Genomic DNA, 288,358 nt, shown 5'->3' with positions numbered 1-288,358 from the left:
ATTATTTATTTTACTTTCTGTCTATAAGGTCAAATTTCATTAGCTATTATTTGCAGGCTCCAAATAAAATGAAGACTACAGTAGGCTTTAAATTAGAAAGTACCAAAACAAAATTCCAGTGTTGCAGCAGATTCTCATTCTCTTAAAGAGATTAAAAGATTAATGGAGAAGACTTGTAGAACAATTTCTGTATCCTGTGGCAATTCATTTAGCATATTCATTATGCTGGACATGATGTTCTGCTTGAGCATTTGCACAAACTTGCTCTATTTTTTAGCAATAAAGCTCCTGAATTTTCTTCATTATGAAAATAACATTTCGTTCTGCAGGGCTGTCTATAAGAAATACTTGAAAGAATTCATTATATTTCTACATCATTATAGCAATATCCTGGAGTTACATTATATGTGTTGTGGTGACTCCATGCCCTTTCTTCTTGCAGTTCCTGCAACAGGAGATGCAGCCGAAGAAAAATGACATCCTTGCTATATTGCTTATACATTATTTCTGTTCCCCCTGGAGCTGTGGTTTCAGTTGTGAACTGGAGGAACCCAAATAGGTCTTGTAATTTACACCAGGAGCTAGACCATTCTCAGGCAGCTCCAGCATTTAGTATGCAGAAACATGAAGTAGAAAGTCATTGCAGTTTCACAAGCTATCACCTGACAGGAATAAATGCTCACTTTGAGTGGAGGGCCATGGACAACGTCCTTCATTTCACATGGCAACACCATGGCTTTGCCTTAACCAGGGCCTGAGTGGCTCATTATAGTGAGCCATGGCCAAGAGGACACTGCAATCAAGGCCTGAGCACAATGAGCCACACCTGACACACAAGGAGGATCTGAGCCCTTGGTGTGGACCATGGATCCAAACTGACAGGGAATGGTGGCTGACACTGCTGGGAGGGGGTCCTGTGATCTGATTGCAGCAATATTTGGCTATGAAGACACTTGGTGCTAGAGGCTGGGGATGGACAGAATGTTTTGTAGGCATCCAACAAGGGTAGAAGCAGAGTGCCTGAGGTGGAACTCCTTATGAAGTGGTCCTGAGCCTCTGCTCAAGGGCTTGACACAGAAACTGGTCAGAGGGAGAGTCACAGACCCTGGACTTCATTGTTCTGACTCACTGGGCTGGTAATTAGGGTCAGTCAGTAGTAGCACGTGTGTCTGAATTTTTTATGATGCAGCTTTTTTGTTGCTCTACTTACACTGAACTTAGCAAAGTCATAATGGTTAGAGTGACATCATTCCATTCCTTTTTGCAGTGTTTGAGGATAGAACAGACAATCCAGGTTTTGATCACTTTTTAGAAGCCATTTACCAACATTTGCCTTCAATCTCTCCAACTGTATTTATGAAAAACTCCATTAGCCTACTGAACAGGAGAAACCTGAACCATTTCCACATTTTCTTCATACCACTTCATTTTCTCTCCATATCAGTCAGAAAATGAAGTCTTAAAAGATCCTAGTGATAGATACAAGGCTTGGGCTTAGAGAACTGGAGCAACTAGTGGTAAAAGTGTATTACCAAAGAGTAAATGTCACTTAGATACTACTTTGAAATTTGTCCCTGTTTTGAGCATATCCAAAAGTAGCTAACCTAAATTCTTTGTAATCAGAATAAAAACCCCTGCTGATCTTGTTTTTCAAGAAATTATCCTGTGTTAATTATTGAACAGATGACTCACTATTTCCACAATTTCCTGTAAACATACACATATTTCATGAGATCCTGTGGGAGAGGAATATTTTAAAAGCATAAAGCCATAAACTTATAATTACCTCTGCACTTTGGCAATGTCTGACACATGTGGGCCAAACATTCTTTTTTTACCTGAAGATTTACATTCTTACTATGAAGATCAACTCATTTTTTATTTCATGGCATTGTGTTTTAACCATAATTTCTTTAGCTATGCTTCATGTCATCCTATTAATGTATGTTTGCAAACAGAATAGGGTATACAGAAAGCAATTTGTTAATCAAATCTCCTCTCACTCTCTTATTCTGTCCTCTAGTAATCCCTACAAGTTCTTGGTATTAATCACAAAAAACTTAGGAGTTGTCCTGTCAAAAATTCAACTAAAGAATTCAGTATGACCTTTTACATCTAGACCCTGATTTAAGAGCCAACACAACTAAAATCATAAGATAGTATGCTGCTGTAGCACATTAAAAGGTCAAATTTAAATGAGTTCAGGTTGACATACTGTTTTTTGTCTTAGGGAGGAATCAATTATGAACTTCAGTTAAATATATAACTCTCATGACTTTTTCTCAAATGGTATATATTGATAAATTTAGGCCATAATTACACAAGTATTAAGAAACACTTAACATCTAAGTTCTAATCAGTCATACCAGAATCAAGAGGTATTTAATATTTGCAAAATTAAATATATGCATTGGTGTTTGGAGGACTGATGTCCTCTACAGTAAAATCTTGTATGTGTGCAACAGTTTGTTCCAGACTACCTACTGTGAAGGGAGATTCCTGTCCTCAGCAGAAAGGAACTTTTACCTTACACTGATTAATTTTGGTAGTTTTAGCAGCTAAGACTGAAAGAATTAAGCAGTTTTAACAGCTAAGACTGAACAGGACTAGTAATTACCTCCAATCTCTCTGTCATGGACAAGGGCTGACTTGGCATGTTGAGTTCAAAAACTCTTTCCTTCTTCTCCATTTCTTTGCATGAGGTATCTGTGTCAGCTGTCAGGGGTCCCCAGAGCAGGCACCTGGAGGAGACTTATTATTATTTTCCTACCCCTGTTACAAAAGAAAACATCTTTTGTGTTAAGGTCTTGCAATGAGATCGATTTTGCCCATAGAAGGTCACAACAAGGTCAGCATGTCCCTCTAAAAACTTCTCTTCATGAAGAAATTAGTCCCACATGCTTAAAGTCCCAAATTAAAGAATCTCTCTCACTTGTCCTCAAGCCACTGTGTCCATATGCAGATGTGTGCACATGTGGGTGTAAATATGAATCTGTACATACACACAGAGACACACTGAGACCAAATGTTAGTAATATGGGCAGGGACTCTAACCACTGTTTCAGCTTGTTTATTCTCAACAGCTACATTATGCTCTAGTGGACTTTTTTTCAGTGTTGGACTTTTGCCATTGACTTCAAAGGAATCAGATTCAGGCAGCTGGAAAAAAAAAAAAAAAGCAAATTTTGAAACCAATAAGATTTAAAAAGCCTGGCTTTGAAAGTCATGATATGAAGCTCAGAGTTTACTCTCCCCTATGTAGAAATAACCTGTAGGGGGGAGAATGGGACCTTTAGATAATTAACTATTCAGTAAGTCTTAAGCAGCTCAATAGTGCTTTTTATCTTCAAAGTGCTTTTTAAACATTAACTAAGTAATCCTCTCAATCCTCTGAAGAAAATAATTTGCTATTTATTATCCTGGTGAAGAATTGCTATAAATTAAAAGAAAATGCTGAAAACAGTACTTTTCATGTACTTTAAAAAAAAAATAAATCTCAGGCTCTGCATCTGCATTCCTGTGGTACTTACTCCATCTCAAGAGTTACTGCTCCAAAGTTAATGTAAAGTCTATATGACTGTCCATTGTCAGAGATGGAAAACTGACTGCAGAAAGTAGCTGCTTCTGAACTCTACTACTCTCCCAGACAATTGTACTCCTAAGCAAACTTTCACAGCACATTCTTCAAACAACCTCCACTGTGATGAACTGCCCTGATTTGTGGAAAAATGATTTGACTGCAAATTCTCACAGTGAAAGAAATTTTCTATAGAGAAATGTAAAGCAGTGCACCTGGGGAAAAAAAGCAAGATACCTACGAGAAAAATATTACCAAAAAGGAGTAAGAATCCATGGTTGTGACACATTTTTCTATAAAAATATCAACTTGCTAGCCAATATAACTAAGAAAGTAAGGCAAATGCCAATAATTATTAATAAATGTTCAATGGGGTTTCCTTTTAGCATATATTTCACTGCATGACTTCACCATTGCTGTATATTTACAATTACATACACAAATGACTGGAGAGTAAGAATAATTTTATATAGGATTTCAGGTTTTGGTGTTCTTTCTTAGGAATGGAATTTGCACATTTCCCACATTGTCTTCCAAGCAAATGGTGTTTCTCCAACAACTGGAGTATCATGCATGCTTGAGCTTCTCAGATTTACAGTTGTATCAAAAAAACTGAGAAAGAAGATCAGCTTAGCTTGCATCACCCAAGAAGTATGTTTGTATAGGTGAACTTTGAATATTTCAAATTTGTAATTTTTTTTCTATCTCTATGGCCACTATACATGTAAGTGCTTTCAGGGTCTACACTCTAATACTACCTCATCACCACCCCCTTCCTCCCCCCAATTAATTGAAACTGTCCATGGTTCCAGTATTTTCTGTCATGTATACAGTTTTCCTTAATATTTTATTTTTTAATTAAACATTTATTTCTATTTCCACAAAAACATTTCCACCAAAACTTTCCCCCCTATGAACTCCTTTTGGTTAAAATGTCAAAACCAGTAGACATTTTAGTAAAAATGAAAAGCACAGCACTATCTAAAATCCTGCAAAGTGGAAGCAGTTTCAATATTAGAGGCAGGAAAATGATGTCTTCCTCCCCACTGAGGTTCAAGTGTTAGCCATTGTAACTGATAACAAGCAGGATACTAATGAAGTGTTAGCCATTAAAAGGAAACCACAATGGCTCCAGCTCACATCTAAAGTTTATCTACAGTTTACTTTCTATTTGACAGTCAGTTTACAAGCTAAATTTTCCTTCAAATCCAAAGATTCTAAAACAAGGACCAGAATAAATAATTTCTTAGAAATGTTATTTCTCTCAGTCTGCTGGTCCACATTCTACCCCAGAGCCAAGGTACAATAATGTTAAAGGTTTTGCTATTTGAAAGCCTTAGCTACTAAATTTTTCTTCCCTTTGTGTATTAACACATTTTAAAATGTTTGCCAATTGATAGAAATGTTAGAAGTTAACATATAACCTAAAACCTCAGAGAACCAAGGCTTTGAAATTATTCAGCTGTAGAGAAGAGAATAAGTAGAATTGAATCTGCTACAATTATAAATAATTGAGTTTTTCATAAGAAAAAATCATCCAAAATTCCTCATGTTGTATAGAATAATTAGATACTGGGAGAGAGGTATCTTTACTGCTGGAAACAGGAAATATTTTAATGTACTTGGGTTTGGGATATGCATGTCAGTTCATACCTTCTACATAAACTTCAAAGATTAATCCAATTAATGAAACATCTTTTTCTAAAAGGCATCAGGAAAAATAAGAGAATGACCCAAAAATCAAAAAGAGAAATATTAATTTATAGGTAGGAGATATGCTTCATGTCAAAAAGTAAGTCATGCTGAACAGTTTTTTAAATTCCCTTCTGAACAACTGTTTCACTCTCCAATCAAACTTCTGACACTGCCTGCTATGAAAGCTATGGAGCTGAATTAAAAGGAAGAGGACTGAACTAGCTCAGTCATTCTTGGAAAATTCAACTATTGGCAACTAGAAGTCCCACTGTACTTCATAAAGCTCAGGTCCTGACCAGAACAGTGACAACCAGTCCCCCCTTTTTAGGCAACCATCACAAAAAGAAAAGAAGAAGGGTGCACAATTACTTATGCTGTAGCATTGAGACTTGAGGCTCATCTCCAATAGAACCAACAGTAGTGTTTAAAAAGGACTTCCTCAACAATGGGACAACTGATTCACCATATAACTAATCCATAAAAGACACTTGAGTATAATCTTCCATGAGCAGAGCTTTAAAATATTCATGGGGTGCCTCTACACCCAGTGTGTAACCAGGATTCTGTTTCTGGAGATGCCATTACTGAAATATGATATTCAAAATGTGAACATCTGGTAATCAAATGCATGGCAGTGTAGTACTTACATGAGAAACATGATTTATTCCCAGGAAAGAATATTAATTCTAAACACAGGGCTTCCAGACTTTCTGGAAGACAAAAACATGAAAGAGACTGGGGGGAAAGTAGAGTTGTGTGTATCAGGAGAGAAATCAGATCAGAAAAATTGCTACAGTGAGCCTCGGAGAAATATAATGAATCAATCTGGGATTAAGCTACTAGATAGGAAAAAGAATAAGGACAGAAGCACAAGGGATGTTGTAGAGACCTCCAGGGCAAGAGGAGAGGTGAGAATAAAATTCTGCTTAAAGATGAGGCAAGAAAAAGAAGGTAAAAAAAAACCCCACAAGACTATGTGAATTCATAATTCCAACCCTCTAATTACCAAAAACCTCAGAGACACAGAGGAGGAGAAATATAGGAATGAAGATGTAGTGAATGATTAGATCTGAATTAATTAGAGACACAAAAACACGGTGAGAGCAAAGATTCTACTGCTGAGCATATTTGTTTGGCATTAGGTAGAGATGAGGATGGCATTAACACTTTCAGAAAATTGAAATATTCTTTAAAAAAATTCAATGTGAGGAGTTGATAGCTGTCTGTGTTTCAGCACAGTAGTGCATGGGGGAAAAAAAATCTTCAAAGGAAAACTGCTTTTACAATCTACTTACACAGAGGAGTTGAAAAAACCAGGAAAAAAATGTGCTGAGTAATGGACACGAAAGACAGATTCTTCATCTCTGTAAAATAGTTCAGCTCCATTAACTTTTTCATATAGTTCAAGACAGGAAGGATCCATTAGATCATCTATTCTGACCCTGTATGTCATAGGTCATTAGATTTCATTTTCAGTTCTACTCAGCTTAGCAGTTTATGTTAAACATCTTACAGAAAAACATCCACTCTTGATTTGAAGGCAGAGAGATGGAGAGTCACATTGCCCTTGGCTTTTTGCTCTGAAGGTTAAATACTATTGCTGCAGCAAAATTGTGCCTTATTTCTTATTTGAATTTGTTTGGTTTCAGCTTCCAGCCAGGAGTTTTTATTTTTTTTTTCTGCTACCTTAAATAATCTTTTAACATTTAGTATACTTTTTTGTACTTCTACATCATAATTAAGTCACTTCTTCTTTGGGAAGCCAAACAGAACAAGTTCATCTTTGTAATGCCTCTCTAAAAGTCAACTTTCTCCAGCTTTAATAAATTTCCACCTTTTTTAACCCTTCTGTTTTTAGCAATTCACACCCCCAGTTATTGCACTGGTCAAAGTAAAGCTGACCTCTCTACCCACGTTCACTCACACTTTGGTATTAATAAAACTCTGTAGGAGTAGGAGATTACACAAAGTCAGTTCAGCTCTCTACAATGAAATTGTAATTTTTTTTATCTTTCCTAGCAAATTCTACAGCCAATAGGACGAAAAACTCTTCTAAACTCATTACCAACTTCTCCTCTGTCTCCACCATTTATTCTGTATTTGATAGAGGGATGTCTGAAAATTCTGGGAAACAGGATTTCTGTGCTGTTTGATATGGCATTTACCAAAAAATTATGAACAATTTGTTTTCTCCTCCTACTTGTCTCTGTTTGTGTTAGTAGTAATAGTTTCAGGAGAAAGGGTAAAAAAGTGTAACACAAGCCTTTGGTTACCTTCACATGCCTGCTCATTATTTACTTTGAAACTGGTGTCAATACCACCCTTCAACCAAGGCACCAATGATGCTTCAGCACTTAATATAAAATATTACAGTCCATCAGTGAAAGGTGGTCTTCCATGAAGAGAACTTGTAGAGCAGACTGACTCTGTATTTGCTACTTATTTCTACTGATAATTTTTCCTAAGTCACTTCCAGTTCTGTTTTGCTAAATCCCTTGTGAGTTATGAGTTAATTTGTAACTCACGGAAATAAATGATACAGCATGGGTTATCTTTTTGTAAAGTGTTGTGTTAATATATTTAACTTGTATCATTTGGATCTTTTCTAAGAAGAGGATATAAATTTGTTTAGGATATACCAACTGATATAGTTCTTGTAATGCATATTAAGGTGACAATAAGGTAGCTCCACCTGTAAGTATTTCTACCACTAACCATGACTGTGTAAATAAATATCACGCTCTTTTTTTTTTCAACAGTAAACTCCAAAACAATGTGCATCAAGGAATCTCTCACTGAGCTGCAAAAAAATTACTACCTTAGGCATTTCCCTAGGTGACCTCTTTTTATCATTTGAGGCTCTTGTCATCTAGGCTATTTTAATTCTTCTCAGAAAATTTCTCTCCTGTGCCGAACTAAATGGTGCCTGGAAAAGAATAAGGGAAAACTCAGTGCAGTCTGTGATGTTTTTCTTTCTTTTTGGAGTTCCTTGACTAATCAGAGGTATTTCTTTATTTACTTAGAGACCTTAGTAAACCTGACAAAAACTAGTTATTTGCCATGTCATAAATTAAACAATAGGATGTTTACACGCCCTGCAATGAGCCTTTGGTCCTACCCAGGCAAAGATGAGTTTTCTAATAAATCAGTTACAGCTCTGAGACCAGATGGCTCAGCTCAAAACATGTCTGTCCTTCCTGATCTTGGGTTAGATTCTATAATCTCATGATTCAATTCAAGCAACCTTTGGGTGACCACAATTTCACAAAGCCAATGCAACACTGATAAGACTGATGAGAGTAAGGATATGTAAGCACTGGGTGCTTACATATCTCTATTGGGTGTAGCTTAACTTTTTCCCATTGCAGGATCCCTGTTCCCCTGGCCAGCCCACAATTCACAAGGGATGCAGAGCAAGGCAGGTATTGGCAAAATAACCTGTCAGAGTTTAAAAGTCCTTTCAGTGATAACGATTGACTTCCAAACCCCCATAATGCCATCTATAAAACCCTATATAGTTGATCTAAACTGAGTGATAGTGAAAAGAAAATAGCATGTTGTTGAGGTAACTTCTGTTCAAATCAGATTATACAAATACTATTCCTTTAGGAATATTCTCTGTAAATCTCTCCAGTGAAGATGAGAGCAAGTAGTTTCATCTCCTTCATGAAAATAGAAAGCTCCCTTTTTTTGATAAGGTGATGTATTTTTCTGAGTGTTTTGGCCAGCTATGGTTTAAAGCATCCAGAAAAAGGATAAAGACTAAAATTGTAGTAAAAATATAAAATGAAGGAATCTATTCTCAAATTAGTGAATAAATTGAAAATATTTTACAAAAAAATAATATTTTTTAAATATTGAGAATAAAATAAGTGGTCTTATTATGAGTTGATGTTGCATCAGTTTATAAATTTTAATCATTTTTAAGTGGTGACATAATTATTTTTAATTTTTTACAAACATGAAGTATTACTTAAAGACTGTCATTAATAACGGCACAGAGCAACATTATTCACCTGTAAAGTTCTCACTTCAATCTCTTGTCCTTGATCACAAAGCAAATCTTTGAAGTGTACTTAGACACCACTGACTTCTTTACACAGGAAAAAAAGCTTATTTTCTGAAACAACAAACCATTATTCCCTGGCACTCTACACCAAGCCATTTAAGACTTGCAAGATGTAAACTGTGAGTTCTGGTTATTTCTTTTTCTACATAACTTTCTTGATCAACATTGCCTAGAGCACTTAGTGAACTGTCTGCAGACAATTCTGAAGGCAAAGCACTAGAAATAAAAAGTCACTGAATTAGAAAATTGTTGGTTTCATACTGCCAGTATTCTTCCCAGTGAGCCCAGAAAAGGCCCCAAAGATGATCAGAGGGCTGGAACCCTGTCCTGTGAAAACAGCCTGGGAGAGCTGGGTCTGCTCAGCCTGGGAGAGGAGGCTGCAGGGAGACCATGGAGCTCCTTCCAGTACTTTAAAGAAACCTAATAAAGAGCTGGAGAAAAACTGTAGTATGTAGCCACAGGGCAAGGGGAAATAACTTTAAACTGAGAGAGGGAGATTTAAGTTATATCTAAGGAAGAAATCTTTTACTGTGAGGATGGTGAGGCACTGGCACAGGCTGCCCAGAGAAGCTGCGGGTGCCCCACTTCTGGAAGTGTTCCAGGTCAGCTTGGATGGGGCTTTGGGCAACCTGGTCTAGTGGAAGCTGTTCCTGCCCATGGCAGGGAATAGATGATCTTTAAGGTCCCTCCCAAACCAAAGTTCTATTGACAGAGGGATGGAGAATCATGAACACCTCATCTTTCAACAAGGAGTTCGCATTGCGGCTCTGGATAGAGCGGCTTTCATTCACGGGGCAAAAGTCTACTTGTGCCATGTATTTTTGGAGCCAATTTTCATCATGCTCACTAACCTCTCTGCAAACAGAAAATTGTTCTCACAGGAATGATGGGAGGAAGAGGACATTTCTGTTGGAGTACTGTGAGGAACATGGGTTCATTGCTGGGTGAACTTGGTCTGGCAAATACAAAGCAGATTCACTACACTTCAGCAATTCACAGCCATGCAAACTGTCTTGTTAACTATTCTGAGTTCTGTGGGTTGTTTCAGAGCCTGGATAAACTATAGGCAAAATGGCAAGCATTTGACTTTCCAAATTCATTCCTTGCTCCTTTGCTTTTTCCTTGCCTTCCAGTTTGAATCATGAAGAGTCTGAGAGGATACAATCTATGGTTCATGTATGTTTTGAGTCTGTCTCATCATACAGAACATAAAATCTCATGTTAATCAGAAAAAAAGCACAAGCTTTTTTTAAAAAGATTGGAAAACACTATTTTTCTCTTAAAAATTTAGGTCAGATGTCACGTATATCTTTCCAGGTAATTAGCAAGGAGAAATAGCATTGAAAAAATAAGTAGGTAGGAGGTATTTCAGAGCATGCCTCTAAGGGATAGCAATAATTTAATAAGAGATAACTAGCATACTACAGCACAGGGAAAATTCTACCCAACTGGCTTTGTGGATATTAGAGTGGAACTTACAATTTTTAACAGCAGATAACATTACTGATTTATATTTTTAGAAAGCCTTTGATGAAGTTCCTAATGACAAACTTCTACTAACTATAGAGTTCTACAGTCAGATAGTGAGAATCAGTTAGTATCTAATTAAAAAAATTTAGAACCCAGCTCTAATTAAAACAAATTTTAAAACCCAGCTCAGTGATCTAGCTCACTGGACACTGTTCTTGTCAATCTTCAAGATTTTTTTTTTTCTGATTTTAACCAAGCATAGATTAACAAAGGAATTTTCACCTAAGTTTAGTCATCTTGAAACAGGTTGACTGAGCTTGTTGCTTATGGCTCCTCTTTGGGTATTTAAGATGGAAGCACTGAGCCTTCTGGCAGCTCCTCTTTTGATCTAATAGTTAGCAACGGAATTTTGGTGACTAACATAGTGACAAATAACTTTTGCATGTCTGAATTAAATCTGCTAATGAATCCAGGCTTGAATGCCCTTTAGCAGTCATGGAGTCCAATGAATATCAATAACAATTATTCCTTCTGATTTTTGATTAAATTTACCTGTATAACTGTCTAAATTGGAAGATGCAGGTAATATAGTCATACAAAAGAGTTGGTGTACCACAGAATGCAATTTAATTTGTGTTATTTAGGTCACCAAGGACTGTATTCTCCATCTATTGTAGGAGAGCATATTCCACTAATGTTGTGGTATATCTGAATATAAAGGAAGCAAGTGCATTAACCCTTTTGTCACACAATTAACTTCTCTTTTTAAAGACCAATGCTTCTAGGGAGAAAACGTGCCATTTGTAGATGAGAGTAAATTACAGATTACAGAAAAACTAAAGGCTGTGGCTTATTTATTTCAAATTTTTGAAAATACAGAATGACCCAGAATCTGTAGGGAAATACCAGCAAAGGAAATTCTCATATATATGAAAGATATATATTTCCATATATATAATGTCAAACAGTGATGCAAAAACTGACAGAACATCATCATGCCAATGATGTCTACCTAAAGCAGACCTTCTATATCCAGTTAAGTAAATCAATAATCAGAACTTTGTGAAATCTCTTCTACCACTGGGTAGTTTCTACACTGGGTGTAGTTTCAAAATATATTGAAAAGCACCTAACAGGGTACTATCAACTAGTTTCCACCTTTTCCATCCATCATTTAATATTCAGATCCAGTCTATACAATATCACATATGAAGTTACACCATCATTTCAATTATTAAAAAAATACTACAAAGGCCCCCAAAAGAATTGTTTTCCATGAGATCACTAAACCAAGGGAAGAGAAACCACAACAGCCCATTTTGAGAACATCCCATTATTAGGGAGGTATAACATCAACTATTACTCAGTCATAATATTCAGATACTCAGGGATTTGGGCATTTAGATTGCTAGTGCTACCTGCCATCGTGTGCTGAGCACCTTTCAACTCTCACTGAAGCCAATGAGAGAGATGAAGAAACCCAGTACCACACAAGGTCAATTCCCACTGAGCCATCAGCTGAGATCTGATACTTTACAAACAGCAGACATTCATGGACTGACAGGCTCTAGCTGCTCTGATTTCATCATGAGTTTTTCCTGAGTTAAACATAAACAGGCTGAATTTCTGAGAACATCCTTTGAGATTCTGAGCACCTGCACTTCCTTTAAGCATAAGCCACACTGAAATACAAACAAGAAATAGATATTGTCCAGTTACACCCTGAAACTGTCCTGTTTTAACAAATATGCAGAACTGAGTTCTAACAAAGAAGTATTTGTATGAAAGTCCATGTGAACATAGATTTACACAGAGAGAGGAGAAGGTAACAAGAAATAATGGAGAAAAAAAACCCTGATTTTGACAAACCTTGTTAGCAAACTAATCACATGCTGTTACTTATATCAAAATACCTCTGCAAGCTAATGAGATCCAGAATATTATTATACAGCACCCCAAGACTGCTGGCAGCTTGCAAAATAAATTAAGACAGAGGTTTTGTCCACAAGGAGTCTACAGTGTTAGCTTCAGATATGACAGAGGGTAGCAAAATGACAGGGAAGAAAATTGGGAACAAAACTGATGAGTGTTACATAGTGTCATGGAGTGCATGTCATAATGATTGCTCCAGATATTTTAAATATAATCATTTCCTTTGTCCTCCATCTCTTTTAATGTTACCCATCTGCTTTGACACGTGGTGTGCAGGCACACCTGGACTGGAAGGGTTTTCTCGTTACATGCACAAACATGTGGAGCCAATTGTTTAGCTCACAAAACACCCACTGGTTTTTGATGTACAGTTGTTTCTCCTTCAGAACTGGAGCTCTAGCACAGCTGTTTCTGTTACTGTCATTGCAATCCCGTTCAGTTTAACATCTACAGAAAATGAAAAGCCATATGAAAGCTATACCTGCACTTAATTAAGTGCTAAACATGAAATTGTTCCAGGAAAAAGATTAAGAAAATGTTCTTAATATGATATCTGCTTGAGACACTGGAAATTTCTATTTTCCTTTTACATATTTCCCTTCTTTAAAACATCTGTAACTTTTCCTTTACAGACTTGCTCTTTCTTTGAATAAAATGATATTTTTGCCTTTTAAACATTTTCATATTCCAAGTCTGCCTTTTTTTTGTTCAGTAGCTAAATCATGCATAAAACCATTGTGTTTAAAGTGCATTATTCAAAGATATGACAGAAGTTACAGTCAGAAATCTCTTTGTATTTATAGCCTTATGTAGAAGGCTAAAGAGTACTCACCCTCATTCTATTTTTTTCTAGTCCAACTTTTATTTCTGTGTTTGAAATTGGTGGGATGACTGACAGATCAAATAAGCAATTACAAGCAAAAAATTGCAGCAATTGTGCTTATTTTGGAGAACAATTTTCTCATTGTTGTCTAACCAGTAAAAGAAAAGGATAGATATTCTTTGAGATAGCTTAAAAATGAAAGGCAGACAAAAAAGATAGCAGATCAATAGAGAAATAGAGACATTAACCAACAGATAATATGAGACCTTTGAGTGCTGAAAAGCTTCCAAAAATCCATTTTCAGGCAATGTACATAAAGAGCTAGATAAGGTAAAAAGAAAAGATTGAAAAATACAAAATTAGAGACATTGTTACTTATAAATGTATTTTGCATCACAAAGGGAAAGAAAGGGAAAATATTTCAAGCAAAATTCACAAACAAACTTATCTAAGAAAGGGAAAAGGGGGGGATGTGTCTAAGTGGGAATGTCTATTAATGAACTGGATGTTATGGTCTTCAGACTTCAGTCAGGGCCATCACAAAAATCTTTGTTCTTAAGAATTAAATTGCTGACCTTGACTGACTAGCAATCCATTTGGAATCCAGAACAAACAGGACAATGACACAATGTCTTTCTCATTGCTCTGCTTTCTTCACCATTTTTTGTCTCTGAATAGATTCTGGATGAGCATGGGCCTGTTCCTTAAACTGAGGAATAAAAAAGGAGTGCACAATGGAGGCAGGGACACGTGGCCTGGGAAGAGTTCTGGAATATGGCTTGAATGGATAGGAATAGGGTTAGGAAAGATAAGGCAAAGATATAACAGGACTTGGAAAGGGATGTGAAGAATAGCCAGGGACTCTATAAGAACATAGGTCAGAAAACATCAAGAGACCTAACCTGCCAACCCTTCCAGGAAGATTGCCTGGAGTGTACCACAGCTGCTTCCTGGCCCTTTTATGCAGGGCAGGTTCCTACAGAAAGCACTGGGAATACAGACTGTGTGCTCTGAAACAACCTAAAGAAGCAGGTGATCTGTAATGGGCATCTGCATTGGCAGTGAAGTGCTGCAGAAACCAGCAGTTCCAACATTAACCCAGACACCTGGAGGTAGCACTTATTATACATTCTGTTATGAAGAAAATATGTAGCCACAATGAGCAATCCATTTTGGAGAAAACTTTTATATGGATTTAAAAATGTGGATATGACTAACTTGCCTTCTTCAATAGCTGAATAGAGACTAGGCAGTTTAGCCAAAATTACTGGGTGAAAAAGTGATGACAAATTATAACAATTGCCTACATATTACTTCTAAAAGAGTGAAAGCCTCTATTTTTATGGCAAAAGTTCTTCCTCCAAAATGTTGATCCAGTACAGCAACAAAAGTCTACTTAGGCACTGCACTCTGAATAACAGGTAGGTAATTTGCAGTGAAACTCAGGCAATCACCTTCAGAAAGAAAATACAGACAGAAGGTACAACACACAAAAATAAGTCTTTGCTCTATTATTTAAGCCAGACTCTCATTTTGAAATGCCTGTTTTAATTCACTGATGAACTTGGGAAAGAATACTTGCAGAAAATAGACAATTTATGTATATCTGTATATTCATGGACAAATAAATGCTGAGGATGTGCAACATCTTGTAGCATAAATTTATAAATCATGGAATCAAGTCTGGTTGCTACACAACAGAGAACACCAGTGATTTCACAGTCTCCAACTTCCACTAAATCAAATGTTTCTTTTAAATGCTGTATTGGGAAAAATTTGAATAGTGAGTGGCAGAGCTAGTCCAGTTTTGAGGCTTTTCTTTGCAGTAGCACTCTGGATCCTTGGCTAACAAGCTAATTTTTCAAAAGTTGTTGGGTGAATTCTGAAGACATGGAACATATGGTCACAAAATATTTGAATCCTACAGGAATTTGAGAGGGGGAGGGCAGGAAAGTAACAGTTCTATTGAGCTTTAATGATCAAGACTATGATTTTGATTATACAAAGGGATAATGAGGGAAGTCCAGAGCAGCCCATGCCATTCCTTCCAATTTACTAGAATAATTTTTCCTACTATAAAATGGAATACCATTCCATAAGTAGCACATAGAATATAGCAGAGAAATAATTTCATATAGAACTAAAACCTGGATTATTTGATTATTGATACAGTTGGAAATGAAGGAGCAATTAAGTCTGTATGATAAAACTCAATCACCAGAATTAAAAATCAGAGGTGGGTGAGCTGGGAATATACCTCACCTACAGCTCTCCTAACACTTCCTGTCATTTCAAGTTGAAAATAACCAAATGAATTTTCACAGGCAATTAGTTGCTAGAAATACCTGTGAAAGCAAGTATACTCCCAGTGTCTCCAAGTAATTTAGACCAGCAGGTGTTGAGGAAGGTACATCTTCCACAGCACACAAAAATGTCCATGGTACGGTTAATAAGGCTAAAAGAAGGTAATTTCAGGAGGACATAAAGCCTATTGTTTCTGTCTCATATTTAGCAAAGAAACAACCAAGTTGAAAACCTACCCCCATGGGAGCCATGGCACTCCTCAGGGACCAGCCCTTCTCAACCAGGAGACATTTCATCATGCTGCACCCAGTGCTGAGCAACCCATCAACACACACAGCTTCACTGCAAGACACAGAAGTCATTTAACTATTCAGTGAATCATTCTGAATTCTAACTGATTCTTCTCAGTTTCCTTAAACGTAGAAAGTAAAAAACAGAGAATTTTTATCTGAAAAAAAGAAGGTGGTATGATATATGCATATGTAGGTTTGGATATAGAAAACTTAGATAAGGACTGCTGTGATCTTGTGGTGGGTGCAACATCAGATTTATGAAAACAAGTCAAGTTGCTTTCTTACATACTACCTATTTTAAAAATATACAAAGGAAGCATTTCAATGCACGTCTACAAGATGTCTGAAATTTGGAGGTGACCAAAGTCATTTGAAGTTCAGAACTTTGCCAGGCATCTTTTCATATCTCATATTAAAGCATAGAGATTTTTTTACAATCCATATCACCTCCAGGTATCTTGAATTTTTATCCTTAATTTTTATCCTTAATTTCTTAAATTGAGCTTTACAAGGAAAAAAACATAGCAAACAAAGTCTCCTATTTCCATCCCTTCATTCCCAAAGAAAACGTGAAGGCAAACTTTGCTGTGCTGTGTCATTATGTCATCAAGAAGAGTAACCTGAGAATTTGTTTACTAAATACTTTTTCCTTTTAGTGTTTATACAAACTAAAATGCATCAGAATGAAGGAAACTAGCTCTAAATAAAGGAATACAACAGGAAAGTAGAGGAGTTTTATTCTGTGGAGAATGGATTGCTATGGCAACAGGATTTAACTGTGCTTAATAAAGCATGGTGCATTTACAAAATTAAACAAGAATCCCATTCAATCTTTAAATGAGGAATAGCTTCTGATACTTTCTTCTAAACTTTCTGCTTTTACATATTTAAGTAATTTTTCTCCAAACAGAAATTTATTATTGACTTCTGCAAAATGAATCTAACATTTAACAGATATAACTTGATCTTTACTTCAGCTATACATTAAAACTCTGTTTCAAGAACCATAGACTATGTAGGAGATTTATTCTCACTTAGAACTGCTAAACATCTTCTGAAGTACAATCAGAAAATTCATCTCAACATGCTGTTGAGGATTTCCCTCTGCACTGTAAGCACAGTTAAGTATTTGATTTCTTGGGTCACAGATACATAAATTCAATTGAGGGGGGGACAAAGCAGAAGAAAGGACCCTCTTCAGATTTGGTAATTCTGCTCTTCTCCTCTCTATGTTTCTGATGGTGAAACTTTGTCAGCTCAAACACACAGGAAGAACATGCTTTACAGAAGAAGATAAGCATTTTTTGATCAAATAAGGAACATATTTGAGAAGTGCCTGGATGGGATGGGATCCTGTGCCACGTGCCCTAGGATGAGCCTGCTTGAGCAGGGGCTTGGACCAGGTCACCCACAGTGCTCCCTTCCAACCTGACCCATTCTGTGATTCTGTGAACAACAGCTCAAGAATTTCATCAGCTCCAAACACCGCTAAAAAGATTTCTGATTTTTTTTTTTTTTTTTGGTAGTTGTAGGACTCATTTAAGGTTGCCTTTTACATAGAAATTATTTATTTAAATTCTGTATTTTGTTACATGAATCACCTCTTATTTAGCTGTGCCACAGCCTGGGTTTGGTAGAAATTTCTTGATATCTGATATTTGTGGTTGTTGGATTGGACCCCTAAAAATGTATCTTTAAAGGCACAAAATTAGCCAGGTTCTGGCATTGCAGTGAAGAAATACAATTTTACATGGTATGTTGCCACCTATTCCATGACACACAAAGAACAGCAAATTAGAGGGGACCAAACATCATGAAGATGGCTGTAACAAGCTTGCTTTTCTGAAGTCAGAATCTGTCAGGCTCATCTTCTTTTCAAGGAGAAACACACTCTGAACTGATAATGTCCTAAAAATCCATCCTACAGCCCTCACAATGCAATGATGGGTATACTAGAACAAGCTAAGGATGAAAAGGTGAGAAGAACGAAGTTATGAGATCCACCATTCTCAAATTTACAGTTAAAATTTTAGTAATAAGGCTCTAAGATATCCTTAGGAACCTTGGCCACAGAAGTACAAAGTCATAAGGTTTAGTTGCTTGGGGTTTTTTTATAATTACAGAATTCACAAAGCTATGAATATCAGAATATTATTTTAATAATATTTGATCTGGAGACATAGGCTGAGAACTTGATATTTAAAACATTAGAATCCTATTTCTATATAATTTAATATAACCACTTATCAGCTGCATAAAGATTCCCACATCAAAGTATGACAGATACAATTAATTAATTTAATTCCAGCATTAAACGATTATGAATAATTAAAATGATTAATTTCAATAAATATCTCATCACACCATCTGTATTATTTCCGCTATTATCCATAATACCAAAAAGATACTCTGATGGAATACTTGATTTGTAAGTCTTAGATTTAATCACAATTTATAATCTGTTTGAATTTTTGTATGTGTACTATTCTAAGAGTATTGCTAAAAAGTTTTTAAGACTTTTTTAACACATACATTTTCTGTAATTCTTGAGGGAAACCTGCCATCATTTGGAGTGTAATGTAAATGATGAGGAAATTTTAATGAAATTTTGAGGAATGCTGAGCAAGTATTTGGTTGAGGACAGAACATGGGATATGAAACCATTTTTCCTGAATATTACTGACTTTTACTAAAGTAATAAATATGGTTTTAAACAGTTATTTCTCAAAATTAGAGGATTTTCTTCCCTACCCCTGTAGTCAGATTCATCCTTTACCACTGAAATAGAAGAGTCACTATGTAAGTTCTATCTAAACTGGTAAAATTGAAAAAATCCCTTTAATTTGTTTAGCAATCTTCATTTTCAATGTCTAGTGGCAGTATAAAGGAATATATGGAATACTAAAATTCAAAATTGGAAGTTTGAAGTGAGTAATGAAATATATTTGGAAATAAAGCAAAAGTTTTCTGATTCTTCCAGTTCTTCCTCACTGTTTTGTATTCAATTTGAGCATTGCACAAGCCTTGTCAACCTTTCTGCCTTAAATTTCCATCTACTCTTGACACAGTGCTTTGAATATTTTCTGAATATCAAGTAAGAGAACAATTTCTTTATAGCTGTGTTGTAAAACTAACTGTTCCCACAGGTTATCCCATTTATAAAAATAAGATAAACTGTCTAGATATACTCTATCATGCAAGAGAGTCTAGGGACCAGTCAGTCAAATTAGGAAACCAGTCTGGTTTTAAATTACAATAATTGAGAAGAATTGCTCTTTTGCTAGAACTACATTTTCTATTCTGACTTGCTTTACCAAGTTCCTCTTGACTATAGAAGAATGTGGATGAAGTGGAAGAATTGACAATCTAAACTGTTTTTAAAAACTCTCCTAAAATATTTTTGCACATATTACTTGAGTAACATTCCTATAGATTCAGTATTATTATTGGATATCTGGAGCCTGAGACATTGGTGTATATAGAATTCCTAGACAAGTCTGTAGGTCAGTGCACTGAAAACCAGCTGAGAGTCTACTGTGAGTATTCCATGTGACTATTTCACTTACTAAGCCTATTTGGATTAAGAAATGAATGCAGTGAAATCTCAGAGTTAGGATTTTATGCTACGTGATTCATAGTAAAGCTCCACTGCAATTTCCTAAAAAGAGAGATCAATACTCCAGTGCACTGAATGAGGAAGTTAATGTTAATAAGCAACATTGCATTGTTAATAACATCAGGTGTGCAGGTTAGGCTTGTGCAAAAATACTGGCCATTACATGTCAGCTACTGAATAACTGTGTTCATCATAAAGAATTTAATTCCATTCTGAAATACTGCTTTAGTGCTTTCCCTTCTTGCCCTTGAGCAAGACAGAGTAAACTAATTACAATATGCTGTATTTGAGTATGAAGTTATATCCCTCTTAACTCATTTTTATGTGAAAGGAAACCTTTCCTGACAATTTATTTTCTAGCCTCTCTATTTCAAGCATTTGGTTTTACTGTAATTTAGAAAATTAGCTATCTGTACCAGTAAATTCCATGGAATTATTTCAAGAAAATAAAGAAGTTTTCAGCAGTTACTGCTGCTAGTATTTATTCCATTGAATTATCTGGCAGGTGACCAAAGGACAGTAGAGGGTGATTAAAAGCAGAGAATAAATAACCACATAATGTATATGGTTGAACACTTACCTGGTATATTTTAAATATCTCCAAGGATGGTGTTTTCTCATTTTCTCCTGGCAACACTCCAGATCTTAAATGTGTGATTTTATTATTTTTTTATATTCAGCTGGAATTTCACTTGTAGTTTGCAATTGCTGCCTCTTGTCCTTTCAATCTGCAACTCTTAGAAGTGATTGAGGGTGGACAGTTGGCTCAGCACCTTTTGGTTTTTAGTGGGTTTTTTTTGCCTTCATTGTCCCATGAATTTGTAGGTGTCTATTTTTGTATTCTTTTTCTTCCTGGAACATCAAAACATTTTTGTGAGACAAAGAGTAACCTTCATCCAGTTAAGTGGATTTGACCATTTCTACCATGCAGGTATGCAGTGGTAAGCCCATAACACATATGCTGGCACTGAGTGATAAACCATGGAAATAACCCTGTTTCTAGCAATTATTTCAGTCACCTATTGATTTAGAATTCAAATGCTTATTTCACAGGCCAAATTTCACAGGTTTCATTTAGGTTGCAGCTTCCCTTGGGTTCTCTGTTACTTGGGGCTTAAACCAAAAATACTCTCCCCTTCTTCCTTGTGATTGCAACAGAAAGGGAATGGGAGCTTCAGCTTTATCTCTGAGAATAATGATGAAATTCAGGTAGACCAAAGTGTGCATGTCTTAAAGAATGAGAAGATTCTCAGTCTCCTTGTCAAGTACTATTGTATTTTCTGGAACGTTGCCAGACAACATTTTGTTGCAGAAAAGCAATTCAAAATGTATGAAAAACTTTGCTATCCATGCCTACCTTCACACTCAATCTCTAGGTGCAGATGCAGAGCTACAGAAAGAAATCAAAATCCATTGCAAATCAAAGCAGCAAAGTTGCAAAACAAGTCTAAAAATACATCAGCTTTCAAGGTGAGTATGTAATTAAGTTCTTTATAAAAAGTATGTGTACAGACAGATGTAAAACCAGCAGATATTTCTAAATCACTTTTCATGGCACTTATTTTGATCTTTCATGGTTTATTGATGCTTCATAGCAATCCATTGTTATACATGAAATTAGAATATGTTATAACTATTTTTAACTACATCATGTAAATGTATTCCAAATTCCAGATGTGATTGTCAAACAAATTTGATTTGTACTGGTAACAGTGTGAACTGGCAGAGAAAAAAAAAAAAGTATTTCAAGAGATCAAGAAGAACCTGCAAAATCTGTAAACATCTTGAACTAATCTGTGAGTAATTCATATAAAAGTAGTACTCAAATAAAATCAGAATTGCCTCTTTTCAGTCTTTCAGAACTGAGTCAAAATAGGGCAAAACTTTTCCAGGTCTTTTTTTTAGTCTGTGCTTCGTGTGCCATAGAATTACACTTCAATTCCAAAACAGAAATTTGAGCTCAAGGAGATGCAAAGGATTCTATTCCATTCTTTTCTTTTCCATCTTCTTGCATTTCGTTATCTTAGAAGCCAAATGAACTTTGATATTGTCAGAACTCTTTAAGGTTCTGACAGTCCCTTGTTATCATCTTAAACATTGTTAGATTTTTCTGTCAAAAAAAGTTATAAAACCCAGAGGGCTGGACTGAAATAATTACATGGCATATCTGTGTCTCTCTAAAGACAAGCAAAATGCTCCTGACGATGTAATTGAATGGAAACCTCTGGCACTGATAGGAAAATGGCAACCTAAAAGCAACCTAATAAACTCTACCTAAGTGTTTCAAGATCCTATTCTTCCATAATACAAAATGTATTTTTGATTATCTGAATTAAAATTAATTGCAAAACCACTTCTAGACCAAAGTGCCAGCATTTTCTATCATTACCATTACAATGTATTCAGAACTTACATTGTAAAAAGAAAAATGGGACAGTTACAATGGCTCTAAAATGAACCATGAATCAAAGTTTGCCAAGTCTCTCTTTTTAAATCATACACCTCTTATTTAAAATCCATATATCTCTTAGTGTGCCCTAAAAAAATAAGAATAAACTTTCAGTTAAGGAACTGGACAGTGTTTAATTGGAAGAGTTTCAAAAAAAGGTTGAAAAAAAGAGCTATTTCTTTTTAACAGGAATACCTGCAGATCTGCTGATTTTGCACAAACTCAGTTTAGTGAAATAAAAAACAACAAAAACAAAACCACACATTTTTTATATAACAGCAAAAAAATAACCATTTCCTGAATAGGACTTGTCAATTGTTTGTGATTCTTTATGTACACAACAAGTTCAAAAACTCTAGCTCAAGGAAAAATACTTTAACAAACCATAATGCTTTTACACATATACAAATTTCTAATACATTTTAATAAGAATTCTCAATTGCTTTTGTTCTACATTCCACAAAGAAAAGTTTGAATTAATAGAATAAAAATTTGATTTTCTTTTGGCTCTAGTTAGTACCTACCTCAGCAGTAACTTTGAGAATGACCTTGGGAAAACTTTTTAATCTCACTCAGCTCTGTCTGGGAAAATAATAGTTCCTCATGAGTGCTACAGATTGTAAATTAATTGAATTTCTGAGATGTTCTGGTATAACAGTGGTATCAGCACAGCATACAAGAAATCATTGGAGAATAATTCCTCAAGAATCCTAGTATCACCTTTTTTTCAATAATGCCATGTCATAACAGGTCTCAACCAGATCTAACTGGAGCACATCCTCTTTTCTGGCTTTCTGCCAGGAGTGGATTTCGCCTTTGGTGAATTTTACTGCTTTTTTCTTGCTAATAAATCCATAAGACAGCAGCACTCCTAAAGAAAGGAAAGTCCCACAACTTGTGCATCTTAATAGTGCATTCACTTGTAAATTACTAAGAAGATATTTGAGGAAGGTAAGAAAGAAGGATTATTGCCATCAGTCATCACCTGACACCTGTGTCCTGTAACACGGTTTCACATAAACATGTCCATAATCAATCCTGTGATTTCTAAAACTTCATTTTTTAAAAAAAACAACCAAAACATAAAAACATCCCTCCAGATTTAAATACTTGGAGTTGCAATTCAAATTCATTTATGAGACTTGTCACCCAGGACCCCAAGACACCATCTTGAGACACCATCCCTGGGTAACCCGACCATCCAGAATGCAATCCATCCTCTGAAAAGGTTTTTTCACTGGCTACAGATTTCTGAATTCCTAAAACCACCACAACACACACAAACCTTCACACACACTGCTAGATTAAACTCATGAATGTATCTGTTTTTCAGATGTTATACAGGAGATTTATTGTTCCACTTCTGCACATTATCAAAGAGTGGTTGCTGTCATGAGAGATCCTAGTAATAAATCAGAGTGATGCCATCAAGAATATACTGGAGACAGACATTACATATTCTATTTAGTCTAAATTAGAGCCTTTAGAAAAAGGTACTCTAGGAAAACCTTTTAGATATTTTCAATAAAATAACATAGCAAAAAAGGGGTTATAAAAAACAGATCTTAAAGAATGTCTCATTTCTTAGGAATTTTTCAGAATAAAACTTTTTGTTATAAAAACAGTCAATAGTTCATACTTATTTAGCAGTAATTTTATTTCAATTTAGCAGTATTTATTCCAATCAGATATTTTGTTCCTTTGTATCACACAGACAGGAGGGTTTCCATGAATTGATTCCAGACAGAGCTTCAAAGTCCTTCGTTTCCAATCTTGCTACCACACTTGTGGGTCTTCTTCAAGCCTTTCTAATATCATAACCTATAATATGATATTGTAACCTATAATGTAATATTCTAAAATGACAACATTTTTCTCAAGGTAAGAGTCCCAAAAGGGATCTTAGTACTCTAAGAAATCTGTTGTCCTGTTCATACAGAGGCAGCATCCATCTTTCCACTGCATTTGGCTTTTATTCTGCTCTAGGCCTTAAGTCACATTGGCCCTTTTAATTTGCCATCAATACAATGGTCAACTAATTTTCTACCCTGGCTCTAAAATTTTCTAAATCACTGATTTCCAGCACACCATCTCCCATGTCAGAGGTAGAGCCAGTATTCCTAGTTTCTAAATGTCTTAACATTTGGACATAAGAAAGTCACTATGAAATAACTACGTTATTTCTTCTCTTGATGGACTAAGAAATAATATAGTTAAGGTTTTTTTTATAATAATAAAGATGCTTATTATAATTACTTAGTGGAGACTCTTGATTTAAAACTGAGAACTGCATAAAGAAACTAAAAATTACCTTGCTTACTTGTTTTGTTTTCTGAATATGAAACAATATAAAACAATTAAACAGAATCAAAAATTTTGCCACAAAGGGAGTATTTTGTGCATACCATACAATGGTTGAGCTAATGTTAAAGCAACCTGCTGAGCAGTTCCTTTTTTTTTTTTTTTTTATAATTCATAATAAAGGCCAGTGACATTACATCCTTCAAAAGCAGGAGCAGTTTTAACAAATTGTGATAGGAACACTAAATCAATTCAATTCAATTTATTTAAACAAGATGAAAACCCTGAGGAGACCTTCATGCATTCATTCAAATGACAAGCTCCAATGTTAGGACCTAAAAATAAACAGTAGGAAAAAACCCACACCCAAAGCCAACAACAAATGAAAGTAGCTTAAAAAATATATTCAGTAAGTGATTTATGTCCACTGTGGTATATCTAGGACTTTATAAAAATGATAAGTCAAATGCAGGTCACTGAATACCAGTAAGTTACTAGTTGAATAAATTATAATTAGGACCAAATCTCAGGAACATGCAGTCCTATTTCCATGCAAGCATTCATGCATGTTTCTATAAATGAGTCTATGAGCAAATGTAAAGTAACACAGGTAAAATCCTCATATCAGCATAATCAGTCCAGTCTATTCATGAGTCCTTGTGGAAATCACAAAGGTAAAAAACAAATCAAACAGAAATGTGGCATATTGTTTGAATCTCAAGTAAAATGACAAAAGTTACACTGTGTACATGATCACTGAAATGAATCCGCAGCAATGAAAAGCAGGAAATTAATCCTAAATGTCTTTCACATGAACATCATCTCTTACTAACATAGAGAAATAATCCTGTCTTATTCAAAAGTAATTGATACTGTAATTTAATAAATGCATTAAAAGCTAAAAAATTATGTCTATAAAAACAAATAAGCAAAAATCCCTAAGCCCTTTAAAAAACCCACCATGTAAATGGCATATTTTGCAAAAAATACTTCAGAATTCAAACTCAAGATGAAATAGGAACAACTTCTTAAAATCAATTTTTTAGGCAATCCATTGCACAAGGCTCAAATACATTTTACTTCAACTGGAAGGTCTGTGACAGATGGTCCACTTGTGCAGATTGCAAAGTCATCTGTATAAAAGCAACTCTGGAACCTACAAGGAATCACAAGGGCCACGAATGTTTCTGAAGAGAGAAGAGTATCATAATACACAAAACCCTCTGGGGCACCTTGTTAATTATTACAGGGTCACATCTCTGTGTAATATTTTGTTCTTTACTCTAGAGCTAATTTACAGTCACTCTGGTGTATGGTTCTGAAAGCCCAAGGCCAAAAAAGAAATTACATTCAAACTTGTGAAGGACGATTTGAGAGTTGTCATTAGTGGAAATTAGTTTGCCATAATTGGTGGATAACTAGAGACCAAGAGCTAGCTCCAATCAAGAAACAGCAGATCATGTGAACCTGAGGGCTAAGTTCCAGCCTACAAAAAAAGGAAAAAAAAAATCCCATTCATTTTGAAGGCAGTTGTGTCATTCATTTCTAGCCTAAATTTGGTCTGTGCTTTGAAATATGAAATTTAAGCCATATTACTTCATTCAGACCTTTCATTTTAGGACATGTGTTCTATGCTTTCAGTCTACTTTTTTTTTACTTTTAATTTAAAACAAATGGCAGTTTGATCACCTGGAGAATGGCTGCAGTTTTCCACTTTGAGAACAGGCAGAATCTGTTAATATCCTAATGACAAGAGGATGAGAAGGAATAACAAGATGTGAATATACTCCAAACATTCTTTAGGAGCATCAAAGCTCTGGTACTGGTTCCACATTGTGTTGTAACCATTGAAAACAGTGTTCCTCTCCAAATAATGTGCACTCTCATGCCTTCAAACTGTACCATAGAAAAGCATATGGAACATCCTATTTGTGCTGTTTACTACAACAGAATAAAGAAAAACATGCACAGGATGACAGAAGTTTAGAATTTTCAGGGTGGGACCAAAAAGGAAGAGGAAACTGACATTAAAAAACAAACACCAACTGCACACTATCCTAGGAGTGAGCAATAGAAGAGGTGTTTGTTATCTCTTCCTGAAGTCATGGGGAGTTACAGACACTGAGGGCACTTGGCCCCTGTGCATCAGAGAACTACATTTTTAGCACCCAGCTGGGACCTTCACTGAAGACTCTTTCTTTTCCAGCCTCCTCCAGACAGACAGTAAATTTATTGTGAAAGTTGAGAGAAGCCATATCAATACAGAATTTAATTTGCAAATAAAATCTTTCTGGATATCAAACATGAGACCAAGCCTTCCTTATGAAACTGAAATGAATGCATCCTCATCACTTACATCACTAGGAGCAGTATCAGTCATGTAAATCTGTTTCTACTAACACAAAACTTTATTTTTCTTCCAATTAGGTCACACAGTCCAACTTGCAAGACATGAAAAGATAGATGTGGTCCTCTTTTAACCCCCTTCTACTCACTCAATTTCCTGACTTTCAGCCCCAAATGGTTTTTCAAAAACAAGGCTGCTGCCCACCAGGGACAATACGCAACAGAGGATTATTCTTGATTCACAATTATCTTTCACCAAAACTCAGATCATTTAGCCTATTTCTTTTATTCCCATACTGTCAAAATCAAACTGCACAAACATGGATTTTTGTAAAATAGAAAAGAGAGGACTTGAATTTAGTTCTTGAATGATGATCATCACTCATGCTTTTAACTGATATTCACTGAGCTTTCTTTCTCAGTTATTATTTCTGGATTAGAGTCTGCAAGACAGCGTTGGACTAATAACCTAACAAGAATCATTCATACAGATCTGAATGCAAAAGAGGGACCTTGAGATATTTTTCTTTTCATACATAAGCTGATTTAGAAGTGATATTGTGTCAAGTTGCTTTGAACCAGTTGAATCTGACCCCCTCTGTTGTCAAGGTGACATTTGAATTGATGAAACTGCACTTTAAAGTGGAATGGGAGCCAAACTAGAAGGCTGTCAGCTGAAAAGTATGAAGAATATTAGTTACTCATATTAAAGGTTAAATTAACTCTAAGTAATAAAATGAGTTAGACTGTTCTTTTTACCATGATCAAGAAAAACATATAAGAGTATGCCTCTCCAGTCTACTACTGTATTTCAGAAAACACTATAAAAATAGAAAGAAAAAGGGAACAATTTATTCTTTATTGCTCTTCTCTGACAAAAATAAAGAGCCAATAGCTTTTAGAAGCAACTAATTCTGTGCAAGTTCTCCTGAATTTTGAGAGCCATTAATACCAACATTTTTCTCAAACTTTTGGCAAAACCTGGAGTTCCTGCACAGCAATACCATTTGCAGCTTATGGCTTGACAGGTTAAGAGCTTTGAAAAAGGCCAAAGCTATCTTTTATGTTATTTATAATATTATTAGGTGTATTTTTAGCCCGACATTTTTTGCTTAGGGTTTTTTTTTCCCCTGCAGGATTAGAAGCAGTGACTAAAATGTACTATGATGAGAACATTTAAAGGTCATTGCTAAACACAATTTACCGCATCTAAAGAAAACTGTAACTGCCACGTTATGGCTAATTTAAGAAGAACATTCAGTAAACTATAATCAAAGACATTCTCCCTTATTAATTCTTTAAAAAGTGAGTATCTGAATAGTTTCAAGAGTTACCAAGTGTACTCTCTGATAAATTATTTAATCAGAAAGATAAATACAGAAAATATTACGTGACACTTAAGTGTGGCCAAAGCCATAACTCTCCACATATATATAAAGCAGTTTGTTGTTTATAGTGGAGAAAGGAAAATCATTTGATCCCTCTTCTACTTCTTGAATAATATGCATTGTGCACGTGGTATGGAGGTGGAAAATAACAGGGTATTTGCCTTGACAGAAGTTTCCATTGAAAGACTGTATATGGTTCAGAAAGTGAGATGCTGTCTCTATGAAAAATTATGCACGGATTTCCAGGTAATAATAGTAATCACTGTTAAAATATAAAGATGGCTGCTAAGAATGAAGAAATTCACAACTCTAATTGGTAGCTGGGGGTGAAAAAGAAGTGCTTTCAAAAGAGTTAATCCACTTTTGAAATAAATTAGGTGTCCCTTGAGAAATTGCTGGAAAAGAAAGTTTGAAAAGCTTGTAGGTTTATTTATAAATCTCAGAATAAACTCAGGATGTGGCTTGCTTACACTGGAAAGCCTTCAAGCCTTACAACTTCTTGCCTATTAAAATAGTAACAGACATGAAGGGTTAAACAGAAAGAAAATTGTCTACTTAAATACAGCAGGGATCTAACCTAGATAGAAAATGTGTGCATTCCCTCTGGGCTCCTTCCATGCCCTTTGGATGCCAAGGTAATACTATCCCAAGACCAAAGATGCCATGTCCCCAGAGCTGGAGCACAGTACAAAAGCATATTCAGACAGACTCAAATCTCAAAAACCTCTCTTTGATCCATGGACATTGGAAAGCCTGTACTGCACAGCCTGTGACCCCCAAACCTGGGAGGACTGTTGCCTGGTACCCATTAGTGTTACTCAACATCATTCTGCTGTATTGGCTTATAAATTCATGAGACAGTTTGAGATTCAGTTTTGCACAGTACTTACTCTTACTAAGCAAATTTTCTGCCCTTGTGAATACTGAGAAAACCTCAGACATTAACACAGCAATTACTCCTTGCTGTAGATCAGGAGCAGCAAAGGCACCCCAAGCAGGGAGGTGAGAGCTCTGCCCCAGGGCTCCTGTCCCCTCCGTGTCCCCAACAGGCTCCTGCTGGCTGGGCACAGCCAGACAGCCCCAAAGGAGCCTGGGGACCACACCAAGCCCCTGCTCTTCCCCTGCAGCCCAAGCACAGAGGTGAGTGCAAGCAGAGGATCCCTGCTCTGCACTGCAGCACATCTGCCTGCAGCACCTCTGCACAGCCCGGGGCAGTCCTGCTGCAATCCACCTTTGGCACCGGAGTCCTGCAGCAACTCAGCTGCAAACTCTCCTCTCCACACAGCTCCTCCACACCCAACAAAGCCTTTCTTTCCAATCTCCCTCTGCAAAGCACAGTACATGAAATTACACTCCTTTCATCCTGGCCCAGAAGTAGGGCCCCCAAAAATAGCAGCAAAAATGGTATTTCAGCTGAGAACTGGATTGATACAGGACAGATCTCAATAAATATCATGAGGTATATAAGTAAATAAACCCTTTGCTTAAGTAATTGAAAGAAAACCAAATGAAACTGGTTTGTTGAGATACACTTAGGAAGCTCCATTTACAAAAAAATTTTGCCGTACTATTTAATGAAGCAATCATCTGCCAAAGTAAAAATCTTATTAAGAATGTATTCAAAATTTAATACTAATGAAGCACATTTGGCAATTTTTTAAAGTCAACTGGTATAAGTTACAAATGTGATTTAAGATAAACATGTGAGATAGGGCGGATTTATCTTTAACATCTAAAAAACTTGGAGTTATGTTTGAAATGTTTTTAAGTGCGACTCTTGACAGATGTGATCCAGGGGATGAAGTATAAGTTTTAAAAAGAGTGCAGAGCTCCTTCAACCATACTGGAGTTTAGCTGAAGTGCTTCAAACAATTTTTCGTAGTTTTAAAAAGAGAGAAGTGGATAAATGACTATATTGATGACTCTTCAAAGAAAATCTGCCATTTACGAAGGTGTAGGACATTACCTTTGTGCTTCTCTCCAAAGGATGTCCATGAAATAATTATAATATAGGTAGGTTTTATTGTTAAAATAATGCAGATGAACTTTTGTAGGTATTGAAAAGCTCAGTGTATTTCAACAAGGTCCTAATTTTTTCATCTCAGTTCGTGATCACTATATGGTCTTAATATCACTATAACCAGAGATGTGTAGCCCTTGAAAGTAGTGTCTCTTCTAAAAGTGAGTGGAGAGCTTGCAGAACCACCTTGCAACCTCAAGTATGTGCCTTCAAGTCACCAAAAGCAATTACAGCAGGAGTGATAACATCTTTTCTCTTCATGGCAATCATTCCCTATTTTCCTGCCACTGCAGATCACGTGCATTTTCTGCTGGCCCTAAGAGCTGCAGCCATTCCTACAGACATCACACCCAGTGCACACACAAGGTACATGCACCCCAGTCATTCCCAGGACCACTTTTAATGATTGCATTAAGATCAAAGCACTCTCCCATGTCAAGTTCCAAACTGATTCCTGCCTTTGTCTGAAAGGCCAGCAGTGGGGCAGGGATGTGGCCACATAAAGGCCACACAAACTCTTACAGCTGAAGGTCTCTGCTCCTGGCTGACATTTATCCCCACCAAACCCTTATTGGCTCATACAGCAAAGGTCACTCATTTCTGATCTTTTCATTCATTTTACTGTCTTCTTCTTAATCCCTACCCTGCTTTTTCTTTGCAGGAGAAATTTGTGACTGGTAAAGCATATAGAATTCTGGCCTCATTGAAAGTCTATCCAAACAGCACTAGATCTAGTCAAGACACAAAGGAGACCTCCTGAAAGAACCTCTGCATCTTGCATGAAAAGCTGATGGCTGTCCAAAAGATGCCAGAGACCATAACAAAATATTAATCAATTAAAAAGAGGCCAGTGTGCTACTGAGCTTGTTTTATAAAAACACAACAAAAATAAATCCAAAACTTACTCAGTTATTCTGTGCCATTTGAATATTATAGATTGTGATAAAAGCAATTAAACTTACATTACATCCCAGTTTCAGCTAGATACCTATGTAGTTAGTTCTTTCTATTCTGTCTGCTTTAAATGATTATTCATATTCATTAAAATTTTGTTAAGAGGCTACTAATTTCTAATGCAAAGGAAGTGAGAGAAGTTTATCAGCAGTCTGAAATGTAGTGAGTGCTTTACACGTTGCAGAGAAAGGATTTCAATCCAGGTTGTTAAATTCACTAACAACCTGAATGTTTTAGTAGTTAGCTGAATATTTTTCTTCAAGCTCATTGTACAAGCTCCGTCTGCACTTCCTTCTCTTCTGTGCTTAGTATAAAATTTTAATAGTTCCAGTAAAACACCCAGAATACAATTAGGCACCCTTCTGCTTCACCATCTAATCTGACAATTTTCAGAGCAGCTCTCAACCCAGGTATTGCATTGACATGCCTGAAGTTATACAGTGTGAACACTCACTTCTGCATTTGCTTTTTGTGGTGTACATTGGAAGCAAGGGCTGTAAATAAGCACACAGAATGTGCTCTTTGTTCTTAGTTGCCTCTCTGTTAAAGAAACAAAAAAAATTATTCAAGGAGCAAAAAAGCAGTGTGTAAATCAGCCAAGATACATTATAAACACTCAAAGGTACCACCCAACCAGTGTCCAAAATCTGTTCAACCCCACTGCTCCTATTTTCTGAACAGATATTCTACCAGACCACAGCCAATCACATAAATTACAATAAAGGAACACTTAATAGAGAAAAAGAAGTACTTTTACAAGATTTATCACATTAATAAATAAATTTTATTTGTCTCAGTTACTCTGACTGGGCAATCAGTACCTGGAGACAGCTCATGTTACCCAGAAAATAAAGTTATTTTGCAACTGGATTGTGCATTGTCTAATTTCACCAGAAGTATGAAATAAATTTTTTATGGTATTGGGAAATGATTAATTAGTACTTGTGCAATGCAAAATAAAAAAATGCCCACATACCATACAATGGTATACATACATTTACAGATCTAAAGTGTTTAAAATCTAATAGCACACAGAATGTAACAAAATATGAACAGAAAAAAAATTCAAATAAATCTGCCATACCAAACACATCTCTATTAAAACATACTTCTCATTGAGGATGTTGAAATTATGAATTATTAAAAGCTACCCAAAAAGCATTCACCAAATGCACAGTATGTATAACTGAGATGATTACTCAAAGTCAAAGCACAAAAAAAAATCTTAGAAATAAATACATTCAGACTCTACACTTGAAGAAATCTATCCTACCCATCTGGATTGCTGGCATGAGTGAACCATTAAACAAGGTTTTAAAGAATTACAAATAGCATTAAATTGCTTTTATCCAAGCATGTTGTTAAAAGCAATATTGAATGAAAGTAAAACCCAGGAATATAAAATCTAGAAACAGATTAATTGGGACATTTGATGAATTACATATTGCTTTTAGCCACATAAGACTCCTGCACCACCATCAAAACTGGTTTTTCACCCAAGCCGTCTGTGTCCAGGTCAAATAAAAGAGATGACAGGAGTATCTGCCAAAGAAGGAAAGAACTATTTAAAAAAGAAACCACACACCACAAAAAACACTTTGACATTGTTGTGGAACAGGAAAGAAAACACTCAGTAAGCTCAGGAATATCTAATGCAAGCATGAATAGAACAACAGGAAAAAAACAGATGCCAACTGTTCTGTCAAGCTTTGACTGTTTTTCTAGATTAGACAAATAGGTGTCTTAAAAAATGAATGAAAAACCAATAAATAAATAGTGAAAGCTCATGCAGCTCACATCCCTTTGGATGGTTCTTGTTTCTGTCAGGAAAATTCAGAGAAGCACCACTAACAGCATTATCAGAACACTGTAAGCGAGGAAAGGTGCTTCTTTAGTAAAAAAGAAAAAAAATTAGAAATGTGTTGTGGTGCTGGAGAATTGTTCTGATCTTCTGGGATCCCAAGCAGACCTCCAGAAGTTTAGAATTGTCAGGTAAATGCAGTGCTTTATTTTTTTTATTATTTAAATGTACTCTAATAATTTGAATGTACTCTAGCTTCCTTTATCCCCTCCCCTTGAATAATTTTCCCATTTATAGATTATTTCCTGGATAGACTGAAATTGGGCATTTTTAAGAATATTTTTCTTCCTTACTTCTCTGAAAATGTAGGACTTTCCAATACATAAAGTTATTGTCAGAGAAAATGACATACATCTTTATGAGCACAGGCTCATTCTCAAAATACATCATGTTATCAATTCAAAACTTATTAAGAGTCAGGCAGTTGGATTTTATTTGACTAACTACACCTTTAAATGTGTTTTTTTGCTCCTGAATGTCTAATGAATGGCTGATTTAAGAAGCCTGGAAGGGAAATAACCTCACCAGGATTCAGCCCCATCTGTGGGTATTGGCTCTGAACTGGAAACCAATGTGGAGTGGAAAATCACATGAGAGAGGTTTTATATTCTCCACCTTACAAACATCAAGGTTGTTAGAGCTATATAGAGTTCAGGTTTCCAGAAATAATCCATGATTTTATGCTGGAGCAAAGAAGATAAACAGTCCATTATTTCAGAAGATACAGAATAGCTTCAGGATATATTTCTTACATCCACCAGATGAAAAATACATCATTTCTATCCTAATAATACTGGGTTTATTTAGTATGTCTCTATTGTGATTTTGGTAACTCATATATCTAATTTAAAGTAATTTCAGAGCAAATATTTTTAGCTTAGAATAACCATATTCTGCAATTTTTTTTTAAATGTTTGGGCTTTGTTTGTTTGCTGGTGTTCTTATTTCTTGCAGTTTACAAGAAAAAAGTTATTAGCTGTTAAAAAAATTACTACAGTTCCTTCTGAAAGGTACATGGTATATTATCCTCTTTCATCTTAGGTTATTGACCATTTATCTGCTATTTAATCCTCATATCTGTGCTTTGTTGTGCTGAATTTAAGTGTAATTTAGTAATTTTGATTTCTGATTGGCACTGGTGGAGAAAATGATAGGTTTCAAAACATAAGTAGAACAGTTACCCACACAGCTCTCTGCAAATTACTGCAGGAAAGGCTGCTGTTTCCATTTGCCTACTTTTCATAAAGGTTTTGGGAAAAAACAACCTCCTAACACAAAGATGTTTTGATGTTATTGCATTTACACACATTTAATTACATAATTGCTTGGGTCTTCTACATGAATGCTAATTTAGTAGTGTAGGAAAAATAAATGATATTAAGCCACAAGATGGTGAGAAGGCAATTTATAGAATTGCACAAATGCACCTAAATCTGTGCTTCAGCTGGGGGGAACTTGCAAAGATTCCTGCTGAGTAGCAGAATAAAATTTACAAGATAGAAAGTTTGTTGTGTCCAAAACAGTCATGGAATTATTGCCATTTTATGAAAGAAATACCAAAAGGTGATAGAGGAGCAGAAGCAGACTGTGAAACACCATTCAGCTGTGACATTCATCCACACCCTCTCCAAGTTCCTGCACATTAATGACTCACAACTACAGCCTGGGAAATTAGAGTCAATATGTTTCTTTACAATTAAAAATGAACATGACTGAGAAGTAGAATTAATATCAAAACATCCCCAAGCTAATGATAGGTTTCTTCTGATCTTCATTTTCCTTTCTGGTTTTTCTTTAAGTTTCACTTTGGGTAAAACCAATGATGGAACAACAAGGTAATCACATCCTGAGAAGAGAATAAAGTCTGACTGATGAAGTCAGCTCTGAGGTAAATGTTTCAAATCAACATCAGCAGGTGAGCTACCCGGTAACAGTAACCTGTGCAAGAAAAGAAAATGTTTTCAGTGGCTTATGAATCTTGAGGACAGAATGTAAGTTATTCTAAAGATTTATTTTATGGTTGTTCTTGGTTAGTGTAATTATACAAGACTGAGGATCAAAGCAATGCATGGAAAGTAGCAAATAAGCCTAAAATAGATCACAGCAGTCTGACACTGGTATGCAGAAACAGGTCTGGTAACAGCAAGAGGTCTACAGGCTTAACTGTAACCTGAATTTCAAGGGTTCTCACCTTCCAAGGGTTTCCTCTGGCAACTTGGCTCCTCACTTTCCAGAACACATTCCATCCCCCATTTCCAACCTTTCACTGGTATTATCCTTTTTCAAAAACTCAACTTTCCCATAAAACTAAGGTGCTTTAAAATACGGTGGTTTTCTTCTTCTAGATCAAGAATAAATCTTCCATTTCATTCTATCCTTGCCAGAATACTTGTCAAATGCTCAGACACTTTAGGCTCTGTATCTGTCATCTGATGCAAGAGACAGATGGTATGAAAATGAAAGCCCAGTAGAGGTGAAGAGCCATAATAACACCAGTTAGCCATGGCATAGCATAGCAAGTAGTTGATTTTTAACATTTATTTCACTTCTAACCTCTGCTAAACCTTCTTCAGGAATTATAAATGGGGCTGTGTGTTGTACACCATCTCCTGTACAAGAAATTGAGGCTTTTCTGTGTGGTCCTTACTCCACCCTGATAGAAAACACTCCCTATTACAATTGCATTTGGCAGAAAATAAATGACACAATGTAATTTCACCTATAAATGAACTTTCTATAAGGCCTTTACTTTTTTTTTTACCCTCTTTCCACCAAATGTTTATGCTTATTTTGTATATGTTACAATGCCCTTTGTTTTCTTCAAAAGCAGAAATTTGCTACTATGGCAACAATACTTTCAGTCATAACCTGAAAAGAGCAAATTTGCAATCAGGAATGAAAGGAAAAAAAGCCCTCAAATGTAAAAGATTTCACCCAAATTCCACTAGCAGTTTTTCCACAAACATTAGATTGTCAACTGCATTTTCTCAGCCTTTAGGTTGTACACAGGTGGGTGTGCAGTTCTTAGACAGGTTTGCAGGGAGCTGTACAGAAGGAAGGCATCCCCTTGAAGGGAGCCACTGACTCCCTTTTCACTCAGAGTAAGACAGACACCTCTGAATCCATTTCACCTGAGAAGCAGCTGGGATGAGTTACTCCTGGGATACCTATCTTTGCCTCTAGTAAAGAAGTATTCAGTAGGTGACTCATAAAAAGCTACAGTAAGGCAATCCAAGCACCCCTCAGAACCCACCCTCAATAATCCCTGTCATTCACAAAGGATTTTTGGTGCTGTCAGAAATAACCTATTTTTAAAGTTAAATGTTTATTCTGATCTCTCAGTATGCACAGTTTATTTCCCCCTCCTATCTCTAGTTCATTCTCCCTAAGCTATTTTTACCAAGTGTTCTTAAAGCAATTTTGTTTCTGCTTAGAGCAAGTGAATTGGAATGCCAACTAAAAACTATTGTTATGTATATCACAATTTTTCTTACTCCAAAAGAATCAAAATCCATATTAAACTGATTACCTTCATGCATTCTTCTAGTGAGTGATTAACATACATTTTAGAGATTATTAAACTGAGATCCATTAAGATTGACATAACAGAAGTATGAATTTCAATGAAATATAATTTTTTTCCCCTTACTATTCACAATCTCTGACTTTTCATGATCATGGTCTTTTAAATTTCAAGAAAACAGACCGCAAGAAATTACATAAATAAGAATTAAAACAATGGTCCAAACAGAAAACTTTCTGGCTAGCAAGATGCAGCATATACACAAGAATTTGAGGGTAAGTGAAGGAGACAGGGCAAGGTCATCTGAGTTAACATAAAGTAGAATCTGATTTTAAAAGACCCATCATTCTTACAAATTAGCAATGAATATAGGGCACTTCCTGGGTACAGAAAAAAAATTATATGTAAAGACTGAAAAGTGTTTTAAACAGGTAAGTTGGTACTTTAACTAAAAGGGACAACATGAAGTATGCCTAATAATGAAAAATTAGTATCAAATTGCTGTAGACTTTAAAGTAAAACAGAACTTTGAACACGGAATGAATTTTCTGAGTAACACTGGCATATGGTGTCTATGATAATGCTTATGTCAATTCATCTCCCCTCACTCAAGGACAGCCCTGGCAAAGACACTCTGTGTGTAAGAATAAGACACTGTGTGTCCCTGTCTACACACATATACATGCACATAGGGAGGAATAAGGCAGCAAACCACCTTTTGCCTCTGAACCCATGCCTTATAAATTGTAGAAATATTCACTTTTAGGGTATTGTTCTCCTTCTACACACTCTGTACTATATACATTTAGCCACCACTGGATAGCGAGAGAGTGAAAAAAAAAAAAACATATTTAAACAAGTACAAACACAAAGGTTCAAAAATGAAATTAAATTGGCCAAGGACTTTAGTGGAGGGCAAGGGTTAAAGTGGAAGCTTGCATGTAAGAATAAAACTGTAAATAGTGAATCCTTTGAGGCAGAAACCATTGCATAGTGAAACTGCTATGAGACACCGAAGTAAACACAACAAAGAGCTCACATAAGTCACTAACTGAAATTAAGATCTGATACAGGTGAGGTATCCCATCAGTCAAACAGTTAATACCAACAAAAATGTATGAAAATGCGTAAAAACATGCAGACAAACAGTGGGAAGGAAACCTCAAGGGAACACACTGTGTCTAATATGATGGTACCTAGGTCCTACAGGATTTTTAGACCCTGTGAAGACCAGTGATGCACAACTATCATAACCATGTTTGGATTACAGACAGGGAATCATTCCGAATCTTCCTCAGGACAGAAATATAGGACTAAGTCAGCAGTAGTAAAAGAACTTGCTCACAGTTTGAGGAGCAACTATGAGAAAGTCCTACAGTTACTGCATTTTTCTTGTCAACAAATGATGCCTCTGCCTCTTCCAAAGGCAGAAACACAGACTACTTTGGCTGCTGCACAGCCAGCAGGGTAGGAAATGAGAGGTTCATCTTTGCAGTCCTGAGACTCTTCAGCCCAGACACCCAAAGGTAAAAGTGACATCCTAGTTGGTCAATTTTAATGGTAAATCCCTGCTGCAAAATTAAAATAAAATAAAATTACACCAAATGTATAACCTGGCATTAAATCTTGACATTAAAAGCTAGACTCATAGCTTATCTGTCAAAAAATTTCAGTCAGTGGGCAGAAGACTAGAGTTTATCCCCAGGTAGGTCAGGAGTCACTTTAGAGCTTTCTACCTCACATACACTCAGAATCAGAAAATAACCCAGTACAGCAGAGTTGCATAACTCTCATCCTAGATCAAGCAAATACAGACTGATCCTGTTTCATTTTTCTGACTTCTCTTGGTATGAGTGAATGCACAGAAGGAATCAAAAAGGGCTAGGGAGGAGAGCTTTGGGGAACTGAGGTTTTACAGTCTGAAGAAGAAAAGTCTAAAGGAAAATACTGTTGTTGCCCTCCAATATGTTAAGGAGAGGAGGGAGTGAAAGCAGCTCCCCTCAGAGATGCACAGTGTGCAATATCTATCTGTCTGTCTACCTATCTTTAAGCACTGTGAAGTTTCCAAGAAAAGTTGTAGAATTCCCAGTTCCTGGAGCTATTCTAAACTCAACCAGATAAGAGGCTGTGCAATGCAACATCACTTGTAATTTAGCCCTGCTTTGTTCAGGGGTGGGTCTAGGTGACCTTCAATATATGTCACAACCCAAGGATTTGTACAATTCTAAGTTAAGCAGAGTTAGACTTCACTACTACTATCACCAAGTGTGAAAATACCCTCTGGGGGCTGAAGGGGTGACAGTATGGAAACAGTACCCTGACTGAAAAATGTATTTTGAATATTTCTGCAACTTCAAACAAACACCTTACTCTGAACTGTGTAATTTGTGGAATCTCCATCTAGATGATGGACTGCATTTTAAATGCAGTCTCATGACTAACACAGGGAGCACACTGTAGTTGCACTGGCTCCCAAGATGGACAATACAATTTCTGGAAGCTTCCCAGTAGTGCAGTTTCTGAGAGGAGGTGAGGACAGCTTCCACTTGATATTTGTGTCAGTGAAGGCTTTAGATCAGTGGGTGATAGTACCATTCATAATATCTGAAAAATTCCAGCTAGCACTGATCAGATGCTTTTTATGTTTTTTTCCCTACTATTTTTACACAGATAGTGAAAGTACCAGTACTACATAAGAGGGGAAAAGAACTGTAAAGTGAAAAGAGATTTTTAGCTTGCTCCTTTTGCCACTAGCACTCAGAGTGGGAAAATAAATGAGCAGACTATAGTCCTGGGAAATGTGGAAAATGTGGTGGACAACTGACCTGAATAAATTTCTACAGTAAATGCAAGACAGCCCTTAATACCATAAGCTTGTAGGCCAAATTCAGCAGGTCAGTGGTCAGTAGAAATTTCCTGCACAACTCTTGGCAGTACTCTTGGACCATTAGATGTATTAGTTATCAAGTGAACAAGTAGCAGTGTCAGTTTACTTCTGGAAGCAATACATAGCAAATACCAATAGAAGATAGAAAAGCAAAAAAAGGGAAAAATAAAGAACACTGGTGGAGATGCATGACATGGATGAAGCCATTGTATAAAACAAACTGGCAGCAGCTCTTTTTTGAATTTTGGAGAGTTGAAAGAAATCCCAGATTTATGAAAAGGTTGAGACATAGCTAAACAGAGCACTCAGAACTAAATACAAAGTGTTACAAAATCCAGGCCTCTTTAAAAAAATAGTGACAATTTGGTCTGTCAGCTTTAGTGGGACAGAAAGAGCTTCAGAGCCCCCACTCACAAGCACTGGTAGCAAGGCTATTTGTCATGGCCCAGTCAGCCACTGCATCAGAGGAAGCAATAAAGGCAATTCTCAAAGACAACTGAGCTGCTGGGTTAACACAGTATTTGTTTGGAAAATGAGTTATCAACCCTGCACAGCGTCCCTGCAAATCTCTGAAAAAGTTCAGTAAGGTGCTGAGAATTTTCTATGATTCTGGCAAATGAAAGAAAAGTCTGACTTAATAATAATTCATAACTATTCAGGCTGTTTTTTTCTCATCTTCTTGAGTACCATGGATGTAAATTTGTATTTATACAGGCCTCTTAATTTATAAACTTGTATGCAAAGCAGTAGAATTCTAATAACTGGGCTGAACCTTTCAGCAGCATACAATCCAAACAGGTTTTTAATATCTTACATTTTATTTCTGCTTACAGAGACTTCAACTTTAAAGAGATTAGTAATAGGTTTAAAGAAGCATTTTCCCTCTATTTACAATTATAGCCAATAAGATTTAAATTTTTAATGTTGTGAGTGTTTATTTATGTATTTCAAAATAACTCGGGAGCAGTTCTCACATCTCATCACAGCTCCTAATTATCTGCACAGAGGAGAAAGAAGTGACAACATTCACTCCTTTCACTCCCCAGGCCATGCTGCAGGAGCTGCAGAGGGAAAAACAAAAGTAGAGGGCTGAGACCACGCAGAGGAAAGTGCAATGAAACCCAGCTAGTGAAAGGACAGGGATGGCTCATCTCATTGCAGCTGGAGTGGAAGTGTCCTGCCAGTCCCCCAGGTGTGCCCAGGTGATGCTCTCTGGCCTGCTGCCATTGCCTGGTGCTCGAGCAGCACAAAGAACCACAGGGTCTCAGCTGGTGCACAGCTCAGAGTCCTGCAAAGGTCCTTCAGCTCCTGCTCCTGAGCAGAGTCAGTCACTTAGGCCAAAGTGCTACTGCAGGCACCACAAGATAACAGCTCTAAAAATGGCCCCTGATTTCCTTCAGAGAAGAGAACAGACCAGCCTGGAACCCCCACCACACTGAGCAAAAGGCAACGTGCACTGAAGCAAGGATTCTAAGAAAAGATTTGGTTTGGACTCTGGTTTTGGAGCCATCCATCACATTCTGGCATTCAGAGCAATCTTTAAAATTGAAATTACCATTGTATTTCAGACAAGGTGATCATCTGACACATCCTTCCTATTTACAAAAGAGTTTAAAGGTAGCAGTCACATTGTGGACAGAAGGAATAAAATCTCTAGAATTACTCTACTGTAGACTGAGTGTACTGATGTCAGCAAGTGACCTTTAGGAAAGTTTGGCTACATCTTTGTCCCTTCTGTTTTTTCCTACTCTGCTAATATTTTAGGGTTTGGATTTTAAAAAATAAACACATTTTTAAGGTTAATAATTTGACTTTCTTCCTAATTTAAGTATCTGAAATATAATACACTTGATTTTCTTAGCTTTTCTTTCTCAAAGCTGAATGTACATTTGGTACTTTAGACAGAAGGACAACACAGTTAAATAGGGAAGCAAGTTCATTGTTTTCCCTACTATTATTTGAGGACATTCATTACAAAGGTATGTCACATTAATGAACAGTGTGGTTCACACCACCTGCAAAGAAACATTATCAGCAACAGCAGCCCTGCAGGTCTCAAAATTTCTTGTCACTTTGGAATGTAGAATCAAATTAGCAAAGCTGTGCTCAAAGGATGAGATTCTGTAAGCTTTTAAACATCTCAGACAGAAATTCGATTAAGATTAATTCAAGCCAAGCAAGCAATTTTAGAGGCGTTGGAAGCAATTTCCTTTCACATCATGGTTGTGTGCTGCTGACATGAATGCCTGGAGAAAAATGTGCTAAGTTACCAGAAACAAGATCTTACTATGGAGCAGCAACTATGTATGTCCTTGTAAGTTTAGCTTTAAAATATTAATACTGAAGTAACAAAACTTGTAAAGAAACACACAAAATATTCCTCATAAATCATAAATAAATTTACTCTAGTGACGGGGCATTTCAAAAACCACAATCCCATTTTCAAGCTGGTTTGTGTCATCAGCTTCTAAAGGTGAGAGTCTTCAAAAGAATTTGCTGGATGAATAAGATTTAATCTAATGCCATTTTAGAAAAATGATAGCAGTGCTCATCAAATTATTAGTGCACTGGTAAAGCATTTTGAATCTAAATCCTTCACCACTTCCATTTATTTTATGATGTTGAAAAGGTTATCCTTCAAAAATTGTCAACTAATTCATATAAAAGATTTAATGTTTTAAGGATAGATAAGACGAAAACATGTCATTATATCTTTGAAAGAAGATTGATTCTAACAATGGTAAAATTATCATTTTTCAGAAGATGGAAAAAGAATACATGGTTTTCACTTCAGGCTCAATTCAATGCAGGCAGCCTAAAGCTGTGTTATTACTTCCAAGATGTGAAGAAATTCAAGGAAAAGAGACTGAAGTTTTTTCCTATTAAGATAATCTTGTGAATTTAAACCTAGAAATGCTTTTTAGCCTTTTCATTTTGTGCACACACACCCATCTGTTTGGGTTTTGTTTGGTTTAGGGGTTTTTTTCAATAGAGAGGCAGAGTTCCACATGTCTAACTTAAAGGTACTGACAAGTTGTTCCATTTTCTTAGTCACCATTCAAAGAGCTTTTAAAAGTAGTGGGTGGAACAAAATAAAGGATGAATAATAAAAACCCAGCCTAACAGCCTGACAGTCATTCCTGTACAGACATTCCCATTCTTATGCAAAAAGGAACTTGCTTTCAAGCACGGATAAGTGACCATGAAAAGAAGAAATATACTGTAAGGAAATAAATACACAAAACTGAAAGACTGGAATTAATAACAAATATGTACAAGATTCTAAGAAAATGTTGAAATGCATACGAGTAGTCTACAAGTTGGTTTCCATCTATCCTTGCATAAGGATTAGCAAACATGAAACAGAGAAATGTTCTCTTTCACCTTCATACTGAAAGAATTCTAACAGTGTTTTCTAAGTGGCTACACAGGCAGGCAATGCACAGTTAAAGTACACAGTTTAAGGACAAGCTGGGTCTTGGGGATTATTTGCTCCAGTGTGCAATGGTTAAAGAATTTCAAAACAATATCTTAGCAAACTCAATTTACCATATTTGCCACAAGCAAAGGTTTATTACTGAGAGATGATGTCTCCATTCTGGATCAAGAGATCACACTCAGCTTCTTCTAGAAGCATAGAATCATTAGGTTGGAAAAGTTCTCTTAATCATGAATCCAGCAGTTAACCAGCACTGCCAAGTCCAACCTCCAATAACAAATCATTGCTCTAAGTTCCACATCTGCATGTATTTGAAATATAATCCCCTCCAGGGATGGTGACTCAACCACTTCCCTGGGCATACTATTCAAATGTTTGACAATCCTTTTGGCAAAGAAATCTTTTCTAACATCCCATCTAAATTTCCTGGCACAACTTGAGGTCATTTCCTCTTGTCCTATCTCTGGTTAATTGGGGAGAGGCTGATTCCCACCTCACTGAAACCTTCTTTCAGGTAGTTGTAGAGGACAATAAGATCTGAGGTTAAATACCCCCAACTCCTTCATCTACTCCAGACTCTTAACCATCTTTGTTGTCTTTGATGAACTATGATTAGACAAAGGAGCTGTATTGAAATATGTGAATGACTAATCATGCTGTAACCATAATTTCCCAAAGGCTGTCAGTACTATCTAACAATCAGCCCGGTGCTTTACGACTTAATATTAGTGATAAATTACTGTATATTGTCTACAACCCTTTGTCAGCATTTAGGAAATCGAATGCATTTTGAATTACCAGAGTTAACAGACAAATGTTCAAATGGCAGCCTCATTCTTGGTGACATGTGTAATTCAGATCCAACATTATTCCTGCAATTAATGCTTTTTTCAAGCATGGGCATGGAACAATTTAGTTTTCAAAACACAGAAATCGATTAGTTCAAATTATGAGGTTTAAAATAAGAATAAGTGGATAAAATGAAATGGTTTTGTGCTATATTGCACTAAATTACTCAGCGAGTCCTCCTGGCTTCCATGGCATAGGAGGATTGTAGACAAAATGACCCTGAGCAGAAAACAAACAGTGTTTAGGCAGAGCCTGGAACATCATAGATTTACACACACACAAAATCGAACAGCCTCCTTCTATCAGGAGAGAAAAATTGAGAAGATGAGAGTAACAAGCTTTGGATGTGAACACAGCTGAAACAAAGAGGACATGAGTTATTGATTAATTTCACAGACAAGTTCAGGCAGTGGCCAAAATGGGCAATGTTACATACTGGTGACCAACAAATTTATGGGCGCAAGGCAAGCAGAAGCAGAGGGATTGAGTATCAGGAAAAATTCAGAGTTAAAAATAACTCAAATGAGTCAATTTATTGTTTGTATTCCCCTGAACAGAAACATCCATCTTTATTTGATAAATGCTATTTGGTTGAAACCCAATTTTCTTCCTAATTTATGGGGGTTCTTACCACTGATTCAATACCCTTCACTTCCACAATGTTACATCTTCTTAAGCAGTGTTAGGAGGGGTTGCCAAGTCTACCTGTTCTAGGCTCTTTCTTAAAAGTATTTTTTCTTTAATTTCTACAGAATAAAGTAAAATAATAAAGAAAAATATAAGCAGGAACAGGGAGTGGAAGTAAAACCATGAAGTGCACAGTCCTAACTAAATAAGAACAAGAATGATCTATACCCTTCCTCAAACACTTGAAGGTTGTGAACACCTAACAATGAAATCCAATGGCGAGAGAAATAATATTCTGGAGGAAGCTCTGATAACTCCTTTTGGTAATACTGATCAATACCATAGGAAATACATTTGCTTTATACTCAGGAGAACAAGCAAGGTGTAAAGGAAAGTAAGTAGAGGATTTCCTGGTTCCAAAATTCTGTGTGTTCTCTTTTCTAAATTCTCTACACTTCCCTGTGTGGAAGCTATTCCATTAATTTGGTCATCCTACCTGTCTCACTCAGGACCTTTTCCAGGTCTACTAGATTGCTTTTGAAAGAAGAGCAGAACACATCACATCATGACCAAGGTACAAAATGGATGTAGAGTGGAGCTCTTTTATGTTCTTTGTTTAGTTCCCTGCTTCTCCATTAATCTGACATATTCATGGACCTTCTACAGTTCCCAGTTCTCCAGGGTAGTAATGGCCTGTTCAGAGCCCATTATTTTAAATGTGATATTAGGACTTTTCACTTTCTTGCATGCTTTTACATTCATCTGGGTTGGATTTCATAATTTTGTTTTTCAGTCTTTTGTCTTGCTAGAATCTTCTGAAATTTCTTAATAGATCACCTTTTTTCTTAAATACCATGAATAACCAGTAAAGCAAAAAAAGCCCAACAAAATCTTTTCATAAAGCAATTTGTGAACACTTCAGAAGAGCACAAACAAACTTTTGAAGAATTCTGCTGGTGTCCTGCCCCTACTGTTAAAACATTTAATGTGAAATAACTTCAGTAATTTCTACCCTGCAGGTGAATTTTTAGATGGACACAGACTGAAGTCCAAGCTAAAACTTAAATGGAAGAAAATAAATTTTAAAGTCACCATATCTCTGTAACTCAAGTCAGCTTTTTCATCAAATGTTGATTCACACTTGTACTTTCATTCCTGCTTTCAACAGAAAACACAGACAAGCTCAGAAAAACTTCTCTGAATACACAGCTTGTGGAAAGGGGAAAAGACAGAATCCTGTACTCACTTGGCCACCTTCAGACCAGGATAGAGAAAACTTTACAGAGACAAATCTTTGACTAAAATTTACTCACAGAACAAGACTAGATGCCCCCAAACCTCATCTGCTCTATAGTATAATGTTTTCATCAATCATACTGAGAAAGACCAAAAAAACCAAGGAAAGTTTTTATTTATAATATACCACATTAAACTTATGATACCACATTAAACTTTCTGAATCATGAGATGTCATAACAGTGCTTTGTAAGAAAGTAAAGATATAAAAATAGATCAGACTTTCTCAACATATTTCCTTTCAGTAAAGGTGTCTAGGACTAGAAGCAGCCCTATAACCTTTAATTATCTTGCACAAATAAGCACTCAAATAAATAAACAGGTTTAGTTCAGCAGGTAGATCCTCTCTAAGGAGTCTATTTTTACATAAATGTCAGATTTGATGTAAACCAGAACCTTAAAAAATATGATATTATTTTCTGGTCTCATTTTTCCAAGGCCTTCATATAGACTCAGTAGTGTGGAAAGTGACAAATACAAGATCTTGAAGTGCCTTTGCCTTTCAAAACAAAAGAACAGCTCCGTGTGCGGAATAGCTGAAATTGTTGATTGAAACTTAGATAGAGATTCATCTATGAGAAAAATGGTCTGTGATATGTGGCACAAATCTGTTTCTATTTGGAAACATGATGAGAAATCAACATGAACATCATTTTTCTAATCATACAAAATTGCCAGGTTGATTTTCAAGTCATTATCCCTGTAATCAGATAAAAAGTTTTCAACACCAAATTGTTTGCATTTGTGGTCCCTTGATCATGGTGTCTAGACAATTCTAACAATACATTCTGTTTAGAATAAATGCTTGTACCATCTGCACAGTAAATGAATAGGAAAAAATGGTTTGAGAACACTACCCCTCAGAAGCTTCCACTGGCTGCATTCCTCCAAGAGCTCAGCTTTGCTATGAACACAGAGAAGCATTCCTCAGAAGTCAGTTTACTTACTCATTTGTATTTGAGGCACAGACTTTTCTCACCACTGAGGTAAGCAGTTTCTACTTTAATACAGGGAAAATATGCTCTCCAGCATAAAATAATTCAGACAAAGTGCACAAGGATGATTGCTTCATAGATATTGAACTTGAAAATAAAATTTCCCTATTGCTCACATTCCTGAATACTTTTGTTAAACAGTGCCACCAGTAGATTCTAATCCTAGCTTGGTTGAACCAAATATTTATTCAGTGGCCTGTGCATTGTTTGCTTTTATGCAAAAAATTATAAAAGAGATAGTAGGAAAAATTCTTGGAATGATCAGGTTTGTTTATAAATAATATTTGACATTGTCAGTGAATATATTACTAATTACAGGGGGGATGTGGGGGGAAGCAAAAACATCACAAGAAAACCCAATTCCCATTTTGCTCTTGTTTCAGAGACAGGAAGCAATTTAACATACAACTAAATTTAAGCCCTGTGTAAGCACAAACTTCTCTATCCATAGAAGCTTTCACTGTAGTAACTGTTCTGAGTGAATAATACAGATAAAAGAGGTCATTGAGTACATGAGAAAAAAAAAAATCTTACATCTAAATATATAAAAAATCAGATATGAAATTTATTTAATTATAAACGTATGTTTAAATGTAGTTTTCAGAAGTCAAGTATATTTATCTGCATTGCAGACTTCCACTATCAACTGCTTATCTCAGTTACAAGAACAAGCTAGAGATGGTGGTAGTGGTGGTAGCTGGTGATCAAGTAGCAAAGACATAGACTGGCCTGAGGAGAAAACTGTTTGGAAGCTGCTTCAAATACTTTTTTTCCCTGTCTTTGGTCAGCCAGAAAGAAATGAGTTTTGGCTGATGTGCCATTTTTATCTCAGCCTCTTTCCCGGGTACAAATTGTCTCTATCCCTAAAAAGTTTAGAATTTTCCAGGTCTGTTTAGTACTGTGAACCTCCTCCTGCAGATGTGTTCTAGAACCACACTTGTGTGGCCTCTCTGGTTGTGACCAATCAACTGGTACCCCAGTCTTGCAGCAAATGAGCAGCTCCCTACCACATCCAAGCAGCAGAAACCCTAGTGCAGATGTCAGAACTGCTCTTGCTTGCTTTCCTCATAACAGCCTGAAAACACAGACAAATGAAAAAAGAAAACGTGTAGCTGAGAGAAATGTATTGTGAATTGCAGACATCATGAAACAGAGACATGTAAGAATTCAATTCTGCAGATCAAAGCTCACTCCTATCCTTTGTTCTTTACAAGTCAAAAATAAAAATCTAACATTCAGCTTTATTTTGAACATGGCCTAAGACTAGGTGACAACTGATTTCTGCCATTAGAAATGAAACCTCATGAAAGCAAGAGGTGCCCCAGAAGTTAGGATGCTCAAATATGATTCTGAATTCAAATGTGTTTTAACCCATGAGATATTAAGTTGATGAGTTTAACCCATCAGATATTAAGTTGAAGTATTATAACACTCACATTGCAAATCTTACTGTTCTTTTTTAGAAGAGCCATGGGATTATACAGAAAAAAGTCAAGAATCATATTATGCAGATAATTTAATATACTGTGGTACAGAATGATATGCCATATATATATGATATAGAATATCCAGTGATAGGCAGAATATGAAATACTCTGTGCAGCTATGTTCTTACATGTAGAGACACAGCCATGACTGTTTAGGATTATCCTGCTTATGTTAAGCTTGGAATACGGAACACCAACACAAATATGTTAGAGGCACATGTGAAGCACTTACAAAAACTGCAAAGTGTGAAAATCTCTAGCCACATACAAACCATAAATGTGTTACAGAAAATTGCAGCATTTGTCTTTCCAGCTTTCATTATCAAAGTTGTGATTTTCTCAGCATGTTCACTGGCAAACTGCACTGCTTTGAAACTAATAAAGTCAGTAACACTCTCTTGTCCCTGGCATTACAGGAAGAATACTAAAAATACTAACAGAGTAAACTCACACACATCCCTCCATGAGCGAGGGATTTCTGGCATTATTTTTGCCATTTCCAGGGGGAAGGTCTAATCTCTAGTAGCTATGAACAATATAGATCTTATATCTGCAAATTTCAAAAAACAAAATATCTCTAATGAAACATGTTTAGAAATGTTCCCATTGACTTCAGCCAATGGTAGATATATTTACAGATTTTCAATATGAAATATTTACCAAGAATATGGAATATGTCAAGTGTTGAGAAAATGAAGAGTCTTCAATGTACCACAAACCAATTTATAGCCACACATCTAACTGCAAAGGAGATTTCTTATAACCACTTTTCACATAAAATATTTCCAAATACTGAGAGAACCTGCTGATATAATTTTTGTCTGCTTTTACTTTTAGAATAAAACTTCTGTTTATGAATAAAAAGCATTATTTGAGTATTCAAAGTTACAGACAAACACATTATATCTCTTATTGCCCAAGCATTTCAGAAACAAGAATGCGTAAGTCATGTCATGCAACTTTCAAGATGCAACAAGTCTCTCCTAGCTGTTCTTGAAAGGAATAATAGAGTGTGAATGCCATATCAAACCTTCTCTTTACAATGGATTTCATATCAGACATTCTCCACAACAATGGACTTCTCTTCCCCCACCAAACAATACTTTTATTAATAACAGGACATGCAAGTCATACAGTGCACATACTAACTAATTTCTGCAGCCTCTGTAAAATCCAGCTTAATCTCCAAACAGGAAAGAGAGTCGGACTAAAAGATTTACAAGAAAATATTTAAACATTTCCAGAAGTTGACAAACTCCATTGTTTAAATGAGTGTTTTGTGCAAACTTGCCTATCTCATTTCCTTTAATCTGACAATTGAACTATAATGCTTCCAAACACAGTGTTCTAATCTTCAAAAAATAATTTTAATTCTAATATCCCATTTATAGTGGATTAGAGAAAAGTGACTGAAGAAATAGATCCATTAGACCATAAATCTTCATTGAAACCATTGTTGTATTTCTGTATAAACACCTACACAAACAATTCCTGAAATATTTTTTGATTGCTTGAAGCTAGAACACTTTAGGCAAATGCACAGGAGTGGCTGAGTGAGCTCATGCAGGGTTTCTATAGAGAACTAAATTCACTCAGAGTTACCTGACTGGGAAGTTCTTCTCCTTGCCCACCTGACGTGATCACAGCCCTGCGATGTCTGGAAGCTCCAGAGGAGTTGGTTCAGCCCCAGAGCTGTAGTTTGTCACTGTTCACTTGCCTTCCCCTCATCTCCTAGGCCACCCCTTGCCCAGAGCCCTGCAGAGGGTCAGCCCTCCTGGTTGGTCCCATACCCTTCAGGGGTGTGTGGAACACTTGCCTGGACACACAGACCATGCTCCTGTCCCCTGCCCTCAGCCTGACACACCCCACCAGGGTTGGATAGCTGTGCCCTCTGGTGCTGTGCAGACATGCTCAAGCATGAGCACAAAAGTCATTGCTACACCAACACAACCTTTAAAACTTCTGTTGTTTGTAAGCTCTTTGTAAGAACACCAAGCGCTGCCCTGGCCCGGCTGTGCTCATGATGGTAACGATGTAATTGTGAACTGGTGAGTTAAACTGAAAACCTGAACATCCCTCCTTCTCTTTGATAAGCAAAATACAGATGAAAGAATGAATTCTGCTAAGAATAAAGTGAAGTATATTCTGCAACAAACAGAAATTTCAAATTATGTTTGGTAGAGTGACTCATCAGCCCCTAAACCAGAAAGATTTTCTAAATATTTCTAGAGTCTTAAACTGAGGAACAGATGAAGACAGAGTCCCTGTTTCTTTTAAGTTGTGAAAGCCAACCTTAAGTGTATCTTAATGCAGGAGTACTTTTACAAAATATCATCCTTTGTGTTAAAAAGTCCTAATAAATATTAAGCAGTGTTCCTAATTACCCAGCATATGTAGAAAAGCAGAATACACCAAAATATAACATTTCCAGCTTAAAACATTCCAAGTCTAAACATAAACTGAGTCTAAAGTACGAATTTTGTTGAAAGCGGATTAATCAAATGCAATGAAGAATGTTATTATGTCCTCTTTGTTCTTTTACGTGACAATTTTATTGATGTTTTATTCAATCTGCATTTATAAATAAGGGTTATGAATCTTTTAAATGGCAGCATTTGACTAATACTTGTACATTGTCATGATAAGAAATAGTTATTATTCTTTTTTTTATTTGAAGAATTTTCAATGTATTGCTCATTAGTATTAGAATTCTCCTTAAAAAGAAACCTTACAATGGAAATTAACCTGTGAAAATCCAGAAAAGACAATCTTCACGACTGCACATCTACACAGACTTCTCTAAATCTAATTTTTTCTTTGAAAAAAGGAACAATATAATTGTAAAAATTATATAATTAGTATAATTGTAAAAAAAAATATCAAAATGACATCTAAATAAGTGCAGAAAGATCACCTTCTCCAAGCATCTTAACAACTCAATCCAGAACATTTTTAAAATTTTGAAAGAAAGCAGGTATTTTAGAGTCATGTTTCTGTTCTAGAGGCTCATGAGCTAAATACAAAACAAAGTGCTGAAAGCTTTAATGTCATCAATTTGTCAAGAAGTAAAATTTTTAAAAGCATAATGAAACAGGTGCTTTTACTAATGTATTTGTTTAATCTTTTAGACTCATAACAGTTGAATACTGTAATTATTTTTTTTTTTATTATTCCAATTTCTGCTGAAGTTATCTTCACTGTAGGAATTGCTGCACACCCAGGTTTGCAGATTTCTATACATCTTTTTCTCTCTGGGTGTTTATGTGAACATTCTTCCTTTAAATCAATTACAGACACTGCCAAAATGTGTCTACTTACATGCCAAAAATCAAAACATTCATCACATAGTTTCTATTTTACTCTAAAGTTTAGTATTTTTCACACACCAAACTTTGAGCAGTGCTGTGTGAGCCAGACCTGTCTGCAGAAGGCAGGAAAACAACTGCATGGCTGCAAGCATGTGCCAAAAAAAGGCCACTACTGTACACTTGCCAAATTCATTGTTTTTGTGTAACCTGGATGCTTCAACAGAGGGCTGTGGGAAAATCTGTAGCCAGTCTCAACTGTAAAAAGAAATCACCATCTATTTTATAATTTGTCTCCTGCATGCAACTTAAACTGCAAAAGAATTGTTCTGCAATCATAACTATTCACTGTAAAAACAGCTTAATTTCTTTTCTATTTACATGGGAGCAAAACCAATCCTCTAAAGACTGTCCTTTTTACTGTATGACTCCATAGGTCCCAACTGTAAAGGAATCCAACTCCCCTCTTCAGGGAGTTGGTAAAAATAATTTCTGTGAGAAAAGAATACTTCTTATTTTCTCCTGTTCTTTCTAAACATTCACTGGTGATAGTCAACTCTCCTGCTATGATTATGCTCTCCCAAATCATCAGAAATATGCTTCAGAGCCCCTAGAACTAAAACTTTCATTTATTGAGCTTCAAATAGAAGAAAAAAATGACAGTACACCTAAAGGTGGGAAACTTTTTTCAGTCTAGTTCTTGTACAGGTTACAGCCAGGAAATCAGACACCTGTAACCCTACAGGTTTCTCCATTTGATTCTCCACAATTACTTTAAATCTGTTTTTCAATTGAAGCTTTGCCCAGAAAATAATACCTTTGTCAGTTCAAATGGGTGTGACATGGTTCCTTGTCACATTTTCAGTAAAAATAACTGGGTTTGCAGCTTCTCTCTGCTGCCACTATTTTTACAATGATTCATTTTTCCTTTCCAGCCACGGAAGAACTGTTTAAAAGTTCTGTGTGGGTTTTGGTTTTTAGTACAGTATGCTGCTTTATACTGAATTTCCTTTATCTGCACAGCAGTGATAACAACCTCTACTCACAAGTTACTTACTAAGAAGCTTTCAAGGCAACGAAGTTCTGCTGGCTGTGGATGCTGCTGACTCTGCCACTCTTGGTAAGGGAGGAACTTCTGGCCTATCCTACAGGGAAATGTCACAGCTCCCAATCTGGAGAACCAGCAACAGCTGGAAATAGGAATTATGGAGAAAGCAAGATGGGTTTTCCATTATAAACTGTTTCCTTCTCATGGTTAACCAGCACTAGTAAAGAAATAAACACATACAAGAATGAAGTCTGGCCTGTCTTTATCAGAATGAGAAAACACAGACTGAATTCATTGAAGCTGACATTTCACCCAGGACATGATTAGAAACTGATGACCAAGAAATCAAAGCAGTGTTAAGTTATACAGGACAAATGTACAATGCATCTTAAAATCTACCCAAAGTCTAGGTTTTAACCTGCCCAATCATTTCAGCAATGCAAAATGGAACCACCAGCATAATTTCTTCCCACCAATACCTAGCTTTTGCTTCTGCCTTCCTTGACCATCAGGTTTCCCTCATGCTAATTTTCTTTTTTTTTCCCTACCCCATAAATATTCCAAACTATTTTTTCTACTCTCTATTATGTTTCACATGTTGCAGATAGTATTTCTTTTTACAGAATAGTCTGTATAAGTACACGGAAGTTACAATATTCCACAAGCATCTGAAATTCTGAATTGCAAAAACCTGCATTTTTCTTCACATGTGAGCTCTTCACACATAAGACTCATCAAAGCTGATTGATCTCAGCTCTGTTTACACAATTAACTCTAGATGCCCAAATAGAGAAGGAAATATTACCCCAAACAGTAATAGGAGGGAGAAGGAAGCAACAGTTCCTTGAGCAGAAAGAAAGTAACTTGGGTGAAGAATGAAGACATAATTTCTTGATAAGGTCTCCCGGTTATGTCTTTAAATTCAAAAGCCTTTTTACAAAATTTTTCAAATAATTTTAATTTTATTTTCAGAGTTCTTCAGCCAACACCTCAGTAAATGAATTTTTTTCATAAAAGAAGTCAAAAAGGAGAAGAGACAATGTATTACAAATGCCTTAAAATAAAGTCTGCATTAAAATCAGATGTAAGTAAGTTCTACATCATTGTGTGGCATCACATGCAGCTCCTTCTGCCATTTGTTGGGTGCAACTGGCAATTCACATCTCTTCTGGTAATTATATGTCACATAAATATTTAATGGCATGATAATTAGGCAAACTCTATCTGTCTGGTAGAAGCTGCCATGTATATAAGTGCATTTTCCTGCTCTCTGTAGGGTAATTTGAACCAGCATGTCTCAATCAGCATAGGAAATACATGCATTTTGTATGTGTCCATGGTATAATTCCTTTCAAAATTTAAAGATTTGAATTACTGCTTTTTCTCATCAGGCTTCTGAACAAGGCAGAAATTCATGCCATTCTTTTATATAAATGTACTCTCTGAGCAGTCAAACACTGCTCTTGAAAGTATATGTTTGAATATTTTACAAGTTCTGCAGCTGGTACATCACATGTGAAGTAAATGAATTCCCATGGAAAGACTTCATTATTTCCTTAATTTCTGCTGGGAGTCACAGAGGTGCCCTTTTCTTTGTCTTTCACAAACAATTAACCTTTTGCCATGTATGCAATTGGCTGAGAGCAATCCTAAGTGGCTCAAAAAATAATTTACAGCAGAAACAGTACAAAGTTAATTAGTATTAGTCAAAGGTTATTCATACATTATCAACCTGAGAAAATGGTCATCATGACCCTCACAGAACTTTAAGCAACAGCTGATTCTTCCCATCATCAGCTGCAGAGCATAAATGCTAATCACCTTCAAGTGTAGACACAGGTCTTTTAACCATGGCCAATTTTGGTCTTAGTGTTAAAACTTCTCCAAGTACAGGTATGTACAAGCATGCAAAGTAATATGCTTGTTATGCTGTTACTCACTCCCTATGTTAAACAAAACAGAAACAACCAACCAACCAAAACCAGAAGTACTCTTTTTCATTTTACCTGAGAATGTTTTTCATTGTTCTCATTTTTGGAGATCAGTTCATTCAGGTTTTACTGAATTGTTTCTGCCTAAAGATTAAGCCCCTTTAGAATTAATTATAAGCAGGATTACTTATAAAGACAGAATCAAGGCATAGAGAACACAGTCTCAATTTGAATTTTGGTGAACCAGAAAGGGAGCTCTCAGTGTGCTTCTTCTACTTGAAGTGCACATTATTTGATTTCCAAATGTCTGCACTGCTGGCCATGTGTGTGAAAGACTGGAGTGTTATGGATGAGTGACTCAAAACATTCCCCAGTTGTGAAGGTACCAGAGGGCTTTATTGGAGATGGGCTGGGAGATGGAGGAGTTGAGCTTTTGGGTACTTGTACCACTAATAATAGCTAATCCACACTTCCTTTTGGCACCTCTGGCAAGAGTGCCCACCAGCAGCCAGTCTGTTACATGGAACCTCTTTCTACCATTGTATGCCTTAGGTGCTCAGTTAAATCAAACTGACAGTCTCACTTACAAAGTGGACTTACATTCCCTATTTAGGGACACAGCTCTGTAAGCTGCTACTGGTTAAAGGTCACTCAGAAATCCTAGAATACAGTCAGGATGGCCAACAACCTTCCTGGGCTCCACCCAGACCACCATGTCCCACAGGAGTATTTTTTGGGAGCTCAGTTTCGCTGGCTCCTGCACATGGGCAGAGTTTTGCTGCTGAGTACAGACAGCAGATGGTCTCCAAAGAAAAGCCATGGCCAGGCCAGGTCCAGACAGGGATTCAGCCATGGCTGTGTCCTCCCCCACACTGCTGGATGTTGTAAAGGCACCAGCTTTGCCCTGGCACCAGCAGAACCCTGGGAGCAGAGTAAGTTCAGGGACTGGTTTCAGCTGGTATAAGGCTTCAGATAAGGAAGACATTTGAACAGGGTAGTTATGAAACACTGGGTCAATGGTACCTTGGCTTCAAGTCATCACCAGATTTCAACAGCAACAGTGGACCCCTGACTGAAAATCCTTGGAACAGTGATTTATTCAGCAAAGGTCCCCAGCCCATTCTGGAGGTCAATGGGAATGAACCAAATAGTCCTTTTTGGCTTTATAATCCATCAGTCTGCAAAATCTAGTTAAATTTTAGCATGTGAAATTGGGTAGCTGGTCAAAAGAGCTTCACTTTGCAGATGACTTACAGTTATCTTGTGGAAAATTTCTCGTGGCTGATCTGAGAGCCTCTTAGATTCTTTCTACAACTCACTTCATATCTCAAAACCATATTACAGCTCAAATAACATCTACTATAAACATTGTCAAGCTGAGTCAGTATCTCTGTGGTTGCTGGAAAGGAAAAATGCCTGATCCCTGATTAAAGAAAAACTCAAAAGATCTGCCATATTAAATCATTGCTTTAGAAAAGAAATAATCTCTTTTTTAAAACAGTGAACCCTCAGAGCTTTCCTTCTTGACTCTCCTGAGTTTTTAAAGATTAAGTATAATAAGGATTTTTTTTGTACTTTTCCTGGTTTTAAACTTAGGAGGACAATGTGATTTTGAAAGTTAAACTTGGATTCTAGTAAAAATAATTACATTCCACTTAATTTCAAAAACCAAATTAACAAAGAAGACAATATAAAGGAATGAAAATCAAATATAAATAAATCTTTTAAAAATTGAGAGAAGCACAGTAGATAAGCAGAACACAGTGCATGTAAAAAAAAGAATGGTGGTTTGAAAAGTTGGAAAAAGAAGATAAAATTAAATCTGGCTAATACTTGTGTAGACTGCAGATATTTGCATCTGGAATAATTTGGTTTTTTCTTTCTTTTTTTTTTTTTTTTTCCTAGAAAACTTCTCATTTGTTATTGACTTCTAGAAGAAGATGAACATTAAAAAAAAATGTAAGCGGTTCAAAAATTGTACTCAGTTTAGCAAAACCCCAGTATAACAACCTGCTCTGAAATTGGTAAAATCAGTTATTTTTCTGGTTTCAGAGAGTAGTTTCTTATGAGAAGCTAAGTGAAAATGTGAAAATGTGCTGGTATACCAGAGGACTGGCTGGTTGCAAAGTTAATTCATAAGCAACAGGATAAACTAAGGAATAGCTATTTAGATTTCAGAATAAATAATTCAGAGAACAGTTAACAGTCTGTGAGTAAGTAAGGATAAGAAGTCCCAGTGATGAGGGTGGTTTTGGCTCTAGTCCTACAGCTTTAATCCTACCATTTACAGTCTGTGCTTGGGCCTCTGATCTCCTTGCATGTGCTGTAGCTCAGCTCTGTGAAAGAAATGAGATTTTGCATTTGTCCATTCTGAGATGAAGCATCATCCATAGTTTATGGGGTTGATCAATTCATGTAGATGCCTGTTTTGTCTGTTCTTCTGAGCAACACATCCTCAAAGATTACAAGTAACTGTGCTATTATACATCTAGAAATTTAGTGGGGTTTTAAGCTTCTCTAAGTTTTCATGTTTGCTTTTAACACCCCATCAAACATTTATTTTACCTCCAAGCAAACATATGTTAAGCATAAATGTCTATTTTACATAGTAGTACAAGAGGAAAGCATTATTTATTGATAGAAAAAAAAAAATCTCTTGAGGAAATAACCACATATTATTTCCTGGCAAAATAATGGCAGTGCTCTGTCTGGATTACACTGCTAATACTCAGGAAATCCTTGTGAAGTCAATACAAATATTTAAAAATATTTATTAAAATACTCAAACACACTGCAGATTGCTCTGTTCCACCACATTCCATCTTTCAATCCATTCTCATCCAGTTGAATCAGATGAAAGGAAGATATGTGGCAGGCTTTCTAAATTATCTGTCAGAATGAGAGAAGAAGACATTAGAGAAAGAGCAGAAGACATGACAAGACATGGCTGGGGAGTGTACTCTCGTCCTTGGAAGAAGATTGAGGCCAAACTGCTGAGGTAACAAACTGGATTAAATATCTCTTAATGTCACAAGAACTCTCTCTCCTTATTTGCTTTAGTCAGGGGACAAAGATAAGAACAGAGAAGATATTTTTGAGAGGAAGTCAGCTAAAATATGGTGAGAATCACAGAATCTATAGCATAAATGGAGACACTGCTAAATGGATAAAAGGTTAAAAGCAATGTAAGAATGAAATTTTCTTCTGCTTAATTTTAAGCATCTTTCAAAACAGATTTCATAATTAGTTTTTCTTTCATCAAAGCAAATGCATTCTTGTGCAATGTGGTTTATGCATGCACTTAGGGGACACCATGAGTAGCAAAATGTACATAAAGTAGATTACTATAGAAAACTTAGTGCAAAAACACTGAAAATGTAATGGAAGCGCAGATGGTACTAAGTACATCTTCAGACAGTTGACTCTGAAGGTAATCTATAGTTTTGCTAGTTTTGTAGAAGGAACTTGAAATTTCTACTTCAACTTGCCTAAGGAAAGTTTCATTAAAATAGACCTTCCGCTGGGCTGTCAGTTCCCAACCAGAGTTTTCCATGGATTCATTAAAATCTGCTAATTTTAAGAATTCTAAAGTCTAAACTAAATTAAAGACTACACTATTATTTAGGTTTTACTATTATTTGTAATCTGTGAACTCATAAATTTCCTATTTGTGGCAACAAATTACAACTGATTTTTCTTTCTTTTTTTTTGTAGCTCTTCCTTTTTTTCCTAGCTGCTTTAACACACAGGCATTTTTTTACTCCCTAAGGCCCTAGGCACGTGACTTAAATTTAGCATGCAATAGAAATGGAATGCATTGTAACCTTTTGAAAGCAATATAAGCACCTGGATGACTAAGCAAAACAAAGCTCCAAGGTTTCCATTCATAACAATGCACACATCTAGGAGCATCATGCAAAAAGGTATGCACAGAATGTCAGGAGCCATTTAAGCAAGCAACTTCTTCCTGGCTCTTTACTTAATAGAAGACAGTTGCCAAAGAGGTCCTCATTTCCTGAAGTAATGTAAGAGAGCAAGCACGTTGGTCCAACTCCTTCAAAGAACTGGAGCATGAATACTTGATGTTTGACAGTATTTGTACCTCTCTGGTATTCTCTTTCCATCCATCATTATCATCAGTTCATTGCCTTGCCTCAAATGTGAGAGTACATCCTTGTCTGTCTGCCAAGAAAAAGTCACTGTACAATGCATTCGAAGTGATTTATGAGCTGAAAGCAAAGCAGAGGCACTGGATAACCAAACACAGATACATGCAGCAGTATCATTTAATCAATTACATTACCCACTTTTATGATACACTTGTGAATTATGTTCTTTTTGCATGTATAATTAGAAGGCAGAACAGATGGTGAAAGCTGAGTTTAAAAGGCCTTAGATAAAGTTTTAAAATAACCATTGCTGCCAAGTGATCATTCACTGTAACAGGATATATTTTTTGTTAAGCTATGTTTTTGCCACGGTCTAATACACTAGATGGTAATGAGACTGTAAAAACATTACTCTCCAGGGTCTTACTCCACCAGAGTTCATTGCAATGGAATGTGAACACGGAGAGGAAGACTGGGGGTGGCTCTAAGGTACGTTGTCATCGCTCATTTAAATGTACTCTGAGGAATGATGACTGAACAATCATCTCTGAGAAAGCAGCACTACTTTGAGAGGAAGGAAAATGATATCCTAATATGTAACCACTAATGCTTTAGGCATGTTCCAAGCTCATATATGGACATTTATCACCATGGAGCAAAGGAAAGTATTGAAAAAGAGAACTACATGCAATTCATTAAGGACTCTAATAACTCATCAACCCATCTTCCTATGACCCTGCTGATATTTTTTTTCTCTCAGTACTGTACAGTACAACCTACATTATATACTGCAATCATGCTCCCTGAAGGTCTTAGTTTTATTATTTGTTTATATCAGAAAGCATTTTTAAAAGAGGTTTGGTGGTAGTTTAAAATATAACAGCTTTCTCCCTGGCCTCATTTGGAAGCAAACCTGTTTTTGTGTTCTTGTGTAGTCCACTCAAAGCAGATAAATGAAAGATACATTCTTTCTAGATAATAAGTAGTTCTAAGAACCCATGTAAAATAGCTGTAAAATAGGAATTTCCTCATGTACAGAATGCCTAGGACAGCTCCTGACTGCTTGACTCAGTCTAGCAGCATCACAGTGGAGACAATCTCTGCACAATTTTTAGATTCCCACCGCACTGCAACACTGATGGACACACATCATCTCTTGCTGGAGCAGAAAATCAAAAAAAGGTAGTAAATTAGGCAGTGATTCAGCCACTGCCTTGTTTCTGAGCCAACCTCATGATATGTGACCTTGTAAAAGATGCAACCACACCTTTGGAAAATTCAGCCATCATTGCAGATGCTGAGTATTTGATCAAAGTTGTTGGTCAAAGAGAAAGGTGGTACTGGATATGAAATGTGTTGATTTTCAAGAAGAATTATTAGCTACAAAGTCAAAAAAATGTACAGAAGTTTTCCTGTGGTTACTTAAATCCCCATAGTACATCTGCAAAAATGATACTTTTCCTTTCAAATCTTTTTTAACATCTTACAAAACAACACAAACACAATGCACTTGGGTGAATCCTCTTTTAAAATAAAGCCCATTACATCTTTGCATTGATTATGTAACTGAGAAAGCAGAACATTTGAAATCATACTTGCCAGTTTTTACTACTTACTGTGCAAATCTAGGAAGGTTATTTTACTAGTTACTTAAATATTTACAAAGATATGTCCTCATATATTTAAACACTTGGCAGTGATTTGCTTTTTGCTCTGTTTTGTACTGTAGAAAAGAAAAAGCAAACAACAAAACAGCCCAAGCAAAAACTAGCAGATGCTGATCCTTCCATTTTGTTATTTTTAGGATTCTACTGATGACACACATATTCATTTTAATGATCTTCAGTATACCTAAGCACAGTATATAAAAAGATCAACAAATTACAAGTCCTACTATTTCTTTGTTTCACTGGCAGTACAATGTAGTGGTTGTTCATTAACAGCCCAGAAGCTTCATAGGTTTTAATGAAGCAGGATCTTTCCAACTGATAGCCTTCCCTTTCCCTCTTATACAACCCACCTAGTGATCAAAGGCTTGCAGATATCTTTATGCTGTTCCCTCAACATGCTTCTCACAGCATTTCTCATTTCATAGCAAAGCTGAAATTACAGATGTACCAGGTGTTCTTGAAAAATAATGTTCTTTTTATAAAGGTTTTTAATAATAACAATCATTAAGTAGAAGGAAACAGAGAGAGTTGACATGAAAAAATCTCTGATACCTTTTGAGTGCATGGGTGCATTACAGCACTGTTGCACTCTGGCTCTGGAATTACTTTTTGGAGCAAATTTTCTGATTATTCCTACTCACTGTATTTCAGCTTGCAGGAGATGCACTCCAGAAAGATGGCTAATAAATCCCACCTATTAATGCTTATTGAGGCAAGCAGGCACAGGAATAATTTTCAAGTATAAAAGTATGGAAGAAAAGAAACAAAAAACACCTGGAAGGTGCTTGTGGACTCCAACTGAAACCAATAATTTACCATAGTGTGACATCTCTCTGTGGTGGAAATACCATCTACTTCATTCTTAAAGCCAGAAGCCATGGTATTTCCTGTGACAACTAGAAAGCCAAATAGCTCATAATAATTTAAATTTAACTACTGGTTGTAATAAACACACAGTTTGTATATGTATGTATATCTCACCACAATAGCACAGTTTGGTAAACAGGAACTGATGTTCTGAGGTAACTGCTCTTGTGTTTCTTTACCAGCTGAAAATTATATACTCAATTACTTATATTACATTCTTAGCTTTAGAAGTTGTACAAACAAAAAGTAATCAACCTGTCATCTTTCACATTTAAAATGTCCAACACCTTATTAGTACCATGATCTTCTGAAAAAAAAAAAAATCTTAAATAAAAGTCAAGGGAGGTAGCCAGCACTCGTGACTTTACTCTTTGCTGTTGGTATGATACCAACAAACAGAACCTGCTGCCACTTCTTTCTGGTAAAAAAACTCTTTGCAGACCTTGGAGAATGAACTTTTGTGGGTACAATAAATAATGCAACATTTTCAAGTGCAGAATGTAACGAATATGAAAGCTACAGGAAAATCCTCCTCCGTAACTAGAGGTAAATTGCACAAGGCTTATCAATTGCATAAAGGCTTATCAATTCCTTTGATCCCATTTTAACTGCTGCATTTGCCTTTGCAATGGAGGGTTCTTAGGAGTCTTAGATCTACTTCGACTTCGCAATGTGACATTTTTATCTCGAAACAGATTGAGAAAATAGAAGGACTTTTGTGATCACATCAGAGTTGACACTGCAATCTGCACCATACCTAAATCTCATCCTACACTGGAAGAGAACTCCCACACTATCCTGCCTGTTGAAGCTTTGCAAAATAGACAGGTTGACTGCTTGGTGATTTGAGATCTGGAGAATGACAGCCATTGCTTTTGAATCTATATAAGCCTTACTTCACACTTTCATTTGTATTTAGCTTTATAGCAACTTGCCCTCTTCAGGCCTTATTTATTAAAGCATTATTTTAAAAACCTGTATTTCTCCAGCTCTTCTATGTCCATTTCCCACTCTGTCAAGCATATAAAGACACCCCTTCATCTTGGCCTGTCAATTACCAGCACCTCCACTCTCTCCCCAGAAGAAGCAACTTTTTATGAATTCTATTATTGCCTCACTACTCACATCCCTGTTGCTCCTTGAATTTGACTCCCTTGTCTGTTTTCTTATACTTCCCTCCTTCATTTTAAGGATTGTCAAACAAAGTTTCTGACACATTCTACAGATTCGCAGTGACCAAGCTGTATTTGGCATCTCCACAGCATCACCAACACCTACGATTCAACACACACTGCTGTGTTTCCTGCCAAGTGTAAAAACCTAAGAAGGTCCCAGGTTTACAGAGTGCAACTTACATTAAGAAGTATTAAAAAAAAACCTTGGTCATATAGCTACACTTTCATTTTTGTTTCCTCAGGATGAAGTGTTGCCTTACTAATTTATAAACTTCATTGCTGATAACTTTTTTATACCTTTTACATATTTGCCAAATGTGTTGAGTGCCATTTTGCTTTTATTTGCTGTTAGGGCACTTAATTAAAAAGTCTCCTATATTTTATAAGCTTTCAATTAGTTGTGTTTTGTATCCAAAGTCTGTATTTCCTTCATATATACCTAGAGTTATTTCAGGATTATGTGACTCAGCAAGCATATACAATTTCAAAATATTTTTGCAATGTATATAAAGTTCTTTATGCATTTCTTTGTGCTGTTTCAGTCCTCACTGCACCATGGGACTCTAATGAGGAGATTTAAAGTACTGTTTTTTTCCTATAATAGTCTTGTCTGGCTGTAATTTGGAGACCAGTGATCAGTTTCTGATCTTAGGCTGTTATGGGATTTTAAATTTCTTACAAAGCATAAAGCTGAGCTCTGATGTCTCTCAGAGCATTCCATTCTTGGCCCAGTACTGCTTCTAATCTTTATGCTGGCATTTAGAGGACAAAGTCTTTGGCAGTATTTGCATGTCCCTGCACGGATGCTGATCCTCCACTTATCTTTCTTTAACACCTTCTATCCCTCAGGCACTTTTAGTGTTCTTAGATCATTTGTCTGATCTCCACTACCAGACATGTTGTAATATTTTCCATCTAAATTCAACCAAAAAGATGAAAGCAGGTTATTTTTACTGGCAAATGTTGTTAAACTGTTATTTTTCTCTTTAGGACATAAGCAACCCTGTATTTAACATTCAGTCCAAATATGAAAAGGAGAAGAGAGCTGCCAGTCTGGTTATTAATATTTAAAGCTTAGGTCCATTCAGTTAACTGATCTTTATTTCTGCTAAGATAGCTTGCTCTTTTATTATCTTGATATTGATACCTTGGGCTGTGCTTTTATTTCTTGCAGCAAGACAGCTGTGAACCTGTCCATATTTTGAAATCTACTCTTTTTGACAAATTGGAAATCATAAAAAAGTATTGTTGCCTGTGTGTTCTCTGGAACATTTTAAACTATTCATATTCAACAGCTGAGTTCATCTCTGGTTGTACAGAGACCTGAAAAAATACCTGAACCCCAATTTTTAAAAACAGGGTACAGAATAGACTGCAAGTCCTGAGAGAGATTAACAGAAGCAAAACTTAAAGCTAGGTCTACTAAGACCAAATATATGGCTCACCTATGTCACAGGTACTGGGTTTAAGTAAGGTACTCTTGCATAGGTAGTACAGCTGGACAAACCATGTACAGCTGTTTAGACCCTGCATTAATCCCTTTCAGTGCTTTGAATATCAATACATGGAATTTTTTTTTTTTGCAATGTTGCACCAAGGGCTGCTAGATCTACCCTTTTTTGGTGCTTATTTTTGGTGCAGATTTTTCACTTTGCATTGGGTCATTCAGTTCTGTTGCAGGTGACTTAATGTGTTAACACGAATGAAAAGATTGGTGAGGCTTGTGTCAGTTACTCTTCTGAAGGATAAAAAGCTCCCTGATAATGGGTACATGGAGTGAAGGGTACCACAGGTGTTAGCAGCACCACAAGGAACAGTAGACTGATGAGTTTGATCCTAAAATGTGTTCTGTCTGCAGCATTCTTCCATTGCTATCTGCAGCCTGAAAATGGATGAGAACATGCTGGAAAACTGAAGAAAAGAAACAATGGCAAGCAAGGACAGCAGAGAGTAAAAAGCTAAAGCAATGAAGAGACCAACAACGAATGATCATGAAGAGAATTAGAGAAGCCCAAATCTTCTTGAGCAAGGGTTCCCTTTACTTTGGATTACTCCACAATGGAGAAACATCAGTGCATCCACCACCACAGGAGGGCTTATATTCCCTTGCAAATAAACACTGCATTCTAAGATGCTCAAACAAACAGAACCTGCAAGCTATCACTAGCACAAATGTTATTTTGACTTGTTTAACGACAGATTATGATAATTTCCTTCTCACAATGTGGATGAAAAGAAATGGTTTAAACCTAAGCAGAAATCCTGACATTTTGAACAAGTTTTCTGACTTTTTAAATATATATGGCCAAACATGCATTTCTGCATACTTAACACTTTTCTTCAATATGTGAAAGCCTGAGCTTTCCTTGAGCTGACAAGGAATGAAAGAAGAGTTGTCAAGGAAATTTCTGCAGTACAGTAAATGTACTGTATGTACATATGGATGCATTTCCCAGTGCCAGTCCCAGACTTTTACCTCTGCTTCAGCTGTCACGCTCAGTTGTGGGTAAAAATAAAAAAAAAATTGCTTTGTCTAATTGCTTAAAATGTATTGAACAAGTGAATGTGAAAACAGGATACTCTAAGTCAGGAAAAAAACCCATTAGCTTTTACAAGGGCTTGATTTTATAAGTTTAGATTAGATCTTATGAGGGCTATCATGGCCCTTAGAACTCAAAAACTAGTGCCTTTTTTCCATTTTTATATCAGTGCAGCACATTAAAAATTAAAAATAGCATCAACACAAGAGTATAACTATATTTTTAAAGATGCAAAAGTCTTCTTTATCATTCATACATGTGAATATACATTTTTCATGTGCATGATTTTCATCCCACAAGCCAGAAAATACAGCCAATTCCAACAATGTCACAAATTGCAGTGTCATCACCATCATGAAAATTCAAGCACAGAAACCTCTACTGTAGAGAAGTTTATTCATCTTTGCTCATGCTGGTTTAAAGCATCTCAAAACTGTTGATGATGATTGCAGCAGCCTGTCAGTGACTGGCTTCAGCAAAAGCCATCTGGATGGGACATGGCACAATAATTTCCTCCACCATCTCAAAACATACTTGCAGCTGAGCTTTTCCTCTTTTCAAGATAAGAAAGTAGTTGAATGCTTCTAACATAATAGATTGTCAAAGTCCAATTTATTTATTCCATACAGTATCTGAACATATTGCATACCACATAAGCTGCACAGTTTACATTTACCAACAGATGTTTTTCTTTCTGGAGCAGATGGTATATTGAGTGTGCTGTGATATAATTCACATTTGCATTATCAGTTGTGAATGCTAATGCATTCCATAAACTGAGCTTTTCGTTTTGATATTTTTAATAACCATACCTTGTCTGTAATAATCAATTTGTTTGATAATACAATCAAAAAAACCAAATTTCTCAGTTGCACAAAAAAGAAAATATTTTTCTTATTCAAAGGTAAGGTTTAGAAAGAAAACCCCAAGAATAAAAAGAAAGGGGCCAGAAATGTAAAAATTTTTTATTACCCTTGTCTGATATGTGCATACTTATTCTGGTTTTGGATGTTAAATATTAAACTTCAAAATTAAATAATTTTTACTTTTGCAAGAATTCCAAATTTCCTAAGCTGTGAGCTAATATTGAATAATACATTCTTATAAAAAAAACTAGATAAACTTACTTTATTAAGTCCTCATAGGCATTAATAAAGTGAAATAACTGTAAGTTGAACAACATGTTGCCAGATAATATCAGTAACTTCACTATTCTTGGGCATCATGATGGCCCTGCTAAATTTACAAAAAAATCCAAAATATTTTTTATTTTATTCTCCATTTAGATTATTTTTCCCATTGTTTTCTAGAATGTCACAAGTATCTGGAAGGCCCTGCCAAATAACTTCCTAAAAGGAATACAACAGATAATATATGCAGGTCCCAACAATATTCCTTTTTTACAGTATCCAAGGTGTATTTTCACATAAATGAGTTCTCCATTTGTTTACTTTCTGTCTATGATTACAGGTTTATCTTGGTGAATCAAGATAAACATCCTATTGTCAGATTACTTCTTTCTGCCACGAGTTTCATCCCACACAGGCACTGCAGGCACAAAGCAGCTCTGTCACTGGCACAAACAAGCCCAGCCTTCCTTAAGGGCACGAGTTCTCATCAGTTTCAAATCAGTGGGGCTGAAATGGGTCCCCTGATTCAGAAGCCCAAGGTCTGGTTAGTGCTGGGTGAGAGCAAACACCTCCTCAGCAATGTAAATCAATCATTGCTGGATACTGTGCTGCTGTTGGGTGTTGGTATTTCTTCTTACAGAGTTTGCTTGGTTTTGCACAGAAATACCCAAAATGTTTAATTGAGCATTTAGGGGCTAAGAAAGTGCTGTCCAAACAATGAAAAAAATCCAGATCAAAGAAAGGACATAGCAGTGAAAAAACCTCAGGTTGGATGAGGCACTGCAATTTGTCATAATGCTTTCTTAATTAGCTCTGTATGAGGATCAAAAGCTAAAATGTGACCTGTTTTACAGCCAGAAATCCATACAACAGCAAGAAAATGAATCACACTTATAAAAAGCTAAGAATTTTAGGCTTAAAATTCTGTTCCCTTAGAGAACCTTGCGGCATACTATGATTGATATATCAGCATAATTTGAGATTGTTGTCTCTGTCTGCTTTTAGATGAATTATTTGCAGTAAAATTCAACTAGCACTCAACATCATATGGCTGTATCTGTGATCTTTTTGAAGAGCTAAAAAGGGAAAATGAACAGTTGTCCTGTTGCAATAAGAGTAACTGTCAATCCTCTTTGCTTCTTTTAAAAGGAATTGCTGAGATTACAGATTCTGCAAGCTGGATACTTTTGAAGATACTATTCCCCTTTCCCTAAAACAGCAAGAAATCATTACCCATAATAATGGTTTTTCACAACTAGACCATTGAGATAGATGTTTCTCATACTACAAGTCATTTGTTTTTCTTGAATTCTATTCATTTAATGTAATATACTTCAGCTCTCAGGCAAGCCTCCACTATTGTTTTACAAATATTGTGACCTTATCTTAAAACTTGTAACTCATTAGAGTTCATAATTATCCATTTTTGCTATTATTTCCCGTTTGTCTGTGGTTAATTTGTTCTACCTTGTGCATGAAAGTTTGTTTTTCAGGGATTTTTAGGTACCCACCTTATTTTGCATGAGAAGTATTTTCCTCTAGAAGGATTTAATACAATTCACTGAGGTTCTTCTTTTGCCTTCTTAGGAACTGGAATAACTGCAATATTAAGTTCATCACTGACAGCTCTGATAATCTTCATGTCTGTTCATCCCTCCCTTACATTAGAAGAATGTTTATTCTCTGCTCAGCCCTTCTTTTTAAAATCTTGCAGTTGTTGATTCGCTGGTAATTTTGTATGATCATTAAACTTCAGTTCAAACGTTTCTTGGAGGCTTTTTTTGTCTTTTGAAAGCTTTAATGTACAGTCATTTGTCATCTAGTGTAGATTGTCTTAGCAACCATCTGTCACTAAATCTCAGTGTGGACTGGCCCACCCATCTACAGTTTCTTTCTCACTTGGATGGTTTTGAAAATCCTTCCCTGTATGCACACATCTACCAGTGGGGCTTGCAGCACATTTTAAATATAAATACAGAGTTCATTAGGCCCCTTTATGTGCACCTGATAGAAACTTGCTTAGAGCTGTTCAATGTCCAATTTCCTGGTCATACCTGGTCAAAGGGAACCTCTGGGTCCTTCAGGTGAGTAAAAGAAAAGGGTTGTGAACCTTTTCAGCAGGGAGGAGGAGAGCACTTGTTCTGTGGGTGACAGTGGACTCCTTCAGATGTGTGTCCTTGTCCTCTCATGAAATCAAATCTAACTGGGGGTAAGGGGTGAGATGAATGGGAGAAAAACACCCATATTCCTCCTGTGATTGTGATACCCTGCCTGAAAGGACACTTATATTTATGGTATTTGGCTTCTTTTTTAGTGTTGGTATTGTGAAGGATTCAAATTAAATCATCAATCATTTGTCAAGAGCTCTGCAACAGCTCCAGCCCTGCAAGCAGTCTGTCAGGGTTTCCAAAACAACCTCTTCCCACTCATGCAACGCCAACACAAAGAATACTTTCTAGCAGTCTTTAACACATTTAAAAGCATACTGTAAAAGGACAAAAGGCAGAGAATTGAGTCTCTGATATCTTATTTGGTTTAAAATACAGAAACCCCGTTCATGTATCATAACACAGTTTACAGCAGAACCCAAGGATTTCAGGATCACCAGAAGCAGCAGATCCCACCTACCCCATCAACAACTTTTGATCTTATGTGTGTCAGAGGAGTGCAAAGGCAAAACTTCCTCACCATTACATGTTGAAGTGTGGGATTTATAGAGTACACTTATAGAAGCCACAGGCCCAAGTGGTCTTCCAGCCCCTCCTTAGGCTACTAAAAATGGAACACTTTCAGACTTGTATCATCAGCAACAGTTTCCAACTGCAGAAACACTCCTACCCAGTCACATATTACATAACCTCCTCAGGCTCCATATTTGAAGTTAGATCTACCCAGCTGTGAAGAAAATTCCAAATCATCTCTCTTTTACTGCTTAAAAAAATATAAAGAACAAAGACCATTATTTTATTTTCAAAGTGCCGGCATTTATTTTTTATTATTTGGGTTTTTTTTCCCTAAATGTTGCAACCACAAGTTTCTGGAATATAATTTGCACTTCCCCAGCAGAGAAATTATCAATTTTTTTTAAATGGAGACCTTTCTTGATATTTTCTATTATATCTTAAAGCATAGCTTCCTTAAGAGGAAAGACACTGAAGCAGATAGAAGACTCAGAATAATTTGGACATATTATGTGTATATATAGCAGCCAACACATGAAATTATGCTATTCCTGCTAGAAAGTCTTTATTTATTTATTAAAAAGAGCATCTGAGTTAGTTTCATATAAATATTGTTCCCTTAAAACCTCATAATGGTGGGCCTTGCCATTTCCAAAAATCCATTTGAATGAGCATGTTGATTTTGCAAGAATGAAACACAAAAGGAAATATATATAGTATTATGTTTTGCTGCACAGTCAGGAAGGAACTGGAATCAAATGCCTACAACTATAAAAAAAAGTAGCTTGGTTTTCAGTGTTTATGTACTAAAACACAGAAAACTGGGAGATTTTGTACTTACCCAACACATTCTCTCTTCTTCTCTCCCCAGGGTCAGTCACCATGTGCAGACAGGATTGATTCTCACCAGCCAAGTGATTTCCCTGAGGCACCTGGGCTTTTGGGATGTGTAGTCCAGCATCACCCCCCCAACATGTGGAGTTTCTGTACCACCAGTAGTATTTGGGAATAGTATTTGTTTGGAGGCACTCACTGAAAAATAGTCTTAGATTTTATGGGTTGCCTATAATAACATTTATTGAAGGAGACATTAAACAGCTTTCTAAGTATTCTGAAGGGGTTTGAACAGCTTTCATGGGGAAAAGCCTCTTCCAGTTACTGTCTGACTGTGCAAGGTGGGACCCCAGGTTGGCTTTGGCAGAGGCTCTTAGCTCAGAGTGACACAAATACATTTTCACAGCATTCCACATAATAGCTGGTGCTATCAAGGATGTCCTAGAGTACACCTAAAAAGCCTCTTCAGCTAAAACAAGTCACATTTGATGCATCATAATTAAAATAAAAGACATTTTGTGCATCTGCACAGCAGGGCTAAAATGCTGCTTGGTGTTCCTCTTAAGGAAGATTTCCAGAACTCTGTCTTCATTTGTTTATGTAACTTTGATTAACCTGTTAGACCTAGGACCTGGTTATTTTAACTGCAGTTGCCAAAGAAAACTGTAAAATAGAAAGTAATAGCTGTTCAAGAAGTGAAAGAATAAATTTCATACCCAGGAATAAGATGGTCTCACCTCGCAAAGCCAAACAATTCTGCCCATAAACTGTAGAAAAGACATTTCACTTGGGGATTATAACATTTGCAAATATTTGGGTTTGGGTTTTTTAATATTCTGGAGTTATTTATGCAAAGTAGCAGCAGTTCTCAGGTTTCCAGTTATTTGCAGAGAGTCCATGTGGCTCCAGTTGTATGAGTGTTTAGGTTGCCCAGATTTGCAATTTTGTAGAGCTGTGTGGATAATTTAGCTTTTCCTTCACTACATCAGTTCTTTAGACATTAACTACATTATTACTCACCAAACTAAATACATGTCATTGCCTTTGCCTTAAGAGATTATTAAAAAAATCATATATTACTTCAAACCATGAAAAAAAAAATAACAGTGACTTTCCTTTTACTTTTCTTTTTTTTTCCCAGAGAGAGAATTACTTAGAGAGAGAGTTGGTATGTAGATGCTTATTAAACCAGTGATCCTTCTTTACTCACTGCTTGCCAAATTGCCTTGGTGTAGAAGCAGGGGAGGAGGGACAGACTTTTAAAAAACCAGCCTCCAGGGACTTTACAACTGAATTAGTTTGACATGATTTGTTTCTGATGAACAAGTTACCAATAACTTACCACTTTATTTTCCTCTAGGTGCATTAAAAATACAGTCTATTAATCATTGGAGCAATTCAGGAGATATTAAAGTGCACTGATCTGAAATTCTCTCTTCCCTTCCTTCTGTTATAAACGTTGGTCTGATCTTGTTACAAATGTTTGCCCTTTCCAGGCCCTGAGGCCCCTCCTGTCCTTCATGAGCTCAGCTTTGCTACCACTGACTCCAACAGCTCCATCACACTGCAGGGACTTTTCACTGGCACATGGATCCAGATAAGCTCAGCTGATAAAGGCTTCATTTCCTTCAACCTGGTCCCTCCCTGCTCTCCTCTATGACTTTTGTCTTTTCTAATTACAGTCTCAGCTGAGTGGTTTGGCAGGTCCTGCCCAGGGTACCTGTGATAGTGACTGGGGTAGCAGCTGCTCCAGTGAGGGTGTGCACAAGAGAAGCCATCTTCTTCATGATCAAACCATCCTGCTCATCTAGGCTGTTCTTCTCTTTAACACAACCCCTCATTTATCATTTTTTTAAAAATAGTTGATTCAGTGAGCAATCTGTACGATGTATTCTAAATAAACTTCAGAAAAACTGAGGGAAGTAAAAGAATAGAGTGATACCTGATTTCTTCTAGTCTTGGAGAAGCTGATAGAACTTGTGTTAGTATCTTTTCCCTCACAGGTGGCATAATTATAAGTGATGCATAGGCACCCAAGATGTGAATTATTTATTTATGTGGAATTCAGAATTTTTGATATTTTGTGTGTGTCTTGAAGTTTGCAGAAACAGCACAACTGGAATGTATAACTTGTTATAGGTGTTGGCCAAGCAGAAAGAATATTCAGACAAGGTACCATAGCTTTTGTTTTCTTCCATTAGGACTGAAAAATGTCACTGCTACTTAAGTGTCAGCATCCTGATGCAAAACACAGAGAAGCTACTTCAAACATCAGCACAATAAAGCAGGAAGCAATGCAAGTGCTTCATAGTTAGAGCAGCTTAGGAAGCAGCATTGTATTTTCAGCTCAGTTAGCAAAACTGCACTTAAATGGGGTGGTTTTATTGACACAGGCAAGAAGCAAATTCCTGCCATCAACAAATTTTCTACAACCCTGACTGAAGTTTTGGAAGAGTTTACAACACAGTTCTCTAAAAGTCTATTACCCAGTTGAAAGTCATGAGTAACAAAATAAGCATGCTTTTTTTGGTAACAGACACTGTTTGAATATGGGAAGCCTTTACTGTCAATAATAACTGCTGTGCACAGCCCTGTCATTGCCATTCTTTCCTCATCATGTCAAGAGGTGCAGTCAGCCTCCACAGAGGAAAAAAATCCAGATTTTTAAGGAAGAAAATTATTTGACCAATCCTGGTGCTCTTAGTCACCTTTATTCTCAAATGATGAATGATCAGTAAATCAGTAAATAGCTTCAAAAGCACAGAATGCCCCTGTTTATTAAAGGATTAATCTATTACAAATCCTTCATTGTCACTGTGGTCACAAGAGCTACCTTGACATTTTCTGGAACCAAAATATCTCATAGGGCTTTTATGGGAAAGCCTCTCACATCCTAGATGAATTTCTGACTAAAGACATGGAATACCACTCTAGAGCAGCCAACAGCCCAACAGCTCAAGTAAAATCCCATTCCAACGCATTCACACTTACTAGTAAATAAAGTTCCCTCTATCTAAATTGAACACAGATAATTAAAATCTTTTGTCTTGAAGCAGACACCAGCCTGACACTTTAAAACCATTGTTTTCATGCAGGTTATCATTCAAATTCCTGATTGAGGATCATTACACCTCATAATCTGATTCCTCTTTAGTCCAAATCAGTACTATAAATTTATAGTATTTTTCTAAACAATTGAAGATTGCTACTGAGTCATTCCACTTTTCCTTTCAAAATCCCTTCCTGTGAAATGCTTTTAACTCTCACTGATTATCAACTTGTTTAGAGTTTTTGTAGAATGGTGCCCTACCTATGAAAATATTACAACTGAAGCCTCAAGTTGCTGAGACTGCAAAGGAGTTACTGCCTAGGTCATTAAGGCTTATATACAGAGCAATTTTATACATGGATTCAGCAAAATACATAAGAAATTCAGTTAAAGACCAGCATACATTTCAGTAATGTTTTGACTCAGCTCAAATGTTTTGAATTATTTACATATTGTTGTAGCTGACTACTTTAAAAAACAAGTATTGTTCATACTAATGTTAAATTCCTATCATAAGCAAAAATCTCACCAGTTCCAAGTTTTCCCCCCAAAACAAGCTCTGTCTTATCACTCCCACATAGAAGCTTCAAAACTAGAAAGGACTGGAAATGATTTTGTAAAACTTAAACTATCATCTTCTAGGAACATTAGCAAGTGCAAGTGGCCTCTAATACTTATTTAAATTTTTTTGTTGTCATAGAAATACTTATTATATATGTATATATATATAACTATACCAGACTGCAAGGTGGGCAGAAAGACCATTGCAGCCAACTGATGAATGTACACTGGCAAATAATTTTAAGCATTCCTTTCCCATGGTTCGACATAATCCAAGCCAAGATGTGCAAAGATTTCTTCCTCACTTCCAGCTTTAAGGAAGATCCTCTGTGAAAAAAAATTAAAAGGAAAGTCAATAATGGTGTTAGAAAGAAATTTCAATTGATGTTTTTTGCTGTTGAAAAGGAGTTAATATTTGACAGTTCTACCCATTGTATTCTCTGTAGAATACACTGTCTTCATCAGAGTGCCTACCCTGAAATGCAAAAGCAAGTTAAAAAAGAATTTTAATTCTTTTAAAATTCTTGATGTGAATCAAGAATGGCTTGATGTGTTCACTTTTAATGACTAGCTTACAACTTTGTTTTGATTTACTTTTTCAAAACCCTCAAATCCCTCAAAAAGGGTCAATAGCTGGACTTCTTCATGAAATCATAAACATTTTAAAATTAATACAGTAATGTTCTCTATAAGTGCATTCAAACTGATTTGATGGTGACACAAATTGTCCATAGCCAAGCATTAAGAGCATCAATTCAAAGCCAAGCTTTTTTATTCTTTACACACATTCCTTATGAATGTTTTACAGTACAAGGCAGTTTTGTTTTTTATACCTGCACTTCTGATAATACAGGAGATTATTTTTACACAGGAACACTCACAAGCCTACATGCTGTATGATGGCTGATATAATGAAGCACATAGCCTTATGCATTCCTTTCATCACTGAAGTACAATAACAATTTAAAAAGCTGCTAAGGTAGCAAAGTAGCATTTTAAATTAATATTAAAACAGTAAAAACCTCACAATTTAGAGTTTGGAAGCAAGAAAGATATTTCAATATTTCAGCAATTCCTGAATCATTTGAAGTCTAAATCAGTGTTCAACTCTGAATAATCAAAGTAAGTGTTGTGAAAACTTCATGGTTGAGTTTCTAGCTTTACTCACTACTGTGAAAGAGGAAATGCTGTCTGGAGAACCCACTGATAAATTCCTTGGAGAAAGAAGAATCTCTGACTACCACAATGTTTAGGAGCCTGTGTGCCAGCAGCACCTCAGCTCTGTCAGCTGCTGAGCAGGGCCACCAGGAGAGCTGGGCTGTCCAGCACACCCATGGGAAGGGGTCAGGAAGAGCAGCCCATGATTAGATCAGACAGTCCCATGGTATGGTGGAACAACTTCTGGCACCAGAGATTCACAATCAAGAGCTGAGTGATAAAAGTTGTCTCTGCAATAGCAAAGATTGCTTATAAAGCATAGGGAATTAAATCCGTTTTTCTCCTAGGATGTCACATTCAAATGTCACATTCTGGAATGAAAGGAACCTACAAATAACATTGACAGCAGAAATACTGAACTTTGTCACATGGACAGGACAAGGAAAAAATGGTAGAAAATATAAATTGAACAGGATAAAAGAAAAGGAAAGAAGACATCAACAGCTGCCCATTGAATAACAAAACTGAGAATATTTTGTTCCTCAAGTGTCTCCTGGGATGACAGGATTTTAGGGATTTTTTTGCTATTTCCTTTTTTTTTCTTCTTTTAGTATTATTAAGAAAAAGAGGGCAATCCATACACCTACATTACTACTACAAAATAAGAACAAAAGTAAAACCAGAAAAAAAAAAATCTTACACTTGTAGACAGATGTTACAGACACTTTTTAATAGAAGCTCTTCATATCTCTGGGACCCCAAATTGCATTCCATTTCTTTTGTTCTGTCACTTTATGTTTTCCTGCAAGCTAAATTCATTTCATTTGCTTGACAGGGAAAATTTCTAATACAAAGTATTTGATGCTGAATACCATTCTCAGTAGCTGAAAGCAATGTTTCTAAATGAATCTCTGGCTGATATCTGCCAACTGCTTTAGCAATGTAAGTGTTATTAATGTTAATCATAACCTATGATTTTCCTTCTATGTCAATCTATGCTTATACAGTGCTGCAAATTTGATTATTGCATTCACTACCATTCTTTCTTGCTTTTTTCTTTTTCCTCAAGACAAGTAATGAACTGCTTGCCTAGTTGTGATTTTATTTCATCTTCTTCCTAATATTCTGGAGATCCAAAACAAGCCCCACCAACATCAATCAAATTTACAAAAAAACAATGCTCCGGAGCTTCTGGTACACTCTTCTCTTTTCCCATTTAATCAATTCTGTCATTTCAATGCATGTAAATATTACATTTGTGGTTGTAAACATGACCATTGACTACACCTAATGTAAAACAATTGCCATCCAAATGTTTTTTTTTATATGAGTTGCTACCTCTTATTTTTCATTTTGGCATTAATGATCAATAATACTTTTGATGAAAGAGAAGCAGAGAGTGAAGGCACAGAGCTAGCCCAGCTTTATGATTTCCTAACCATCACTGCCAAAGTTCATGTCTGTTATACTTCCACTGTCACTTGGTTTCATTTCACATTTTAATGCGATGAATCCAGCAAAACAAAACCATTACTTCATAAAGCAGAATTCTAGTTTTACTTATGTAAATCAGCACTAGCCAACAGCACAGCCTTCTCAAAAGGCACAAATTTAATTGCATTCCAAGCAGATTGATACCCAACTGTTTATTACCAAATTGCTTGGCAATAACAGTGTGTTGCCCAATCTCAAAATAAATACCCTATTACAATGATAATACTATGAATAAGTCTTAGCCTGTCACTATAGCATTTCATTACTATTTAACCCATCTGAAGATGAACTCAGAAAATTAGTTTGAAATACCCAAAAATAGAAGTTAGTACCACATATTATTAGTAATGAAATGGGATTTGATAGTTCTGAACCAGCAGAATCTGCTGCAGAGTGAAGTACTCCAGGTTTCTAGGTACATGTGAAATCCACTGTTCTGAAGATGAGACACATGGTGGAAATTTGATTAATTTCTTTCTTTAAATCCTTATAATCCTTGGTATTAGCTGAAGAACAAAAATTAAGTATGACGTTTCCTAATTGATTACTGGCATACCTCTGCTTTATAAACTATTGGAAAATTTGTTCACAGCCAAATTGCACCCTTAAAGACCAAGCAATTTCTTCCCATATCCCATTTTTCCTACTCTTTTCAGAGCTCTGACTTTCATATTCTTCACAGCTGTAATTCAGAAAGAATGCAGTCACACTCTAGCAGATTTCATTATCCTTTGGAAAGTTATAACATTGTGTACGAGGCACATCCTTCTGCAAAAGACCCTGAAGGACCATGAACACTGAGGTGTGCCTGGACTCCTCCTGCTGTACTCTTACCTGAAATAACCTGGGGAGGGGAGGAGGGCACAGAGATTATTGCCAACAGTACCTTTTTAGCAATTTACAAAACACTCTTTGGTAAAGCTTTGCTTCTAGACAAGCACCTGGAATGTCATTAACATGCACATTAATTTTAACCTTTACTTTGTGTCCAGGATTATGCTGCATGCTTTGAAATAGCAAAATCTCACACAAGATGTTTAGGGATTTTAAATTTAATTTTTGTCTTCTATCACTGATTTTTTACATTGTTTAACATGCAACACTTTTTCACATCAGTTTAATTACCTTAATATTTCCTTTTCTTTTAAAAATTATTAAAATGGAGATATAATGACCATATGATCATACCTAACTTTGTAGTTCTACCAGTACACTGAATGATAAATACCAGGCAGTCTAAACCCCCATCACTTTACATCTCAAATTATCACAGTGGCTGTAAGCAAGACTATGATAAATGAACAACAGAAAAGAAGAGGACAGACTGTCATTTGCAAACTTGGAACTTAATTGTTCATTGTGCTTGGACAGAGTCCATTCTAAAAATAAGATTTATGGGTAAAGTCAGTTGTAGATGAATGATGATAGCAATAGGACTTGCTTAATCAGACATAGTCGATGATACCACAATGCACCTTAAATTTCTTACACATGTATTTGTCACTTTAGTGACATCTTCACAAGTCCTCACTTATGTCAAGTCAGTTGAAGAGTTTTAATTAAAGATAATTGGGACAAATTAAAAGATGATGCTGCTTGCATTCCTTGCAACAGCTTCTTTAGGTATGAAAGGCCAAGGCATGCAGTGAAGCAGTGCACCAGAATGTCAGACCCACAATTGATACCTCAATGGCTTATCAGACTAAAAGTACAAAGCTATTAAATTGGTCACACTCCCTTTTTCTCTGATCCCATTTGCTCAAACAGCATTTGCATTCTTGAAAAAATAATTTAACAAAAGGGGCTTACAGAAAGAATTGTGAAGGCAGAAACTTAGGTAATGCATCCTGTCTGCCACATGATTGCCAGTGGGAATGTTCTGTGTGTTTACCTGACCCAGGTGTTCCCCCACCTGTTCTCTGCCCCTGGGCCAGCTCTCCAGTGCAGGTGTTGATGCACCACCAGGGCACATGGGTCACACCAGCACTGCAGAACCTTTAGGAAGTAGCTGTGCTTACTAAATCAGACTTTTATAGGGTACACCTGACAGTATGGGTACACATTTCATTATTTTGTGACTTTTGCATTATTTTGACCTAAACTCCTGCATACCAAGCCCAAAATAATCAGCTTCTGAGACAGTCTGAGCACTGCATCAAGGAAGTCTGTACAATCACATATCCACAAAACAATGCACTGAAGTATTTTTCCTTCAACATTTCCTGCAATTCTTAGATGGACTGCAGCTATCTTCTATAGTCAGTGGTCCTGTTTTATCAAGTGCTAACAATCAACGGTAGAGCATTAAATTCTCATCTGTGAAAATGTTGAAATAACCATCTACTGAAATAAAAACGACAAGTTAGAAGAGGTGCAAAGATCCAACACTTTTATGGGAGGATTTCTGTGAATGTTATAAGAACCATTGTTAAAATATTTTTAAACAAGTAGCTGTACATAAAATTAGTACATATATTTTCTTCTTGATATATGAATATTAAATGTAATACGTGACATAGCCCCAAGCAACTTCTTTTAATCCACAAAATACTGAGAAGAAAAGAAATAAAAAGACATTTGGAAGCTTGAAGTAGTCACATTTTCATTTACTGTATGATCAGAGTTGCAAGAAAATTTTGGGGTTTGTTTTACATTATTCTTTAAAAACAGAAATGAGGCCTGCCTGAAAGGTAAGAAAAGAAACAAAGAAAGAACAAAGAGACCAGAAACCAAAAAATATGTTGTTCCATCAACTGGTAAAATTTTGCAAAGCTAAAAATGTGTAGAAACCCACCTAGTGCTTTCTACCTATATAATTGCATTTGCTTGCTATTTTTGAGACTTAAAGGTGCCTGTGACTGAAAGTACACAAATCCAGTGAGAAGAAAAGGAAAGTCTCAGTGCAAAATTAAAGACATCCCAAAGGCTTTTCCATTTGATTGCAGTGAGCTGCCTGGATTTTTGGTGAACTTTAGCAAACAAGCCTTAGGAAATCATACAAGTTCAATGCTGTGTTCCACTGGGAAGCCTGAGTTGCTTCACAAACCTGAATACCTCCATTAGCCCACAACAAGAAGTAAACTTGAAAACACAGAGGTCATAAAAAAGTCTTCCCCTAGCAAGGGAAGCATAATTTTAAACCAGAAGCTTGAGTTCCAAAGCCAACCATTGAATGTGTTGAATGCAGATGTCTAAGAATCCTTGGATGTGACAACTACAAGGACCACTGTCAAAGCATCTGAGTCAGGAAAACCCAAGAGAAGACAAGACAGACAGGCAGAGCATATGTTTGTTTTAGCTTCACACTTACATCTTCACCCAGAAAGGTCAATCAGAAGAGAGGTAATCAGATTATGCAGACTGATTGATGAAAAATTATCCAAATTCACTCCATGCCACAACTAATTGGACATTCTATTTACTGACAATTAAGTTACTGCGAGTCCCAGAATAAACACCTTGAGTTGTATATATCCTTGATCCACATCAAATTTAATTAGGCTTATCCTGGAATCATAAATATGCAGATGCTACTAACATTTTCTAAAAATAAGTAAAAACCCCCAAAAAATGCAGGAGAGGACAGAATGGAGAGTGACAGTAACAGGGTAGAAAAAGGCTAAAGCCAAACCTGGATGGATGAGTTGTTGAATGACTGACTTGAATGACCTCCTCATGGGCCTCCCCCATGCTAACAGGTCTCACCATGCTGAACATGCTGATGAGCTTCTGCAGTTCAGCAACTTCCACATGGAGAATAAGTCCAACACACTAATAAGACAGGGAGGTTGAACTGAAGAAAGTAGTGAAGAGAAAATTTCAGTGGAATTTGAGTTCAGACACTTCTGAATTCAGGTAGATGCAAACTCAGACTAAAATATCTAATATATAATGATTCAGAACATTTTACTCAAGGCAAAATTTACAGAACCACACAAATTTACTCCTACCACCAACCAGTGAAAAAGCAAACAAGGGCACCTAGAATAGAGCAATACTTGAGATAAACTTATTAGGGCCTTAGGTAAGACTTAGTTAGGGCCTTGCAGCAGGTAAAATAAAAAGCTTAACCTGGTTTTCCTTCATCTGAATGGATAAGTGGGTTAGTGGGAGAGGAAGGTGCAGGCAAGTGCCTGGAAAGTGACTCAGCAAAAGGAGCAGCTGCAAGGAAGGGAGAAAAAAGATGTTGCAAACTTTGAGTGTTTCAATTATTCCCTGTTCCAAAGTTGTTTACTTGCAAAAAGATATTCCCACCTTCCTCTTTATCAAAAAGCAATCACTTTCTGGAGTGATATTTTGCAGATTTAATTTGTTGGTTAACTGGTGCAGATAGGAGCTCTAAAAAGTATAAGCCACAAGGTCTGAGGAAACCTATCAGAAAATGCATAATAACTCTTCATAACAATAGCTAGGAACTGATTTCAAGGAAAATAAGCATTTTGCTGACTTAATGATCATGTGGTTTTGTCTATATTTGAGTTTACTAATCTAAACACAATCATGACTACTTGGTTTATATTGATTTATTCCGTGACTTATAATAATACAAATAATGTGAGGGAAAGCTATCCACTCCCAAGCATATTTCTTTAAAATCTTCCCTAAATACCTAGCTCCATGCTATTTTCTCCCCTTACCATGTGGAATTTGAGTCACTGAGCATCACCTTAAGCTGGAGAGTGGGCTGTTTTATATGCTATATGTCAAAAAGGAATACATATGGTAACAGAGAGAGATTTTTACTAAAATTACTAATAGGAGGTCAGAGCTACCATCAACACTTAAAAATTATTGACACCAGTATCAGAATTTAGTGATATCCATGTTAAGCCACAGGGACCATGATTCCATTTCTTTTTCACAGACGAAGGGGCATCTCTTTGATCTCTCCATGAGAGCTGCAGCCCATGCACCAGGATTTCCAGCTGACATTCAGGTCTGCCATGCTGTGCCAGGCAGCTTTACCTTCAGCATCACAACCCACTCCATCCTCTCTGCTGACCTGCCATGAGCAAGGTGAAAGCAGGCTTGGCAAGCACTGAGAGCTGGCAGAGCTCTGCAAGACAGCAATTTTCTCTTCCTTCTCTATTCACTGTTCACTATACACGAATGAATGTTGTACATCTTTAGTGGAAAACATAAATCTGCTCTGGGCCTCAGCATAACAAATAGCTTTGCAATTTTACACCACTTACAGACCCAGAATTTTGTAAAGCAACCGCAGAGAAAGCTTTATGGAAGATCCATAAATTCCTGCAGTGCACTGACTGACAGGAGGCTGAGTGCCTTCAATAGACAATGAAAGTATGGGAATACAACATAACACTGGTCTGTAAAATAGTGGCTACTTCTCTGAAATCTCCAGCTGATCACCAGGTAGACAAAGTGCTAACAAGAGTCACTGTGTTCAGTAAACTTCTCACATGGAGAGGGTGGAAAGGAAGAAAAAAAGGCTAAGTAAAGCAATTTCCATATAAAAATGCATACAATCCTTTCATTATGTAAGAGCTTTCAAATAACTGTACTCAATGATTGTCTTGCATAGTATGAACACTGCCAGAAAGTACCATGGAAAAATGAGACTTCTTCATGGTCCTGATATTCACATTGCTATCTGCTGAGAGGTACAGCAGCTCATTCTACCAATACTCTGTCAGACAACATTCTCAACATGAAACATTGCTTGATGAAAAAAACTTTACAGAATCAAGCCCCAAAGAACTGTGCAGTAATTAACCATCAGAATTTGCCTTCATTATGGTCAGCATGCATTGTTTATACGTTGTGGATAGTTACAACATCTGACAATCTGTCCTCTAGTGCTTTCCTAAACAACATGACTAGCAACTTTCAAGTGTTTTTCCTTCTGTGCTTTTCCCTATGTTTTTCTTTGGTTTTTTGAAGAGGTTTGTTTTTAAGACTAGCTATTGGTGATTTTTGCTTTACTTGTAATTAGACATTTTACTATTTAAGCTATGTTTATGAATGAGACTACCAATAGCACAAACAAATTTATAATTATAGACCATAAATAATGAAGTACTAGTTGTGCTAGAAATGTGAAGTATGTCTACAAATTCAATAATAACATCCCACAACATTTGCAGACACAGTGCATTTTTCATTTGACAGTATCATAACAGTTTTCAGTAGCAATAACCTGAAGTTTCTCTGACAATATATTAACTCCATATGTAATTTTAAGGTTTAACTGGTATTTTCTGCAGTAATATTCACATCAGCATGCCTGCCTTAAAATAAAATCTAATCTGTTCCTAAGCCAGCTACAAACAAGATGATAAATAAATCAGAGGGGAAAAGAATTACTTTTAGAAATGACAGTATAACAAAGCATGATTGAAAAAGCAGTATTGCAAGCACTACCCATTGACTTGATACCCTCAGGCAAAATCATGTGTAATGGTACTGATGCAAAATAATGCAGTGGAATTTATTCCAATAATTCTGGGCATTAATGTAATAGAAGCCATAATCATAAATTCTCATTTCATTTTACCACTGGACTTGTCCTGTGCTTTTAATCAGAAATACCAGACTGGAATGTTTCTCTTAAACTCATCTCTAGCTCTTGTTAGAGGTTTATTGATATTAAATTCTGAACAGTAACAAGTCAATTAATCAAGTAAAATAGAATAATAAGGCTAATGTTAGAATATTCTAGGCTCTTACCCAGCTATATCATAACATAGTATGACAAAATATCTTCATGTTTTCTATGTGCAATCTACTTACTCCAAGTAGTTTTGATGAAAGAGAAGGACCAGTGCTGAATTACTGACAGTTTGAAAAATAAAATATTAAAAAAACATTATCTGTTGACTTAACAGAACTCATTAAAATTTAGTTTGTAAACAAGACCATATTGTACATAAATGGAACTACTGCCTGTTTAAAATGACAGAACTGTGGTTACTTTGTTGCAAAACACTACATTGTTATGCATTCCAATCTCCCATTACAATTTTAAAAATTAAAAAGTTCCACAATACATTGCCATCCAGACTAAAATGTTTTTAGTTTGGGGCAAACAAAGTGAAAGGAAACTTGGAACTTTCTGTCTGACAACAAAGGCAAAAATTTTAACATGTTAAGTAGCACACAGTTATATACAAAAACAGATCAAAACCTTATTCTCCCTGCAGTTCTCTGAGAATCTCTGTACTACCACAGAGTCCTTAAAAATATTCTCAGGGATTATTAGTCACTTTTTCACTTTAGCTATACACATATTTTACTTTAAGTCTGTGATATTTACAGCAGCTTTGTCAAATACTGTTGAGGATTTTTTGTATTTTACTTTATAAAGCTTTGTAAGAGTGAATGAAATGCGAAAAAAGCAAAATCCTGGAGTCTGTGAAACTCTGTTGTGAGCAATTCATATGGGATTACTATAAACAAACCACTACAGAAGAACTTCATTGGTATTGCAAAATCAAAGACATGCAATTTAAGAATGTGGTGGATTGAATTTTGACCTTAATTCAATTTTCCTATGTTTATGCACAGAGACTTCATTTCTTCAAAGAAATGCTGCTTACTTCAAATCCTGTAAGATGCTTAGGCTTTGTTCACGAGGCAGGAAATGTTCTGTGCTACAGGGCTAACAAATATTTGCTGACAGCACTGACACAGTCTTGAGGTGCAGACCAATGTGGGATCAATCAGTCTTAGGAAACCGAGCTTTTATAATCTCTACTTGCTGCAGCTCCCTGTGTTTGCTACTCCCCTGTGCTAAGTTGTTGGTGTCTGCTCTCAGATTTCTAATGTAGCTCTAGGCTGCTCTCACACCATATCCAGAGTTTAGTGAGACATGCATGGTTTACTCAGTTATTTGGGCCAGCAGAACATTCACCTACTTCTTGTTGCCAGCTTAGGGCATTAGCCTGATGAATTTAATTTATTTTTCAGTCCATCAAACTTCCACTTATATCTCTTCCCTGTCATTCTATTTTTGTGGTCCTTTTCAGTTGTCTCTTCAACCAACCTAGATTCCTTTCCACAACGGAGCTGCTAATTAAATCTACCCTTTCCATTCCCCATCGCTTTTTCCAGCCACTCTGCATGTACTTATCAAATTTGTACAACCACCATCCCCTTCTGACTCCCACCTCCTATGCCATTTTCCTCTTTGGTCCTCAGCTGCTTCCTTTTCCAGCTTCCTCTCTACCTAGCTTCTTCTCAAATTAATTTCTGTTTTCTTTTGACAGAAAATATGAGACTCAGTAACCTACCCCCCATCCAATAACTTACCCCAGCATACTGATTGAATAACTGAATTACCACAATTGAAAATTATTGGTTCTCTACTGCACTAGAAATTAAAATTACTAAAAAGGCATAGTCAAAATATTCAGGATCTGCACCTGCTTATGCATTTTGAGAGATGTCTTTTCATTAGCAATACAGGTTTCACTGAACTGCTCAAAAAACACACCAAGCACAGAAAACGACAATTAGGTACCTTTCTCTTTGTGCTAGATGAACAGCTTGGTATTGCAAAGACATTAGGTTTAGCTAAATATATACATGAATTACGTGCAAACTTTGTAAAAATGACCAATCATATGCTGTATGAGAAACATTTAAAATGGTAAGAGAACACTAAGGAGAAGCACAATTAAGCACATAAGTAAATGCATAATCATTTTTTAATTTACCAAGAGGTAAGAAAAGTAGGTTATTTTAAAAAATAGGCCAGGTGCAAAAAGAAAAAATCACCCAAATCACATAAGCAATTTCTACTTTCCTGAGTGAGAGCGAGAAAAATTGAAACATAAATGAAAGTATGTGCATCTCTTTACAGTCACTCAGTGTTTAATTGTAGTAATCTTAGAATCTCAGAATCTATTAGGTTGGAAAAGACCTCTGAGACCATCAAGTCTAATCTATGACCCAGCACCACCTTGTCAACCAGACCATGGCACCGAGTGCCACATCCAGTCTTTCCTTAAACACCTCCAGGGATAGTGACTCCATCACTTCCCTGTGCAGCTCATTCCAATGCCCAATCTCCCTTTCTGGGAAGAAATTCTTCCTGATGTCCAATCTAAACCTCCTCTGATGCAGCTTGAGACTGTGTCCTCTTGTCCTGTCACTGTTGCCTAAGAGAAGAGGCCAAGCCCCACATGGCTACAACTTCCTTTCAGGTACTTGTAGAGAGCACAGTGAAAATCAATATTATAAATTTTGGATCTTTATGTTTACTGTAGCTTTAATCCAGTCATTGTTGCAGATGTCTAAAGCAAACTCTGCAGCTGCAGCATGTTTAATTCATCAAGATGTTCTCAAGGCTGATTATATCACCATTATAACTTTATAATTTTAGAGCAGCATCTGCCAAAATAAGACTATAACTTCCAGTTTTACAGAATCATAAAAAATGTCTCTTTAACTGTGCAAGTAAACTTCTGCAAGCACCTCTTTTAATGAAAGGTAGTGTAGAGTAGATTTTCTCAGATGATACCAAAAAACTGACTTAGAGACTGTAACTACTGAATACACAATGAAACACTGTGAATACTACACAGCTTTATGTATTAAAATGAACTTAGAAAATCATAGACAGCTCTTCGTGATGATAAAAGTTTTTGAGAAGTGATGTGTTGGGCAGTGAAAGGAAAAAATACCTGCTTGAAAAACAAAGCTGGCTTTTTATTAGGAGCCATCTTTACAAAGTTCTGGCAGTGCAGGTAACTGCCCAACCACCTGCAACCAGTCTGGCTTCCTCAGAGCACTTTCTGTCCTCTGAGCCAAGCCTCCACAGGAACATATGAAAATGACTTTTTGCACCAGCATGGTCACTGTCAGGTAAGCCGTGTTTCAAAATAAAAGTCACAACACAAATGCAGACTCAGCCACAGAAAAATTTGAATATTATGAGGGAGGCTAGGGGCTCAAGGATGTTGCCAGGCATGGCTGGAAGGGCTGCCTGCTGCAAACACAGAGGTTGTCTGTGAAGCAGCTCCTTGTGCAAAACATGGGCAGCAGCAGAACTCAGATACCCTGAAGCCAGCTCACCAGAGCACTGCTGATATGAAACAGCCATACACTGGGAATGTAATCACACCTTCTTTGGGCTTTACAGATACCTGCTAAGGCAGGCAGGACAAGCCCTGCCTGAAGAGTCAGTCAGGTTTTTGTAGATAGGAATTCACTCTGCAGGCAAATGAAGGACACTGCAATACTGGTGGTGACAATTGAGGGCATGTGAGCTTCACAGTGTGAAAGAAATCCCAGGATAAATTTCCCCTTTCATGCTTATAATGGTTGCCCAAGAAAAAGTAAACTTTCTTGAAAAATCTGGGATCACAGATTCTTACTATATTCAGTGTAACTGCACAGCACTTAATGGCTTGAAAGGCTGGGTCCCATTATGAAGTTTTCAGAGCATCTTGTGAGTTTGTTATTCAGAACAGTTATATAAACCACCTCCCTTGTTATTCAACAACTAAATAACATTTCACGCCATTCAAATTCATACAAGGTTTTTTAAATGCAAAAGTGTCATCAATCATCAATCAGTCATCTGAATAGTGTCATATTTTTTCCAATATTTCTCTAATAGAAAACATTAAGGGACCTATTTCCCATCTTAAATTTACATAGGACATAAAATTAATAACTGCTTTCTGCCTCAATGACTCTTCAAAATAACACTGAGCTCATGATCCTTCTCTTACAAAAAAAATCAACCTACAATGTCAGTGCAAGAACATTCATATGCAAATAATTCAATTAATCTATTATACCCCAAGAACTCCATCTATTCTTTCACAAAAATAAGCAATGCTAATTATTTACATCACTTCTTTTTACTGCCATGAACTGCATAAAGCAATAATTGGACTTGAAAGGGATTTTCTGGAATATTGTGAAAATATATGGCTTTATACAAGTTATAAATCAGAATTTACAAGACAAATTCAATCCTCCGATCTCACCCCTGGTTGGAGAATTTTCATTGGTGAGTGGTGTACAAAATGCAGGAGAGAGACACCTTCTACATGGCCACAATCCAGCTATGAAACTGTTCCACATGCCATCCTTAGAAATCTCCTGACATGAAACAGGAACAGAGAAAAAAGTACCTGCAGCAGTTTAAGGCATCCAGCCCACCCCCATCCCCCTGCTCATTCAGCTCAACTCTCCCATGCTCCCTTCCATGTCCAAAGGACAGAAATTTGAGGAAATATATCACTCAGAATTTCTAATCTGGAATAGTTGAAGTTAGTTCCTGTTTTCTGCAGAGCTGGTTCTGAGTAGCTGCTGAAGAGCAAACACCATCAAGAAAAATAAATATATTCTGAATGAAAGAGCAATAGGGAACCCCACTGCAGCTGAACCTCTGTGACACAGAGGTTTAATCCCTCATTCATTACTTTATCTCCAAGGAATAGTTTCCAAATAGTTGCCAAAATATAAAAACAAACAAAAATATGTTTACTTTTCTATGGATCTGAAGTATTTGGGAATGTGCTAATTTTTAATAAATTCAGATAAGGAAGCTTAGTTAGGAAGCCATAGTGAAAATGGTTGATAAATCCTGCATTTTGAAAAGTCACCCACAATGGAAGTGGTAGGGCTGAGTTGTGCACAGTACAGGAGATCTTTCAGAAGCATCTTCTGTGGCTAAGTTTGGGATCTTCTCACTGCAAGCTATCCTGAAAAAGAAGATTATGGATTTGGCTGGCTGATAATCACTAGAATGCATCTTCCCAGGATTCCCAGAGAAGTGAAAGTTCTAGAGAACAGTATTTCTACCTAACACATGTATAGTCACACAAAAATAATATCACATTGCCTTTTGAACAGATCTAATCAGCAAAACACTAATGAATCTTACTTTGTTGGAATTTTCCTACTAATTATCCTGGGTGTTCCATAAAAATTATGCAATTATCAAAATATTGCCCTGAAAAAAAAAGGCACAATCCAATAGAATCTTGTTTAGCAGGCTCTTTAAAAAATACCTTAAGCCTATTTGAGCTCCTGCCAGCTTGCACATCTTCTCAATATCCTGCCTGACAGGCTGCTGAGAGCCTGAGTTCAAGTAAGTCACTTTAAGTACTTCAGAGCCAGGGTCCCCAGAGCTCATTGGCTCCATGGGCCTGGAGCAGCCAGCCAAGCAAATGCCTCAGAGCTTGCAGCCCCAAGAGCTGTCTGAGCTTTGCAGGTTTGGAACACGATCCATGGGTTGTTTCCAAAGCCGAGATGCAGAAAGAAATTCCTTTAGCAGAAAGTGCCAACATTTTGGCTTTCCCTCTAAGAGACCAAGCAAATTTTGAATAATCAAAATTCTCCATTAAACCTTTGTTCTCTCTTCTAGTTATAGAGAAAGACAAAACACTGGGTGAGCAAAATTCTTCATTAAACTGAAATAAATTTTTTTTTAGTGGTTAACTACGTACCATTACTGCAAGTTTCCATCATGGGAACTAGGTTGTACTGATGGCAGGTGAGACCAAGGCTAAATGACCTGCTTAAAACTACAGAGAAAATTTAGCTACAGAGTGACACAAGTTGTAAGCTAAAAGTCAAACCTCTGGACCATCCTCCTTCCTTAGCCTGTATTACAACAATGTGCAGACACTTAAGCTCACACAATCTTCACTTCATGTGAAATGTCACAATTCCTTCTCATGCTGCCTTTTCACAAGCCAAATTAGGATTACAAGAGGGATTAGAAAACATTCAGAGAACAGAGAACATGACAGCCTGGAAGTTGTTTGACTGTGCTCTCTGATGTCACACATCTGACCTGTTAGACAACGCTTTGGCTGACTGCAGTCTTGTCATTCTACCAGCCCGAGCAAAACTCCACTAACAGAGAGTCCAGCTTCAGATGCTCTCCACAGGGCCATCCTGCATGACAAGATACTCTATCCAGCCAAGAGCACCAGAGTTTGTAAAGCCACCAACAACCTCTGAATCTTCTTCCAGGTTGTGGATATGGAAAAAGGGCATTCATACCACAAGGACAGCTCCCTTAAGAATAGAAATCCTGTGGCTTGCCAGCCACTTTAAAAATCACTTTCAAGATAATAGAAGAAAAAGAGAAAGTAAATCACACATTTCTTGCATCTTTCTATAAACATAGGAGAATTAATAATCTAAAAAACAGATATTCAGAATAAAACAGGCTTTGGAGCTATATCTTTAGTTAGTTCTACTGGATGTCTCTCTATTTCACCCAGGTTAAAAGCTGTCAGGATGTTGTTGAAACTTACTAACAATGCCCTAGTACACACACCACCAGTCCAGAGACAATGCACATTGTACCCAAAACATTTTAGTGTGGGTTAAGGGATAATTGCCTCCTAATCCAACACAGAGGAATGTCAAAACAACTCATGATGTCCTGGTTTAGAGACTAAAGACCTTAATTTTTCCAAGGAAGAGCCTACTGTTCAGCTGACCTGACTTATGCTTCACATAGAAAAATGGGTGGTTTTTTTTGTTGGTTTTTTTTTTTGCAAAACCATTTCTATTTTTTCATAGAGAGCATATTGTTCATTTGTGAACAGGGAAAGTTTTACAGTGAGAATTTTATTTGCCCATTCATAAAAATGTCATGCCATTTGTAACAGCAATAGTACCATAAGACATGGGGCATGTACAACTTCTCTTTCTTCCTTGTGACTGATCAGTGAACTCTATTCTGTGAGAGTGGGGATCACTGTAAGGTTTGACCTCCAGCTGGTGTAAATCACACAAACTACAACCTCAGGTTGGAATATACAAGTGCTAATTTCCATACCTTTAGTACAGAGTTCTACAGAGACACACAGATTTGGTCATACACTCATCTTTTTATGTAAAAGAGGCTGACAGATAATTGGTAGCAAATTTTCTTCTTTTTTTTTTGTCACAATTTTCTTATGAAAGGAAGATCTACAAAATGCCCTTCTCATTACAGAACTGAAAAAAGTCATTAGTTTGATAACTGCACACTGTCTTCCAAAACCAACAAATATATGAAAAAGATTCACACTAGAAAGAAAAAAAAAATAAATCAAGGCTGAGGAATAATTTCACAGTGTAACTTTGCAACAAGTCCCTGGAGAAAATTTCTCTTCCTTTTGTTCCCATCTGCAAAGCTATGTAATTGATTCCTAACTGCTGTGTTAATGCTCCCAGTTCCTGGCAGAATCCCTTTGGAAATACATTAAAGTAAGCAGGACTCTCTCCTGCTGCAACCCTTTGAACACTGGAATCTGGGATTCTGTGACATCCATCATGTTTCAAGCAGTGGGCCACAGTGCAAGCATCTGGGCCAAACAGCTGATAAATATTAATACAGAAGAATAAAGTATACTGAATTATATATTGAAATGTTGAGCAAATCAGGAAATTGTTTTCTTTTGTAATGAATGACATTCTCTTACAAGTACAGTTACATTCCACCAAAGAAATATTAAACAAGAGCAAATAATCTTTGCTATAGCATGCTTTATTACCTTCTTATAATGACTTGAAAATTTTTAAATGATGACAGGCAAGTGTTTTTTAAGGAAAGGACTTGGTCTTCTGCAGGATCAAGGATTAGTTTGACTCTTCCTGATCTTCCTATACCTTTTTCTGTATGCACACACAGACTAATACAAATAGAAGAAAGAAGCAAAAAGGATTTGGTCCAGCTCCCAGATTCTACCCCAGTGACTGTTAGAGCTGTGCATGAAGGTTGGTCTGCCTGGACAGAGCCAGTGACATGAGATGACCTCTCTTCAGCAGACCAGGAGAGAAATATGGAAAAGATGTGTTTCAGTTTTCACATATGGTGCCTAATTAACCTTAATTAAGCTTGTGTTGAGGGATCTTGAGCAGCTCCCACAAGGGATATCTGCTTCCTGATTTTTTTTAGCTTTAAGAAAGGAAGATTTCATCTCAGAAAGAGAAATACACTTATGAAATACAAATTTTCATGTTCCATTCCAATTTTATGAGGCAGTACAGATAAAATACCCATGTTTTTATTGTTCCCTACGAGTCAAAAAATTTTAAAAGAAAAGCACTAGGATTACAATAAAGTAGATCCTATGCTCTTCACAGTTTAATGTAAAAAATAACCAACAAACCAACCCTCAACATTTTACAATCTGGGCAAATGTTCCGTTGTGCAAAATTACAGATTACTTTTATCACTTATTTTAAGCTTACTACTCTGATGACCCTAAAAATGAATCAACCTTGGCAGCCCCACAATTTACTGCAAATGTCTCCTCTTCCTCTGTGGGCCATCAAATTTCACAGACAGACCCCACTGCTGTGTTCTGCACATTTCTGATCTTAGTACACACTGGGTGGCAGTGTGGAAGGTTTTTGTTCAAACTGTCATTTGTGGGAATAACCTAATACAAAATTGTAAAGTTAAAAATATTTTTAAATATATTTGAACTTAACACATTAGATTATCAATATTTGTATACTTGCCAGAGAGTCATCTCCCTGCCTGTTAGAATAACACTACTTGAAAAAAGAGCCTGTGTTAAACAGATTATAAATTCAGTGCTCCCTGGTCTGAAATATTTCATATTGCATATCTGCCTGAGAAGTTTCTTTCTGTGTGGAAAAAGTCAGCTAAAGTAACTTAGTATTTCTGAGACAGCAGCAGAAACAAGAACAGTATTCTGCTGTGTCAACATTTAACACAACTTCTTGTGTTTGAAATCTGCAGTGCATCTGTGGATTACAGCAAAAAAACCAGAATTTGGAAGCAAGCTAGCTGTGTTTGCAATTCAATGAGAAATGGCAGACCTAGATATTGGGGAGCAAGGGGAATGGTGACAGATTTGAAAGCAAAGTCCCTCCCTGAAAGGGACAGCAGAGCAAACCATATGCCTCAACTGATATATAGAAATCATAGATTAAGGACTTGGTGGTCAAGACAGTTGAAATTTTCCCTGAAGATTTGGTCTGGGTGTTTTGGGTTTCATTCAGTATGGGTTTTGTTTTGCTGGTTTTTCTTCTTTGCCTTTGTCAAGAACTCCTGCCTTGTGATACTTTCTGAGTTCTGCTTCTCTTTAGGTCAATTTCTTCAGTTTTGGGCAGTACAGCTGAGGAACTGAGGAAATGTAAATTGAGACTCAGACATGTAGAAGGTCTGGGGACTAAATTACAGTTACAGCTGATGGCTTGGGGACCCAAAACATGGGTATACACATTTCTTTGTATTTTTCAAATTTCCAAGGCAGGTACTCAACAGGAGAAACTTAAGGCTGAGCACTGCAAATGCAGGGCCCTTGAAATCAAGGAATGTTTAAGACCTTAAATCTTTCTCTGCCTCAGATCTTCACTTGAAAATTTGGGATGACAAGAATATCTTTCTTCCCAGAGCATACTGTGAACATAAACTCATAATTTATCTGTGAATCATCCTGGCTGATCCAGTCAAAAACACATGGAAACTCACTTCTTTTTTTTTTTCCCCAGAAAGATTTTAATGGTATATCAGTTATAAAGCCTAAAAATACTCAAGAAAAAATGATACTGATTGATGTTGTTCATGAAAGAACTGTGTCCATTTTTCATCTCTGAAAGTCTCAGGGCTCTGACTAAAAGCAGCAGATATAAGGATACATACTCATACACCAAGCAGGCAAATTTTGCTGCATACAAAAATAACACTGGCATTCCTCAAATTCTTTGGTTTTCTCTAGTGGCATTTTTTTGTTACACCCAAAAAGCTATTGAACAGAGCACATATTAATGTGCAGACAATAACATCAACCATATTATGTTGAGGAAATGAGTTTATATCTTGAATACTTTTAAAATATAAAAGACAGGCAGGAATACACTGACATCATCCCTGATTTTGTGAAGAAACACCTTCTTTAGACACATGAGAGCATATTTATCTATTATTGATTTTATGTTCTCTTCTGAAGCATCTAGTATTGACAATTGCTGGCGACAGGATCTCTGACTAAATGGATAATTAGCCTGATAATTTCCCCAGTTTTCCATGTGAACTGAGGATGCTCTAGCAGCATCTGGACCTGATGAGCACATATGGAGACAGCTGAAATGGAGTGAAGGTTTAGATCACTCCTTAGAAAGAAGCAATGAGACAATACTGCATGTAAGCAGGGGTGCTGAAAGCAGTCTCCATTCTATAAGGAATATATAGGAAAGATTAATGTAAAATCTTGATGTGGTACTTTGCCTTTCCCTATATTGACATCAATGAGCATCTTCAGTATTGATTTTTGCTTATTATTTAAATGGCCTAATACAAACACAGACATTAAGCCAGATAAATGCAGAGATCAGTATAACTGCAGCCAAGAGCCTTTACACCAGAAATTATACCAATTACTTCCTAGGCTCCCAAGCCTGACTAAACAGAGCTCCACCCAGACTTCTGAATGCAGGGCTTTAAAAGCAGGATGATCCCTAATCCCTGCTTAGTGTCATACCCTGCAAAAACTTCCTCAAGCCTTCTAACTGAGCCTGTACCACTCAATATCCCCTCTTCCTTTGCAATGTCAGACCAATATGAGTTGAAAGTGTGCTGGGGACACAGAAATGATCTCTCCCTCTGAGACAGAGGGGCAGTGAAGTGTCTTTTTCAAATACTCACAGATGGTTTGTTCTCAGTTCTGTGAAGGCTGCACAGCTCTTATCAAACACAAATGTCTAATTCATGTTTCTTGTTACATTTCAGGAATTACCTCACAAGTGCCAAAAAAAAAGGATTTCCAGACTTACTTGTTCAGATTTAATCAGGCTGTTCCAGTGAAACTAAGTCATGTGAAGGTAGAACTGTTTTACCAGCAAATGGATAATCCAGCTATAATATTCTAAATACGTGAATATAAAAAATGAACTGGAAATGTCCACTTGGAAATAAAAACACATTAGCTTTATTTCTGAGAATAAACAATACCTTTGTCCTGTCATACAATCCATGGTTATCCAATATCATCCTCCTCTCATGTGCAGCATACCTCCGCAAGTCACGTCCAAATTGCTGTCAAAGATAAAGCAAATATCAAACACATGCACAAACCAAAACTCTCATCCTTTGCACCTTCTAACACCAAACAAAATTATAAACTAAGGACCAATAAAGGAATATAGTCTGATAAAACCAATCATCTGAAGGGAAATGTTTGGATAAGGAATCCAAACATTTGCATCCGTCCATCACTGCAGTCGGTTACTGTGACAGCAGCTGGGCTCTGTATAAGAAAGCAAACCTGTGATGGGCTCCCACAGTCTGTAGCTGAATTAGCCCAACAGGGAGTAGGAGCTCAGTCAGGCAGAGAAGAATGAACTCATTGCCTACTCATCCAAAGGGCTTCACACTGAGTGTTTCTAGTGCAGACTCCCATCCACACAGTAGAGAGAAGGGCTTTTAAGTTGCCAAACACTTCCAGGATAAGAAAGGACCCCAAAGTCTGCAGAACTTAATCCCAAGTCCAAATAAATACATTTTGTTATCTCAAAAAAGTGACTGAAGTAACTCAAACTCAGCAGGAGAACACATCAATTTCAACATTTTGCCTGGTCTAAACCATCCTGCTTCCAATTAACCTGAGTAGAGCAGAGTGGCAAGGCACCAGTACTGCTTCCAGCACATCAAAATATAATTCAGAGCAGGCTCAGAAGCTCTCCATTGCACCATGTAAACACTCCCTAAAAAATGAACATCAGAAGGCAAGCATGTAGAACAGATTAAAAAATAATTCTGTCTGGAGAGAGATTGATCATTTGAGTTTGCATTGGGTAGAATTTCTTTTGTTCTGAAAATAGTGTACTGTTTTATATTATGCCAGCTAACTAGTGTCTATTGTGAAAGTAGCTATCACTTCAAGTTTTCTTATTAAAACACAAATCAAAATATATTTTATTCTGGTTCAAAACTAATGTCTAATTTTAAATTTTTTCCAGTTTTTTACAATTTAAAGGAGTCAATTAAAATGCAACTGAAACAAAACATTTGATCTAATCCAAAAAGAAAGATGTGAAATTGTTTTCAATTTCCTACAAAACAAATTAAGTCCCAATTCAGAATATCTCTTCCTCAAATGTTTAATTTCCTGTAATTATGGGATGCTTTCCAAATCATCTCTCTACTCAGTAACCATTTAAATTACTTTTTAACAGTATCATGATGTAAAAAGACAACACAACTGACCCAAAACCCAGCACTCCAGTTCATAAACCTAAACACTAAGCTTCAAGGGAAATAGAACTTAACTCCCCTAGAGAGACACCCATGACTGTTAGTGATGAATTCATCAGCTCCAACCCACGATCAGGGGTGGATGACAACATGAAATGTGATGTGTGGACATCAGGAATATTTTTTTTAAATCCATGAATTCTGAATAGTCCTGCAACCACAAAAACGTGTTTGCAATGCTAAGGAAACACACAGTGCTGTGGTTACTTACCCTGGAGCCTGTCCAGCCTAACAGAGCATATGAATACTGCTCGAAGGGGGTTATGACCAGATCCACACGGATTGCCTTCCAGTCTTTGACTTCTGCCATCTCCAATTTTTTTGATGTGTTGCAAGTGCTGTTGTCTACTCTTGGCTGATATAATTTTAAAATTGCAAAACACTTCTGAAAATGATCCATGGCATCAATTTTTCTGCTTGGCAGCTGTTCCTTTACAAATGTTGATTCAATGATATCACAATAAAGGAGTAAGCCCTAAAGAGAAGATATTGTTCACATTGAATTGCTGAACTGGTTTTACTGTCATTCCAGAGTTTCTAGACAGTTGTCGTAAAAATTCATGTGAAATTTAATTTCAGTAAACAAAGAACTGTGCCAGGGCAAATCTGGGCTAAGGAGAAACATGAAACAGCTTCAGACTTTGGAAAAACATTTGAGGGAAGTCTGCTCTGGTAGATATCTGATAGTAGTGAGGTCCTGCCCTGTACTAAAGAGATAGCATTTGCAATTCTTCCCCTCCCTCCTTTTCTCTTAAGCCTTTTTCTAGTTAATGTCACAGAAATTTCTGAGTAAGGATTGATGTGTTCCCATGTGGCAGACATCTAGAAGAAGATTATTAGTCCAGCGCACACTCTTGCTGAGGGATTCCAAAGTGGAAGATTCCATTTGGATGGTATCCATTGCATGAGATTTCCTTGTGACAAGGTCTGGAGTCTCCAAAGAGATGGAAGATCCCTGCCCATGTCTTTTGCTCAGAGGGAATGACCATTTCTTTAGGTCCTTGGATCACTTTTTTGTTTCTGTTTTAAAATCAGTCAAAAGTTTACACATTCTCTTCCTCTGGACTAGAGGTGGTTTTAAATTGCAATATTGAACTGAGAGTGTCTATGAGTGGTTCTATTTGATGGCTGTCTGTTGGTAACTACAATGGTGTTGTAGTTCAGGAATGGTATCCTCCCATTTAGTAACCCAGCTAAAACCACTCCTCTTGCTTCCCCCTTCCCCTCCCCAACTGAAAACACAAAAAGATCATGGGCTGAGATAAGAACAATTTCCTGGAAACAGCAATGAGGTAGGACAACAAACAGTAACAGCAGCACTATTATTAACAGAAGGTATAAGACAAAGGAACAATTCACATGTAAAATACCAGTCCATTTCAACCACCACACTTTCTCCCATTGGAAGAAAAATCCTTCTAGAAAGAGAGAAAGTCCCTTTCCCCCATCCCTGGCAATGATGGAAAGTGGTATAGGATAACATTAGGGTCTGGCCACATCCCTTCCTTCCCTCTGATCTAGACCAAAACCAGGACAAAGGGTCTCCAGATAAGACTCTTAATGTCCCAGGTAACAAAGAACTGATTTTTGGAAGAATACCTCAGTATTAAAACCCAGATTTTGATTATTTCTTTTATTTAGCACAAGTGTGGTAACTTTACATGACAATATCTTAAATGCTTTAGAGAATACTTTACAGTCATAAAATTACATTTATCACTCAGTGCTATAATTTGGGACAAAAAAAAATCAGAAACATTTAATCAGATATGATTTCCATGAAGAGACACTGATAGGTATTATTACATTTTTAGCCTCCAGCTTTTTGTTGATGATAGCTCCAAATTAACAATCCCATTATTTTACTGGAAATCAGTTACAGGCTTTTTATGGGTCAACGAGTCAGCCTTTTTAATGATAACTATTTTATTTGAATTGGCATGCTTTCACTTGCTTGGAATTTTTCTTGATTATGAAGATTTATTATAAACTGGTATGAGAAAACTCCTTATGTAGCTACTTCTCTTGGATTACTAGTTTCCAAGTCTGCTGATTTGAAAATGCTTAAATTTAGCAGGTGCTCTGTAATATCTATCTTTAAAACAGCAATTTTTTCTTAATTTTACCCCAATGTCACAAGGCACTGATGCTTGCTCTTTCCAAATATAGACTCAAAACAGCTGTTGAGTGTTAATGCATAACTGCTTATTTTCCTGCTTTTTTTTGATGAAACCATACTCCCTTCAAGTTAATTTTCTTGCTTTTAATGCTAATAAAACAATTTTAATATCATTAAAATTGACCATTAATTGATGAATTCATGCTTTTATTAAGCACCAATATTCCTCCCATTTTCTATAAAAATCTCTTAGCTACTCAGCAGTATTTTTTCTTTGTTTGCTTCATTTTCCTTTTTGCTCTTGGAGATTTGGGACACTACAAAGTACATACCAGAAGCCAGGGTATCTCCATTAATAGGAGCCAAAGCCTAGGTCATATGCATTGGGATAGCATTTCCAGCTAACCTAGTATTATTAGACAGTGGACATCACCACCACCCCATAAAGTAAAGTTGAAATGCACTTAGGTACATTTGGAAAAAGCAGAGCCTGAAGGGGCTGTCAGCTTTCAAGATTGTGTGAAGTTCTGGCCACTGCTGGCTGCAGAGCTGCATCCTTCTCCTTACTCTGAGCCAGGGAATCTGCAGTTCTTGCACACTTCAGATTGATCTGCACACCAGAAAGTGCTGTAGGTCTTGTTTACACTATCAAGTTTTAAAGTGTGGGCATTTTAATTTCTCAAATTTACAACACCATCAAAACTAAATGTATTTTTTTAGAACAGTTATGTGAAGACTCTCAACAATTTTCCATTTTTAGAATGACTGCACACTTTTACTTAAATGTGCTGAGTGCTGGCACATCAATAGCATTGATATTGAAGTAAATCCATGTTCAAATTGAGGAAAAGTATGACTTTTTAGAAAAATATAAAATCAATCACTGAAAAATCAATCAAATATGGTCACTAGTATTCTCAGTCATTTTTAATTAAATGGAATCCTATTCTATATTTAGTGTTACATGCTGTCATTATTCATAATTATTGCTAGCTGGATTAATTCTGCCTAAGTAGGATAATTTTATATCATCTGAAAATGTAATCCAGTATGTTCTTCTGAAATGTATATGTTGTTGCTCTAAATTTCCTTCTGAGATTGTTTAATAAAGTGGAACTGGATTTCTTTTTTTTTTCAGTGAAATTCCCATATCTAGTCCAAAATAGGATGTAGCATGTTAATTTGGAAAAATCTCCATCTAGATGAGACAGATGGGATTTTATAAAGTAGAAGAGTTAAAGTAACTGATGCCTGGGAGAAGTCAGGCCTTTTAGGTTAAGAAGTCACTAGAAAATGGCATCAAAGGTTTGATCAGCAGTGTAATACTTGGCAGCTGCTGCCCAACCCTGCAGCTGCTTTGGTCCCTTTTTCATCTTGTAGTTCCCTGTGTGTTGGAATGATCTGTTTCTGGGCATGTCTGGAGCAGCCTGGCTTTGACAGCAATGGACAGATCAGCACTGGAATCCATCAATGAAGGTGCTCACCTCTCTATGCCATGGGCATTCACACTGCTGAGCAAGTTAGAGAGACAGACAGACAGACAGAGTTACACATACCCACACACAGCTGTACAATACACCCCAGAAAGATCACGTGCCTTAAGAAATGCCAGATCTTCACTCAGAACACATCAGGAAATGGAAGACTTCTCCTTACTTTATACAATAACCTCACAAGCAGGATAATCAGATTCAGCTCAGTACTCTCTCTAAAGAAATTTAAGCCAAGATCTCTCATGTTCAGGGCTCTAACCACCTTGCAATAATCTATTTTAGGTATGAATTTCCTCATCTGAGTCAGAATGAACCAAAAAAATTCATAATGAATTGTGAAGAAAGATGAGACAATATCTGTTCCCAAAGGAAACATCCTTATGCACTCTTTCATCTAAAACAAAAGGTTCTTTCCTCTGGCTTCTTAATAATTTCTGTCTCTTGTCTTAGAAACAGGTTTCGTTGCTGGCAAAATCCAGCCATCACTTAATAATGAATGTGTGGCTTCCCTGTGAACCCTGTTTCCAAAAATCTGTTTCCAGCAAAAGAAGAAATATTACTTTCTCTTCACCATCCTCTTTAATAGGACACCAAACCTTCCCCTTCCTGATCACCTCATCAAGGGTGAATACTAGAGTTTAAACCAGACCAGTAATATATTAAAATAGGTAAGCACAGGCAGGCATCTCCACCACTCATATTCCTAAAGCCAAAAGAAAAACAACATTATATTTACATGAATATAAAGGGAAAAACTGAAGAGTGCAGGAGTGTCTGTAGTAACAGTATCTCTTCCATTGTTGAAAATATGTATATAACAGGAACAGTGCTAAATATAGCTACACAGGTTTTCAGCAAAAACTGAAAGCATTTTTTCCAGTGAATGAAGCTACATCGACACAGATGGCTCAGCCTGTTTGCCCACAGACTTTCAAACTCTAACCCACAGAAGTAATTTCTTCCTTTCTTTATGAGGCTTTTTGGAACCATTAAGACCATAACCTGTGTACTGCCTCACAGCTTTTCCATTTTGCCACTCTACTTTGAAGACTTTGTGTTCTCTGTTCCTTCTCAGCCTGTTTATCCCTGGTGATGCTGCATCAAAGACCATAATGGTGCTGATTTAGCCACTTCATTTTCAGCAGCTTTCAATGGAAGGATCTTGTAATGCTAAACTTTTGAGATAAGAAAAAGGCCCTTTAAACTATTTAAAGCTGTGGTCCATAATTTAGAAGTTAAACATTGTGGAATCCTTCACTCAGAGCTGCCAAAAAGGAAGCCATCATCATGACCTCCGTGATGGTCATCAATTAATTTGGGCTTAGAAGGAGCAGCACAAAAGTGGCAAGCTGTGATGCACACTACTGCAAAAAGTTACAAAGTGCTTCATTTGTTTTTTTTTTCTGTCCTCCCCTCACCCTTGGAAATCAAAGATGATAAAAAGGCAAGAGGTTTATAAATCCTTTCTTTCTTTTTTGCATACTGATTTTGCTGGCAGCTTGTTTTTCAGTAGTGCCAGTAAAAGCCTGTATATTACAAATGCCACAGTAGAGAGGTAGTGTAACTAGTATAAACTATGAAATGTCTGGAGGACAAACAGAGCACAGGAAATCATTGTCCATAGCTTTAAACTATACCCAGCTTCTTTGGGTTTGGTTTCCATGACCACTGTGCTTCTGACATGTTCTACATGCTGGGATTTCTAGAGGGATCCCAATCTTTTTATCAAACTCCCAGCCACCCTTGACCTCCCATCCTCTGCCTGCTCTCCCTTCTGCCAAACAGCCCCCTTAACAAGAAAACCAGTAAGAACAATTCATTTTCAATTTCTTTTCTTTCAATTCCTTTTAATGAAAGCAGCTCAAAGTGAACTGAAAAACTTCAGTACTTCTCAGACTTCTCAGATCACAGCCATTTTTCACAGTAATGTAAGTGGAAAAGAAGGAATGAAAGGCTGCACTCAGGGCAGGCTCTAGCCTTGGTCTGTTGTCACTTTTCCCTTCTGCTCTATTATAACAAGCATGATTTTTGGAGGACCCATACCTGGTTTCCTAGGGATTCAAGTGTTTATAAGAGGGGAAAAAGACCCATTGTAAGAAGAAAGGCAACGTTTCTCATAGTAAAGGGAATATAATAACTGTGAAAGGACCTATACATTAATAATAAAATGATTGATAAAAATAGAGTATTTCCTCAGCACTCATTAATTGCCATGGCTTCATTGCTATGAGTAGTCTAAATAGTACCTGCTATCAATCTACTCCAACACATACAGCTTCCAGAGGAATAAGAAAAATCTAAAAAATTAATAGTAGGGTTTTTTTAGCACTTTAAAGACCAAAAAACAACTGGAAGAAGAAGAACTCAATTAATGTTGCACTTTACCAGGAAAAAAACAAGTTTGAAGCCCTTCTATCAAAGCCAGCTGAAAGATTTTGACCACCACGAAACAGACAATCTCATACAGTCACATAAGCTTCTGTGCAGTTGGATGTTTTTAATCTTTCATGTGTTAACCCATTATACATTAATTGAAGTACTCAGCTCAGGAATCAATTCAAAAGCATCCTCTGCAGTCTGTCAGCACTGAAAGCTGACTTGACTTAGCAGTGAGGCATTTGATGATTCACCTCAGGGTGCTGGCCTTTTACTTGTTGAAATGTAGTCTATTTTCTTTGAATAATGTTGGTAGTAAATGTTGAAAAGTGGCTAGAAAAGTAGAAGAAAAACTAAAGTTTCTTTTTCCCAATGTACTGTATTTTTCTGACCCAGGAATATTTTAGCTACCTGCACATGTTATAAATGAGACACTTCCAACTTTAAAGCTGATGGAAACTGAAGGGCTGAACGGAAAGAAAAAAAAAGAGAAAAAAAACCCCAACAAAACAACCAGAAATCCATCCCTTAGATGAGCAACTCCTCTAAGAAATGACACAACTGTCTAGCACTTGGGGTTGGAAGGACTCTGAAGATGTGTGCATTTTTCCAAACACAGACATCATGGAAAGCTTTGTCAATTTTTCTGTATTTCTACACTTAAAGCTGGATCTCCCTGGAGCAGCTTCCCCTGGGAAAACCTACTCCCCCTCAAGGAGAAATTAAACAAATAGACAGCTTTTTTGAAGTAAAAGAACAATTTCTTTGACACTCAAAACTCTACCTAGCTTGATTTCTCACCTCTGACTAGCTGCATATTCTTAGGGTAAGACATTAGAGATTACGTGTGCACTTCTGATATAACCTTCAACTTTAGTATTCAGAGCTAGAGGATGCACCTAGATCATCATAGCTAGTAATCAAATAGAGCAATATCTGCTCCAAAACATTGCAGCCAGCTGTAACAAGGAGTATGACATTCTTTAAGAGCTATATAGGCTTAATTCAGTGGAGTTAGAACATGCCTCTTTTGGCCATGTGCTCTTTAGTTCATACCTGCTTCTTCCATAAGTCAATAACTTTATGCAGAAGTTCATCATCTTCTCTTGGTCCTGGATTGGTGATCAAAAAATCTATGTCATGTCCAATATTCTTACCCCTAGAAGGAATAAATGACAAATTACAAGGACATTAAAAGAGTTAAGTTCCTGTTGAATTTTGCTGTTTTCAAAGAGAGTATTTTTGCTGCGTTATAAGAAAAGTTTGCAGAATAAAGTCATAGCAATGTTGCTTCAAACATAATCAAAATGGAATCTTTTATTTCTATTATGGGGTTTATTGGTGTTCTTTATAAAATAATAATTACAACTTTTTGATCTATGTCCTCTGTTTTTCAGCTAGATACTACAGATCCATTCATAGATGTTAAATCTCTTTCTTTCTTCCCCTTAAGTCACAGAAAGGAAGATTTTAGTCATCTTTGGATTTTAAAAAAAGCATAATCAAAATACAATGTTACATATTATGAATCCAGTGCAGTAACTGCAGATAAACTTGCCATTCAAACTACCACCAAGATTTAAATATTGTTCTTTGCTTTTGATGCACACTTTAATGTACAAAACTGTCATTATGAACATTTACTGTTTCTTTTAACAGCAGATATAAATCCTTTCACTATTTTGCCTTTCTTTTAACTATAATAATGCTTTTTACAGAGATGGAGTTTGGTTTTTTGTTTTTTTTTGAGGGCAGTTCATCTTTAATGTGACTAAAGCTTGTTCATTACATGCACTAAGGATTTCATAATTAAATCTGTGTGCACAAAATTTAATTGCAAATGTTCTTAATGAAAAATTATGTCATGAACTCTTGTTTTCCTCTGTTTAAGTCTAAGTATTCAGCTTGTCTTTAATCTACTTTCCAAAGGTGTCATAATGAAATCTGATTAAGATTTGACTATCATGGGAAAACAGGCAAAACCATGTTATTGAATGTTTCCCTTTAGAATTATAAAATGCTTGAGAACACATGAAAATTTATCTCACAGTGTATTCATCTGAGTATTGCAGAACCAATACAAGGTTTTCATTTTGGACTCAGCAGTACAACAGGAACTGCACACACATTTACTGAGTGCAATCATTTCAGCCTAAGGAGAAATGAGCAGAGGAGAGGAGAGATTTCTGCAATGAGACTAACTCTCCTTTGTGGAGTTGGTGGAGTAAGCACCCAAAATCTGGAGTACTGACTCTTATGTGAAATACATGAGAAACATCTGGAGATGTGCTAATGGGAAAAGTCTGCTCTTGCTGATGTTCACAAGGGTACCTGATCTTATTACTCAGGAGGGCTTCAGTCAACACTGTCAAGAATTCAGAGAACTTTTGAACTGCTATTCAAGCAATGAAAATAAAATTGTGCAACCCAAAAAATCTTTTTTTTTTTTTTTTAACATTTCATTAAATTATTTATTCTCTTAAAATAACGCCTAAAACTGAACCTGGTTTCCTAAACGTGGAAATTTGTAGGAACAGAACTGACAGGCAGACTGTCAGCTGCCATTTGTGTGACAGGAAGTCATCTAACTGATGGATAGTTGAACAGCATTAGCACAAAGTTGTAAGGAGATGAAAGTCTGGGGTTTGCATTTGACAGGCAGCCATACTCACTATAATGCAACTATTGTGCTGTGTCTGCAGCGAAGTCGAAATTGCTTAAACAGGTAGAAATTATTTCAAAGCGGTTTCAAACAAAGCATCAGTCTAGGCTTAGAAACTGAACAGCAATTCAAAGTCAAGAAGTTAGAAAATATTTAGTATTCCATGGAACACTGAGTTATTTTGTAGGATGCCATTCATTATCTCTAAAATTAAAATAATAATGCAAAGCTCTGACATAGCACTTTTTACTAACATGTCTCAAAATATTTTTTCAAAGGGAAGGAATTTACTATTCCTATCTTAGAGATGCAGAGTGGCATAAGAATATTTGCTTAAAATTATTTTTTAAAGAAATCAAAGGAAGAAATTGGAAGCTAATGGAATTGGGAGCTGATTCCCCATGCTTCCTCAACATCTACATATTTTAGGTTAACAACGTCTACAAAATCCTACATCAATCAAGCCATAAAAGCACAGGAAATCCAAGGTGCTTCATTGGCCCTCTATTTCCCAAGCCAGAGAGTATGTATTGAAATGCTCTCAGTGGCTTTTTTTTGTGAGTTCAGCTTTCTGAAGCTTTGAATGGGAAAATATTCAAGTTTTGGATTTCCTATACAGAATCCACTTCCATATTTTTCTTCTCTTCAAATTTAAACCTAAATCTTCACTAGGCTGGAGCTATAAGAATCCAGCACCATAAAGAATGGAAATTGCAGCTTACCTTTTGTTCTAATAATTTATTCAAGCCCACAGACAATAAAAGACAGTGCACTATTAATTAACTGTGTTCAATTCCTGACTGACTAAACTTGTATAAAGCAGTCTTTGCTGAGACATCAAACAGGGGACAGACAATTTCTTACAGCCAGATATTAAAATAATTCAGAGTTACTGTCAGTCAAACTATGAAGAACTACATATTTTCTTTGTATAAACCCCTTCTAAAGAGAAAAAACATTCTTTAAGCTTGAAGTACTGGACTGTGACAGGGCTACAACTATTACACAGAAAGTAAAATCCTGGATGTTTGACAGTAGAAGAATTCTACCCATTGCAAAATAGTTCCAGGATAATTCTTGGCTCTGATACCACAGATTTTCAAAACCTTGTTACATAGTGTCCCATCTTCACATATAAATTACTAGAGTTTGAATAAAATAGAAAAGCAGTGGTCTACAAAGTAGATCAGTAAGTACAATTCCCTGAATATTTTGCCTAAAGAGAATTTACTGAATTCAGAATTTAATCACAAGTTTATTATTCCAGAACATTTTCCCCCCTAACCTTTTTTCAGGTCTGAAATCTAGACCCAGAGTAAATGGCTTTACTGACTCAGAAGGACATTAACCTTTGCTACTTATACGATTAGTACACTGACAAGACATTATCAGAGTTAGATCTGTGCAAGGGTTTCTGAAACTGATTTCATGCTGAAGGAGATTGTTAAATGTAAGAAATTATTATGTTTGCAACATAGCTGTTTCATTTGCAACAGGAACTAGGTAATAGTTAAAAGAAGTTAGAAAGTTATTTTGTTTGTGGCAGAAAGTGTCTTCCAAGACAAGAAAACACTGTAACATTTATTTGAAGTTATTTCCTCAGCAGCTCTCAATTACATATTCTGACAAATAGAAGTCCTGACAAGTTCTGACTGTAGGGAGTATTAACAGTCTAAGCAGCAGCACAACCCTGCACCAGCCCATTGCCAGCATGAATGACCAGCTAAGCTCTGTACACCACATGTAAGCTGTTCTTCAAAGCACTCCCAGCTTTATCTCAGGGCTTTCCTTAATATTCAGGTCAGCTCCACATTTCCAAAGCAACATTTAGATTCAACAGTGTCAATGCCATGGTGGTTCACATCCATATAGACTAGGTAGCAAGAAAATAAATGCTCACTGAAGTGCAAAAGCAGTTCAACCAAAGTTAACAATCAAAAACAGACACACAGAAAGCAAAGACAGCTGAATACAAAATGTAAGTGCTGGTGAGTGCAGTGCCCACTTTGTCAGCCAGGGGAGAGGGGAAGAGGGAACATTCAGTCAGAATAAACCGGGGCTCTCAAACATGCCAAACTCCAGCACCAGCTTCATTTGTCCTCTCAGTGCTTCATCTCCACCTTAAACACGACAAAGATGTAAAATCAATGAGGATGCCTAAAGCAAGATGCTATTTTAGGGTTCATCAAATTAGACAGAAGGCTCAGCTACTATTTATCATATGAAGCCATACTATGCTTCCCTAAGTTTGCAGTTTTAAGAGTCATAGATCACTCTGATTCCAGAATTAAAACTCGGGAAAGCCTCCCAGTGCAGGGCAGGGTAGTAAATACAAAGAAAAAGCTGTAGAGATTATCAGGTTGCTTTATGCAAAAATTAATGACAAGCACTAGATGACCATTTTGAGCATAGTTACTAAAAATAATAACCAAGATTCCTCCCCATCCTAACACTGCAAGTATCTATACCCTGATTTCAGTGAATGCCAAGTCAGAACCTGCTTTTCAGAAATAAAGTAACATTCCTGAAGGAATGAGGAAAACAGTAAACCAAGATCTGATCACAGCTCATATCTCTGACAGATATGGGTTGGGCTTCTTCAGATAAGTTCTGCTCTCCTGGTTGTTATTTGAATTAGATCCTACTTGCCTTTGAAGGCAAGTCAACTAGTTTGACACTTGTGGTTGCCAGTCAATGCCAAAATTAATTCTCTTCTTTCTAATGCCACATAGGTGGTAAGGTACAAAAAAATCACCTGTGCAGATGAAAAGTGCTAACATTTCATAGCTGGACTCTGAGTTCAAGGCCCAGCCTTTCAGTCACCATACTGCACTTGGTTTGCACCAGCTATTAAACACTTTGGGTTGAATATTTCCAGAATTCTAAATCCAAACTGACTGAGAGTTTATATTCTACATCAAAGGAGATTCCAGAATTCCTGCCCCTTGAGGGTTAATTGTTCCCTGATTGTACATTACAGTGCTCTTCTGGGCTATAGTTAATATCTGTAAGATGGTTTAATAGGATGCTGAATAATGTCTAAAATAGCAATAATATAATTAAATCAACTGAAATAAATTCTGCCACTAGCAAAGACAATTAAAATTAAAATTGATATAATGATATATTTAACTGAAAAGATACCATACAGTTATGAGAACTACCCTGATTCATTTTGAGGGAATTTGTGGGTAAAAAAAAATTGCTGTCATAGCTTTGTCTGCAGAATTACTTTTCCCACTAATTTAAGAATAGAATTATTTAGGGTATACTGTCTCTGAAAGAAAAACATAGTGAAAACTGAGAACTGTTCCCCTGGGTAGCTATAAATCAGACTTCTACAAAGGTCTGAATTGCCAAAGGTAGCATACAGCAGCTTCTTCACCCAGCCAAGTAATTCAACATAAACCCAGCTGAACTATGTTAGTATTTGGCAAAGATTCACAGGTATTTTCTCTGGAAAAAGGGCTTGAGGGTGAACACTTCATTAAAATGCTATTTTTCCTGCCCAGCATAACAGTAATTCTAATTCACTGGAGGCAGAACCCATTTTCCATGGCTGTGGAATGTATTTATTTCATTTCTGAAGTTAATCCAACTCTGCAATGAAGCAGCATTGGGAAAAATCCTTTCCCTTTAGGATCAGAAACCTTACTAGAGAGCATAGGGAATACAGCTTTAATAGAAGATACAAAAAACAAGCATTTTTGGCTTCTTATTTATTCAGCAGGATATTACTTGTATTGTGCATCAGTAGCTTCTGTTCAAGAAATCTTTTAGGGAATGACCAAACAATGCAGAGAAGTAATTACTTAAAAGATCTTCTTGTATCAAGTCAGGAGAAAGGAGCATTACCCACTGCAGCAGAAGGGATCACATCACTGGTTATTTCTACAAGTTTTGTTCCGAGGGTAAAAATCACTGAAGTGAAGAGAACCAGTGAAAAACCTGTGCAACAGCACTTAAATTTACTTGAAACATAATTTCACCCTCAGTGACTTCATTGCCTCAAAAAAAGGGAGTAATGCATGGCACTCACCTCATCTCATTAAATGCACTTTCAAAGACCAAAGTATGTCATGCTATGCTTGACTGTGTCTTTTATGACCCAAAAGAAACTTATATATTTCTCAGAGTACAAGACACTTGGGTACTCCTCTTCATGTCATGATGATAAGTTTTGTTTTAACAGGTATTTAATTTAATGCAATGAAAGGAAAACAGTTATTCAGCTGAGGAACTTAAATGACCAATGTAGCTAAACTTAGAGCTATTCACTGCTCTAAGTGAAATCTCTCTTAGATTATTTGCATTTTAATTATTTAATTATTTCAATTCTTTAATGTGTTAAATATTCTATGCAAAATCCTGAAAACATTTCCCTGCCATGTGAAAACAATGAATGGTGAATTATACATTGTGTGTTATATATTGGTTTGTTTATATGTTGCCTTCTATGTACCTTTAGCCAAATGGTTATTTCAAAGCATATTTGGTTTATATGCTGTGTAAGGATTCTCTTACACACCAGCATCTACAAAAACCATAGTCATGGAAGAACATGAAAATCTGAACGGAACTCAAAATTTGAAGGACTGAAAAAAAATTGATCACAAACAAAAATATTAAAACCAAAGTGATTCACCTATTTTTGTAAGTATTACCTTGAGGAGGAACACCTGCTGTTCACATGCTGAAACTACTTCTCTCCAACCTTACCTTCAGATTTGTTAAAAACAGAAAAGTAATTTCTGTGAAAAAACAGTTGCAAAATTGCTTTTCTACTGTACACTATTAAAATAATTCATAAAGCTGTCTTCCAGCAGTCTGGTTTCTACTAAGATAACAAAACAGGAGAATGGCCAATGTAAGAATTTAGTCAGCTACTTGTTATTTAGACAGTGTGTCTCTCCCTAGTGATTGCATCAGTTGCACAGCCTGGGTGGTGCAGGTGTGCTCTGGCTTTCACAGAGTGGGTCAGGCTGGAGGGGACACCCTTGGATCATCTGGTCCAGCCTCCCTGCTCCAGCAGGGTCATCCCAGAGCACTTTGCACAGAATTGCAGCCAGACTGCTATTGAGTATCTCCTGTCAGGGAGGCTCCACAGCCTCTCTGGGCAATCTGTTCCAGTGCACAGTCACTCACACAATTAAGAAGTTCTTCCTCTATGGGAAGAACATATTTGTCTTCCTTCCATGACATTGATGCCTGAACATGGCTGTCACCAATTATATCCTGATGCTGAATATTTATCACTTTTGGCTTGCACACAAGATGACTTTTTTGTTGCTAACAGCTTTAGCCTCTCTGAATCCTCTACTTGGAGTAAATTCACTATTCCACCAAGCAAAACAAAACTATGCTTAAGCTTTGAATCACTGCAAGTGCTGTCTCAATTTCATATAAATAGCACAACTGTACCTGGAAGCTGGCCATGTAATTTCAAGCTTTAAAGCTTATGAAATGTACCATACCAATCTGTCACAGTTTTATTTAAAGTCATGAAATACATTGCTAAAGTTTTGCTTTTGCTGTCTTGGAAAATTCTTTCAATTACACTTAATTTCAATCAAGCATTTCAAATGACATCATAGAAACTTCCTGCATAAACAGATTTTGCCCAGTGCCAATCAATGACAAAAAAGAAAAAACACTTCAATACTGTTTGAAAGAGACAAACAGTCCAATAAATATTGATGTGGATTTGGGATCTCATATATCCAGCTGAAATGTGAGGTATGCTGATGGATTTATTCTTAAAACATCTATGTAGTTTTGTACATGTGAACCCTTCTGTCAGCACATTCTGTGAAACAAGCTTTCTCCCTCTTAAGAAACAGCCTGTAAGACAGTGGCACAGCATCCTTAGTTACTAGTAATCTTACAGATTTTCATTATTCTGAAACCTGCAGGAAAAAAGAACATATTCCAATATGTAATAAGTACTGAAAAATCAGACCTTAATGAAGAGAAGATATGTTTTTATTATTTATAAGAGGAGGTATATCAGACTAGACCTGCTCAGACATCCTGAAGTATCTAGTTTCTTTTGGCCTAATTAAAATCCTTAAAGACAGCTTTAGAATTATGCAAACTAGGAGACAAGGAAATTCAACTGCCTCCAATTTTGAAGAGTACAAATAAGAGATTAGTGTACCCAGATGCTAGATATTTTGGTGAATTATCAGAAAGTATGATGTACTTTAGGAAAAAACAACCAAACAAAAAACCTAAACAAACAAAAACAATAAAAACAAACAAAAACCCAACCAAATAAACAAAACGACAACAACCACTAAGAAAGGAAGGTAAAAAAAATTACCTCTACCTCTATCCAAAAATAAATTAACATGAGAGGATGAAAGAGAAGGTTAAGGTTTTTAGGACTTCTGTCTTTGGAGGTAATTGGTGACTGGCACTTTCCAAGACAGACTCCCAAAAACTGGAAGAGCACTGAATCCTTCCAGATCTGGGCTGTCCATTTTGTATAGCTGTTCATTTTTTTCAAGACCAGTTCAGGTGCATTGTCCACATTCTGCTGGTGTTCTGCCAAAGAAGAAATTTGGCCAGAGCAGGCTATAGATTATATATGTACTCCAAATACCTAAAGGTAGGATGGAATCCTTGCAATGCATTGACATTTGAGATTTAAAAATAAGAAAGCTTTCCAGTTTTTTGCTTCCATCTCAGCTGGTACAACCCAAAACCTCAGCTAAGTGAGACACATAATGCTAAAACAGTAACCTAGTGATCTCTTCAACATCACTAATAATGCAGCAGAAAAAATAGAAAGGTCAGCTGCATTCAAATTATTTACTGAAATAAGTAAACAAAATTCTGCATTATTAAATAAGAAAGGTGTATATTAAAAAAATGCTTTCACTAAACTACTTGTCATACCTTTTTTCTGCAGCCAATAAAAAATTATTTTCCATTTACTAGTTTAGATTTTTTTTTTCTCCAAGACAAAATTGCTGGGTTCAGAATTATGTTTCTATTTTACTTACTCAGAATCTCATAAACATATTTAAGCTTACATTTAAGATACAGTATTTTATAAAAGAAGGCAAAATTTATTTTTCTACACTGCTACTTTAACAAAATTAACAATCAGCTTTATAGCAACAATTTGTCCTGAAGCTTTCTGGCAGTAGATTGAAAACATGAACTCAAACCTCATCCATTTTAATTCTCTCTAACTAATTCCCTTGAGTGTTTCAAAGGCTTGATCCTTTAACATATCCCTTTGTCACAGAAACTTTCATCAAAACGTTCTCTTTCATGCGTGTCTACTTCGGCATTTCTAAAAATCAAAACGTTCTCTTTAAACAATTTAAAAGACAATATTAATGTTCATGTGAGGAAGGAAACATGATTTTCAGAATGCCTGAATGATATTAAATGTTCAGCCTGGGTTTCACTTACTTGGCAGTGATGGGACAATCCGTAGAATCAACCTACCATAAAAATAAAGGTTTCTATTTGCTTCCTGCTCAGCTGTTCTGGAAGTTATATAAACATGACAGTTTTTCTATTAAAATTCCTTGAACTGAGAAATAGATTGCTGGCATCCACAGTGGGGGGGAAAAAGGACAACCAGAAATAAGACATCTCCCAGAAATTCTAACATGAAATAGGATTCACACTTCTGTTTTAGCTCATGGTGTAATGGCCAAGGAGTGTAGGTAATTATTCAAACATCTGGGGTAGTGACAAAGACATGAGAAGCCAGATTTTGAATTCTGGCATTTTGGGGCAATATGTCTAATTCTACTTTAGTTGGGATTACTTGAAGATGTTTTATCAATCTATTCCATCAAAGGAGATATAATACAACTTAAACATTTATGTTGTTGCCAGCAGACAGCTGCAACATGCTGAGTTTGAGTCTAGCCTTTCTACCAAGTTTTACTAAAGTACTTCTGAAAAAATATGCACAGTTTAACTTCAAGCACACGTACAATCTAGCTAGATTTACAAAAATTGCTCTCTCAAATTTTTAGAGTGAACTGTAGAATTTTTCCAGGATTGAGCTGACATCCATATTTTCAATAACTGCACTTGCAGTAGGAGCTGCCCCTACTGCGAGTAAGGTAGATAGGAATTTTACAGAAGCATAATGCAGAGAAAATGAGATTGTTCCCTTTCAATACCTAATTTGGATTGTGTCATCTACTAATTTTGTCTAAGGGAAGAGGACTTTACCCCTAATCTATGGGATATACTCAGAACACCAGCCTTTTACCGAGAAAGAAACTGAAATTCAAAACTTGTCTACTTGGTTTACAGGAGTGGTTTGCCAAGACAGCAGTGTGTGAATGTACACTGTTTGCCAGCAGCTCCCTGCAGCTGAAATAGTCACCTACCTTACAGCTGACTCTTCTGCTGGGAACTCAGCCTAAGACTGCTGCCAGAGTTTTGTTCCAACTACCCTTTATGCAGAGTTCTGATGATTTTCCTTTAGAAAGAATGTCACTTTCTACTGCATGTCTCTTAGTGTGACAATTGTTCTGTCTCTCTTCATTCCATTCCCACCTTGAGTGGCCTCGATTTTGTAAGGCATCCTCTTCTTAGCAAGTGAACCCCAATGGAACTATTTTATAGATAACAAGTAAGGAAAAGGACTATCTATCAAACTAGGCATCTCCATCTCATCAAAGCCATGTATAGCTTTCATTTGACCTCTTGTGCTTTATGTTTCTCTTTTATCTCACTATCTGAAATCTCCTGTCTTTTTTAAATTTTGCTTCCTCATCTTTCCCTTAGTATATTCCACTATCTTAAAAGTCCTCCTTGTACCTAATGCTCTATAACTTTTAGAAGATTTTTTACTTACCAGTTTTATACAGTATCATGAATATATTTTATTTTAGGGCTATTTTTTTGTGAGACAACTTGTAAGATACTTAGGTGCTCATCCATGTATGGAAAATACTTTTCAAGTAGTATATTTTAAATATTATACTTGAACATGCTTCTTGGCCTAAGTATTAAAATGGATTCATTTAAATTCACTGGCTGAGCATTTCAGAAAACTCTGCATGGTATTACCTCAATTCATGTCAAATGTCTATAAGAGACTCTCCAATTATTGTCACTCTTCAGAGAAGTACTTCAAAATATGATGCCTCCCCATAATAGCCATGTAAAAGGCAAAAAATGCAAACATTTTTTAAAAAAACCCTCACTAACGACTTGACACATTTGGTTTTGCCACAAATTCTGAGTGATAATTATAGTTGATTGTGTATTCTCTGTCTAATCACTCAATCCATTATTCACAGAGAGGATTTAGTAGAACTGGCCAAGAAAATGAGTAAAAGGATTTACGTGGACAGTTGAAAATAAATGAGACAGATATGGTTTGATACAAGTTGTGAATTGGATTTGTTGTCTAAAAGCTCAATTAAAATATTTCAGTGATCTTGCAAAGGCATTGTGATGCTTCACAGAGATTTCTGTACCTTTGCCTATCTCTTCCAGATGCATATACCCTTGTCTTTAGATGAAATGACACCACATCAATATGAAATTTCTATAACTGAGGCTAATCATGAGAAAGAAATTCTTACTAGAAAATTCATTTTTCTAAAGAAAAACACCTTTTGAATTATAGCCCCTACCGGGAAAATAATTACATTTCTGCACAGTTCTTCATTGAGAATTGAACATTTTCACAGAAAACAAACAACAGTCATAAATATTTTGGGAGATATGTTAGAAGTAACCCTAAACATAAATGTATGATTCACTTCATTCACTAACTTCATCTCTGGGCAGACAGCTGCTCCATAACCCTGTTGGTATGTTTTGGCTTGCAATAACTATTCCCAAACAGCAATATACAAATTCTCCTATCCCCTAGAACTTAAAAGAAAATCCAAACCAAACAAAAAACAACCCAAATATCACTGAAAAGCCACTAAGATAAAATTCCACAAAGAATGAATCAAACCTTCACAGAATTTAGACTGTCTTATGCCTGATAAAGCCTACAATAAAATTCAAAACTTAGTGGAAATTACTTATTCATATTCTCCCTTTATCATATTCCCTATGTAATATACCTAATATCAGTAGCACAAGAAAGAACAAGTCTGGCAAACTGCTTGAGCCCTATCTTATACACCTCAAATTCATTGCAGCTGACAGAACATGACTCTACTACAAAAAGCCCTACAGTTTCCATGACTGTTCTTGCACAAGTTTTTATCATAAAGAACTGCTTGTCCTTCTTTCTACAGAGTTTGAAAAGGAAGCTCTTTCAGTCTGTGAATACATCTCTGGACATGTTAATGTTAGGTACCAATTATTTGTACAGCTTCCCTTTTAACCATAAGAGCTTTTATTCCCCCATGCCTTATCACACCAATCTATCCCCAAACTACCAGAACATGCAAAGAGCAACAGTTCAACCCTAATGCAGGAAGCAGGTTTTCCAGCTTATTAAATTATACTGATAAATCAATTTTAGTACATGCTCTGTATCATGCAACCTGCCTCCCTGCCTCAGCCCCAGACTATGTGTTATTAATAATAACACCTGGGGCAGTCAGACTTGATGTGATTTTTTGTTTTAATGTGTGGTGTCCTATTCAGACTGTCTCAGCAACAGTGCCTGGGTCCTGTGCAAAAGACCTTTTCTGAATTTCTTTAATACATGTTTTATGCTCACTGAAAATTATGTACTTGTATATTGGAAGAATTGTATTCAAGGAAGGGCAAAGCATTTCCCCTTCCAAAACACCAGAGCAGTGGTTTGAAGGTAAGTCATACCAGGACTTAGCAATTACAGGTTTAATTTCCATAATGCATATAGTACCCACCACTGCATCTGCTAATTGCTCTAAGGTGATGCATTAATACTTTTCAGTTAACCTAACATAATAAAAACCACAACCATTTTTCTTGCTAACCTTTTAAAGTGGGAATGGTCAGTAGAATATGCATTATTAAGTACATTCATTGATAAAGCAGGACTATAAATAATTGTGTCATACTCCTTTTATAACTTTTCAAAACATTCACTTTGGCAAAACTTGTCCAGAAAATTGTGTAAATAATGCAAAATCAGTTTTACATTTTTGGAATTCTAATGGTATATCATCTTTAGGAGTGGCACTGCAGAAGGCACTGCAGTTTGGAGCTGGTGGTGCTGTAATTGGTACTGACAGCTGTCACTGCTCCTTTCCACCTAGGTGGGTCTAATGAGCCAGCCGTCAGGAGAGATTGGAGTTTGTTTCAGAGCTGGGACTTTACATCAGGAGAAGGCAAGTTAGCTGTTAGTTATCATCTGACACTCACACAAGCTACCAAAATGGCAAAACTGAACTCAGTGCTGAAGTCTACTCTAGCTAATGACAGCAGCATTCTCTTGCATTTTGATAAGCAAAATCACTGGGAAGGAAACCCAGCCAGGGCAAATCACTCAGCCCAGCTTCCTGCACATCAGGTGCCCCAGATGGCTTTTCTTGGGTCCCACACTGAGCAGTAAAGCCAGAACCCCTTTCCTCATGCCTGCCCTCATTCACAGGGCAGGTTTTCTCACAGTGAGCCATCACTGTTACATAGTGAAGGTCTTGAGACACTCATCCAAAAATGAGAACAAACATCAAACAGAATTATGGAAACATCAAAGTTGCTTTTGAACAAACCATGGTAGATTTCTAACAATTTCTATCACTTTTTGTGTATGTAAAAGGCATACTATGTTGTAAGCACTAAATTAAATTAAAACATTTTACATTACTACAGACTGAACCAATTTAAAAAACATTGGACATCTACTGCTTAGGTATAAGATTATTTGTAAGATGTCAGAATGAATTTGAGGGGAATGTGCATTGTTAACTGACTATTCTTCACACCATTTCATAAAATGCTTTTAACGTGTGACTCCTTGTCAAAAAATTTTCATCACTTCTCAGTCATGCATCTTTCCTAAAGTTTTAAATAGATCTTTTTGAGTTACTCTTGCTTAATTTCCATTCACTGACAAAACAAAGATGTGAATTTTTTGTCTCATCTCTGCACATTATCACTAGCATTGTACAAAAAAAAAGGGTTCTTCTTTTGACATTGCATCTCTATAAAGGGATTCAATGAGCTGTGAATATCAGCATTTAACCAATAAAAAGAGATCTTTATTTATTTAGAATGTATCAGATCTGCTTCATCTAAAAGTCTAATTGAAAAGGCTGTTCAGGTCAGCTGTGATATTAGAAGACAACTGAATCACATTTAATGCTGCTTAAAGGATGTGAATGGGCTGAAAGAAAAATTAAACCATGGCCATTAAAATTTAATTTGACTTAGTGAAGCCATTAACATTTTTGTTTTATGCAGTGGCAAGCATTCTAAAAACATTTCCATATAGTTTAGAAACTTAGAAGTGCCACATGGCTGACCCTTACATAGCAAAAATGATTGAAAGAGACCTTACAGGGCAAATCAGGAAAAAAAAAACCAAAGAGAAAAACTGCTTAAATAACATTATTAGCTGTCATTCTATTGTCCCTTCAGATATAAACTGTCTTCTATTCTAGCAATTGCTCACTTTGCTTTTCATTTAACACTCAATTCATTTGGATATCAAATGAACATGACATGAAGATGTGGAAAGAAATAATCTATTTTTGAGACAATGCCCTGTCTTCTTCTAGTAGTGTACCTGCAATATGCTGCTTTGTCACCACAAGTTTGCCTTTGCAGTTTGAAAATTCCACTCCAATATTCCCTATACACTGTAAAAAAATACTGTTAATAGCACAAAGCATCCATCAGTGCAGTAACTTTAAAAACTTTCATCAGTTTCAAATTAAAATTTTGTCTACATTAAAATGGTAACAAATCTGGTCATGTATCATAACTAAAATTTCAGACTGACTGCCTGACAATGATGTAGAAACCCCTAGTTTTGGTTTTCAGTCTCATTTTTTCCAATTTAGCTTAAAAAAAAAAAAGAAAACACCAATACAAGAGACTTTGTTTAACAGTCCCAAAATAATACAGTCTGAGATTTCATATCTTGCTTTATAACATCATTTGCATTGCTCTGGCTTACTTACTAGCAGTCACCATCAGGCTTGAGAGGAAACAGAAAACACTAAACACTGTAAAGGCTCTTACAAATGCATTCCAAAAGGTAAAGGGTGATCATAGACACTGTAAGACTAAGGCAGGGAGTTTTCTACACACAGAGTGTAAAAATCAGCCACCTCCATTTCCAGCTCTATGCTTGACCCACCACTTGAACCACTTTTAAAGATAAGAGAGGCACGTAGCAAAACAGCATCCTTCTAATGAACTAAAAAGTCTGTGAAAGTAGGAAAGGGTCAAGTAGTGTAGGGCATGTAAAAAACTTTGAATCAACATGTTTTGGAAAGATTTTCAAAGTATATGCCCTGTTGAGTGCTCAATTTTATTAAGTTTCATGGGTTCTTACAAAGTTCATTTTGTCTTTGACTCCCAAATACCTTATTCATCAGTTTCTACTTCATGATTCATTGTGGCTAATAATAGATGAAATGACTGGGAAAATAATCAAAGCTCTAATGACAAAAGGAAGTATCTGAATTACTCCAATAGATTATCTTTTAAATTGACTTGGCTAGTCATTAATTTGATTTTCTCCTTTCCCAACTTAATTTTTAATGGATTACAAAAAATTAAAAGCAGAAACCTGTGATGATCCCTGTTCTTTCACAGTTGCAGTGCTTCTAACTCTCACCAGAGAATATTTTTACTTGCAGTGTATCAATACCTTGAGTTCAAACATTTCTAATCCTAGGGAGTTTGGGAAGGCAAAGCTGTTTTACTAAGCTTTAAAACCAGCCAGATCAGATTAGAACATCTCCAGGTTAAAACTCTCATCCAAAGTTGGCTACAGTTTATCAGAGGAAAGGCTGTGCTCATGAATGATAGCCAAGCAGTCTCTCTAGTCTGTTGCTGGAATAATTGCTAGATTATTCCAGGATCTGCTTAAATTTGAGTGTGTGCAAACTACCATATAAGCTTGAATGTTCAGCAAGCAGCTTGCCTCACAGCTCTTTTGTAGCAGATTTCTCCTTGGAAAAAAATTAAATACCAGCATATAAAAAAAATCTACTTCTTTTAACAGCAGTAGAAAAAAAGGGAGCAAAAATTACAGTATTTGGACTTGAGTACCTGGATATGGTTTACATCTTCTCTTACTACAGTTTGTGTTTCAGAGTGAAAAAAAAACAAAGTATAAGTAGAATAAGCAATCCCTGCTTAGGAGTTTGCCTAAAATCTTACTGCAAGAATCTTTTGCAAAATTAATTCTATTAATTTAGCAAGGAAGTCCTTTCAGTATTTTAATCCTAGATCTGAGGAGAAAGAAAATAATTCCTATAACAGCATTTCAAATACATTTACTCTGAGAACCTGAAAAAATTTGGTGTTATGTCAGGAATTCTTACCTCAGTGCAGAACATTTACAGCCTCCAAAAGAATACTGTTATTAGTAATACGCAATATCAAAAGGTCAAATGGAGCTTTTTATCTGGATCACAACTTGTGATCAGATCTTCTGTGATTTATCAAGAACTTCAGCCAGCATCCACATGACCAACTTGATTAAATAAAGCACAAAGTCTTGTGTATATGCCAAAGTTTGGAAAGTGTAATATTCTTCAGCCATTCCATCTCACAGTGTCTCCTTTATGAGCATGTGCCAGCACAGCTAGATAAATGTGGTTCCACATGCCATATAGAAGTCTTTTTTCTGAAAGGAAGGTGCCACAATAACCTTGGTTATTTATCACTGCATGAACCTGTAAAATAATCTCTCAAAGTGTTCCTTTGTCTCAGCTATTTCATCTTATCTCCAAGACTGAAAGAAGAGATATCTTTAATTTATCTTCTTGGTACAGAACAGGAAAGAGCAGAGTCCTGTCCCGTGTCATTACTTTATGAATTTCTTTGCCTTGTAGGAAATGTCACTGCACACAGGAAAGAATTTTTTGCATTGTAATATCCAAAAGTATGGCAGTGGTGCCTGACAAACACAGTTACCCTGTCCTTTGTTCTCTTCATTGCTTTTCTATTAATAATTTTTATCTACAAATGTTACAGAGTATCAAATCCTCATTTCCAAAAGATAATAAAAAATTCAAGCAAGGAGATAGTGATCTACACTCAGGTTCATGTTAGGACAGAATTAACAATAAGAGAAGACTGGGAATAAAACTTCCTTGAAGACTGATACAGCATGGAAAAATTAACCTCTCATAAAGACAAAAAAAGACAAGATACACTAGGTATTCTTCATGATGCAATGCCCAAGACACTTGAACAGCTTCTTCAGAGCTGCAATATGAAAAATTACCCAAAACAAAGCCTCTCCTTAGTCTACTTCACTTTCTCTAAAGGCTAAGGAAGGAGAAGCCATCAAGAGTGTGTCTAAGTAAATATTTGAGAAAGTGAGGAGTGAAATAATAATACTAAGAGGATCTCTAAATAATTCTTAAAAAATTAAGTGCCCGTGGATGATATGGCAACCATGTCCTTATGTCATAGAGAAACAACTCTACTGCTGCAGAGCTAACCACAACTGTGTTACATCCAGCACAATAAGACTGAACCCTAATTTGCAAATAATTTGTGAATCATATGGACAGAGCACACAGAAAACCATTCTGAAAATGCAGTTCTTATATATATATATATATATATATATAAAATATTCTTATCACTGTATGTAATTCTTATTCCAGATCTTTTCTGAACTTCTCAAATTTGGAGGCTGTGGGTAAATGTATTGAGATATGAACAACCAGTAAGGAGACTGAAACCATAAACTACATATGGGATATAGTGCTTCCTCCAATCTCTTACGAAACCTCCAATTTAGATCACATCTTGGGGCAGCAGCTAAATCAAGTTAGTTAAAACCCAAGATCTTACAGAATATCAAAATGCTCCAGTGCATGGCAACCTTTTCTTGAAATTGCTCTGAAGCTATATACTAATATGGAACTAGAGGAAGAAAGGGAAAACCCCTCCAGTTTACTGCCATGAAACTTACTGTGAAGTTATTTTTCTACTTGTCATTATTAATGACCCTACAACAATGCTAATATTACTATTAATGACATTAACATACTGTTAACAGGAATAAAATATTCTGTAATATGCAGTGATATCTACAAAATGAATTAATGCCATTACTACAGAAATCTCCTTAATTCTCTTCATGGAATAAAATTACTCTTTTAATATCTACAGGAAACAAAAAGTTGTCAGGTCCACAGTTTAACTCATTTGAAAGTGATAACACACATTAGCCTAAACTACACTCCTGCCTTGGATATAGCTGGGACAAGTGCATTATTTATCATGGATGTTGCTTATTAGAATATGGGGTTTCTTCTCCCCCTCCCAGGGCCTCTGTTTATGTAGGAAGGAATACTTCACCCTCAGGGTCTTGTGTAACCTATGAGGTGCTATTCCCCACCTCAGAATTTGTCTCATTAGCTTAAATCTCAAAATAAGAAAGTATTACTTTCAGTGCTCAGCCTCTGCCAATTCAAACAGACTTTGCATGGCAAATTCAGGCTTTCTAATAAAGTTGTCCATGGCATGATTTATATTGCACCATCAGCATCTTTGATTCTTCCTTCTCTGCAGTCACCCTCCCTGTTACCTTACCTGAACAGAAAATGAAATACCTTCCACACCATGTAGGTGTGATTTATTTTATAACTACAATTGCTCTATTTCCGTATTTCCATGCATTACAGTGTTGCAATTTCTGTTTCAAAATGACCCAGGTAAGTGTTGGAAAAGGCTGACAGAAAAAGAAAAAGAAAAACTCTCCCAACATCTGAATTGAAACTATACCCACTGAAACTCAAGAAATGTTTTACAGAAGTTGGTGAAGTGTTCCTGTAGGAAAGCAATGAGGGATAAACTTACCTAGACTTCATTAATTTATTAATTTCTGCTCCTGAATTATTTCAAATTAGAAAGATATGAAGTGTTGCCATCATGATACTTTTATTTTTTACAAGACTAGGAAAATAAGCCATACAAAAGCCTAGAGGTGAAAGATTAATCAATCCAAAGGAAAGCCCATTAACAAGTTTGCTGGGATTTAAAATAAAAAAGAACAAAACCTATTAGTTACTTTACCTTTGTACTATCCTTCTTAATTTTGATTTAAAGAATTTCTACATCATCTGATTTCTTGACATTTCAGGAATTTAAAGGAAAATATCTAGTAACACAATAAATATATCCATCCATGTGTGTATGTAATAGATTTAGGGAAAAGAATGTGACTTTCATCTTTACTTTCATCTTTCATCTCTATTGAATCTCCATGGCTGTAGGTCTCTATGGAAGTTCTGCTTGTTTTGATTCATCCAGTTCTGCATAGTAAGGTTTATGAGACTCCTGACTTTCAACTCTCCAATCAAAAATCTGGAGGAAAACAATCAATTGTTAATTTCTTTCCAAGCTATGAAACAGGAATACAAAGCCAGGCAAATCTGGATCCTGGGGAATCAGAATATCATTCAGGGCAATCGTGAGCTATTTTTCTTCTTATGTCAGCAGTGTACAGGGTGTAGAATGAGGGAATTGTTTAAATGATGCAGTTTGCCTATTTTATTAAAATATTTCTATAATGATGAAAGGAACGAAATATCATTTGTAAATTGAAAACTGTGAACTACTAAGCTTCCACAAACATCTTGCTGAAGAGCATTTCCACTAAAGGAGACGGGCAAAAAAGAACAGATGTAGTCTCCACCCTATTGCAACTCAGCAATTAAAATACAGGTGCCTGAAAGAGGTATCTCAATCCACCAACTTATCTGCAAATCCTACACTGCAGCATTTATTTTCCATGGGCTGGTAAAATACCATTAGGACTGACATATTGAAGCCTATAGTTCAATATATTCTTGTTGAGTTAAAGGCATGTAATTAGTATACAGAATTACCCACTAGTAGGCATCAATAGATACTTAAATAATCTCTCTTCTGCCTTGATACACCCATTTAGAGATACAAAAGCTTATTCTTAATAAAAAAGAAAATTACTATCATATCTTCCCACAGCAATAAGCAAGACAAAAGGCTTTGATTTGATTTGTGAGAGTCAAACTTTGCAAACTATGCTACCAACAAAGCTCACAAATACATTACAAAGAACCTGTAAGGCTCTGACCCATCTAGATGTGTTAATCAATTACATCCAATTACATACAAGGTCTCTGAATGATCTGCATCAGTGGGGAGAGTCTCCTAAACAAAGACTCCCTTAAACAGAGACTCTCTTGAGAGACACCACATGTCTCTGAAATAAAGACTCACTGAGGTGAGTCTTCATTTCAGAGACATAAAGAGGTTTTGTACATAAAATTTCATCTTGTTCCTAAACCTCTGGTCAGGGTTCCTCCTTAAGCCTAATGCTTCTTATTGACCACACAGTGTCATTGAAGTTATGTAGCTGGAGGCTATTAACAATCCTATAATAAATATGGGATATACAAGGAATAAGTATAAATATCATTAAAAGGGACAAGGATGATAAAAATATTCAACACAATCACTGTACTGTAGAAATTATACATTATATAAGGTCTTAATTTAGTACTGAATTGAGTCTGACCTATATAGGCTTACAATATTAAGACACACAGGTGATACATTCATTAATATTCTTCTGTCTTTTGCTCTCATTTCAGTTTTAGAGGCATGACAGTCACAGATTTTTATGTTTTGAGTTTTATGAGAATAAGTATCTTTCAAAGATACTTTTATATTTAAAATATAGTCTTACAAAGTATCAAATTCAGCAGCAAGAGCTAGCACTGACTACATTTTTTGGGTTTAAGAGAATAACATGTAGAACAAGGAGGACATAATAAGGGACTGAGAACAGAGCAAGGAAAGCAGAACTCCTGAAGACCATTCCCAGTCTCAGTACTCTGTTGTGTGGCTGTAAGAAAGCTCTCAAGCAAGTGCTGAAAGAATGTATTTTTCTGAACAACAGCTTTGGGTTTAGTTTTGGGGAGCAAGACCAAAATTATTTGTAAAAAAAATCAACCAGGAAAGGAATTCTGAGATCATCCCATCTATACAGATGTTAGTATATATTTAATTTAGTCAGTGCTTTATAGCCATTTTTAGTAACTGTTTACTCCAAGTATACTTCTAACAGTACAAACTCTCCCTCAGCACATTTCAAACTCAGGGGACTAAGATCTTGTTAAATCTTCCCCCCCAGAAAAACCAAACCAAGACTGCCTTAAGCCTGTTGTATCTTTCCTTCAAGCATAGCCTCAAAATAGTCTCAGCCTTGGGAATTCAGATGCAGTAAAACTAACCTTCTATAGCAACAAAATCCAGGAACCTGGGACTGTCATAGAACTGCTCTCCTGTTCAAAAAAACAAACAAACCAACAAACAAACCGACAAAAATGTTGAAAACAAGCTCTGATACTTTCCCACAAAGCTTCTTTGATTTTTTCCAGGACACAAACATCTTTTTTATGCACCTGCATAAAACAGCCAAGTGACCTCATTTTTTTTCACTCACCTTCTGAAACCACCAGTTATGGTAACTAAAGCATCTGGGAGAAATGTACACACAGTGTTCTTGACAATCAAGCTCACTGCATCTGCTTCTGCCTTAGACACACAGCTAACAAGGTCCTCATAGTAGAGAAACCCTGGAAATCAAAGGGGAGAAGTGCTGATCACTCCACAGAAATACAAAAATATACACAGCATTATCCAAGGCCCAAATCACAGGTGGTGTGGGTACAAGGGATCACAGGCCAGAGACAGCCTCCTTCTGCTCTCATCTCTGTCCTTAGAGTTTGTATATATTTTTGTCATTATAATTTGTCAACACAGGAATTACAATAATTGCTTCACTTTCTCAGTACCTGAATATTTATAAATTACTCTGACTTCCCTACCAGCTCCCATCAATGGCATTTTTGGATGTACTGTTTCAAAAGGCAGTCTTCCCAAAATAATGGTGTTCTACACAAGTACAGAGTCCAGAAGTATGGGAAATATCCCAGCTATCTTCTTTCTGATCACAGAGCCTGTGTTAAAAGTACTCAGTATAGCAGCCTGCTTCACATTTGAATATAATATGTAAAAGAAAGAGGGACAAAGGAGCACAAATACAAGAAATCCGATCCAAGGGAGCCTGATGTGATGAATTTAATGCAAAAATAAAGTTACATTATTTTAATGTCACATTATAGAATATGTTTTCGTTAAAGTAACTCATTTCTTTGTTTAAATTAATTCATTTATTTAGGGAAACAGTGAATACACACAAAATCCGTAGGGAGGGAACATTATTCATGTGATGACGTTTAACATTTTAAAGCTAAGATGTGCTAGGATTGTAGAAAAAATTTTAAAAGTACTTTATTACAAGTCTAGATTTATCAGTAAATTAGGGCTGCCTTGAGGGAGACGGATCTCCTCTGAAAAGTAGTTCTGGGCTTTCCCAATTTTGTAATTTTTTCACACTCTGTGTAATAATGAACCATTAATAGTTTTGTGTATAAGAGATTTCATTTGGTATCTGTACAAGCAATTTAAAAATATGCATATTCCTAAGTTTTGAATGACACCATTTTTAATTAGCTCAGCTGGTCCAAATATTTTCACCTAGTAATTCACAAGACTGCAGCAAGAGAACAGGTGTATAAATGAGCTTTGCTTCCCCAGTGATTCTGTTATCAAGTTCTTAGAGCACTGAGATACAAGTTTGTATGACTCCTCACCTTACCTGCTTTCTGCATTTTTGACAGCTTCAGGGTCTTGTCAGCTTTTACCTCTCCCACAGTCCGCAAGCCCATTCTGTACCATTTCTCAGATGTCTTCACTCCCACTCCAAAGACTGAAGTAAATTGCTAAGGTCAGGAGAAAAACATTTCAGTGGTGTTTTCTAAAGGAGTGATTAATAATAAGTGAATTAATAATAAGTAGGCAACAACAAAGTTTCTCAGGGAAAGCAGTGGACAGAGTTAAGCCTACACTGAAGACAAATGGTGTGATACAAACGTATAGATTCAGCTTCCCATCTTTGCATGACTACATTGAACAGAAAACTGGTTTTACACATGGACACTTCTCATTAACATGAAATCCAAACAAAAACACAGCAGTAGACCCAGCACCTTTATGTAATTTACTAAAATGTACACTTTTAACTAAGGTTTAAAATAAGGGTAGTATTCTTTATTTTTACTCCATTTCTTAATAGAAATCAAAGAGCAACATTAGGTAGCTTGATTCCCTGACACTGACCAGATAGTACAAGAGATGCCACAAGTTTATCTTCAGAATTTCACTGACATTATGGCTTTGTGCTATATGCCCTACCAGCCCTCAAAACAAAACAAAACAAAACAAAACAAAAACACACAAACAAAAAAAAAAAGAAAAAAAAGAAAAAAAAACCCCAATTAATCAGCCAACCAAAAAACCAAACAAAAAAGACAAACAAAATAGTAAAACAAGCAAAAAATCCAAACAAACAAAAAAACCCCAAAATAAAAACCAAAATCCACACATCCCCAAACAAACCAAAAAACTGACACACAAAGAAAACCAACCTAAAACACCCCAAAATCTACCAGTCCACCAGAAACTTTTGTGTGGTCATATTCCATCTATTACAAGGTAATGTTGTTCACTAAGTTATTACCCAGGAAAGGATGTAAAGCAGAAGCTGTAATCTTTATTCACTGGATTGCTATCTCAGATGAAGAGGGAAAAGGGAAAACTTTCATGTTTACCTAAAAGCACATTCTTTATGTTCAGTTTGGCAATACTGTAGCTCTCCACCTTGCATTGTACTTTTATGGAATTCAAATGGTAGCTGTGTAAGACATGAGTAACTGCTCTTTTCCATTGAATCTACAACCTCTGAATTCCAAGCATGCCAGCTTTATTCTGTGTTTTTGTGAAGATATTAATTCCTCGGAAATAATTAAGATTAAAAAAGTGAAAAATTAAAATAATTGATAATATTAAATAGGAATTGCCCTACAGTTTGTATATAATGTGTGAAATTACCTACTCTTTGTCTGAATCATGGGTGCTTATAAAAGGATATAATTTTTTAAATACTTAGATTGTTATCTTTTAATGTTTTTGCTAGTGCTGAAATATTTTCAAAAGGGTCTATTAGTGGATTTTAAATTATTCTAAGAGACTTAATGAACACCGAGACAAAGAACTAAAGAAAAGGATTCTATGCACCCAAAGTTTTAGAGGAAAAAACCAAAATTGTGGGTTTTTCTTCCTGTACTTAGATCCATTGTAATTTAGCATGTTTTAGATGCTAGAGATGCTGCCAGCAGTGCAGCACAAGTAACAGGGAGCACATTTCCCTTTAGCTGGTGAAACCAATTACACAAACTCACTCTCTGCAGCACCCACTCCTGTAAGAAAGCAAACTGACCCTGTCAGCTCATGTCCCTACATCTAAAACATTGACTATCATTTCATTCAGTCATTTGATAACCATGGCCCTGGGGCCAGCAGAGATCTTTCAAGCCATGATATGTGAAGCAGCAGGTACCAGGACTGTGCTAAACAGTAAAATCTAAGAATTCACTAATATGAGATTCTTCTTAGAATCTCATAAAAAAAATCAGTGGAAACAACTGGTTACAACTAATTTAGACAAAATGTTGAGATGCATGCTCATCTCAGAAGGAGGGCCAACTAAGCTTGTTCTAATTCTGCATGTGAAACAAGGCATAAAGCCTATTTGAAGGTATTTTGTCTCCTGATAGGTTTTATTCTAATCTCCAAGAGATTTTCTTAAACTCTGAAGATTTAATAGCTGTTCCTCAATCATGCTGTAATGCAATCATGCATTAATAAGCAAGTTTGCTTCTTGATTCCTGCTATACATGTGAATTTACACCTCTTTTTGAATACTGCTAGAGCTGTCATCAACAACAGCTGTCTCTGAGCACCTTCCATACCTGCACTGTAGGTCAGAAAGAGCCTTTGAACAGCTGAAGCAAAGGTGAGTGATGCCAGGGAGAAATAAACAGTCTCATTTGTTTTACTCTGCTTTAATTTTTCTGAAGACAGAGGGTATTTTTAGAGATCAAAAATGCAGATAAAATTTTTTTAAATGTTTGTTCATGTTACATGTTTCCAATGGAGGAGTCAATAAATATTTCAGTAATGGGAACTGTAGTACTTAGGTGGTTTAGATTCCCTGCTCCTATGAAGTTGTGTGACTAAGACTCTACAGTGTGCCTAGGGAAGAAACAGCTCCAGTCCTCCTGCCTCACACAAAAGAGAATTACAATAGATCTGAGTCATCTTCTTCACCTGGTATTTTCTAAACTCCAGAATAAAATGAAGTCATTTTAAAACTATAAACAGCTGAGGCAGAAATGAAACAAACATCACATTAAACTTAGAGCAAAGAGCAAGTTGAATTACATTACTGAAGAGCAACTATGTATACATCACATTAATTAAAAATAGAAAGATATTTTACATTATTCCTTATCACTGTTTCTCAATTTCCCTTTCTTTTTATTCAAGACCTGTCTTTCTTTGTACTTGATATTGGTTGTCCCTTTATAATAACATTGATGGCTTTGTCCAAGTTTTCCTAAAGGGAGGGCAATTTTTAACAGAAGCAAAAAAACTCAAAGGATTTACCTTAAATGCCTTGTATCGCTCATCATTTAACACTTCTTTAACTCTAGAGCTCTCTCCTTCTTCAATAATCTCCTAAATGAAGAAAAATATTACTAATAAAAAAATTTAAACCCATTTTAAGATTTTACTACAATTATAAGATTTAGTGAAACAACCTAAAATCCAGTTTTATCCTAAATCCAGTTTATCATATTATTAATCAATAAAGAGAACCCCTACCAAGCATATTGTTTTATTTCCTTAGGATCAAATTCTGCAACCTTTCTAAAGAAAGAAAATTACTGAAGGATGAAGGAGAAACTGGAACGACAGAATAAATTTCACAGTCCTTACTTTCTCATAAATTTACTCAAGGATGAAGTAGAAACTGGGACCATGGAATATATTTCATAGTACTTATTTACTCATAAAGTCACAGCCAGAAAGCAGTTATTTATCACAAGCTATCAATGACTTGTGCTGAAAATTAGATTTCATTATCTGGCTACATTTTCTACTCTCAAAAGTAAGACCATTGTAAGAACAAATACATTTTTTCTGGGGTGTACATTTCTTTTAGGCTTTCTGATAAAAATTAAAAACAAATCTAGCAAAGAAAACAACCAATAGCACCCCAACAAACCATCCGATTTTCTGTGGGATCACGATTGCACTCCCAGCCCCCACACAGAAGGCACTAAAAGCACTTCAGAGGCTGCATTCTTCACTGGTGGAATGGGGAAATGAGGAGCCAGAGCCAAGCACAACACTCAGCAGTGACCCCTGAGCAGCTGCCTACTGGAACAGCAGCACTTGGAGGTGTGGGTCCTGAAAGGCTTAGTTCTTAGGCTAAGAACTAAAGAAAAATGCAGGGAATACTCTAAGTTCCAGTAGGAATGTAGAGTTCATCCATCACCTGGCTAAAAGGTTCTGCTATAACTATATATAACTTGCTAGAACATAGCAAGGTAAGATTTAACTTTAAAGTACTAAAATATTTAGCACTTCCACAAAAACTATATTTCTAATAAAGCATTCAGGTGAGTAAAGTGATGTTGCCAAGGGCAGAAGTCACATGAACAAAACTATTAACAGTTTAACTGTTGCACCCAAATCAGAGTCAGCCCTTAGAAATTACATGCAAAGCTGATACTGCTTTATTTATTCCCTTGTATTTATTCACCTGTTACCCTCATTCCTAAGAGTGGGGGTTCCATGACAGAGCCTTGGTGTTATGACAAAAGGTTGCCAAAAATCATTTCATTCTTGGAAGCATAGATAACACATTGGTATTACAGGAAATGCAGAAGGTTTGTACACACACACAGAAGTATCAGAGCTCCTCTCCATGACCTGTAAATGCTGATCTGCAAAAGAATCAATTGGCAGATAATTCAGAAGTACATTACCTCAATGACATCTCTGACTTGGTCTCCCATACAGGGCAACCCCTGTATATCTTTCATTCTGGTTACTGAAAATGGAAGAGATTTCAGCAAAGAAGCTGCCCTTAAAAACTCCAGACAGAATATTTCATTTTCTTTGAACTCGTAATTTTCAGCCATTACCTCAAAGGCATCCTGGGAGAGGGGGATGTAGTGGGAAAAAAAAAAAAAAAAAAAAAAGTTAAAGTTTAATAAACGCTTAAAATATTCAGTATGCTCCTTAGAAAGGTTACTTTGTATGCCAGTTCAAGAATTACTTCTTTACACTACATTGAAAAGATAGAGTTCATTTTAAAAAAGCAGACCAATTTTCTAGTAGCTTGAAGTTTTCCAGGTATCATAAAAAATGATATTTTAAAGCCAAGCTTGAAAACCTTTTATGAGGTTTGCCTTCTGTATTCTGTGTGGATCTTATAAATCGGTGTCAAATAGAGCCTTAATTTTTAGAACTATGCCCAACCATAAGTAATCCAGCAGGTCAGCATGTAACACCTGCATCTTCAGACACAACCTAACAGGAATCTGTGGCAATACTGGAAACCACCTTCACTTTTTCAGATGTAGCCATGCTTCTACTTGGTAACTTACGGAACAAATTCTCCTTTTCCTCATTTTTCAGATGTATAACCTTGCAAAGAGAAACACATTTTCTTTATGGCTCTTTATGGTTTGGTTTATTTAACATTGCACTCAAAAATACCTGAGAAATGTCCATATAGTTGTTTTTTTTCCTAAATGATCCATATGAGGTCTGTCTCCCACGCAGAATATATTAAAAATATTTATATTAATAGCAGAGAATTTTAGAAATTACATGTAGGGAACAGACCACACAGTGGTGTAGAGGAATTTTGTTGCTGTTTGCCACAGTAGAGAGGGAACCAAAGCTGCAAAATAATTTTGTGAATAACCTAAGAACTGATGAAGGTTTTTATTTGATTGGCAGCTGGAAAAACAAGTTCTGAGTGAAATCTTACACAAACCTCAAAAAATTTCAAGAATGTAAAATTAAGTGATTTCTTCAGAAATGCTTAAGGGTGGACCAGTACTAGAAGAGAGTTCCACTGCTCAGATTTACCTAGAAGCCAGAGAAGTGGCTGTCAGTGGGCATCTGCCTGCAATTGCCACCTCCCAGACCTGCAAGCCAAGTGCCTGCTCAGAATTGTTCAGAATGTGCTCAGAAATGTTTCTGGAGCAGATGTGAGTAAAATCAAGAGACAGCAAATGACCTACCAGAGCAATGACTACAATGGAAAGTAGGAAGGAAAAAGATTAAGTGTCCTTTTCCTGCCCTCACTGTTCATGTTTAGTCTCAAATATAATTTCATTTGTAATGAATATATAGTTTAAAGAAAAATTGATTGAGATTTTCCTTTGTGTGCCTTATATTGGAAGATAAAGGCCAGAAAGGACCAGCAGGCCTTGTACATCCTTAATGCTACATGTGTAATATCTCCAGGTGAATCTGTCCCAAGCCCACTAACTGAAATAACAGCAAATCCAGTGAAGTCAGCTCTTTATTATATCCATGGAATAGCAAACAACATCTATCACCCTACATTGAATGAATACAGCCTCATTTAAACAACAATGAGATTTTACTTGATCCCTAAAATGGAACAATTCCTTAAAACTAAACATGCCTTTCACAATGAGTGTAGATTATTTACATATTACATTTCACTGTTGGGTCAGTTCTACCAAACTAAACCATCTGACAAGATGAGTTGTTTATATAATAAACATTATAGTCTCTTTGAAACAAAATGAAGGTTTTGCTTTAAATCCTCAAGAAAACATTGTCTTTGCTTACCCTACAATTTGTAAAACATTCCTCTTAACAAAACAAAAATATGAGATCTCACTTGTTTTGACAGTGTTTCCTTTGAAGAAAATAGGTAACCATAGCTGAAAAAAACCCATTTCATTTCCTTTTTTTTTTTTAGCTGCACTAATATGTTAGAGTGTATAAAAATAAGGCTTGCACCAATTTGCTTTATTCTATATCACCAGCATAACTTCACTCCTGGGTCTCCCTAAGAATCAGTCACCTGTTCTCTGTCTCACTCTAAGAATCCTTCCCTTAGCCGTGTATTTATTTACCAGCTACCCTCATTAGTAAGAGCTGTGAAATTCCATTTTCATAACATTTCATGAAAGAGCTCATGAGAAGGACAGCTGTTTAGCAATATGCCTGATCTGGAAGTTTCAGCTATCAGTTACATTGATGTAGCCCTTGGGTATAAGGAAACAAAAAGAGGACAGAGAATGCTGCTTTGAGGAAAGAAAAGAAAAGAAAAGAAAACAAAAACAAACAAAAAAACCCCACCAAAAACAGTCTATTAGAAAAATAATGCACAAGCCTTATCTTTCCTACATCTGTTTCTAGATCTCTTCCAATAGCTAATTATTGGATTTATTCAGCTGTCCTTTTTTTTTTTTTTTTTCACATTTAAGATCTTTATTTAGTTGACAGGTTATGTTGTAATTACTTTTTGGTAAGACAGGCACATTATAGTTTTCATTTAGAAAGAGAAATAATGCAGAAAAAGGTGAAACTACCAGTTTGAGGTCATGAGCAACACAGATTCATCCCAGTTTGTACATGGAAGAAAAGACACAGCACAGCAGGTACTGCAAAGCAAATGGGGAAATACATTTTATAAGTGGGATAACAGGACTCAATGTTTCCTCTGCTGTGGGGTTTTCTGGATGCTCTCCCAAGTTTTTACTTTTTTTATTCTTTATCAGCTTCAAAGATTCTTTCTTACTTTGGAATAGAATATGCTAATTGTTGCTTCAGGTGAGGTTAACAGTTCAGCTCACAAAATTAAGATTATTTCTGATTTCTTTTTCTTTCTTTATAATTTGTACACGTAAGTACTCAAAAAAGCAGTGTTTGCCAAGAAATTTCTTACTCCAGTTAATACTAAAAGCATTAATCAGGGGCAGAGCTAAAAAGATATAATTGATATATTCTTATTTAAATAGTCTATACTGATAAACATAGCCAGAAAAGTGGCTCCCAAAAGCAGTTGCTCAGCAGCACATGTTAATAATGGCAGAGCCTGGCAAAGCCATCATCTTGATTAGAGTGCTCAGAAAGTCCTGGGATGTTTTTCCTCACTCCCAAAAGGCAGCCTCTCACATGCACATCTGAAGTGTTCTACACTGAATAATGAGCCCTTGTGATAATTGTGCCTGCATATCCCAGCTCCAGCCCTGCTGCACAGAGGGCTCAGCCCCTTCCCCTGCCAGGAGGGCAGCTCTCAGAAAAGCTGGGTCACCATCACTACTGAAAAATACCATCACATGAAGCATTTCACTCAGGCTCTTGATGGTCAGTGAGAAAATATCATCAAAGCATTTTTATGATTCTAGCTTACATTTTTCAGTGTTTTCCTGCCTTTGTGGAGCTCATTAAGCTGTTTAAAATAAACAATTAAAGAGTATTGAATATTCATTATTCTCTGTGCAAAAAACCCACATTGCCTGCAAATGCTGCACCTAATTACAGGTGTCTTTTAACATAAAACTGCTTTTAACATTCTTTTTTAATAAAGAAATGTTTTATTAAAAAAAAGACAGCAACTGGACTTACTATCTATTAAACAGTATGGCTCATATTGAGTAATATTCTAGAGAGGAAAAGCATACAAAAACCTAATATTATTTAATAAAAATCTGCAATCTAATAGATCTGTGGTGAAGTCAATTTATGGTGATATAAAAAGGAAAGTTATTGACCATTTATTCCAAACTATTATATGTCTTACATGAGGCACCTCACCTTCCTTTTATCAATCAGATCAATATTCAGATTACCTGTTTAAAAAGCACCAGTTTAAAAGGAAACTAAACTTCCAGAGATTTCCAGCACATGAGAATTTAATTATCTTCAGAGTGCTCTGCAGGGTCTGCTCTAATTAAATATGCAACAGAGCTGGGCTACATTTCAGCTCCTCAGTTATTGAAAATTTTACCAGTCTCTGAAATTGTGGAATGTTTGTTGGTGAGACTTGGACTATGCAAACATGTTGGATTTAAATGCAATTCCAGATTCCAGTGGATCAGATCCAAGACCCACTAAGATTTTGCTGAACTGTGTTAAAAATAAGAAAGGTGACAGATGTAGACAGGAATTCTGATTCTCATTTAATGTCTGGTATTTAAGAACTAATAAGATAAAGTATCATTAATATCATCATCAAAGTTACCAGTAATCATCTTATATATGCAAAAAATGCAGACTAAAGTACAATAAATGCTAAAAATCACTCGTGAAACCAACAAAAAGTGCAAGATTCTCAACTAATATATGAGAATGATTCTCAGAAAAAAAAATAATAATCAGTAAGACCATGCTACTTTCTGTCTGCTGAACAGCTGACCCAATAACATTCAGCATGATTATCAGAGTCCAAGTCATGCAGAAAAGCCAAACAAATTAATGGTTCCATGTGCTATTCATACTATTCTCATAAACAATGTCAAAGCTGGTCCATTGCTACTTGCAACACAGTCTTTAATAAACTCAGTTTAAAACTCTGCTAGAACAGAAATCATAAATATTACACCAAAACCCCATATTTTAAATCTAATCTGTTTTGTAAAGAATTTGTTATAGCTTCATGGAGAGGGCACCTGTCTTACAGCCATGCCTGCACTCACAATTTTGCTGTGAGACTTTGGAAAGCTGCTCCACACCTCCCTACCATTGTTTCTCTTGGCATCTTCCATTCACTCTCTATTGGGACTGTGAATGCTCCAGGGCTTGAATGCTTTCACAATGTGCTTGCACAGCATCTCTCACAAAAAATGCTCCTACCTTACTTGAGTCTGCAAACACTACTGCAGCACAAATCAGCTAAAAGAGCCAAAGAGCTCAATAGCAAATTGGGACTAAAAAACCCAAAAATCTTACATAGTATGTGTTTGAGAACCTGTTATACTCAGAACAGCAATTTGAGTTACATTGCTTTCCCTCTCAATCACTCTTTTCTACTTGTTTATTTAGTAGGTGGCCAATCCAAAGGATGGGTTCTACTTCTCATCACATCAGCATCATCAGTGTTTGATGACCATTCAAACCAACCAAAGTTTTAGAATGCAGCTTTCACTCAAATAATTTCCCTCTCTCTTCCACCACTGTAAATCTCAATTTTGTATTTTGGTAGGAGGAGATATCTGGCATGTGAATGACTGTTGTATAGGCTGAGAGAGAAAATGAATACTGCCAGGTGCTTATTTCAAGAAGAATTAAGCAATTTAGGCTAACATGCAATATTGACTAAAGTGACTTCCAAATAAATGAAATTACCCCTTTTTGTTCAGTCTGACTTTTTGGTTTTGTATCTGGACTGAAAAGCCCAATACTTTTCCAGATTCTAAGATTTTATCATGTTATTTTACATCAGCTAGAAAAACAAAGGAGCTGAGAAAGTAACAATAAAAGCATAATGTGCATGATCTCAGGGTGCCTGCATAAACACCATTACAAGAAATAAACATATTAGTTCCAGTTGCTCCTCATATTAGTGAACAATAACAAGTTCATTTCTTGCAATGGAGAGGAATTCATGAGAAGTTTTCATATTATTCCACATTATGTAAAAGAAAACAATACAAATGTGAAAAAAGGTTTGCTGACACAGCACAGAACTGCAGTTAGAGTGTTAATCACATAACAATGACCTACATGATACTGTTGCAAGAAATATAAAATACATATATATTACATACATTAATATGGTCAAAGAAAGCAACATAGACTGATGTATCACACAAATTTAAACTGCTGGAAAGTAAAGATGCATTTGTACTCTGTATTTTACAAAGCACCTTCCCATTTATCTTAAAAATCTGAATACATATTTACTCCTCAGACCAAGCAATCAGTTAATTTTGAATAGGCAACCCCTTTGCACACATTCACATCATAATTCAGAGGTTCAGTCTGCAGATTTTTACTGAAGCAAGCTGTATCATTTGGACACTATATATTATTAAGAGTATCCATTCAGTTAGTGGTTTCCCACTACGCAGCTCCCAAGTTCACTATAAAACTGCAATTGAGGATCTTCTGAGATATGTTTTAAAATGAAATAATAATAATATTAATAACTGCTTGAGCCATTGGCATAACTGATACATTCTTTGGTAGATACAAAAGAAGAAAGAAATATTTCTTTTTTTATTTTTCTCTAGCATACTGGAAAGAAAACCAGGCATCTTTCCTGTGCTAAACATCCACATTCTCATTACCATGAGTAACAGCCAAAGCAAAGTAACATCCAGTAGCATTAGCAATAAGCCTCAGAATCACACAACCATTTGCCTCTGACTTAATTAGTTTCTTCTGTAAGAATTAAATTGTATTTTCCTCACAGAAGAATGTCTTTCTGAATTTTATTGCAGTCTGATATTAGTATTCAAATCCAACAACCCCTCCTGGGCACAGCAAAATGACTCCTTTTATTTTAGCACAAGAAAACACAATGCAGCCTCCAAGTGTATATTTTCAGTGGGAGAGGGAAGATAGCTACAAATAAGCCAGAGAACAATAGTGGAATATTATATTCCATAATAACATTTAATATTTAAGACAAACATAAAGGAAACTTGCTAAGGTACAGACACTCCTCAAAGGATCTGCTCTTTTGTTTTGCAGCTAAGCCCATCCGAGCAGCCACAGCTCACCTGTGAGTAGGGTCATGTGTTCGGGGACATTCCTGGACCAGCCAGGTCAGCAAAGCCCCAGGCAGGGGTTCCCAGCCTGCCTGCCCCCAGGCCAGGGGACACTGGCACCCCAAGACTGCACAGAGACCGTGTCTGAAGCAGTTGCATCTCTACCCCATCAACTGAACCATGGTTCCACTGTCTGCTCCTTGGCATCTGACATTCTTGGTGTATTCTTCACACCACAAGCCTCACTACACAGCAGCTCATAAATTATTTGACTGGAACTTGCCCCATACTGAATGCAGTAATAAAACCTTGACATCTGCAATTTATGTCAACCCTTCTGTAGCTTCTTCCATGTGTAAAACTGGTTTGTTGTAACTTTCCGCAAGTTATAACAACAGACAGGAAACATGAGACATTTGAACATTGAAATTGTACCCAGTATATTAAACCAGCACTTTTTCCTCATGAGCTGTCATCAAATATCTCTGATACTTTTTTTAATAAGTAGTCTTTCATGATAAAATATATGCAGAACAGGACTCAAGATTAAAAAGGATCACTAATTATCAATTTCTTCAGAAATCAAGTCCCCAAAAGTGCCTCTCCCTAGAAACCAAGACATATCAATCCTGCTGCACCCACATTGCTGCCTAATAATGAATGTTCCAGTGTAATTACTACACTTTCTCAACCACAACCCCTACTTACTTGACAGGGGAACTGGATTCTACATATCAGGGCAAAGTCCAGTAAAAGGAAGAATCCAAAAATTCATCAAAGAATGCATTAGCAGATAGTAGGTTTGTACCCCTGTTATGGGCATGATCAGAAGACAAGCTAACCAAAGAAAACAGAAAATCTGCAAGAAAAGGGAACAAGCCTGACCCACAGAATAAGGTTGTTATAACAAAATGCTATCATCAACACATAACTCAAGATGGTTTGGACCCAATTTTCAGGCTGTATGGTATTGACCCAAGGAAAATCTGTCATTTAATGGTTGGCTGCCCACAGCATGCACAAGTGAATTACACCAATGCTTCAGTGCATTTGCTAAGTGCTTGCACTGAGAAATCTGTTGGAATGCTTTTATTTGAGAACATGAATTACAGGATTAATACAAGGCCAACAAAACAACAGCAAATCTAAAAATCAGGCTCCTGTGACATTAGGCAGACTAACTGGCAGTTCTCCAAGGCATGGGCCAGGTCTGGCAGCCCATAAACACCCAACCCTTCAGCTGTCATTGCCAGCTTTGGCTGTGAGGAGTAAGAGCAACAGCCCTGAGAAGTTCCACTACAACTGTCTAGATGCTGAATCTAGACAGACTCATATAAGAGAAATTTGCCCAGAAATAAAACACAGCATGAACTCTGAGAAGATACTCTCAATATATGCTGAAGATGAAAAACTGACACCTTTGTCACCACAAAACCCAATGTCTACCCAGAAATGTTTGACATATAGGGTAACAGAAGGGAATCTCAGTACTCCCATCATCAAACTGCCCCATTTGTAATGTGTTCAGCTAAATTCACTTAACAAATACAAGCTGTATTTTGACATTAAGACTGCTGCCTTGATAAACCTACAAGCAATTTAGGGACTGCCTCTGTGAAACACAGGTATAACAGAAACCACTCCAAGAATGTGGTCTAAATGCTAATGGCAACTAAATCAACAACTTTGTGTCTTCTGGGAGCAACCATTTTACTTTGCCATTATCTGCCACATTCCTTTCAATTTTTTACCTTTAGAATGTCTGAAAAAATGTTGTAATAAATAAAATTCATCAAAGAGCCAGGTCCCACATTCTACTGCTTTCAGGAAGCGTAGAACTAAGACACTTACTTCCTATTTCTCCAAGAAGTTTGGTATTTTACATAATGTTCCAGTCATACTACCTTTGGTCTGACATTTTCCCCTACAGAAGCTTGTATTTGATATTTATAACCAGTGAAAAAGAACTGCTGCTTTCAAGAGGTTAAATGGTTACAATCACAGCCTTGTTTTTCTAGCAGAGGTAAGGAAATGCAGCCATTTCAAAAGCAGCAGTTTTGGGAATATTGGTAACATTGGGGTTGGAAGGGACCTCAGGAGGTCTGGTCCAACCTAGTCCAACCTCAGACTCAAAACAGGGTCACAATTCAACTCCCATCACATTGCTCAAAGAGGTGCTTTTTGTAAATAAGCAAACAGTTTAACCTACTTGACTACCATAAACAGTAACATATATTTATGTAATTGCTGATTATTTCAAAGCATAACTACAAGCCAAATTTTAGGTTGCTTCATTTTTAACGGTGCATTCCCAGATCAGGAAGTTTTTGAGTTCCTTGTAGGTTTATCTTTAGTTCTGAATACCCAGAGGTTTTAGCATTTACCTTGTAAAGGGTTTACATTCACAAATAACTGATATCTGTCGCTATTCTTTTTATATGAATCTTACAAACAACATTTTCTTGAAGTATTTGTATGTATTTACAGGAACACACAAGTAGAATCATAAAAATTATAAATAATAACAGAATACATAATAAATTTTTAGGAAAATGAGAAGTGTTTGATGTTATAGTTGAAACATATGCATGTAACTATGCCAGATATATTTAGACTGCACTACATTAGAGTCTGAGAAATGTTTCCTTTTGAACAGTGGTCACTGAGTATTTAGAGCCAGGAGGAGCCATTGAGCACAAGATGTCCAGAGGAATTTAGACCTGAGGACTCAGACCCTTCATACCCTCTGAAATGTGCAATTTTATGGGCATTAACTAGGATATATGACAGTCTCCAAGATTTCTATTTAAATAGACAATTCAAAGGGGGTTTTGTGATGTCAAAGTAATTAACATGCAGTCTGTTTTCATAATTGCTCAGTTGTGAAAATCTGAGGTTTAGTACCATAGTTTGAAGAACTGAACTTGGGCAAACCAAAAGGCAGCACAGCAACTGTGAAGAACCTTGGGCTCACCTAAATCCAACTTTTGTTTATCATACTTCCAGCTTGTCAAACAAGAGTGTGGTGAAAGGCTAAAATATATTTTTGGAATGTTATTCTATTATTTGTTTTAAAAATTCATGTGTTTACAAGCTATTAATGTGTTTAAAGATCCACTGTCTTAAGCTTTCAGCAACACTTAGAGGATGCAATTAAGCTTGCACTCAATTTTAATTTAAGTACAGCAGATTTATAACTTTTAAAATTGTTATTATGCTGCCTGTTTACTCATGAATTTGCTGAGGGTGCCACAGAAAATACTGAAGCAAGTATTATAGTAATTATTCTAATTACACTATTTTTATTTTATAGATAAAATAAATATTACCGTGAATTTCTTGTTGTAGTTATTTAAAGTTGTCTTCCTCTGGCATGAATACTGAGATACTTTTGTTGCAATAAATGATGGCATTTCCAATTCAGGTGTATTCAGAGGATGAGACTGAGATTGCTCCTAACAAGGTAAAAAAAAAGAGTTAGTGACACACATGGCAAATAGCTTAAAAATACAAAAAAGTACATTTCGTGAGCCCAAAATAAAACCTTTGAAGAGCAGGCAAGAAAATAATAATGCTCCTGTCATCCTGCTATGAAAAACAGGTGATTTCACATTGGCTGGACTGACAGTACAGTTTATCTGGTGATTACTGGGATTTTTGGTTTTCTGCAGTGAGTTCTTATAGGGAGTTGTCAGTGGAACTGCCATTAAAAAAAAAAACCAACAGGTCTTTCTAAATGATGTGTGTCTCTACTACTCTCACTACTGCTGTAAGTTTTAAAAACTACAAAACTTTAAGAGCAGATAAGCTCTAAAACACAGAGTTTTCACAGAAAACACTAGACTATTCAAGATAAGATTAGGGATATTAGAGCAAAGGGAAATGGTCTATTGACTTTTTTAGTCGATAGCTAAATTCAATAGTGAAGAAAAAAAATTTGTATGAATTGGAAATCGAGTTTTCTCCCCTCTTGCAGGTAAAACAATAGCAAACTTTTTCTTTTGGATTTAATTCATCCAGCTAAATGTTTAATTTTGGAGTCATTTTAGAGTGAAGGAAACATTTATAAACAGCTGCAGAAGAGTAATTACCATCCTTTATTCACCCAACAGTCAGCTGGTGATGTGGTTGCTCCTTAGCCAATTCCCATAGATGCTGATCCAATCCAGACATCCTTTTTACACATTCACCAAAGCAAGCAAAAGGAGCCACATGCCAAGACTTGAATGGGCATTTCCCAATCTCCAGGCTGCCTCCATGCTCACTCACTTTTCACCTAATTTTGCTCCATGCAAAATAGGCCAAGGTCATACAGGTCTGTGGGCAAGCCACCCCTGAAAATGGGAATTCTCCTGAAAGGCAGGATCCAGTCATATCCCCACTGGCAAAAGAGTCCTGAGCACAAGGCCTCAACATGTGAATGTCCTGACTAGGAAGCACCTAGAAAAAGGCAATCTCACACTGGCTTTCTGCTGCTTTATGTATCCAGTCCTTCAATTCTTTCACTTTCTTTAATGTGCCAAATCTGAAATACTTCAGAAACATGAAGAACCTTCAGCAGTTCCCTGTATTTTTTGGTCTTGGTCCTTTTGCTTGGCAGGTGTGTCAAAAACCTATCCCATTGCACTATCCAAAAACCACAGGGAAAGGGTTCAACAACTGCAATTTCAAATGTCATGAAAATACATAAAAGAATTTTCACACCAATAATGGAATGATGAGCCCCTTTTCCCCTGTATCCAAGCACACAAAGGCTAGCAAACCTATATGTGTGTACCTTCATAACCACACCCCCAATTATAATTTCATGCTAAATTGCCTTTGTATTTGATACAGAGTAGTTAAATAACAGTATTCACACACACACAAAAGGTATTTGCTTGCACAACTGAAGGAGCAGTGAATTATATGGTGGTTTTCATAGCATACCCTGAAAGGAAGAAAGTAATTTTATGTGTAAGACCAGTCTTGGGAATAACCAAAATGAGTTTCTGTCAGGACAGCAACACAACTCATCCACTTCTGCACACATTCATGATTTATATTTTAAAATTGATTTTAAATCATATAAACTATGATTGATTAGTGCTAATATGCTGCTTGAAATGATAGTGCCAGCTGCAAAGACTGTGAACAAACAATGTTACTGAATAGAATATATAATAAGCTGTTACCTTCTCCAGGACACAGACACACAAAGAACAAGAGCCCTACAGGCAGCATCAGCTGCTGCTGGGGAGGAGGGCAAAACCAAGACAGAGAATCTGTGCATTTAAGAGTGTAATAGACTGGACATAAACGTCCTATTCCTGCCTTAGTAGAGATACTTGAGCATTTTCCTTTATCTGTAAGAGTTATGCATTTAGTTAACTGGCTTTGATTATATATAAGAACAGAAGAAATTTTGGATAGAAATTAATAGGAAAAACATCTGGCAAACAATAATTACTACAGTCTGATTTGCAGGGAATATTGTAATGCATGCATGTGAACCATAGAAAGGATCTATCAGCAGCAGAACATGAGCTGAATTGATACTGCTGAAATTGATATTTGGTGGGAAAACTAGATGGAAAAAAAAATTGTTTGTACAGATTACAGGACAAACCTAAACTTCCATCAATAGCAATTACAGTACAGAACAAGGAATCCTGGAAACACATTAGACCAAAAGTAATTTCTACTACTAGGAAGAAACAACTAAAGATAAAACAAAAGTGGAAAAATACAAGCATTAAAAATTCCCTTTTTTTTAGATAACTCTACATTAAAATGAATTTGCAGTATGCTGCACAGGGACAACCACTGAAGAATATCTAAATGTGTAGGCTACCTAACCACTAGAGCTAGTCAAGACTTTCTACCCTACATGCAGGCTGCAGTGAATGTCACTTGCTACTCTTTCACAGTGACATTTTCCACATGGCATGAGCAGGAGAAACAGTCTTTACCAGTAGCATCAATTTGTAAAGCAGACAGACTTTGTTGCAGAATTAATATTGTGGGGGACTACTTTGCTCTTTGTCAAATTATTTTTTAACACACCAAGAAGTATAATGACACAGGGAAACAACAGGGAGAAAATGAAGCAGCAGTGAATGAAGTACACAGAGACAAGCAGCCAGCAGCTCTGTAAAGCCCAGGCAGCACTGACCAAATAATAAAGTCTTCTGATATCCAGCATTTTATGAAGAGAAGGCAGACAGTTTATAAGTTTCATTTTTATTTCCTGAGAAACTCAGACTGTCAGTATGAAGGATTTCTTCCATTACTTACAGCCTCTCTCTTTCACAATGAAACAGAGTGAGATGCTCCAGAAAATGTTAAATATGTTTCCTGACACATGATAAGACAAAAGATCAAAAGATGGTACGTACTTTCCCTAATGTGGAGAAAAATCCTTTCTTTAAATAAATAAATCTCTTTTCCTTTCAAGGAAAAAACAAACAAACAAAAACAAACAAAAACTAATTAGCTAACAAGTTCTGGGTTCTGACTGAGGAAAAGGCAGAAGAGATGCAGTCACAGCACAGTTGTTAAGGCTGCTGAGTATGCAGCAACCCTTATGGATCTCTTCCTCTCTTTTTACCTCTCTCCCCTCTGCCTCTTTCTCTTCCACAACCCAGGAAGCATCAGTAGTTTCTGGCATGTGGGGATGCCCTTGTGTACCCATTAATGTCCATCTCCTGCTATTGTCAAGGATACCCATCTGCTTGTGCTAGGACAGGTGTCTCTGCACAAGGGCTCACCTTGGCCACAGAAATATTTTGCTTCCTTTTCAAAGCAGATAGTTGGCTACCATATTTCCAAAGTTTATTAAACTAAATGATGGCTACTAACCCTAAAAGTCAACTGTGACTGAATGAATCAATAATAATTCTGTCCATCTTAAGCCTGGTCAACCAACCTTTTATTCTCTATAAATCACTGACATCAGAGCATCTCTTGGATCATCACTACCACAGGAAGATGTACTTTAATGACAACTGTAATTGGGATGTTAGCTAATGGTCTGTAACTCTGACTTTATTCCCCTTGTTTTGCAAGAAGAAGGGCATTTCTTTTTACTAATGCAGTAAAACAAATGACCTGAATGAATAACCTTCCAAAGAGGCTACTGTAGGATCTGGAAGATGAACTCTTGCTGCTATCGATATTAATGGGAATTTGACCACAAAACTACATGGGGACAAGATTGCACCCAAAACATTCCCCCACTGCAATCCATTCCTTTTACTTCTAAACCTTAATGATCTAGCTTGAGTTCAAGGTTTGTTAATTCACTTTCATTTCACATTTTACAAGTCTGACATAACGAACCAAATTTGTCTTCAGTGAAATTCCAATTAAATTACATTATGTATGAGTTCGGTCTAGTACTTAAAAAGAAAATTAACCTTTACTTCAATCTTTCCTCATTTCTCAAGGCAGAAAAAAGAATTAGCATGGTGACACTGCAACAATAAAATTATCTTAAAATTTGCTACACTCCTAGAATTCTTCTTTTCTCCTTGTTTGCTTTACAAAATATTTATTACTTCAGAGCCACTATATAATTAAGATTGGCTTTATAAGCTTTAAAAACACCAGTATAGCTGTTACTGGCTTCCTTATTGTACTCTACATTTATTAGCATGAAATCTTTATACTTCAATAAAAACACAAGCTTTTACTTGCAGAGCCAGCCTCACAGTATAATTATGATCTCCTGACAGGGCTGATACCTTTTTCAGAAGTTTATGCTACACTAGTATTCCAAAAGGAGTTTTATATAAAACTAAGGCAGTTTTGTTGACTTAAAAAAAATATCATTGACTTAAAAAAATATGGAGACATTTTGGAGAAATACAAAGTGTTTCTAGCCTTGAAAAGGAAAAAAAATTATGAAAGCACATTTTCTGAGTTATCTGAATCCATAGGTCAGCTCATATTGCCAAAATTAAGAATGTGCATAAAAGGTAATTTGTTTCATTTTTAATGCTGACGTGAAACTCTCAGGAAGGTTCACAGGATTTGTTCATGGTTTTGATGCATTACTTGTTTAGAGAAATTCTTTGCATTCCCTGTATTTATATTTTTATGGCCTGTAAGATAAAATAAAGCATTTCTTACAAGGCTTCCTTTTGTATTTTTGCTTTTTGTATTAATTTCCTTTGTCTATTCTCCCTCCAGCAGATTCACTGAAAAATGTTATAAATTTATTGCAAAAATATATCCTTGGATGGATTTCAAATATAAACACACATTCTGTCATGGAATCATGCTGAGCCTGAGAGCGACAGCTCCATCTGGTGTATTCACTTCCCCCTCCCCCCCAACCCAAACTGTTATTAAACAGTAATTCTTGTATGTAAAAACCTGGGAAATATTTTCTGGCAAGGAAAATGCAATATGACTGGAAAAAAATAATCAGGAGCTAGAGTTTTTCTTGGACAAGGATGGTATTTCTGAATCATCTTTCATAATCCAAATACCAAAATGATGAAGCAGCAAACAGAGCAATGTTGCTGTTAAATATTCATGCATTCTGTGCCTCAGAGGAGGGCACAGACTGCACATCCCACCCTGGTCCCAGTGTGGTCACACAGAGCCCAATCCAGATCGTCAGGAATCAGCAGGAATCCCTCACTTTACTTCAGAGAGCTTTAGATCAAACTTGTAGTTCTCTTGACATATGAATAAATTCCTTTGCCTGTGCACATTAAAGCCATCACTGGGAGGCTTGGGCTTGGGTGCAGAACAGGGAACAGCTTCATCCAGCTGCCCTGCTGGGCCTATTTCATGGCTCAGGGGCACAAGCTGGGCACAGCACGCCCGGCATCCCCATCAAACCCCCACCACTCAGAGTCTGTGCCAAGGTATTGAGCACCACTGCTCCTCACTATGCTCCAATCTGAGAAATTAGCAGGTAATTTGTCAGATATAGATCTGAGGAAAACATCATCCTCCATTGCTTCAAGGTCAAACACCATGCATCAAATAATCAGCCTGCCACTTTCAACACCCTCTGACTTACAGCTTCCACTGAGAGATAATAGAATATATTAAAATTTAGCACAACTTTACTCGATGGTGCCAATCTGTAAACCCATGTCCCCAGACTACATCAGTCTTCTTTTCACAGGTCCTTCCAGGGCACAGCTGTTACCTGATCACCCTGCAACAGCAAAAGTTGTAATATTTTTGCATTGTTTTGAGGAAGCCAAGTATGCCATCAACAGCCTATTGAAGTGCTCTGCTCTCCCTGGGATATTTACCATGATATTGATGTATTTGAGCAAATACCACAAGTAACCAGAACAGCAACAAGTCCCTCACTGATGGATATTGCAGAGGAGCTGGGGCTGTTCAGCCCCTTAAAGGCACCAGGAAGACCTAACAGAAGCCTTGCAGTAATTTAAGGGGCTGCCACAGAGAACTTGTTACAAGGGCACAGTGACAAGACAGGGTGCAATGGTTTTACACTGACGGGGTGGAAATTTGAATCAGATATACAGAAGAAATTCTTTTCTGTGAGGGTGTTGAGGCATTAGAACAGGTTGTCCAGAGAAGCCATGGCTGGCCTATCCCTGGAAGTGTTCAAGGCCAGGTTGAATGGGACTTTGAGCAGCCTGATCTAGTGGAAGGCATCCCTGTCCATGTCAGGGCAGCAGAAGCTGGATGATCTCTAAGGTCCCTTCCAGCCCAAACCATTCTGTGATTCTGTGTTTACCAGTTGGTACCCTGTGATGACAGTAACTCAGCATTACCATACACTGATAAAGAAGGCATGGAAGGTGTTTCTACTCTATTGAATCTGTGTGAACTACTCATATAAATTTCAAAGAAAAAAAATTAAAAATAATAATACAACACAATTATATACATATATTAGGTTAGAAAAAAAAAAAATAGAATCCCAACCATTCATTCTGGCTATCACTGTATTCACTCAGCAGGATCTGTCTTACCATGAGGCGGTATTTCATTTCTGAATCAACTGGTCTTCCTGCCTCCATGCAGGCTGTGAACCAAGAGATGTCCAGTAGCTGAAACCTAGAGCTGTCACCCACAGCCTGTCCCTTCAGCCAGTCCAGCACCTCCAGGTAAGAGTTGTTCTCCGCCACAATATGAGTGACAGAATCACTGTCAAGAAGTGCACAAAAAGTTGTTTTTTTTTTCCACTGAATCCAACTGCACACAGATACAAAGCTGTTATTTCTATATTTACTTACCATCCATTTCCTGACAATTGCAGTGTATATGGTACTTTAGGATGTGGGAAGCACTGAAGTTTTCATCTCACCATATATTTATTCTAGTCACTGACTCTGCCTTGAGGAAAGACTGTAGTCTGGCAGCTCCTGTAAGTGCAGCATTTTCTTTCTTGAAGGATCATTTACCTTCCATAGACACTAACCTAATACACATTCTTTGCAATTCTGAAAATATTTTGCTTACACAAGCAGTACCATAATTAAAAGGCTGCCTGACAACACCTGACAGTGTCTTCCCAGTATTCCTCATCAATGAGGGAAAGCTTTATAACATGAAGAAGTCAGTTAACAATATTTATTTAAAACTTTACAGCTAGTAATATCTTTTTGGATACTTCAGTTTTCTGTACTTGTATGAAGCCGTTCATTACATATGGCACTGCCAAATATTCATTAATTACATCTTATGAACTACATGCTCCATATAAACACCATTTCCTCACTGCTAAGCCAGGATAACAAAACTGATGGTTTGGTGAATACAAAATTTACAGCCTGAAACGTTATTCAATACATTATATGGTGTACATTGCCTAAAAATACAATAGCACAAATGCTATTGCAGTAAATTTCAGTTGTTGCACAAGAACAACATTGGAAAGGATCACCTGATTAAAAGGTGATCCTTTTAAAGATTAAAAAGAGACATTTCTGTACCCATTACAGGAAAATAATGGACAGGGACAAAGCTGTGTTTCAAGAAAAGATTACATGCATACTTAGGATGATCTGTAAGCTTCTGTCTGGCCTGCTGATGTTTCTCAGCAAGTTTGGAAAAATACAGATATGGTAGGAAATTTTGAATGATTCTGAATGCTCCTGCTCCCTGTGCATCCCACAAGGGTGCTGTCACTCTCACAAAAAAACATGAGAGAAAGGAGAAAATTGGTTTTTTCATCAACTTGTAGAACTTAAGTATCTAGAAAAAATATTCCAACATTCATTTCTATCAGGCAACAGATTCCAAAACTCCTTGCAGGAAAGGCACAGACAGGCAGTGACTATTTGACACTATTTTTACAAAAGGAAGCTAGAGTTGGAACATAAATTGTCTTAATGGCAGCCACATCCATTTGAAAGTCTGTGACTTTCTGGTAGCCCATGAAGGTGACAGCCTTCTGCATATACAGTGAATTTCCAGTGGAGGACCTGACAGATTTGCCCTCTGCAAGAGCTGGAGAAGTGGACCCATCAGCCTGTCAAAGCAGAGAGACACTGGTGGCAATCACTGGTTAACATGGACTTCAAAACATGACGTGTGCTGTTAAAGGCAGACTGCACAACCCTTCAAAGAAAATTACCTTCCAGAAAACCAAGAAAATCCCTTGGCCTATCTCTGTCATCCTTATTCAAATGAGTGATCACCAATTTCATTAAGGCATGAAATCACAATGAAAAATACTGGAATTGCTCCATAGAAAACTGTTACCAAACTCCTCTCCAATGCAATAACATACTGTATTTTGGAACTGTAAGAAAGGTACAGAAAGGACTGTACTTCAGAAATGTGTGTCATGCTATAGCACAATGTTTTTCTCTCCATATAGTGGAACTTGTAGAGCAGAGTCCACTGAAAAAGAATAAATCCCAATTCTTTTTTTTTTTAAAGATTACAAACACAGATTAAGTGAATCTCCATGAAACACTGTTGGGTTTATTATTATTTAACCCTGCTAGGTCCTACTTTAATTAAACTGTCACATCTTTATACTTGAGTTAAAAAACCAAACAGTTAGAGACATAGAACTTCTGCTTCCTGTGGTTTATTTCACTTCATATAAAATATTCATATGTCATGTATTTGTACCAAGCTGCAGAGCTGGGAACTTTGCCATAACTATGCTCACAGCAGCAGTTTAGCTGCTGTGCTCCAGTTTCCTCTCATACCTGTACAGCTGTGCTACTTTCTTGGCACAGAACATAACACATTTAACATTTCCTCTGTCATTTTCAAAAGCAAAAATCAACAGTTAAATAGTTTTGTTTTATCCAGTAGCAGCTAAGCTGAAATTAAACATAACACATGCCTCATAAAACTTACAGAAAGTGTAAAATACTGGCAAGAAATACCTGTGTGTCAAAGCAGCCCAGATAAAGCATTTACACAGTCCTCTACAGATTATTAACATAGGATCCAGGACAGAAGCCTTCATTTCTTTTTTCCCCAAGAACTCAATTAGTTTTGTATCAGATGCTAATTGCCTACTGATGTTCAATACCTGCTTCAATCTTGCTCTAGAAATTATTTCACCCTCCCTTCTTCCTCAGGCTTTCAAAGTTGATGGGATTGAAAAGAAGTCTGTGGAAATGCACTTTTATAGGGAGGACCCAGTTGTACACTCCAGAGATGTGATCAATACTTGGTTTTCCTCCAGCTTCTCAGAGAACCTATCTAACAATGCAGCTTTTGGAAAACTGCATCATGACATAACCAGCACTTCTGTAAAGCACTGTTTGGAGGAAGGCTTCCTTCAGAATGAGTTGGTTTGCTGAAACCAGACAAACCTGAGTCTGGACTGTGTTTCTACTCTCAAATGCCACATCTGTGATATTTTACTCCTAAGATTTTTCTCCAGTGCTCTTCCAGATTGTACCAAAACAGAAGCCATAACTTTGAGTCTCACATTAGGGCAAAAAAGTTAAATACTATAATACCAGACATGATGTAGACAAATGCCCTCCTCAACCCATCACATTTCCATTCCTATACATTTAACCTTTTTCATTTCTGAAATTGGCCATTAAATTTATCTTAATCTTAACCTGACTTCAAAGGGGAAATAAACAATGAGTGATTCAGATGAGCTTAAAACACAATTTATATGCAGACCCATGAAAATTGACAGATCTAAGATAAATTAGAAATGCACATATTAAAAGTGAAAAATTAGAAATTTTGCTAAGTTTTGTGCTTTCCCTGCTTTCTGTCCAGAAGACAATTGAAAGACATACTAACAACACCCACTGAACTCCTGAAATATATTTATAATGGAAAGAGCCAAGTATACCCACCAAAAACACAGGCAAAAGCTTCAATCACAGTCACTTGTATGACTATATTAATTGAATTTAAATGCCTCAAACAGCATTACTACATGTTATTTCAAAACATATAAACATTTTCCTACCTTAGCTCACTTTCTACTCGGAAACCTTTTCTTCTTCCCAGTTCCATCAAAAACATCCTTCTGGTCACCCCCATCTTCCTCTGCATAATAAAAATGACAAAGTTACTGAACTTTATTTCATAACTGCAGGAAAGTTTTGGGGAGTGCAACCCTTTCTGTCTCTTCCTCTGGGAGATTACAGCTGGAGCTTTGAACCTATCCATGATGCAAGGTAGAAATGCTCTCACTTGGGTAAAATAGAGGTAACATGCTTTCTGCCAGGCAACAGCTGTATTTAATGTCACCACCCATTGAAGTAATTTTCTTGCTCCCCCTCTGAAATCCAAAGCAGGTGCTACACAAGCAGAAACATCACTCAGTGTCTACCAGCTGGGACTTCTTCAACAGAAATACTCCAGACAGGTGCAAAAATTAATTCATTTCTTAAAACAACCATTGCCTACAAAGATTATCCAAATAAAATTGATCAGCCAAATCATCTCAAAATTTCAACCAGGTCTTCAGCTGATTGAATGGCTCAGCTCCACCTTTTTGCATTTAAGCACCCAGTGACCTCCAAACAGCCACAGAGCAGATTATGGAGGCCATTTACATTCCTCATCTGGAGGAGTAGGTACTGCTCATTGCAGAACTACACCAGAGTTTTTGCCAGTATCACGTTGGATGCAGTTCCGCATCTCCCTGGATTTCTATTAGAGCAAGGTGAGCACAATGAACCAGGTTTATAGCCTCTGCATCTACTTCAGCACAAATCTCCTTCAGTGGTAAATACCCCTACTCCCATATCAAGTTGGATTTTTATTTTTAACATAGCAGAGAATTTGGATTTTACCAGTCCTTTGCAACACATCAGAAATGTTATGTTGCAATTCTCATTGCTCATGTTCTCATGGGGAAGCAAGGTAGAAAAATTCCTCAGTCAGATCGATCAATTATATTTTCAGTTCTTTTATCACAGATGGATATACAAGCTGAGTTTCAGGAAAATTCGTCAAAATCTGTTTCCTGCAATTATGGCCCTGAATTTAAAATTAAATTGTAAAAGCATTGCAGACATTTTCTGAGCCCTGTAGCTCTTGCTGCTTTAACTGTATTATTGCAGACATAAAGAAATACTTTTCATCAGAATAGAAACTAACCATCCAAAATTAATATAGAGCTTTCAGCTCTGGGGTCTTCCTGAGGCCATGGAAAAAATATATACATAGTGCAGTATATAGATTAGACTGGATTCATTTCTTCCCTTGCCTAGGGATAACCCAGAAGCCAAAACATCTATTCCTCTTTTGGATTTATAACATTAAAATTGTCAAAATAAATAATTTCAAGGTTATTTTGAAAGCATATGAGATATTTTCATAGGAACTGGAAAATGGACAAGCTGACTTTAAGAGGCTTAAGCAAAAGAATAGCAGCAAAGAAGCAAAAAAAAAAATAGGGAATGGATCTGGCATTAAGGCTGAGCAATCTGTTTTGGTTGTTCCATGTCTTTTTTCCAGACTACTAATCAACCATTGAACACTGGTCATTCCCTGTATATAGCTTTCCTAGGCTTGGTAAAACACTTTAACTCAATCCCTACAAGGAATAATGTATTGGAGAACAGATTCTTTACATATGTTAAACATAGTTTTATTTTATGTTATAATTAATTCAGTGCTCTAAAACATGTAAATATAATTTTCCCCAGTGTAACATCAATATGCTCAGTGCCAGTAAAATCCTTCTGGCTTGAATAACAAGTTTTTATTCCTTTGTGTTACTGTTATAACTCTTAAGCCAGATTTTCAAGGGTATTTAGGTGGCAAAAAGCTGCAAACAGAGACCTAGCGGGATTTTCAAAATATCTAAGCAACCTAGGCACTCAGCTCCTTTGGAAATCAATTTCTGGCTTTGAACCTAATGCAAAGAGGTTTTCTCTAATAAACACAGTATAATATGAAAAGTCTCTGCCAATGATGCAATTTTATTAAATGTGCCTTCTAAAATTAACAGGATTTCCATATCCCAGATGAGTGAACTGCTTACTCTCCTACAATATTATATCATAATATTTTTGACAGTACCACAGAAAGTAGAACATGCATTAGAGAGAAAGCAAATACAACAGAGAAAAGGCATGTCTCTTATTTATGACAAAGGAAAAGTAGATTTCTACCTGAGTCATGGCACCACATATGATTCATGGCCTAAAACCACTGAAACTTGCAGAAATTTTCCACCTTATTACAGCCTCATGGAGTGCAGAGTATTTCACATTCCTTGAGGGAAATCTGGACAAACTTTTATGCTCTTGCTATGGATCACTGTTGAACACTATCAAAGGCAAAGATTAAGAATTCGACACAAATACTGATGGCCATTTAAGCAAACACTTTTCATCACTTGTGATGTGGGTGCCAACAACAGCATCCCAAAGTCCTCTGAGGAGCAGAGTACTGATCAACTTCAAAGGGAGGTTCTCTGAGAGGAAAAGTGCTGCCAAGTACAGCTCCTCTGAATTTCACTACTCACATGTTTTCACTGCACATTCTCGATTATTGTCAGTCTTTCAGTGCCCTGATGCCATGTCAGCCGCATTGTAAATATTTTAGAAAATAATACTTGTCCATTCATGTTGCTTTCATGAGGAGAATTGTGAAATTTTCTTTTAATACATAGCTACAATCTGGTAACCTTCAGAGAAAACATCTCTCAAATACCAAAAATAAAAATCAGAGAAGTGATTGGATGCCTTCTTATTTCACATAGCACCTTAACAGCATCTCATGCAGTATTGTTTCACAGTGATTAATTTTCCCTAGCTTTTTCATTTAGTAATTTTTCTTCAGTAATTCAGTAATTTCCAATGAACCAATTCATGGATTTTTTTTTAATACTTCTCACATTTGTTTTTGTCTAGATATTCCCATTACTATTCTTCTGTTTGATTTCTGGCTTTCCTGGCTGTTAAGCATTTCCTTTGTCATTTACACCCGTTATACCAATCTTTCAGTGCCTAAAAATTATACAGCAGGTGTTTTTCCTGTTTTAAAAATTAATTCTCCCACATCCCTTTTTTTAGTCTCAAGCTGCAGCTGAAGAGATTCAGGTTAGACATTAGGAGGAATTTTTTCACAGAAAGAGTGATTAGGCATAGGAATAAGTGCACAGAGGGTGGTGGAGTCACCACCCCTGGAGGTGTTTAAGGAAACACTGGATGTGGCACTTGGTGTCATGTCTGGTTGACAAGGTGGTGTTCAGTCAAAGGTGGGACTCAATGCTAGAGGTATTTTCCAGCCCAATTGATTCTGTGATATTTTTATTCTTTGAAACCACTAGGATATTTTTATGTGGCAGTTCTGAGCTATAGGTGCTTGAATTATTCCCATCAAATGTGACAAACTCCATAAGAAGCCAAGAATTTCAAAACACTTATTAAATGATGGTATGCTTTGAATGTGCTCACTTGGCTGGATGATGCTATTTGGCATGTAAAGTAAAGTAGACTTAGAGAGAACACAAAATTCTGCAGCTGTTGTCATCAAATGTACAATATTTCTGATATATATGGTCAATATATGGTCAAAAGAGCTGGTCGTCTTCTTTTTTTTTGCTGCCTAATTAAAATGAAAATCTGAATAAAAAGAATTTATTTGACAACATCTCTCAAATCATACCAAGAGCTAACAGCTTGTTTAATATACTGCATACACAGGTATTCTAGAAAGGCTGGGGTTTTTTTCTGAGCACTTTCTGAAGAAACTAGGGAACAGCAATATCATAGCTCTGAATAATTAAACAGAGCAATAGGGTTCTCCCTTACAGCATAAAAGAGTACTTGGTGACAAATCCTGGCAGGAGCTGTTTCCTACTCACATCAATATGCCTATATTCCCTGGAAACTATTATTTTCACTCATCCTTCAGTCTCTCTGTTCAGTAACAAGGTTTACAACTGTTCTCTTTAGCTACTCTGCCTACGGTAGCTGCTTCTCCTTGTTGTGATTTTTATTGGACTATTCTTTGATTCTTGTGCTGGTGCATCAATGGTTTTCTTTATCCTTGAGTCTCATGAGAGCCTTGTGAACCTTTAGCAACAAGCAGAGACGTATCTACATAATCCCATCACTATACATGGCCAGGCAGATCCTTTGGCAGTTACACATCTCTTCCAAGCATAGTTTACAAAGGTAAATCTGCCTGGATTTTGAGCAGCATTTATTTAGCTGGTCCCATTTATCTCACTGCTGGTATTAAAGGCATTTCCATTAGCTAAGAAATACCAAGCAACCTTCCAGAGATGAGGAGCTACACAAATAGGGTTGCACAGTCTAAATTTAGGCAGCTGTAAATATTACTTATCTCAGCAATGACTCAATAATGTTTCTGTGGGCATTTCAAATATTTCTTATATAACCATATAAGACTAGAAATAAACACTGGTAAATTACAATAAAATTATAATGCTGTTATAATAACAACTCCCATGATTCTTTATCTATAAAGAATATTTTTCCTCTTCTGCTCCTCTACTAGGATACCTCAAATAAAACACCTAAATTGTTCATTTATCTTCTTTTAATTAGTTGTTGTAACAGTTACTAGGTGGTAGAATTGATGCACCTTGCAGTGAAACTGCAGCATTTCCAGACCTACTCACATTACAGAACATACAAACAGCAGTATGTGTGAGATTTATGCCTTCTACATTTACAGGTAGTAAAGCATGATGCATTTAATAAATATAGATGTACCTAAACCAAAATAATGAAAATTGGGAAAAGGCTATTGCCATGATTCACAGAAATCTTTCAACTATGCAGTCAATTTTTAGTAGTACAGGAAAGCTCCCACACCATCAAGCTGAGGAAATAATGTGACCAATTAACATAAAAGAGAGAAGTAAGAATAAGTACAATAAATAATGTTGTTGCAAAGGGAAGAAAAACTTACAAATAATATTATACAAAATGCCCCCCTTCTTAAGAGTTTATGCAAGTGAAACCAAGACAAATTTTACCTCAGTTTTTGGCTATTGAGGAAAAGCAACAGGTAATCTAACAGCACACTGAGTCCTGACAGAGCTCCTTCTGCACACTCCACTGAAATAAGCTGCAGGAAAAAGAGCCAGCATCAGAGAAGCTGAAGGAATTGCTGATGAGGATTAGACACATCTTGGTGTTATCTACAGAGAGAAAGCAAAACAGATGTTCATCCAAGTGACGTGTTGTGAATTTTGCAGGTGAAAGAAAAATCAATTCCAAGCCTTTTTTATTTAATCCTAGAAATCTGAACTGAAGGAAGCTGAAAAGCAGAGTGGAATGGAGCAGAATTCTCACCTTTTTAATTTATTTAGGTGCTGCGTTCCACTAAAGCAGAACTAATTACAGCAGAAGCAACCTAGCTGGGTAATTAATTCATAGCAGAAAATTTCAGAATCAGGCAGCAGGAATTTTTTAACACAAAACAGCTCTTGACACAGTTTCCACAAAAAGCACACTTTCCATTTCTTACTGACTTCACCTAAAAATTTGGCAGCTGCCTGGAGTATCACAAAACACTTACATGGTTTTTATTTTGCAGTGTGGATTTCATGGCTCTACCTTTAACTACAAAGAAGGTTAATTTATTTCCAGCTGCATAAAAAAATATCTCTCCAAGCTATGAGCCATTCTTTTTCCAGGCTATCTCAAGGTTTGCTTCCATTGTTTCATCTTGCAGAAAACTCAATATTACTGTCATTTCAAAGCCCCTAGAAACTGTGCCCCAGTGTAGCACTGCATGTTTGCTTAGCAGTGAACATGTGTTGGTCAATCTTTATAAAAAAGCACTGTCTGTAGAACATTTTTGAAAAGGTAGCCCTTAGAGTCATCTGACTCTTTAAATGATAGGTACAAGTCTCATGCCATTATTTTATGATGCACACCTGCTGATTAGAAAATTCCATCACAAGTTCTGACACATTTTTTATACTTTTCAAAGACACAGTACAATTACACCTGAGGTAGATACATTATGACCTTTACTACTCTTTCCTGTGTTTTCTGCAGCAGAGTGGATTCAGTTTTAAGAAACTGAAATTAATTTTCTTCCACATAAAAAGTCAGACTCAATCACAAAACTATTAATCAAGCTTGTAATTCAACACTGAAGTGACAAATCAAAAGAACACACCATAATAAAGAATTTCACCAGAAAACTTCTATGTCTTTCTTCCCATAAGGTTTTGTATGTCATTCTGCTTTTTCTGCTCCTGTGCTAAACTAATTATTGCTATGTATTATGAAGCACAACAGCAGGAAGGATACAAAGCAGGTAAATATATTTGCAAATACTGCTCTGTTAGAATTTACTCAAATTTTACTAAAAATACATGCTATTCTTAGTCACTTTTGCACTTTATGATGTTATTAAGGACACAATTCAATATAACAGTTCTCTTTTGCTGTTGGCATATCATTATAAGTTTGCAATGCACTAGAATTCAAAATGTCATCCATTCAAACATGAAAAACAAAATAGAGGCTAAATTTGTCTGCATAACTGTGTTATTTTACAAAAACATAAAATCAGGACAAGTTAGAGGATAGAAAGGCCTGAATCCTGACACTGTGCTGTGGTTATGGACAGCAGATACCAGTAGATCCCAAAATCATTTTATTGCCAAGAAATAATATTTTGTCAAGTTAAGTACATACATGTTTTCAAAAAACAGCCAGCTCATTTCCTGATACTCTGGGCTGCTCTTCTGCAAGCTTGAGTCAAACACCAGGGAAGTCACACCAACCTACCACTCAACCTTTCATCTCCAAAGCAAATGAGCAAAATAGGAGAATTTGGAAATAATCTGTATATATTTAGGGCAAACCACCAAGTAACTTCCATGAGGCACTGAGGAAAATACTGCTTTTCCTCTCTTATGGCCTTACCCAACAGTCTGTGCTCTACCAACTCATCAGAGAGAACACCTGAAAATCTCAACACAACATGCACAGCTACAATGACCCCCAAAGAACAAGGAAGCCATAAGAATGAACACAGACTACAGCTCTGACAGCTGTGAGTGAATGTGTATCAAAATCATGTCAAGAAGTCTGCAGAGGAAGATACTCAGTACTACTGAACTACTAAAATAATGATTTTAGATGTAGTCATGCTTTTTAATGTATGGGAAAGTAATCCAAGATATCTCTTCTGAGTAATGAAATGTTATGTAAACAAAATGGGATATGATAAAGAAACTGTTTCATTAAGAAACAAGTTTAATTAAGAACTGGGGGGGGGGGGTGTATGCATGTATCACAATCACTGAACCATGCAGTTAACATGATTTTGCTAAGAGTATGGGTTTGTATCCACAGTAAATCTGACCATTCCATTATCTTGTGTAGGCCTCTAATAAAGTACAAAATGTGCCATATTGCACAACCTGCAGAGGGAAAAATCCATGCATATTTTCATACTTCAGTAAATCCAGAAAGTTCTTTGTCACAAGTAATTCTATGTATGCTGTATCTTTCCTTTTATATAGACTCAATGGCTTCCTGGCTCCTTGTTTCACTTTTGTACAGGTTGTGTAGTTAAAATGTCTCCTTGATGCTTTCCTACAGATGGTACAAGAGTTAAACAACAAGGAGAGAGGGTCAGATAGGGGACAACCAGGTGACAGGGGACAGAGAAGGCACACAGCTTGGAGCAGTTATGCTCAGTTTAGATGGCTGGGAAGAAAGGTTCAGATCAACTTTTCAAATTACTGGTTTTAAACAGTGTGGTGAAAAGAACCAAATATAAATATTTTTTGATGAATAATGGCAAAAGAAGCTTAGAGAAACTACCTAAATCTGTAAGAGTGGATGTTTCTGAGAGGGAATAAAAATTAACTCACACTTCAGGGAGAAAATATTAGAGGAAGTAATATTCTTCACTTTTAGCAACCATTTAGACATATTCTCAACACTGCTCACTGCTCAAAATCATGAGACAACAGAACACAAACCCAGCAGCCTTTGTGGTATGATAGGAAGCCATCACACATGCTCCCTCTGCTTCACAGCAAACCACAACAGGATCACCTCATGTCACCTTCTCAGCTGCACTACCCACAAGCAGATTACAGCCCAAATACCAGTGCAAACAAACAGCAGCACAACACAAAAGGGTAAAGGTGAGGGGCAGAAATTAAGGAAAACTCTTTCACAGGACTAAGCAGTAGACAACTGGCAATACTTCTTCAGACCAGTTCTACTTGATATATTTGCATTCATAATGTGTTCTCAAAGCTATGTTAAACAGCTTGGCACAGGAATATAACACATTCATTAGGTAAAATCATTAGGAAAATAATGGAAAAGAAACTTGTACAATAAAACTACTAAAAATACATAGTACACAACAGGTGGAGTTACAATTTATTACTACCTTGTCAGTCACAGTACTGTACATTTGACATCAAAACTTACAACTCAGCCTCTCTCCAAAATGTCCAAGCCAAAAGAAGTTGACTGATGCACCTGACTCTGTAAACCATCCAGGAAAATCTGAAAAACCTTGCCTTTGCAAAGCCTGAGCAAACTGAGCTTAGGAGATCCAGCTGAGAAGGCATTTCATCTCTAGTAGAGCCAGTCAATTTATTATTCATTTAAGAAAGGCCGTAGAGCCTCCTCAATTATCTCCAGAGCAAGCAAGAAAGATTTTAGCACTACATCAAAACAATGATCACTCAGGTTCTCTTCTTGTCAAGTTTGAGATTATTTTTTCCTTACAGCAATGACTGAAGCTCTGTCCTGTTGCTGTATCTCCCAAGAAGCCACATTTAATTGACATCTATTTAAATGGATACATTAAAAACACTCAACCTTCTTAAGGTTTCTTCAGTACTACAAATAAACCAGACACACCTGAACAGTTAAATATCACTTTGCACCCTAATTCATGCTGAACATGCCTGAAAAGTATTCAGTACTATTCCCCTCCCTCACATTTCAAATTAGGCACATGTGTAAGCTTAAGCAGTGCACTTGGTGCTCTTCAGGCTTTTTATTTTCCTAAGTGACCAGAAGCTCCAAACTTATCCACCTTCCATTTAGATCACTGCTTTTCAATCTTCTCTGTGACACAAGATATCCATACTAACAATTGGACTAGGATAATCATTAGGTTCAAAGGAAACAAAGCTCATTTGTCTGTCTTTTAGACTAAGCCTAGGAATGAGAAAATTGATTGAGCACAGCTGTGAGCAAGGGTCTGAAAACTGTGCTTAGATTTTGGCTAAAAGGAATAATTTTTGAAGATTAATGAACAAGATAAATCTTTAGAGCTCCAAGTTCACTAGAGCTAAGCACTGAATTCAATAGGATCCCATGGCCTAAAAGTACCACAGGGCCAGCAATTTCAGGCCAATGGACAATGTCAGGGTAGCAGGGGTCAGGATTGCTTGGATTATGGATCCAACATTACCCAGTTAACTCCTGTGCAAGAAAAGAAACTTCCCTGCTCATAGAAGGGTGTCAGGTGTGGGGAGGCAACAGCTGTGTTTGGGCTGACAGTGCTCAACAGACTGGAGTCAGACCTGACTCAGAGAAGCCACCTGCCTTGCTTTTGTGGTCACACAGGAAATAATTTCCCTCTGCAGAACTCTAAGCCCAGCTTTTGCACCTTTTTTCCTATTTAATCTTCTCTCTTCTCTTTATCCTGTAAAGTGATCATACAAGGATCCTAATAGTTCTTTAGCAAGTGCTTTATACTGAATGTAGAGAAGCACATGGAGTAGGAGTGTGAGCAGGTAAACAAAGTGGGTTTGGTTCATTTGCTGAACAATTGTTGAAAGGAATACTTGTTTGATTGGAAAAGGCAGGACACTGACCATAAAATGAAACCAAAATGTTTCTCTATGATTAAAAGTGTTCATTCAACCAAAAAATTAAACTCCTTGGATCAATTATCAATTTATTGCCAAATATTATTATTATCAATATTATTACCAAAAATAACCCATATTCAGCTAGGTTGAATAATGTGTTTCACTCAATGTGAAGTCAAGAAACATAAAACAATTTCAAGATACTTGGTGTCCTAATTCCTTATTTTTAAATGTAGAGCTATTTTTATTTTAAAATATCATTTTTGAATGAGAAGTAAAAAGAAAAAAAAAGTCATCTTATTCTGCTGGTGACATTTACAGGTTTATCCAAGTCCTGTAAACACTGAGTCCTGTATGAGCATAAGCAAAATGAATCCCAGAGCAATCAGTTTAATATCTTATGTGTTGGATCTCTGGCTTTTGTTAGATTTTGGTAATAGCACTGAACAATGTTTGGGGTGGGGGTTGACTATGGTTTGGGTTTTTTAAAATATATGGTCTTGTTTAAATAAATAGCAGGCTATGATCTTGGTTTTTAATAGTCATATTTTGACACATCAGGACAAGCCTAATGAGATATACTCAGACTTAGATACATTTAGAGTGATATGATGCAATATGCAGCTATCTTGGTATATTCAGGCTCTCTCCAGAAACACATGGCAAATGTGATCCATTCACCTTATCTATTTCTGTGCTGATGCAATGGTAGCAAATTTTCAAACACCAGAAACTCTTTATCAAAACTGAATATTTTTATGAAGTATATTCTTTAGTTCAAACACAGTCACAGGATATAAAACAGGAAGGTTTTCTTGCATAAATCAATTTCTGTTAAGCTAAAGGTCACACTCTGTAATGACTGTTAGTCATTTCCAACCTTAACACCAATGAATTTACAAATCTGTTTGAAGGCTTCATGAAAAAGAAGACCAAGATGAGTGCTGTGCTTTCTACACTGAGAAATAATTTCATTTTCATTCCCAGTTTTAAGGCCAACTTCTGGATTATTTCTGCTTCAGCTAGTATGACTGAAACCTGAATAGATGGCAAGGAAAAACTTGTGTTTCAATAAGAGACTCATCTAAGGTGTTCAGAAGCCTAAATAAGTAAACAAGTGTTCAGTCAGATCTAGGGAAGAGTGGTGCACTTTACAACTGGTGCAGAAGAAATGTGCTTTTAACTTGCAGACTGGTGCATTCACACATACACACTTTTCACTTCTATGAATGTTAAAAACATTTTGTCTGTGTTGGGGAGGTCAAATGCTCAAAGCTGAAAACATTTATCATTCAGTTGGTACGACTTCATTGGAGACAGCACTCATATATCAACAAAGATTCAGGACAGTGACTTTTCCTGAGGGATTCAGGGAGTGAGGGAGTGCATTAACCAGAGGCACATTTTCTTGCTAGTCAACTGCTTATTACTGTACCATCCAGGAGAGCACATTATAGCATAATATTTTGCATAATGGCAGAATATGATACATGCCAAGTCCAGTCTCACTGCACATATGACCCTTATGACCCCTCACATAAACCTCTATGGATAGAACCAATGTTTAATTTATTTCTTCCTGTGATTTGTTCTAAATATAAATTCTTCTAACCTAATCTCATAAATTTAATTGAAACTTGTAAGCGGATAATACTGTCCATAAAATGGAAATTAATCATTTTTAAAGCCAGATTCCAGTGTTACATCTAGCAATATTTTATCCAGAAATAGTTGAACAGCAAACTGAAATGGAGAAGTTATGCCCTAAATTTTAGCTTTCATATTTTCCAGATTCTGTACTGCTATACTGTGTGACTCAGTTCAAGTTCCCTTCACAGTTTAGTTAGGCAAAACTATCCTTTTCCAGCCAGAGAACCAAGGACACCATTGCAGCTTCAGGCCCCAGAAGTGTAAACAACAGCAAATTGAGGAGAGCAATCTGGGAGGATGGCACTTCATAACCTGGAGCTGTAATTAGACAATTAACCTCAATATGTAAATGGACCAAAACTTATGAAAGTGTGAAAACTCGTGACCAGATGCCCATCTTAGGTCCATCTTGGGTAGAGCCACAGCAGGGCTCTGCCAAGGTGTATCCTTTGAAGGCCTTTTTAATAAAAACCTACTTTATTCCTTTAACACTATCTAGCCTCTGTTCTAGGTAGCCTCACAAGGCATCAGAAAGAATTTCTCAGTGAACAATTTCAATTATTTACTTCATAACAAAGGGATGATATTGCTGCATGAGGACAATTCTATTCTAAGAACAGCTCAGCTAAAATTCCATTTCCTATGAACACTGTTTTTTCTGAGGAAGGGAAGTAACATTAAATACTCAAATAGTTCATCCAAGAAAGGAACAAAAACTACTGCTCCAGACTGAGAACACATTCCTTGTTTCCTCTAAACACAAACTTATTTCAAGTAAAAGTAATCCTTTCAAAAAACCAAACTTATCTCCATCTCATAAAGACAAATTTCAGTATTTTTGTCCATTTTCAGAGATGGTCTGATAGAGATAAAGGTATTGTTTCCAATTACTTTTGACACACTTCTTGAACTTGGCTTACCAAAGCATAAAAGCATACAAGAAATGTCTGTGTTCAATATCCCTTATTCCCACATGTCTAACTCAGAAATCACTGTTTAATCAATCCAAAAGTGGAGACAAAATCCTTTAGGCTTACAATCAATGACTGTAGATCATCTTCAAATAAAGTCTTCACTAAAGAGCTCTTCTCAAACTGAGCAAACATTAAGTCCTGAAGTTATATAATCAGCAAACATCTATTCCCCAGAAAGTGCATCAAAGGCAGAACTTGGCATATCATAACACAGCTTTCATTTACAAGGTGGTGCATGCTCATGGGGAATATCAGTCTTGGCAGACAAAAATGAGGGTGAAACTTTAACACTTAGCTCCCTTTCATATGCTAGTCACAATAGAAATTAATTTGAAAATGTTTTCTAGAGTTCACACAATATTTAGCTTATGAAGGTTCAGTGAGATGCTGTTGCACAATAGTACAGTGCAAAATTCTGTATTTGTTGTATTTTCACTGCTGACAAATAGGGAAACATTAAGAATTCTGTGTAACTTTGGTAATTATGAATCACTTAGATTGTGTAACTAGCATTTAACAAGAACATGGAGATTCCCAAACAAAAAGCAAAGTATAGCATTTTCTTTCTGAAGCATGGCTTTACCCTATTGCCTTGCACACAAAATTTTCCAGTGTAAACTAAATAGTCAACTGTCATGTTAAGCCCCCTTGATACCAAGTGTCAGTTATCAAAAAAAAAAAAAAAAAATTAAAAAAAATCCTATATCTTGTCATTAATCTGCACTGGGTTTTATCCACAGATCTCAAAACAAGCCAATGAGCTGCCAGCCCTGACAGCTGCAAATGTCTCCTGCATGAACATGTACTGTGGGCTAGATTCCTATCTCAGTTACAGCAGTAACAATAAAAGGTCCTTTTGTAAGCAACATCAACATGAAAGAAGTACATCAATTATCTGTGGTAAAATTACAGGTAGGACCTGCATAAATAAGGGAAAGAAAATTAAACAGTAATTTTGTAAGTATAAATATTACAAATTTAACTCAAAATAAACTAACCATCCAGTCAAATAAATGAGGAAACTACTCCAAGCAACAAAAGAAAACCCCACCCCTCCATTTTTAAAAATTAATTATACTGGTTCTGTACCAGTAAGGCATTTGCTATTTGATTTGATGTTTACATGGGGTGAAAATTATTTTGAGTCCAAAGAACTGCCAAATTCTTTGAAGATATTACTTTTCACTGCCAACAGGTGATCAACCACCTTGCTTTAGATCTCCCTTTTTCTGTTCCTGAACTCCAAGGATTCAATGCAGTTGAATACTCCCCCTTATGGGCTGCTACAACATGACATTATAGTGCTCTGAATTTCTCTGAACTAAATGCTACCACCTCCTACATGCACTGTAGGTGCAGCAACAGAGTTAAGAAAAGTCTGGAGTGTTACAACCCACAGACACTGTTTCATTTCACTAAGTCCATGAAAGCAGATTTTTGCAACTGCAAATTGTCATTCTTTGTTTTGCTTTGAAATGTCCTTTTACTCATCACTAGTAAATTTCAGATAAATATATAGGAAGAGAATTGATTAAGTCAGGATCTGCTGACTAGTGTTTTATTCTTATTGGAATTTACCCTGGACAATAAATATATCTAAGAATTGTTGTTAGGAGATTTGCCACTGCAGTGACTTATTTGAAACCAAATTTATTAATCCTGTAAGAACCAAATGTAGAACAGTGAAACAAAATCTAATTAAAATGGTATTTACTATATTTTCCTGAAGAAGTGGAAAAAACTACAGTATGTGTATGTGGCCACTAGGACCTGCTCTCTGTGTAGGTTTGGTGAGAATAACTTCCACCTCCAAGTTCACTACTCTTTGTTTAAACCAAGGAGTCTATTTCAAAATGGATTTTCAATTTCATTGTGCCAAATCTTCAGAAGAAAACTTTACTAGTTAGACCTTATATAAGATCTGCTGCCCTAGATTGTACTTCATTCAACTTGAAATGCCTTAAAATACAGAAAGTCTTTCCTGGTTCTGTTTTCACCCTATTACTGACTGAAAACACACAGGGTCTCTCACCTGCTCTATCTGACTGTAATGGCTCATTGCTCAGGGCAGTTTGTGTTAGCACACAGTCCCTGTTCTGCTATGTCCTCATGTGCTTGAGGAGGGGAAAGTGTGTTGATATTTTTAATCTGAAATGTTATTCAAACAGTAAAACACATAATTACCATTGATCCTCTTCACTTCTTTTTAACACCAATTCTCAAAATCTGCTGAAAAACATTCATTAACAGTGATATAATTTCACCTCCTTTGTGCTGTGTCAGTCCAACAAAGTGCTCTGTTCTCTTGCAAAGTCTTCAGAATTCAGCTGGTAACTTCAAAGAATAGCAAGCACTAACTTCCCCCAGCAGATCCTGTAACATTAAGCAAAGCACACTAAGGATTAGGATCCTCTCTGGAAATAAACAGAATTTCATTTGATTCAAGTTCTTCTCCCTGAACTTTAACTGAGTGGGTCTGGGGTCATTCTAATAAAACAGTTCTCTAAAAGGCATTCTTTCTGAAATTGCTTTTATCTTTGCTTATTCTGTTCATAAAAACGAATGGGTTTATCTGCAATGGATTTGCAATTTAGATATCTAAACAAAATAATCAGATGAACAATTTTCTGCAGCATTTTCTGTGGGAGATAATATTAAAAAATGTTTAGAACATTTATTAGAACAGTCAAAGTGTGCAAACAATACAAAGGATAAAATCAACAATGGAACTTGGCAAAAACTGCCTAAAATCCCTTTAGAAAGAATTAAGCATCAATACTGGAACTCCATATAACATTTGACAAATAGTTCCCAGTACAATTTTCATCTCTGTCAACAACGGAGTTGGTGTCATCTCCACTCAAGAAGTTTACTTGATTTTGCTTTTCAAGTTTCCAAACAATGTTAAATTCAAAAACCAAAGTTCCTCTATTAGGCAAAAATTTTACAAGTCTTTAAGTCTTACCTTCTGAAACATGGAAGGTTATTCAATATTTCTCCTAAATTCTACTATTCTGAAACTATCAAAAAGCACTGAAATTTTTTATGAAATGTTAAATTTCAACTTTGCTCTTTCTGAGACATTGTATTTGAACAGAATCTTCTTTTGTAAGGAAGATGTTCTAGGATTCTTCTATATGCAGTTGCACAAAATAGTTTTGAGGTTTTAAAACTGGAGTTCATAGTGGGAACTAATTGTAAATGTATTTTCTTACTAGTTATGGGCAGTACAGGTAAGGATATTTTTCTTAGAGAACTAAACACCATAAATATGGAAGTTCTGTCTTTCAGACAGGGTGAGCAGATACAGAAAGCTGCTTTTCCAAAACAGAATCACCTTGCTTTTGAGGTGTTTCTAATCTTTCAAGAAGGGGGTAACACCCCCCTCCCACAGACAGTTTGTGATCTAAAAGCAGACAAAAATGACAGAAACTCATGGGAAAAAATAGGAGGCAGGAAGGAAATCCTTATGAGCTGAAAGATTGGCTCCCATCAAACAGAGGGGTCTGGTCTCCTCTTCAGTCTGATTTGTGTCAGTAGCAGGGTGAAAGTCAGACTTTCAGAGACACAGCCAAAGTTGGCCACCATGTATGTCCCTCCTAGGATGTTCCTCACCTTCTTAGAGATTCTTAACCACACTTCTGCAGAAAAGGAGTTTCAGCTTTTTTAGTTTGACAAGCAAGTATCTGGGCTCTCAGGTTTCCTGGGATACAGATAAAAAATCTGAAGGAGACTGATATAAGAAAACCCTCACAAAAAAATATTGCATTCTCCCTGGCCTCTCTCCTGCTGTTCTGCTCTTACAGAAAGTGTTTGCATGCTGTGAGAAACAGCAAGAGTTAAGAGAGCTGAGTGCCATTCATCTGTTATGAGAACAAAAAGGAAAATGAAAATAATTATTTATAGTATCATGAAGTTCCTGAGTTCAGTCCATCCAGGGCAGAACCTCAGTTCTTCAGACACTTAAATCTTTCAATACCTCAATTCAAGCTTCCTTTTGGATCTGCAATTATTTATGAAGTCTTGATAGATAAAGTTATGGAGTAAAGAGGTGAGCAAGATTCTCAGTAAAAAAATACATTATTTAATGAGCCAGTGATTGTGAGGCTTTCTAGGTGCAACCTGAAAATTACTTGATGGTTACTGTCCCTCACAGTACTGAGCTTACTTTAACATCAGAAACAAAGACATGGCTGAAGCTGATGTAAGCACCCTGCAAACTGTCAGTAGAAATTCAAAAGCTGGACTGGCCAGTGGAGCAACACTGATGGCATCATGTGATGATGTCCTTGATGTGACAGGGACACTGGATCAGAGTGCCTGCAGCACACTGTGACAGAATATTAACTCTAAACAATAAAATTATTTCTGTGTCTGAAATTCCAGCTAAATGTCAGCCACCCAAGTAAACAGGAAAGCGTGGAGATGAAGACAGTTAAAAGCAATTTTGCTATGTAAAATAACTTCTGCTCAGTTATAAGCCATGAGCCATTCCAATTCATTCTGCTGATACAGGTGTACCAGGGCCAGTGTATGTTCCTATAGCTTTTGCACTCATATGTGCCAATCACATATAGAGCACAGCATATGAAGCATTATGGCACAGCTGACCAAGAGGAGAGAATTGCCAGGGAATTCAATTGTCTGCTGTAGTCTGCCAAACATGGAGAGATGCAAAATTGCAAGCAGAAATAATAGATTATGCTCTGGACAGTGGAGAAGAGGTGACAAATGAGGCATGGGATGTTATGCAGAACATGTACCTTCCAGAGGATGAAAGTCATCACTGCATCATCTGATTTCTAACTTCTGGCCTCAGTGGATAACCATAGCACAGTCAAATTGCATTGCTTTGAAGGTCACTGCTGAGGTTTTTATCAGCCTGACATTTGTTGTCAACTTCTTTTTTTTCAAGTTCTCATTTTATTTTAATAAGAAAAGAATGAGCACATGAAGGTTATGCGTAAAAAAACTCCCACTGATTTTTCATTAAATACTTGAATCTAAACAGACTTCAATTTATCAGGGATGTAGGTAACATTACCAAGTCTTTATTCACATCATACCTCCAATCAGCTTTTGAAAACAGGCATGGAATTCTAAGGTAGGACTGTTTTCGAGGTGTTCAAAAACCTAAAAGAAGCATTAGAAAAATACTATACTAGAGTGCAAATTTTTTAATTAATTCAGTCTCTTTCTCACTTCCTATGGTTTATGGTTCACTTCGCTACAAGTGAAGTTAATATTCACCAGTTCTAGAGAAAAGAGAAGTGAGGTATTCATCACTGAGGGAAAACAGGAAGCTTCTATTTCTACTACTGCTCAGTTTATTGTCTTGCAAATGCAGGTTTGCCCAATGCACTGCAAGAGAAAACAAAAGGGGAAATCTGCTTAAAACCATAATTAAGACACTATCCACCCAAACAGTAGCTTATCCTCCTTTATACTCTCTCATAAAACAGCAGCGTTAAATACACCAACATTGGGTAAATAATTTTATACTGTACATTGAAGTGGGAATTTTACAATAAAAATTCTCCTTGCAAATGCAGTTTAGCCAATGTGTTTATTCCCCACATTGCTTCAAAGTATATTCATCATTTGAGATATATCATTCCCATGACAATAGGATCACAAGGAATCATGGTATAACAATGCTAGACCAAACAGACAGAATGTCAGCAGTGTCAAACTGGCAAATATATCATTTAACCAGAGATCAAAAGAGAAAATCTGAAGGTCAGAAATGCAATATTTATAATGCTGTCAGCAGATGGATGCATACCAAACACCTCATATCCAGACCCCTAAAAAGCTTATCAGAGGAATGTTTACAACACACAAGAGAAGTGCTACTGGAGTATCCTCCATTCGTTTCCAATAAGAATAAATCCTGGGGCAAACATTTCCTAGTATGACCCCCAGGAACAGCAAAAAATCTTGAGATACACTTTCATGGTACCAGCAAAAGCAGCAGCCAACTACTACCCTCATTCCCACTAATTCCACCTGGTACAACAAAATCCTCCTCAGCATTTTTCCAACAAGCAACACATTTCCTTGGAAAGAAACCAACATGATTAGGATGGCTGCTGGCTTTATAAAAGAGGACAGAATAAACAGAAACAATTCTGTATTGTCACTGATTCATACAAGGCACTTTGGAACAGTGCAAAGAAAACACCTGTGAGAGAAGTCATGGTTTTTCTTGAGTATCTCTGTGACAATGGAACTGGAGATGCTAAAGGTATGGAAGGAAGGTTGACAAAGGCAAGTTCACAAGAAAAATGAAAAGAGAATTGACATAAGCACACCAAATTCTGGCTTTATTCAGCATATAACAATAGAAGACTGCTTCACATTTGGTGTGGGAAACAATCCATCATTGTTTTTTCCTTTCATACCTCTCCTGTAATCATGAGAGCATTTTGCCTAGATGTAATTTCACTTAATACCATGGTGATAGATATTCAACATTACCATTACCTAAATGATAAAATAAATCAAGCTAATAAAAAGGATCTAGAATAAAAGGCTATAAAATTACTGAGTTTAAGTTTTGTGAGTCAAATGAGAAAAAAATCAAAAGCAGTTTGTCATTTTCTTCTTAATAGTTTTTTCATTTACAATTTATTAACATAAACAGAGTATCTCTTGAAATATCTTTTTGATATCTCCCCAAAACCAGTCAGGATTCTAAAAAAAATTAGATCTCTCAGTTTTCACGGTCCTTCTTATTGAGATTTTATCATATTCTCTGTTGACTGTCAAATAAACTCTGCTCATTAAATTTTATCTATGTCAGCAGGCTAAGGACATAAGAAATGTAAAAGCCCTATTTATGAATCCAAAAACCTTGAGAAACATTCTCTACTCATCCAGCTTGTCTCCTCTCTCCTTTTCTTTACTTTTTGTACTCTTCCACTTCTAAAACCCTCTCCCTTTGTCAATCTCTTCAATTTCTCTATCTTCTATTTCTCAATCTATCTTCAAACTCCCCTCGTCTTTGGAATTCCTCCTTTTATCTGCCTTTTTTTAACAGGCCTAGAACTTCATTTTCCCAACTTCATTTTCAGGGATCTGCTGACTGGAAGTAGAGAGGAGGTTTGCTTGGTTTTGGTCCAAACAATATCTGGATGCTGGCCAGCTGACACAGATGCTCCACCCCATCCCTCTTGAATTGTGAGTAGCATGCTTCCCTGAACCTTTTGGTCCTCCTAAAACAACCACCTCTTGCTCCTTTCCTTCTTTCCTTCCTTCCTTCCCTATGCTGTCTTTGTGACAATAAGCAATAAATACCTTGCCCAAACACCCTTATATTGCAGATTCTGCTCTCAGACTCTCCCTCCTCTCTATCACGTTTAGCCAGTTTCCCTCAGACCTCCTTCTGTTCTACAGAAAGGTCCTGGATTTTGCAGTGCCCTGACCCCCCAAAGTGTTATTAATCCTTTCCAGTTTTACCTCAGTTGTTCTAAATAAGTAAGAGAACTGAAGTTCTGACCTTTGAGAATTCACCTGGTACAAGTTTTTGAAGGAAACCTGCATGTCAGCATCACAGACACGCTACAAGGCAGTACCATAACATACCATGGCACTGCACTATACAATTTATATGCACCAACAGGGTCACTTTGCTGAGATCTTCCACTGTAAAATACCATGCAGTGATGCCCACTGAGAGCTGAGGTATTACTCTGACATTTTTCCATTTATTTCATAGCAAGAGTCATGGGCATGGTAAAATACTTTCTACATATATCAATGCTCAAGCCTCAAAAAGATCAATAGTGGTTGAAGAAGAATTCATTACACTAACAAAATCCATCAGAGAATATTTAAAAAATTTTAAAACAAGCATCAGCCACAGCATTTCAAATTTAAGTTGTCTAGGAATTTTATTTAAATAAGGCAAGACACTGAAATAATACCGAATTTCTGTTTTTAAATTTACTCACTAGGTTTTAGTGCACAAAATGTTGCCAGATGGAAAGCTGTTTGTACACATTTTTCCATATTTTATCAGAAGAGTCAACACAGATGAATTTCAAAAGAGAGGTTTTATAAAGAAACTATATAAAGTCTAAGTGCAAGCTATATGAGACAGCACATGAATCTAGAGGAACAGACAGCAAGTTTTACCAATGTGTTCAAAAGAATAATAATCAAAAAAGTGGCTCAGTTAAAGAGCAAAGAAGACAGAGTACTGGCAAAGGATATCACAACCAAGCACTACAGCATCAATTCCAGCCTTCAAAAAAATCAAAGAGAATTTCTGATGAACATTGTCACTTTTGCAGCAGGTTGTGGTTTTATTACTGCTATATTTTATTGTACTAGTTAAAAACATGAATTTTTGAAAAGATAAAGAAAACTAGGTGCAAAATCCAGGCTACAAACAAATACCTATGAGAATAAGTACATTTTTAATGCATGGTTCGTTGTAGTGAAGCTCTCTAGAATAACAGCTGAATCTATTGCTAGATCTAAAGAGAAGGTCAAACTAACAAAGAAAAGCCATATCAAAAGATTTCAGAAGGCTGAGTGATAACACAAAGAGCATTGTCCTTGGGACAATGGGGTTTATGTCATGTATCCAGCCTCTCTGACAAACTCACAAACAAAATCCCCCATCATTCAGCAATAATTAAAATTCAGTTGAAACTACCTGCCCCAGAAACTGATTAAAGAATTACTGAAAGAAAGAAAAAGGGCATATTTATGCAGCAAATTGTATGTAGCAGAAGTGATTTAAAGGTGACAGGTTTCAAATCAGTGAATAGCCTTGGTGTAGCAATGGTGCTAACCCTTCTCAGCAAATTTTGGGGGATCTAAGATTTGTTTTCAGATTTTTTCCATTTGAGGCTTCTTTGGGTCTCAGTCTTTTGTGATCCCAAGAAAGGCAACACACCAAAACTAGAACAACAGACATGGAAAAACCCAGTTGCCCATTTCATAACAGGAAGATTTTCATAACTTTGGGACAAACATGGATATATTATGTCCTGTGATTCTCCCTACTACAGCACTGAATGCTCTCACAGAAACAAGGATGGAGGAAAACACTGTGACAGCAAACTAGAAGACTGGCAAAGATCCATGAAGTTCTTAGGCAGGTCTAGCTCTCTTTGGCCTCCGAAAAACTCCTTTATTTACTTATCAAAATCATAAAAAACAATCTACTTCAGTCACAAAGGAAACTCAAGACTCTGGAACTGGGTTTTCATACCTCCTATACCTACAGGGCAAATATCTCCCCTTGAATGTCATGGGGGAAGGAGGAGAGCAAACTAGAGAACAGTCAGCTCAACTTCAAATCTCACAAATATACAATGCAAATGTTGGGCCTCAATATAGCTATAAGTTATTTCTGCAGTAAAAACTGACTTTCAGGAACAAACTGTGTCAAACCAGTCTAATTTCCTTCCTCATTATGATAGCTACCTAGATAAGGGGCACAAAGCCCATGTTATAACTGATGCTTTTATTAAGGTTCCCCATAAAAATCATCACATACGAACTAGAGAAACTTGATTAAAGCACTGTTCATTGTAAGAGGTTATCTGACTCTCATTGAGAATATATCCTGTGAATCACTTTCAAATTCAAAGAATATTTCAAGTAGAGTTCCAGAGGGGTTTGTCCTGGTCATAACTGCATTCAGGATTTTGTTAATAACATGGGTGCTGCACAGCAAGCATTCCTAAAGTCTATCAGGATATTACTGAGCCAGAAGTGGTTTCCATGAGCCAAAAAGTAGGCTGGGACCAGTTTAGACACCTCATTTTTCAGAAAGATACAGCCAAATTGAAGAGTCTGCTGAAAGGGAAAAGACTTAAGAGTTTCCCAAACCACTTCTTATGAACAAATGCTCCTGAAACTGGGTTGGCTCCTTCAGAAACAGCAGGATGTTTCAGTCAAGCCCATCTGGTGCTTAGACAGCAATGATCCTTACAAACAGACATTTCCTTTTACTCCCTCCAGCAGCAGAGCACAAAATTTATTCTAGATCTCCTTCTTGCTGTTGCACTTAAGGACGTGGTGAATCTGAAGCATCCCCAACAACTCAGTTAAAAAAATGGGTTACTGAACTGTTTTCCAAGACTGACCCAGTTTCCTCTAGTTGTGTTTGATCCTGCCTCTCTGCTGAAGCCCTGCCAAGATCTCTCCAGGTCCCTTTCAGACTCTGTGATTTCTGTTGATTATGTTGCTTTTTTTATTTCCTGTTAAATGAAAAAAAGAAAAAAGGCAAAACCAATTAGCAAGACTTTTATCAAACTTCTAGACAGACAGCTGTAAGCAAGACTTCATTTTCCAATGTTCTTTATAGACTTATTTAGACTATGAGTATATTCCAGCTTTTTACTTTAAGAATGTTTTTCTCCCACCCACCATGAATGCCAAGCCTGTCAATCACACTAACAACAACAAGATACATATGGGACAGTTTAAGGAGGAAGAGCAGACATGAGAAACTGTTCCTTTAACTTACTTGGAATCAACTCCAACATGTGTGCCTGGGAGAAATAAAAAGAGTATGTGGTAAGTCACATTAATTTCATTATTTTTTTATAAAATGGGAAAAAACAACCAGGGACAACAGTTCACATTTTCTGTACTGTAATATTTCATTGACCTATTTTGCTCAAGTATATTTTCCTGGGGCAGTATTCCAATGTTACATCCAGTAAAACAAGCTGCTTGCTGCTGCTGCAGGGTTTGGCAAAGCTGAACTTTACTGTGAAAGTTTTGAGATTCATTTAACACATTTAGTGCTTATGTCCATGAATATATAGAGAGTAGCGAGAAATGCCAGTGGTATGATCTAGGAAACAGTTTTATATTACTTTTTAGCTATGAAATCACAAATTGAGAACTTAATTTACAAAAAGCCAAGGAGCTGGAGCCTGCAAAAACTTGGTTTTTATGTTGCGTGCATTCAGACTCCAGGAAATGAACTTTAGCCAATACACAGCGTAAAGATGTATTAACTCTGCTTGATATACAGGTTCTGTATGGGAATGAATTTCTCTTTAGAGGACAAAATGCCTGGTGTATAAAATACTCACATTTTAAATTCCTCTAAAATTTGGTAGTTCTCAAGTACTAAATGTCCTTTTACATTAGGGCTCAAAAAAAATGAAATTTCTTAAAATACGGAATCAGATTTCTACCTTTTTTTTTAGAGGAGTGAAATTGTAAACAGTGCACATTAAAAAGTGTTAATGTCTCCAGTAAGACACAAGTTTTTAAAATAGCAGATTACTCTCTGCACACATACCCAATTATATTTTTAAGCCTGCCAGGGTTCACAGCAGATCAGGAGGCTCCCGGGAATTTTCAAGTAGCAAGCAAGCCTGATCTGCCCTAGGCTAGTGCTGTTTCACATTCAAGTATCTAAATTCTGCTTCAAAATTTTATGTAAGCACCTGAAAGTTTGGAAAGAAACCATTTCTGTGGCCTGTCTTTATCTGGGGAACTCTGGAAGCCTCAGTATTCTGCTCAAGAACTCCTCCCACTACAGCTTCACAGCCAACATGTGTCCAAGTGCACATATTTATTTGAGTTTATCACACTATGGAGGTGTGATGTATACATACATTGCACAGAGGAACTGGAAGTATGAGGTTCTAAGTAGAATCAGTAATCAAATTTGGGGTTCTCCAGCCAACAGTTCTTGAAATGATCCTCTTGAGGGTCATGGAAAGCAAGTGGAAGTGTGTGACAATATTTTCCATTTCTGTCACACTTAAGGACAGAGAACTACAGCATCAATTGAGCCAAGGGCAACAGCAGCATCAAGAGAGGAAATGCAGGAACCCAGATGAGCCTCCCCATGTCCCTGGTCTTTTTTTTTTTTTTGGTTTTTTTTTTCTGGTCCTCTCTTGTCATTATGTTTAATCTGACTAAAACACTAATGGAAAAATATTTCCTGCAAGTCTTACAAGTCTCTTTGGTTGAACTACCTGTGCCCCTTTGGGAGCACAAAACTGAGCAGAACCTTCCCAAACAGATCTGCCCCATTCTATGGACAGAGGCACACTGCATTAACCCTGGCCTTTTAGAGACTGTCCTAAGAGCCTAGAACACAAATAAAGGCAATGTCAACACAGAAGAACTAGCCACAATCAAACGGTGAGGGAGAGCAGAGAGAAAACAGGTAAGACAAGGAAGATGCCTGGGCACAGCAAGGTGGGGCAGCTGGCCGGGCAGAGCTGCAGCTCACCCTGCACTGCAGGAAAGAGACAGCAGCTGGCAGTCAGGAGCAGCTCTCAGCACCTCAGTACTTCCAAAAAGCTCCCGGCCTGATGGGGAGGAGGAGCAGCAGCAGGTATGGTTGGCAGCACACACTGAACTGCGAAATTCTTAATGCTCTATTTTTAATTTGCCTTTCTGAACTAGGACTGCTTACACCTACTCAATAAGCAAACAGCCTGCACTTCACATTATTAATGTTCCACACCTGATGCCATCTGTTATTTGGTTGTTTCGTGTAAGCAGCCATTAAACCTGTAACTCTCACATCCCCTACCGAGCTGCTTCCCACCTTCACAATTCATGACAACTCTACAAAGATGAAATCACCCCTGCATTCAAACTAGGCAAGCAAAATCCCTTCTAAGGAATACATGCACCTCTCTCTTCTGGTTCTGCATATAATAGAAAGTGTATTGCTGCTTCCTGTCATCCAGGAAGATGGAGCCCCCCTTGGAAAAACTCACAGCCAACATTCTGAAACATTGAACAGCACAAAACACTATGAAATTCAACATGATTTTTTCCTGATATGCCAGCCAAGCACCCCTAAGGTTTTTCTGAGGAGGGCAAATTTAAGATGCAAGAGTTTCAATCATATTTCTGAAACTCTGGGAGTGGAGTTCTGCCAGGTTCAGTGTTCTGCCAAGTCAGAAAATAGGAAAAAGGTATTCACTGCCAACACCTGACCTGTCAGTCACTCTAACAGTAAAAAAAACAGGCAGGAAAATTTTAAGGATAGCAGCTGAGATATCTGAATTTTTTCAGTACTGACAGGTATGTGCATATGTTGATGTAACAACCAGTTTCCTCACACTGGAATCACTCACATGAGAACATTGGTACTTCCTAAATCACCCTTTACAGGCGTTCACTTTAAGTGAGCAAACAGGAAAAAAGTTGCAAAAACTACTTCCTCCTCAGAGTTCTATATCAGTAAAAAACAGTAAAGCAAGAGTTCAGTATTGCTTATGCAGATCAAGTCTCTTTCCCTGGATAGAAGCATGACCACAAAACTACCATCTCAAGAGGAGTTTGAGAACTGGACACCTTTTCAAGTTGCAGATCTCTTAAGACAGGTACTGACTCTGTATGTAAGACTTTGGAGAGTTCAATGTATATTCAGCTAGCAGAAACACTGGACTTATCCTTGAAAACCAGATATCTTATCCTACATCTACCACAAATATTTAAAAGTGCTAAAAATAGTTTAGTCACCACTTATATTAATATAACTTCAGTTTTCTGTAGAAATCTAATTCATGGTAGAAGCGAAGATCTCCAACATTACAAACCATACAAAAAATGTTTTCTCCCAGGAGTATTGCTTAGAAGAGAAAGATATTTCATGCACAAAATTATTTCCTGCTGGGAAAAATAATCCTTTCAGAGAAAGTATGTCTATTTTTATGTATGAATATAGCTTTAATATTTGCAGCATGACAATAAGAATCTTCTCTTCATGTTTTCTTCTCAATGCAAATATACACACAGTAGTTGTTAGATGTTTAAGTTTAATGTACCTGAACTTTTTTTTTTTTGGGGGGGGGGGCATTGAGTCATTCCTTTATTGGCTTGTATATTTCTTTGTTCTACAAGGTCCTTTCTAGTATATCTAAAATAATCTGAATTGCACAAAGTATTCCAAGCTCATTTTCAGTCATCTTTCATTATCTTACTAATCTCTCAGATATATAAAATATATCCTCCAAGATACAGCCTTTTTAAATCACATTTTTCCTTTTAACTTACTGAATACTATTACTCAGGTTTTAGAGTTCTACCCGTAATTTCTAAAGCCCATTCCTGCAATTGGATATATAATGTCATTTTATATCTCTCTTGTTTGTTTCAATGCAAGTTACTCTATGTAATTTTGTATATAGGAGTTTTTTCCTTGTGTTTATTCTAATTCTAACTCTAAGAGCACCAATCTTTTCCAGTACCTTCTTTACACCAACAGTGAGAATTCATGCTCATTAAGGTTTCTCATCATGATGGCCTGTAACTGTTTCTTCACATGCCACCTTTTCTGTTCACAAAACCTGCCAATGCAGAGAAACCAGCAGGTCTCTGTGTTATTCTATGCCATTACAGAAACTGTAAGGTGCACTTTTGTAAGAATTGTAAGGGCTGGCTGAAAACCAGAAAACAAATACATTGATTTAATTCTGCCTTGAAATATCAGATCCTGTCACTGCCCCAGCACAACACTTTCACCTGAAGATATGCAAGTCACCCAGGAAAACATGACATTTCCCCAGTGTTTGACTTGCAGCAGTGGGAGGCAAGAGCTACAACCACAGTGGCAGCTCTGCTCAGGAGGTAAAAATGGTAAAATATTTACTATGCAGATATACATTTATATCTCTTAGATCTAAGCAGTTGTAGTATCTTATAGATATACAGATACCCAGTGGATACTGTGTGAGTTTTATTTGTCATGCACATCAACTCCCCCAACAAATGAAGTTTTCGTGTCAGAGAGTGGTCTCAGAATAAAGAGTTATTAGTGATTCTGGAGCACTTGGACAATAAAGAGTGCTGTAGAGCAGTTCAGATTTTAAAAAAATCATTCTGGATTCAGAGAAGGTTTTGAGTACTGTGCAGGACAGGTACACAAGATAGACAAGCAGTGAACACTGAACAGAAAACAATACATCAACCTTCAGGAAAGTAATATCAGCTTCCATGGTCTCTGACTGAGGCTGGGTTTTCTAGAAGAGGTATATCCATGTTGATGCCACAATACATATGTAAAATGGGTGTGTACATATGCACCATGCAATTTTAGCATTTTCTGGAATTTAAAAGTCTTAATGATATAGATTTTTCTGTGTCATAAATGCAGAAGTTCTTAACTAGCCATTCTGCAGTGTTTCCAGCCTCATGAAAGGCATTTTTGTATAAAATCAATACCTTAACTACTAAATAATAATTAACCACACAGATTTTGCATTTTCATAAATAAGTGAAGATAGTAATGGAGACCTGTTAGCCATATGGATGTACCTCACTGTCATCTTGCATCTATGCTGTAAATTGCAGCAACACTGAAATATTCCATGTTGTGTTCAGAATTATCTACTTGGCCTCCATTTGCCATGTAGTCTGGTCCCTCTCCTAGTACTGATCTTAATGTGCTTGTAAGAAAAGTTAATGCAATCTCAAGAAAATTAAAGGTTCCACGGTCATCACCAAACACCAGCAGCAAGACACCCACTTGCCTGATGCATTAACCATGTAAAATTAACAAATTTTCCCTTACACAAAAGCTTGATTAATAGCATAAGGCAAAACTAAAAAGCAACTCATCAAGCCAGTAACTGGAGATATAGGTAGAAACTAGAAGTAGATGAGCAAAACCAAGAGAAGCAGAGAGTCCATAGCCTTGATGATTTGCCTCTCCACCAACACCAGTGCAATAGATGGCAAATTAACTCAATGCACAAATGACCACTGATCCAACAAGCACAGCAACTCTCTCTTTTGAATTGTGATCTATTCTGCATTGCAAACAAGCAGGACTCTCCCAGTCATTGTAGAAAAAAAATATATAAACCCAGGCATATCAGCTAACAGACCAAAAAAAAGAATATACACCTGAACGGGACATTTTCATATCAAAAAGTAGATAAAATTTACACATTTAATATTTAAACATGATCAGTTTTAAGTAGTCTAGAAATACAGAATTATCTTAGGAAAGCCACATAACTATGTCTATGAGAAGAACTTTTTGCACTAATATTTCTCTGTTAGCATCTGATTTGGTCACTACTGATACCGACATTTACATCTAAGCATTACAAATACTAAAACTCAATTTAAGAGTGGTACATTCTTTAAGAAAATATTCCCAAATTTTCTGCCACTTTCTATGCATAATAGTTAATTTCTTTTAAAAGCCACACTAAGCCATCTAACACACCATGAGATTTTTAGGACATCTTCAGCCTTGATCCATTCTTTTTCACTTTTTAATAGAAAATCCAATGTGTCCGTGTTTTTCCAAACTACTATTCAGTAGTCAGTTCTATTTCAAGATGTAATATTTATGGACATTCTGGTTTCATTTTAATTTATAATCAGCATCAACTTTGTTTAAAAATGCAATTACCACAACCAAGTTACAGACAAAAAATCCTGTTTCTGAACCCGAATTCTTTCCAGCAATGCCCATCATCATGGTAAGTGCAAGACACAGCCCAAATAGCTGGGGCCAAAGTCAAGCAAAGCAAACAGAGGTTGGTAAACAGCCATGTGGGATGATGTCATGGCTACTGCTGAACCTTTGCCTCATGTTACCTTTTAACCTGTTATTAATTCTGGTTTCTTATCCCACAGCAATCCACAGTATTTCTGTTGGGCTCCTTGCTCCACTCACATGACATTTGCTGCTTTGAAATTTCTTCTTGTCTACTCCATTCACAATTTCATTAGCCCTTATCTCCTGTAATCATTTTTCCTAAGAAAGAGGTAATACTGTGTCTTATCTCTTATATGAAAGTCACTGCCTAAGCATTACAGTTACTCAATATTCTTTTTCTAATTATCCTTGTCAAGTAGCATAACAATTTCCACAATGTTGAGTATTTGAGCATGGAAGTATTAATTAGTTTGTTTACAAATGCCAAGTTTCACACTATTGTAATAATCTTGTCTTTTTTCTCACCTCAGTTTGGAATGCCTGAATCTGCTGTGCTTGTAGAAAAACTGTGCATGAATGGATCTCATTTCTTGGTAAGCAAATATTCCATAAGAGCTCTCACTCAGGTCTATTTCAGCCTGGGGATTGTACTCCTTACAGTGCCAGGAAATCATGTGAAATGTTTCCTTCTTTATACACACTTCATCAATTGCTTTGATTTTGCATTTAAGTGGGCTGATTTCCACCTCTGACTCGAGGACTCCCCCTACACAAAAGAAATCCCAGTCAGCCTTTCCCCCCTCCTGAGAAAGGGCAGATATAGTCAGCCATCAGCACACAGGTGTGGCAGGGGACAGCTCATGAAATATGAGGAGGTTGTGTGGAGTTTTAACAATATAGTTACTTTAAAGCCATCATTTATGTAAAAGCTTTTTCATAAAATTTGCATGATTAAGAACATTTACCAGCACAGAACTGTACGTAAACTTTATAGTAAAAGTTTTAAGAAACAATGCCTGAAAAATCAGATCATGTCCTTTTCCTGACCTCTGTAGAATTTTTTTGCATGAGCGTGTTTAATTGATTGCAACTAATTAGGAGAGAAGACTAAAGTAACTCCTTGAACTGCAGCAATTCCTCTATCAACAATACCATTTGTGCAGCTACTGAAGTAAAAAGTTCCTTAAAATCTATTTTAAAGGGAAAATTATTGTTATGGTGCATTTATGCACTGCAGAGACAATATGTTTGCTTGGCAATTCATTGCTCAACAGAACTGTTTCCTGGGTGCATCAGGAGTTATACCTGCTGTATTTTCTAACAAGAGCTTCAGTGCTGCAGCATGATTCATGAGACTGCAGGTGCACCATGGCCACAGAGTAAAAGTGGGTTTTACCAACCCAGCTCACACCAATGAAGTGGGGCTGCCAAAGCTGCCCAGTGCACACTGATGCCTGTCCCATCCATCCATCACAAACTGGATCACTGAAGGTGTTGCAGTCTCCATCACTGGATGAGAGAAAGTGAAGTTAAAGCTAAGGGTGGATGTGGTAACTTCCTGTGGCTCTGCAAATAAAGCTGTAGAGCAGAAGTGGACTGAGAAGTAATTTCAGATGTTAGTGGAAACCTATTCAAAACACAAGTGAAAAAAGCAAGGAGAACAATAGATGACCTTTGGTGACAATCTACGATAGAAAAGTAGTATGATTAAAAACAAAAGTACTTGCTAGTATGTTCTCCAAACTGTGCAGTGTCTTCAAAATACAAGACTATTTTGCACTGCAGAAAACATGGCATTATACATGCCACACAAAGACCAACATACATTTTTTATGTTAGTATAGAAAAAGTACCTCTGCCAAAACCCAGAGGTAATGCCAGCCCACTTCTGGGCAGCACTGGAGGGAAGCTTCCCTGGAAAGAAAGATCTGCAGCCAGCACACTGCACTTTTAGCAAAGGTATAACCACCAACCCACCAGTTGTGCCTTTATTTCCTGGTTTTCCAGTGAGGACACTCATCTTTTCAATTTTTCCAAAGAGAAATATTGTCAAATGTTGGGAAAATGCTGCAGAAGGGAGCCATCCTGCACAAAATCCTTCATGTCAAATGCAAACTTCATTTTATTTGAAAGTGAATCAAACATTTACCAGCAGTAAGGTCTTTTTGAACTTTAAAGTGTTCGGAGTCATGCAGGCATTATAGCCACAAAATCTGTGATAAGTTGGCCACAACACCTTAAATCAATTTGACTGCCTTCAGAATAAAAATAATCAACATTTATATGGTCATTTCTTTGAATATTTCTTCCCTTTGAGTGGCTAAAAAGCAATCATTTTTATGGTAATATCATATTCTGTTTTATAAACATACTGAGCATCCAACTGAACTTTTATAGGAAACTAAATTACATGCATTTCATAAAAATTTAGAAGTAATAGGTCTCCTTTTACACTTCTGTAGAATCTAAAAACACAAAAGGTTGGTATATTAGATCTGAAGTGTACCATGCAGTTTCATTTTTCATCAATAGTACCATACTTGTGATAGTTACTCAATGTGCAGGTCACATCTGAGTGATGCTAATCCAGTCCTAATATGCAAATCAGCATTAAGCCACAGCTGCATTGCACAGGGCATATTATATTTTCTCTTGCTTTTTAATGCCTGAACCTGTTACACTGTGCTCCTGGCTTTTCAGTTCCCTCTAAGGGTAGGTTGCTTGTTTGATGTTTTTTTTTTAAATTCTGTTCTGAATTCCCAGTGACAGATTGAAAAAGATATAAAACAGGGAAGTTTTACCTGAAATTCAGAACTGAAAATAGGAGACTTTTTTTATTAGATTTGTATATAGAAATTTACTAAAAGAAATCTAAACACAGCAAAAATGGTCAGGCATTGATTCTAAACCACTTTCATGCATTTCTCGTCTTTCTTGCTCTTTCAAAATGTGCTTTGAATTCATGGCTGGAATAAGAACACCCTGGAGAAAACCATAGCCATCTTATTCACAAATGCTCTACTGAGGATTTTTTGAATAAAATTTAAAAAATGGAACCAGTGTCTTCCTGTGGGAGATTCCCGACTCCCTGCCAGTGCAAAACACTGCCAGAGCTTGTCAGGTTCAACTCACCGAGCCTGTCCTTTGACATCCATTTCTGTCAGCATTGCTACTGAGAAAAAGCAGCTCTTGTCCAGAAAAAGCAACCCTGGTCTCACTTGGGTGCTCCCTCCCATCCTGCCATGCAGAAGCAGCAGACAGGAAAGCACAGGAACCACATCTGCTTTCAACACTGACCACGACAACCAAACACGCCTCACCTAGAGCTCCTCTGCTGCTATTTGCAATCTCCCACCTTCCCCAATTTCAGCTAAAAGAGTATTTCCCAATGATGGGAGTGATATTTTCACAGCATGGAATATGGGAATATTTGGAAAGACATTAAAATTGGTTTGGGTGGCTTGGATATCTACTTGGAAAAAAGAAAACCAGCATCAGGTTCTGTTCAGATTGATCTGACATCCACCCCTGTATACTTAGTTTTACAAATAAAATTCAGACCATGAATGCCTTGAGTTTCCAGAGAGGGGGAAAAATTCTTTTCTAGGTCCTACATAAATAAAAGAAATTGAAGACTTACTAAGTACATTTTATAAGCTAATTCTTCTGGGAAAGAGCCAAAAGAGTCTTGCAGTATTTTCCCTGGGTGTCAAGCAAGGATAGAAAGCTTAGGTGAGGTCAGAGAAGCATGGTCCCAGGAGCAGGTACTGTTGAGTCCCACCCATGGGCTGGCTGTTGACACCTTAATGCCCCAAGCACATATCCAGTGTTTAATAATATACTGCATATCTCAGAAAGCCATCAAATAAGCTTTTTGCAATGACACAAAACTTTAATACTAAAGTTTTGGCATACCCAATTGTTTTGGAAGTAGAAGTGATGTTGGCATTGTTTGTTCTGCCTTTGGCAAGCACACCAGGTTACCATGGCAAAAAAGGGATTGCTCACCACAGAAAATTGATGTTACAAAAATACACAACTTCAGCTACAAAACTAAATTAGGCCATGTAACTGCATTAATTTAGTTGCAGTTTTACACAATTTTTATTCTTCTGACATTGCTTTCTCCTATTTATCTACCATCTGCCATCTTTCCCCTTTGTATTTCACCATGACTGAGCCCCTCTTCACCCACTCCCCTTTAAACCTCTTGCCTTCAGTGCCTTCCAGCACCTAGTGCTTTGTTTCTGCTCCCCTTTTAGCCAGGACCCTCCTTCCCTTTGCTCCTTAATTAGGTTCTATTGGTCATGGATTGAATTTTCTCCTACTGACATTCCTCATGGATTTACACTCCTTCAGGCTTGCCTCATTTCCATTCTTCACAGATGTAAAGGTTTCCTGTCAGAGGCAGCAGAAGTGGCTTAAATATCAAAAGTATTTTTTCAGAAACACATTAATTTCCAAGTATTTCTACAGGCTGTGCTCATTTTCTCAATGAAGAGAGGATAGTAGTAGGAGCTGGGCACCTTAAGAGCTGGGTCTCTTTTGTGCAAAGAGAAGTGATCTTAGCACCTATCCCTTTAGCAAGTACCTCACAGACTTTGAAAACACAGTTAAAATAAAGCTGGTTAAAATGAAAGTTTTCAGGGCAGGAAGAAACTGAAAACAGTTCCTTCTCCAGGGAGACAGATGCAAAGCATTAAAAAAGAAAGCAGAAAACATAACGAAGCAGTGCAAGCCTTGCCCCCGAGCAGTTCTTGCAGGGATGCAGTGGGGGGCAGAGCAAAGGGCCAGGTAAGAACAGCTCCCTGGGTCCCCTGAACATCAGCAGCTGCCAAGTCCAGAGGGCTTTGGTTCTGCTTCTTACTGTTTCTAACCAAATAGCAAACTGTTTCTGAAAGCAGAATTGGTTACCCAGAGTCATTTCAAGAAGAAAATGGTAAGAACATGTCCTAGAAAGAAGACAAATGTTGTTTCACTTATCCGGTAACTCGAAGCAAAGAGTCGCCTTAAAGAGGCATGGGCTAAAAGAAAGATATTTTACAGCTAAGCACCTCTGCTGCTTATCAATCATCTTCTACCAGGTCGTAAGGTACAAGGGTACTACACATTCATGCATTATCAAAGCATAAGACAATTGTAAAGTAAAAGCAAAATTTGAATATTTATCCTTATTCTCAAAAAAAAAAAAAAGGCAAAAGAATATGAAGCTGGATTACTGAACATAGATATAATTTCTGAAATCCAGAGCACTGTGAAGATACACATCATTCTTGGCACACAAGAACACAAGTCATTTTAGCAATCAAGTTATTAGTTAAACATATATGAATATTAGCAAATAAAACACTCAAAAGAAATTATTAGACTGAGATACAAAGTCAAACATCATTATCACTGGATTCCCATGATAGTTAGCTTAGAAACTGAATTTTATCCAATAATTTTGAATTCTTTTCCTGCCAAGTATTTTCAAATATCTCAAAAGCAATTTAATAAACCTGTCTAATGTCATAACCCAGCAACGGAATCCTGTAGTAAAAAATCCTGAGCCCATGCAAAAGTATTTATTGCGGGAGTGGCCCCTTATTTATTTTTTTTTTCTGTGACAGAAGAGTATTTCTATTCATATTCCAAATGCTCCTGCCAGAAATTATTTGAACATTTTTTTTTGTTTGTTTTATGCAGTAGTTGCAAAGGATGTAAAGTGCTTGTCTGCTTTCCAGTCTAAGCTCCAGCACATGACAATTCAATTGAATTCTAAATGTCATGATAGTCATAATTATAGTAAATATGGATTAAAGGAATATCTTTTGACACAGAATTCTTTGTTTTTAAAATTGGCTGATAATTTTAAATGTTGAGTTTTGTGTACCTTTCAAGTTCAGGGAACATGAAAAAGAATGTGAGAAGTTGTGGAAATTAAGCCACTGTGTCATAGTTTCTACCATGGACTTTGTAAGCCCTTCACTGAAAAAGAGGAAAACTCCACAGAGCCTTGGGCTTTGTAATTTTCAATTTTCCCCTCTTTCTGTTTAGTTCCAGTATCCTAGTTATAAAAGTGCACTCCCTCTTTTGAGAATTCGTGATTAGAAGAATCTCCATTTTGGTTGCTTTTGTACTTGGTCCTTCATGAAAGATCAGGAGATTTGACAATGCATCTAAGTTGCTTCACAATACCAACGTACAAAATCATTAGTGACATACAAAAATCGAGCCAGAAACTATAATCACTACCCCATTGTTAAATACCAGCTGCTAACCATTTCAGAAACCTTCTAGCATGCCTAATCAGAATTTAGTCCTTCTGCTTTCCCATCATCTGTTTCTAATACAATTCCTCATTCTCCATTCTTCACTTCATTCTTAAAGGGGTGGCTGAAGAGGGGCAAAGCAGTGCTCTTAACCTGAAATGTATTTCTAAAGGCTTCTGGCAAAATACACTTCTCTGTAGTGAAGACTAAAGCCAGCTGAATACTAGCAATTCTCATAAGAAAGCATGAATAAAGTTAAAAATTGATGTTGTAGAGGAGTTTTGCCAAGAAAGCGCTAACTCTTAGGGCTCTGTTGGTTTGGAAAGGTGAACACATGTACAACTCCATGGAAAACAAGAAAACCCTGTGAGAACCAGACAATGCAGCAGGGAGAAGGGACTCCTTGGCTGGAGAGAGTCTGAAGTTTTAAGTTGTCTGTTTCTACCGACTTCAGAAAGGGAGAAATTCATCAGCCTTCTATTTAAAAACAGGATTGCATTATGTACAGCTGACTTTAGTCTAAGTTTCTATGTAAAAACAGAGGGAACCTGGAAAGGTCTCAAATATTAAAATTTTATTTGAGGCAGTGAATGATGTGCCAAAATGAGATAAATTTCCAAGTAGATACATTTCAAGCTGCTATTCTTAATCAAAGAACTAACTGGAGTCCTAAGTGCAGAAATTAAAAATGACTAGAAATTATTGAAAAAAAATTTAAAGGAATTTCCATTGAAAAGAAAAAAAGGCAGGAAAAGGAATACTTTTTTGTTGAAACCAGCCTGGAAATTGCAACTACAAAGCTACTAATTGTAAAGTGACATGAATGAACCCAAAACAAGTACACTGTCACCCCCACAGGACATCCACAGGGGTGTTATGGGAGGATGATTATGCCAGAACAGTTCTGCTGGTAGATTTTCACTTAGACACCCTCGTAGACTAAGATTTAGGTATAACCCATAATAACCTGAGCACTTTTTGCTAATGCTGACTGAGCTATTATGGCTGTATCAAAAAGCTCAAGGCACCTAAAATGAAAGTACATGAAGTCTGCAATGCAAAGTTATAGAAACTAGAAGCATTGAGGAAATTACCAAGAGTCAGGGAGTTTCCCTTAGTAAAATGAAGCCATTCTGGGGTTTTTAGCAGACATCTGCTCTGACTAAGCATGATGATAAGGGGAAGAAGGGAAAAAAGCAAACACAAGAACACCAAGCCTATAGGTTGCTACTAATGTAGTGACTTCTGAATTTCAATGTAATATTGTCTTTAATTTAAAATTATCAGTAGATGTCTTGCACAAGCTGTCAGTTTTCAGCATACTGCTAAGAGCAAAAGCTTCCAGCCATTCTTAGAATTGCTCAAAAGACACTATTAAATATTTATCAATCTTTCCATATCTAAAAACTCATGGAATTTGCCCATATTAAAAAACAAAAACAGAACACACACAAATGCAATTGCAGAGATCTTTCATGAGTTTTCCCAGCGCCAATTTTGTGCATAAGCACAGACCTTACCATTAGGGAATCTGGCCTGGAGTTTGGGTTGGACTGCTGGGAAACCACATCACACGCTGGGGCTCAGGAAGAGGCATGCTGGAAAGAATTTAGAATTCCCAGAGGTCCTACAAAACCAATGCTTAGAAGAATAAGAATTTCAATCATTTCATGTATTTTAGGCCCCTGGAATACTGAAGAGTAAATTCTATTCAAAATTCACATTAGTGTGGCAAATGCAGAAACACAGATTCTAGTTGTAGGGTATTTGACTTTTTCTAGGCACTCTTACCTGCAGCATTTTACTTCACTTTAATAAGCAGATAGGCACAAAATTCTTACAAAATATATTTTAAATTGTTTATTAGTATTCTTTCAACATGCTATAGAAGATTTTTACTTTGTTTCTTTGCTTTTCTATTTATTTCTTCCAATGTTCCTGTGTAGCTGAGCTTTTTCACTCAACAGTTAAACTATTTTATCCCCTGCTACTTGAATGCAATTTACACTTTTAAAAGGTGTTATTATCTGCATCCATTGCAAGAGAGCCCTTGAAAAGACAGAGAATTATTAAAATCTTACAAATGCCATGGGGTTCATTTCTCATGGAATGACCCTGATAGAGTAAAAACTTGATTTTCTATCAAACTTACTTAAATGTCCCATTAGACATCTAGAACATCTAATCAGCATAATGTGAGTAGGCAGGGTGCTTAACCATCTGAATGTAGGATGAGATACAAACCAATTGAACAAGTCATACCATTTTTTGGTTAAAAAAATTACAGGCATTAGACTACAAACATATTTTATCTATTTATAGCTGATGACCTATTTTACTGACTCAGAACTACTCAAGGCAAATGCTGACATTTGCCCTTAACCCCTAGTTTCCTGTGAAGGGGAAAATGCAACACTTCATTTGTGTTTTAGATTGTCTGGGTCTCACAGTATATAAAAAGCAGATTAATGTCTGTATGCACCAGCATTACACTGTAAGTGAAAGAGACTCTTCACTGGAACAAACAAACAAAACAACCTCAAAACCTCACTCTTTACCTGAATGTTTTTGATTCAGGTTACATCAGAGTATCTCAAATGCATCTGTACAAACACAGCACCGAATTTTGAAGAGGCAGCAGGAAAAAAGGGCAAATAAATTCTGTAATAGTATCATCCCCAAAGCCTGGGGTTTATTTGGTCATATATACACTTTCCAAACAGAAAGTCCTCTACTGACAAAATTTCAGTGTTTTTTAGAACTGTACCATGCATTATTTATGGTGTTATCCTTTCTTCCTTTTCCCTGTCCAATTAAGTATTCTTGAACTTCACAGTGTAGAGCTACATTTTCTGTTGGGTCTTGAAGGACTTTTGTGACTGTGCTCATGAATAAATTCAGAAATATATAAAACTGAGGAACTCAACAATTAGGTCATAGGAGGTTTTTTATGTTGTCCTATGTTTTTCATCGCAACACAACCACCACATTAGTTCCAAATGTGATAAATATCCATTTGGTCAGCACTGATAAAACTAGTACTATTTTATATTGGCAGACAATAGCTGAATTTCCACTACACAACATGAAGTATGGTTGCAACATCAAGAGTTTCTTGGATATGATTTTGCCTTTGTTGAGCTTCAGCTTGAAGTAACCTCAACTTGTGAATTCTAATCAGCTAAAGCCAAATAGAGCCACTTTTGTCATGTTAAACAGTACCCAGATTCACTGATGCTCTGCAAAAGCTTGGCTATCGGTCAGGTCAACAGCTCTTCCAACATCCAGCTCCTGATCCAGTGCACCTCACACTCATCTGAATGAGCTGCAGATTCCCTCTCTCACACATGGATAATAGTGGGAAGCCATAATCATTTTACATACATATTACAGTGGGAAATGCCAGGGTCACTTACTTGGCAGATAACGCAAAAAAAAGGAAAAATATATTTTGTTTTTCCTTATTTAAGTTTTCTAGAAGACATCTGGTCATACTATGCAAGTATATTATTTGGCTGGGTAATTACAGTCACATGTAAAAAGCACTAAGTAAATAAATTTTTACTTTTTATTACTCAATGTTTTATTTTCCTGGACTAAAAATACAATACTTCTGTTTAGTTTTATGTAGGAGGTACACACCACTATGAGTTATTCCTTTAAGTTATATGGACAAGTTTCTTAATTGATTTTGTTTTCTAAATCTGCACATCTGAAGTTTAAAATATGTGCTTCCCTCCCCCCATGAAGTAAAATAAGTGACTGTAAAATACAGATGTAGCAACAACACCTATCCATTTCATCACCATCTTACATTACTAGGGAGTTTGATTTTTTTCATTTTTTACTTTTATTGCACCAGAAATGGCTACAAGTAATTGGAACTTATAATTGAAGTAATATGGTCATGGCTAGTAGCTTTACTCACTAGAATGAATGTGGAAAGCCATGCTAAAAAATAGTACTTAGAGTATTTCTTGAACTATGAATAAACTTAAGTAATCAAAATTGCCCAGTTTTATCCAAAAAAGCTTTTATTTTGCTCACGGTCAAGTCAAAAAGAACTGGATTCACATTGATATTGAACCCATTACAAACCTTTTGACACAGTGGGGGATTAACTTCTAATAAACAAACAATTTGCCAGCAATTGATAATTGACATATCAAAATTCAAATGCTCTCTCTTTTTGTATTTTTCCTGTTTTACAAGTGTATATGCCCAATTGTAAGGATGGCTGTTATGTAATATGATCATCCATTCTTGACTCTTGACTTTCACAAATCATCAAATCATTTAGAGAGCAGCATATGTTTTTATATATGTTCAGTGTTCATACAATTCCTAGTTTGCTTCTGCATGTAAACGACACTACATGATAGTCACCCTGCACAATAAAATTCTTTAAAACCTGAATTAAATTGTTTAAATGTAAAAAATGGAAATACTTTCAGCTAAATTTCAGTATTAGTCAGTGGTTTGAGGGTGAGAAAGGGAGAGACAAAATTAACCAACAGTGACTTTTTCCTAAAAAGAAACTACTCCCACACACAAGGAAACTGGGGTTAGGAGAGTAATTTGAAGTTTACATGTTGGTCACACTCATCCCAGCATAAATACCACTGGCTTCCAGATCCCATTATAAGGACAGCTAATATTAGAACTGTTCAAAATATGTGCATTGTTTTCCTGGAACAGGCTTATTTTGGAAGCCATGTGAATCTTCAGTAGTTACTAGGATGTGAAAGGACATTTGCATGCACAGTTTTGACCTCTTCTCTTGCTCTTTGCCTGTTAATATATTTCAGCTGGTTTGTCTTTTAACATTCCAAAACTTCCAATAGCTTTCAAAGTGCAACCTTTCTCAAAGAAAACATGCTGCTCTTCCTTTCTCCCCACACTCTGAACTCTGCATAAACTTGGTAATAGATTTAAAGACATACTGCGCCAAAATGGTGCAATAGCAACGTCCTGAAACTCAAGTGTTGTTTTACGAACTGCCAGGAAATGAAAGAGTGTCTGTATGTCAGTGGAAATTAGGAATTTCTTGTAAGCATTTAATCTTGGCTGTCAACAACATGTTGGGTCATTGACTTAAAAAGCTTTGAAGCAAAAATATTTATTTTTAGACACTTTAAATATATATTCTGGTATTTATTTCCCTTCAAGAGCCATGCTTGCTAGCTACTGTAATTTAAATTTCAAAAATTGGTAGAAAAAGTTTTTTCCAAAGGAGATTCATGTATATTTATATATAGTGGAAGAGTCACTTCAATGACATTTGGTATCATTTTTATAGCCCACACTAATCGCCTTGCTCTCAATTAACTTGGGTCACTTCAAGAATGGGCCAAAAGGAAGTCTGTTCCACATGCATTCCTGAACAGTATCTAATGCTATAAAATATGAACATACTAGGAGCAAGATTATAAAATCTGAATACTTTGAAGGTTTGAGAACCTGAGATGTAGACAGACTTCACTGGCTACCGTGAAGTGTCAAAGAGAAAAAGATTGATATTTACATTTATGAAGATTCATCATGCTGAAAGGGAAGGGAAAGATTCACATGCTGAGTACCCCAGGACCTTGATTAAATATGCAGATCCAGCATGAAATTCAAATAAATAAATGTTTGTGTGTAAAGACCAAGCAGCAATACAGTAGTATAAAAAACACAAATAACTTACATTTCTGGCACCTGTGCTTCACAGTCTGTAAAGCAATATAAATATGCACAGGAACACCAAAACTTTCACCTAATATGTTGAGTTCTGTATCCAAAACTAGATCTCCTTTTTTCCTATTGAAATCATCTATCAGTCTAACATCTATTAGATAGATATAAGTCACTTGACAAACAGGTCATTGCACTGTTACATTTCCATGCAAAAACAAAGGAGGTGAAAAATTTTCAAAGCACCTTTTCCTTTGCTTCTTTCTAACTGACACTAACTGTTCAGGTCTTGACAGGTAAAGTAAAAGGAAATCAAACCTCTCAAGTTAAGTTACTCTCTATCTTGATAGTTATCCTACAACATCTATCATCCAGAAGCATCATTAGCACCAGACATGTTGCACTGACAGAAGACGCTGATTGCATTAAACCAGAAAATACTTTAATTAAACCATTTAAACACACTGACAAATTTATCGGCATCCCTATTGGGGAATGGGGGAGGGAATGCTCTATCTACAGGCTGTCTTCAAATTTCCAAAGTAAGAAAATAAAGCAGATGTTTAAATCAAATCAAAACCCTTAAACACTTTGTAGCCGAGTACTTGCAGAGAAAGTTTGCAAAGCTCTTTGTGTCACTGGTACACATTGAGTAATACTGTGCTAGCCTTTGGCTTTGCCCCTTCAAGATGCGGATCTCAAAATCTGGAGCTGTCCTGGCCATAAACCACTAAACACCAACCTGTTCTCTATCACAGACCAGGAGAGAGGTGACTACTCTGTGCTATAGCTGTCCTCCTCCCCACCTTAGAATTCCTCATCCAGACTCACTGCTGTGACCCAACACAGATTTTGTTCATTCTTTGAATGAAGATATTTACAGACACAAGCACATGTAGTTGTTTTTTCCAGGGGCAGAAATAGTTTCTCCTGTTTGAGCCAGGGCCACATATTGCATGCACTGTTGGCAGACAGTCTTTTCCACACTAACAGTTGTGAAGGCTGAGTTGGTGCAGCAACCTGGCATGTATGCTTCACAGTAACAGGTCTTAATTGTGCTTAATCTTGATACCTCTGTTGCTTACCTAAACTATCTCTATTTGTGTTTTGTCCTACTTGCAATAACTGCCAGCCAGCGCCTTAAGGTCTACCTTTTCACAAAGTTATTTCAGCCATTGAAATGCAGCAGTTGTGATCTTGCTGTTGGAATCAGTGATTACTCACCATTAATGATGTTGATTGCTGGGGCTGAGGTAACATGAATCAAGCAAATCAGGTTTTCATTTTCAAGATGCCTACAGGTATAAATACATGACACTCATGACTATGTGAATTAAAGAGTATCTATACAGGACAGCTGTAACCATTGTGATTATTAAAATCTAAACAGTGGAACTCGAGCACTACCTCAAAAACCTAAACCAATATCAAAGGAGATCCAGCAAATTTATTCCACTATCCAGGGAATACTTTCCAAGTCAAATAGCTCAGCAGATTTCTGTGTGGGCATTTGAAATTGTTTCTTCAATGCAGATGCTCAAGGAGCTTATGAGGTGGTTTATTTCCAAAGAGAAGACAGCCAGCCATCAAAGTGTTTAGGGTAGACGAGCATGTACTAAGTCACATTTGGTTTCCTGATTCAGTAAGAGTATTTATTCTTATAATTAAGATTTGCTGCTTTTAGTTCCCTTGATGAAATGTAATGTGCTTATAATTATGCAGATGTTCTTTCTTAATCTTTCAAGAATATATAGGTTTTGCTTTTAAGACTGCTGTTACAGCTTAACTGTTGCTGACAGCTCTACCATAGTATTTGCTTTGAGAGATAAGATGATTCTCATACTCCTTCTCTACAGCTTTTTTGGTCTCAGCTGTTTCCCAGCACTTCTTGTTGTAATTATTTTAGTCTAGAAACAGGAAAGCAGAAGGCAGCAGATTCTGCAGGCAGTGTCAGCAGGGAGCACATCTGCACAGTTCCCAGGCCCCCGGCAAGCAGGGGAGAGCTGAAGGTCCAATGTGACACACAGTTCCTGGGATTCTCCAAGACTGATGCCATTACGCCCACAGCCTGACACACCTGGGGAGCACCCTGTTTAGTTACTTGGGTTGTACAGCAGCAGATTAATTTCTTAGGGAAAGTGAAGTCATAATCTTAGTTGAGTCCTTGCCAGTCTCAACTACCAGTGACCTGAGAACTGATTCCTGATGGGCGATTTTCTGTTTACATTTTCAGTGTCCCTCAAGAGAGCAGGATGGAAACAATCAGCCCCATAAAAACCAAGTTTTGTATTTTAGTGCAATGCAAAGACCATCTTACACCAAATCAGCCTTAGCCTTGGTTTCCTGACATTACTCTCTACAGTGTCCATGGAGCCGTGGGCTTTGTGATTTCCGAGACGCTAACCCTAGGTGTAACCCTAACTCTAGCTCCAGGCTGGAAAAGCAGCCCTGACCTGGGGCTGCCTCCAAGAAAAAAGCCATGGAGGCAGGCATCTTGTGGCAGTTTTGCGCTCCCCTTGGGATGCCTTTCGAGGCTGCAGTGTGCTTGGAGCTCTGAGCTTTGTGGTTTCTGAGATGCTAACCCTAGGCGTAACCCTAACCCTAGCTCAAGGCAGGAAAATCAGCCCTGGGCTAGAGCAGCCTCCCAGGAAAAAGCCATGGAGGCAGGCATCTTGTGGCAGTTTTGCGCGCTCCTTGGGATGCCTTTTGCGGCTGCAGTGTGCCTGGAGCTCTGGGCTTTGTGGTTTCTGAGATGCTAACCCTAGGCGTAACCCTAACCCTAGCTCCAGGCAGGAAAAGCAGCCCTGGCCTAGGGCTGCCTCTGAGGAAAAAGGCAATGGAGGCAGGCATGTTGGGGCAGTTTTGCACTCCCCTTCCTACTGACTCAATATTCAAATACTGTAAACACCACCACCACAACCATTTCAGCTCTTGCCTTTTTCCATTCCCTTAAAAAGCGAGTTAGGTGAACTGAAGTGACTTTTTCATACCTGCAGAAATGTCTCCTCACTTAAGGAAACACCAAAGAGCAAAACCAGATTGTTTCAATAGGAAAGATGAACTAGAAATAAACTGTACATAATCACCCAGCCAAGGGACAGTCTTTGTTTTCACAGCATAAGCCAGACACAGAAGGGGACCACTTGACTGAAACCACCTGCATGCAGTTACTGGAACAGCACTCAGGTTACTCCTGGAAGCAGCAGCTGGCCTCAGCCCTGCTTCAGCCCTGACAAAGGCAAGGTTATTAACAGAAGCTGACAGTGTCAATTCTGCTACACGTCATCATTAAACTGGGTCAACAGCTTACTGCACTCACCTTGGGCTGAGTCCTTAGGAAAAGTCAGTTCTTAAAGCACCAGGTCTGCTTCCAGCAGGACTCCCGTGCAGCATGTCCTGTTCTCAGGTGACTGGCATTTTGACTACAGACTAGAAATATTTTCCAGGCCTTAATTCTTAGATGTGGACAAAAATGGTGGAACATTTGACAGTTCAGTATTTCCCTTTGCTCTGATTCAGAAGAAATAGTTGCAAATTTCCCATAAAAGTAAAAAAAAAGTGCTTTGGAATCACTAAGGCAGTAATGCTTACATGTCTCATTTGGGTCTTTTACCTTATATTAAAAAACATGAAATTAATTGATTCAACTGCACCAATTTTTAATAATTTTTTTTTCTTAATCATCAATAAAGTAAAAGAAAGCCTGAAAAACAACTTGTTTTAATTGATGAAGAATTTTAGAAATAAATGGTTCTACTAGAAGAACTTCAGCTGTCCCTTTTGAATTCTCTTTTCTCATAAAAAGAAATCAGACTTCTTAATCTTGCAGCCTTCATCAGCAGAGGCTCTGCTGCTTTTTTGCTGAGGCTAAATTTCTGGTGGACACAGTTATTTCTATACGTGGTAACTTCCTTCCTCTTTCAAACACTAAAAAACTCAATTTGCTTAAGCATATATTGGTGCATTACTGCAAAGATTTGGGAAGTGGTTTTATTTTCTGTGTTCCAGTAAATGTCCTTTCAATAAGGACATGCAAATACAGACAGAGCTCAGCCCACAGAACATTACACTGTCAGTGAGGAAGATCGCATAATTTTTGAAAGAACCTTGGAAACCTCTCATCTCTCCATCAGGTCAGCCTAAGACTAATGGGGACATCATGTTCTAGGAAAGATAACATGACCTTTCCCATTGTATGCACTATATAAACAGATTTATATTGCAAATCAAACCTTACTGTCTGTCTTAGAACAAGGCTATTTCTAGAGCCAGCTTTCAAGGAGAAGACCATTCATTCCACACATGAGATTGAGTAAAACAGGTTCAAAAAGTCTTGGACAGTCAAGCCTGAGCAAACAGCTCCTGGGGTATACAATAGGTTAGAAACACTAGGTCATAAATAAATCATAGGTGAACTCACTCATAGCACATATAAGAGTAAAGGGTCAACTAGTTCAAAGTTTCACTGAGCTTTTAATGTGAGATGGCACTACTGCAATAATACCAGAACAATAGTATCAGAACAACGCAAACCACAGGGGTTCACTGAGCTATTATTGAAAGAAAACATCTTTCAGTTGAGCAAAACACAGGTTTCTACCATCTAAAAAAATGTGGTAGGTGAGGCAGTACAGAAGCCTCAGAACAATACAGCTCAATGAATATTACACTTCACCAAATAATTCCCAAACCTCCTTGGTTTTAATTTGAAGTGTTAGAGCAGCAATACTACAGACAGTTCTCCACCAATGTAATAAAGTAATTCCAGCTGCCCTAAAGAATGTAGAGTGCTCTACTGTTCCTTCCAGTAAGGGAAACATCTAGATCTCAAACTGCCATTACATGTTGAACACAGCTCTTAGTAACAGAATATTAGATTGGCAGTTTTTTAACTAAAAGCATGCTTGAGGACAGAATAACAGCAGCATTCCATGAGGGATGACAAATCCACAGCAGACCAAGAAACCCAGCCTCAGCAGTCCGATTTACAAAAAGCACATCCTGAATGTATTCCCTTGCTACCACTGCCAGCAACACAACTCCATTTGTACTATGCAAGGTTTTATATAAACCAAACACAGAGGCAGCTACTCTGAAATCTTAGAGATCTCATGTATATTAACAATTCTGGTGCTACTAGCATGCTTCCACAACTTTGGAAAGGCATCAGTGTCCAAGAGGTAAGAAGCAGCCCCAGGGAGTGCAGACAAAGTCAGAGTGACTTTGCACATAGCAATTGGCCTCTTGTCATTGCAACAGCTCCCACTCAGACCCCAAAGGTCAAAAGCTTATTAGAGCTCTTAAGCACCTGCAGTGGATTACCAGGTTCAGGACAGACAAGATTGCATCTCAGCTCTGGCTGGCACAAGTGTTAACAACCAATCTCATCCTTAGAGAGGAGCTCTGCAGCTAACAGGATTGCTGCTCAGCTCTGCTTTCCACTAAAGCAGCAGGCTGGCCTATCTGAAATGACAGCTGCTGTTTCTTATACCACTTCTATAACTGTGACTCAAGTCTCATTGCAGAATGTCAACATTTGTGTTCAACAAATATGATTCACTGTGTTTTGAAAGTAACAGAAATGGAACGTAGAGGCAGCGTATGATTCACCCCAGCCTTGAAACTGCACAATTGCACAAACACACACTGAATTAGAATTATGCTACCAACATTTTTTATCTCTGAAATATTTGCAACAGTTTTTATGAAATGAGAAAACTGTAAAATAAACACTTACAACCAGAAATAAATCAATATAGTTTGACAATTCTTGCCACAAACTGCTAACCCAGAAAAAATAATCTATGATTTTTTTTTCCTCCCACTTCTAATTACACTTTCACTGAAGCACACTTCCTTTCCTTCTTCCTTCAGATTTTAATTTGTCTTCACCCAGTTTTCTAATGCTGATCTCTTTCATTTTATAATCTGGAAGATAGCTTTGAATTATGCTTTTAGATTTTTCCATATTCATTTTAAATTGCACCATCTGACTGTAGGTATGGTGCCCATAAGCCATGTTTTAAAAAATAATTTCTAAAATAATTGATACTTCATTTTTGCATATCTTTGCTTGTTATTAGTAATTTATACATTATAAATATAATGGCACTGGAGGCAAAGATAAATTCAAAGTTTCAGTGGGGCAGGCATGCAGTGTTTTAGCAAGGGATTTTTTCTTCAAAGACACTTAAAACATAAGCTAGACAAAAGAGAAAAGCAAAATATTTTTAAAATACCCTTTGAGAAAAATGTGAATTATAAATTAATATATTAACCACGACTCAGCAAATGCAGATGGGAATTATTTGGGCACATGCCTATATGCTTTATGGATTCTGAGCCCACATACCTTGCCTGAATTCAGGTGATCTCAGTTTTGGCCATCAAGTCCTGCTTCCTCTCCCAGAGGAGCTTACACTCATGAGTAATGCCACACCTGAGAAGCACATCACAGCTCTGAGGCTGGACTTCTCCTGTTCATTCCCTGGAGATCTAAGACTGGCATCTCCAAACAGTTTTCCCATTGACCCTGAAGTTCTGTAACCCTTACCCTCAAACTCCTTTTTTTTAACCCTCATGCCCCTTTCAACCTTTTCCCCTCTAATGAAACTGTTCATCAGTTCTCTAGCATGAGGCCAAGCATACAGAAAGATGATCCACAACCTAGCATTATATAAGTGAGATATTACTAAAAGAAGCAAGATTTAGTTTGAATGCTCTGTAACACCCAGCTAAAGTACAGACAACTGCAATTTTAGTGTGTAATATAGTTACAATCTGTTAATCTGCTCTGCAAACTGGTCTCACTGTAAAGCCACTTTGCACAAAGTGCTATTGCTACCACTAGATGTCAGTTTTACACACTTAAAAATGGTCAATTCCCTTAAAAATAGTAATTCTCCATTCACAATAGAAACAGCTCTCTATTATGCAGTTCTTTCTGAACTGACCTTTAATTTGAAGCGTCTCACATTTTATTTACTTTCTCTCCACTTCTTCCCCAGCCCATCAGGGCATAGCTCTCCTTTATTAAAGAAAAAAAAAAAATCCACTATGCATTTATTCCATTATTTTCTCAGTGAGAGACACTGGCAGTTTTTGCCAGATATCACTGACAAAAGTCTGTATCTCAGATCGTGTCTCTAGAGGCCAGCACTGAAATCTTACTTTTATTCCCCAGAGATATTTTTATATTCCATAAGGACACTTCTAAGAAATGCCATTACATTTTTTTACTAAGAAATACCAAAGTAATTACAGATAGGCTGCCATGCCAGTTAATAAGGGATATTATTGATATGGCTTATTAAAATTTTATGATTTCTCAGATTTTTACTTATATTGACTCCCTAAATGCAGATAGGTTTTATTTATATTTCAAATCTCTACTCTCAAGAGTCAAAAATGTAGCTGTACATTCCTCTAATCTCCTACAAGGGCTCTTTACAGGTGTTTTTTTAGGAACAGTTTTCATTAGCTAGTCTTAACATAAACTTGGTCATACTGAATACAGAACTTCTATATTATGCATTTGCTTTATCACAAAATGGAATTGCTTTTTGTCAAGTAGATCTGTCTTTTCTTCCTTCCCCAAAGAAAAATCACTGAAGAAAATTGGGATGAAGTCAAATTCATTACACATTATTACAGTCAAATATATGTATACTCCACAAAAAGCAACAAAGCTCTCCAAAGCTCAGAGCTGGCAAAGTTACAGAATACAGCTCTGAATTTTTATAAAGTAATGACAAGACTGTCACCTTTCATGAAGCTGTACTTTCCAGATATTGACAGTTCAGCTAGCAACACACTATGTTTTTTTATCATAACGTCAAAGGAATCCCCTCACCCTCATTCACATCAAAATCTGACATTTTCAAGCTCCTACTGATCCTTCACAGCTCTCCTGGATTGCTCAAGGTATTCTTTGCACCTGCAGCCATAACCATCTCATACAAGAGCTTGCCTACCAGCAAGGGATGGAAAGCAAGGAAGGGGAAAGTACCTCAATGAACTTCAACTTCAGAGTTGAAAATGCTGTATCATGCAATCTATCAACAACCTTCTCCAAAGACATCCAAAAGCTTTTTTTAGGCAGTAACTGAAACTATCTCTTTGCACAACCTCAGCAATGTAAAAGCACAGCAAAAAACCTCCAAGGCAAACATGGAATCCAAAACACATCCAGTCCCATGGCTGCTGACAGCAATGTTCAGGACTTCCTTAGAGAAGTGCCATGCCTGGGGCAGACCAGGGTGTTGTTTATGCTACATTTTGTGTGGCAACATTCTGCTCCATTCCCTTTGCCTTCCTACCACACTCCATCCCTTATCCACCTACCAGGCATCCCTGGGAGTGCAAAATGCCCTAAATCCCACCCAGCCACAGCACGTGAGCCACCTGCACCCACACTGCTCCCTCCACAGCAGCAGAGCACCTCAGACATGCCAAACTGCTCTGCATGCACTGCACAGTCCATGGGCATGAGCCAGTCAAAGATGGAAATTCACAAAACCCCCTGTGCACCCGCAGCTGCAGACTGTAGAGATCACACCTGCTCTCTGCTTTGGATGCAAGGCAGCTCCTTTGTCAGCACCCATGGTGGCAGGCAGCTACAGCAGGATGGGCTCAGGGCCAAGACAGGCTTCTGCAAGGAAAGGAGCAAAGACACACCTCAGACACTTGCACTACTACAGCATTTCTCTCTTTCCAGGATGCTATCTGCAGAACAAAGCTGGTTGGCTTGATCTGCAAGCTAGGAATTTTGGTTACTCTGAGCTACTGAACTGAGTGAGTGAGTGAGTGAGTTGGTGAGAAAGTTGACGTTGGGTGAATGAAGCAGCCAGTAGAAATTAGGAAATCAACAGCAGGCTAGAAGAGGACAGATTTTTAAATATACTTTCTAAATTATAATTTATATATTATATATTTTAATATTATATCTATTTTAATATTATCTATTAATATTACCTATTAATATTATATATTTAATAATACTTAATAATATATGTTTTAATATTGTATATTTTATATGCTTTCTAAATTATAATTATGCTCTAATATAAAACTGTAAACATAAAACCCAAAACAACAAACCAAACCCACATGCAAAACCAAACAAACAAAAAAAAAGAAAATTAAAAAAATCCCTTAAGAACAATCTGTCCCTTTATTTCTTCACTGTATATTTGGCAAGTCAAATCCCTCCAGGAAAGAAACTACTTTAACTTCTTCTTTATCACACATACTCATTTGCAACTTATTCCATTCATGCCAATATGAATCACTAACAATGTATATCATGAGCAACAACAGAAGCCATGGTTAATTAAAACCTGGAAGCATTAGTCATCTTTCTACAGAAGTTACCATGTAATTTCAAAAGTGTTGAGGTTTGCAAGATATTTTTGTACTCCTTCCTAGGACCAGAATTCTACTGCTAAAGAGCAGCAGCAGGCTTTAGTTTCAATCAATCATGCATTTTACTGGAGAAGAAGGAAAAAAAAATAAAAAAGGCTTTCAGCTGGACCCATGTATATCAATTATCTCAAACCTCAGTGAGACACACAGTTTGATCCCCTCATTGAAGATTGTCCCGGGGAGGAGAAATAGGTTAAAACTCTCTCAACAAAACATTCCCCACTAAAGGAATGGCTTAGATCCATAGCTTCCTTCTCTACCAAGCTCCACTGCAAGTTTTAAAAGTGCCTGATCTGACCACACACACAGCACTTGCCTGTGTGGAAAGGCAGCACATTGCAGCAAACAGCATCTTGGAAGGACTGAAAGCTACACAAGATATTCCTCTGAAATCACCAAGCCATTATACCCCAACAATCTTTATAAGAACAAGTAAAGGTTTAAATACTCTATTTTGTAAAGAAAAGGGAGTGAACAAGAATCAAACCTTTGCAACAAAAAGCATAGCTGCTTCCTCTTCTTACTTACAAAGTGCAAGAGAAGGTGAGGAAATGGCCCTACTCCTGCTGGTCATTGATATCTAGAGGCAATTGGGTGAGTCACCACTACAGCTGATGAAGCCAAAGGAGCCCAGATGGGCCTGGATGGCAATCACACAGTTCAATGCAGTTTTAAATTTTCCTCAGGAATTTGGTGATTTCTAGATCTGCTGAACCATCAGCTAATTACCATACCCATTACACGTAGATATGCAGCTGCTTTTTGTTACAGTAAAATTACAAGCTAAGTATTAAATGTAGGGGCTTCTCCACTGTCTGAAATGGCATATTTTCACAACAAATGTGTCAAAAAACTGCAGAGATCCATTGGGATTGAAATACAGACCGAGGAAAAACATTTGCTCTGAGAATGTGTATGTCCTCCACTTGATCTTCTCTCATACACTTATTAGTGTCTCCACTTGGATGCCTGATACAAACCCATCTATCATGCTGATGAGATGGTGAGAGAAAAGGCAAAACAGTTTGGTTTGAGACTGATGGCTGGGACATTATTCAGAAAAAACAGATCTGGGCAAACATCAGTCATACCACAGTGAATGCAATATCACTGAGTTCACTGGGAAGTATCTATTTCAGAGATTTCACATCCACTATAGGTAGGCCTAGGAAGTGTCAGGAAATACACAAATTAATTTGCTCTTCCCAAGACGAAAATAGATGGAGAGTTAGAATTGCATCTACTAAATGGACATGTTTTCAGCCTGACCTATCCTTCTATTTTAGCATTAGAAGATTTGTGGCCTGAAAACACACAATCCCACCCTTGGTCTTAGTACAATCCAGAGACTGTACTGGAAATTTTGCACAAAAGAAAAACCCATAGATAAAAAAAGGTTTCATTTAGACTAACTTAAAGCTCTGACTTGAGAAGTTCGCCTGTGAGATGTGCACTAGCTTGAACATCAAACTGCATGAACTCCTTGTTCCTTGAGGTGAGACGTATATAGAGCTACACAAATTATTGACATCATTTGGGGAAACTCTTTCCAGTACCTGCCTGAGCTAGTTCAGCATTAGAATGGGCACTTTATGTGCCAAGGTAGTACACTACAAATTCTATTTCTTTTTCATCACCAGCTCTTCATGGGTTGAGAAGTCATGCAGAACTTTAGAACAAGAACAGAGCAAACATGAGGTTAATAATATCCCAGCCACTGTTAAACTATCTTCCACTCAGCCATTGTTATACTAATCTGCTGATTTGAGTGAAAAAAATACAAAGAAATTCTGTGGTGAAGAGACCATATTAAATGGCTTGCTTATCACTTCTTGAATGATTCATTAACCAGCCTAATTTAATCTGCCACATGCCTGGTAAAATTCCAGTTTAGCAATGTAGTGTGTGCTACCAGCTTTCTAGAAATGTTACAGCAGGCTACTAACAAAAAGTTAAGCATTAACCAAGATGAGACAAACTTGGAGCTACAAAACTAAAAACTGTTTTTTCAGGTCTTTCCTTCCTTCACTTCTTAAAATATCATGTATTTCACTTCTTGAATTGCTCTTGATTAAAATGATCTTCATTTAATTTAAAAAACCTGTTTCCCCTCTTTTCAGAATGCATCAGAAAATGAGCTGAGCAGATTCAAAACAATGCACTGGCCGTAAGTGTCTCATTATTTTTCATTTCCCCATTGAATGACTAATACACTTCTACTCTGACAGTTGCTCTGTTAATAAATCAGGAAAAATGAGAATTGAATCCTCCTGATCACATGAATTTTAACATTAATTGATGGGGTGGGACTTCCTCAGGATTAGGATCCTGGAATATTTACGAGAGCTGTGGTTCAGATCAGCTGACAGGAAAGTCTCTTCTGCACCAGGTGCTGGATGCTATTCTTCCTCAGAGCAGAAAGGGACAACCATAATATTAGTAAAAGTACAAGTTCAACTTATTCCAGAATATAAAGGCTCTTTGCTTGTATTGTATTTGAGGTCAAATTTTCAGAATTGGTTCATCTGCTACTTAGGGATTAATTTAAGTGATCAGTTCAACAAAGTGCTACATTGAAAGTAATTTAAATAGAATTTAAATACAGTACTGAATAAGCAAATATAGATATAACAGTTGAGAAATGCCTTCATATAACTTGTGACAAATCAAGTCCATTTCAAAGGATATCATTAATGTCCAAACATAGTATTTCTTTTGTAGTACTACACAGAAATAATATTAGGGAATTTTCTCTATGAGCCAATGAAACCAAGAAGACATCAGTTTAATATAGTGTGTTGCTGTTCTGCACCTAATGGTTGTTACTATTCCATGTAGCTTTCCCTTCCATCACCAGCTGGGAAAACACTGATCAATTTGCAAATTGTTTTCTGAATTCCACTCTATTAGTAAGAAATTGGATAAACTTGAAGGCATTTTTACCCAATAGATTCCTATTCCTATTGAAAGGAATTCATTGAGAGCATAAGTAAATATTCGTCTGGGTTTAATAATTTACTAGATAGGTAAAAAAATGAATGGACTTTCTTGCAAAGCACTTTAGTCTAATGGGACACCATTTTGAGAGAAAATGTAGAGAGAATTAATACGAAGTCAACCAATATGTTGAAGTCAACCATGTATGTTTCTAACATACATGAATCTGATCTGTTAAAATATTGGGGCAAACAAACTTTGAACTTAGGCCTAGAGTTGCACTTCTACTGATGTGAGCACTCAAGCTTTGAATCCTCAAATTGTATATTGGAACAATAAAAGTGTTTTGGCATATGAGTTCCATAGTCCAAAGCATTAAAATTCCTTAAATGCATAGTGTGGATGTCATATCCTTAGTACCAAATTCCAATCTAAATTCTGTTATTCTTATATTGTACTACTTGCTCTTGCAAGAACTGCCTGAGTTTCCAGCACTCTCAGTTTAACTGGAGACATTGAGTCTATATTGATCCACCTAAGACAGGTCAGCTGGCCTGTTCCAGAATGTTCACACAGCAGCTAATTCCCAATGGACCAAAACAGTGAGGACAGATAAACAGAAAATTAATAATTGCCAGACACGGTGAGACTGAAATCCTGTGTTTCTCCTGGCAGTGGCCAGGGCTTCAGTCTCTGCCTTTATAAAAGTTTCTCCATGAGGCTTCATCAGGCAGGAGTTAAGCTCTCTGACCACCAGCAAAAGCCCTTTGCCTTTCCGACTCTAGTTCAAACTTGGTATTCTTGTTTCCAACCAGATTTTGAGTCCACAAGGCTGAAAGTGCTCTTTGAGCTAAAACACAGAGTTATTCCCCATTCTGCTGGGACATCTCATGACAGGAGTACCAGGAGCCACGCTTGGGTGTGCTTCCCTGCCCTCTGCACCAATCACCTCCACCATCTTAATGCAAGTCTCTTTTCCCTCCAGCCACTACCATGCTTGTGATCTAAGGGGGAAAAAATTGTCTAGGCAAAAAAGACAAAATGGTTTATCTGGAAAGAGTTTATCATAGTAATTCTGTTTTGATACCCTAAGTAAACTTTCTTTGCACTACACTTCTCATGAAGTCTCTAACTATATTCTTTTGGGTTTACTGTGTCAACATTGGCTTTGACAGCCTAATGACAGCCCCATATAAACTAGTTCCCACCTACACTTAAAGCCACAGGTCTGCCTAGATTGTTTCTGAGCAACTGCTGGATGTTAAGGTGAAATTATCAAGGTGCAGTCTCTACTAGTGTCTTGCCATACCTCTGAAATTCAGTAATGAATTATTTTCCTCCCCACTTGCTAAACGGTATCAGAAGAGAGGTGCTGCTTTAAAACACAGGACAGCAGAGTACTGAGTCACTAGTCCAAACCCTCTCTGGAGCTGCCAGGGTTGTGCAACAAACTGCTCTCACAGGTTTACATGTTTCAGCAATCCCAACGGCATGTTGAAATCTCGAGCTTTGCTTAAAGCCTTTCCTCCTGCACAAGCACCATTGTATTTCTCACTCCACACAGCAGACTCAGTTGATAAACTCTCACCCTGAAAGCCTGAGATCACCCAAAACACTGAACCAGTTCACTCTCACAAATGCCAGCACAACTGCACTTTCCAGATACATCCCCTGAGAGCAGTTTCAAACATCCCACTGATTCCAGTCCTGGGCTCCTTTAGTCAGTGCTAACATTTATACCAGGGAGAACACTACATAGAAGAACTTCAAGCTGCATTCAGGAGTACTTTTTACAGAGTGCAGACACCATAATCAACCTCATACCATAGCTATACAAGAATCCTGGAACTCAAGGCCCTTCCAAACAAGCTGTCTTGCTGTGCAAATAAGATTGGTGCTTATAACTGTATCCAGCAAAACCCAGCATATAGGCTATAACTCAATTACAAACATCCAAAATTTGGAAGCATATCTCAAGAAAGAAATGTAATTACAGCTTCATCACAGTGTAGAATTCCAAGACTTACAATATCAGATGTTGATGCAGAAGTTTTTTCATAATGCTTTCAGCTTATCCAACTTTCATTTTCCCAGGGACCATGAAATTAAAAGGCTGCCTTTATAGCTAATGTGATTAGAAATTCATCCCAGATCAAAATCAGAATAAATTTTGCTCTCAGCTTGGGAGCTCTGGGGGCTACTTTACAAAATCAGGATTGAAATCTATCATCTCAAAATCAGCACTTTTTATCACATGCTAATTCAGAAGCCTGCTCTGGCTGTGACAGATTGCCACGTAAATGAGAAATGCTCACCTGCAAATCAGGTCTGAGGCGTCAGGTCTTGAGTTTACCATTTGTATATAGCAACATGCAGTTATGGAAGATCCTGGGTAATAAGTGAGCTGAGCTGCAGAACACATAATTACAAGTTCTGTGTAATTATGGTGTGGGCAGCATTTGATCTTCTTTGCTTGAAATAAACATCTATGAATTTTCACTTCTGTGAAAAATGTTAATACTTTATTCCACCAGGAATTTATAGCATATGCAGAAAAATTAGCTGTTCTTAAATCATGTAAGTATTCTATAATTGATTTCTGGATGAGTTTCTAACATGTTTTTTATTTGATTTGATCATAATTTTTAAGAACTCCAAACTGAAATTTTCCATCCTTGCCTTCCAAGAATAGACAATGTCTCTTCCTGAATCATATGAATAAATTCTCAATTGTAAGAGCTGTTACATACCAGGAAAGTACCTTTCCAGTAATGCTGAGGTGTTCCACTTGAGATGTCTGAACTTGCATAGTTCAAACTACAAGCACTAGAAATGTTACACATTAACATCTTTTTCTGTTCTTCTCTCTACACTCACATTTTTTCTTTTATTTCTTTATTAGGACTGAATGTGGAAAATTAACTTTTCAGCTTTTGCACAGACATCAACACTTACATACACTTAACCAAAGACAATTCCTAACAAAATTACGAATAAAATTAATGAGATATATATGAAAACTAGGGTGTTTCCTTAAAAAAAATAATAAGGAGCTTTTGCTGTCTCTTTAAGCAAGATCCAGCAGTACAGACACCTTGTCTTGTTCAGACAATCTGCATTTGGACTTTCCCCACTCCATAGAAAGCTTTCAACTGAAAAACAAAGGCAGTAGATGACTTCTATTCCAATACTTAGTAAGCAGGAAAGATTTTCCTCTATCCCTGGGATACACCATAATGTTTTCTTATTATGCTACATCCTTCAAATACTGTTACACATTGAAATTAATGTTCAGGACAATTTATAAATTAAAAAATTATAGAATTAGTGAACCTTGCCCAATCACTTTTCATGCTACCCTACCATGCTCAGCCATCTATGGAATGTCACTAGAAGGGATGAGGGTAAAAGTTTTAAGTATTTCTTTAATATTAAAACTATGCTCATTTTTAGGGCCCTTCAGTAAGATAGATCAGAGGTACACTTCAATAACAGTGAGACAGACTAGAAATCTGTCAGCCCTCTTTGAAGAGCAAGAGTGGATCAGCCTCTGAGAACAAAGCCCATGCTAGTCCAGGCGGAGGGACTGTAACACCCAGCTTCATCTCACTTAGTTTTTGTGAAAGTAGATAACTTTCCCTTTGTTTATACTCTAGACCAGCCTGAATAGCAATGGAATATCAGTCACATAGCAACACAGTTTGGGTACCAAAAATCAAATAAATGGGTCATCTGTTTGGGACATGTATGCAAATGACCTGCTTAGGTTTCTACACAAAGCCAGAAGCAAAGGCCAGAAATGGAAGCTGTTGCTCAAATCACAAACCACTTCTTCACCAACATCATATTTCTGGACAGGATCCCTTTCCTCCACCCAGCTGATGTGCTTTCCTTTTCTCTGTTACATGTCTGTAGTCAGAGATCAGAGAAGAGGCTGTTGTAGTTTCGAATCATTGGTCTTTCTTCCCTTTTAGAGAATCATATTTGTTAGTAAGAAAGTGCTGCACCTGGGATTCAAAACCAGAAGAAAATAACTGCTGGCTCATTCAAGCAATGAAGTGTGAAGGGCCATTAATTTATAATCACATTTTAGCAGAATTCAACATGTAGAAAACAGAGCAGATGTCTGGACTCATTTTGCTCCAAGTGCCCAAACTGGAGTCCTCTCAGTTTTTGGAAGAAATAAAATATTTAATTTACGGCGTGTTATCAACATATATTTATGCTCTCTGCAGGAGGGACATGTCATTCTTCTTGCTTTAGACTAGCCTCTGTGAAAATGACTGAAAACACCTCTTTTTGCTTTTGTATAAGCATGTGGAGAGCTGCATTCATTAGATCCTGTGCTTATGCTGTGATGTCAGGTGGTCTACACACTATTGCTAAGATAGTGGAGGAAAGTATTAAACCAAATCATGTAAACGTTATTCAGTTCAGAAATGAGAAAATAACAGGTTGAGATGATACGAAACAATGAAAACTGCAGTACTTAAAAATGGGGTCATCAAGACAAGCAAAGTAGGGAAGTTACAAGACAAGCTGCAAGGAGAAGTTAAGGGACCATAGCAGGAGGGTCAGATGCAGCTGCAAGCCAGACAGTTGGGGCTGCAGCAACCAGACACTTGAAACAGCTTCAGAGGAGGCTGCTCAGTGCAGCTGGACTGGAAAAGATGAAGTGCACTTGGTAGGAATGCCACAGCAGCCCCTTCTGCAACAGAATTCAAGACCTGAAACCCAACTGTCTGAAACCCATAGAATTAACAACTTGGTCAAAAATACATATTTCAAAGATTTGCCCCCAAAAAAATGCAGAAATTGTGTTCAGCATGCAAATAAATACCTTTTTACTAGCACCTTCCTTATAAAGCCCCTTTCCAAGAGCAAACAGTGGGAGGAATGTAGGATTACCTTAGTAACACCACAGACACTGACATGGCAGCACTTGTGCATAACTGCGTGCAGATGCATTGACCCTCATCAACACATGACTTAGGGCATCAGAGAGCCTCTCTGGATGCAACCAGCCAAATACAGACAGCATCATAATGTACATATTTACCAAATGATGAGTCATGAGCATCTTCATGCTGGCCTTCTCATTGTCAGTGCTTCAGAGCACCTATGTGCTTGCAGTGGGTGCAGCAGGGACTGAGGAGTTACCATCCAGCACAGGGGCTGCTCAGCTGCCAGAAGCAGGGACACTGCTCTGATGGATGAGAACATGACCAGAAATGTCTTGTTTCAAGGTGTAGCTCTGCTACATCTTGTTCCAGAGACTGCTCAGTTGTCACCAGCTCCCTCTCCCAAATACAGTATAACCACACTTTGACTTTAGAGTCTTGAAGTTTGTTTGTAATTCTTAGAAATAAAATTCAGATATGCTCTGAATTCTTGAAGAGGGGAACTGTTTTCAGGCCAGACTATGGCCAGTCTTTTGCCACACTAACAGCAGCTCTCCTGCAAGGTCCTACATTTCAGGACTACTCAGACCATGCCTTGCAGGTTATTTTATCAAGCTCCTGGAGGACAGAGAGATTAAAGAACATTCTCCATAGCAGGGAGGCAGGTCAGTCTCCCTACCCAAATCTGTTTTGGTCTGGACTGAGACTGTTGCTAAAAATTATAATGGAACAGTATTACCTAATCTGTCTTAAAAATATTTTATTTTATTCTTCCACAAGCCATGCCTTGTTTTTCAAACCCTGACAATCTCCTGTTTCTAACAGCCAAGAATTCTGGGAAGAAAAACAAAAGGAGATTTCAGGTATTTTACAGTTCTTATACTAGTTTTCCTTTTTTCCATTCTCGTCTACCTACCGCTATTGCACATTTTAGGCACTCTCCAATGATATCCTTGACAGAGCATTGGGTCTCAGTTTCTTCTTCACAATTCTGGCACTGAGTTTGACAGACACCTGCTACCACAGCTCTGTCATTTCTCCTATTTAGTTCCTCACTGCACAGTTTCATGGCTTTTTATTATTTTACCAAGCTCTCAGAATACAGACTAAAGCTAAAAATACGTTACCATTTCAGTTAACATACCTTACCATGCATTTCATAAGTGGAATCAATCCTTTCCTAAATCACTGATCTGGCTGATATCATTAATTACCTTTATCAGTATATTAGTTCCTCATTTCATTCCTCTGGCTCAGGGAATAATCTGAAGAAATACACAAGAATATTTCTTGTGTATACTGTTGCTTTCATTAACAGATACTACAGTTCAAGAACACAAAAGTAAAAGATTATTTGTATTGCTTGGAATGTCAACATGAATTACCAGCTATATTCCTGTTATATTACTGGTACAGATATTGGTCACATATAGCCCACAAATAGATTTAAATACACTCTGAAAAAGAGTTGCAAAGTCAATTATTTCTTAGTTTGTTGGTTTTTTTAAGAAATAGAAGTATGATTCACATGTATAGTCTTAGAAGTATTCTCTGCTAGATTGTCCTTTTCCAGGGATTTATTCAAAATTATAGATAAACCAACAAATTTCAACAATTTCAGCTTTTAACCAAAAGCAGTACTATTTATGTATCATATACCTCCATGCATTGGTATTTTATTGGGTTTTCCCTTAAAAACAAAAAAAGACAGCTAAGTAAACACTGCAAAAAAACAAATGTAGCTAATTTCTGATCACAGACCATACAGATAATGTCTTTCCAGCAACATTTTTCCATCATTATCAAGATGACTACAGCTTCAGATCCTCTGTTAATCACAGTAAATAATGGGAATAAATTAAAGAATAAATGCTCCTGAACCAGCCTAAGACAAAACCAACACATCTGTATACATCTATACCTGTCATGTACCTTGCAGAGTCCACAAGATGAGCGCCTGTTTCTGGGAAAGCACCACTTTCTGGACAGATCTGAAGTGTTGTTCATTCACAACCAATGCCCCAAGAACATTTTGAAGCACAGCCCCAGGGCACAGCTCCAGCAGACACCCAGGCTGAGGCTTGGAACTCTACACCAAGCTCAAAATGTCGTTCCTTTATCAGCATTTCTTTCTACTCTGACATCCTTGTGCATCAGCTTCCTTAAAGCAAAGCAGTTCTGGGTCAGCTCAAAGGTGGGTGTCAGGTGACATCTGTGACACCCGATGCCCAAGGAAGAAAAGGAGCAGATGGGTTGGGGTGGGTGCCTCCACACCCGTGTGTGAACTGCACATCACTGCTGGGCTGGAGGGACACCCCACACACCTCCTGAAACAAACCAAATTGCACGGTGCACTTCGGCTCAGGTAGTATCAGTTCCACCAGGAATGAGAATAATAATAGAAACCTATAATATCTTGAGAAGCCTCATGATACTCTGAATAGTTTTTTTTCATATAAGGAGCAATTCTCCTGTGAACAGAATGATGAGAGTTAACTGACCTCAAGGAAAGGTTAAACTTGAAAGAAATCACAATGCCTAAGGAAAAGATACCTTAAAAACCAATAACTTCTCCTTGGAAGACTCTACTGTATCAGTATTGTCTTCCTATTTGCTAACTAACATGAAAATTTTCTAGCAAAAGCTATACAAATACCATACACCTTGTGAGTAGTTTCAAATTACAAACACTTCAATCTAGCCTGCACTCATCAATCTGTTTATAAACACAAACCCAACTCAACACCATTATGACAAAACAAACAGGACTGTTTCAAATGTATGACATAACCCCAGATAGCTACAATACAGAGAAAGGTGTTAAATATCTAAATCCATGCTGCAGATGTTGGTAAAATTTGCTAACAACCAGAAATTAAAAATCTTGTAGAGCTATCACCTATGCATATTATTCCTAAACTAACAGTCAGAAACTTTCTTCAATCACAAAATACTTCAGATTGTAACTTCCTCAATGCAGAGACCTTCTTGTTCTCTATTATAACACTATATAAAAAAAAGGAAGATTGTTTATAAATAATACAATGGAGTATAATGGAAATTCAAATTTACATATATGTGTTTCTTTACGTGTAGACTCCTGTCATATTTTCTTTCTTCTTTCCTTTCTGACTTTTGTATTTTCCCTTTGTATTTTAGAACTGAGGGGAAGTTGTTCTCAAATCCAGTGTTTGATAGTAAACATAGACTTTTTGTCCCAATATCCTCTGGCAGTGGAAAGATGCAGGATCATATGACCACAAACTTGTAAAGTAACTCTTTTAAATTATGCACTACAGCCATAAATGCTTCACATTAGGATCTATAAAAATAATAACCCTCTCTGATACAGTGTTGGGCTCCAATTCATCTGCTACATTTTTTGTGGTCTTAATGCAATTAAAGTTACCAACTGTGTAAACATATCTTTAGCAACAATCCACAAAATTTGCAGCTGTAGACAACAGAAAAATTTCATGGCTGTAGTTACAAGTCTGAACAATTTTTCTCCACAGAAGAGAGTATTCCATTAAAGTGTTTATCTTTGGTCATAAAATGTTCTCTTGCTATAATTTCAAATAGCTGTTTGATACTTATTAAGACAATAACTTCTTTCTTTAGAAAGTCTCCCATCTCCCTGATCATTTTACTAGGGTTTATTTGTTTATTTTAGGTTTTTTGGGTTGGGTTTTTTTTTTTTTTTTTTGTTTGTTTGTTTGTTTGTTTTTTTTTTTGGAAGGTGGTATTTCAAATCCACTACATTTTTGTGTGGAAAAAACTTTTGAAACTTTTTCAGTTCAGTGACATCTCTGCTTCCAGAACACAGTGGCAAGCAATTCCAATTCTACAGGAAACAGGAGAGAGCAGTCTTAAGCAGATGGAAACGCATGAGAATAGAAAAGACTACAGATAAAATCATTCTTCCTGTTCTTAAGCAGGAGTAGGAAAATGCTCAGACAGCATCATTATGGTCAGTGAAGGGCAGATTACCAAAATGTGCCAGAGAATACCCCCACCCTTTCCCTTTGGTTATATGTACTACAAGCCAGCACAGGAAAGAAGTGGTTTAAAAATTGTTAGTTTTAAAGCATTTTTCAGATACTGAAGGCATCATGGTATGTGTAACAGCACTATATAAAAATGACCTTATTTCAAGGCATTCCTTTCACTTTGAAATTTTAAAAATTTGTGCAGCCTTTTCTCTGTGTGAGCAATTTCATCAGCAGGGACACAAAGATATTTAGACCATTCACCATCCATGCCTGAGTGCTGACTGATGCTCAGAGGCACCTGCTGAAAGGAAGAACACAAACCACTGCTGCTCCCTGCTCCTTCCCTGTGCTAAGCCTCACTCCCAATGCCAGGGCCCAAAACCCCAAGCTGCCCCCACAAAGGTCTCCTGGGTACCTCTCAGGGTAAATCCACTCCCCACACAGGAGGCTGGATGGGAAAGCAGACAGTTAACTACTGCAACAAGGGCTGAGGAGGGGGAGCAGGGTTTAGGAGCTCTGCAGAGGAGTCAGAAACAAGCATGGCTTGCCAGGCTGTGTCCCTACAGCCTCCCTCCCGTGGGTGGGCTCACAGTGGGATAAGTTGGCCACTTAGGGGCATCTCCATGGCAGTCACTCCTGACTGCTGGAAGGGGATCAGGTTTGCAGCACATGCAGAGCTGCTCCCAAGAGTCACTGTGGCTGTCAGCTGGCTCCAACACAGGTCACTGCCCCTGAGACAATCTCATCTCAAACACTTTGAGTTTGACATTAAATAATTAGTGTGTCTGTAGGAGCAATTTTGTGTTTCTGTATGCATATGAAACAGATCATAGTAAAACTGAAAAGCAGAAGTGCAGCTTTTTGCACAGTCCCCAGAGAAAGAAAACACATATTCTCAGCAGGTGCTAAAATGTGTTTGCTCAGAAGACTCTTCATGAGAAAATCCTACTAAATTTACTGTTTTCACATCTTTGCCTGCAGTACATGCCTACATGTATGACCTATTTCCTCCAGGGAGCCTACTGACAAACCCAACTCCCATTCAATACAATTTAGACTTGTATTTTCAAATGCATCTCCTATTACTAGTTCTGTAAGACCAGCTTTGAGTATGCCATTTGGTATCCAAAATGATAAAGGATTAAAGTTTTATGATTCTAGGGCAGCTGTTTGGAGTCTTCCAAAATCAACACTGTGGCACTGAGCCATTTGACCCACAGTGAGAAGACGAAAACTCCTGAAAATCAGTATTATGTAAAAACACTTGGGACAGAAATGTACCCTCCTCTCATCTGCTAAGGCACAACTACAGGCCACATATAACTTTCCCTGTACAAGAAGTGTTTCCTAGTTTAAAAAAGGGCATATAAGCATCCTGGGAAAGGAAAATAACCCATTGAACTAGATATGTTGGAAAAAAACAGAGATGTATTATTTTAAATAAAAAGCAGAACTGTTTCACCTGTTTGTAGCAATCAGTGAGTAGCAGATATAAAGAATATTATGAGAAATTATGTTCCATAAACTCATGCTTTCCAAATACCAGCTATGGGACACTGAATAGTAAGTTACGTAGGCAGTGTGTTGACCAAAATAGAAATTGAGGGGGCAAAAAACTATGTCTAAATTGACATAGCTTAAAACAAAAGAGTTTGAGTGCATTTCTGGCCTGGTAAGAAGTACCACAATTTTGCATTCAGATCCATATGATCAAGCACAAAACCCTCACAGGCAGCATGTGACCGTCTACTGCTAATTTTCTGTTTCCCCTGCACTCTTCACTGCCACAGCCCATTGCTGGCACATCTTCCTACAGATACTCTGAAAGCAGAAGAAATCAAATACATACACAACACTATCAAACAGCACATTCTGTTAGGTAAAAAATTGAACTTGCAGCACAACTACAGATTCCAGTTCAGATTCACATGGTTTGTGCTTGGGCTGCCTTCCCATGCAGATGGCACCTGTTTGGGCTATTTTCACTCCACAGCCATGAAAAAGAGAACTGTGGCAATCATTTCCTCACTTTCATGTGAACACACACTGGTCCAGCCAAATTCCTGTTACTGACCAGTTATATTTACATTCACATTACAGTGCTTCTATGGCTGGAGCTCTCTCTTTAGTGCTAATCTAGAAGCTCAAGCAGTAGATGCCTCTTTTAAATAGAGTCCTTCATGTTTGAATACATACTGTCTTTGAAGCAATTATCAGTCTAAGATTAAAGACAGCCTGTAGATATGGGCAGGGAGAAGTACCTCTGAGCTAGGTGAAACACTATGACCTCAAGACAGTAAAATCAGACAGATCTTTTGAAGTGAACTATCAATCATTTTACATACTGCTCAGGAGAGCTTATAGTGGAGCTCTATTGCCAGGATTTCCTAAAGGAAAAGCCAAGCAAAAGCTCACAAAGCTGTCTTTCAAAGAGCAAATTGTGCAATATCCTGTGATTCTCCACACTCCCCAAAAAAGTAGGGAAGTCAAAATCAAAGAACACACTTGGCAAGAGAAGGTTGCACAATAAATTCTCTCTATTAATTCTTTCCTATAAAGAACAACTGGATCCTTCACTCCTGAGTACTTCTAAGAAAAAAAACTGGCCCAATCACCTCTAATAATATTGGAGAGAAAACTTTGTTAATAGAAAAGGATTTAAGAAATGGGTTTCCTTACATGACTGAGAGAAAAAGTTGTATATGGTCATGTCATGAATAAAAATGAAACCTGGTAATCAAACTGATTACTTACTTCAAATCCAGTTTCTTGGCAGTTTCATAGACATTGAAGGCACTAGACTGTATCTATGAGCATTAATGTAACCTGTAAAAAGTAGCTTCCTCTTGAATAGTCATGCATAGACTGAGATCCTTTGATGCAGTACTGTCTCCTCAAAGCATCAAAAATAAGCATTAAAGAGATTCACTGTAAATCATTTTAATCTACTTGCAATTCTTTTTATTCAGCTTCTCATTGCTAAATGTGAGTTTACAATTGTCTGCTTTTATCTCAACTGTGTGAAACCCTAGAGGTTCAGAAATGGCAACTGAGAGCCAAGGCTGCACCTGTACCCTGGCTTGGACTTTTCACACTCTCCTGCAGCTTGATTGCCCATCCCTCCTGTGGGCCAGAGCTCCTGCCTGGGACACATTCCTAGGGTTTCTTGCTGTGCAGAAGTTGCTAAGGGTAGATGCTGCTGCACCACTGAGCCTCACCCCACCAGCAGTCAGGATGTGGCTTCAGGCATCAACCCAGAGCAAGAGCTCAAACAGGCCCCCAGGTTCCCTAGACTAATATGTCACACAGTCATACTCTGTAACTTGCACTAAGACAACGGCAAAAATGGTCTCCATAAAAAGCTGTTGGCATCAAGACTTAAGAATCTTAAAGGAAGATATGCATAGCTGCTATATTATATTTAAATTTAATAGCTTCAGCAGTAGCCCCTGACAAACCCAAAATCAGCACACAAGCCATGTACTAGAAGGTATTAAACTAGGGAGCATTAATTTCAGTGGAAATAAGAAAAGGCAGTCATCAAAGGAGTCGGAGAAAAACTTTCAGGCTCGAAAATACACCCGTCCTCTCAGTGACAGCAGCCAAACTCTGGATTTTGCTTATTTCTCTACAATTGGCTCTCTATGAAGATGCTTTTTCTGACCTTGGGACCTCACATAACAAGAACTTAAATGCTTTATACAAGTCATCTGATCCTTTGTTTCTATTCAAGCATTTAGAAGGCCTTTTTAAAAATTACAATGGCATTTTGAGCATCAAAAATTTAAAACAGAAATGCTTGTATATCCTTTAAGCCATCCTGCCAAGGGACTTAACTGGCAAATCCTGCATACCTGCTTTAGGGAATAGTACCAGGAATTCATCCCCTATCCCTTGCAGCCATATAAAGGAAAATAAAGTTCGTGCCTATCTACATAATCACAAAAGGGACAGTCTGTGTGGATGCAGGTTCCTAAAACATTAGATAAGAAAATACAATTTTGATAAAAGGCTTCAGTGATGTCGCTCCAGAGAAGCAGTACTGTGGGAACACCTCTGCAAAACACCTCATCCAAGACTTCAAGATACATTCTTCTGGGACACCATTATGCCCCACACCCCTGTCCCTCAGCTGGGCAGGCTGGCCCAGGCTTCCAGGCCACGTCTCAGCAGGCAGCAGCACAATCCTCACTGTCCCCAGATGTGCCAGGGAGCAGGGAGGTGACACGGGCATCCCTCAAAACAAACCCCCAGCAACTCAAAACAGTCCCTGTGGCTGGGGAGGAGAGTTTCCTGTTAACCATCACTATGGTCAAGATGCCACCCACATGGTAAAAAAAAAATCCCAGTTCTTCTTTGGCCTTATCCAAATGAGCATATTATGTCAAAGAGGGAGAGTTGCTGGGGTTACAACTACAGAAATAGCATGACGTTATGTTTGTTGCATGGCTCAATCCTACCACTGCCTCCAGGCTCTCCCAGGGCTCCTGAAGAGGAAGGCAGGGTGTTTCCTGCACTGGGGGTCAGTCAGGCTCTGCCCCCACCTCCAGCCTGGGCCCCACAGACACCGCTTTGGGGCCATAAGTAAGGCTGTAGTTGATGGAGAAACTCTTGTTCCTTGCCCTGTCCCTGGTGCAGGTCTCAGGGCCACCCTGCCAGCTGGACACTGTGACATGTCCCTGCCCATATGGGCTGTACAAGTCCACCTGACCACAGTCAGGATCAGTCCCAACATTGGCCAAGAGTTCAGACTCTGCAAACACCTGCTGGGCAAAAAGGAGAGGCCTAGGGCTCTTTGGAGGCACTTGGCCATGCCCTTCTTTATTTAAGGTTTTTCTCTAGTGGTTTTTCTATGATGTTGTACTCAAACCAGCCTTCTCAGTACTGGGGCAGGTAGCCCCAGGCTGACTCCGAGGCAGACCAGAAAGAGCTAAGCAGGTGCCACAGAATCTCATGAACAAGTCTTGTGTAATGAAGACTTTTTTAGAAGTAACTTCTTGGCAGCAGCACCAGTCTAAGAGGTCACACGCCCTATTCTGCTCACCCTGCACTGCACACTCACAAACATCTGTGCACCAAATCAAACCAAAGAACTGATGCAGCTAAACACCCCTATTTTTGTGACTTTTTTCTCAATTTGTTTGTAGTGAACTCCTTCCCCAGTCCATGTCACTGCACAGTTACACAAACACAGGGGCCAGCAGATGACCAGGATGAGAAATCCTGTGTGAGTCAAAGTGGCACCGAGCCCTGAGAGCACGGGACTGGGAGACTGCCCTGAGCATGACACATCAGCAGCCACCCCTTGCTGGGACCAGGGAGGTGACAGCACCACAAGGACAGGCGAGAAAACCTTGGCACTGGGCACTGCAGAGTTTTAAACCCGTAGCTTTGGTTGAGTCAGGAAGAAACAAGGTTAAACCAGCACAGCATTGCAGATGACAGATCCCAAAGGAAAACAGCCCAGGATTTCTGCGACAGCCAGGCAAGAGGCAGCTGTAGTGTAAGGGAAAGCACTGCAGGAGCCTACTGAGCAAATCTCTTATTCTGATATGTGTTCAGTTAAGTGGGAAGATTATATAAGCAAAAGGGAATATGACACAGCAATATATTCCTATCTACTTCTTCACACTATCAGTGTGAATTTTAACTAACTCAAAAGTAATTTAATTTTCAAAATAACTTTTAGGGAGCAAAATTGCAAAGTTGACCGGACCACAACCAGATACAATGCAAAGTGGAATTCCAGTTTTGTGTATTACATGACATTCAACACTGTATTATTCCTTAAAGCTCACAAACTTTATAAAATATCCCCAAAAAAAGCAATTTGTACACTATCGGCCCAGCCTAGAAAATACTGTATTCAAACATCAAGCAATTCCTATGCTGAAGGCTCAGAGACCAAAAACACCAGCCTGCCAAGATCACAACGATACTGCTATCAAAGACAAAAATCTCATGGCAGGCTATTTCCCCAGAGTCACCTGCACTAACCAGGAAAGTCTGTTTTGCTCCTTCAGTTTCACAAGAAAAAACTTTAGTCATTACTCTCTGGGGAGAATAATTCCATGGGAAAACCTAGCCAAGTGGCAATAAGAATCCCACCTTTGTGTGTCCCCAAAGCATACTGTACATATCAAAACATATTAACATGATGTGGATGCACACTTTTTAAACAAGTAAGTACTAGGTTTCTTCCCTAGAACAGCCTTAGGTTATAAACTAAGCTGCAGAGAGACCAAAGATACAGAAGGGGAGCAACAAGAGCCATCCTCCAAAGGTGCAGAATTCAAATGAATCAGCCCTTCAGGATAAAGGCTGGATATGAACAACTGCCTACACTGCCCCTCAGAAGCAGCTGGCTGCCTCCAAAGTTCAGCTTTATAGAGGCAAATATGGGTGAGCTTAAGACTGAGCAAAAAGTCCCAAGCTCAGAGATATCAGAGCATAAAACACTGCTGGTCTGCACCTTGGGTGGGAACAGCCTTTGCTGTGGAAGGATCTCTGGAAGGATCAGGTAAATTAGTTTAAAAACAGGGTAAGGAATATTTTTTTCCCTTTACAGTTACATTCAAAAGAAAGGGTAAAAGATGGTGGTTTTCTCTTGCTTTTACTATGGAACCTCGGGAAAGGCAAAGTTCCCACGCAGCATGTACCCACCTGGCACAAATTCACCAGGAGCGGGGAGGAGGAGGGGAACCAGGCCCTGCATCCCTCCCCTCAGCCGGTGAAATCCCCTGGGCTGGGCAGGTGACAGCGAGCGGCTCACCGGCCCCGGCACGGCCCGCTGGGCTCGCCCCATCCTCCTGCTGCCGGCCGGGCCTCTCCCCGGCCCCCCCGAGCCAGCGCAGCCCGGCGGCTCCGGCGGCTCCGGCGGCGGGGGCGGACCAGCGGGGCCCCGCGTCCCCGTTCCCGAAGGCTCCTCCTCGGCTCCCGGCTCCGCAGCCACCTGTGCGCGCCCCGGGCGGGGCGGGGCCGGGCCGAGCCCCGGGTCCCTCCTCTGCCGGTGCCTGCGGGCGGGACGGGACGGGACGAGGAGAGGAGAGGAGAGGCTCCGGCAGCGCGGCGGGACCCGGCGGAGGGAGAGCCCAGCCCGGGCCGGCCCGGGGAAGCGGCGGCGCCGGCAGGTGCCGGGCCGAGGGCAGCGCGTACCGGCGGGGCAGCGCTCACGGGTATGGACAAGCTCAACCGGCTGACGGTGCCGGCCGGGGAGAAGTTCAGGTAGGGGCTGGTGCCGGTCTCCTGCGGGAGCGGGGCTGCCGCGGGAAGGCAGCGCTGGGACGGGACGGGAGGGGACGGGATGGGACGAGGCGCTTCCCGCAGCGCAGCGCGGGGGATTGGAAGGCGCCGGGGCACGAGGAAGCTGGCCGAGGTTTTAGAGTGCAAGGGAGTTTTACCCGTTTTGACCCGGTGGCCAGGGCGGCCGCAAGGAAGTGCGGAAGGTAAACACCGGTCTGGAGTGGATAACGCAGATTTCGAAGCAAAATAGGTGTCGGCTTCACCTGCTGCGCAAAGAGGAATATTTTCAAAGTGTCTGTTTTCAAAGCTGTAAGGAAATAGTGTGTGACTCATTATGATGTATGAGTCTTATGCAAATTAGAAAAACTTGATTAATTGCTTAATGTTTTAATGTCCTATGAAGATGGCTTTTGCAGTTAAGTTTTGTAATGTTTCCTAATCTTCGAAAGAACTGGTGGAATAGAGGGAACTGGAAAACGGGAAATGTTCCTAAGTGAAGGAGAACAATGTTAAATACAGGGTTTGAGAGGAAAAAAGCAGAAGCTGGCCATTACTGAAGTATTTTTAGTGTGTCTCGATTCATGTGCTGCTACAGTTGGCACCTCGAGGCTCTTTCATCATGAGTTTTTGTATTTCTGAATAGTTAAAAGAAGTTCTGTTTCATATTAAGGTAACATGGAATTCTTTTCCTCCTCTGAAAAAATAAGAATTAAATACTGAAAAATATTTTTTCCTAAAATAAGTCATACTTAAGCACTCATGCTAACTTATAAACTCTTCCTAAGTCTCTCTCCCTCTCTCCAGAAACCTTCATGCAAACTGGAATAATCCCTTGTAAAGCTAATTTTGATGGAATGCAGTTTATGGATACCTACTCTCTCCATACTGTGGCAGTATTGTTGGGGGGTGGGGGTGTTCTTGCAGAGCTGCAGTGACCCTTATGCTCCTCAGCCAGGCACAGCTAATGAAAGCCAAGCAGGCTGCATCCTAAGCCCAGCCAAGAACCCTGTGGAAGGCTCAATGGATAGGGAGAGGAACGCAGGGAATTTCCTCATTGCCTGCAATTTACCACCTTGAGTAGTGTGAACTGGTTTAAATGGTGTCATGGCTCAGTGTTGGTCTAAACTAGCTATCTTTAAATAACAAGTTGAGAAACAAGACGGAAAGCTTGATTCCATCCATTACTGGTACATGTAAAAATTAGGTACACACCCTCTGCTGTCCTAAAGTTGTAGCTGGGATTCTCCTTCTGCACTTTTGCAAACAATTAAAGCAGGATTACCTTCAAGTATCTAAAGTGGGTCTATGTGTGAGGGTTCAACGGCCCACAACTTTTTGGTGAACTGATTCAAAAGCCCTAAACCCGAAAGGCAGCACCACCCTTCTGCTGCACCTTCACACAGACGACACTCTCCTTCTCATCTCCTTCTCATAGTTGTAAAATAGGGAAGAGAAAGAAGTAGCTCTGCTTTCCTGTATTAACCTGAAGTATTACACGTTACTTTTTCTCTCCTCCTCATGGCCAATTCAGCCTATTTGTGCAAGGAAAGAAGGAGCACCCATTTCTCAAGCGTGTGAGCGTCCTCACCACACACAGTGGACACACGTGCTTTGACTTGAGCATGTTGAAATACTCCTTAGAAACCTGGATGTGTGGCTACAAAATCTTACTGTGGTGTCAGAATTTTAAAACCTGAGTAGATATTCACAGGTTAAATTTAAGAGAGCTATGCAAATACAGGAAGAGATCAGCATAACATGGCAGGAGCCTTCTCCATCTTTCAAACACCTGGATGCCCCCTGTGACCTGTTGACAGTGCAGTTGACTTTGTAATTCCACACCTGTCTGCATGGAACACACATAGGTGGTTCAGAGTTTGTACTGAATGTTACATGATCTACATGATTATGTCAAAAATGTACTTTTCTTCATACACTAAGATGCAGTGCCAAGAAACGTTCCTGCCAAACATAGTTACAATTTATGTGATTATAGTTTGCATTTTTAAAGACAACTTTCTTAAAATTTCTGCTTTGTAGCAGGAAAAGTTAAAAAAGCACTACTGTTGAGTCTGAGAGAGGATCTTTTGATTTTTTTTTAAGTGTAGACCTGAAAAACTAGATATTATGTGGTTTTGCTAAGCTCAGCTATTCTCCATGGGTATAGTTGAGCCTACCAGACCTAGCTTTTTATTGCATTAGCAAATCTTACGTCAGATCTGAATTCGTAGCATGTTCCATTTGTTAAGTTTATAGTTACAGTAAGAACTATAAATGTTCTTATATGTCTGTCTGCCTAACATGTTGTGGTGTGTACATTGTTTGCAGTTAAGCCACTCAAGCACTCAACTAACTTCAGTAATAGCTGCACAGGAATACTGGAACTTCATGGAATTCTGGTATTAATTTCTATACAGTGTTTCTTACAAGGCATGCACAGGATTGTACAAATATTCCCTCAGAGTACATGGTGTGTTCTAACTGCTTCCTTATAGTCAGGAAAAATTAATTCAAAGGCTTGGTTATTTATTGTGAGATAAACTAATCTTCTGTGGTTCACAGAAGTAATTTGGTGCTTTGAATTGTCTCCCAAAGAGAGTGGATTGAATAGGTGAGCAATAGCCATACTGCCATGGCAAGCTCTAGTGTGCCTGGATTTCAGACTGAACTTCAGGGGAAAAAAAATTTTGCTGCAAACATACAAAAATAGATGCACTCATGATCAGGGACAGTAGGCAGCATGGGTAATGGGAAGTTGGAAGCTCAGAAGAAAAATCTGCACTAACCTTGTAAACTCTTTTGTGATTTAACTTCCCTACACTATAAGCCTATGATTCCTAGTACTTAAATAATTTCTAGCTACTATATCTGACTCTTCATACTTGCTGCATTTTTTTATTATGACCACAAACCCTAATGATGACCTTCTGCCCATAGCTGGCTTTGCTGTGTAGCACAAAGTCCTTCTGGAGGCATCATCACCCCTGTGGTGATGGGCAAACCATGGCACAAACCAAAGTGTGCCACATGCTTTCACTTGCCTAAGGTCATGCAGTCAGGAAGTTCCAGATTGCAAACAGCCTTTTCCAAGGCTTAAAATCCCAATCTCCAAGCATAATGCCCATTTAAAAGAAAGTGGAAATAAGCTGGCAGTTTACTTTTCTCAGGTTGGACAAGTGTGTCTGGGGGTTTTTTGCAGGATTTTGTATTAGTCCCACTTGTTAAACAGAAGGGTTTAAGTCCTAATTCTATGAAAATCAAGAGCAGTTTCCTTAAGGCCTGAATGTCTGTGTCTGTCAAACCTGGAGGTGTTTATGGTCTTTACTAATTTTCTACTGGTAGCTTGGCTCTAACTGCAGGGCCTTTTTCTTTAACAGAGGATCTTCTGGCAATGTGTCTTCTTGAAAGTGTATAATAGAAAAAAATAATTCATTTGGGATTGAAATTTTATTTATTATCTCAAATTTCATCCTATGTATAGGATGCTTTACCATAGGGAGCATTTACTTTTGGACAAAATGTTTGGGGAATATCTGAATATGAGTTTTGTACTGTAAGAAAATATTTTATTATAGTAGTTCTACTAATTCCTCTTAGTGGCAGCAAACAGTCTTAGAAACTTAATCTGTTTTTTCAAGGCAATTTTTAACTTAGTTTTTAACCTCAGTGAACTTGAACAGGTCAAAAGAACCAAAATAAACTCAAGCAAGAAATGAACTGGCAGTAACCTATAGAATGTTCCCCATGACAGAATTAGGCATCAAGCCCCACATCCAACTTTAACATCTCAACCTCTCAGTAGTTACAGAGTCCAGAGGAAAGGCTCTGCAAATGATAGCATCATTCAGTGGTTTGGGTTGGAAGGGACCATCCTCTTCCCATCCCTCTGACATGGGCAGGGAAACCTTCCACTCGATCAGGTTGCTCAAAGCCCCATCCAACCTGGCCTTGAACACTTCCAGGGGTGGGACAGCCACAAGTTCTCAAGCCAACATGTTCCAGTGCCTCACCACCTTCACAGTAAAGAATTTCTTCCTAATATCCAAACTGCTCTGTTTGATGCCATTCCCCCTTGTCCTGTTACTGCATACCCTTGTAATCAGCTCCTTTCCAGCTTTCTTGTAGACCCCCTGCAGTTACTAAAAGACTGCAATAAGATCACCCCAGAGCTTTGCCTTTTCCAGGCTGAACAATCCAAATTCTCTCAGCCTCACTTCTGCTCTTCCACCTGCTCTGGAGATCTCCCCTTTCTAGCAAAAGTCTAATCTGCCTTAGGACATAACAGCTGGGAAGGGCTTCTGCTCTTCAGCACTCATTGCTACCCAAAGCCACCGCCTGTCTCAGCTTCCAGTGTCTCCTGACAGCTTCCCACTCACAGTACCACTCTGTGGTGGCAGCAGCTTTTGTGGCACACCCGTGTTTTAGCCCAGCAAAGTGTAGGCTGAACATAAGGTCACATGAAATCCCACTTAAGTGATTTGCAGTCTTCAAAGCCGAGTTTCACAGGCAGAGGGAAAGGAGGACACCAGCTACACTTGCCGTGCTGATGAGCACAAACAGAAGATTTTTCTGTAGGATGGTTAGGTCCTGTTTGCCATACAAAGCACAGGATTTTGATTAAAAGATAAAGTTTTATAATCTCTATTTCCTCTAGTTTTATGTCAGCTTAAATAGTTCATAAATTCTCTCTCGTCTCTGGACTTCGGAATAAAATGAGATAGGAAATGCAAACTTCCCCAAATACCACTGCAAAAATCCATTCTTTCACTCAGTGTGACTTCTCCAGTCAAATCCTCTTGCTTCTCCCTCTGACCTTGCTTCAGCACAGCATAGCCTCCATCCCATCTATATTTGTCCTTCTTTACTCCCTTCTATCTGCACAACCACTTCATTCTACCAATCCCTTTAAAGCTTCTTTTCTTATTTCCAGCTATGTCATCCAATCTGGACTAATCCCCAGGCTAATAAACCAACCAACCAAAACAACCAATCCTGAAACACACTAATTTTTATTAAAAACAAAAAACCAAAAGAAGCACCCACCCACAAACTAAAGGGGGGAAAACCCAAACTAAACCACCACATAGGATTTATTCTTACAAAGAATTTCTGCCTCTAATGCTGTTTATAGAAAGTATGTTTAAGTGTGACTGTGATCTATATGTGTTTTAAACAAAATTATGGTAGTGTGGACAAAATGATGCAGTATAATATTGAAACTATCAAGAGATGCCCTGCTTTAGTCTCTGCAGGTAGACAGCAGTGTAAGGGTGTAATGTGTTCATAAGATCAGCTATGCTTATGTAGTACCTATAGCTGCATTCTTCTTGTGCTGGCAAAATTACTAAGTTATTGGCAAATAAAATATGTTCCAAATAAAATAAGGCCTGCTAACATAACTGCTAAAATAACTGCCCAGGGTAGGAGCATTTGCCAACCATAGCAATGACAAGTGACACTGTCCTTGGCCTGCAACTGTCAGTTACTCAGCAGAAGCAAATAATTTAGATTTGATCTAATGACATAGGGTGGTTTTTTTAGTTTTTTTAGTAACTTAATAAATTATTAAGAACCAAGCAAATAACCCAATAAATTAATTTTCATGCCCAAGGGGAAAAAAACAACATTCCAGCAAACGTGGCAAAACTTTTTTACTATTAGTTTATAAATGTGCCCCACACAGCTGTGTAGAGTGCTAGATATTAAATCATAATATGATATTGCAGGTACCCAGTATATGTTGATTGCAGAACAAAACAGTTTTACAGAATCATTCAAAATCTACATACTGCACAGGACATTAAAATGTGATAGATGCTTTGCTTTTGGAAGGCAAATATGGCAATCATAAATCGTGACAGAAAAGCCCCACTGGAAAACCATATTAGTTTATATGCTCAGCAGACAAGAGAATTGAAAAATTGATGGAAAATGGTGGCTGAAGGGGACAGTACTTTCCCATTTGGCTTTAGGGTATCATCTTAGATTTTTGGTAAACTGCAGGAGGATGAAATGTAGATATGTCTGGTTTGTGCCAGCTGTAATAAATTACTGAGGAGTAACAGAAGCTTGAAAATTCTATTAGTATCTTTATCCTAATTGGTTAGTATATACATTTTGAACAAGTTTATTTTCCACACATAAGCAAAGCCAGATGTGCAATGCTACAAGTTTCTGACCTCAACATAAATTACTACACAGTAAATGCTTTAGAAATAATTGAAATAAGGTATTTTAAATGTAAATGTGAAATGTAAATTATGAGTACATCATGTACTCATATGTACTATGAGGCAATAATATGAAAAACATGACTATATGTTTTTCAAGCTTAATTCAAGGGGAAACCAGGTGAAGTAAGCTATTAACAGAAGAGGCTATACCATGTGTCTTAATGTTTCCTTTCTATCTTAAAATATGGATGCTGTAGGCATCTGTGCAAGATGCACAGAGGCAGCAAAGTGCTACTGGAGCTGTAGCTACATGGCCAGTTGAATTTGGCATAAGTCTGAGCTGCTGCCAAAAGAGCAGGTCCCTTTCTTCTACCCTCCCAAGGCCCCTGCTCACTCTGCCCTCTCACTACCAGCAGGGTTCCAGTGACCACGTGGCAGAGCTGTGTCTGATCCTGCTGATATCTAAGTTGGCAAAAGAAAAAAGAAGTTAGTTTCCCAGCTGGAATTCCCATGATTCATCATAGCTGGGGAAGCACAGAGGGCAGAGAGAAGTGGAATTTCCCCTTTCAGTGGCAGCCCACGTGGGCTCCATTAGAGTGACCTAGGGACCAGCCAGGGAATTTCTCCAGAGTTTAACAAAATTTGATTGGCTTCAGAAGAAAACAAACCTGATCCATGAGCAGCCTCCATTAGGTCTCTGTCAGTGCCACCCCACATCTCTGACGGGTATAATGCTTCTGTAGCTTGAGCAAGAACACTTTCAGCCCAAGTACAGCAGTGTTTGTCAGTGGGAATATTCTGGATCCATACCAGGTCCTTTCTTTATTCATTTCCCTACAATGCCTTTCTGCTTCCTCTTCTTTTTGAAATATAAAAGCCACTTAAGTCTTGTAAATTTCTGCCGTTGTTCTCCTTCAGTGGCCAGGCTGTAGGGTACTAATCCTTCAGGGAAGTACACTTAGTTTTAGCTGAAACTGTATTTTAGAGAATCCTAATGGGTTGAACTTCCTCCTGCTGCCTGAAAACCTTCAAGAAAAGTGGAGTAAGTCTTGTGAATGTGGTTTCTGTGTGGGAGTTGTTTTTTTGTTTTGGTTTGGTTTTTAATCCATTAACTGACATCCAGAGAGCTGGTGCAAAAAAGATCAGCAAACCAAAAAAAAAGGGCTCAAAACAGAGCAGGTCAGTTACAGAACAGAAAACATAGCTTATCTTTTTATGTCAAGGAGTGACATGTAATATTCACTTATATAGTGTAATACCTCATTCTTTTCTGTATTCCCTATGATGTTATTCAGTTGGGATAAAGGGGAGAGCAGTCTGCATAACAGGGAAGAGGTGTCCAAACCCTGGATGGTTGGTTTGTTTATTTGTTTCCAAGCAAATTCCAATGTTTAGCATTGAAAACCTAGAATGGGTTCTTTCAATATGCAGAACTCCCAGTCACCCTAAAGTAATTACACTTTTTACTTTCATGTTAGGCATGATTTCTGTCAAGAATGTATTTATTCCTTTAAATGCCACATTTTCTGTTAACTCAGTGAGTATTAGTACTTACCAGTACAAGGATGACTGACAGCTTTTTTGTAAAGATTATGTAGAGGACAAATGAAGATGAAAAATACAATCAATATTTAGCCTTTCTATGCCTCTGTGTGTACCATGTCAACACACACCTGCTCTAACTACAGGGTTTGCCTTTAGGCAAAACAGTGGATGATTCAAAAGTGAGCAGAAGAGGATGTTTCTGAGACTTTAAGAAATCAACACTCTTGTCCAAATGAATATAAACTATTGTCATTTCCCCTTGTGCATCTCCCAAACACGGGTGAGAACAATTCCTTGTTTCTTCTTCCTCTCAGATAGGTAGTTGTAATTGACTTCTCCCAATAATCAAAACTCTTTGAACTTCTCTTGTCAGCTTTGAGATAGCTTTACAGATAAAGATCAAAGGCTCAGTGCCTTGACTGGATGGTTTAGTGCCACAGGTTACCACCTCCAGTTCCAAACTTCCTCTTCTCCCACCAAGAAAGCCATTGCAGGGGTGGATAAAATCCCAGAGTGGATGAGGGGTCCTAAGGCCCTACCTTGGACCAGTAACTACTGAAGTGGTTTATCTGACTGCACCTCAAGGATTCAGCTGTCTCTCTTACACATTTTTATGCATTTTACACATATCACAGCCTTAGAAAACACCAGCTGTGACCCAGGTGGCTGATTCAACCTGGCATTTCCTTGCAAATGACTCCCATTCTTGCTTTTCCAGGTAGAATATAAGGGTGTGTGCATGTAGAGATCTGAAGCACCTGAAGGAGGTCTAATGAGGAATTAGATGCTTTCTCTATTTCATATTTCTTTTTGCTTTCTACTGAGGAATTAGAAGTGTGGCTGAAGGGGGTAGAGTTGTTTTATAACATTTAATTGCATTGTCTTTGAAGCACAAAAGTGACAACTAATATGAAAATACATCTTAAGAAGACACCCAGTTCACCAAAATCCATGTTCTTCCACAAAGACCATGGCAGGAGCATTGCTTTCATGGAAGCCTGGCATAGGAAAGGTGGTCCTTTTCCTGTTTGTTAATTCAGTTTGAGAAGATATTTCAACATAAGAGCTACATGCTTTTCAAAATCTCAAGTGGTAGTTTTACAAATCCCCTTCTAGGTAAGCAGGTTCTCCCCACAAAAGGAAGCAGGAGTCTTCCCTTTGTCCAGAAACAATAACTTTCTTTCTGAATTTGGTCACCTGCATAGCTCTCTATAAAACTGAAGAATAATAGAAACACAAAACAAAGACCAGCTGGGGAGGAGGTGGTGGGATAATTGTGCTGTGAAAAGTAATAAAGGAGGGGTCTGGACATGCTGTTCTTTTAGTTTCATATTCTAATGTGGAGGTTTTTTTAATTAACAGAAGTAGCTGTTATAATTTTTAGATTTCTGCTCTTTGAGTTTTGTTTTGTACCTTCTAATAGCTTAGCTTTTATTCTCCAAATTTGTTATATTCTTCCTTGCTTTCTGTTTTGTGGTTGTTTCCTGGGGTATTTTTGGAGATTTTTTTTGTTTTAAGTCTAAATTTGCACTTACTAAATCCCATGCTAGGTTTCTAATGCCAAGTATTTAAATTTGCCTGAAAAAGAACCCAAACAAATGAAAACCCTGAAAAACATTTTTTTGTTTTAATGTGATCCACCTTTCTTAAGCCAAAAGTGAGTGCTACACCTACCCACAGTCTTACTTAAAGTGAATGGACAAAGTCATCTTCAGAAAATGTGACTGTACTGCAGGCTGTCCTGTCAGTGAGAAACAGATATACCCAAAAAGGTAGAAGAACATGCAATTAGCATGCAAATTGTCTGATTTACTGATTTATTTTTTAAATTATTTTTACTGTTTTAAAACCAAGTAAACTTCATCAGTTGAAGACCTAACTGATGTGATGAGGAGGAGAAGGAACATACAGGTCCCTTAATGTTGAGCAAATCAATATTGCTTGTAAAGCAATTACAGATTTATAATACCCATAAATACAATTTCTCAAAAACTAGTCTAAATGGTGTGAGAATTCCATATTACACAAATCTGTCTGAAGGCAAGACAGACTTCTGTTTCTCAAGTCTAGGGACTCTGTACCTCATCTCACATCTGAGTTGAAAACTTGTTACACACATTATTCTTCTTCATTTTTCTCTTTAAAACCTATTTTACCTTTGGAAAGCTTTTGTAGGATGGGGTGCATGCCAGAGAGCCAAAGGCTTCCAGGTGATGTTTGAAGGTGGGGATGTGTCACAGGCCAGGTCTACCCATCATCCTCACTTCATCATCACATACTTCTCATAGCCTGAACTGTGACCAGATCAAAGAGAGGGTGGGTTTGTTTCATTTTGTTTTATCTTTAGGCAGCTCTGCCAGTCCTTGAGTGCAGCAAGCACACAACAAATCCTTCTTTCAGGATGTATGGCATTTATAATGGGAAAACTTTCCACCTTCCTTCAAGTACTTATCACTGCTACTGACCCCTTCGTTATTTGATCTGATAATTCTGAATTACTGGAGTTTTTAGCTACAAAAATAGCAACACAGAACTAAAAAGAGTTTTGGTTTAGGTTTCTGCCTTTTTTCTTATTCCTTCCATTAGCATTTCTAATGTACTTGTAAGAAACCTAAAACTCTTTAGAAGCACCTACAGCCAAGACTTCCAAACTTAGTATCTGCAGAACTTTGAAAATCTATTGTGTGCCATGAGATCCTGATCAAAGGGTCCCATCCACTCTATGCAAGTTACAATTAAAATGGATCTCAAAATATCTATTGCTGAAATGTGTTTTTAAAGATTAGCAGTAACACAGACTGCACTTTTAACTGCAAACCTGATTTTGCATAAAAAGATCCCAGACAGGTTTAATGAAGAGTTAAAGTTGCTTCTTTAGCTACAAGCTCTAAGTTTGACCTCTTGATTATCTTTAATTATATGCAATGCAAAGTAAGTCAAGCATTACTCATTATTTTTATTTACAGTACTAGCTGATGGAGGTCCTTGAGTGTTTCTAGTATCTGCTCATCCCAAGAGAGCAGTAGAGAATGAACATTAGTTGGTGATGAGGTCCTGACTCAGGTGTTGAGAAGGAGGAGGTTGTAGTTCTGTACCTGACACAAGGGCTGCCTGCACTGGGCCGTGGGAGCCCCCTTGCCTGGCTGCTCTCGGGGCTGCTGCTCTGGTGAGGTCCTCTCTCAACAAACCCCTTTTCTTGAAGTACAATCTCAAGTATTTGAGAGCCATAGGAGAAGTATTTTACTGCTAGTCAGATATGTAGATTCAGTCAGAACTCTAGGTGTATCAATGCCCTTCTGTGTTTCACTTTCCTCATAGCTCTGGAATGGCCTTTGGGCCTGGGATTGAGTGCTTAAGGATTTGGAGAACCCGCTTGCCATAGACTTTTCTATCTGCCTCTCATCTTCTGTCTCTCTGAGATGACAAATCAGACAGAAAGCTCTTCCTAAAACTTTTCAGTTGTTGCTTTTTATATGGCCTGGCAGTTAAAGAAATTTCAGCCTCCAGCTGACTGGACAGACTGGTTTTTGCAGCTCATTCAGCTTTATGGGTGGAAGGGGATTCCTCTTAAACAGGAGATCAGCTGTGCTTGATGGCTTCCTACACTTCCCACTTAGTGCACTGGTTATCTGCTTACTCTTACAGGCTTCAGACAAGTTAAATTCTCCAGGGACAAAAATCAAGTATTTTGACAACTCCTACAAAGAGCTATGTAACTTTAAAAGCTGAAGAAATTCACACTAATTCATATTAGGGTACTCTCTAATTTATCAAAGTTGTAATTAGAAACCTAAATGCCTCCATAAAAAGGGTAAGGAAGAAGAGACAGATTTTTAAGAAATTTGACTATGCAAAAAATGGGAATGTTTTCATTTCAGTCCATCTACTTGAAAAAATATCATAATAGCACCAGTGATTTCCTAATTTAAATGCACCTTTTTTAAATATAAATATGTAATAAAATGATCTTTTAAACTGTAGCCTTATTCAAGATTCATGGAAGATCCATGATGCTCTAATCAATTCACCTAAATATGATCAAATGAAAAGCAAACTAATTCAAGTACTTGTACTTACCAATTTTGTACTTACTTGTATGCATGTGTGAAGATTTTTTAGCAAATAAATTACAATATAGAATTAAACCAGTAACATGAAAAAAACCCACCTTTAAAAAAATAATAATTTTGCTAATGCAAAGATATTAGTGTCAGTGATGAGCAATAAGCAATATTCTGATAGAAATCTACAATTAGATTTTTGTTGGTGAGTTCTATCTCCGACAAACAACAAAGGAAATGTAACTGATGCTGACATCCATCCCTAATTGAAGTCTGGCAAGCTTTTAGAAGAAACACAAACACTTACAACCATTCTCCCCAAACTAGAACTAAACCATTTAGATCTCCTCTCATTCTTTTCATTCCTCATTACTTTTCATTTATAGACACTGCCAGGTGCCAGCTGGGGCACAGCACAGAAACTGCAAACTGCAGATGATGGCTATTTCTGATGTTTCAAGCAGAACCAGAAGCTGATCTGTTAAGAAAAAAACCCCAACAAATACAACAGAAAAAGGAGAAGTTCTTCTGAGCTTTTCACCTCAGATTTAATGTGTCTGGTTACTTTAGATAATAATCCAGGCTGCTCTTATAGGTGCAGTATATTGTTGTTGGAAATTCTGGAGCATTTTGCTGTACACCTGTTTCTCACAACTAGAAGTAATTAATTTCTTTAAATTAGCAGGTAACACTGTATAATTTTGCTGTAAATTATCAGTTTGAGTTTTCAGCAGGAGTTAAAGATGTACTTGTGACTTATTTGTCCATTATTCTCATTATATTTAAGTGTCCCATATATGGCCAGAAGTCAGAGGGCGTCACCGTTATAGCCTTGCAGAGTTTTGAAGTCAGTTCTAGATAAAATATCTACATTTAAATATTCTAAACTATTAATTTAGGCAAGGATTTATTTTTTCCTGATGAACTTACTCTTAAATTGATTGTTTATGCTGTATTTAATTGTATTTAGAAGGATAACAAATAATGCTAAAGAGCTTCTTAAAAGGAAGGAAAACTTCATGCTGATTTAACAATTAAACTACTTATTGAGGATATATTGAGCGTATTTTTCTTAATTTATATTAATGTTCAACCACTTGGTAAATTAATACTAGCTTTGTTTAATATCTTACAGGAAGCTTCAAAAGATGGTGCATGACATCAAGAAAAATGAAAGTGGGATAATAAACAAGTTCAAAAAGTAAGTTTGCAATGTCAGTCCCTAGTTTAATCAATGTGGGGAAGTTTGTATTATGAGCAGAGTGGTGTGTAGTACTTTAGTGATGGGACCATATCATTCCAGAGGGATGCACTTCAGTGCATGGCAAGGGCTTTGGTTCAGACTGTGCCCTGCAGGATTGTCATCAGTATTAAAACTATTATAAAGGAGTTGCAGAACTGGAGTCCAATGATAGGTTGTGTTTGTAGCCTTGGAAAAAAAACAGTATTTGAGTGAAGAGCTTTTTTTTTTTTTTTTTTTTTTTTTTTTTATGTTTGCTGGGAATGGTCATTGCTAGTTGTTTGCATGTGTGCCTTTCTCCTTAGGCAGCTGTTTAGGCTTCCTGCTGCAATTAAGTTGAATTTGAGTTCCACCTTGAACCAACTGGTCAGACATCATACTTAAAATTCCCATAAAAATGCAAAGTCCTCCTGTGTTTCAGTCTCATAAAACAAAATCCAGCATTACCTAGCACCCTTATTCTAGTAAGATATACTGAACAGCATGCAGATTGTGTCATGGGCATGAAAGTATTATAAAATATTCATATCTATTTATACATAGAAATTCCAGTAATTTTGCATCCTTGTCTAACGAATACACTATTCACTGTTTCCAGACAAACATCTATTTAAAGCAATTAGCTATTTAGTACACTTTTCTTAATGCAACAGCTCATTTGCATTGAAATTCCATTTGGATGTGATTTTCTCATTCAGATGTGTTTCTTTACATGGGTCTTTGGCAACAAAAGTATTAAGTACTTTTAGAAGTTAATTACAACACCTATCTGCAGTGTTTCCAGGACAACCATGTTAAATTCTAGAAATACAGCTCTTGTACATAAAAGACACATGGAAGCAAGAGGGACCTTGATGGCTGAGTTCAAGGGAGGCAGCTAATTCTCGGTGTAGCTGAAGTGATCAGTCAGCTGCTGGCAGCAGCAGTGGGGCCCTGCCAGGTGTGGCTGTGCAGGAGCTCTGGAGAGCCAGGCTGGCTCAGCTCCTGGCCCTGCTGCCAGCCCGGGCAGGGCTGCTGTTCGTGGGCAGCTGCTGCAGCTGCCAGAGCAGGGGATTCACTCCCAGGAGCAGCAGGACTGCCCAGCTCTCCTGTTCCCCAGGCAGGAGGGGTAATCTTGGCCTCCAAGCCCCCCTTTGTGCTCTCGTTTCCACAGCTGTGTTTTCTGCCCACACGCCTTGAGCATGCTGTGATGGTAAAACACCTGATCTATCTGATAGATTTTTGAGATTTTTTTTTCCTTTACTCTTCCTCTTTCACTCTAAGGTTGCTGCAGTTCACAGTTAATCACAGTCAGTTGCTATACTTGCTAAACTCTCTTTTGTAAGCTCAAAAGAGATTTTCCCATAAAATGGCCCTCTTTCAACTGCTTGGGGTTTTAAGTTAACTTGTTTTTAACACAGTGACCACTGTGTTCACCATCCATCTACAAAAAACTCATTTGCACCTGGGACTTGCTGACAGGGAAGAGCTACCAAGGCTTTGGTGGGTTTTTGGAGGGGAAGGGGTTAAAGAGGGTTTCTTATAGTTGTTGCTTTTTAATAAAGGGTCACTTCCTACTTCACAATAGTTATTTAACTGTAAATTTATAATGTTCCAGTGGACTCAGTTCAAAAGCTTCAGAGAGGAAAGATGACAGAAACAACAGAAGCATCTAAGGTTTATCATTTGAGGCTACAAAGTGACTCCTATAGTAGCCTGAACATGAATTCTGCTGATAATCAGTTGCTCTGATTGCGTCTTTCCTAAAGAGGGGAAGAGAAAAGGGAGAAGTAACATGAACCAAATGTAGCAGAAGCTCAGAAGGTCATCAGTAAGTGTCAAAGATTGCTCCTATAGCACTTCAATTCTTTGATTCACTCAAGATAAAAAAAAAATATATATATATATAAAAAAGAGCAGACTCATAAAAACTCAAAGTATGACTGCAGCACAAAGCTCACATGTCAGATCTCACAGGTATAAGAACATGAGGTATAAAAGCATAATAATCTTTCTGATGTTACTGTGATTCATCTGAGTCATAATAATTGCTTTTGCAGTTATGAAGATCAGAAATTTAGTTTTTAAAAATTGAAGAATTTCTAATATTTGCACATGACTTCAGAGTTCAGATCTTGAACCCAGCACATAATGAGACTTGCAATAAAAGCATGACTTGACAGCACTGATAAGGATTTGTACAAGAGGTGCTAAGCTTTACAGAATTAGAGCTGCTTGTGTTCCTTACTATGCAATCTTTGGGGGCTTTTTGTTAGTAAAAACAAACAAAACATGGTTATCCAGATGATTACTACTTCCATTTCAGTTAAAGGATTATTTTATTAAATGTCAAGGTTCTAAACATGACTGAAGCAGTAAAACTTTAAAATGAGCTTTGTGTAGCATAGATTGATCCTTATGCTGGGAAAGAAAATCAAAATCAAGCCTATTATAAGTAGAAATAATTTTAGAGAATTCAAATTGTGTACTTGCATATCTGAAGCCTAAAGTTGTCACCCAGATGTGTGCTGTAAGCCTCTACTACAAATTGAAAGAATTATCAAATACTCGTGAAATGCAGTGACTAACTAATGACTTATTAGCAGTATTTGTTAAACACTTCTAAAATCTGGATTGGCTCCTGATTATGCAGAAATGTAAAAGGTCATGTGTCTCAAAACCTTTGCTGTCCAGTCTAGTTCATCTGTGGGGTCCAGGTGGGGATGAATTCATCTACTATCCATGTGTGTCTTAAAGGTCTGTGGAAAGCAGGCTGAGCAATCCTGGTCACAGCAAAGAAATAGGAAGGTTGTTTTTTCATTGCTTAAAAGTTTCTGTTTGCTCCCCATTCCAACTCAACATTTTCTGGCAGTAGAAATATTGGCCACTGCAGGGTAGCTGTCACCTGCTTGCCCTTAATCACATGCAAAGCTGTTTACAGCCCTGAGTCCCAGCTGCTGTGCAGATCACAGTGTCAAGGAGGATTATGTACTCAGGTGTAGAAGCAATGAGTCCAGCCAGCATTGGATAAACAGTGAGAGCTGGGGGCATTTTTTTCATGCTCACATCTTGGTAATACAGGACTGGGAAGCAGAGCAGTCATAGGTTTCAGGATGTAGGATGGTGGCCTGTGCTTGAAACACGCTGTAAAGACAGAGCACTCATCTGTACATCATAAGCTTTAAGCCTCTAGGCTTTGTTCAGTGGAATCCTGGCTCCACTCAAGTTGGGTGTTAAAAGTCACACTGCAAGCACAGCAAAGTCAGGACTTGACCTGAAGTTTTGGACGTGCTGACCTACTGTGTTGAATAAGAAACAAGAAGTTCAGTTTTTTCTCCGTGTTGCAATTTCCCATCCTTCAGAAAGCCATCAGAAACCATGCATTTGTACTCATGCTTCTGACTGCACACTATCCAAATGTGTCTATTTCTTGAACATTTGCCATGTGACCTGGAAAATGGAACAAAGATGCTTTACCCAGCTTTATAGTTGGGTAAGTCTTTGCTTCAGATTTGTGTGGTCCATTTTTCTATACCATTTATAATTTAGGCAGTAACTTCAGGCAGAAAAATAGTTGTGTCATGAAATGTCTGTTCAACCTGCATAGCTACAACTAAAAGATATTCAGGATCAAACCCTTGGCAGAGGGAAAAGCAGTATTTCATGAACCAAACAGTGAGAGAAAGTACCAAATCAAGCTGTACCATGCTTAGAAAAAGAAAACAGGAAAAAGTGTAATACCTAATTTTAATTGTTATGCTGAAGAAACATGAAAATTACTGTGTAACTGAATAGAATGTTTTGAGTGTCAGGATATTTATTACTCTAACTGCCATAGCACATTGTAAGAACATGTGTGAAAGAGTCGTAATAACAATTTCAGAAAAAAATCCCTTTCAATTTAATTTTGTCTTGTACATTTGCTGCATAATTCCAAATGTATGACAAACTCTTCCACTAGGAATACACAGTTCAGGAAATGTTTATCTGTTCTCATCACACCTTTTGGACCTCTGAAAATGTTTCTGGCAAAGTTCAATTAATTAATTGTGCAATCACAAGTGTGATGTTCTAGTGCATGTAAAGCTAATACATACTATAATCTTTAGAAATACTCAGGGCAGAAAAGATACCGGTATAATTTTTAATTTTTATAGTAATTTATAATTTTTATAGTAAAAACTATTGTTAAAAGGGTTCCTAACAAGGGAGTGGACTTTGCACAGACTTAAAAATACAAAAAAGCAAGGGACTTTTGAAAGCAAAGAGTTTTCAGTCATATCTTAAATGCTGGGGGACTGAGCAGAAACACTAGTAGAGAAATACACCTGTGGGAAAATTTAAGTGCTACGTGTAAAGGTCTACTAATATGTGTGTTTGGTTATTTTTCTGGGTATAGTCTGTAAAAAAAACAAGTGTTGCTAGAGCAAAACAGCCAGACCTCTGCTGCTGTTCATTTTAAAATTCTTCACTTAATGCAGGAAAACAAAAATGTGCTACAAATTCTAAGTAATTAATGTTTGCAACTCCTGCAGGACCAGATATGTCAGAAAAGTTAAGTACATGCCTAAATGTTTTGTTGGATCAAGCTCAGCAAATTATAGGGGGAAATCTTGGAATGCATTGTTTTAAAATGGAATAATTCATTATCTCAAAAATTATTCTCTTAAAAGTTTATATTCTTAAAAGCTTAATTTCTATACCCTGCATTCTGTTCTTATGTGAGAAGCATCTATAACATATGAAGTGTCTCAAGTGCTACCTGGTTATTTGTTGAAGCTCCAATATATGTACTAGGATTAAATACATTTAAATGTGCGTGGTCAGTTGGATGGCATTTGATTCTTGCAGTCCCTTCTCATTAACTTCAGGGAACAGGACAGAGTCAATTGCCATTCTGCAAGGATCTGTGTGACAGTGAGGTCAGAGTCTGCAGTAGCTGGGTGACCACGCCTTGGCGTAGGGTTTTGAGCTTGTGTTGTGGTTTGCACATAGGGTAGAGCTCCGGCTCCTGTAAAGTGAAGCTCCAGCTGACTTCAAAAGAGCTTGGATTCCAGTTCTGGCACTCAGAAAATCATACCAGTACCGTGAAAACTTCTTTTTAAGTGGATTTGAATTTTAGAATAAATAGCGTATTTGAAAAGATTCTAGCAAATATAGATGTGGCCGTGAACTGTTTCAGCTCTGTGACAGAAACATTATTTCTTTTCTTCTATTGATATTCAGGTTCCAAAATGAACAAGTGGCCTTAATTTGCAAAACTGGGAAAGATACTTGGGATCGGTATGCTATTCCATAGCTGCACATGGCACGATAGGCTGCTTAGACACAGACCTCTGTTCTTCCCTCGTGTGCTTTCGTTATAACGTATTTACACTTTCTGCCAGGGCCACTGCCAGGATTTACAGGGCCTGGGACCAAGTGTGGAAGATTTCTGTTTAGCAGCTGAGAAATGTGTGATATTGCTTAGCCATGTACTTCATACCATGACCCAGACAGCCTCTTACTGTTGCCTCAGTTCCACTATTTTCCAAGTCTCCACCATTTCCAAACAACTCGTGGCAGACGTGTTGTAAAATACATCAAGAGATCTTGGTCTCCTCTTCCTAAGATGTGAGATGAGCCCTGGCAGTGGCCCTGGGATTTTCTTTCTAACATGGCTGTGCTAACCTGGACAGAAGACCAGAGCAGAGCTGTTGAGAATGCTTTTTAATTTACTGTTTGTACAGGAAGTTACATTATGCTTCAGGAAGTTAAAACCTCTGAGGAGAGAGGTATCCATCATCGGTGTTGTTAGCCATGAACAAAGCAGGCTAGCACTGCAAAAATAATCTTCCTGGTTTGGTTTTTGTTTGGTTTGGGGGGTTGCTCTTTTTTGAGTTTTAGCAATACCCACACCATTTATTCATTGATGGATTCATGCATGGAGTGTTTTTGGTGACTGTCTGAGCAACAGAATTCCATTAATTCAACCCAAATGAAGCCAAAGCATTTCTCAAAACAGACAGGAAAATTTGTAAGTTGATGTGGTAGTGCCAGCCTGCCACCACCCTGAGTAAAAGTGGTACCTGAACAGGCAGCAAGCCTAAATAGGACCTAAATATTGAGTGTCAGATTCGAGTGGTTAAACAACATTTGTAAACACTATTGCTCAGAGATCCCAAAAAAACATTTTCAGTTCTTTGGGGATGTGGTTTTTTTAATTATTTGCTTATTTTTGCAAATGAATTTGTTAGGACCTGACTGAAGAATGAGTGATGTCATCAGTTTAGTAGACAAAGCCTCAGGTCCACAGTGAGATCTCATCAGTGCTACAAGGAAGCTGTCAGACCATGTTCAAAAGTCACTTTAAAGAATAATTTTAATGTCATTAATTATCTTAATGTTTTATCTGGCTACTAAAAACAAAGGGTTGTTGTTTTTTCCTTCTGCAGAGGCATCAGTCTGGCCTGTGATGCCACACATACACTATTCATCTTGACTTTAAACCCAAATTCTTCTCTTTCATTACAGGGTAATGAAATAACTGACTGTAATTCAATGTATTCTTTGGACAGCTGCAAGTTAGTAAGGAGGAGTATATATGAATACACACACACATATAAACATATATATATGTCTGTGTATTTACACATATGTGTACTTCTGCTTGCTAGAGATATATATTTATGTGCACATACTTATGAACCTACCTGTATAGCCAAAAAGATCCTTTCAGTATTTCTACAAATCAATCATCTTTTGATTCACTTGGTGTGGGATGACATTGTAAGAGTTATTACAAAAAAGGGACATAACATCATAAAATAATAAAAAGTAGAATCTTTTCACTGAGAGACCTGGTATGCATTTAAATATTAACCATCAAATCAAGTGCATGCAAAATTATTTAGTTCTAAAAATACAAATGGAGAGTGCTACACCACTTTCTTATGCCATAGTCTTAATAAAGCCTTCGTGAACCTGAACAGATTTTCATCTTCTGATAGATCATCATTTATTTCTGCCCCCTATCTTATCTCTTTCTGGAGATGAAGACGTGGGGTGAGCAAAGAAGCTGTCCTTTCAATATATGTTCTTAGTGAAAAAAATATATTAAATTCTCAGATTCTATTCTATTATTTTATCAGTTTCTAGTTTTTGAAAGCATTCTTCTACTGCTATTTGCTAAGCATCTGTGATGGTAATCTGTGTTTCTTTAGCTGCGGGTATCTTTAGTTAACAGCTTTTTTATGTGTCTGGCTAATACTCTTTTCTAGTGAATGTTACTGATCAGATCATAAATGTAATAATTATAATTTACAGCCTTAAAAAAAAGCCACCGCCAAGTCTGCCACAAAGGGATTATGCTTCAGGTAAGGCTGCATTCATGTAAATTTAAACTGCATGTCTGTGTTAATTTGCTAGCTGTATGCCTAACAGTATTTCAGCTATACAGTGCCTCATAATTTGTTTTTAATGAGAGAACAAGATACCATTATCAACAACTCTGAAGGTAGTTCACACCTCTGAAATGAAAGGCAAGAAAGAAATGGTTAATTGTGCCAGCATAAAGAGTAGCAAGTAAACAATCTTTCAAAATCAGTCTTAATCAGAGTTCTGTATCAAGGCTACGGTAAAAATGGAGAATTTGCATGCAGCCCCTTCTTTCAGAAACTGTGAAAGTAAATACAGAAGAAATTGAACAAATGCATCATTACAGGTTTAAAATCTTAATTCTTGATGTCATCATTACATTAATGGAATTATCTTAAAGGTAGAGTCACCATGAATTATCTTAAAGGTAAACCTTTACTTGGTTATCATACAGCCCTGCCCACAAACTAGTTCATGGCTATTTTTACAAGTTAACAGCCATCTTGTTAAGATAAGAATAGAAGAAAGCAGGACAGAGTTTGGAACTTTTCAGGTAACTGTTCCCTGTTTAATAGAAACACTTAACCAACTCTAAACCAGGACCCAGAGGTCAGCAAGAGTTCCATTATCTAGAAATTGTCACCCCTACTTAAAAATGAGATGCATTAGCAGGACACTGGGGGTAAAGTGTGTGCTCTGCTGGTCAGACACAGTTTGTCATTTTCTAATGCTTTTCCAACAGTTCTGAAATAATTTGTCAAAAATAAGCAAAAAGGCATTTAATTTACTATTCTGTCCAAATAGATGTGTTACTCAGAACTGTTTGGAAATTTTGCTCACTCTTTTTTAACTTAATATGATAACTATAGATTGAAAAACCAGCCTAAGACAAACGTTTATGTTCACTATTACATCTCCTTAAATAACTCTAATGTTTGGTTTAGAGCATGCAGACAATGAAGAGGAACAATGGTCAGATGATTTTGTAAGTACATATTTTGGGCTAGTAGGATGTTACTGTGGCAACAAGTTAGCTCAAGAAATAATAATAAAAGTTTGTTTTAAAATCATCCACTTGTGGTTGAACTAAAAACTATTGAAGTGTTGTTACTTTTTACCTCAGTTTAATTCACAAGTAGCCACTGATTTTTAGCTGCCTCCATTTTTTTACATTCAACTTAGAATACTTTCAGAAGCACAGTCAATGGTAGCCACGAACACTAAGGTTTATGGATAAGTAAGCAGGTGGCATCAATTTGAGGGACTTCCAAAACTGAACAATAATTTCAGAAATCAGAAGAAGGTTTTATTTGGGGCAGGAAGGGTGGGAGGGGTGAAGAGAGGAAAGCCACTTCTTACTAAAAATGAAAACTTCTGCTAAGATTTTAGAAAACACTAGAATGAAGCAATTCACGGCTGTCAGCCGTGTGAAGTAATGGTGCAGCTGTCAGCCTGAAGTGACCAGTCTCCTTCTGGAGTCAGGTCTTGACTTTAACTGGAAAAGGAGAGGAAGTGACAACACACACCAAGATCCATCTGGCTGGATCTAGAAAAGAACTGTACTGGGAAAGGAAATAAGCTATTGGTCAATAATTTGAAGACTGAGCTCTTGAGGTGAAAGGACTCCTTGGAGATAGCAAAAAGACAGGGACCTCTTGTGAGGAGCAGAAGGGGAGGAGGTAGGAGTGCCTCTTTGCAAGAGGAAGCACAAAAAGGGAATATGATGTGTCTGTTCAAGGGTGCATTGTTGTAATTTTGTGTTATAGAGTGCTATGAGATGAGAAATGGGGAGTTCTGTCTTTCTAGGACAGCGATTATGAAAATCCAGATGACCACTCTGACTCTGAGATGTATGTGGTCCCCAGTGAAGAGAACCCTGATGACAGCTATGAGCCACCTCCAAGTGAGAAGGAGAAAAAGAAGATTCCCTCTGCATTCCCTATTTCTAGGGGGGAATATGCAGGTAGTTATGGAATAGTTAACTATATCACTTTGATAATTGCTTTTTGATCAGTACCAGAAGAGAAGAGGCCCCAAATGCACTAATCTGTCCTTTCCTCAACAGTTTGCTTTTAATTCTCATACTCAGATCTTAAGCATTCAGGGGTATGATTTTATATTTTTTATTACAACATGAAACAGGTGAGTATTGCCAATAGTGATATTTATCATTTTAATATAATGTGTTCTAGAGACTGTGCTAGACATCTACTAATGACAAAATTCAAGCAGAGGTCTGGGAGGTACTATTAACTTCAGGTTCCAAATTAATCCACATATATTGATGCAGCAATTACTCTTAAAGATAAGGCACATAAGACTAGACAGGTCCCTTCTTAAACTTTTCTGTTATTATTCCCAAAGCAGTAAAACAGTAGTCCAAATATTCACTCTTTCCAAATTGGTACTAAGGATGATAAATATCCTGAAAGACAGGACAGGATCAAGATTTTATTTTCATCAGTCCAGTATAAAGGGATTTTTTTCCTTTCTGGTTTGATTCTTTTCAACCATGGATAGATTGCATTGAAGTTAATGAAAGTTAGCTTCAGTTAGGTGAAGATTTGAGACATGGAGAAAAGAAACATTGACATGATGCCCGCTTTCATTTTTGTATGACACCAGACTGTTACTGGTTGTCGAATATTCATCAAAGTGTTAAAATACCACATAATTACTCATAGAAGTTTGTTCTTTGAAAAGGGAAGGATTTGACACCCCAGAGAACCTGGCATAATTCATGTTCCAGTCCCACCCAGTGTCATTTTTCTCACGTCTCATGTGCACTACAGCACCCAGCCACCACCTCTTCCCCAGGAGTTCCTACAGCAGCCAGTGCCTGGGCACCCACTGTGCCTGATGGAGAGGGCCAGGCTGCTGCCCTGAGCAAGGAAACGGGACCTATTTACACACAAATCTCAACATCAGGTCCAGCTGTGCCCAGCTCTGCCATTTGACCTGTGCTGCAGCCACAGCAAAGACTTTTGCCCAAGCAGCAGGAGAAAGTGCAGAGACTAATGTGTAATTTTTACTAAAATTGTTGTTTTCTACCAATTAAAAGACAATCGCACCGGTCACCAGAAGCTTCCTCCCATCAACAAACCCCTCCCAAGTACACCTAGTCCAGCCATGTCCAGACCAAAGAAACCATGTGTGCCATCCATGCCATTGCCATCTCCTGCTGCAAAACCAAAAGTGCCACCTAAGCCTAAGGAGTGCAGTGATGATGAGGTAAAGTTTAGATATATACTTGTTATAACTGAGTAAATGTCACAGCAATGCCACGGGCTGGGCTCTTTCTTAGCCTTTGTAGTACAAATGATTTTGTACATCACTAACAGTGACCTGCAAGTGCCACACTGACTCCTAGAGGATGCATCCTAGAGGATATCTGCCTGCTTTGAGTATCAGGGAGGCTCTTTAGACCATGGAATAGCTCCCGATCATCCGTAACAATCTGCAGGCAGTGGGGAGAGAGTAATATCAAAGGCTGCTCCAGGACCAGAGGGAAGGGGGGGCTTCCACACACCAGTGGAATAATTCCATAAAGGGATTTCAATCTTTGGGATTCCCTTCCACACAGGATGAGAAATGTCTGAGCTAGGAGTCCCTGTGAAATGGCAGCTATTGTAATCTGCTGCCAGGGCTGCAATCCAAACAGTTTGATGACATGATGGAGGTTTAACTGAGAGATTTTTGTCCTGCATTTCTCATAGGATAACTACATTGTGCCAGTGGACAATGATGATGATAACTATATTGAACCCACAGAAGGCAGCATGTCACTACCTACAAGATGTGAGTTTTAGTCTTTTAAGCTTATAATTATTGCTTTGTTAGGAATAAAAGTGAAAAAAAAGGGTAAAATAATGTCTGTTTCTAGGGTTCAAAGAGTGGAGAGGCAGCTATTAAAGAGATGACAGCCTGCAAAAAGGCAGTTGGCTCCTTTGGCTTATGACAAGGCCAAGGAAAATTATTTTTAACTTTATTGGAAGACATGTTTAATTTCTGCCTCTCTCAGCTATTTCAAAGTCCAGCCCTTGTACAACCAGGAGGCTTCTCATGACATATGACCTGCCTTCTTATCCAAGGGAGTAGTAGCATTAAAATTCTCTGTTTGCTGAAGTGCTTAGATATTTAGTAGATAAAGACAGACTTTGCTTTTATTTTTTTAATCTCACTTATATATAAGTATATTTAGCTAGAGAATGAAACTACTGCAGCCCAAAGGTGAAAATTAAACAGAGAAGAGCATGTAGTTCTGCTCTCTGACATTACTGACAGTATCAAACCTCTTCAGAAAGGCTGAAATACTGAATAATCCTCCTTTTTTAAAATGAGAGCTGCTTTTTGACTCAGTTGATTTATTCAAGGTCACACAAAAGGTTGTTATTTGATGTCAATTCTTATTGTATAAATGTTACATTGTTAGTTTGTAAACAAATGTGTGTGTATATATATAAATATATGTGTACACATACACATATGCACAAATATATATATATATGTACATGAATAAAATATGTTTTTAGCACCTGTGAACAGATTTATGAAGACAACAAAGCCAGCCCCCCCTATTTCTCCAAAGCCTTCTCTTACTTCTGTTATGCAAGGTATGTGAAGCTTGCATTGCTGTTAGAATAAAATAATGTAAAACTGTGAAATATTAAATTATGCCTGATGTATTCACACCACTAACCCTATTACATACTAAAGTAAAACAAAAATATGTTCCACTTTAGCTTTTCTGTGTTGTAGCAGTTGCTTTGTCTAACTTGAACAGCAAATCCATTTTAAGCATGAATAAAACTAGAACAAGTTATTTGCCCCAAATTAATTTATTTGTAGGCTTTTGCTCTCGTGGAGGAACACAAATGGATCAATACTGCAGAAAGAATTGTAGGACTCAGTATGTCAGTAATCCCATTTCACCATAGGAATCAACACCCAATACTTCAGACTTAACCATACAGAAATTCTGTATAGGCTGATGTCTTGCATGGCCTTTTATAACAGTGTTCCCATTGAGGTTCTGTAAAGAGCAGTTTATTTGGAAAAAGAAACAAAAGCAGAAGCAAATAAGAGGAATCCTATTTGCTTTTGTAAATTTAGATATTCTTGTTAATCTCTCTCTTCCAGCTTAGAGTTGTTTTGCATCCTCACTCTCATTAATTGCTTGGATGTAACCTTTTCAGACATGACACAGTTCTTTAAAAAGCTTTGCATATTCATTAGTAATGTGTTTAGCTTTTAAGTCATAAACTAACATTTGTTATGAATTGCTTGAGATTTCGTGAGTTATTTTCCAGACATTTTAAAATGCCCTTTTCAATTTCAGCCTTTCTGTAAGTCAGTGTCGAGCAACAACCGGCTCCTGACAGATGTGACTGCAGAGTAGAACATCTCCCCCTGGTGGGAGCTGGGACACTTGAGTGCAGTAAAGTGATGAAACCTGACATGAAACTCACCGAAATAGAATTCTGTTTGCATTGAAGAAACTGGGCACAGATAAAGATGCTGGTGTTTTTTTCCTTTCAAGATCTGTGAATTAAAATATACTTGTGGGTCAGAACTCGGGGAAGGATGTTGGCCATGCAAATGAGCCAGCTTGTATTTATGACTGGCCTGATTCTTCCTCCCTGAGTCAAGGAAAGGCTAAATGCTGCTGCTACAGATGTGATAACACATTTTTTCCAAACTGACCCAGGTTTGCACAACACAAGCGTTCATCTTGCTTGCAGCGGGGAGGGAATGAGAAGAAAAACAAAACAATAAAAAGGTTTTGCAGTGGAAGGAAACCTGATTAACACAGTGACAGTGTATCAGAATTCCTGTGACTTCACCTGCAGTTTCCCCTGCAAGACAGGGAGTGTTGCTGCTCCAGGGTTTTGGTGTCAGATTAAAATTCTGAGCAGATTCTCCAAGTTATTTTTCCAGAGTCCAAAGTATGACTGATACAAATTCAGATCAGCTTTTATGGTAACATGCAGTATGGTTTTGCTACACTAAAGAATGCTTTTTATTTCTTCCCTGTCCTGTAGAAGTCTACGAGGTTCCTGAAGAAGAGGTGAGGCCTTTCTGCAGTATCACTGCCACTGCCCTCAGGCAGGGCACAGATGTGACTGTGAGAAAAGATTATCAATCTTTCAAAAGGGAAAACTGGGAACATATCTATCCCTGCACTTAAAGCTCTCTCACACTCCCTTTTCAGAAAAGCTGGCAAACCATTTCAAAAGAGTAAATGGGAAGGGGAAAGTTTCCCAGTCCTCTGTGATAGTGATCCAATCTGTGAAGCAGCAGCCTAAGGGAATGTTTTACAGAAGCAGAACTGCAGCAGGGGAGCAGTGACAGTTCTGACACAGTAATTTTTTTCCCATTTGCTGGTACTGACATAACATATGGCCAAAGCAGATTTACTGATGTTGAGTTCTTGCCTGTCCCATCCTAATGTAGATTACCAGACAGAGCTCTAGTAGAAATCTGTATCACAATGCAAAAATAATATCTTGATGTGGTAACATAAATAGGATCATACATATCTATTTTATGAAATGAAAAAGTGACCAAAAACAATTCAGTGCATTTTCTCTTACAGGAAAAACCATCACCACCACCAGTAACCAGGTAACCCATTGCTGTCAATGTTTGTGCATTATTTAAAACTGTCAGAAAATATTTTTTCTCATCTAGACACTACATGTCTGGTAATTCTTTCTCTAGAAGAAATACAGTAACAGAATAAATACATACAGTAAATATCTCTTCAGATTATCTGCACAAAGACTATCAACCATTTCTATGTTAATTTCAATAACCCAGATGTAATACATACTAAAAAGAAATACTCTTAAGGTTACTTATTAGAATTTTGATCAAGGGGGTAGGGGAGAAGAAAGAGAGGTTTTGTTTGTATTCACTGTTGTTAAATGTAATTTTCCTTTCTTAATTCATGTTTCATTACTAGGTTCACCAAGCCACTCATGTTTATGCCTGTTCAGAATACAGAGCACTCCCACATGCACAGCATGACCAGAGAGTCACCTAAGCAGGATAATTCCAGGTAAGTTAACAGCAGCTTAGATCTATAGGAAATATTAGCAGAGAAAAAAAATTCTTCTCTCTAATGTGTAGACTTCAAACAATAAACAATTGTCAGGACACTCAAATAGCTAGGGATGCTAGGACAAGGTGAGAACCAAAAGCTCTCCTTGCTTCGTGAACTTCTGTGTTGAAGGCAGTTTGCCACATAGATAGGATTTTCTGAAACATCCCTTTAGGGATCCAGTTCAGGGATAAAATATCTCTGCCAGCCATTTAAGGTCTTATTAGCCATCTCTGCATCCTTGCAAATTAGTTTTTTTTTGCAGTTGCATAAAATTGCTTGTAAAGAAACTGGGCTCAGTAAATCCATGGTTTATATCCCAAGTCTCTGGCAGAAAAGGGAAAAATCATACTTGAGTGTGCAGACTACTTCACTCCTGTGTCCCCAGAAGCATAGAAAGCTGCACCATAAGCCCTGCCTCCTCTCTAGGTCATTATTTTACAGAGTTTGTTATGTGCCCCCAGAAGGAGGCATCCACAATACTCTGTGTGTGAGGGTGTTTGGTGAGCTCCTGTGCAGTCACAGGGGACCCAGGGTCTGGGACAGGAGCTGCTCTAGAGTAGTTCCACACCACGGGCTCAGCATCACCACAGGCACTGTAGCTGTACAGAGCTGAAATCAAATCCATTTACTGCAGACCTCCTTCCCTCTAGATCTTAAAAAGCCTATCTGAGCCAATTAAATAAATTGTTATAATAAATCCTATTCATTATAACTTACTGTGTGTATTTTTCAGAAATATTTTGCCTCTCCCCAGAAGTCGTCTTCATCCAAAAACAGTGAGTAATTAATGGGCCACTCTAGAAGAATATGTTAACTTGAGTCCTGTGTTTCATATGTAAATAAATAGATTAGCTCTTTATTGTCTGGATTAAATAACAGAAACAGATGACACAATGTCAGATTCATCTAATATTGTGATCATTGCTATTAATCCTTTGGGCAAAAGAGCACTGGACATCTGTATTGATCCAAGAAAAAGTTCAAATGTTTTTTGGGATATAAGGGAGATACGTTTCAGTCCACAAAAACAATTTCTTGTACCAGTTGTACTTCAGGAACCTTACTTTAAGTAGCAGAGGATTATTCTGCCCAATCTGAAGCACTTTTCCTTGAGCCTCATTCCTCTCAAGATGGTGAATGATTAATGCTTTCTGAAAATGGAAACCTTCTAAAATGTCAGACTGGGTAGTCTGAGTAACCAGTATCACTAGAAAATGCAGTCCTTGAAGGACTAATTACAAGCCTTGGGTGCTAAGGCTGTGTTTCAGCCAGTCCTTTTCTCCCTCTGCTCTTATCCCGTCTGTCCCTTGCACTGTGCTGGGTTGTTTTAAGCAAACTATTTTGAAACTTCTTCAGCTGCAGAAAGGAGCAAAAGCAAATGGCAAAATATTCTTTTTCAGCCAGATTAGCTCCATTAATTGATCTACACCATAGCTCTACTCACAGCTGTCCCAGTTTGAGAGGGTCTTCCTGAGGAGCCAACCATCCAGAACAGAGCAACGTGTCAACTGTGTCGGTATCTGTGCTAAAAGCAGCACACTCAGACCCTGGCCCAGCCCTGTGCTCTGACTTGTCCCTAGGAAATAATCAGTCTACCAATAACTATATAGAGAAATTAGACACTTAAAAGCAGGAATGTGGGGTCATAGGATTAGAAGTTATGGTAACAGTGCAGGTGGTATATGAGCACCTTATAGTCTTCAGTCTTTAAATATCTAGATGTATCGAGCAGTGCATATGTACAACAGCATTTTAGTTTCCCTTCCACCTCATCACAAAGTTCTTCCCATTTAGAACTGTATCCTGTGGGATTCTGAACAAATCCTAAGCAGTGCCAGATTTGGGATTTCTCTTTTATGAAACAGTTTCTCAGCTTTTCTTACCAATACAAGATAAGGAAAAAAACCTCCTGTCTCAAGGGAGAATGTTGGACAGAAATTCCACTATCTGATCAGCACTAAGAATACTCCTGCTTCAGAACAGACTCAAGTGCCATATTGCAGCTGAAACTCTCCATTAATGCATTTTCAAAGCTTGCATTTGAGATGGATATCATCCTAGCTTTGCAGAGAATAAAAAGAGACTATCCTTTAGCTGGAGCCACACACTGAGTGAGTTACAGCTCCAAGATGAAGCTCCCAGACAAACACTCATCTGTACTATGGGTGCATTCAGCTCCTGGGTGCTTGCAGTTCACCAGTTTGTCACAAGAGTCAGCCTAGGAAAGAGTTACCCAGTGCAGTCCCAGTTCTGGGGTCTTTGCTTGTCTTGTAAGTGGCAGCCTTCACAATTTTAAACAAACATGGAAATGAGCATGATTTTATCCAGTGCTCTGTTGTTCCTTTCCATCCCTGGCTACAGCACATTGACAAAGCCTAAACAAAACCAGAAACATCTGTTCACTGCTCCCATTCAGTCTGCTGTCAGCACTAACCAGCACTGATCATGTGCACAGAACTGTAACCCTTGTTCCTCTCAAAGGCCTGGGCTGACTGGGAGAAAAATCTTGCCATGTCTCATTTCCCCAGCTGCTGGGTGATGGATTACACCTCTCCAGCCAGGGAATGGAGGCATTTGTCACTAACATTAGTGAAAAGCTATTAGCTGGGTAGATGAAGACAGACAAATTAATAACTGGTGCCTCTTTGAAAGATACTTATCAGATGGGACTCTTGCTTCCCTAAAAGTCAAGAAGTGGGAGTCCAAATTAAGCATTTCCCAAAGAAGCCAGGAAATTAGGTGGATTGCTTCAATTCTATAGCCTGGTGATAAGAGGGTCTACTCAGTTTCCTCCATTCAGTGGAAGATGTGTTTTTAGTATGTTAAATCTGCTGCAAAATTTCTGTCTTCCAGGTCAGAAATTAAACATTAATCAAAAGGTCTCACTGCAAAACTAAGGCCAAATTTTCTCAATACTTACTACAAGCAGTCTCAAGATTATTAGAAAGCTCAAAATTTGATGGTTGCTTAAAATTTTTCAAATGACATCATGAAAGTATTCTGGATGCTATATGCCTTCTGTAAAAATATTTCTTTAAAAATTACTACAGATACCAAAACCATATTGATAATTCATGCAGTTCTTATTTAATAATCAAAGAATCATTCAGGCTGAGAAAGACCTCTAAGATCAAGTTCCAACTGTTAATTCAGCACCACCATGTTCACCAGTAAACCATGTCCATATTGCCACGTCCTCTTGGCTTTTGAACACCTCCAAGGATGGTGATTCCACCACTTCCCTGGGCAGCCCATTCCATGCCTGACCACCCTTTCAGTGAAAACATTTTTTCTAATATCTAACCTAAACCTCTCCTGGTGCAGCATTAGGCCATTTCCTCTTGTCCTGTCACTTGTTACCTGGGAGAAAAGGCTGATACCCTCCTTTCAGGTACTTGTAGAGAGCAGTAAGGCCCCCCTGAGCCTCCTTTTCTCCAGGCTAAACACACCCAGCTCCCTCAGCCACTCCACATAAGACTTGTGCTTCAGTCCTTCCACCAGCCTTGTTGCCCTTCTCTGCTCCATTACCTCTGTGTCCTTCTGGTAGTGAAGGAATTAAAACTGAACACAGTAATCCCTTTTTTAATTCCTTCATATCAAATCTAACCTCTTTTTCCATTACAGGACCATGAAGCAAACAATAATGATGAAAGTAAGTATTGAGATGAAAACACAGCAATATGAGAGGGACTAATGTGCCACCAGATAGCAGAATGCAGCAGGCAATGTATTGTGTCAGTGTAAATTTTATCTCTACAGTCAGAAATAAGCAAGAAGTGTTACTGAACTGTTCTCTTGTATAATCAGACTGAAAACATGTTAAGAAAAAAACTTAAAGCAGTGGATATTTTTTACCTTTATTACATTAACACTAAAATGGCAATGAGGAAAATCCACTGTTCAGATACAGCTCACATTGCATACTAAATATATTGCTTACATCTCTAGGTCAGAGGTTCAATAACACACAAGAATCCAGATTTCCCACTGGAGCAGCTCCATCTCCATTACCAAGGGGCCTGTGAGTAAAAAATTGTAAAAGTACTTCTTTGATAGGGATGTGTTTAATAGGTGCATTAGGAGCTAACTCCTATCCTTGCCTATAGCAATTAGAATTCAGGAATAATATTTATTGCTGTTTGTGAAAGATATCCTGACTAGGTAAAGGCAAGCTGTTATTTTGCTATTTCTGGAGGAACACTGTATGCCAAGTGGCCTTGCCCTTCACTGCCTGCCACTACTGGCAGATGCTGGCTGCCTTGGCTGATTTAGATACTGCAGCACCAGCACATGCAAGGCTGGAGGTGCAGAAGGCTTTCACTTAAGTTCTGCCCTCCCAAGGCATGTTAAGTATTGGACAGAGGTCTAGCTTCCTTGTGTGTAAGTTCCTTTAGTGAGTGCCCACATTTCACTGATAATGCCCTTATTCCTTTTTTATTCTTCTTTGTTTCTAACTGCTAAAAGTATCCAGTGAATCCTACCTCAGACAGAAATACCCTGAGAACCAATGAAACTGATGCTTAGTTGCTAAATGAATCCATATATCTGCTAAGTAACCATATTCTTTATTTTTCTTTTTCCTCCATACTTCAGCAAGAAGGCTTCTAATGCAGTAATTTCACCAGTAAGTTGACTTGTAATTGCATAATCACCCAAAAATTTTATTATATTTTTAACTTATTATAAAATTTAATTTTATCATGGGTTTTGGTACAAGATAAATGAAAAAAAAATGCTAAGGAAAAGAGTTACAAAGACAGGAAATATTTGGGTGCTATTACATGAATGAAGATCAGTGATCTTTCTGCTCAAGCAGAAAAATATTTTGATCAAAGCAACGTTTGAATTCAATGTCCTGGGATGTAACAATAAACGCAGTTCATGAACTGAATAAATAAGAAATAGATGGGAGCACAGAAAATTCAGAAGTATTCCCAGAATGTACAGGGCTTCCTATGAGTTCATTGAAAGTGATAGCTCAAGAAATATGCAGGATTTTACCAGAATTTGTCTGAGGTTTTTCAGTAATTCAAAAAATATCCCAAAACTTCTTGTGGCAGAAAGTAAGAGGACTGGTTGAAATTTTCAAAGAAATTAATTCAAAAACGTTTCAAAGCTGGCAGTTTATTATCATTGTTTCCAAATGAAAGCAAAAAAAAAAAAAAAAAAAAAAAGTGGAAGATTGGTTCCAATTTTACTATGAGCTAAACTGACAGTTTAACTTCCAGTAAACAGAAGAAAATGTGTTCAGATATTTGTGTGCATAGTTCAGTACAGGTGAAAATCCAATTTTCATTTTCAAGTATTTGGGAGAGACTTCTGATTTTAGCACCTGAGATAAGAATGAACCATCTAGATTTTAGTTTTTCTCCAGCTATTTATACCCACAAGTTGGGATTCTTTCCAAATCTCCTTTGCAAAATTGCAGACTTCAAGGTCACACAACTAGAGACTCTTCAGAGAATGGCCATGTCCCTGCCTCCTAATTCGTCCAGTATGTTGTCAATTCTAAACTGTTTCACAAAAAGTATAAATGATAAACATTTGCTGTACAAGTACCAGTTAATACTTGATTGTCCTTCTCTTTTACTGTAGAAACCGTGTTTACCTTCCAGAGAGACCTTAACTGCAAATGAAGGTAAATTATAACCCCTAATGTGAAAAGTTGACATTTATCTGAGGTTTTTTGGTTTTTTTTTTTAATAAAAACATGAAACAGACAGCACCACATTCAAGTTACTGTAGGGGTGTTTGAGGGGGTGTTTGGTTTTAGCAGTTTCAGACTGGATCTGGGCAGCCTTAGTTGCAGTGAATATCATTGTTCTCTGAAAGCAGTCCCAGTACAGCTGCTGAGGTTGCTGGCAGGGTAATGTAGCACAGTGATGGACCAGCAGTGTGCCCATGGAGCCCTGGAAGTGGAGAAGGGGAAGGGAGGGACGGGCTCTGAACTCAGCCAGAACCATCCCGAGCTGAGCCGACTCCTGGCAGGAGGCAGTCCCTGGCACGGGCAGGGACTCCATCCCTCCTGGCTCTGTGTCTGTGGGCAGGGAATCCATCCCGTCCTGGCTGTGTCTGTGGGCAGGGACTCCATCCCTCCTGGCTCTGTGTCTGTGGGCAGGGACTCCATCCCTCCTGGCTCTGTGTCTGTGGGCAGGGACTCCATCCCGTCCTGGCTCTGTCTGTGGCTCTGTCTGTGTCTGGGTGAGGCGGCTCCAGCAGGAGCTGCTGCCTGGCTCCAGGCTGGCTGCCCCCTCCCCCCGTGTCACAGAGTCCCCCGAGCCCCGACGGCATCCACAGCACAGGTATTTGCCTAGAATTAGTTAACAGCAGCGCAATGGCAGGCTGCTGTGTCAGAAAACCCCCCCAAATTTATAGTAAAAGAAAACCTCCTTCCCCTGCTGGCACTCCCTAACCTGGGATAATATATTTCTGAAGAAATCTTGACTGTACTGTTTGTTTTCCCAAACTCCAGAAAAACCTATGGTACCAGAACGACGGCGCAATTCCAGCCAGGAACTTCCACTTCCCCCCCTTCCAAGTGGTGCCCAAAAGTAAGGTCCCCTTCCATCCTCCTGGGAATATTGCAGTGCACCAGCTTTGAGAGGCTCAAAGGGGAGCAGTCTTTTCACTGGAGCCTCCTTGTTGCTTTTTCAGAGCTGAGATTCCTGAAGCCTCACAGTGGCAATAACATAAATCATGGCAAATGAATGCATACAAATACTGTAACCATCACCAAAAATCATGAGGGGATATAATCTGTAATGAAGTAATCAAGATTTAAAACATATGTTTAAATTCCTACTAGTGGGATAGCATTTTTTTAAAATACCTGTATCAGACCCATGTTTCTCAATGAACACATGGGTAAAATGGAGCACATTGTACCACTGCATATTTTCAATTTTCATATTATCAGGACTGAGTACATCGCCTCAGACCTTTCTGTAATCTCTCAACATTTATTTCAGGCCTCTGCTCCAAAAGCCCTCAATTCTGCCAAGTAAGTATAATTCAGTTTTTGAATTAAAATGTGACTAATTTGTAATTTCAACTTAATCTCTGAATTAAAATTATTTCAAAATACCTTGCATATTAATTAGTTTGGAATTAATGTATCTGTAGTGCATACAAAGAGGAGGTCAAGTATCCAAGATCTTAGTTCAGCTAGTAAAATTAAGGGAGTATCTCAGGATTACTGATGGAAAATGGGTGCTTCATTTATATTTATGAATACTGGAAATCTCTAGCAAAGGCAATTTGGGTCATTTCCCATCATAATAAAGATTCCATCAATCTGCCTTGTCACAGAAAAATCTTAAATATGACATTTCTGGGCTGCTCCAGGCTTTTGTTGCCTACAAGACAGACAGATTATTATTACATTCAATTTTTTCTTTTTCTACAGAAGGAAAAAAGAAAGTACTTTTATAATAGCAATTGCTGAAGCTCTTTTCTAAGTAGTGCTTTCCAAGATGGACTTTGTTTCAGTTCACAGCTAAAAACAAATAACATTTTTCTAGTTGCTTGTTAGCACACACTTGTCTGACCTTCCTGTAAGCCCTTTACTGTACATATTCAGTCTGAACATATCTTTCATATTGTAAACAGATGGTGAGAATGGCACATATAAATCTACATTTGGTGTAGCTTAAACTGACATGCTGTTATTAGTGTATCTCTTTCCTGGAAACATTTGCTTGATGCATGTTGCAATTATATCTCATGTGCTGAGGAAGTTCACATTAATACATGGTTCACATTAATGCTCTTGACTGATGCACTCAAGTTTGTCTGCTCCCATCACACAACTGGTGTGCTTCAACTGGAAGCATAAATTCTTACTACTTCTGGAACTGGAACTGTTCATCAAGACCATCTGGTGCTAAATGATGCTCTGATTTGTAAACTTTCTTTAGCATAATCTTATTCAGTGCTAGGTCCAATAACAACTTTATAATACATACCACTGGTCCCATAATCACTGATGTCCCTTGAGCATAACCTGCCATCTCTTCTTTGTATACAAACCTAGAGCTAACTTCTGTCTTTATCATTAAAAGTACTTATTTCCCAAATGGCACAGTGTCAAATGCTCCTCTGAAGTCCAGATTAAGTGCACTTCCACATCCCCTCTTTGTAGAACTCTGTTATTCTATGAAAGAGTTGTAACATTTTATCTACTTGGCTAAAATTCAGATTTTCTCTTGCTAGTTGTACCTTTATTTCCAAATCTTGATGTTATTTCCTTCAAATTCTCTCCTAGGGCCTTGTGTTCTGTGGAATCAGGCCAAAAGCCCTGTAAATGCTCGTCACTTTTTCCACTTTAGATATAGCAATTATGTTTGGTATTCTTTAATCATTTGGTACCATCCTGACTTGAAAATTATGTAAAATAACTGTTACCACCTCTGAATTTCACTGATGACAGTTTTTAAAATTTCATAGGTAAAGATAATCTGGGCCCATCAGTTCAATTGTACTAATGTTATTTAATCTCTGCTTCCAATTTGATTGTGGAAATTTCTATTTCTGTGCCAGAACTACTATTTGTTTAGTACCTAGATTATCTTTAAAATCAATAAAATTCTTATTGCATAAAGCCCCATCTCTCTTTACTTTTGTACACACAGCCAAGGCAACTTTCATAACTTATTTTAATATCCTTTTGTCAAGTCTAATTCACTAATCTGAATTCTGTCAGTTCTTTCTTTATTCATACAGTCTACTTTCAGATGTAGCTTTAACAGCCAGTCAGTCAAAATTTTACAGAAAAACCAAAATCCATAATACTGAATAGCCTTCTTCAGGTGATTTTTAATTCATTGAGAGCTGGAACTGCTCCCTACAATGTTTCCCCTCCACTTGGGATGCAGCTTCCAGGCAGTTGCATCTTTACTGCAAAAGAAGTTCTAAATGTACTTCACACAATTGTCTTTGTCTCCAGTCCAATTGCATTTTTTAGTTCTGGCCACTGTATGGTGTTCTCTATAACATTCTATTGCTTTCTAAATCAATATCTAAATCAGAATTTTATTAGTGAAGATTTAACAATGAAGTCTGCAGAGCACCATATCCAGAAAGGGTGTAGCATTTGTTTTCCCTAATAAGTAAAGTACACAGGAAAAAAAGCCTCCCATAATAACAAAATGAGTATCACTCAACTTTCTACAATAATCTTCTCTAGTGTATTGATTTGCATCCAGCTGTGTTCACAAGTACCTATAGCAGACACCTACACTGTTGGGCCAAATTCTTTTTTACCAGAAAGCAATAATCCATACTTCTTTCATCATATCATTACTATGCAACACTACTCAAACATTTCACTTCTGATTTCTTAAACTCTTAGATCTGCATTTCAGCCCTAGTAACTATTTTCAACTATGCTTTGTTATTCCAATTAAGCATCATAATGTTTTCTCCATTTTGCTGCCTGGACTTCTTGCACATGTATACAAACAGTTCAGGCAGTCTAAACTGGTGAAAAATTATCTCTGAAATAAATTCAGTTTCCTGACTTGTTCACCTGTAAGACTGCTTCTCACAGTGGACTGAGAATTACTTGCATCAAGTTCCTGCATTTTCTTATCTGTTGCTACATTGATTCACTTTGGTGGTGGAAGAGGTTTTTTCCAGTACTCTGAGTCTAGTTCTGGCCAATAACCAAGTTGTTATCCAGACTGTTTTTTCCTTCACAAGCAAGGCTACCCTTTGGGCAGGCAAGTGTCCTAGCACTTACATAGGCACCATCTATTTCCAGTAGAAAGTCTTTCCTGATATCAAAGGGCAAGTGTTTCCAGATCTTCCAAACAATGCAATTGTTGTAACCATTCAATTTCTTACATGATAACAAACATACTTTGAAAACTTATACATGTTGTTATTTCTCTTTTCTAGAAGTGCCAGAAGCTGTAAACTGTTCTTTGGGTGCTTCCCCTCCCAGCAGCATTTCATCTGTTTCAAGTTCTGCAGACCAGGTAAAGTATTAGCTAAATTCAAATTACAGAAATCTCCTTATCCTTTATTTTAAAATAGTATTTCCACACCCTTTCAATAGAAGATTACACTCCTGGAGGACTTCTATGCCCCCTCTTGCAATGAGGCTTTTCTGTAGCACAAATAATCTGAACATTGGCTTTCATTAAAACATGCTCAGAACAGGTAGCATAGGAGAGGTTTAACAAACTGTAGAAAAATATGTAAACAGTATTACATTAAATCTTGGCACCCTACCTATCAGAAAAAGCTTTAGTGTCATGTCTTCCTGACTCTCCAGTTCATACTTTGAACATCCCTGACACAAGGAAATCCACGGTGATGTACTTAAGTCCAGTCTTTGATATAGATTGCTATAAGTTTTTAATCACGTCCTTTTTTCTAACTTACAGCTGTACAAATTGTGTACAGGAAAAAAAAGGTGCAGTAAGCAAACACAATTATGCTGCAATGCCTCCCCTGTGTTTTGGTCTCTCCCAAGTCCAGCTCCTTTCTATTCCTTTAAACAGATCTCTTCTCATTACAGTTCACACTGTCAATCTTATGGCCAATTCTTTTTTTTATGTGTTTTGTTGCAACATTAAGCTTTGAATTATATAAGCAAATGCAAGGTTATTTTCATTTCAGTGCTATTCCCCTGAGTCTCATCTTAGATGAAGGCAGACTACAAAATGCAAAAAGCCATTCTTATAAACCTAGTAGTCACAAACAAGGTAAAAATAGTTCTGTGGAGTGTAAACCAAAGGCTCTATCATGCAGAGCCAGTAACAATAAGAGTTCTAAAGTCTGACACAACAAAGATAATACAACAGTGAAGAACACAAAGGATTTGAAGTTCTGGAAGATTTTTAACTGTATGTAATACTAGATATTTAAAAATTACTATTAAAATTATTATTTTAAAAATTACTTTCAAATAAGCAATCCAGAAGACTACATAAACAGCTTGTAGCAATTACATTTGCAATTTTTATGTAACAGCCATGGGCAGAAACAGAACTTAATAAAAGATCAATTTTGTTTGAAAGAAATTAGCTGTTAGTGTGATTTTCCCAGCAATTATATACAGCGGTATCATTTGCTGTAGCATCCTGCACAATACAGGTGCTCACAGATGTCACTAATTCCCATGACGTTCACTCTTTGCTTGATTCCCATCCAAACTTTGGCAGCAACTCTCTGCTTCTACATTACAGGCCACAGATAGTGGTAGAAGAAAGGTCTGGGGGCCATTGATTCCTTCTTTTGTTGTGCAAAGATCTGTTCACTGGACTCATTCTCTATGTGAGCAAGTACCTTTCATATTTGCAATTCCTCTCAGCCTTTCTTTTTCCAATGAAAAGTGTGACTGGAGAAATAAATGGAAAATTTTTGAAGATAAAATTGTAGTTTATGGCTTGAGCCAGTCTAAGGATTTAGTGCAGTGCCCCCAGAATTGAAGCTCTGCTCTCTCCTCACTGTCAGCTCCCCTCCCAGCTTCTATGGTGTTCCTTCCTGATCCTGCAGTGGGTTGAGCCGAGTCATTAAACTGACAGAAAATCAGCCTGGCAGTCAAACACAAAAAAGGCAAAACAAAAAAGGAAAGTTTTTTTTTTTTTCTGCAAGTTTAATAAAGTGAATTATCTCACCATGGGATCAGATGAGCAACAAAATGAGCACAAAGGAGAAGCCAAGACATTCCCTTTCTGACAGCAATAAGTCAGCTAGACCAGCTCAGTTATAATGTGCAGCCCCTAATCTGTTTTGTACAGAGGTGACAAAGCTTGTGTGAAAATTAATTTTATCATTAAGCTTGTTACTGTAAAGCTGGAGCAAAACTTATCCAAGCATCATGATGTCCATGTGGAGACAGGCATGATTGTGTTCACAGAGAGCATTATTCCTCAACATTCCTCGACATTTATTCCTCTTTAAATTCTTTTGGAATAGCTTTTGTTTTTAGAACGATCTGCCAGTTGAACCTGACTGCTTTCCTCAGGGCATCTCTCTTTTGTCATTGTTCAGCCTTCTACCACAAATCTGTTACCAATGTTTTGACACTCCCAGTTTTTCTTTGCCCTCCCTCTACTCAATTAAAACTGTGAACTCCTGGCAAAGACTTTTTTAAACTCTTAACTTTTCTGCATTTTAGTACTTCATAGCTGTCACTATTTAACAGTAACTCCCCTACAGGCCATATTCTTTATTATTATTATTTTACAGGTGAAACACTGTTCCTCTCTTTTTAGGATGCTGGTGTTCACAGTAAAGCATGGTATGCTGCTACCTGTGATAGGAAAATGGCAGAAGATGCCTTGTACCGATCAAACAAGGTAGGTCACTTTTAAAGAATGTCTATTTTATGGGAAAAAAACCCAAAACTTCAAATTAAAAAAATTTTAAAAGACAACCAGAAGTATTCAAAGAGCATCAGTTGCCTTCTGAACAGGTCAGAACTACTGTGCCATGCAAGTACTGTCAAACCTGGAGTTATTGTGGTGACATTAGTTAACGCTGGCTTTCATTGCAACACAAAGTTGCATTAATGCAACTCAGAAGACCAAAGCACTGCAGAGAAAGCTATTACAGACTAGAGAGCTGAGGAAGATCTTACAGCTCGTGCACACCCCCTTAAAAGAAATGCAAAGCTCAGTGGCTTTTAAGTGGTCTCCCCCACTGTCCAGGGGCTCATTTGGAAACAGCTGTTTGGAAAGGCTGGTGTTGCTATGCATTTGAAGCAGCAACACTGTGCATTTGGGTATTTGGAGAATTTGAATTCTCTCAGCCATTCTTTGCACAAAATCTAGTGTCACAGGAGGAAAGAGGAGCATATAGAGTTGCATCCTCAGCCTCAAGTACATTTCCACTCCTGCCTAAGTCCACAGAGGATAAAGGGGCAGAGCATGGGGGCTGTCACCAGGTGAAGGCTACTGTGAGTTAGTGAACACAGGGCTACATGGTCAGGAATGCAGGTGCTTGACTGTGGTGAGCTCCTTTTTACAGCTCTGGAGAAAGGGTGTCTCCACCTCTCCCTCCTTTCTTCCCTACCTGCTGCCACTGATAGGAACTATTCCCTAACAGTCTGTGGAGCCCAACAGATGGCTGCCACTGTGTATTTATTTCTTCATTTTCTCTGTGGTTGAGAGAGAGAACAGGCAGCAGCAAAGCTGATTCTTAAATGACACCTTTACAAGCTACTGTTAGCAGGAATACATGCTACTTTCTCTGCTGCTATTATTTTTCTAATGGGAAAAAAGGGTTTAATGTTGATATAAATCAAAATGTTATGCCACAACCAGACTAAGTTGTTGGAAAGAAATGAGCCAGATACGCTGACTACTTTTCTCTCTTTAGGATGGATCTTTTCTAATAAGGAAGAGTTCTGGGCAGGACTCACGGCAGCCATATACACTGGTTGTGTTTTACAACAGAAGAGTGTACAACATTCCTATACGATTTATTGAATCAACAAGGCAATATGCACTGGGCAGAGAAAAAAGTGGTGAAGAGGTGAGATGATGTGGGGGTTTTTTCCTAACAGTTTTCAATTATATACCTTTAATAAGCAATGACTAAGATATATTGCACTACGACCACAAAGATTCTTCATGTATGAAGATAAAAATACACCCTTTGAAATCACCAATATACCCTTTAAAATGACCAATCTGTCAAGCTTGAGAAACCAGTGTTATAACAGCTCCTGTACACTGTAACTAAAACCACAGGCCAAATTTAAAACACACTCATAGAGCTGTTTAAATAAAGTTAAAAGGATAAGAGCTGCAGCCACTAGATAAATTTTCTGACTGTTTATGGTCCTCCATTTGCCTTCTATCTAAAACTCTAGTTGGGTTTCTTGGAAAATTGCAAAGGAAGAACAGCCATGCTCAAAAACAAAACCCCCCAACACTACTAAAAATGAGAATGACATTACTGTTAGTACTGTTTTCACATAAAGAAAATATTAAACTTTTGCTCTGGAGTGAAAAGATCACTGGTTATCTAATCTGCCATGGACATAATTATTCTTATAGCAAAACAGAAACTTGGAACACCAATACCAATGAAAACAGTTTATCACTGCATACAGTAGGCTTTTCAGCAGTGTGAAAGTAGGCTTGACATAGCCCAATTATCTGCCTCCCAGGCACCAGTTTTGAGATCAGAGAAAATATAATAGCCTGAAGCTCACCTGGTCTTCAACAAAGGGTGAAAAATGACCTCAGGATAAATGGATAGTCCAAAGTCTTTATTTGACCAAAGTCCAAAAGGAAAAGCAACAGATCTAGTAGATTCTGGATACTAATATACAGTGACAAACATTAAAACTGTGTAAGGAGAACAGGTCTCATAGATGGCTGCCTGTACCTGTTACTCCTGGACACAGCCTTCCCTCTAAGGTGGCTGAACCACATCTACCACAGCTGCTGAGCAGCCAGTCTGCAGCCTACTATACATTAAGGTAAAAAGAAATGTCAGTTCACCATGGCCCAGAGCAAACTCAGTGGTTCAGTTTGTGGAGGTGGCAATCACAAATGAAAAGGGGATATCTGGTACCTGTAATATCTTCTGTTGTCTAATCAGTTATGACTAAAATAAGAACTAAGAGAAGGATCAGCGCTCTCACTAAAAGGCAAAGCATCTAACTTGGTAGCAAGTGGCTTAACTTGCTTCAATTACATGAGAAGCAAAGATAAAAAGATGCAGTGATTACTGTCAATATTATAGCATTTAAGGAAGCCAGCACTAATTATTTTTTGTGTTCTTTATCCAGCGCTTTGACAGTGTTGCTGAAATAGTAGAGAATCATCAGCGCACCTCCCTGGTTCTAATTGACAGCCAAAACAACACAAAAGACTCTACAAAACTGAAATATATTGTAAGAGTTTCTTAATCAAACTGAACTGCTGAAATGGAAGACCTCTTTAATCATTTCTTTCAACATACCGAGACATGGACAAGGTATTAAAAGAAGAAAATCCAAAATAATGGGAAACACTCTTCAAGAACACCTACAGAGTAGTAAGAAATGCATTTCATAGAGTTCAACCCCACGTCACTTTTATCAAGAAAGTTTAACACAAGAAGCCAAAGCAGATATGCTGTCATCTGTGACAAGGGTATCCAAAGTCATAGGAAGAACAACTGCATACCAGAGCCTGGTCCTCTGACTGCTGTTTGAAGATAGATTTCTTGAAGGACAGTTTTGTTTTAAAAATGAGAATACCCACATTGATCTACTCTTTCAATTTATGTTTACCACATATCACTGCTTTCAACAATTTCTTTGTAAAGTGCACAGCCCCAGAAATTAGAGCAGCTTGACCTAATGTACTACTGTGCACAAGTTGAAAATAGGACTGTTCTTTGATTAGTGGCAATAAATCCACCTGAATGTTTTAGATTTATGGACATATGTTGTACTTTCCCTCAGCTTCACCCTGTTTCACTGATATTCTTGTTTGTATTTTCAAATGTACAAATAAAATTTAAAAATACTGTAAATGCAGTAGTGTATGGAGACTTTGCTGGACTGCATTTCTGGCACCCTTCAGCAAGAAAGCACCAGTTCACTAGTGTTGATGTTTTAATGTATATATTTGTATGTGCTCCTTCACAATGTTATGAACAGTATCACTTTTTATAGCTTTATCTCATATATATATATATTATACACACACATAATTTGGCTTAATGACTCTCAAATCTTTTGTCTTCAAATTGCCTACTGCTGATGACCCAGGTGCACTGCATCATTGCTAGACTAATTACCCACTCAGTTCTTGCTGAATTACTTATGGAGACACACACCAAAAAAAACCCCACTTTTGTATGTGATAGCCTGTTCTATCACAGTGGTTTACTTACTGTAATATTGTGAACAAAGTAAACTTCTACAAATATTCAAGTGGTAAAAATTAATTTGATGAATGTACAAATTGCATCAATGAAAAACTTCTAGGAACAATTGCTAACTGAAGAAGGTTTAAGCAAGTTTCAAGTTATCATTTCCTACATTCTGGACATAAAATAAATTGGTACTCAGGATGAAGCCTGCTGAGTTAAAAATTCCAGTGCTGTGGGCTGAAAAGCCATTACAGAATGCAGGAAATGGTGACTTGGTGTGGCTGTTGCAGTGCCAGCAGTCATCTTAATGCCACCACCATGCTCCAGGTAACAGGTATAGCAAGTCTGACCTGACAGACACAGCAACACACCTCTCCCCTCATCTTTCTTTGATATTGTGATATTGTTAGCTAATTTCTCTTCCATACAATGTCATTCACTGAATAGCTAAAACAAAACAAACAAAAACAAAAAAAAACCCTCACACCAAAATACCACACATGCACAAACAACCCATAAACTAGAACTAAAAATTAATTATTTTGTCTGAGATATCAGGGCAAAGTGTCATATTTAATAATGCACAAAGGAGAAGTTATCTGCCTACCTGATACACAGAGTACAATGAGTACTGCATATCATTCCTGGCAGTGTTGCTCCATGGGACGAGTAAGAACTTGCTTTCTCAAAAATCCAAGTGTTCAGAGACACAAGGTACAAAACTACATTCTTCTTTCAATCAAAAGCACTAGCAGCAAAAAGAGATTATTAGGAAGTGTAAAGAAAAAAAGTGTGTCACATAACTCTGTAACAAATTTTTGTTAAAACACTGGAATTACTGAGGAAGGGCACCATGACTTACTGATGAATACACATCTTGCCAAGAACACATAATGGGATAGACTTTAGGGCTCTTCAAGGTTGTACAGTTGTACAGTTGATAACCTTGTGCTTGCACCTCTCTTTGTATGTTCCAAAACAATAAAATCTATAGTTGCATAGTAAAGCACTCAAGATACTTCAAGTTACCTGGCAACCTTGTCACATCAGCTATATCCATTATAATACAAGCATTAAATATACAATCAATGAAATGAATGTTTTTCCATATGGATTTATGTGTTTCACTTGGTTCATGCAATACTTCTGGGAAAAATTGTAGCTTTATAATGAAAAACTGAGGTTTGTAGGATATTTGTAGAATACCTCTCCGCATTTACTGAAAATGCTGAGAAACGCACCAATATTGCAGAACTCAGCCAGTAAAAAGGCTTCATACAGTGAAAGCAGTTGAACTGAAGAACTGAACATATTTTCCCTGCATCTTCTACCACACCATCTACTGTAACACAGGTCAGATCACTTCAACCAAATTTTCTCCTGATGGTAATCAATTTTGATCTTAATTTCAGTGAAGGCCCACTTGAGATTTTCTGAAACCTAATCTGCAGAAATGCCAAACTCTAAGGACCTCAAACAATGCACCATGAAAAAGGTCGTAAGAATAAAATTATTTATTTAGAACAGTACTTGAGCAACCTGCACTAAATAATACGAGGACCTAGTTAAGAGTGGGGAAACAAAATACTGAATTGCTACCCAGGAGGAAGCAAAAATTCTCTGCCCTGAGTAAGATGGATGTCCATGAAAAAAGTGACACATGCCAATTAATTAAGATCATATAAATCAACCTTATTTCAACATTTCCTAGCTTTACAATGTTTTCACAGTACCATTTAAGGTCAATTCATACAAAAATAATAAATTATTTAAAATATTCCAGAGACAGTTGTCACTCTATGATTCATCAATACAGAGAAAACCCCTAATGCTACAGCAGAACTTCCACCTCAATGCTAAGTAATTGTTAATAAAAACTGGTCATCCTTGCTGAAATGGCACCAAGTAGGTTTAGAAACAAATTTCACATACATTTTTTTCAAAGAAGGCAAAGGCAATGTCCAAAATTCGCAGGTTCAATTTCACATTTTACAGAAGAGCAAGCTCAGGGAGACAATAGATCCTTCTAGTCAAAAAAGCTTAAAATGTTTTTGTCCTTTCCTAATGCTGTTTCTTTCCAACCTGCTTCCTCACCACTACACAGGTCTTCTTCAAAGTTCCTAGCTAAATTAACATCAGAGCTCAAGCCCATTGTGCAGCGCAAAATGATCCAGTTTAGATACACAACACATACCAACTGTGTATTAATTCACCCAAACTACACTGCTTCACTACACTACATTGACTGCTTCAGTTGTCTTCCATACCTAACTCACCAGATGCAAGGCTAGTGTGCATCTTCCTGCCAACACACATTATCAAGAAACAAAAATTTATCTTAATCACTGAAGCAATTGTTTTTAATTTTAACGCTTTTTAAAATGTAAGTTGAATTCAGGTTAGTGGTGACATGCCTGTGACATCCATGACTTTTCACTGTTTCATTGGTAGCAAGAAATCTTCATTTTCACCTTAAGGAACCAGTAACAGAAAACTACTTGGGCTTGCATACAATCTAAACCTCACAATCTAAATGCCCCAGTCCTCTCCAAGCCTACTGTTCAATTTTGACAGCTTTTCCATCAATACTTTGGGAAGCTGGCTTACACCTTCATACTTGGGCAAAAGGTGCCAGCCATATGATAAGAGCAATCCCAGGTAAGAATGAAACTACTAGCCTACAAAGGTTCATTAAGAATCTGGAGGACAAAGCCTCGAGCCTAATTACTATGGATAATAAGGACCTTCATCTATACACCCTCAGTCACTATGGTTAAGAGGTCTTTTGCTTACATGCCCTCACATAAAGACTAAAAACTATAATGCTTAGTCTCTCCCTTCATTATCTCTAAAACGGAAAGTAGAAAGCAAGCAGGCTCCTAAGAACATTACCCTTCTGGCTGGTAAAATAAGAGAAGGGTAACTTGAGACTTGGCTTTGCCGAATTCCTGGTGCCCCAAAAGGCAGTATATCTGAATAAGCAATAGTAGAAAACATTAAGTCATTATGAGGACAAATTACATCCACCTGAAATAAAGCTATGAAGCAATTACAAGCCTAAAATGGTGCTCTGCACCTTCCCATATCCTGATGATCCCTGTAGGGTTTGTGGCAGACATAGCAAGATAGAAACATATTCTATAAATGCTCAAAGTCATATGCTGTAAACACAAGTTATAGCAAATTTAATAGTGACAAAATCAATACAGATTAGGAATGTTCACCATTCTTAAACACCATATACATTATGAATATATATACTGTATATTTTCAATCAATTTCATTCTGACTCACCGTATTATCACAATCATAATATGTTTTATTAATTTTATGAAAAATACTTCACTAAGAAAGTAGACAAACTGCACAGAAATAGTACAAGTGTCATGTGCATAGCAATATAGCTTAAAGCATTCACATATGGCTTTGTTTAAATGAAACTGTGGGGGAACAGCCCTATACAGACCCATGGTTACACAGTCAACATAATGTAAACTGCTTCACATCTTTGAGGCACTTGCTAATAATAGTGTTCAATCCCTGAAAAACAAAATCAAGAGCTACTAAGTGAAAATAACAAAAATCCCAGGATAACAGCTGTGTGTATTTAAAAATATTTTAAAAATTCGTTTTAGTAGTGCATGCACAGAACTGAAAAACTGGGGGGAAGGGTGTAATTTCTGTGCAAGAATTATACCAAGTAACTGAAAAGTATAAAAATATTTACATGTTTAGGGATTTTAAGTATGTACAGAACAAAGGCCCTGAAGTCTCATTCTATAGAATAAAAATATAGCACATGATAGCAGTAATAAAAATAATATATATTTTTATGGAATTGTATTTGCAGTTAGTTACAAATTATTTAAACCACAACGTTCTTTAATCTTTCTCAAATCTGATGGCAATAGGGAATACACTCTTTCTTTTAAAACACAAGAACTTTGCATCCTTTTTCAACCTCAGTTACAATACTGACATACAAAACAGAATTACTTGTGTATCCTAATCCAACTGGGGTTTTTTTAAACTTTAATGACCATTTTCTTCACTGGTCATCGTTTCATTAATGAATTCCAATCTCGAGTAGCCTCCATCAGATGCCTCTGTCCATGTCCTACCCAATTATCCTGATTGTCAAATATTCTACCACAAAACCAGCAGCTAAACTTAGCTTTCAAGGTATTATTAGAGGTAGTTTTCACAATCTGGTAATTGTTTTTGCTAGTCTTTTTCAGTGTCAATTTTAAGACAAATCTTTCTTTTACAGGGTTAAGGGGTTTTATTGTCCTGTATCTTTTTTGAGAAACATTATCAGTAGTTACATCCGAAGGATTGCAGAAGTCTGGCTGCAGAAGAGCTTCAACAGTTCTTTTTGACAATAAAACCTTAAGAACATGTCCCTTAAATTTAGCAATAGTTTTCATTACATTTACAACTTCTGGAACATCTGCATCAGGATGATTAAGCACAACAACTGGTTGATTTCTCCGGGGGCATTTTACAAGCTGGTTAGAATTAAAAGGGAGTAATTTCAAAGTCCTCACAGTTTTTTTTGATGCCCTTGGTTTGTAAGGGCTACCTGATTCACTAACAATTTCAGCTTGAGTCTTTTCTTTACACTTTCTGTGCAACATTGCTTTCTTTCTAGGAGGTTCTGGGCAACTAGCCTTCCTTTTACGTTTGAAATTCTTGCTTCTTTGCCCACCCACAGTTCCTGAACTTTTAGATCCAGCTTGTTTCGAACTAGGTTTTACTTTTGCAGTTCTGTTTTGGGTGCTCCATGTGGACTTCTGACAACCAGAGTTATTCCTCTTGTTAGCAGCTATTACTTGCGTACTCTCGATAGAACATTTCTGCAACCGCAACCCTGCAGATTTGGCAGAATAAACAGGTTCTACAGGAGGAACACGACATGCTGGATTAGAGCTTGCCAAAGAGGCATTTGCTGGCATTAACCCACCTGGTAAGTTTAAGGCATCATTAAAACTAAAATTAGTTTGTTTCTGTGCTAGTGCAGGAGTAAGGGACTGCAAGTTATCCACCTGTAGTGAGGGCACCGAGTTGCTTACTGACTGAGTGTTATCAGACAGTGTATGTGAAGTATGAGTTCTTATTTTCAGCAAAGGCTGCTGTTGCATGGCTCCAGTTTTCTTTGGTTGACAATTCTGATGAGCATTATCCTGAAAAAAAACTGGTTTATGAAGTACAGGCTTGTTTGGTGTCAAACACTTCAGAAAAACTCCCTGCTGTCCATCAGGCGAAAGTGCATAAACATGTTGTTCCTGTTTAATTTCCTGTTGTTTTACTGACTCCAAAGAACCAAAGACAGCATCCTGGTGCTCTGGTAATACCTTCATAGAAGTTGCATTCACAGACGACTCAAATGAGTTTGTAACTACAAGAGGTGCTTTGAATAGCATACTATCCAACGAGTCATTTTCTGTACCGCATACTTCCCCATTACAGGAACTTCTTACATTTCTAAAATTGTCATTTCTCCCCTTCACTTCTGAAGCTGGTATTTTCCCAAATTCTCTGGATGCAACTCCCCCTAAAACCTGAGAACTATCATTAGCGGCATTTGCAACTGTTCCAGCTGCCCCACTAAAAGTCAAAATCATTCCAGGTCCTTTATTTGAAACACAAGATGCAGGTACACCTTTAGTAACATCTGATGAACTGGTTGATGGAAGATATTTTCCTGACACCACCTGCTGTCTAGACTGGTTAGAAAGGTGGAAAGGAACGAAAAATCGTGATGGAAGGGACTGAACAAAAAGGGCTTTCTTTTGTTCCTGAAGAACAGGCAAAACTGGTGAAAAGTTGCTAGGATTTTGAGTTGCAGACAGCACTTTATCTTTTACTAACTGCTGTGTAAACTCATCTGTAGGAGTTTTTAGCAATGTACCAACACTTGGAGTTCTGGAAAATGTGTCCACATCCTGTGAATCAAATGATGTTTTGGGTGCCTGTCTTTCTCTCCCATAACATGTACCTTCATTTGTGCTACATCTTGTGTTGAACTCTCTCTTACACAAAGGGAAGTGTACATTAGGAGGAGGCCTCTGAAAACCACACGCAGTTGCAGAGCTTCTTAAATGCATGCAGGCTGCATTCCCAGTCTCAGGACCAGAAAGCAGCTTATCAGAATGAAGTTTGACACAGTTAGTCTTGCTGTGGAACTCCTGCTGAGACGTTGTTTTTACTTTTAACACATCTTGCAGTAATTGGTTTATCTCAGGCGATAAGTAATTAGCTGCCTGCTCACTTTGTAATGAGAAAACAGATGTGATTTTAGGCATTAAGAAAGAGTTAACACCATCAGAGGCTTTTTCCTGGAATTTCTCAGCTATGTTCTGAAAGCCTTGCTCTATGTTAGTGTCCAAATACTGTCGGCCATTATGTTTGTCCTCTGTAAAACACTCGCTGTCAACAACACATTGAGGTTGGCTTTTAAAAGACACAGAGTTATTCTTAGTGTTCACGTGTTTGTAAGTTTTATTAATATTTGATTGGGCTGACACAATTTTCTCTGCTTTCAAACCTTTCGTTGACTCTGAATGTGAAGATGGAAGTTCGTTTCTACTGTTTTGAAAAGAACCTCTTTTGCTAAATTCTTTGTACCTGTCATCTGTTGACGTCCAAATGCTACATGGATTATCCAAAGAGTCTATTTTGGAATAGTTGTGAAAAGACAACAACCCTTCATTAGATGAATCCACCGAGGTTGAATAACAGAGATTATTACTTCCATTGCTATTATTCAGGCCACCATTTTGCATTTTCAGTTCAGGAAAGTAGGCCATTTTCATAGGGTCATAATGAAGGGTATTTGTAACAGCAGGTGATAATACCTGAGGATGACTTGAGGAACAAAAGCTTCCCCATGAGATACTAGTTTGAGTTCCAACTTTTGTTACCACTTCATGTGGAGGTACAGTTGAGTCCAGCTTCATTGGCAAACAATTTGGACTTTTTCCTTCAGCTACATTAGAAGGTGCTACTGTTTCAGAAACACTCCTACTGTATAATATGGAGTTATTTTGTTTTTCCACTTTTGTTTTTCCAGAATGAGGAGGAGGACAAGAAAACGGAGGGGAAGTCAATGGATGAACACAATTGTTCTTTAAAGTCGACTGATCACTCACATGTGGTATAGCACCTGAAGATAAGCCACAGGGATCAGCAGTCTGTAGCAAAGGAGCTGCAGAACCATCTTTAACAGGATCAACTTTCTGACCCAACAAATATTCATTTTGCTTACTTGTAGGTAGTAATTTTATAACAATATGTTGTTTTCCATCTACCATTTTAAAGCCCATAAATTTAGCACTGTAATTTGCTGGTACAGATATTTTATTGTTTTTAACCATCAATACTGTTGGTCCATGAACAGCACTTTTCAATAATCCCAGGCCATAATTTGTCCCATCATCTGCCTTATTGTATTGTGCAGTAGCAGCAGAGAGCATTCCACCCATGAAATGACGCTTTTCCATGTATTTAACTTGATCTTTCTCTTCATTTGTTTCCATGTCTCTCATACATTGGTTCAGCTCCTCAGCATTTGGCTGAATTTTATTCACACTTCTTAGCACTTGTGTATTTCCTTCTCCAGCACTGTCACTTCCACTGCTTATCTTCTTCCGTCTCCAGAGTGTTTTTTTTGATGCTCCCATTTTATACCTTCTTAACACAAGCTTCAGTCCTGCTGGAGTCTTTACTATTCTTTTTTCATATTTATCCTTTTCCAGTTTTTCTTTTGCAATTAAGTGGTCTCTGTGTAAAGCTATGATGTGTTTTAAAAGATAATCTTTCCGCGATGTGCTGTAACTGCAATAAGGACAACCAAAAGAAAACATACTGGTATGAACAAGGAGATGATTTTGGAGCTCCTCTTCTGTAAAGTTTTCTTGATGGCATTTTCCACATTTATAGGGAATCTCCTTATGTTTGTGAATGTGCTGAACAAATGTACCCACATCATAGGTAGAAAACCCACATTTTTCACACTGGAAGTGTCCATTTACACAATGCTTTGATATGAAGTGTTTTGTCAAAGCCAACAAAGTGTATATCTGCTCGTCATTACAGAGCTCACATTTTACTAAAGTGCTACGATGGATGCGTCTGTGCTGTTTAAACGACTGAAAGTCATTAGCTGAGAAGTTGCACATCTCACAAGGATACAGAGGCAACTCACCATAGTGTAACAGCTGAAAATGTTTCTGTAGGTCATTTGGGCTGTATCTAATGTTATCCTTGCACTTCGTACAAGTGAAATTCAGTATCTTTGCTGCAGTTTTCAACCCTTCTTCAAATTGCACTTCTGGTTTAATTTGCAAGTGGCTTCCTTCTGAATAACTGAGATTGCTTCCACTTATTTTCTCTAGACTTAAGGATTTCCTAGCAGTTTGCTGCTTACACTGAAAGAGTTTTCTAAACCTATCAACTTCATGTTTCATTAATACTTCATTTGGAATGTTCACCTTGGGCAATTCAATCTTCACGTTTTTTAGTCCATAAGTGAGATTGACATCTAAAATTGCTGGTTGAATCGTCATACTTGAAGGATCACTCACCAGCTCTTTTTTCAAAGTAATGTCTGCAGAAAAATTCTTCAGAGCATTGTGTTGTGAGAAACTGATTTGCCTTCTATCACAAAAAAAGTGTTCCTCTTCAGATGACATGATTTTAGGTTCTACTTTTCTTTACATGAATTCTTGAGATTAAGTCTTACTTCTGGCAGCAAATGAGACAACTGCGCCGAGTTATTCTCAAAGCTCTACAACTTCCCCATTTCATTCTCCTGAAATTAAAAAACAAACAAAGCAAATAATTACTTTTAAAACTAATGCAATTAGAACACCTATTACAAATCACTAACAAATATATGCCAATCTCTGAAGTTGTTAATTTTTATAATATTGCTCAAGGGATAAAAAAATAAGGGATGAGGCAAAAAAAAAGCTATTACACTATAACCTTTGTTTGTTTGTGTTGGGGGTGTTTGTTGGTTTGTTACTCAGTGGTTTTTTTGAAAAATAAATAAATAAAACTTAAAAAATATGTTTTAAAGAACATCTACTGAAAGATACATGTCATCAAATTTTGGCTTTCTCCCACTCTGTAAGCATAAAGAAGTCCAAAGACCTACTTTTTTTAAATGAAGCCTGTGTTTATTACTTATTTGGGATTTCATGCAAATAAAACCACTCCTTTGTGACATGCCCCTAACTGAAGTACTAAAAAGAAGTCAAAATCTACAGAATTTGACATTTTTATTACTCAAGTGTGCTACTCTATTAGTTACTATTGTGCTTAAAAAGGAAAGAAAATAAAATCAGAATCTGACAAAATATCTGCTTCACTAATGGAGAGATGACCTTTACCAACATCAAAAAACCAATCACACTGACCTACAATGAATTTTTCACATGCCTGCCTTTAGTACCACACAAGTCTTAATCAATCAACAGATAAAAGTTCTTAGATTTCTCATTGCATGTTCCTGAGTACATGTTAATATTTTCAGTGCACGACTGACAGCAGTACCCCCCTATGTATTAAAAGGCTCAAACAGTTATGGTCAGCATCACTGTCTCACTACAGATTTCATGTTGTCAGTGTTTCCATAACAGGCTGCATCAACAATTTATAGCAGCTCAAGTCCATGCCTGAACAACACTCCTGCGCAGAATGACACAGAATCAGCAGAATTGGAACAGCAGGAAAATTAACTTCAATTCTGAAAAGCAACACTGAAAATTAACTTCAATTCTGAAAAGCAACAAGTCACAAAGTCACTTTCTTCTTTCCTAACAAAAGTCAGTAAACTGTTAGCTGAAGTCTGATAAGCTCACCCTGAACAACACAGACTTGCAACTCATTAGATCATCATATCTATTCAGATTCAAATGGAAAGAATGATCACACCCTCACTGTGAATAAGTGCAAGGGCTGCTTCTAGATCTCCAAGCCACCATAAGCATTAGCCCTAAGATCTTTCATATTTTCCCACAGTCCTGGGAGAAGGAAGTATCTAGCATTAGACATGCAAATACCTGACAAAGAAATTGGAGACTGAAAAATTTTCAAGTCCATGTTCTTGTATCAAGTAGCAAGAAAGCAACACTTTTTTTCTAAGCACATGCTTTAATGCCTTCCTTTGGAGAAGATACTAGCACTTCTGCACAATTCTTGAAAATAATAAATACAATAGACTGACACTATACACAGACTCTAATATCAAGTAAATTCACTTAACTGTGTTCTCCAGATATGAGACCGCGAAGACTTCAATTACACATCTGGACATCAAAAAAAAAAAAAAAAAAACCGAAAAACACCCCAAAACAACACATCACAGAGACATACACTCCCTCCTTGGAATCTCTCCAAATGGAAAAAATTTGGATACAGGACTTTTATTTTTCTTTTAATTCAATGACATACTCCCCATCTTCAACACAGAAGATTAATATGTGGGCTATTATCCAGCTTTGAGCCGTGAGAAGAGAGCAACTCATGTGCATTTATATCCCATTTCCACCAAAAGAGTACTGCATTAAAATGCATTCTCTTGCCAATGGTATATCCCTTATTTGAATAGAAGCAAGCTGAACTTCCTCATAAAGAATAAGTAACTAAGAATTATTTGGATTTGTTTGCTCAAACAACATTTTAAGACACAAGCGCAACACAAAGATTACTGCTTGCATGACGCAATACATCATCCTGATGTAGCAGGCCATCCTTCAGGTTAAAAGGTTACACTGCCAGACACTGAAACCTGAAGTACGTTTACATAAAAACTATTGAAATCAGAAGTGGATAAAGTGCTGCAGAGAACAAGGCTCAGGCTTTCAATACCAAGCCAATGTGGTCTTCAACTGGGCAACATTTGGCAAAGAGTCGCGATCTAAGATCCCCTTTAAATAATTAACCTTATACTTGATTTTATTATTTTTGGGTGGCATGCAACAATCAACAAGCTCCTGCAGCATGACAAATAAAAATATTTACTTGTAACAACCATTAAAAAAAAAAAGGGCTTTCTTTTATCCCAGGGATCTCTAAAGGTATATTTTTGAAGTCTGACTTACGCGTTAAGAAAATACTTGACTTCAATTCTTCAACAGCTGGGTATTTTCCACACACACAGAAGAGGTAAGATTGCAAGACTCAGAGAAGGCCACAGTCAAGAAAAATACTAGAAAAAGTTCTGGAAACAAAACGAAAGGTATTGTAAATAGTGCAAATACAAGCAAAAACTGAAAGAATAAGCTGAAAAGCACAAATCCCTCACAAATTTACATTATGTGGATTTTTAATACATTGAAGACAAGAATATAGACCAACTATTCTCCCAGAGAATACCATCAAATGCAATACCAACATTGTATATACACACAATTTAACAATGCCTATTTTACCTTAGCTTTGCCACTACAACTCAGGCATTCACGGCTGGGAAGCATAAACACATAACTTAAAAGAAAAAACTAAAAGAAAAGAAAGAAGTGACTGGTATCTCTGTCCATCGAATTTTAACCTGAACTCAATAAGCACTTATCTTTTCTCAAGCAAAAAATTTAATGGCAAAGACCTAATTTTAAGTTTCTATAAAGCTGTGCAAAAGACTGGGAAAGAGGTAGAATATTACATTCACAGTATCTGAAACAAGTAAGTAGATTTAAATGCCTATAAAAGGAGTACAAACATTGAAAATACATAAACATGTGCCACAGTTAACTCTCACTTGAAAAATCCCTAAACCTCTGAACAAGCCTAAGTAACCACTTGAGGCTCTTAGCCTCAATTTTCTTCACCCAAAAAATGCTGCAATTTGTTCATATTTCGTTTAAAAAAAATACAGACAGAAAGTTTAAGCTATATAGTTTGATCTAGAGAGATGTTACAGACAAGAGTTAGACACTGTTAAATTAGGTAACTTGTATAGTTTTTCCATTTCAAACTACATTCAAAGCGGGTATCCCAGCAGGCAGTATCATCAAGATTTCGGAAGAAATTTCGGCTTATTTAAATTTTATTAAATAAATAAATAAAATTATACTGAAGATATCCCATGCCTAGCTTCATTCTATGTGCCTGCAAATTTAGAGTGGTGCCTTAATCTCTCCCGAGACCGGGACACATGCAGGAACTCACAAAACTAGATCTTATGAAACCCATAGAGCTGGAGGAGTCAGACACAACCCGAGCCCCGAATAGCACAATGGTGCTTTACTAAAAAAAAAAAAAAAATAAAAAAGAAAAAAAAAATCACCGAAGCGCTCTCAGGGCTCACACACACAGCCTGCCCGTGCCACAGGGCGAACCTGCCATTTACAAACACAGCAGCTGAACGCGGCGGCGACACTCGGCCAGCGCACCGACGGGCCAACACTGCCCCCGCCCGCCGGGGCTGCCGGGGGAGCAGTGGCGCCACGGGAGCCGGCCAGAGGCTACGGCTGCCGCTAAGCGCCGGGACAAAGCGCGGGGCGGCCGACGAGGCAGCGGCAGCTCGGAAGCTCCGTCTGACCGCGGGCACAGCAGCGGGCGCTGTGGACGGTGGGGTTGGGACGAGCGAGGCGCGTCCCTGCCCGGCTCTTCCTCGGGAGCTCCGCGGCACCGCCGCCCCCGCCCGCACGGCCCCGGGGCGGCCGCAACTCTCGGCGCGCAGCCCGGCGGAGGGATACGGCCCCACGTCCAGTCCGGCAGCTGCACACGAGGCCATTTCTGCCCGGTCCCGCCGTCCCGGGCGCTCCCCGCGGTCCCGCCCGCCCCCAGCGCCGGCTGCCACCCGAGCCTCCCGCTGCCGGCGAGCGCGGACTATTTAATGTCTCACCCTCACCACGGGGCACCGTCCTGTGCCGCCCCGCCGCGGGCGCCCGCGCCCCCTGCCCGCTCCAAGCCGTTCCGGACCGTCCCTCCCGCCCTGCGCAGGGCCTCCCCGTTCCCCGCCTGACGGCCCCCGCGGAGTTACCTCGGGTACCGCCACCGTCCGGCGAGGCGCTGCCGGCCGCCATCACAGTTTCCATCCGGGGACTGCCGAGTGCAAGCCCGGCTGAGGGGCGGCCGCGGCGGAGGGATACGCGTTCACCTGAGGGATGCGCGGACGGCGGCCGACGAGGCCCAAGGGGGGGAGGGGGCGGGGCGGTCCCGGCAGGTCTGGCTGCCTTCCGCCTGCTCATCGCGTCCTTTTTCTCCTCCTTCGATGTGCGCTATGGGCACATGGCACGGCCGCTCCGCCCGTCGTTACCTAGAGTGTCTGTGCTCTTCCCTACACCCCAGGGCGTGTTTGGGCCAATGGTAGTGATCGGCAGAGCCGCTGCCCCTCACAAAACGATCCCAGGCAAAGGCCTGGCCCGCGATGGTCGTTCCGCGCTCGTGGGTTCGCTGACCTGCACAGACACAACAGTAGACTCAATACATAAAGGGCTGTTTGTAAGAGGTGTCAGCAGTTAAAGCATTCGGGAAAACATACTTGTATTACATCAGTTAATTTGTTTTAACATGCTGAAAATAACATAAAAATCAAAGCTGATAATCACTACAAAGCGCTTATCTTGTTAGACACGGTATCATTTCTGCTGAGGAAAGTGCTTGCTGCTGGCAGGAGCGTGCTCTTCAGGGTTGTGGAAGTTGTGTAAGGCACATGGAAGACCGCCCAGAGTAAGGACACCGAAGAGAATGAAGGCACGTGAGAAGCAGGAAATGGAGCCGCACCACGGCCAGAAATAGACTGTAAAGATGAATTCTGAATGAAGAAGTCCTTGCAAAGGAAATCCATTCTCCACTTAGGAAACAGTGATCAAAACTCAAAAGCAAAGAGGAGAAAGGTTGAGCTTTTTCCTTTGGGAAACCTGTCTAATGAACAATTTAGCCGAGCAATTCAGCTAAACATTTCTCCACAAATCTTGTGGCATCTTACTAGTTGTAACAAAGTTTAATAAGTGCAATATTTACCCATGATTAAATATGAGAACAAGGAGGAGTGTTGATGTCTTTGAGTGTATGTGCGTATACTAAGGGTATGTTAAACATGAACATATTCTTAATTTCTTGTTCCAATTGACATCACTTATTTCCCTTGTGTCCTGGACTGTAAAAGAAAATTTATAGAAGCCGTTTTGGGGTGGGTTCCTTGGCCCTAAAAAATATCTTCAAGGAAAGATTTATATAATTGTTCTACTACACCCAAATGAATCAATCTGTGCCAAAAGCAAGCAGAGAAGAGTATTCTTCTGGTTTCTGATTCACTACATTTTTAGAAGTAAAAAGGGGGGATTGTACATATCCATAGAGTCTTTCATATCTGAAAACTTAACTACAACTGAAGAAAAAGAAAGAAAAACAGCATAGTTCTGTCTGAAACCCTAAAGTCAGAAAAGATAACAGAAAATAATGATCCATGAAAATCATTAGTCTAACAAGCAGCTACAGTATCAAATTGGTGTATTCCAGATGTTAAAATAAAATATACATCATATTGTCAATTATTAATCCCAATGAATATATGTAAGATGGGAACAGATATTTTATCTGTATTTTTGTACTTTGTAATTCAAATTTAGAACATCTATGAGTGCCAAGCACAAGACAGAAAAAAACCTGTGTGGAATAACACCAACAGGACACAAGAAAGGAAGAAGAAAGGCTGGCTAATGCCTAATTTATCATATCCATTGAAATTCTTCATTGCTCAGGAATCAAAAAAAGATTACATCAAAACACACCATTTATTGAAATTCTACTGCAGTTAGGATCTATGTAGAAATAAATGGGGAAAAAAGGTGGCAATCCAATGAAAAACTACAGCAACGGGCAAGCCCATCAAAAACGTTGACATTGTATAGCAGCTTCTCCCAAAATTCCTGAAAGACCCCATTAGTCATGAAAGTGAGCATCTGCAAAAATGCTCCCAAAAATTTCTCAGTAAAAACAATAGTCTACCACCTTCCCATGTGCAGGAATACCAGGAAACCCTTATAAACTAAAGAAACTGCCTTACTACTGAAGAGAGAACCAAAGAAGACAAAAATTGCCTTTTTACCAAGCTCAGAGCAGGAGCTAAACAGAAAGCCATCCAAGGAAATCCCAAGGGGTCCTTGTGAGTTGAACCTCACATGGCATGAATTGTGACATGAGATCCACGTAATATTCTGGTCTTTCACTCTTTTTCAGAAGCTAAATTGAATTTGGTCCACTTTTCTTTGGGACATGCTGTGAAAATGATGTTCAGCCACTAGACAGTCTATGTTCTGTAAAACACAATATCCCACAACAGTTTTTACTTTTCACCAAAAAAAATTGCTCTGATATCTGCCGTCAGTTTTGGGTTTGGTGGATTTTGGTTTTGTTGGTTTTTTGGTTTGGTTTTGGTTTGGTTTTTTTTTGGGGGGGGTGGTTGGGTTGGTTGTTTTTTGGTTTGGTTTTTTTTTTTTTTTTTTTTTTTTTTTTTTTTTTTTTTTTTGCTGAGCGTTGGCTATTGTGTCCAAAAAATATGTAAGCTGTGTGGTATTTTGGAAGCTTTAAGGGTATTTGTACTGTCCCAGTGTGCATTACATCACATGACTCTGTGCATCTGAACTAGAAACAATGGCAGGGCTTCCACCTACGTCTCATTTGCATTAGTCTGTTATAAATTGGTAGGGCAATTAGGTGCAAATAAGTAGCCTTTATAATGTGATTTTTATTATTGCGCTATTAGTTCTATATTTGTGATGTTTTAAAATTGAAAATGTAATAGTTTCCTCTAGTACATGGGTGTTTCACACACAGCAGTACGACATCCCTGATTTTCTTTAGATATTCAACTTATTTATGGTTTGGATGGCAGGACAGTTTGGAACCATTTATTTCATAATCTGCTGGACTATCAGAAATTTCTATCTATCATTTCTATCAGAAATTATTTCACACCAAATAATTGTGACTGATGGATATATTTCCTCAGAAACACTGAGGGGGAAAAAAAATGTGTTTCCAAAAGTGTATGCTAAGGCAAACAACAGCCATGAATAACCAAATTATTCTATGAACTAATTTTCTAAGAAAAACCTTGTTTGTGCATTTGCCTGAAATCACTGAATTCAGTCACACATGGGAAAGCTTCTTCCTCAGTCAGAAATAATAAAGTGTTGCTGCTAGCGTGTTCTGTATTTGAGTTACAAAACAATGGAAATACCTGGCTTAAGGTGAGAACATTTTTGCAGTTAGATTTTCACATTTGCAATTATTCAGCGTTGATATGTGTGATAGCCAAATTTCACAACATTTTTTGATAAATGGCAATTTTTATCTTGGTTCTCTCACACTTTTTGTTCAAGCTAACATGAATTTAAACTAATGAAGTTTACAAAATCTACACAATTAATCAAGATATTTATGTATTTCATGTTTTTTTTAGTGTTTCTATGACTTTGCTCTATAAGGACATAAGAGTTAATAGTAAATAGCTCTTTCATTCAACTCATAAATCCTGTAAAAAATCAGCGTCCCCTATGCCTTCTTCTATTCTTTCACTTAAAACATCAATTTTAAATAAAAAATTACGTCTCAGACATAATCATGTAGCTACCTCATTCTTTATGGCACCAAAACTCCTAGCTATGATCATACTGGCTTTGCTGCTGTTCATTTTGTTCTATAATCTTTTCTACTGACAGTTTTGTGACAATTTGACAGTCTTTTGAACATATTTCATAAAGAAGAGTTGGAATGCAGAAACCTCCACAAGTTCTTACAGATGCAAATTCATCTTGATTTTTCTCCAGTGGTTTGAAATTCTGTGTGCTCATGTATTGGCTGTATGGGTTTTCTGGAAGAGTTCCTGTTTCTGATAATTTTCTTATGATGAAGGACTAAATAATTCCATAATTATAGCAGATAAAATTCTGAATCACTTTGTGGCTTTTAGTGACAGTAAATAAAACAATCTCATGCATTCTTCTATGTCAACATTTAATAAATATATTAAATACATACTTTATAAAATATAATTATTGCTATTTCTTTCTTGGCTTGTATGTAATGAGATTATAAACCATATTCTTATGTACTGCTTCTGCTCAGTGTCACCAGAACAGCTGCAATGATTAACTGTTTCTCCAGAAGACAGCAAGTTCTGAATATGTCACTAAAAAATGTATTTAAAAAAATATGCCTGTCTTCATGGTACAACGGAGGGGTAGCAGTATTACAGGTAGCAGAGGCCGGAAATTCATGGACGAAGGAACCTGGGGCTAAACATACTCAGATGTAGGAAAATTATGTTTAGGAATTGACAGGTCTTACTTAGCTTTGTAGGCAGACTACCCAGCAGGACAGTCTTTGAATGATAAGCAAGAAAGAATTAAGATTCTATTTCTTTTTAAGAATATCAGGTTCACAGGAGTTAGAAAATATCTGTTGTGATAGTGACAATAAGTCTGAGTCAAGTGATCTTACTGCTAGGTGGTTGTTTCAAATTCTTGTCATGACTATAAATAGAAAGTGTAATCTTACAGGTAAACAGCAGAGTGCAAATGGAGGGTTCAAAGAAAACCCATCCATTCTTTTCAGTTCTGTGCAACTTCACTCTTGAAAGGTGCTAGCTTGACTTTCTGTATTAAACATTTTATTGGTGAATTCTTACATAAAAGCCTTTTGGTGGGGCCATAGAGTTCATTCTTCAAGTCTAGTATTTTATCTGCTAGTCCAGTCTAGTATTGTATCTGCTTACAAAAAATCTCCAAACTGTGCTTGTCACTTAAATAAATAATACATTAGCTAGACAGAGCTCATTTCTTTCACAAAGTACAGTGTACTTCAAACAATGCTTATATGAATAAGCTGTAGGGCTGTGAGAGAAGGTCCATATTTCTAAGATGAAACATCAGTACACAGAGAAAATAAGAAAATTTCCTTTTTAAGCAGTTCCTAATACACTACATTATTGGTTTTGACGATGAAGTACTGAGCAATGTATGGTTGCCTATATGTGACTGTCAGTGACATATGTCACTGTAATTTTGACTCTGTATTTCTTATGATAAATAGCCTACGTTTGTTTAGGGCAAAATGGCAGAAAAACATAACGTTAAAGCTTCCTATTCTACATATATTATCTTATAAACATAACAGCCTTAATGGTGACAGCTAAAGGTGTCATTATTAATATCAGAACATCTATGAACTCTTCATGTCTCCACCTGCACAGCTAAAGCAATATTGCAACAATGAAAGAAGTCAACAATTCAGTTTTCTTTGTGGATTTCATGGCAGAAATCAGTCTTGGAACTGAACCATATCTGAACCATAATTGTTACAACTTCAGGAATAGAAGTTCAAATGAAAATGACAGCATTCAATCTAACAAGAATTTAAATTAATTTCTCTTTCTGTAGGAAGAAGGGTGAAATAGAACCATGCCAAAAATTTGACAGTAAGTTTCTCAAGCCAGCTTGGGAAATTGCAGCCTTTGCCATCATCTTCTACATCTCTGTTGGAATCTGCTTTTGGCCAAATGATGCTCTGCTACATAGACTCCGTACATCAGTTGCTTCTGTTAATTATTTTAATTCAGCCACCAGTTGGACACATCCAGTTAAGAGGCCCTGTTATAATGAATATCCTTATTCATACTCTTATTCTCAGCATAGCTTTTTCAAGTACAATTTCTGATCACTTGCATACAAAGGGTCTGTTGTAGAATTGAGAAAACATTCTTAGGAACTTATTGAATCTTCTTTGGAAACTTGTGGAAAAAGCATCTCTCTGCCTTCACAATATGTGGAATGGGTAAGAGACTTTTTATTGTTATAATTTGTGAATGGGGAAGTGTTGCCAAATAGCAAAAGGAAGAAGAACTCTTAGAAATGTGTAAACAATTTTTTTTTTAAGTTTATCACTTTATTTATAGTTCTACCACATGTAAATCAATTACTGATAATCTGCTGAAAAATGTGATTCACCTTCATGCATAGCTTGAACTAGAATTTCTACAGATCTTATACCTTGATTAGACTATCACTGTCTAATCACTGTCACTGTCCTTGGAAAATATTTTCATCTCCTGAAAGCTAAGGCTTGCATGGTTAAATGAAGATCCCATTTGGCTCATTATAATTTTAGTCTCAATGTTTGCAACTGTCTTCAGCATCATGGGCAGTCCACACTGCAGCAAGTTCAGGCATGATAATTTAAAGCAGAAACTGGAGCTGGAAAAGAAAGAGGCAAGATCTACAAACCAAGGCTGAACAGATGAAGGGCAGATTAGGATCTAGCGCTCAGTAGGACAAGCTAGGACAAGATCTAGATCTAGAAAGCTGGAAATTGGATCAGGATTTTAGACAGGAAGTAACACTCAAGATTTAGATTCTAGAGCACAATTACAAGTAAGAGGTATTAAGCTTTCCAGAGTACCTGGTCCTGTTTCATGTGTACTGAGACAGGCTATACCAGCCTCTCAGAGGTGAGGCCATTACCCTTTGGAAAACTAGTTATGGCCAGATGACTAATAAAGAGATGCCTGAGCTGACTGTGGGAGATACCTTGACTTCACAGTTTTCAGTGGCAGCTGGGCAAGCAGGATATCTTGAGTGACACGAGCATCTTCCTCATCATCAGATAGTCATGACCCCACTACTTTTTATTGGCAATCAAGTGACATGTGAGCAGTGAGCTGGATCATGACTGCCCAGGTGAGACAACAGAGACTGGAAACTACAATAATGTTAAGAAAGTGAGATTAACCTCATACCTTTCTGAAAATGGGGAAGATTTTACTCTTGGTAGCAAACAAACTAGAAACCACACACCATTGCACACACTGTCCTGATGCAACATTGCAAAATACATCCTGGATACTGGGCTGGTGTTCTTTAGCAAGGCGGGTACTCATTTCCCTTTTGGAAGGTGCAGACAAATGGAAATATCTAAACCAACAAGTTGTTCTGTGCCATAACATAAGACATGGCATTATATATTTCCTAACACTATAACTTCTGTCCATTTTTGCATTTCTAATAGTTATGAGTATCTGTCAGTAGAGCCCTCTCATGAGTTTTTACCATCTAGATGCACATGTCCACACCTGCACGCTTCAGGTCAGGCTGTTTACCCTCTCTGCTTCAGTGTATCCATCAGTGGGAGTGAAGGCGTGCACTCGTAAAGAATTGGTTATTTTAAGATTAATTTGTTTTTCTGACCAATAGCTTTGTACATTCTTTGATATCAGTAAGGAAATTCTTGAGTTTCTTGTTCAAGAACTAGGTGACATTTCTCATACAAAATACTTTTCTCATGAGTATTGACAGGTCTTTTTGCATTTTAACTGGAGATAGATACACATATACTCTTCACACCAATTTAAAACTACAGAAGTAAACCACATTCAGGCATGAATGTTTGCTTCCTGTTGAATTCTGTGGAAATTGCAGAAGTATCTCCATGCATAATAGACAGGACTTGTTTTTCCTCTTCTGCTTGAACAATAACTTCTATTCCAGTCACTGCTGATGAACCTTTCCAAATAAAATACATACTGACTTTGAACACAATGGGAAACTAAATTCCTTTCTTTTCCTCACATACCTTTGTGCTTTTTTGTGCCTTTGTTATACCACCACATGTTTAATTTTATCTGGATCTTCTAGAAGTTGCTTTGAAAACATCTCATCATGGTATCAAGTTAGATATTGGCAGAAATCTTTCCCAGTTTATCCAGTTTTGATCTGTTTCATTGGCACCCTACAAGGTTTCAAACTGATTTTATATGATTATTCTTAAACTAAAGTCTAGCAATCTTTTGGTTTAATATAGTTTTCAATTCTTAAATTTTGTGTCATTTTGCATCATGAATCTTAGGCTAGCAGATCCTCTGCTGCACTGCAGGTCTGACAAAGGCAGCAGCACAAGAGAGTTTCTCTGCATAGCCCCACAACTATGTAATTGCATTTAATCATCTGTAATTGCACTGTAAATAAGTCCCACTTCCATATTCATTCATCTGATGCACTTTTGCTGAGATTACTAATATCAACTAGTAACTTTTGAAGAGTGGAGATAGAGATTGAACTCCCTTTATGTAAGAGTCCTGGCCTTTAATACTGGACTAAATTTGAAGTAGGAACCTACCACGGATAATTCTTCATATTCCATCCTCAGCCTCTTGATAAGCTGCATATTTTTTTTCTACCTATTTCAAAAGGTTTATTGGAGACTGCAGGTGTCAGGTTGCCTTTTAATTGAGCTCAGTGGCTTTGGGTTTCACTGCCTAATGGCAGGAGATCAGTTACACTGTGATGATGTAGTTTAGCAACAGGCTAAATAAAGCCATTTTTGTTTTTCTGGCTCCTTAATCCATGTGTTGGCTATTATTTTAGTTCTGTGCCCCACAAGGCTTTCCAAGCAGTTCTCCAGACTTGTACATTGTACCCATTCCTATTTACAGAAACAGGCAGACTGCTGGTGTGAGCATGTTCATTGGTTTGTAATGAAGTGTCTTTGTGTTGCAGAAACTAAGCCTTTAATTAAAACCTTATGGCTGGCACTTATAAACTGATTGGTGCTCCATAATACTGACCAGGGGGTTCAGTTAGACATAGAGAAAATTAGAGAAAATACCTAAACACTGTGGTTGCTGATTTTCCCCTTAGATTACTCCATCCCACACAAGAGATGAGTAAAACAACTGCATTGTACCAGTTTTGTATCCAAAATGCCACAGTATTTGCATCACAGAGAGTTTTACAAAAGGATAAATAAACCATGTGACAACCACCTTGTTCCTGCTTCTGCATTTCCAGTCAGCCAATTTCCTTGAGTTACAATAAAGATAAATAAATGCAGAGTCCAAAAATTTCAGCAAATATCGTGCTCTCAACAGCGTACATACTGACAGTTGACAGGGGAGAGTGGCTGGATGTGCACAGCTTTCAAACATAAGTGATCAAGAAGAAAAGCACAGCCATTACAATAATATCTCCCAGAACCAAGATCAAATCCTAACTGTTTTCCATTTCAGTTATGAGTTAGCTTTGCTAATGCTATTTCATTATTTCCCTTCTCATGAAATCTATTCCCCCAAATTAAGTGAGTTCGCCCACAACTTTTTGTTGGTGAAACTACAAAGATAAACTGCTCAGTATTTGCAGAAAGAGACTACAGTGATTAATTAGGCAAAAGATTAGGAGCAAGGCCAATCTGTGTCTTAATCCCAGCTGAGCCATTTATGGTGTAACCTTGGGGAAGTTACTTGACCTTCATGTTTCTCAGCAAACTCTGCTGGAAATTGGATACCAGCTGGACCTCAGAGAATACCAGACACGTCTGCTGAGCTCCTCCCAATTAGCATTGTTAGAATAATGGTGAGAAGGCTTGCATTTTATTGTGGAATACTATGCACTTAAATACAGCCAAGGACCTTCTTTTCCTTTCCTGGCAGGAATAAACTAATATTAAGAGGTGGCCTATGAACTACATATCCTGGCCAATTGTTGGCTGTATCATACATTAAAATAATGGTGATCATGAGGCAATTAGGCTTTAAAAGCATTCCAATTCTTCCCTTCCAACCAGCATTCTTCTGCACTTTCAGAAAGGACATTTATCAGATTAACTGATTAGAAAGATTAGATTTATAGGCCCAGACTCTTAGCTGCATCCATGATGAACTATGTGCAGTCCTCTATTATGAGATCAGTTCTATGCAACTGGAAGAGAAGAGTCCAGGAGTTCATAATCCCTTAGGTGAAGTACTATTTTGGCCACATTTACCCCAAACATGTCTGCCAATTATCCTATGCCAGTGACTTTATGTCATCAAGGAAATTCCTCTTGCCAGGTGTATCCCAAAGTCCTTTCATGCAACTGGGTTATTTTCCTGAACTGAGCTTAACTTTTCTTCTGTCAATCTTTGTTCTGTTCTTAAATTAGAAAGAAAGAAAAAAAAAAAGAAAATAAATGAAAGGAACCAGGGGAAAAAAAAAAAGAACAGGCAAAATACTGAATTGTGAAGAAAGGCTCAGTCACTTTGGCAATAAAATGAGAAAAGTCCCACATAATCCTCAGGGACACAACATGGGGTCCAGTATTGTGTAAGCTCCTCGTTAAAGGCTTTGATGATGGGGCAGAGTGCCCCCTCAGCAGGTTTGCCAGCCATACTTGGGGAGAGTGGTGAATACACCACTCCTTGTACTGCCATTCAGAGACACCTGGACAGGCTGGAGGAAATGGGCAGACAAGATTCTCAAGAACTTCAGCATAAGAAAATCTTTGAACTAGGGCTCCCTTCCAACCTCACCATTTCAGTGATTTTGTGAGTCTGATCAAAGCCAAAAAAAAAAAAAATCAAGGATAATCTTGTTGCCTTCCTGATCAGTTGTCCTGTAAGAACTTAAAATCCATAAGTTTATGCAATATCTTTTTTTACACATGGTCAGTGAAATTTTATTAGAGATCAATAACTGAAATTTCAAAGATAGTTATTCCTGAGCAGAATTAAAATTCCTTGCAACTACAGATGAAAATATTTGAGCATACCTCTTTTCACTTATTTCTGAAAGGATCTTGCAGAAGAATTTCATTCCATGGATAGAAATATCCATTCCATGGATAGAAAAAGCCTTCTAATTCCCACTTTAATTTTCTTCATAATGAATTATAACATTTCCCTCTTACACTGATACTACTATTTGATATCTTGTTTAACTTTGTAAAATGAAGGTTAAATGAAAACAAAAATGGTGTGAATTTTTTTGAGAAGTAGGTATCAAGCTAGAAGCAGGTTCAGGACCAAGGGTGAATTGAGAAATATGCAAAAGAAGAGGAAGGAGTGTCAAAGGCCTCTGGGATTTTGTTAGGAGCTACTGGTGGCAAACTAAAGACTGGTGATTGTTGAGGAATGCAGGAGGAGAACCACAGCCCACAGGTACAATAGAGCTTTGTGTGATGGGGCATTGTGGCTGACAAATTGCTTAGACAAGAAATCTACATTGAGAAATGTGTGAAATACAGGTAAGCTTACTGATTAGGAGGCTGAGGATGGAGACACAACTGGAATGGGTATTGTAACAAACTGAGGGACAAGCCTGAGACACAGGGAGGAGTTTGTGTGTGAGACTGACACTACAAGCTGATGACCTAACTGAGTCAATATGTTGCAATCCAATGGATTCATTAATCTATGGAACTTTTAATAAAGCTGGGAAATTATGTTTATAGAAGTTACTTAGTTAAAATTAAAACTAAGTAAAAAACTTGAAGAGGAACAGGAATAAGACTTATTAAAACATTTTATTTCATCCATCTCAACGAAAATGTTTATTATAAAAGATTTTTTTATTTTAAAAAAATGTGAGTTTAAACAGTAGCTGATATTAGCAGCATTTGGACCAACTCTGCTTTTAAGTGCTAATTGGATGCTGGATTGCTGACATAGGTATGATCAGATTAGTTCCTCGGATGGAATGGCAGAAATGCTTGGTCAGGATTTTATGCTTGTGGTGGTTAATGTGTTATTTTGTCCTACTGTCAGCTTATTTATATTCCTTGAAGTGAAAACAGCAGCTAATCTTCCACTGACCCCCCTAATTTAGCTTTATTGTGCATATGCAGCTCTTGCTCGAGTTTCAGAGAACAGCTGGCTATGGAATTGTAGAGGGCAGTGTAGTGAGGGATGCTGTCTGTCAGCCAGGGAGCACCGAGTGGACAGGACAGGGTTACTGCAATAGTAAGAACAGCTTTGCATGGATGATGCAGCTGCATGGAATGCTGGAGAACACAGTTTTATATCTGCCTTTTCTACAAGTCCCCTGGCATGCTGACTAGGCCACTGAAGCATCATGTTACCTCTGGAATTTCAGTGTCTCAGTGTCTCATTTTCTGAATGAAAGCTATTTACAATCCCAGTGAGCAGAAGTACACAGCAGTTGAATCTGCCCCCCACACCAGTGGAGAACACTGTCAAATGCACAGTGAAATATCATGCTGAATTCTCTGAAGGTTTTCTGCTGAAAACCTTGCAGTTTTCTTGAATCAGGCACCCAACATGAATTTCAATTTGACTCTCCTCATGACCTAGATCCACTTCTATACAAGGAAGACAACACTTATCTCAAAGAGATATTGTGAAGATGACTGTTACTGAAGAGACCCATGAGAAAGTTCAAACTTATCTTTTCAAAAGTCTAACTGAACTTCAGTGAACAGAGGTCGAAATACTGCAGGGAAAAAAGAAAGTCTGTTGGGATGTGTGGTCTGTCCTGCTCCAGGCCACAGTAATCACAGCCCTGTCTGCTTTATTTTATATCCCTTCCCCACACACACCTTAAATAAGCAACCAACCCTGTTTTACTCCTTCCCTACTGGCTTCCATTTGCTGAGTACATCCTTACTGGAGAGTTTCAACCTCATTCTTCAGATCCCTGCCACTGTCCTTGAAAATTTACACCCACAGGGAGTCCCCTCCCTCCCCTCCACATCTTTTGTCCTTTAGTCCCTCTTGTTACTCTGTTGCTATCTCAGCCTTGGCTTGGCCCCCTCCTTTCTCCTTTCCCCAAGGCCAGCAGTTTCTCAGCTATCATGTTGCCAGTGAGGAGTGAGGGCAGCTCCAGCCGCAAGTCCTGCCTTGCCAGCACCAGAGCGATCCTTCAGCAGCAAGGCAGCCTGCACACTGAGCTGCTCTGCAGTGGTGCTGGTGAGCCTTAGGCTTTGTGGCACACACCAGATGTCCCTTGCCACCAGTGAGGTGGAACACACTCCTGCTCTCCCTGGTTGGTGACACAAGGTCTGGTCCCTGTGCATGGCTTGTTCTACAGGCAGGTCTGTGTTGACCATCAAGTCATGGGATATCCATCCCGGTGACAGGTGACACACTCCTGGTGCCACTGCTTTGTGTCTCTCCAGCTGGCCCGCTCCACCTTCCCAATGCACCCAATCATGCCATACAAACCACAGTAAAAATCTCATACATTTTCACAGGAGCCATGCTCTGTTTCACAAAACAATAAAACTGACTTAGTGGGAATTGCTGCTTCAGAATTGTCACTTGGACGGATCAAAGCCAGTTTGGTGTCATTCCCACCTAGCACCCACTTACTGTGTTATAACTGGGGTAAAGGAGGGCATGTGCTACTCCTTGGGGATGTAACAGCTGCTTCCCCTGATATTAAATCAACCCTCTAACCTGGAAAACAAATTTTTAATTACAACTAACATTATCTTCTTATTCTGGTTACTCTAAAGTTTCTCAACCAGACTATAGTTTACTTCCATTTTTCCATTTTTACCCTCAACATAATGATTTCACTTTAAAGTTTTGATTACTGCTTCCTGTGTAATTGTTAAAAGAAAAAAAAAAATAGAAGAAAAAAAGCTGATCCAGGAACCTAAGTAAAGTTGGGGGTCTGCAGGCAGCAGAAGGAAAACATGTACAGACCACTAGAAAAAATGTGAAAACGGGGTCAGCAGGAAAATGAATGTAGCTTCCTCTATGGAAAATACATTTGCATTGACTTCATTAGCTTTGTTTAAGAGAAAAGGCAAACTTTAGGCTGCAGAGTTCTTTTTCATTTCCCTTGAAAGTTTGCTAATACAGATTTAAGGCATTTCATAACTAGATCATTTAAATAAAAAAATAAACAAATGGAAAATTAAATGTACTATAAATCTTCAAAGCCCCTTCTCAAGCATGTATCTATACAGTATCCAGCATAATGCCATCCTTGTCTGTGACTGGGCATAGTTTCCCATGGCACCTCTCTGATACAAACAGCAAATAAAATAGAAAAGTGATATGTCCAAAATCTAAATTTAAAAAGTAGGGTGAGATTTTACAGTGCAAACAAGGGTCTCAAGAATGTAGTTAAGATTTCCTCTTGCAAAAGTCGATTTGAAGTGTTTGATCCATCCCCTGCTCCCTCTGGGGTTACTGTCCATGTGGCTGAACCATGACCTGTCCACTGGCAATCATTTGTGTCAATGCAATT

At 37.5% G+C, this 288,358-nt stretch overlaps 3 protein-coding genes across 15 annotated transcripts; 1 reads left to right on the top strand and 2 right to left on the bottom strand.

Moving 5' to 3' along the window:
- Window positions 1–72,183: 72,183 nt before the first annotated feature.
- DNTT (DNA nucleotidylexotransferase) lies at window positions 72,184–217,707 on the bottom strand. 5 transcript variants are annotated; one of them, XM_030241268.2, is made up of 14 exons: window positions 217,518–217,707; window positions 163,534–163,642; window positions 153,807–153,898; window positions 148,806–148,885; window positions 145,372–145,546; window positions 138,751–138,876; window positions 128,699–128,869; window positions 127,311–127,382; window positions 124,402–124,525; window positions 123,184–123,316; window positions 102,008–102,110; window positions 95,175–95,438; window positions 93,662–93,745; window positions 72,184–73,428 (listed from the first exon to the last, which is right to left on the bottom strand). In XM_030241268.2, the coding sequence occupies exons 4-14, from the start codon at window positions 148,877–148,879 to the stop codon at window positions 73,342–73,344; spliced, it is 1,413 nt and encodes a 470-aa protein (XP_030097128.2). In that variant the 5' UTR covers window positions 148,880–148,885; window positions 153,807–153,898; window positions 163,534–163,642; window positions 217,518–217,707; the 3' UTR covers window positions 72,184–73,341. The 5 variants fall into 5 exon arrangements, with proteins under 5 accessions (XP_030097128.2, XP_050832570.1, XP_050832569.1 ...); XM_050976613.1 differs by lacking the exon at window positions 217,518–217,707 and adding an exon at window positions 171,376–171,668 and having other exon boundaries at window positions 153,807–153,971; XM_050976612.1 differs by lacking the exon at window positions 217,518–217,707 and adding an exon at window positions 171,376–171,668.
- BLNK (B cell linker) lies at window positions 171,705–261,056 on the top strand. 8 transcript variants are annotated; one of them, XM_009087277.4, is made up of 25 exons: window positions 171,705–171,808; window positions 178,202–178,264; window positions 201,145–201,191; window positions 231,011–231,076; window positions 236,321–236,377; window positions 238,400–238,449; window positions 239,395–239,435; window positions 240,257–240,413; window positions 241,512–241,681; window positions 242,167–242,248; window positions 242,983–243,063; window positions 244,492–244,517; window positions 245,046–245,074; window positions 245,415–245,510; window positions 246,289–246,331; window positions 249,180–249,207; window positions 249,504–249,576; window positions 250,149–250,179; window positions 251,151–251,193; window positions 252,028–252,106; window positions 252,524–252,555; window positions 255,453–255,532; window positions 257,780–257,863; window positions 258,885–259,040; window positions 260,308–261,056. In XM_009087277.4, the coding sequence occupies exons 2-25, from the start codon at window positions 178,208–178,210 to the stop codon at window positions 260,425–260,427; spliced, it is 1,728 nt and encodes a 575-aa protein (XP_009085525.3). In that variant the 5' UTR covers window positions 171,705–171,808; window positions 178,202–178,207; the 3' UTR covers window positions 260,428–261,056. The 8 variants fall into 8 exon arrangements, with proteins under 8 accessions (XP_009085525.3, XP_050832568.1, XP_018766299.3 ...); XM_018910754.3 differs by lacking the exon at window positions 171,705–171,808 and adding an exon at window positions 174,460–174,600; XM_050976611.1 differs by lacking the exon at window positions 201,145–201,191 and having other exon boundaries at window positions 171,706–171,808.
- ZNF518A (zinc finger protein 518A) lies at window positions 260,394–274,527 on the bottom strand. Of its 2 annotated transcripts, XM_009087278.4 has the most exons (3): window positions 274,372–274,527; window positions 272,489–272,607; window positions 260,394–270,192 (listed from the first exon to the last, which is right to left on the bottom strand). In XM_009087278.4, the coding sequence occupies exon 3, from the start codon at window positions 270,071–270,073 to the stop codon at window positions 265,436–265,438; it is 4,638 nt and encodes a 1,545-aa protein (XP_009085526.2). In that variant the 5' UTR covers window positions 270,074–270,192; window positions 272,489–272,607; window positions 274,372–274,527; the 3' UTR covers window positions 260,394–265,435. The 2 variants fall into 2 exon arrangements, with proteins under 2 accessions (XP_009085526.2, XP_050832566.1); XM_050976609.1 differs by lacking the exon at window positions 272,489–272,607 and having other exon boundaries at window positions 274,372–274,479.
- Window positions 274,528–288,358: the final 13,831 nt, after the last annotated feature.

Source organism: Serinus canaria, chromosome 6 (genome assembly GCF_022539315.1).
Source record: "Serinus canaria isolate serCan28SL12 chromosome 6, serCan2020, whole genome shotgun sequence".
NCBI lineage: Eukaryota > Metazoa > Chordata > Aves > Passeriformes > Fringillidae > Serinus > Serinus canaria.
Note: the sequence above shows the minus strand (reverse complement) of the source record. Positions and strands in the feature narration are given on the sequence as shown.

What these genes read in the sequence shown, in the direction of transcription:
- ZNF518A (XM_009087278.4), bottom strand. Translation starts at nt 270,073, where the DNA reads ATGTCATCTGAAGAGGAACACTTTTTTTGTGATAGAAGGCAAATCAGT.
- BLNK (XM_018910754.3), top strand. Translation starts at nt 174,493, where the DNA reads ATGCAGATCAAGTCTCTTTCCCTGGATAGAAGCATGACCACAAAACTA. An exon ending in GGGAAAGATACTTGGGATCG is followed by an intron (nt 236,378 to 238,399) that starts GTATGCTATTCC and finishes TATAATTTACAG; the next exon opens with CCTTAAAAAAAAGCCACCGC. An exon ending in GTCGTCTTCATCCAAAAACA is followed by an intron (nt 246,332 to 249,179) that starts GTGAGTAATTAA and finishes TTTCCATTACAG; the next exon opens with GACCATGAAGCAAACAATAA.
- DNTT (XM_018910759.3), bottom strand. Translation starts at nt 149,008, where the DNA reads ATGGATAGGTTCAAAGCTCCAGCTGTAATCTCCCAGAGGAAGAGACAG. An exon ending in AGCGATACAAGGCATTTAAG is followed by an intron (nt 124,526 to 127,310) that starts GTAAATCCTTTG and finishes TCCTGACCTTAG; the next exon opens with CAATTTACTTCAGTCTTTGG. An exon ending in GATTGTATGACAGGACAAAG is followed by an intron (nt 73,429 to 93,661) that starts GTATTGTTTATT and finishes TTTTTTTCACAG; the next exon opens with AGGATCTTCCTTAAAGCTGG.